The sequence below is a fragment of the Anomalospiza imberbis genome, chromosome 2, assembly GCF_031753505.1.
Source record: "Anomalospiza imberbis isolate Cuckoo-Finch-1a 21T00152 chromosome 2, ASM3175350v1, whole genome shotgun sequence".
Taxonomy (NCBI): domain Eukaryota; kingdom Metazoa; phylum Chordata; class Aves; order Passeriformes; family Viduidae; genus Anomalospiza; species Anomalospiza imberbis.
In genome coordinates, this window is record NC_089682.1 from 62817812 (window position 1) to 63106169 (window position 288358).

Here is a 288358-nt window from a genome sequence, read left to right on the forward strand (position 1 = left end):
TCATGAGAGTGAAGAGATCAGTGCCTATACCCCCCTTCTTCCACTCTTGAGGAAGCTGTAGACTGCAGTGAGATCTCCCCTCCGTTTTCTCCAGACTGAACACATCAATTGACCTCAGCTGTTCCTCATAAGGCTTCCCCTCAAGGCCCTTCACCATCCCTGTGGCCCTCCTTTGGACACTCTCTCTAGTTTAATGTCCTTTTTTATATTCTGGCAAACAGAACTGCCCCCAGCTCTGGAGGTGAGGCCACCCCAGTGCAGAACGGAGCGGGACAATCCCCTCCCTTGCCTGGCTGGCCATGTTGTGCCTGATGCCACCCAGGACAGGGCTGGTCCTCCTGGCTGCCAGGGCACTGCTGGCTCATGTTCAACTTGCCCCATGTTCCTTTCCATGGCACTTTTCTCCAGCTTCTCACTCCCCAGTCTATACGCACATCCAGGGTTGCTCTGTCCCAGGTGCAGAATCCAGCACTTTCCCTTGCTGAACTTCATATGTTTGCTGAGTGCCCATCTTTCTAATTTGTCAAGATCTCTCTGCAGGGCCTTTCTTCCTTTGAGGCAGTCAACAGCTCCTCCCTATTTAGTGTCACTGACAAACTTAGAATTCCTTCAAGCCCTGCATTGAAGTTTTTTATGAAGATATTGAAGAGAACTGGGCTGAAGCTAGAGGCCTGTAGAATCCCACTAGTGACTGGATGCCAGCCTGATGTCACCCCATTTACTGTAACTCTTTGTACCTGACCTGTGTGCCAGCTGCTCATCTATTACAGGAAATTACGGTCATTCTTTTTTCATGCCCTTGCCCCTCAGATGTATTTCCTTCTTTGGAGACCAATATAAGGCACTCCATGAAAAGCTTCTAGTAACAGAAATAATTAATAATTTCTACTTCCCAGCATATAATTTTCTCTTCTTCACTATTCCTCCCTATTCCCTAGTGAGCTTGCACATCACTGCAGGAAAGAAATATATAGACAATCAGAAAGACTGTGTTCTTCCTCTACTTAAATTCTTTAGGCATACTTATATTCTCTTTCATTCAGTTTCTTGCTCTTTCCTGATGGAAGATTTGGTTAAGGGGAAAAACAGGAAACACTCAATGCTATTTCATTGCATTAGCAACATCGAAAAATAATTTCATCTTTAACAATTAGTCTGTTCCCCTCCCTGGAATACTTTTGGAATTTTTTCTCCTGGCTTTACTAGAAACAATGCCCTGAAAAGCAGGCTGAGAGACATGGGGTTGTTCAGCTGGGAGAAGTCTCCAGGGTTACCTTATTGTGGCCTTTCAAAATGTAAAGGGGACTTACAAGGAAGATGGAGAGAGACTTTTTAACAGGGCCTGTAGTGGCAGGACAAAGGGCTGGTTTTAAAAAAGGTAGTTTTATATAAGGAATAAACACAGAAGGTAGGTTTTAAAGAAGGTAGGTTTTCAAAAAGAAGAAATTTCCTATGATGATGGTGGTGAGACACTGGAGCAGGCTGCTGAGAGAAGTTGTGGATGCCCAAACACTGCAAACATTAAAAGTCAGGTTGGATGCAGCTTTGAGCAGCCTGAACTAGTTGAAGGCATCTCTTCCTATGGCAAGGGGGTTGGACTAAATTATCTGTGATAGTCTCTTCCAGTCCAAATGATGAAATCTATAACTCCATCACATATTTTATGGATTCACCTGTGCAATGCAAAGTACAGCGTATCAGTGCAAACTCTGGCTGTCTTTGAACACATCTCATCTGGACACCTATTTATAAATTTTAGTACAAAAACTATGCATAATGCTGTTTAGCTTCCCCTAAGAAAATGTAAATGTCACTACTGCCATGGCCAGCATAAATTCAGTCTTGAAAGTACTAAACAACATTTTGGAGAAAGCCTGTGCTTTCTCAGTTTCTCAAACTAGTTCTGCTCATCTCACTGTGAGAGTTTGAACTGGCAGAAGTGGGAGGTCTTGAGGACACATTCTGAACTAAATTTCACACAAAGTAAAAAAAAGTCCCAGAATATTTAAGGGAAAGATTAGAGCTTTATCAAACACAAAGATCTGGAAAACTGTTCATACTGTAATAATTCTTTCAGTAAAAAAATAAAACTCTGGCTCTTCTATTTATATTTGGCCTTTGTTACCACAATGGATATTCCAAGTCCTGCCCAGAATTTAACTCCCTATCTAAGACAACATGAATCAGCTTCACTAAAGTATCTGGCTGAGTATCCCATTCAGGAGTATCTCTAATTTGCATAGGTAAGACACTGTTACAATTCCCTCATGTGGAGGACTAATCTGAAGTGGTAAGTGTTTTACACATGTTGTATGAGTACAATAATCTAAGAATATTTGAATGAAGTATGTTGAGTAGCTCTTTAACCACGTTTTGTGAAATAAATTTGAGAGAAGGACTTCATTTGATTAATTTTTTTAAGATTACAAGTCTCTTTCTTCTAGATGAAGGTTTCCTAAATCCTTGGGGAAGAAGACTACAGTTTAAAGCAAATTCATCTCTTTAGAGAGGAAAATCACATTCTTGCTTTCTATAGGCAAGTTGCTGATCAGATATGGGCTTTTTCCAATCCCTTTCTTGTCCACCAATTGCTACATCTGAGTATTGTTCTTCAAAGGTCATCTACAATCTTGGCAACTAAAATTCATAACAAGTGGAGTCATAGACTGAATATGAACATGGGTTCACAACCCTTTACAATTTTCCAGTCTCTTCTTCCCTCTGCCCACAGTCTGTTTTTTCTCTAGTATAAAAATTATATCCATCTTAATTGATCACAGTTGCAATTTAGTTTGATACTTACTGTGTTACTCCTAGTGAAAAGTTTGTTCCTCTGAAAGCTTGTCTTCCTTTTGATACATACATATAGATATATACATAGATACACAAAAACTAGACAAATACAAATATTCCTTATTCCCACAAACGTCTTGCTAAGTGCTTTTCTGTCTTTTTTCATAGACAAATGAAAAAAGGCTTTATTATACTTCTCAGTGATCATTTCAGATCATGGCTGTTAGCATGATTCATTGTCAAACTGACCCTGGATCAGGCTGTAATTTTGTTTCCTTTGGAGTGCTGGTTTCTGCACAAAATGGACATTGCTTGGTGTAGACAGGAATGCTCTTGCTCTGAATACCCTGTGGATTCAGCATGAGGGTGATCCACAAATTTATACATTGATATAGTTTTGTTTTCTCTTTCATCCCAAATAATTTTCTTGTAAGTTCCAGGATGTAATCTGTTGATTTTGGTTTGGTGATTCTTTTGTTTCTGTTGGTTGGTTGTTCTGTCAGGTACTCAGTGCATTTTTCTGCTTATCTGTCATAACCTCAAGTCTTACTTTTATAGTGTTAATGATCACCTGAGACTCCATCATTTTATACAGGAAACTGAGTGTCTTTCTCCTCACATGCATCACTTCACATTTATCTACACCAAATTTCATCTTTCATTTTATTGCCCAGTCACTCAATCTCATAAGCTCCCTCTGTAGTACTTCATAGTGGTCTCCTGTCTTTTTTATTTTGAATAGATTCATATCATCAGCAGACTTTGTGACCTCAGAGTTCAAACTCTTCAGCTCATTGATGAGTATGTTTTCTGGAGAACAAATGCATGCTGTACAGAGAAAAGCTCACAGTGGAAGGTACTGTGAACCTTCAACACTTGGACTTTGGTACAAAAACATTCACCTGGAAATTTTGTAGTAGTGACTGTCAAATGCCAGCGGTTAGAGGATTGCACAAATTGTCATTTGGATGTTCTCTATGGAGATGGGTTCACTAGGCTGCAGTGACAGAAGCAAGAGAAAGGTTTTCCACTCAGACACATAAGAGGAGGTAAGGAAATAGTAATTCCTAGATAACCTGAGAAGGTTTGTGCAATATAATAACTACATTCAGGTTTTTTAAGTGCTATAGTTACAATTTTTTAGAGTGAGGAAGATACTCTGACCACTATCCAAAAGACCAGAGCCACTGGAACCTCAAACAAGACAAAATCCAATCAAAACTAATATTAATGTTTGAAGAGAAGTTATAGACTGTTGGGTCAAATGGACTGTATTACTTAATCTATTTTAGTTGTGAGTTGTTATTTTTATACAATGATGATATCACTGAAACAAGTTACCTTCCTGTTATAAAAGCTGGTCTGTAGTTGATACTGCCTTTGTCATGCGTAGGTTTTTAAAACAAAGATATAGACTCAGCTTCAGACACAGAAGTAACTGTGTCTGAACTAATGTTTATGGAGAGGAGTTCAGAATATATATATAAAATTATACATATGAAATTTTTATATATAATTCTATAATATAAAATTATACATATGAAATTTTTATATATAATTCTATAATATAAAATTATACATATGAAATTTTTATATATAATTCTATATATAACAATTATGCTGGATACGCATGCTTTATAAAGTGTCAGGATGTTCACAAACCCTTATTTCTACATCTCTGTGGCCAAACTGCAAAATCATCACAATTGCATGAAGCTCTCTATCCATTTCAGTCACTTATTTGGTAAATAGTTCCATATTAAAATGAACCTCCATACCAGAATTTTAATATCTAAGAATAATTCTATGCGCAGTGTTAACTCTCCGCTACGCTTCAAGATAGAAATATTTTGGATATAACAAAGCAATCATTAGTGGAATTTTATTCTGCTCTCAACTTAGGATACAGTATTTTCATCTTCTGAGCAGAAGGCAAGATACAATTGTTGGTCTTACTGTAATGACTTATCTAAACAATAACTGAGAGCTTCATATATCATTATTCCTTAATTTTTCACTATTTCATAGACCTAAATAATCTTCTTCTTGATGGGTCAGTTTGGATCCAACAGTCTCAGAACCAACACTGCAGTATCTTTCCCAGACGATCTCATTTGAAAGACTTGTTCCACCAAACTACTTAATCATTGCAGCTTTAAATGCTTTGGTAAAGTTTCATAATTCTATAATTAGTCCATTAACTCTTGTGTTATATGATGCATTTCTTCTGCAAAAACTTGAATCCTAAGGGATTTTGATATTTGTATTAATAAAATGGCAGTATGCACAGTTTTGTCCTTGTCTTTAGAATTCCACTGAAAAGTGCCATTTTGGAATGGATTGATTAGGTTCAGTCACAGACATGGATTACTAAATACTAAGTATCCAGCATAAACAGTTCTTTTGCTCCTTGCTATTTTATGCTGGTCATGAATAATTTGTCACTATTTATGGTGCCAAAGGTAATGTTTTGTTTTTTTTTTTCCACAAAAAGACAACTGACCACATTTTTCATTGCTGTTATTAGTACCTGCAGCAACTTTTCAGTTCTTACTTTTGCTTGTGAACTTTAATGTATGAAATATCTACTGGGCTAGGTTATCACGATGTCATGATAGCTTTTTTTTTTTTTTTTGATCCCACAAAGTAATCCTTCATATAATTAAAGCTGTGTGCTTAATGCTTCAGGTCATCCAAGGGCTTTCTCTGCCACACTTACCACAGCACTGCTTTTCAGTGACTCCATTTACTCACAGATCAAGGCATTGCCAAACCGCAGCCTTTTTCCTATGTGCATTATTGGCTTTCCAGAGCTAGAACCAGTCTATGTAAATTAGCACAGCTCTACTTATTTCAGTGGAAAACTTATTTTTATTGCCTAATGCATTCTTTCTTACTGGTAAAGCTTAGTAAGGTCATCTAGTGACAAAGATCCCATATAGGAATCAATTCTCCAGCACAGTTACCAAAAACTAGGGAAATAAAACCCCAGTCACATAAAAGAACTCTGGTAGACTCCAGCTGTTCAGAAAATCATTTGTTATAGTTTGATTATGTGTTATTCCCAGGTGACATTTATGAGCCTCATGTTATTTTTTAATGTCTGTAATAATCCAACAGAAAGCTCACTTGAACAAATTCCACACTGCATTTTAGATGATGCTGCTTTCCTGGGAAAACTGTACCATTCCTCATAGTTTACAATTTTTCACATATCTGATTTTTTCATTTTCTAGTTCTAAACTGATACTCGTGAACTTCATGCTTTTTTTTCCACCCACACATTTTCTCTGCTTGTTTTCTGCACTGGATCACAAAACCAATGTTACAAAGATCATGGCAGTGTTACTTATGCTTTGGGAAAGGCTGCCAACAGTCATAAACAGTGATCAGATTCAAATATTGTTTCAAATAGCCTTTTTTCCACCCACTCTGTAGAAGTCATGCTACCCAGGATATGATTCAGTAATGGGTGGTTTTGTGGTCACAGAAAGGCCTTTTTCCTTCTTCTTTAAGTGTGAATTCCTTTTCTGAAATTTGTGTCCATTTTGTGTCTATTTGTGTCCAATCCTAAATAGACATTCTTAAGGACGGCTAAACCCATGTCTTGCACCTCTAAGTAAATGTAATTTTGGTTTGAAGTATAAGAAAGTGAATGCTTCCTATGAAATATATAAATCACACTAATAAAGAAGAACCTGTTCAAAGGATACAAGGGAATTTGTCTTTCTATTGGTTTTTCAGGACTGTGTATCCAAAGTACCCTAATAAAGTGTCTTTTAAATACTGAGATCCTCTAAGAGTAATTCCCAGCAAGTTATGGCACTAATATTAAAAATTAAATCCAAAATATATACCACAATGTGATTTCATGAGAATCTATTGGTGTCTAAAAAAGAAAACATTCAAGCTCAGTGTGCAACAGTGATCAGAATGAAACTCCTATATGATTTCCCAGGAAATAATTTACGCGGATATTGTAACAGCTTAGAATTGTTAGAAGGTTTTTGGTTTTTTATTATGAGAAAAAATCTGATTAAAGAAAGTAACTTTGTGATTTAAAAATGACTGATTGGATGTTTTGCCCCAAAATCTGTCCTGGGGGAGCGGTGTTTTAGTGAACCTGTAAACTTTGTGCCTTTTTTTCCACCCACACATTTTCAAGCCAATGGGGCTTGTTTTCTAGAGGATTTGTTGCCATTTGAAATGCCTTCTGTATCCTGTTGGGCCCTCAGATGCTACTGCACAAGGGAACAGACTTCTACAAGCCCTGAGTGGTACCAGTAGGCTGCAATGAATTCTCTAGAACATTTCTAATCTTACATACCTTTTAGATAACAGAATCATACTATGTATGCTCCAAATAATTAAAAATAAATGGTGTGACACCCAGAACAGCTTCTGCATCATTGCCATTTCTGTGCTGACAAGCTGTTAAGAGCATGATGTCAGCTGAGAGCTAAGGAGAGCCTCAGACCACTTCAATGAACTTCTCCAGCCTCTGTATCTCTACTTGCAGACATATAGAAGAGATGCCACAATGATTACTCTGTGGGGCAAGTTGCAGATCTGAGAGCTATAGAATTGCACAAAGTACTCCATAACATAGATTTACAGAATGATTTGGGTTGGAAAGCAATTTATTGAACACCTAGTCCAACATACCTGCCATAGGCAGGGACAGGTTTCACTGGATCATGCTGCTCAAAACCTCATACAACCTGACTTTTAATATTTCCAGTGTGAGGCATCACCAAAGTCTCTCAGCAAACTGTTCCAGTGTCTCACAACCCTCATGGTCAAAAAAAAAAAAAAAAAATCTTCTTTACATCCATTCTAAACCACCCTTCTTTTGTTTTAAAACCATTGCCCCTTTTCCTGTCACTACAGGCCCTGTTAAAAAGTCCCAATTTTTCTTGCAAGACCCCTATACATATCAAAGGGCCCCAACAAAATTCTCCAGGCTGAATAATCCCTGGACACATTTCTTCAGGTGGTGTCTCATAAGAAGAGAGATGATTGTTAAAATTCTGTTCATACTGTTCTTCCCTTTCTGCAGCAGCATCAATGAAGGAGTTGTTCTGTAAAACACTTCCCACTACTTAAACTTCTCTTTTGCCCTTCACTTGATAACTTCTCCTTTCATAAGAAATTTTGTTCTTTTGCTTGTAAAGGATGATAATTCAGAATTGGTCAAGTAATTAAAACCCCAACCTCTTTGTTTTCTAAGTCTTCTCTTATCTTTTTATTTTAGAGGGTACAGTGTACCTTTATAAATATAGCTATGTCAGTAGATTAAATATTCTCAAGTCCTGTGGGAGCACATATCATTTGTTCTGATGCTGTGCTGATTCTGTAGATCCTCTTAAGAGAAGTTAAAGGCTCCCCTATTGAGCTGGGCTGCTTATGAGTATGGACTGTGGGAATTCCTGCTGTCTGGAAAGGGCTTCTTACTGAGTCAGAAGCCAAACATTTCAGCCCCCATCAAAGACTGATGTGTGTCTGGTCCTGCCCAGGACAAGAACACAAAGCATCTGCTGAATCTTATCATAAGAGGGATAGGATTAGTACCTGCATTTCTGCACTGGAATGTTTAAATTTCATGCACCCCTGGGAAGGTGTCCAAGACTTCCATATTTGACCATTAATATTTCCATATATCAGTTCCACCTGAAAAATACTCAGGTTCTTCACTTAGAACCCCCATGTTCCAAAGCTGTACAGGAGGTACAATACTGACCTGAGGAAATTAATTAAAAAAAGATAACAGGGATGGATTTTTCCCTCTCATAGCAGTGAAGCAGCCCAAAAACTTGGATCTTGACAGTGGTATCAATCAACCACAAAAAAAAAAAAAAAAAAAAAAAAAAAAAAAGAAAAAAAAAAAAAAGAAAAAGGAAGCTATCACTTTTTAATCACATATCAAATTTTTTAAAAAATCTATACGAAGACTAAATTGAAAAATAGCAGAGCAATACACTTTGCACATCTAAAAGAGCACCTAGTAGGTTTTCAGAGGAATTTGGAATTGGCTTAGCTCTTTGAAAATAATCCATTTTTAGTCACGACATCTTTTTTTTTTAACAGCACTTGAAATACATTTTCAATACCTTCATATTTCTTAACACAATTATGTTTCACATAACATATCTGAAAAATAGAAAATATTTATTTATACATATTTTAAGCATTTTTCTTAGTAGCAACTGTGTAAATTTTTTTCCATTTATTTTCTCTACCAATTGATTTCTGAGTGGTTTCTTTGTTTTTTTGATGGAGTTGGGGGGTTTGCTGGTCTACACCCTTGGTGTTACAATATGCTGAGAAGCTGGGACACAGAGCAAAGCTCTGTTAAAAGCTTTCAGTAAGATTTCTCTCTCTACTACTTCTGTGGTTCATCAGCATTCCCATTCCACAAAATAATTAAGTGGGTGCTTATATTTAGGCTTGTAAAGTGGTTCAATTTGAAGATGGATGCTGCAAGGTTTACAACAAGGCTCAAGACATTTTTCAGACTCAGGGCCTCATTATTTTCCTTACATCTGAGGCATGCTGTATCAAAGGGCCACAGAAAATCATCCAGCAGTAACGTAATCATAGATGCCTGAGAAGACAGGCATGGAAAGGTCTGTAAATAATGGCAAAGCTTTTCTTTAGTTGAAATAGTACAGCTGGAAAAGCCTTTACAAAGAGTCTCTTACAATTTTATGGCTAGCCAGTGCTGTGGGATTTCTGCCTCCCCTGAGTGGATATGTAGTGAGAGCTAAGGTGACTTAGCTATCACTTACTGGAATGTAAGCTACTACAGCTGAGCAGTATGCATGAACTTGTTTTACAAACTACATACAACTTTTCTTTTCCTACACAGAAAGTTAAAATAAAAATGCTTTCTTTGTGAAATTGTCTTATGCATCTTGTATAATTCATAAAGTTCAGAATGCCATTTAGCATTCAGTGATAAGGTACTTTGCAATTGAGCTAAATTGTAATATCTCTTACTGAGTGAAAAAATAGAATTTTGTATCTTTCCTATTCTATTTTGTATCAAATAAAGTAAATTTTGCCATGTCTAAGCTTTGTCAGTATCTTCCTGCTGTGATCCATAAAGCAGAAATTCTGCATGAAACAGCTCCATATTCTCTGGCAAAAACGATTAACAAATCATTGCCCAAAAGACTGAAAATTACCCCCAATAACTAAAAATCACAGTAAACTTTGGCAGCAAGATGAACTTCAGAAAAATCTCATTTATTTATGCCTTAGGAACTCACACTGAAACTCATATTTATATTTCATTTGCTTTGACTTCTAGGAAACCATCTAGGTATTGAATCTCAAGTACAAGAGAATACTACAGAGAAATATACTAGAGATTAGCAAGTACAAGAAATTTTATAAACGTGCACATTTTTGGGGTTTTATATATCATATATACAGGTGACTCCATAAAGAAATGTTGGCTGCAGAGGACTAGAATTTAAGTCTGATAGGTACTTGACAAAGCTCTTCTACTGATGTGCCTCATCATCAATTTAGCACCTTTGAACCTGCATGTACCTCTTTAAAACAGCTGTCCAAAGTGTGCCAAACTCACAGGGCCCTGAGAATTTAATAAATAATATTTGCAAAGTATATTCCTATCTTAGTATTGGAAGTGTTTGATAGATTAATGTGACTTGATTAGGAAAGATACTGTAGGACATAAGGGTAGGAATTAGGTGCCCAAATACTTTCTAGAATTAGTCCCCTGCACTATATGTGTATTTAAATGTAGGTGTTTACATAGTGACTGAGACTGGGAGTGTGATTGTTATACCAAGTGTGAAAATTTAATTTCCCAGAAAAATCAGTCATGCTAAACTGCACTGAAGGAGTAAGGAACCTCTATTTCATAAACAGCAATTTGTTTTTATTTTCTTACATTGTTCTACTTTAAATTATACAATTAATCTGATACTAAATCTGAGCTACTTCTAATTAGGAATATTTTCTGAAAGACCTGTTCAAACCACTAGCTTTTTATCCCATTTCATAGCAGGAACTAATTTTATATAATATTTCAGTCTAACAGATCTTTTGCAGTCCTTTTCCACAATATTTTGCACACTTATCCTATCTTCATAGAATTTTTGCTTCAGTTTTGTGTAGTAATAACAGATCAATTTATTAATGAACTGAATAAACCATTTTTGACTCAAAATAGGGCCAAATTCCTCACTCTTTTAAATCTTGAATAGAAAGCAAAGTCCAGAGCAAACTTCTTGATGGAAAATACTATGAAAGATATATTGTGAGAAATAAATAACACTAATGCTCAGGGGGTCTTACAGAGCTTGCAATAGAAGTCTTTTTCTATGGTGGCTTAAATGATACTATACATTAAACTTCATGGTGGATAACACTTCTTTTCTGTGACTCATCAGTCAGGAATCAGAAAATCACTGATTCATTTAGGCTGGAAAATACCTCTAAGATCATCCAGTCCAACTGTTAACCAAGCATCTTAAATTCCCACAAAACCACGTCCCCGGTACTACATCTAACCTGGCCGTGAACAGTTCTAGGCATGAGGCATCCACAACTTCTCCAGACAACTTGTTCCAGTGCCTCACCACCTTCACAGTAAAGGATTCCTTCTAATATCTTATCTTACCTTGACCTCTTTCAGTTTAAAGCTATTCTCCTATGTGCTGTCACTACATGTCCTTTTAAAATTCCTCTCCAGCTTCCATCTATGTTGTCTTTGGGTACTACAAGGCTGCCGTATGCTTACTCACCAGTAAACATCCAGTATTTTCTGTTTACTATTGAATTCTTAGCTTCAGTACATTTTGTAGCAATGACTTATACTGGTATTTCTCTTGCTTATCTGCTTTTTTTTTTTTTAATGTCAGCTTCACTCACATTCATTTGTCTGCATCTATACTTACTTCAACTTCTCTTCATGTCCTGTAAATTTGGAGTCAAACTCTTAAAAGTTCTCCCAGAGCATGAGATTAGCTTGGGGAAAGAATAAATTATGCACAAAAGCATTATAGTCTTCTCCTGTACATAATAATGCTAGCATGAGAGAAAAATTAGCTTATTAATGTCATATGAAGTCTAAGAGTTTTAAGAGATAGTCCAACCTGGTATCACATTCATTTCCTCTTTTTTGCTGAAGAAATGGTGTTCTCTGATGTAATGCTGCCAATCTGCCCTTTCTATTTTGCTGTTACAGCCAGACTAATTTTTATGTATCTCATGCCCTTTGGGTCTAAAATCTGCTTAGTAGTACTAAGAAGCCAAGTTTCTAGGTGCCTTTCAAATACTAGAGAAGAGAAAGCCAGAAAGATTGTCCAGGGTTCCATTTACCTTGTATCTATTTTAAAAGCACATTAAATCAAGAACTTAAAGCACCCTTGCTAATTACTACTCACTATAGTCAATCATAGGACAAGATGGTAAAATAGCCTACTGAATCATTTGCATAGACTGCACAAGGATTTGATCTTCTGTGGTGCTATGTCTTGAATTTCAAATTGCTCAGAAAATTCAAATCCATGATCTAAATCATCTAAACACTGCAGCCTTTGGGTTCAGGGCTAATACCTGTGTACACAGGATAATAATCTCCTGCCTACTCAAAATTTTTGAACACTAGCTGGCAAGTATAAGTTTCTTCAGTTATAGGATAGAGAGCCAAATATCTACAATATTACAATGGGATATGGTATCTGCTTTGTCCTTGTAAGCAGTTAGAATGAGGACTGACTAAAAATTCCACTCTTGTAAATGCTAAATCAGTACCTTTTTAAGAATTTTGTTCTCTCTTCAATGCATGATATTAATCCTGTGATGCCACTGCAAAGGTGGGCAAGAAATATGAAAACAGCCAGATACATTCTGCTGGGCTGGATCAGCTGTCACGGCAGATAACAGCACCTTTGGATATACTTTACAATGCAGGAGGGACTAGAAATTTTCCTACTGTGTACTGCAGCTGACTTACCCTAAACTTGGCCTTTGGATCACTCCTCATAAATAACAAGGGCACTTAGTGAATCTACTTTCAAAGAACAGCATACACAGAACCTCTGTTTTCCAGTTCTTCTGTACAACAATGCCAAGTTATAATTAATAATGTATAACAGAGGTATTATGGAGATGAACATATTTTGAAAATGGCTCATATACTATTTTAGATGGGGAATGATTGTAATTGCATCAGTTCCACATAGCATATTACATAAATTCTATTAAAGACATGGTAATTCATTATTATTTTTAGTACTACTGAAAGAATCCATACACAGTTACAAGGTGTTATCTGCATTTGCATAATGATACCAAAGGAAATGCATCCAAGTAGTGTAATCTATAAAGCATTGAGGTAAAAATCCTTATATTTGCTGGAATCAGATCTCAAACTTCTATGCCTATGTTCTCTGAGATTTACAACTTTAAAACCATAGACATGAAAATCATAATCTTGCTTACAAAAAGAATGTTAACTAAAAGTCTTTTTCACTCGCTTACTCAAATACCTAGGGTCTGGCTGGGTTCATCCATGAAAACTTCTATATGCAAAAAAACTGGGTCTTAGAGTAGTAAAAAATGAATCACAGACAATGTCATGAACTGAACATACGAAAGGATGGCTACAAGGTCTTCATTAAGTTGGTGATAGGCATCTGGCTGGTAACAAGTCCAAAAAAATAAAGAAAGTTTGTGAAGACCTCTTCTCCAGCAAATAATGTATCAATGTCAACCTGACATACAGCCTAGTAATCATATTAATTCAACTGACTGAATTAGCCACACATTTTTGGCTAAGGGAATAATAATGCACTGTGCTGAATAAGGTTGCTCTATTATCCAAGGTTGAATGGTCTGAAATGACAAATGGTTTGGTTGGAATTTGGATTAAAAAGTAAAAAAATATGTATTGGGGATATTGGTTATATGTGATTTTTCTCTTGGCCCACAATTAAACTGAATTTTACTTATTTTTTTCCCTCTGTAGATTGCCACTGAAAATTCATAGCAAGATACCAGGAACTAGTTTTCTTCTATATTATCTAGAGCAAAGCTCATTTTGCAACAGATGACACATGAAGAAAGAGCTGGGCTGTGCAAAAAAAAAAAAAAAAAAAAAAAAAAAAAAGCAACACACGAATTTTCATTTGTTTAGGAATAGCTTCTTTCCTTTAATTGAAAAAAAGCCATATATATTGTAAGCTTTGAAGTCATATATGTTATGAGCCTTATAATGAAGATGAAAACACAATGATGCCCAGTATAAAACCAAGATGATTTTCCATTGCATTAAAGCTCATTATAAAGTTATCTATTTAAAAACATGTTTTACAGAAATCATCGAATTGTTTACATTGGAAAACATCTCTAAGATCTCCAAGTTTAACCCAGCACTGCCAAGTGCTCTACTAAACCATGTCCCTGTGCACCACATCTACACATCTTTTAAATACCTCCAGGGCTGGTGAGCTGGTGACTCCACTACTGCTGTGGGGAGCCTGTTCCAGTGCTTGGCAACCCACTTGGTGAGGAATTTTTTTTTTCCTAATATCCAATTTAAACCTCCCGTGGTACAATTACAGGCCATTTCCTCTTGTCCTCGGCACCTGTTACCTAGGAGAAGAGACTGACCCACACCCCACTGAAAACTCCATCCACCTCCACAGACTTATGTGTGTCTAAAGGCTGTAGCATTTCCCCCTGGGTTATAGGGACTTCACTCTGCTCCTCATCCCTGTCTTCCAGCTCAGAGGACTGGATACCTGGGAAACAACCTATCTTAGTATTATGGACCAAGGCAAAGAAGGCATTAAGTACCTCAGCCTTTGTTGCTAAGTGTTCCTGTACATCCAATAAAGGATGCAGATTCTCCTTGGCCCTTCATTTTTTGCCAATGTATTTGAAAAAGCATTCTTTGTTGTCTTTTATGGCAGTAGAGAGGTTAACTTCTATTGGGCTTTTCGTCTTCTAATTTTCCCCTTCATAACCTCGTGACATCCTCACAGTCGTTATGAGTTTGCCTGCCCCTATTTCCAAAGTGTTCCATAAACTCTCCTTTTCTTCCTGAGTTGCAGATAAAGCTCTCTGTTCAGCCAGCCCCTCAGGCTTATCTTTTGGCACAAGGGGACAGCCTTGCCCTGTGGCTTTTTAGATCTTCTTGAAGAATGTCCAGCCTTCCTGCAGCACTTTGGCCTTCAGGTCTGCCTCCCAAGGGACTCTATCAACTGAATTCCTAAAAAGTTTGTGCCCTATCACGCCAGGTAGAGCAGTCATAGAGGAGATACCATATGAGAAACCTATATGGGAACATGATGAGAGTACAATGTTCTGATTATGTATCACATCCTTTTGCTTTAATTAATCAGTATAGTGTGGAAAATACAAAGTAAAATGCTGAGAAAAAAAAATTAAGGCAATGAAAATAAGTTCACCAAAGCACTAAATCAGAATAAAATGAATGAAAACTTTAGATGTCATTTTAGTAACTACATGCAACAATGGCCTTAACCAAAAAGAGTAAATATTAGAAAGGCCAAGCATGAAGATCTCCATTTTTGGAAAGTTTGTCCTTTGTACCTTGTACACTGCAAATTAGATGGAAGAAGGGGCAACACTCAAAGGCTAAAAATATGGTCTCTCAGCACAAAAAAAAGAGCAAAAGGATAAAGAGAATGCAAAAGATGAGAGCATTTGGATAAAAGCCAGTCATATAAAGATATCAGCACAGAATAATAAAAGAGACTGGCACACATCCCAAATCGATTATGGAAGATTAGTGCAGCATAGGCCAATATACCTGCCTTCAGAAAAACTAAGATGTGCATTACAAAGTTCAAGAATAGCTACAGAAAAGGGAAGAAAAATTGAATTTTGGGAGATAGCAGGAAAATGAAGGCAATGTTAATTATAAATCAAAGGAAGGCACATATGTATTATTATTTCACTACACCTGTTTGTCACCTCTGTACGAACTACACAGGTCTGACATTACTGATCACAGACTCTACCAAAGACAGTAATTCAGTGGGTATGGAACATATTGAGACACGTCATCCTGTTACCAGGTAGATTGTCACTTCATATTCAGTACTTCTGAAAATATACAAATTGGTATAAGATCCCAAAAGCTTAATTTACTCAAAATGTGATATATTCTTACCAAACCAAGCATGTCTAATATGCTGTATTTCCTTTTTTTAAAATTAATAATGTTTTATAGAGTTGAACAAAAAAAATTCAAATAGACTAGTGCTCATGAATCAGCACTGCTTGTAAATAAGCCCGAAGCCCTTTCCCTCACTCCTTCAGAAAGGGAAAAATTATCACCTTGGGTATCTTAAAACTCAGGGTAAAGGTAAAGTAACACATAAATGCTGTGCAGGGTAGTTCAACATACATTAATAATTGGCTAGTGAGGCTACAACTAACAAATACTTACCTGGACTACAGGCTCAGCTGTCAATCACATTGAGACTGTGACTGAAAATACCAACAGGAAACCAAGCATTAAAATCACCTACTGTTCAACTTTTATGGACTACCATTGCTGATTTACTTCTTTAAACTATAGCTCCTTCCTCTGCAATTATGTACTAAATTTCAAACTAAGTATGCTCATCTTCCTTGGATTCATTTCTTTTTCTTTGTGCTTCTCAAATACCTAACATAAGAGCAAGCCTTCTAATATTTTATCTAAATCTCAGTTTACACTATTTAAAGCATAACAGAGTCCGAAGGGCACTTTCAGACAAACAGAAAATTGCCCCTTCCACCTCATTGGCTTTTTCTTCAGTGTTCAGCAATAAAATTTAGAAGAATGCATTATTATTGCTTCTGTGGTTATTATTGTTATTTTGTTATGAAAACACTAAGAAAACATGATTGAAAAATAGTTAGATTGTAAATTATAGACTGGTTACCTGCCTCACTGTCACAAAGCTACATTACAAGAACTGAGGTCCTTTTCATTACTGATTAGATCCAATGAGGGACATAGGATCTTTCTAAAGCAAATATATGACTCTGTGTGTGCTTGTGCAGGTGTGAAGAGGTAAAGTGTCACCTGTAAGAATACAATAAAAATAGACACATAACTTCCATTTCAATTACCTAAACAAATTCCTTCTCTGTTAAAACTGTGAGATTTGATCAGAAAACATTGTTTGAATGCTTTTGTAAAACCTGCAGTAAGCCTCCTTTATCTTTTAATCCAAGAAAGAGACTGATCACTTTTTCTTTTACAAATTGTTCTTTTCAGATCTCAGTGACTCAGCTGATTTTGCTCCAGATTAGTTTACTTTGACACCTGACTGAAGATCAGAGCTGCAGATTCTGTAGTTTAAAGCAGGGATATTTCTTTCATCAGTAAATATCTGTAAATGACTTTGCTGAAGTTTTCACTTGGTGTCTTAGATCTTCACTAGAACCTTGATGTGCTCAGTCTAAAACAGCTGTCTGTGTATAGCATCACTATGTGACTTTTTGTCCTGCAGGTCTGCTTAGGGTAAATTCAGATATCTAATTGATAAATACAATTCATTCCCACCTCCAGTGACTTTTGATATAAACTAGCTGCTGGTATAGCCACAGAAACAGCAGTTCTCAAAAAAATCTTGGTGACTCACTGAGTAGTCCCATGGTCCTTATTTAAACTGTGGGTGGAGAATGGTAGTAATGCAAATACATCTAATAATGTGCTGATTTGGTCAGTGTTAACAGAATGACTAAAAAGTTCATGGTCCATTTCTCTTTTTCCTTCCTAAGTAAATCTGCAGCAACAATAGAGATACAATTGTAATGCCTGAATATTACTCTACTGTGGCTGAAGATGATGCTCTCTTCTGAAAATCAGATTTCCAAAATTGATAGGCAGTTTTGGGTTTGACCTTTATTTAATGGTCAAAATCAGTTTTCTGGTGTCCTGTGGTAAACTAAATCAAGTCAGACTCAGAACTGATGCCTCCAAAGCCGTTTTACAATGTTACATGTTTATACCCTGCCTAGGAAGGTCACAAATTCTCATACACTGTTCAGTGGGTTCATAATGGCTAATAAGGAGCTCACATGGCATACCCCTGCTTAAAGTAAGTTTTCATCATAACATAGCCAGAGCAACCCTACAGCAGAACCTATAATGCCTGATCTTATTGACTCCCCCCATCCAGGGCAGCTTCTAAGCAAGCAAAGTGCAGATGAAAAACTTAGGAAGGAATTACGGCACTATCTAATGCTGTTTGGTGAGATCGAAAGACTTTTCAATGCTCATAAAATATCCACAAGACTTACACCAGGAAAACACATGAAAGATGCCTGGGTAAGCGAAACATAAACTGTGTCTGAGGACCTGTGAATCAAGCAGCACAATCACCAGACACTGTAATCCCTGAGCTGTTTTAAATGATCATATCACACAGTTTTCAGGGCTTAGTCAAGGTCCTTCTCCTCTTAGACAAGCCTGTAACATCAGCATGCAAAGTCATTGCCCATATGCAATGGGACAGTGCAGCCTTGTCAGGAAGAAAGAGGAAACTTTGGAAGGAATGTTAGTCTAATGAGTTATGTTATGTACACTGACTTGTACTTCCATTTGTTACCTGATAATTTTGTGCAATGCGACCTTGGAAAAATTATTGCAGTTAATGTTTCCCCTATTTCTACAGTGTGAATGTTAACAAACATCTAGATAGTTTCCAGTTCCTGAGGCTTAGGCCATTTTTGTGAAAACTCTTGAAAATTAAATGTCCTTGCTAACTGTAGAGGAATGCTGAACATAGTACTAGAGCTGAGACATGCATGGGCGTACAGGGCTACCTGCAAGCTCTGTTGCATGCCACAGGACTGAGAAATGATGAAAGGTTCTCAGGGAGAGCTGGAAAATTACCAATTATCAATTTGTTCTCTTTTCAAACTTTAACTGTTTGAACTGAAATGCAACATTCCAAGTGTCTGTCTCAGGTTGATGTCTTTTCATTCCCACTGAATAACTATTATACTGCTATTAAAATTGCCACACCAAGCTTTCAAAAAACATTCTGTGGAAACTTAGTTTGGTCCCTTGTGTATAGCTATTACAAAGACAACTAACAAATTACATGATCAGAGACTATTTTTTCTTATAGTCTTTACCTCATTTAGTGCCCAAAATGAAGGGCAGCACAGAAGGCAGGATTCACCTGTACTGCCTCCAGATATCTGCAGGCCCAATGTCTACAGCTGAAGCAGACAGCTATGGTTAGATGCAGGATTTTATTTGGCAGATCATATACCAGTCTCTAATTTGGGTGCTACAGTGTATAGTGAAGTACATCATCCCTTTTCTCAAATGGGATTGGGATGCAGAAAGATTAAGTTTCTGTTAGTTCCAGACACTAGGATTTATAATGTTTGGTATTATATAGAACTACCCATAGTCAAGAAACAGCGAACAGCAATTGTTAACTTCAAATACAGCTATGCATGCTCTGAACTTTTTTAATGAGACTCTACTGTCTCCAGCTGGGCATCCAGAAAATGAGAATCATAGAGCTGAAGACCAGCTGTGAGAAATCTGGTTTGTGTCATCTGTGTAACAACACATAGGTGGGTGTAGAAACCCTTTCACGTCACTCAACTGACTCAGGGATTCAGTTTGTTTTTCCATCCACCTCCTGCCCCACTCACTTCATGACTTTAAGGACTGCAACAAATGAAGTAAAGGTTCTACAGGCTATCTCCCTTTGTACTGCAATGTCATGATTTATCTCCATTACGTATATTTAATCCTCTAAAAAAAGTAGTTTTCACACATAGTAATTACAACATATGCCCTCCATATGCAAAAAGGTGGCTGAATTAGATTTCATAAAGCGTTATATTTCAGAAATGTTCTAACTTAGGTTTTCTTAATATAAACAAAAAACCAAGATGATTGGTTACTTAGGTTTTCTTAAGATAAATATCTAAGTCTGTGCTAATCATCTGCATTTGTCTTACTAGGCAAAAAGAGAGCCAGTGGAGGTGGGGGAAGGGCAAGGGGAACTCAACATTTCCTAATTATCAAAATGGCATATTAGATTAGGCACCCTCTAGTGGCACCTGCTTTTCTCTCAGACTGCAAATGGAATATACCATGTCTACATCAGATTTTGCCCTCTGGGTTTTGTTTACCCTTCTAAATTTTGTTTTTTAAATCTATGTTTAGAGCAGATTATTCTGACCTTTGTTTATTGAGTACATCAGTATTTTAAAATGTCCACAATTGCTGTAGGTGTGCTCGAATCTTTCTTTTCCTTGTATTTTTCAGCTGCATGTTTTTATCTTGTTCTGCCATTTCAGGGATCTCTGGAGAGGACTTGGTATTTAATACTTCTTGAATTCAAATCGAGCTCAATAAATGACAAAATATATTTTACTGTACATGCTACTTCCTAGGAATGCATTGAATTAGTATGCCTTGTTGGGTTCTCCCCCAGGAGACTGATTTAGTCTAATGATAGTGCAAGGTCATTAGCACAGTATCAGCATAAATTCTGCTTAACCAGTGCCAGGTAATTAACTAGTTTGTGTTAATATGTTGTGTGCATAAAACTGTGAACTTAAGTCCTCTGTATGACAATCTGATCTCAAGAAAGATTTGGGCAGCCTGAATGCATCCCCACTAATCTGGAACCAGAAGTAAGTCCTTCTTGCCGGTGCCCCTAAGATAAGTTGAAGACTCTCCTTGCCATCCAAAGCAGATTCACAATATTTTTTCTTAGCAAGCTGATTTAAAAACTGCCTATGTTAAAAAAAAAAATCTTAAGTATGCTTTGTGTGCTTTCTCTAATATTTATAAAGCAATTCCATTTGAAAATCTGGTTGCTTGTATATTTTGAATCAGTTATATATGGATTCTGGGTTTCTTATGATCTAAAACAATTTTCATTAGAAACAACAAACCCAAACTGTAATTACAGAGGTACATTTTACAACAACGAGGGCGACTGGAAGGCTCTGCACATGGGTCAGGGCAATGCCCAGTATCAATAGGGACTGGAGGAATAAATAGATTGAGAGCAACCCTGGGAAGGAAGTCTTTCCTCAGTGATGACAAAATGGACGTGACCTGTCAATGTGCACTCATGGCCCAAAAAACCAACCATATCCTCAGCTGCATCAAAAGAAGCATAGCCAGCAATGGAAGAGGAAGGTGTTTCCCCCCACCCAGTTCTCCCTTTGTGAGACCCCAGCTGAAGTGCTGCATCCAGATCTGGAAGCCCCAGAGCAAAAACGACAGCAGCCTATTAGAGCAGGTACAGAGATGGACCTTGAAAATGGTCCAAGGGCTGGTATATCTCTCCTATGGACAAAGCCTGACAGAGCTGGCAATACTCAGCCTGGAAAAGTCTCAGAGACGACCTTATTGATTTCCTTCAATATTCAAGCAAGGCTTATAGAGAAGATGAGGGAGACTTTTTACCAGGACCTGGAATGACAGGACAAGGGTTTTAAAGGAAAAGAGGAGAGGTTCAGATTGGATGTAGGGAATAATTGTTTTGCATTTCTCCATTGTGAGGGTGGTGAGGTACTGGAACAGGTCACTGAAAGAAGTTCTGGTTATCCCACTACAGTAAATGTTGAAAGTCAGGTTGGATGGGGATTTGAGCAACGTGATCTACTGAAAGACGTCCCTGCCCATAGCAGAGAGGTTTCCCTATGTGATCACTATATTTCTTTCCAACTCAAACACTTCTATAAGTCTATGATAAAAGCTCTGAATTCTGAGCCTCAGAGTTTTGCATTTTTTCCTTTTATGTTCTGGATTTTTCCATTTAATGATGTCAAATTATTGATTGTGAAATGACTGAAAAGGCTTCATTTGCTATGTCTGTGAAATACAGGCAAATAAAGATAAAATATGACAAGTTTGCTCTCTAACAACATGAATAAACTCAGTACCAAGAAGGTCAGCAATGGAGAAAGGGTTCTCCATTCTGCATTGCACATTTCTCAATGCAAGTCAGAATCTTCCCTATTTATGAAGTGGTGTTGGAAAATTCTTGAGTGGGAAAGAAAAACAGAAAAAAATAAGGGCTGAGGTTCTTGGATGATCAGATTTAGGAAGTATGTCCACTGCACATGTGTGCCTAGACCTCAAAAAGGAATGAAATTACCCATGAAGGAATGGAAAAAAAAAAAAAAAACGCTCAGCATCACGGCTTGGCAGTTTTAAAACACTGTCAACAATATGAGTCAATGATGTTCTGTTGAACTTAACAAATTATTAAAGACAAGAAGACAAGCTGTAAGTCAGGAGGACAAGAAAGGATTTTGCATAACTAGAAGGTTCAGTCCCTATAAAATCCTTAAAATATTTCAGTAAACTTCTGATTATCTGGGCGGCTGTGTAGAGGAATTTACATTGGATCCATATGTACAATGGCTGCTCAGAACTTCAGCCTTGGGAAACTGAGGGGAAATCTTCAATCACCAAAGGAAGATATTTGATCTCTTACATGTATTCTGAATTGACCACAAACTGCAACACAGTAGATGACGAGAAGTTCACGTGCCATCTTGGTTGTGCCAAGACACAAGTTATAGCTCTCGGGCTTCAGCATCAAGATGCATTTCAGTCTTTATAACAATGCTTGGGTGATATCTCCTAAGTTTTTTAAAAGATAATAATTTACAGAATTTGAAAAGTATTCCCATGCTGAAAACATGCTGAAATCAAGAGAAAGCAAATGCATCTTGCCCCAGAGGAGAGAACACAGAGCAGTCCAGAAGGAATGTCTGGGCACTATTACACACAGAGAACCTACACCATACTGTTCTTTGTTTTACTAAAACTCATTACTTTATTTGTAAAGTAGTATCTGCAACATGCAGACAGAAAGCAGGAATTATAATGAAAAATTCCAAGTCTGAAACCTCAGGTCCTAGCGATCTCATACTACCAGTAGAAAAACATTCCTAGAATTTCTCAAAAATTTTAGATGTCAGTTTTCTAACTTAAGTGTATCAAAGACAAACAAAATCTGACATAATTTTGACAGGTGTAAAGAAATTGATGACAGAAATATTGATCATAATGGTTAGGCAGAAGATACAAGGATTTGAGGACAGCTCTTTTACTAAATCCAAACCAATAGTTTCAGATTACTTACATTCAAATATTTAAGACCAAGTACAGGTTCCTGATAAACCATTACTATTCATTCACAGCACAAGATTCAGAGGGGAAAAAAGAATTAAAAACAGCCATTAATCACTTGAATTACCTAACATTGATGGTGGGTGATTAGCTGTCTCAAGATACTGTAAAATTGATTTCCTACTATTTTAGTATCAAGTTTTTATATTTTCTTTTTCTAAAAGATGCCACACTTTTGAGCAAACAAAGCAGGCAGTCAGACAGCAAAATGGTTTGGCTTATTAATGCAAGAAGTCAAATGTGTCATGTCAGAAAGGTCTCTTTATCTTTAAATCTACAAATATGGGAACATGGCTACAGAAGAAATGCAGTCTTTTTGAAGCTGTTACTTTCTTATTATGAAAAACTTATGAGAATACACAGTCCAATATTTTTAAACCTGAACTTATGTCTAAATGCTGGTTCCACTAATATAAATAGGGGGTTAAAATCCTACTTAACCTCAGGAGGGCAACATTTCTTATTTCACTGTGGATTATATTCAGTTTTTGAAAGCTTGATACTATCACATGCACACTACATGTCAATCGGAACTGTTACTAGGTACCAGGGAGACAGACTGAGTGTTATGGCAGTTTCTCAAAATTTAATATATCAGCGCATTTAGCTTGGGATATTGTTTTTCTCTCCCTTCCTATGCGTATGTTGGTGCAGTATTTGTCTCAACATTTGCAGTTGAAAACTATCCGAAATTTACATAAAGCCAGCAAAAGTCATTTAAGAGTTGGGACCAGAAGCGGGTATATGAAAGGGAGAAGGGCACAGCATCCTGTAGCAGTGCAGGCACAAAAAGGAAAATCAGAAGACTGATAAATCAAAGCTGCCTGCAGCTGTTCTCAAGAATGGGCCAGACAAATGACCTTGCACAGCTGGTTGCAGAAGGACAAACCTTCTGCAGAAGCAGCACCAATTGCATGTCTGTGGCCCAGATCTAGTGTTCAGTGTTTTAACATGAGGTTCCACAAATCAATGCTACATTGTAGTGATACCAGACAGCAGCACTTGAGCTTGTGTTCGATAGGGCTGGTCACCTAAAGTGATCAGTTTCACTGGGGATTTTCTGTGTGTGTAGTTGAATCACTGCCTGTAGGCTCAGGTAGTAAATCTGGCCATAGATCCCTATGCTGCACTTTTTTCTTCATGTCACGGTGCCTGGGGCATTTTTCTTAGTAACACATGACTCTGCCTGTGTGTTCTAATTCCACACATATAATGGCTTTGGTCTAATTTTCCTTACATTCTTTTGGTCTTCCATCATGGTTACAGTTGCTTATTTAAGACATATTTTTGCAATTTTGAGATGTTTCTCTATCCTACTCTATGTACCTCTACTCATTCTTACATCTTTGTCACAGATTATAAACTAGGGGATGAGGTCATTGCCCTCTCTTGACTGCCCTCCTACATAACAAAAATCACAGTACCTGGAATTAATCTTGGAGATTTATTTTTTTAGTTGTTGTTTTCCAAGAAAATGCAGAATTACTTAATTTTTTTTATGTGTCTTGTAGTATAGAATATATGAACATGCTTGCCTCTGTTGCCTTTATAGACTTTCTAGAAGTGATAAAGAGAGCCCAAGAGTGCCTAAGCACAGCTTGAAATCATTTGACTGGTTTTAGGAAAACATCAAATCTTGCCTTTCAGACTTTCAGTGGTGAAGAACTTTGATACTTCCATAGCTTTCCACAGAGAAAAATATGTCTTTTACTTCTAACCTTAATTTGTCTATCTCCAGCTTTCACCTTGATATGTCATTGTCCACTAGAGAAAATAGCCTTCTAGAATCAATATCCTACCTCTGGGAGGTAGCTGTGAACCCTCTGATTTTCTCCTTGACAAGCTAAACAGCTTGTGTTTTTTTGTGCTTTTCCCTGAGTGGCATGTTTCTCAACCTCCAGCTAACCCTGTGGTTTTCCTCTCAGTCTTTCTCACTTTATTATGATCCTTTCTAAGACTTTATTCATAGGAACTTGAGACAACAGTCTAATAATAACAGAAGAAGGGGATATTGCCTTACTTTGGGGGCATAATGGCCCTACTCTTAACTGATATTGTCTTTAAATAAATATTCAAGAATCCCAGAGAAAACTCAGAGATCTTGGATTTTGCTACTTAATCAGCATAATTCAAACGTTCTGGACAAACAGTGCTCCATAGACAAACTGTATGACTCTGGAGCATCTCCCAGTCAACAAATGATAACAGAGGTGGCTACAGTCCAATGACTTTCTTGATAATCCACCTCCATCATATTTTTCTGCAACAGTGATTAAATATTCTATCCTATAGCTTTGGATGTATTTTTCCCTGTACTGTCTCCATAGTCAGTGGAGAGAAACTGGACCTTCCAAATCACCCCAGCATAACTGCCTAAAACCTCTGGGCTAGAGGGTCCTCTGATAGGAGCCCCATTCTGAAGCATCAATCCATACAGAGTAACACCATACTGCCACAGAAGGCTTCAAGCATCTGCCCATATAGAGTAACAGCATACCACTCAAAAAGTCTTCAAGGTTGATAGAAAATATTATTTTTTTAAATTTCTATTAATTGACTTTCACGTGAAGAATTTTTTATTAGGGTCCCAGTTGAGCTGACGAATCCATAATTACCTAGGTTATCACACTTATACATCTGTGTTCTTTTATGCAGCAACCATGACTTGCTATAGCTCTCCCTTATAGAAGCCACCTGATGCTTTAAATTATCCCAAGCACTTAGAATGCAGATTAGCCAATGTGCTAGAATTTTTGCCAGAAAGTAAAGACCCAGTGATATGCTTATAAAACCGTCTGAGTATAATCCAAACTTCTCTCTCTTTGATGGGGGTTATATGACACCTATTTATAAAGATACTTTTCTGGCTTTTAGTGGGTCTAGTGGTTTTAAAAGTGAACTAAGAAGCTGAAGCAACAGTCATTGGAATGCAGGCCTTTCCTCTAACAGTCTACCAATGCATGTTAGTTTTGCTTCTCTGTCACAACATCTTTCTGTCCACCTGTACATCAAATTGGAAAATCTGGGGTTTTTTTGATACTAGGGCTAAAATAAATATTTGATAATTCATAGAGCCAATAATTCATATTCCACCACCTGTGGCTTTGATGCATACTAAGAGGAGCCTTGTATAACTCGTATCATATGCTCATGGTGCATTTCTGTTTCTCCCTGTTTCCTGACCTGAGAAAGAGACTTGTCTGCTACAGAAATATTTTTTTTTTTGCTTTAAGAACAAAGAGTGGCACTATCCCAGGTTTTGCACAGGGAGAAACAGAAATGCACCGTGAGCATATGATACGAGTTATACAAGGCTCCTCTTAGTATGCATCAAAGCCACAGGTGGTGGAATACACTTACCTATATCCATCATCATCTAGTTTATGAGGCCTCATGCTGGTTTGCTTGAGAATGCTCTAAGCAACCAGGTATCTCTGCTACATAAACGGGAATTTGGAATTTCATCTTATGCACCAAAACAGTACACATTCTTAAAAAAAAAATAAAATAAAAGGAAAAAAAGTGATGAGGAAACCTCACTTCTGTGCCCTGGTCAGCTTGAGGAAGTTTAAACTTACAGACTCTTATAGTCAAGCCAGGGAGCATGTCAGCCAAACAGCTGTGGAGTGTTTAAGACAAAGTCTCTTTTACTCTTCTGTTAAAGCTAGACTTTTGCAGCCAGGGAGGCATGGGGCCAGAGAGACTGTCTCTAGACTCAGGTCTTGGGAAGATGTATGAATTTTATATAAGCAAATTTATATGGATGAATTTCAATAAAGAAAGAGAAACAGCCTGGGAAATACTGCCATTTCTTGACTGAATTGTGCAATTGCTCAGATACTGTCAAAACATCTTTCGTCTGACTTTTGGCTGGAAGGTAATCTGTCCTGCTTTCTCTTCCAGCTTAAAATGACCACTTCCCCAAAGAGAACCAATTACAGGTTCCAGCATCCTGAATCTAAAACAGAAGGAGGACCTGAAGGCACTAAGAAAGGCAAGACTTCACCACAAGTTGTGGTAGAAGTCAGAAGTGAGCTGGGGAGCAGGGATTCTATTGGCATTTTCTAGCAGTTCCTTGTAAGGTAACTGGAGAGAGACAGACACATTAGATGAACAGAGAACATCTCCCAAGCTCCCCCATTCTCATTCATTCTGTGTCCTCTATTTGACATTCTGTTTCTATTAGGATGATTGAATTGGCCACCTTCCCTCTGTTCACCCAGTTCCCCCCTGAAATGTGCACCTAAAATATAGGCACATCTGCTCACAAATGAAGCACTGTTGGAGCCTTTCCATTGTCTACCACATGGGAGCAGGATTAGGTTCGCTGTCAGTTTTGGGGAACATGAAAGGGATAAAGGAGCATGAATTATGCATAACAGAATTGCACCCTACTGGTTTCCTAAGACATACAAGATGTTTCAGTCCCATTGTCATCCTAGCATACTCTTGGAGAAAATGCTTCACACAGTCAGAGGCAGAGCTCACAGTATAGCGGGACTCCTCCAAGACTCCTGATACAGCACCATATTGACATTCTTCTGCTAATGACGTATGTTTCATGTTGTTAAAGATCTGGCAGCATGTAACAGTTTGTTAGACTGGCTAAGACTGCATAAAATGTAAGAAATAAACAGAGTAGGGAAAAATTTATTAGAGAACTGTTAAAACCTGAGTTTTTTTTGGTTCTTTTTTTTTTTTTTTTGCATCCTTCTTTTGATTATTTTCATTGCAACTAATGGAAAGAAAAGGAGTATTAAACTAGCAATCTGATTGCAACCTCCACATATTTTTGGTTTAGACCTAAACTCTTGCAGGCAGTAATACTATCTTTTAATACTAGACCCAATTTAGTAAGGGTCTAAATTAGTAAGAACTAACTTTTTATGAAAAGCTTTGGACAGTGCTTGGCGTTACAGGAGAAGCCCATATATTTCTCCCAGGGACAACTGCGGGTTATTCACCAGTTGTCCCACTAAGTCTCCGCACCCGCCCTGGCAGAACTCGGCGATTTGAGGCATTCGGCCCAGCGAAGGCTTTTACGCGGCCACCGCGGGCCCGAGGGTGACGGGACCGCCGGGTGCGTGGCCCCTGTGCTGGCGGAGAGCCCTTGGCACACGGCTCCCGTCCTACCCAGCCGCCGGGAGCCCGGCGTTCACTCCGCACCGGGGACAGCCCCCTCCTCGCACCATCCCTCCTGCCACTTTTTGCCCGGAGTGGAGACGGCGCGGCCGCTAGCTCAGGGAGGGCCCGGGCACCGCTCCCGCCCCCTTCCCCCGGGCCCCCTTTCCTCCCCCGGCCTCCGGCGCGGAGAGCGGGGCGCTCCCGGCGCTGCAGACCCCGGCGGCGGCTCCCGCGGCGCGGCGCGGCGGGCAGGGGCGGTGCGAGGCGCGGTGCAGCCCGGCGGCGGCCGCGGGGGAGCGCGGCTGCGGCAGCCCCCGCCTGCTACGGGGCACGGCCGTGCTGGACGAGGGGAGTGGGCGGCGGTCCCGGCCCGGGCGCTCCGCACCTCTGCCGAGTTTGGCCGGCCCAGAAGGGCAGCCGAGAGTTCAGCATGCAGGAAATTTTGAGGCAGCTCGGAGAGTAGCGCGGCGGAGGTGACCGCTGCTTTGCGTGCTCTGGGGGTTTGCGCTTTTTTTGCGGGGATTGTGCCTCCTCCCCCCCTCCGCCGCCTCCAACTCCCCCAAACACACAAGCAACCCGCAACAATCATAAAGTCCGGTAAGGGGGAAGAGAACACGAGCGAGGGAAGCACCCTCGGCGGGAGAGCCCGTTTCTTCGCAGAGACACGGTCCCGCTCGCAGCTGGTCCCAATGCAACTGCTCATCCTCCTCCTGCTCTACGCCGTCGTCTGTGCGAACTTCTGCAGCCGTCAGGGCACCACCGCCCCTGCCCAGAGCGGATCTATAAAAGCCCTGCGGGCTTCCAACATCAGGCGAGATGGTAGGTGTCCTGCTGCTTCGTTTATTCCCACGGGCTGCTTTTGCGGGGGTAGTCTTTAAGCGCGCGCTCCCCTGTCCCGGCACCGAGGGCCGCGTGCCCAGAGGGCGACTGGGGTCGGTCCGGGTGGGGTCCCGTCCCGGGGGGCTCAGCCAGGTCGTGGAGTCGGTCTCCGGGGTGCGGTCCCGGCGGCCGGTCCGGGAGCGTGCGGCCAGGTGCAAGGAGGAAGGTGTGGGCTTGAGGGTGCGACTCTGCCTGGCGGCTGCACCTCCGGGCGGTCCCAAACTTCTCGGGGCAACTTCGAGGAGGTCTCCTGGGAGTCGGAGGTACCCCCAGCGGCCCGTCTGGGCTTCGGGGAGCACCTTGCCCCTGACAGCGCTCGGTCCCGGCTGCCCAGGCGGGCCCCGCCGGGCGTCCCTCGGCACCCCTGGGCCCGTGTCCCCCGTGTGCCTGTGACGTGCCGGCGGCGGGGCAGAGCGGGGCGAGCGGCGGCTTCGTGGCGTCTCCGGCCGCACCGGCGCCGCTGCGGGGGCTCTCGGGGGCGGTGTGTCGGGGGCGCTGCCGTCGCCCTAGGGCTCCTTGGCGGGAGCGGGGTCGTCTCCCGGCCCTGCCACAGCCTCGCCGCCTTCGACTCCTGTAAGGGCTGTCGGCGGTGCTGCTCGCCGGGATAGGGAACTTCCTGGAGCGGAGGGCTTGAGCCCAGGACTTGGTGTTGCCCTGGAAAGGCTGGGCACTGCCCCACCAGGACTGGCCTCGTCCCTTGTGATGTCCGGGGATGGTGCGCACCCATCAGAGCGGCAGCGGGCTCTCGGACACCGCCTGCCTCGTAGAGAGAGTGTTTTCAGCCTGAGCTCCGGTGCGGTTCCCTCCAGGAGCTGCCGGCAGAGGATGTCCTGGACAGCCGAAGTGCTGCCCAGGGCCTGCAGCGCAGCAGTGCGGGACGCAGGTGCCTCGAGTGAACGTGGTCGTGTGCCGTGGCCCCACGAGGAGTGAACGGGGAGACTGCATAAAAACAGCGCTGCTGAAATTCTCCTCTAGAATCCATGACTTTCAGTTTGGAAAGAGTGATGGGCCTTTGGCCAGGGAGCAGCCTGGAATGTTCCAGCCTCACATGGGAGAGCTTGCTTTGAACGTGTCCGTGTACCTTAGACGGCGAAATGCAGGATGTTCTCCATGCAAATGAACAGAGTTAACATCAGTGTTCAAGTTAACATCTTCCAGTTGACAGCAGTCATATATTTTATAAACCCTTTTCAAAAACCCAGGCCCTTGAGCCATTTCCAAGACTGTATTTGCCAGTGTTTATTTTCCATCATGTATACAATGCATGTAATGGGTATACAGTTGATTTAGGAAGATGTTTTTGTTTAAAGTTTGGAGCCATATTGAACTTAATAATATTTTTTATGCCTTTCCTTGTCACTGAAAGAGGACTTAAGAGAAGGTGGAGGATTTTTTTCTTAAAACAGAAATGTTGAGTCAGGAAGCAGGACAGAATTGCAGTTCTTTCTGATACAAAAGTTAAATTTAATCTCATTAAAGAAAAAAATATGTCTTTGCAATAAAAGTACATATTTGTTATTTCTGTTTCTTTCTTTAAAATTATTCTGTGTTTTATCAAGCTTCATGACTTGTTAGCCTGCCATCTTCATAGAAGAACTGAGACCATCTCTAAAGTAAGCTAAGCAAGCTTCCATCCAGCTCAAACTTCACACAACTTTTTTCATTGAAAACTTGCATACTTAGAGGATCAAAATGTATATTACTCTGGTCATCTCTGTATAGTCAATGAAGAAATCCTTAACCCATAATATAAATAAAGTTTTCATATTCATGGCAGTATGATGGGTGTTTCACTTCTCAGAAGACTTCCTGTGGTGAAATTGCTTCTTGCAGTGATGAAGAGAACAAGCCTTTGAAATGATTAGTTAATTTCTGTCTTTCTAGTTGTGATACTTTAACAATTTGATTAAGCTTTGCACCTTTAAAATTACCCAAAGTAACTTGTAGTGGTTGATCTTTGTGGGTACCAGGTGGACTAATTCTGGGGCTGTTGGAAGGTGGCAGATCTATGTGCATTTACATCCTACCTTTCATCTTTGCTGGAACATATGCTAGTGAGCCTTGTAGCCTACAGTGATTGTGCTCATGCTAAAGTCAGACACTTCTGCAATTCTTGAGTGGATGTTATGAATGTACTGAAGAGGTCACATACTTTGATGAAGACTACGTGCAGACCCCTAGCATGCTGTAGCTTTGCTCTCTCCCTCTGCTTGGGAATCCTGTTGCTTTTTCTCTGCAAAGGACCGTGTGTTCTGGTGTGGCCAGTGGAGCTGGTGTGCAGTTGCAACATTTAAAGCAGATCAGCTGCTGATCCCCCTGATTTTACTTGAATGAAACTGTTGCTTGAGTTCCTTGACTGAGGGTCTATATTTGTACAATCAAAGGTTTTGAGCAGTATTCCAAGTGTTACATGCATGTGATGGGCTCACAAGCAAATGCTTAGACCACAGTTGGCTGTAGGCCACTAATAGTATTTCTGTCTTTTATAATTCACAGTGGTGTTTTTGTGTTGTTTTGGTCTGAAGCAATGATATGGAACAGCATGAAAGACGTGAGTTGCGTTGCTCAGTCAGACAGACAGTATGTTTTGCTTTGTAAATATTTGTAGATAGGACAATACAGAATGAGATCTGAAAACACACAATTCATTGGGGTAAATGTCTTAAAACAGTCTCTCTCAAAACACAGCAAAGATAAAAAGTAGTTTAATATTATGTTGATGATCATGATTATTAGGTTTTGAGATTAAAAGAGATACTGAAGAGGAGACAAGGCCCATTCAGCTTCAATAAAATATCTTTGGAAGTCCAAGACCACCTGCACATTTTATTAAAAGAAAAAAAACCCTTTGAGTTCCTGTACCAAACAGGATAAACTAGTGGTACTACATACAGAGTTTAATATGGAGGCTTGGTCTTGCTTCTGGCCAAAACAAACCTTTGCAGTGTGCATGATTCAATATTGCCTTTCTTCTTTCAGACTAAAAGAAGTTGACCTATTTGTAATTGCTCTTACTTAAGACTGAAGTTGATCTGATAAGAAATCTATGGATGAGGGCAGCACATATAAAAATTGCTATTTAATGACTACCAAACTTAACCAGACTGTACTTTCTGCTGAAGATATTAAGAATATAAATAACTTGCTTACAAGACATCCTCTTGTCCTAGATGAAGGACGGTCATTGATGACTCAGCAGCCCTGTGTAGCACTAATCAATTTTTTAAAGTGTCCTGGAGGTGCCAGCGACATTTATAGCACAAGTACTTGTATTCACTTAGAGTGTTTATTAATGCTATTAAGTTAAGTACTTTGAAGTTCATCAGAATAACACAGAGGTCTTCCAGATGCTTCCATTGTTCTATTTTGACTCAGTTTCCCAGTTTGCAGTATGCAGGTAATACTGCCTAATTACAAGAATCTGATATTTTGTTTTTCCTATTTCGGTTGTTTATGTGTACTTGGAGTTGAAAAGTAGAAGATAAAAAGTGCTAAATAATATTATTTACTATATAATGTCTAACTGAAACATCACATACTTTTTCTTATCAGTTATTGAACAAACATCTGCATAGTATAGGGAAGTATGCCTAGTCTGTAACTTCAGACTAAGCATCACCATACATACTTTAAGCTTCAAACTCCAGAGTTCAAAGAAAAGACAGAACAGAAAAGACAGCATAGTGTCAGGTCATTTCAGTATGTAAACAACTGAAAGCCATGGAATCAGTATCTTCTGATGTGGATTTGAAACCATAACATCAGATGACTTGTGATAAGATTCCACGCTCTTGTGGTTTTCATTATGAAGCCAAAAAAACTTGGAAATTCCAAACTTTGCTTTGCTTGTGCACCACCAAAATACAAATTAAAAACTCTACGTTATAATTCCGGGGAACTGCCAACAGCTTTTTGGCTCTTTAAGGCCTGATCCAAATGGATGTATGCCATTAACTCTACCCTCTTCTTCTGTGTATTGGCTGATGCCTAATCATGGGAGAAAGTATGTGGTGGTTTGGGCAGTATTCTCTCCCCAAACAAATGTTAGTTGTGGATAACATTGTGTAGTTTTCTGGTTGTTTGGTTAGTTTTTTAAAGAGAGCAGGTTTAGATTAGATACTTTAAGGTCCCTTCCAACCCAAGCCATCTTTTGACTTCATGGTATTAGGAGAAATTCTTTACTGTGGATGTGGTGGGGCCCTGGCACAAGTTGCCCAGAGAGGTCTGTTCAAGGGGTTTCATCAAACTGATCTAGTGCAAAATGTCCCTGCTCACGGCAGGGGGTTTGGAACTAGATGACCCTCGGGGTTCCTTTCAACCCAAACCATTCCATGATTCTGTGATTTTATGTTTCCAAGATTCCGTGAAATGTCTCTGGTATCACTAGGGGTATAGAACATCCCTTTTGGAATGCATTTACTGAGTTCTTTTTTAATAGGCTTGTATACATTTTTTTAGAGGACTCTGGTAACATAAAATTGTGTCAACTGTAAAATGGACAAAATAAAATGTTTTTTACAGGCTTTATTTCCCTTTTTTCTAGATTTCGTATAGAAATATGTATTTAACTTCATCAGTAAAAAAAAAAAAAAGCTGTACCAATTTCCCTGCAGTAATGCACTTTGGTCTACAATTATCTGACTTTGATGATGTCTCTTATCTGTATAATTAACAGTTTGGACTGAAATATCAAAGCATACTGCATGCGAATTCCAACCCTGACTCAGCAGCAAGCAGCATAGAAGAATTCTCCAAAGGAACTTGAAATATGTTTTATCAGGCAGATGTGTATCATAGTGTAAGTCACTATAAATTCTTCAGACAGTCTCTTGAAACTTCTTGGTTTTAATTTGGGGCTTTTTAAAGTATTACTATGAAACTAAATTAGGCCAGCTAATTCTTAAAGGGCTGGAAGAGAAAACTTGACAGTTGTATTGCTTTGATTTGTAGAAACTGAACAGTGCTGAAAATCTAAAATAATGTTGGGAGTTCTGTCGTGCCACAGAGATGTTGTGTTTAATAAAACAGCTAGGAATAGACATAAATAAAAAATTCACAGGGGATCATTAGTGCAGTAATATTCATCATGTGCTCAACTTTGACTATCTTCATAATTCTGCTAAAGTCAAGGGGTTCAAGTCATACAGGACAGTGTAATAAGAAAGCTCGAATAGCTTATAAGTAAATGAGGTGAGTAAAAATAACTATATTTTTATGAACCAAGTGTACCAAGTATTTGCAAAATTAGGAATGGTAGAATTGTTTAGGTCACAAAAGACCTCCAAGATCATCAAGCCCAGCTGTTTACTCAGCACTTATACAATTGGCCTAGGGCCATCAATCCAGCCTGTCCAGATCCCTCTGCAGAACCTTCCTACCCTGCAGCAAGCCAACACTCCTGCCCAACTTGGTTTTATCTGCAGGCTTGCTCCTCTCATCCCAGGCATCAGTAAAGATATTGAACAGGACTGGCCCCAGTACTGAGCTCCATTCAGCACCACTCCATGGACTTGGACAGTAGGGCAGTCTTCTATACCGGAATAAGTGCACCTTTCCGAGCAATGAGCATCTGGTTTCTGCAGGATAATTCTGTGGGATATCGTGTCAGAAGCTTTACTAAAGTGTCTTGGAACTGGTTGAGCTAGAGTTAATTTTCCCCACATCAGCTCTCATGGTGCTGTGGTTTGCATTGTTAGTTAGAAAGGTGTTGATGACACAGCAGTTGTGGCTACTGCTGAGCAGTGCTGGCACAGCATCAGGGCTGTCTCTCTAACATTCTGCCTCTCTCAAGTGGCTGGGAGTGGGAAAAGTCCTGGGAGGGTACACAACCAGTCCCACATTAACCAAAGGGGTATTCCATTCTGTATGACATCAGCTCAGATATAAAAGCTAAAGGAGGGAAGGGGAATGGGGCATATTTGTTATTTTACAGTGTTTGCCTTCCAGAGCAATCACTACACGTGCTGCAACTTCGCTTCCTGGGAAGTGGCTGGATATCACCCCCTGATGGAAAGTAGAGAATAAACTTTTTTCTCTTTGTTTATACACACCAAATTTTTTCTTCTTCTTTTTTGTTTTGTTTTGTTTTGTTTTGTTTTGTTTTGTGAAGTGCCTTACATCAAGCAATAAGTTGTTTTCCATCTTACTTTCTCTCCCTTGTCCCACTGAAAAGGGTGGGCTTGATGGGCACTTGGTGTCCAGTCAAGGAAAACCCACTACATAAAGTCCAGGCAGACAATATCCAAAGCCTTTCCCTCATCCACTGAGTGGTTCACCTGGACACAGAAGGAAATCAGGTTGGTCAATCAGGACCTGCCTTTCCTACAGCCATGCTGACTGGGCCTGATCCCCTGGTTGTTATGCATGTTCTATGTGATGACACTATTGATGAGCTGTGCCATGACTTTCCCCTGCACTAAGGTCAGGCTGATAACCCTGTATTTCCCTGTATCCTCCTTCTGGCCATTCTTGGATATGGGTGTCACATTTGCTGACCTCCAGTTAACTGGACCTTCCAGATTTGCTAGGACTGTTAGTAAATGGTGGAATGTGGCTTGGTGAGCACTTCTGCAAGCTCTCAGGATCCTTGAGTGGATCCCATCTGTCCCCATAGGCTTGTGTCTAAGTGGTGTAGCAAGTCACTAACCATTTCCTTTTCGATTGTGGGGGCTTCATTCTGCTTCCTTTCCCTCTCTTCCAGCACAGGAGGCTGGATATCCAAAGCAAACTAGTCTTTACTACAAAGACTGAGGCAAAGAAGGCATATGTAACTTTGGCTTTTCTAAAGGTTTTGTTGCTATATTTTTGTCAGTTGTACTTAGTCTATCAAAATAAAAAAGTATATGTATTGTTGGCATGAGTCTTTTGTATATGCATTTGGAGAATAAATATCATTTTTATCTTTAGAATACCATCTAATATAGCAAAATAGATAGTCACCTATCACAGAATCAAAAAATATGTTTAGTTGGCAGGGACCAAGAATGATCATTGAGTCCAGCTCAGTTATTTTAATTCTTAAAAGTTTTTAGCATGTTCTCAACCCCAAAGAAGGGCTACCCTGGCTTGCTCTGGCTTTTGTGCACCTGCAAGGATTTGACATCAGGATACTAAAGGAGTCCTAAGAAATACCATGAAGGCTCTGTGTTGGCATTCTCTGTAGTAAGACTTTGCCCACTAATGCACGGAAATATAGTAATCTTTATTAAGCTATATTCAAGAATTGCCTCCAAAATTCTGCTATTGAATTTATTAGGTTGACTACATTATACCAAATTTTGGATAAAAGAGAGCACTTATATCACTGCTTCTGGTGAGGTTCTCTTGGCTGAAATACTGGATTGCAAAGAGTTGTTTGGCAGTTTTTTTCTTATCAGTCTCCTGTTTACAAAGCTAAGGAAGTGTCCTGTTTAGTGTGAAACTGGAGATACTTTCTCTTGGGAGTTTGGGTTTGGCTCTAATATTTTTGGTGGTGAATAAATCCTCCATGATCTTAAGCTTCCTATTATACTTGAGTAATCTTCAGTTTCATGTTTCCTTTTTGATCTGTGTCCCATGCTGTGAAGGCCAACATCCCATGTTTCTGCTTTGTTAATTAGAGCTCTGCGTATTTGGAGATGGTGTAGGAGGACACACTTTTACCTTCTGTTCAAACTTCATGCCAATGTGTTTTAGCCTTGCTGGGCCTTGGGACTTGATGTTGAGACTATGTCAAAAACTATTTAATAAGCACTAGGTCCATGAAAAACTTGAAAAATAACCATCTTGACTTTTGTTGCACTAAAATCAATGACAAAACTTCCATCAGCACTTCTTGTGGCAAGGACTGACACACAGTTCACATGAATTAATACAGGATAAAATAAAATGCGTAGGAATTCAGTGATGAGTTTGTAATACAATCAAAGATTCGTATAAATGTTTAATTTGAAAAAGACCCTAAGATTGAGGCCACATAGCACTGCCAAGCCCACCACTAAACCATATCCCTTAGTGTCACATCGAGACACATCTTTTAAATACCTCTAGGTGTAGTGACTCAAACACTTCCCTGAGTAGCCTGTTCCAGTGTTTGTGACAACCCCTACAGTGAATAAATCTTTCCTAATATCCAATCAAAATCTCACTTGGTGTTGCTTAATGACACTTGCTCTTGTCCTATTGCTTGTTACTTGGGAGATCAAGCCTCACCTGGCTACACCCTCCTTTCAGAGAGTTGTAGAGAGTGATAAGGTCCCCCTGAGCTCCCTCTTCTCCAGGCTTTCCCAGTTTCCTTAGTCACTCCTCTTTAGATTTGTGCTCCAGACCCTTCCTGAGCTTTGTTTCTCTTTGGGTGTGCCTCAGCACCTCATTTTCTTTCTTGTAGTGAGAGGCTTGTGTACCGTACTTAAAGTTAGGATGTTCAGTTAGTGTCCATACACTGAGACAAACCAAACAAATGCTTTGCACTGATGGAGATGGAGGGGTAACTGATGTACTTACAGATTGTGTAGCAAAAATGCAGAACAAAGCCTTGTATTCAAATGTCCAGTTTCTTTTTCTCCTATACTGACTACCTTATGTGTCACCCACAGGATATCCTACAAGTGACTTCAGCTGCAGTACATTTCTAAACAAGACCGTGAGGAAACCTGTCCATATTTTTCAGTGTCTTGCATTGTTTCTGTTTGTTTTAAAGAGGCTCCACATGTAATATATGTGAGTTTCTGTTATTGTTTCTTTTTGGATCAGTTGCAAAAGATTTTTCTCATAGTTGAATGTATTTCTAATCTGATGTGACTCACAAAAAAAAGTGGATTGAGGATGAAGCAGAGACCCAGACTGGTTAGAGAGAAGGAATAAAAATAGATACACGGAATGTTGATCACCGGAAGTACTGTGGAATCTAGAAACACTATGTACTGTTCTGCCCTTAATTTTTAGCCAGTTTTCTTGAAAGATAAATCCTTTGCCTTAGCAAACCAGTGGCAGTAATGCTGAGTGAGAACAGCAAGTAGGTGGTGATAATGCCTTGGCATTCTTTGTGGTGATGGACCAACACAGCTTCTTAATCATGATACCACAGCAGGGATAATCACTGATAGGAGTGATTTCACTCACGCATCCAGATGTCAGTAAAAGGGTTTAAGACCTTCTTGCAGAAGCCTACAGGGAATTTGCTGCTTTAAAACTGATAGAAAGCCCCAAAGTTATGCCACTGTTTCCCTTTGTGTATTAGGCTGTAAGCCTGTTCCCGTGCTCCATTGGCCACATTCACATTGCTTTGTTAGGTTTCTGAATGTTTGGCAGTTTGCACAGGGGGATGCTGGTTTGCTTCATCACTGGCCATATGGTGTGACCTGGCATTCTCAAACCCGCAGGTATGCATGTATCACTGCTACTCTAGTAAGATGTCTTTGAAATTGTGAGAAAGGGAAAAGGATTCTTTGGTTTTTTTTTCATCCTTCTAATGGAAGAAAACTGTTCTGTACCTCAATAGGCTTCGCTTTATTTTTGTTTGGAATTAATTCTTGTCACCCAGGAGAGCTTATTGACATGATACTAATTTCTCACCAGTTCCTGACATTTATAAGATCCTGGAAAATTAAACTCTTCTTTTAAGCAAAATACAAAATTCTAGCATCATATATAGTAGTGATCTGGCTGCTCCTAGTATGTGTGTGGTCTGCTCTTACATAATTAGCCTGTGCAAACATTTGAACCTCCAGAGTCAGTTCTCTGCCAGTGCACACACCCTGTTTACAGTATACTCAGGGTGTCTTGAGTGGCGCCTCTGAGAAATGGCTGCACCGACAACCCCATCTTTGCAGAACCCTTGAGTAATGTTAAAGTGTATTGAGTCTGTTCTTGGACCTGCATGGCAAAGCCTGATCTCCATATATACAGCCTTGCTTCCCAACAGACTTCAAGAAATGAGGAATTCTCTTGGCCATGTGACAGCACAAGCATCACTCCAGAAATAAACTTGTTTGCACCACAGGGGAACCTCACGTTATACTCTAGAATGCATGTGAAGACTGATCCTGTACCTGTGTTGTTCCCACACTGGCAAGCAAAAGAGGATGAGATGGATCAGTACGGCTGTTCAGCCTGCTCTTTCCCCAGTCTCCTCACCAGTCACAGCACACACAGTAAGCCTTTCCTGGGCAATGTACAGGCATTTGGCAATATTTTCCTGCAGGCAATATCACTATATGTAAATACCTTTAGTTTCAATGTCAGGTTTGAGCCCTGGCAGCTTGGAGAGGCAGAAGTGCCACCCACAGCCATGGTTGCATGTGGGCAAAAACTGGAGGTCCTTACCAGGGTGCAGCCATCCTTAAAATGCTGTAGCCTTGCTGTCTGTGCTATCCTACCTCCTATCGAGTTTACTGCTCAGAGCTGCCACTGTTTTTGCAGACTGAGACCCATGTGCCATACGTGAGGTAAAATAACAGGACACATGAATAGCCAGTTTTGGGGAGCAAAGAATGACACAAAATGACAGTGTGATGTCCTTTATAACAATCAAATATCTTGGTTTTACATGCTTGCCTGAGTATGACTTCAGTGGCATGGGAGTTAAATAGCAGTCTCTTCTCTAAAGAAACCCTGGAACAAAACAGAGAAAGCTATTCTGGTTCTGTTACTTTGCACTTTTGTTCCCTGGGTTTAGTTTCATCTAGTGTATAAGGATATAGAGGAAGGCCATGAAAAAGAAATCACAATGACTGGATATATCAGTTCAGTTTATTTTTTTGAAGAATAACTTTAAAGGCTTTTTTATCAATGTGTGCAGGATATTTTTCAAGGCTCTCAGGAGCTCCCTTTTATTTTTGTACAGGGATCTTGTCTCAGGATTTGTCTCCAATGACTGTGCCATTTTCTAATTCTCCTGCTATCTTTTGTGCCATCACCAACCTTTGCAGGATCTAAAGTTATACCTTGTCAATAAGATTGCTTTTAAAGCTTACTTTAGGCAAGGGAAAAGAGTGTCACCTGTTTTTCTTATCAGAAGTGAGACAGAATGTATTTCTATATATGCTTCTACAGTGAAGTGATTGCAAATTTAAGTACATGTCATTGCAGTTTTGACAATGAATTGCTAGCACATCAATTTCAAAAAGGTATTTGAAGGTACCTTCAAAGGCATTTGGCCAAACCAGAACAAAAGTACTGTGAGTTGCCTTGTTTCATTCTAGGGAGATACCCAGCCTAGTCACCTAATGCAACTTCTCCTTCCCTTCTGTTTCCAAAGGTGGGAGAGAAGCATTTCCTTCAGTTATTTATTATAAATCAATATTGTAGATTTTTTAAATTTTTATTTTACAGTTAATGTGACTAATGCAAAACCTGTTCTTAAAAGACAAGCTACTCTGAACTCCACAGTATTATCATTATCTTGCTGACTTGATGTTCTTTCCAGTTAAAAGTTGCTTAAAATTGGCAGATAAAATAGAGGATCTGATGCCAGCACGTGAAACCAGGCAGTTCTCTAAATTGGTTTTGACAGAGGTTCCTGTGTGTGCAGCAGCAGCTGGCAGAGCTTTTCACAGGGCATGAGTGGGCCTGGTGAAAGAGCTGACTCGAAGAAACCCAGGGAGCTCCCACTGGGGGCTTGACTGAACCTCTGTCAGAGAGCTACATAAGACATACACTCTGCTTGCTTATGATGGGCACGAATAAAGAGTTCTTACCCATAATGATTACTAAATAATTTCACATAGAATGTCCACTTTTTCCTGCACATATGCACAGCATTTCTTTTAAAAAGCTGGTAAATTTTCCAACTGCTGCTGACATCTGTGGCTCAAAAAAAGAAAATTGAGAATAGACTGGCATTACTTGAAGCTGAAGATTTCTAGAACCTGTACATATACTGTACAGGTACACATTTACAGTATTCAAAACAAAGCACTGCTCTCATAGACTTTTCACTAAATATTTGCTTTTAAAATAAAGCAAAGCAGCCAGAAAGAAAGAAAGCATCAGAGACATTTTTGTTTTGGTTTTTGTGAGGACATAAAAAACCCAAAAAATAAAAGTACTATCAGATCACTGAACATGTGGGTTTAACCTGAAACATAGTTTAAAAAAAAATTTAAAATCACATTAGGTACAAAGTCGACTTGACTACGCAGCCTTGTTAAATGTTAAAAATAAATAAAACAGATGAACTAAAAAACCTGAAGTTTTTTTTGTTGTGATGGTGGTGGAGGTTTTTATGTTTTGGGTTTTTTTGTTAGATGCCATTGTACGGCCAGTCGCAGCAGGAGTAAGGAGTGAAGTCATGCATGTTCAGCCAGGTGCATCACCAACCATGTACTGAGTGTCAGAGGGAAGATAAAGAGCTTCAGCCGTGCCTCACTTTCCCAAATAGTCTTCCCCTTGGGTGTACCAACACAGTGCAGTAGAAGGTGGGGGTGGGGGGTGTCATTGTAAATGATTGCTAGGGCAGAGAGGCCAGAAGAGGTTGGATAGTGTGCTAAGACTCCTGCTTACTTCCTGCTGAAGTAACTGCTCCATATCTTGCTGGTGAATGTGGAAGGGCATCCTCTTGTTGCAGTGTGCACTGGATGGAGCTCCCTCCTGTCTCCCCCACTGTATCTGTATAACTGAAGCCCCATCTTAGCCCTGTGTCAGCAAGCAATCTGATATATTGCCACATTTAACCTTTCACAGTTCCTCCATGTGGTACTGCAGTTCTTGCTAAGAAAAAGATGTCCCTGATCATTGCAGGGTGGTTGGACTAGATGACCTTCAAGAGCCCATTCCAACCAATTTATGGTTAGCTGATTCTATGAAAAACAAATTATGTGTTCAGTCTCTGTATTCCTCAATGAGCTGTGTGGGAGTCCATGTGCACCTCATGTGACATACATGTATATTTTGTGCAGCATTTGTTTGTCAATGCATGCCATTTTTACTTCCTGTGGACACTAAGTGTAGATCCTATCTTCACCTTGTCCCCACCACTGGGAATAATGCAATTTTAAGCATTGTGTGATTGTGTTGAGTTTTCAAAAAAGTAATTTACTGTAATTGTGACCTTATTAACATAGTGTGATTTCAGCTGCAACTCACCTCTTAATAATGAATGGTAAATAAAATGCTAGTCTATTTCACAGTGTTTCTGTTGCGAACGTTCAGGTACTCAGATAACTTAATTAGCACTTATTTCCCCAGTACACTGATTAGTTTCTAAAATTTGTCAATTTTTAGACATCTTTGCTAAAAGTAGTCAAACTATAATGAAGCTGGTATCTCCACTGTGGGTTGAGGTCTGTCTTTTCAGTATTAACTGGTATCTTTACATTCATACTCTATGAATCCTTATTTGACTTTCAGTAGAGAAGGAATAGTATATATAGCAATTATGGCTTTTCTCCCTTGTGCTTGACAGAGGAGATAGGAGTATGAATGCTGTCCTGTATGCAAAGAAACATTTGACTGAGGAGTACAGTATCTAGCATTGTGTCTCATGAAGATCACTCAGTCAATACTGGGGCAGCAGCTGATTCTGTCTAATTTTAAGTATGTAAATTATGAGTAACTCTTTAATTATCTGTTAGTGATTACTGTCTCTAGCCTTACAATCACTCTGGTAACTTCTAAACTGAAAAAGGAATACCTCAGACAGCTCCTCATAAAGAAATCCTCTGCTGCAACATGATTCAGGCTTGCATTCATCATGCCAGTGCTGGGGGTGTCAAGTGGAAGTCTTAGTGATTCTCTGGAGTTCTCTGGTTTCTAGTGCTCTGAAGAATCTAGTTTTCAGACCTTAACCATATTCTGCTACCTTCTCCCACATCCTGTTTGTCTATGAGAGGTGATTCCTGTGCCCATGTGCGTAGCAGCTAGTCTGTCTGTGGAAAGGTAATCAAACAGTGTGCACTCTTGCTAGATTCTAGAGCAAATATCTATTTCTACAGAGCATTACAAAGATAATATGCAGTCTCTATGCTGTAACAGTTTTGTTTTTTCCTTTGGCTCTTCCTGCCAGAACAATTTCAGAATAATCCTTTTCTGTTTGCCTCTGTTTTGCAAAGAATTCCTGACAGACCGAGTGACATTGTCAGCCAGTGAGAAAGTTTGTATGTCTCATGTAGTTAGGATTTCTCTCAAATAAGTGGAAAGTTTTATAGATTCATTTCGTTTCACAATCCCTGGTCGTATTTATGGTCTTAAGCTGATGCTGATCTCTCAGTACCTGAGACCTAACTCTGAATTCAGGTGTCAAAATGGTACAATTTTATTAACAGGCCCTACAACCTTCGATTTAAAATTTATGCAGGACTTCTTATTGTTCTGATAGACACTGAAAAACAGGTCATGCTTTTTTTGCTTCTACAGTTTTGGAGTTATTTGGACATAAAACTTTTAATGTTATAATCCTAAATGTGTTGTTCTTAGATATAATATTGGTTTATATTTAAATGAAAATCTTTCTAATCCTATGTTGTTTTGAAGAATTGATATCATATGGTTTTGATGAAATTAGTAGCTTTTTGAAGGTCTATTTACTTTTTCTATATTGTTTACTTCTGTTGTATTGCAAACTGAATGCTGGTGGTGCTGCTACACTCTGCAGATTATCCTGCACAAATCTTCATAAAATCTGCAAAATTTTCTTTGTGATTATATCTATTTTTCTTTAACCTAGGGCTCCACTGTGTAATAAACACATTCCTAATAAAAAATGCATGCTATCTAGCTTGAAAAAGAAACCCATTTGAAATCATGGCAGCTTATTTGAAGATGTGAGCAAAATACAATACTTTGCAAAATGTAAGACACTTTACTGGATAACTGCAAAAGGCTTTCATTGAAATCTGTTAAATTCTACTTGAAATATTGCTGTTAATTGAAGAACTTTTATCTCTTGAGGTCAGTCCAACTTTTGCTACTATAGCACAGTGAGATGCAGTTCAGTAAATATCAGTATGGACCACATTTACAGTAGATTGAATAATAGTTTTGGCTTTTTTTTTTTCAAAATTTGCAGTCTTCAATTGCTACTGTTGAGAAATTTTGCTTTCATTATTCTTGTTTTCAATTTACCTGACAGTTGTAGAGTGAATATTCATTTTTCATTTTGTTTAGTTCACTCAAAATGGAGAAGTTAGTTTGGGCTTACGGATGTACCCAAACCAAACAGATCACAAACAGAACAATTGGTTTTCTCTTTCAGTCCATAAGTAAAAACCAAATGTATGAAGTCAGTACTGTGGAGAAGAACATCCAAAATAAAAATGGGAACACAACTGCACAGATGCTTTCAAAAATATATGAATTTTTATTTTAATTTGGGGGCCATGAATCATTTCATAAATATGGCTGCTATTGGTGAATAGGAGCAGTTGGAGTTGATTAATAGGCAAATTTTCTTTGTTTACTAAGTCAAACATGTTATGGTAATTCTTTTTCTGATATTTTCAACACAGATTTTTTTTTAACTAAGAACTATTTAAAATGCTGAGATATACACATTTTAATTGAAATCTGATTTCTGCCTAAATGGAGCTTATCATAGTCAAAACAACTTTATTATGAATATGTTCTCTGACATCTTAAAAATCATAAAATTCAGTCTGCACAATATATGTATGATGAGACAAAATAGATTTAAATATTATTAAACATAGCTCATTCTCCTGGGGAGCAGAACTACTTGATCTTATGCTAAGATATATTTAATTGCAGACAGTGTGTTCTTGATGATGGTGTCTTTAAATATTCTTTTAAAACAAGCAATCTTGAAAAGTAAAAATGAAAACTCAGAATAAAATTAAGATATAAAGCTAGGTTTTGTACCTGTACCTTTAGAACTGAGCTGAAATCTCAGAAGTGATTCAGTCCTTCTGCCTATCTCCATGATAGATCAGAAAATCTGTCATGAAGTCAGTCACTTCAGCTCAGGTCCTGGCTGCAGGCCTTTGAAAAGTGTGTGTATATGTATGTATACAGCCATCTGTATCTATGTGTTGGTTTGCCCTGTGCTTAAGGGATTCATACACATTTACATTTACATTCAGTCTGCCTTACCTTTTAAGTGAGGTTGAAATGCAACTGGTAGAGAAAAAAAAAGTTAATTTAAAAACTTGGGTGGTTTGAAAAATGGGACATGCTGCTAAAGCTTCCCTTATTATTGAGGGGGAGAGAAAGACACCTGCAGAGAACTGCTCATCTCATTTGTTTTAGATGTCTGCCTTCAGGTGGCATGAATCACCTTCTGCATTTGTCTTCTTTTTGCACTCAGAGCAAGTCTAGGGCAAGAAGGTCACTAGCACAGCAAACTCAAAAAATTAACTAAAAATATTTCTGTTTTTATTGCTGTCTGAGAAGCATGGTTTGGATCTTCTAGATCTCTTCAAAATGCTGCATTTTTAGGATAAGATTGAAGATTTCTTTAGCGTCATGAGCAATGGCATAGTAGTTATTTCTGACTAACAACTCGTAACAGTCCATTACTCTGCAAAATGTAAGCTTCAAGAATAAACATTCACTAGCACTGCTTCTGGGAAAAAATGTGGACAGTTGACACTGCTGTTGGAGTATGAGAAGATTTAGGATTAGATTTGGCTTCCTTTTTTTTTTTTTTTTTTTTTTCTAGGATCTCAGGCAGTTATTGAATAGACTAAGGCCAGCATATACTTCACAAGATCTTATGTTAGCAATTTTTTATGTGTACAGAGGTCAACTGAGATTAATATGTCTTACTCCTGCCAGCTGGTTTAGACCTTATAATGGTATTAGTCTCTGACTCATGGAGAATGAATTTATCAGAGGTTTCTGGCAGAGTCTACAATCACTGCTTGTAAGGAAGCAGGTCTTGGCCACACCTGTTTGAAGGTACATAGTCACAAAAATAGAGCCAGGGGTTGCTGCAGAGTTGCAAGTGCTGGAGGGAGAAGGGATTGATTTAATACTGCAAAGAACATCATAAATCTTGTTGTAGTAACATTCATAGGAATATACTTTGGGTGTGGGCTGGTTGCAGGAGCATGTAAGTGCAAACATGAATTCACATTTTTTGAGGCCAGTATGTCTCTACCTTCTGAATCTTTACAGTTGTCTTTGTCTTGCTGCTCAACCAGCTCTTTTCCCTTTTGCTCTCTTAACTCATCCTGGCCAAACCCACTCAGGCATAGTGCTGACTGAAAGATCTGCACCTGCAGATCTCCTCCCTGGAGCAGCTGTAGTGCATGTAGTCATTGACTCCTACATGTGTTCCTGCACCTCAGACTGTGTAGTGGCAGATACTTGGTACCCATCTGCCACTCACGTATTGTAAGATACTGTTTTCCCTTGTTGATCAGAAAATATGAAACAAAGAAAAAAAAATCCCAAATATTTAGAATTAGTTTTAGCATTTTCTTCCTTAAATTGGAAGAAAATTTATTTATCATTTATATCTAAATGCAGATATAAAATGTCTAAATCTTGCTGTGTTGAAGCTTAAACATGATTTATTTCATTCACATGAAGTGTAATTCTTTGTATATTTGAAGTATTGCAAACTTAAGGCTTTTTGCCTCATTGGTAGGCTGCCTTTCAGAGTTCCAGAAGTGTTTGGACAATACTTTCAGGCACATGTTGTGGCTCTTGGGGATGGTCCTGTGCAGGGTTGGGAGTTGTACTCCCTGATCTTGGTAGGTCCCTTCCAACTCAGTTGATTCTGTGATTCCGTGATTCTGTGAATGTGAGCTGCATTCTAAACCTTTCCCAGTGTTAAGGTATACCATAATATTCTCTGGATTGACTGCTGAACAGTGAGGATGAGGCTCTTTCCAGGTCCCTGGGAGACATACATACAGTCTCTCTTCTCTCTCTTTTCCTGCTAGTCTTCAGAAAGCTTTAAGAACTTAAATACCTTTGAGGCTTTATCTTCAATTTAGCCAACAGGTTCAACAGTTGTTAGGGAAACTCACAAGTGGGAATATAGGCATAGAGCAAATCCACACTGGTGATGTTATTGAGTGCTTATGGATTAAAAATAGATTTTGTGTATACCTAGAAGTCCATTTATGGAAACATTACAGCATGAAATCAGGCTTCAGTGCTGCCTGAGCTCTCATTTCATAGGAGTGTAGAATAAACTAACAGTGACTTCAATGGGAATAGAGTGTTGGGAGCTTTCAGAAATCCCCATCCAGTCATATTTTTATTTCTCAGAGAGTTATGAGTATTTCAGATACTAGAATTTAAACACATAAAGGAACAAAGAGTCATAGAAGGTAGGGAATTTCTCTTGTTTTTCAAACAGAGAAAATTAATGTCTCTTAAAATGGTAATAGTCAAAATAAATTAATGAAAGCAAGAGCCTGGAGAGATTCTGTTCCATTAAGAATTAACATAAGGTTGTATATCTAAACTTGCCAGTAAAGGTAGTTAATGTATAATTCCTATCTAAAAGTAGAATAGATGCATATTATTATAAATGGCTCTTTGCATGGGAGAAGTAGTAGAGAGGTAAATCACATTTTGGATATTAGACTGAGACTTATATTGTGTTAGGAACACCATGAATCTATAAGGTTTGTTTAGCATTGTGCAATGGCTCTGAAACCAAAATAATTGCAGCTAGAAACTGAGTATTCTCTGACCATCCAAATACTGTTTCTGGTTCACACATACAGAGTTTACAACACAACTAAAATTTTATAACTCAGCATGCTCCATTTCTTTCTTTTCAGGAAAAGACACAGCCAGTTCTTACCCAGCCCTTTACATTATTTTCTTTCAAGTACTCATGTTAAAAAACTTGGATTTTTTGCAACTTGGATGTTTGTCTCCACAAATAATTTGTAGTTTAAATGGTATAACTATTAGCTTGTTGTCTTCTCAAAGTTAAGCATGAAACCCTGATATACAGAAACATTCAGTGGGGACTTTGAGTGTTGCTTTTTTTGTCTTACTGCTTTTATTTGGTTAAATGAACTGCACCAAAAAGAAAAAAATTGTGTATATATATCTATATAATTATAGTAAAAGACCTAGTAAGTAGAAATGCAGAAGTGAGAGGATGTATAAATGGCACAATGCAGAAAATCTAAGATGGGTTTCTTTCTTTGACCCTCTTTGGGAATATGATGTAACCCAATTTAAATTAAAAACAGTAACTCTGTAGAGATCTCATAAGGATTTATTTACTCAATAAATTCACTTGCAGAAGTTCATGTGGTAGAAGGCTTGATTCAGAATATTTCTAAAGGGTATTTGATTGCATCTAATGTGAGACAAATTGTTTAATATATTTTGAGCAATGCTAAGACACTTCTGGAGTTGACCATATGCCCTGGAAGATAATGTTTGTTTCCAAAGTTCTGTACTGGGCCTTGAATGAAATTGGATAGAAACTGTCATTAAACTAACCAAATGTTTATAGGGCTAGGAGTCCAAATAGAATTAAAAAAAAACCCATGAACCAAAAGATGTTTTCCTTTGTTATCTAATGTTATGAATTGCTTATGCCTATTGTTGTTTTAAGTTGCCCTTTGAGGAACTTGGCACGTGCACTATCAGTAGAGAGTTATCAGACTGAATGACTGATTTGAACTGTTTCATCAGAGTTCTTTCTTGGCTCTTATTATTATTGCACTTAGATTAAACAGAAAAGCAAAGGCAGATGTGTGTAATATGTTGGAGATAATGGTTTCGACAAGCTGTGACTGGTTTTCCTCTCATCTGGTCATTATCTGTTGACACACTGAAAAAGTCATTGGAAGTGATCAGAACCAAAGGATTTTAGCATCAGTCCTCTCTTGGACTGAATAGCTGTCCACTGGGTGAAAGGCTAGTTCAGAATGAAGGAACTGAAGAGAATAATAGCGTTTCATATCTAAATTTTAGTCTCCAAATTGAAGGCTTTCGACATGAATTAAAAGTAAAGCTAAGGTACTCTTTTTTCTTCCTGCAGCTCTTCATCTTTTCACTTGACATCTTCATGAGGTTCACAATATTTAGGTGTTCTCCTCCCTTCTGGCTTAATCTTAAAAATGCTGAGTGTTGTGGCTCAGATATAGCAACAAATTTAAATGTGGTGAATCCTGGGAGTAGATTACTTGGTGTCTACATTTTGCAAGTCTGTGGTCTCTCTACCCTAATCAGTAGTCCACTTGTTTTGCCCTAAGCCTGGAGTTTCCCATCTTGATTGCCCTCTCCCATTCTTCAGCTGAACTATTACTGTCCTTCGTTTTCCTGTGCTGCTCATTCCACTTTGTATCCTTTGGTAGGGGTAAGTACCACCTCATGCTACCTACAAGTTGTCCTTCCCTTCTCATGCCTTTTTTATTATACTGTATTAAACTAATTTTTCTGAGGTATGAGTCCCATTAACAAAGCTGCATCTGTCTTCCTGCTAAGCAATATTCCTAAGGTAATTTCCTGCTCTTTACACTTTCTGTGAAATCCTTTGCTAAAATTCACATACTTCTTTTGTGCCAGTACTTCACCTTTGTCCCTTTTTTTGCTGACACTGCAATTGAAAGGGTTGCCTCAGTCCAAGTATCTGTATACAGGTGAACTGAACTCCATCTTAAAAATAGTATATTCTTTGCTACTGCTGGTACTACTTGGGGGCTGTAACAAAGCTGCTTAGCAGCCTTCCTGCCATTCTGGCCATGATTTGTATGTGCCAAGTTTTCATCTCTTTGCTCCCACATGAACTCTTCCCTCCATGTTGGTTGTTTCTCTCTCTTTGAAATTAACACCGTGGTGTATTTATAGAAAATGAGCATGTTGTGTACTGATAAACTGACCCTTGCTAATAGGAAGATTTTCTGAGTAGTTTTGTTTCCTAGTCCCTTCTGGAATGCAGAACTAGCACGCCGGTCTCCAGTTTTAGCACATGAGGACTATATTGCTGTTCAAGCAGTGGACAGCATATTAAAAGTGGTTGAAGACTTACAGAGATGACAGGTGAATTAGGTTTTGGGTGCTAAGCTATTAAAATGCTTTCCTGAATGACAATAAGTAGTTTTATGAGCAGTGAACCAATAAAAATTGGTTTCTTTAGGGTTTCTAGCCTTTATGATGGGAGCCAGGGTGGATCCCCTGATACTTGGTAAAGGTCCTCCGATTGTGCAGCCTTTTCCTGAACCAGGGTCATTAGCACAATCCTTTTTCTATCTGGCATCCTGTTTTCTTTTAACTTGCAGAAATCCAGTACTTTGCAGCCTCTTTTCCTACTTTACGTTGGTTCCATTTGGCTTGAAGGTTAAAAATCCAGTAGTGGATATTGACAAGGAGGCATCCTGACTTAGTCTGCTTCTATGGGTAACCAGCTCTAAAATTCTGTGTGTAAATGTGTGCCTTGTACAGGATCCCTTTGGCTACTGAATGCTATTGTGCATGCTTCAATCAAAGTGTAATTACTAAATTATAGTTCACCAAGTGAACGTGTCACATACTTAAAAATAGTAAGATAGTTTGACAAAATATATATATGACTAAAGAGTTTTTGTGGAAACATTTTGAAGGCTGATCTCCTACCTCTGTCTGTTTATTACAGTTTTATGTGGAAAGTAGAGATAATGTTGATACTCTTGAAATACCAGGCATACACAACTCATTGAGGTGGTTAAGTGTTAGAGGTCTAAAGCTTTGCATCCCTGGGATTTGCTGTTGGCTTAAGTGGAAGAAAGTGAGCAAGAGCCTTTGACACTCATGATTTACTGGCTGTTAAATACTTGGAAGAATTCTCCACCAGAATCTCAACTTTCAACACCCATTTTTTGAACCTCTTGTTTTCAAGAGACATATTTTTTAGCCCTGAATCAAAATAACACTCAAGCACATATTTCCATCCTATTGACTTCAGTAGCATTAAGCTTCTTTGTGTCCATATGTGTACATCCTAAACAAAGGGCTGATAGCAGAAGTTATATGAACCAGTGGCCTAAAGGTGAAAATCTCCTGAGATGCACTGTCAAATCCTCATACTTAGGAGATCATAGTGCTGCTATGTGCCAGCGGCTAGAACTACAGGGGCTCTCAGCAAAAGTTGCATGTTACTGCAGGGTGAAATGTGATCAATACTTGCATTTTTTCAGAATTACCTAATATATTTGATATTATTAGTTGGTAGTTTTGTTTTTGTTTTTTTTTTTTTTTTTCTGTTGAGGGGGGTAATATGTTTTAAGAATGTGGTTAACATAAACAGTATAATAAAATAAACTTGAATACTATTTTAGGGTGGAAAGACTGAGGCATCTTTCTCTTACACTGAAATCTCTTTGCCATCTGTGTATTACTGTTATTTCCATTGTGGTTGCTGATCACCATGTGGATGTTGAATTGAAACACTGATCTCACCATATCTCTCATTTCTAAACAAAAGCTATGGTTTTTGAGTCTTGGAAACCTTTTTCTTGTTTCACGCCACTGTAGCTTGAGTGATTGATTTCAGCAGAAGTAGGGTACTACAAAGGAGAGGCCTGATGCATTACAGCTGTAATGCTGACAGTGGCCTTTCAAATAATGCCATTGTGGTGGGCTCACATGATTGGTATAAATGCGGGGGGTTTTATCCCAGGGTAGTTATTCTGCAAGAAGAGTTCTTGCAGAACTGGTAAGCAAGTTATAGACCAGAAAAAGGCACTAGATTGATTCTGGCATTCTTCATTAAACAGAGTGCAGTGTTTCACCAAAAGGTTACTTCATTGCAATTATGTATTTCTGAATAGGGTTAGAGGAAATTTTTCTTTCATTACTTAAAAATCATTTTTTAAGCATTTAAACTTGCTAGAATCCATTGTTAAGTTATTCTACTGGTTTGGAGTTAATTTAATCTCATTTTCATTCTGAATTTGTCTAGGCTTGTTTAAACTGTAGCAGCTTGTTCTGCCTCAAATATAAATATTTGTGATAATGGTAGTGAGAATAGAAGTCATGAGAATAGAAGATGTATACTGGTTAAGAAAATTTTCAGTCTGTGAATTTGCTCTAGTGTGAGACTATTCACAGCATTTTAAAGCAATTAAACATCTTGTTCTTTATGTCAGTTTTATACAGTTTTGTCACTTAAGAGACTGGAATTCAGATTTTTCAAGATAACTTTACACTTTAAACTTTAAAATAAGATGTGACATGAAGTCAAATAGCCCTGATATACTTATGTGAGGTATGTGTCAGGATGATTTCCAGACTCAGAGCAGCTTGTGATCTACCAGTGAAAAACGTGGTCGTAACACAGCTGCTTTGCCAAAAATACATACCTTGCTTTATATCCTGAATCCTCCATGAAGGTTGTTGTTTTAAGAATTTTTTCCCCACAAAGTTGGGTTTGTTCTTTTCAATACAGGGGAACTCTAGAATTAGCTATTTTCCAACTAACAAAGGGTGACCTCTATCTCCTGTCTCCTACCTGTTAGGGCATGTTGTGTTCCCTCTGACATCTGCCACCCTCTGCCTTCCTTACTGCTGAAGAAAGTCTCACATAAAACTTTAAAAGAAAGACATGTTTTTATATGTAAAGCCTTTCTTTTTCTTTCCTATCATGAAGAGAGATGTTTAAGTTTAGTTTGGGAAATATTTGAATCCAACCACTGTCTCCAGTGGTGGTAATCCTTCAGATTTGGTGTAGCTTTATGATACTTCATTAGCCCTAAACATAACTAGTCTGAGCTGTTGCCTCTTGCTTAACTGAAGCAAGGGATGGTGGTTTAGAATGTCATTATGAAAAAAAGAAGTAGTGAAGTTCACTGGAAATTATATTTATCTATTAATTGTTGTAATGAAGCTTTCAAAGACCAAGGTAATATTCCAGAGAGTTTGAGAGTCTTGCAGAGTCAGAAAAGAGTGAATATCAAGTAGTTTTCCAGAAAAACAACAACAACAACAACAACAACAACAACAAAAAACACTAGTAGATTCTGGAAGTGGCAGGCTTCCTGGTTGGAGAATATTTCTAGCATTACCTCACGCACCAATAAGACAGTGAAACTTTGGCAGAGATCTCTCTGTATACAATGTTAAATATTGTGTTAAAAATGCTAACATGTGTTGTCATTTAGTGATTACAGGAGAAATGCTGATGAAATAGTTTGCCAGAGAGGATGAAAATAGAAAGTGATATCATCTTGTTTACAGGGAGATGCAGTAGAACACAGACTTGCAGTGGATTCAGAGTCACACACTTGAACAGATGTTCCCTGAGGCCGCCTTACAGATAAATTTTTTTTGTCCTCATTGAAGAACGTCCCACTGAAACGGGGCAGAGTTGGTGACACCTTTCAATTCATCTCACTCAATGATTTAAGCAGTGTGTATGTGAAGCTGCTCGTCTAGGTTCTGTCTGCAGGCAGTGAATACTGACAGGCTTATCCTGAGAAGTCTTTACCACACCTCAGACTGATGTTAAGGCAAGTTGATACTAATCCCCTCATCTTTCCCTTTTTTCTTTTTCCCTAAGTGTCTGACTGTCCTGTGGGACTGATTTTGTGCATCAGATGTCTGTGTCCCACTGTTAACATTTCAAAGCATGCTAGCTGTTTCTGACTTTCCATTCAATTAAAAACTTTGGTTAGGGCATTTCTTTGATCTATGACCTGTCTGCTTCCTTCTTTATTTTATTTTATTTGCCCTAGTCCCCAGGGAAAATATATTAGTTTACTTTATTTTTTCAACTTTCTTTCTTTCTCTTTGTAAATGAATAATCTAGGTCATGTGTTGCTCTGAAGAGGTTGTAACACATGAAAGATGTTGCACAACTGGGACCAAAAATGTCTGGAAAAACTGAAAGCTATCTTAAACTGCCAATTGCTGTGTTTGTGTCTTGTTGCTAGAGAGAAGTTAATACATTTATAATATGGTAAATAAACTCTGAAAAGGCACAGAGTAGAGGATAAATGAAAAATCAGTGGGAATGTAGAATGTGTACTGATAGTCTGTCCCTCATAGTTTTAGCATCTTAGGTTAAATTGGACTTTCCTTGTAATTTAGCAAAAGCAACTCTGGTGACTCAACTCTTGCACAGCACAGGCTGAAGAAAATGATGCAGCAAAAGTGAGAGCGGTAGCAGAAGTTGCAGAGTGGAATGAAGGGACTCCAGTAGGCGTGCTCATGAGTGACCTCACTCCTTCACATCCTCAGGACAGCCACACTATAACCAGAATGGATGTAAGATAGTTGCATAAAAGTAATTCTTAATGTGTTTTTTTTTTCCCTCAAGGAGAATGAACTGACCTTTCATTCTGAGGTCTGTTATTTGCTGGTCTAATACTATTCTGTAGTACATATGTGTTTCTTTCTAAGTATACCGATGATAATAGTAAGTAGCAACATTCAGCAAAAGGTCCTGAAGGTCAGGAAGCTATGAGCTGGGGAGGGAAGAACAGCTTGTGCCATAGTGGGCTTGGTGAGAGGAAAGCAGGAGTAGGAGCAGAGCAGGAGGAGAGGGGAGCTCCTTTCCAAGCACTTGCACAGGAGATGGGTGTTAGACCGGACTATCAGCATCTTGAGGTGCCAGCTGCAGTCAGTGTCAGGGCTGGGAGAGCTCTGCTGGGCAGAGGATGTGCTTCTGCACCCCATTTGCTACAGTGTGATGCTTGTCTGCTAGAAAATTCACTGAATTTAAAATATTCAAAATTTACTAAATGGCTGCAGTGGCAACACTTTCCTGTTAGTAACAGCTGTGCCTTTTGACATCATTCAACTCTGCAGTCATTCAATTCTCTAGTCCTCTTTTGCATAAAGGAGAGGAGATTGCTGTGCCTTGGGGATGAATGTGGACATTTCTCTTTCTTACCCTTATTGATTTCCTGTTACAACTTGTAGCATAATAGTGGTAATAGCTTGAATGCACTGTTTTTCTCAGCAATAAATGATGTGATAAAGTACTGGTCCTTTTGTCTCTTAATTTGCTCTGGCAGCCACATTAAGGCTTTTTACATAGCACAGTGATAGTTTTATTACTTTATTCAATTAGAACAGCAGACAACCTGAATGAAGTATGGAGGTACAAATGTAGTTCACATCTGGTACCCAAAAAATCTCATGTCCAGAACTGGATATTTATTATTACCCACAAAATGTCAGCTTATTCCATGCTTGGACATTCCAAATCTTTTGACTATGGAGGAAACCCAAACATTGAATTAGGTGGTTGTCGTGGTTTGACATGGAAGTGAATTTTTTCAGTAAGTTGGGTCAAACCAATCAGTGGTCAGGTTTGGATATTGGCACCTGGAGTGACCACTGAAGGTATGGATTTGCCTCTGAGAACACAGGGAGTTAAAAGCAGGAACTCCCAAGAGCTCGCTGTCTTTGGTTCTGGTCAGGGTGCTGTGCAGATCTCCCCTGCCCAGCCATGGGGCTGGGTGGGGGAGGGGGAGCCATAAGAACTGGTCGAGGTGAGCCGAGGGGGCTGAAGGACTGGAACTGAGCCAGCTCCTTCAGATGGAAGGGTGGAGAGAAGCAGAGATGCCTCGTCATTCCCCGCACCAAGAGGACAGAGAGTCTGGACGGCACCTGTAACTTTGCTGGCGGAGGAGAAGCGGGGGGGAAGGCGCCCAGCCTTGGCCTTGGGAATCGGCTGCTGGGCAGAGATATCAGCCGTCCAGGGAGTCTGAGCTTTTAACCCTTTCCTGAGAAATGAAGGCTTTGTAAAATATTACTCCTCCTTGATTTGAAGTAGAAGAGAGACAGTCTGGGATCTGAGATGTTGGAAGAGGAAATTTTTGAGTGGGAGGAGATGATGGAGTGGCTTGTGGCTGGACTTTTCTTGTTAGCCATAGACTGAACCAAATTCTCCTGACAGAAGCTGCACTTAGGGGGATACGTTGGTGGGCCAAGAGACCTGCTTCAGTGATTACCAACAGAGGAATGGAGAGAACAGAGGAAAGCTGAAGAAGGTGTGGAGAGGCCCTCTGTCTTCAGAGAAGAAGAAGAGAAAAGGAAGATCTCTGTTCTTGGACCCTCGGCCCCAGGGGGAAATGGGGGGGACTGTAGTCCTGAGATGAGAAGCTGAACTGTTGTTTTTCTTGGGTCTTTGGCAAAGCATCCTTAAAGGAGCCCTATGAGCAGTCCGTCCATGCACGGTGGTGAGAGCACTGTGACGTGGAAAGGAGAGTGTCACCATGGCAGATGTTCTCCGGGCAGTTGCCATGTGTGACATGGAGACACAAGGGTGGCAATTGTGTTTCCTGGGAAGTCTGTGGCACAGGAGAGACTTCTGTCTCCCTTGATGGACTGAGTGTTGATTATCTGAAGGGTGGCAACTTGATCAAGATCCTGGGTGGTGTCTCACTGTGGGTTTGTTTGGAAATTAGGTGGGAGGAGGAGGAGTGTTTTGGAAGGTCTTCATCCGGGATTTAGTGTTTGTGTTTTATAGCAGTAGTAGTTTAATAAAGTTTTTTCTCTTTGTTATTGAGCTTGGGCCTGCTCTGCTCTGTTCCTTACCACATCTCACAGCAATTAGTTGGGAAAGTGCATTTTCATGGGGGCACTGGCATTGCACCAGTGTCAAACCATGACAGTGGTATGAAAGTTTCAGATGGCTTATCCCACCTAGAAAGCTCTTTGACTGTAGGGACTGAATTTGTCTATACCCTGCAGGGGGAAATACAAGTTCTCCAGGGAAATAAATGGTGGAGTCACTACCCCAGGAGGTATTTGAAAGTCACAGTGCTTAGAACACGGTTTATAGTGATGAACTTGAGAGTGCAGGGTAATGGTTGAACTTGATGATCTTAAAGCTGTTTTCAAATCTAAATGATTCTATAATTCTATTTCATGATTAAGACATATAAACATTAGCTACATTATTTGTTGACAAACTGCTTGCACATTGTTGATGGCAGAACAAGAACTGAGGTCAGTTCTTGGCCTTCCCAGAACTATGGCCTTCCCAGGGGCCATAAAGACATTCAGTGCCTAATACAAAGTAGTTTCTGGCTTTCATGGTGTAGCCTCTTGCACGCAGAGAGGCCCTTTTCAGTTGTGCAAAGACTGCAATAACAGAAGGTTGAGCCAAGGAATATAAAATCAGAGGAAAGCTGGAGACACTTCCTCTGCTACACTCTCCAGACTTTCAGTAATCAATATCACTATGGAGGCTTGCTGAGCCATAGTTTGCATCCAAACCATCATATTTTACAGCTTATGATGAATCCATCCTCTACAAATGTCTAATATTTTTTAAACTCATGTAAACCTTTTCCATTTCCCGTTACAGTGAGCTGTATAAGGTAATTATATGCTGCATGGAAGCTATTTGATTTTGCTGCCTGTAAATGTTCTGCTTGTATTGCACAATATCCATTTTCCTCACTGTGATGCGACTTTCATCCTGTCCCTGTGCAGAGGATAAGAGGTTTAGGAGAGTGTGGCTCAGAGTACCTGCTGAGCATGGGCATGTGGTGACCATCCTTTTGCCTCTTCTCTGTGCCAAATTGTGCGTGACTGGAGTGAGTGGCTTCTTACATGACATTCCTTGGCTGTAGGAAAGTAAAGGAATATCCTTTTCATTTTAAGTTCAACCCAAGCATTTCTTGGCCTGCTTTCTTTTGGCAGAAAAAGGTGTCAGTGGCACTTTTGCTCACTTCCTGAAAAGAGACTGAAGTGAAGTTATATTCAGTGAAGTGTCTGACCTTCCCCACACCCTTTGTGTTGCTAACATGCTGTCCCATTTTCAGCCTAGGAATAGAAAAGCATTTAATTCTTAAAACCACCAGCCAATTATTTCAGTTAGTTTTAGTTAAGCCTCCTAAACACACTTACTCTTGCTAATTAAAATGAGAAACTTAAAGTCACATATGAAGTATTTTTTAATGCACAACCAGTTGTATTTTAAATGGTGGATAGCAATAGTATATAAGGCGAAAATTAATATCCATTGAGATCTGAGTGGTTTCTATTGTTTCTTTCTAATACAAAGATGAGCGGGATGGGTGTGTGTTTGGTATTATGTTTGAATGCTGGACTGGTTTCTTAGCTTTCACAAGAGAAAGAAGCAGGGAGGAGGAGGCATTCTCTCTTAAACCTCCTTTGACTGTGGTGCTTCTTGCAGAGCTGGTGCAGATCTTTGTGCAGTAATGGGTCCCTCTGGCAGGAGAGGGACCCTACAAGTGCAGCAGCATCAACTTCGCAGTACAACATCTTCCCAGGTCTGCCAGCATTGCTCAGAAACGCTCAAAAGCCCTAAATGCAAATTTTCAAGGTCCTTCTGTGTAGTTAATTTTTTCGGTGGAATTCCCTTTTGTCTGAGGATGGCACTTTTCCTGATTCCTTTTGATTGTTCATTGGAGACCTTCCTTCATGTCTTCCCACAGCAGCCATCCGCAATAACATGTCTATGCAGCTCAGCTCATGTTCTTCAGGATAGAAGTTTCCCTTTCTCTTGTCCTTACAGAAGTAGGAGGGGAGGTGGTGGGTGCTTCATCTCTTTCCTGTGCTGGGCAGCTAGCCAGTAGTCTGTGGAGAATGTGTCACCTTTTGTAAAGATCTAAAAGGGCAGGGAAAAATGTCATTGAGAGACCTTTCAAGTGCTTTTTGGACCACCACTGGACTAACAGACAAGGATCTCAAATAAACTCTATAGGAATAAAATGCTTGCTGAAAGCTCATGAAACCTTTAATAGAAAACAAAAAAAAAAAAAGTTATATTGGGAACATGCTTTCAAAAGCTGTATAGCTGTAGTATTTTATATGTGATAGGTCAAAATGCTGACAGAAAGTTTAACACCTTCTAATAAATCCTGTGGCTCTTTAGAGTAATTCCTCTTGAACTCCTAACATTTCTGCAGGTCCTGGATGTAGAATACCTGTTCTGCAGGACTGCTCTGCTACAGCTTGGCTTGCTTTGTAGCGTGGGTTTTTTTTTTTTTTGGTTTTTTTGTTTTTTTTTTTTTTTTTTTTTTTTTGGTTTTTTTTTTTTTTTATGGTGCACTGATTATCCATGGTGCTGTCTCCTGGTATCTCCCGAGGTAAAGGTAACTTTTTTCTCCACCTCGGAGACTAAATCCCGCCTTAAGTCAATGATTCTCAATGAGATAATTCATGATCTTGTTAGGATAGAGCTTGGCCTTGGGAGATACTGCTTTTTGAAGTTCAGCTGGGCGGAGCAGCTCAGGTGTTGGCGAGTAATGGCTCCACAACCACCAGTAATACTCTCAAAGGTGCAGGAATGTTGTGTATGTTTGTGCAACTTCCTTGTGCTCAAGAGACACCACACAGGGCCACCCTGGCAGAAGCCAAGAAAATAAACAAAACAGCTAACTCCGGCTTTGTCTTGGGAAGCCAAGATGCTTCAGCAGCTTCTGTTTCCTCACTGAGGACTCAGTAATTAATTAAGGATCCTTGAGTTCAGACCTCCTTGCATTGCGTGGGTAACATTGCAGCGATCCTGATGCTGGAGTTCATGAGAGCAGCGAGGGGTCTGTGTCAGGTATCTGGAAGTGCCAGGTATTGGTTGCCCTTGGTGGCAGTATGGGGAGTCAGGTGGAGTTAGGACTGTCTAAGATTCCAAGTTTTGGGGTTGTGACTCTCTTTGCACTGGGAGCTCGAGTCGATCGATGAACCACTTGTCCTCCTTCTGACCCCCAAAATGTAGCTGGGCAGCTCAGTGTGTGGAGAGTGGAGGGGTATGTGGGCACTGATTCTCTCCTCTCCAGCATCTCAGGAATAACAAAGTCGTGTTGTAGCCATATGCTGTGAAGTAAACCCTCTTGTTTTACTTTTTGGCGTGAAGCATTGAAATAGGTTGCTTATGCAGGTAAAGAGATTAATAATCTTTTGTTTCTGCTAGTGGAAATAAAGCAGGCCAGCATTGTTTTAGCTTTTGTGACCCACCGCTGACTACTTCTTGCTGCTGTTTCTCTCCTTGCAGTACAGAAAGGGGTTGGGATTTTTCTACTGCCAAACCATACAATTCAGGCAGACTTTCTTGTCTGTCACAACAGCAGTCTTTTTCTCGTGCCCAAACAGTGTTTGACATGACCAAACTTCATTTATATATTGAAGTTTTAATGATGTGGTCTCTTTGAAGAAAACTGGTTAGAGTCTTTCAAGCAGTTGAATCTCTGCAGATAGTGGCCAGGCGCTCCTGGAGTCTGCCAGCCCTTCATTTCCAGCACAGCTTTGGGGAAGCTGTTGCAGAGCTGTTCAAAGACAAGCACCCAGGAGGCTGTTTGCTACCTGGAAGCACTCAAAGCTTCACCAGTGATGGTATTTTATCTCTTTTGTGCAGTAATGCAGCAGAGCTAAGTAAAGACTGTATGACTGAATATCAGGTGAAGCTTTTTTGCCTTCATTTCTTCTGGATACAAATTAAGCAGTGTAAATTTGTCTTCTCAGAGTGATAAAGAACCTGTTATATTTTAAATTCACAGCTTGAAGAATTTTAACAGAAAGCAAATACTTCAGCAGCATGATCTCTGAAAGTAGAATTCTTCACCTTGACTTTCTTAATTTTGTTCTCTTTTACACTTAGTTATAGTGATCATTTACAGATTTGAATCTGCTTCTGTGGGAGCAAGGAGCAGTTTTGGACAACTTCTCTAGTTTAAGTACTATTTCTTCAGTCAAGTAAACTATATGATGTATATGTTTCACTATTTTTTCTGCAAGTTTTATAATTTTTAACAAAGTAATTAATTAAACAAAAGAATTATTATAATTTTTGATTTGATGTGTTTATTTCTAATAACTGCATTCAAGGCTTCAGAACTGCAGTGCTCATCCTCTCACCCTGTGCTTTTACTCAAAAGACGAAATTATAAAGCAAGCTGTCTCTAAAGCTTTTTGTTTTTGTTCTTATTTCTTCAACTCTTTGTTGGTTTCAGCTTTTAATGAATTATTCAGTGAACCAAAAATACTTAAATAAACTGTCAAGAAAGATACATTATCTGTATTTGCAGAAGAGACTAGTGCTGTCAGAATCGGTTTCAGCACTTTGTATTCTAGGTGCTTAAGCATGGTCTTCCATTTAACTTGTTACTAATAAACCGCTTTAGGTATTTGACTTGTTTTGAAACTTTTACAACAAGCACATATTATTTCAATTATCCAGTGTAAGTAAAACAGTATTAATATGTTTAATGGACAAAATTGTTTTCATTTTGAGTTTAAATAGAGTTATTAGAGACAGGTGAATTCAAATGCAACAGCATAATTCAAAAATTTAGTGTTTATGTTCTCCTTGGTCCTTTCTTAATTGACCTTTTCTCACCTGTAGTTGGACAGGAGGCATCCTGGAGGGCCAAGTTCCATCTAGGTCTTAGGTCAGAAACAGCTTAAGCTTGTGCAGGGGCTTGAGAACCCTGAGCACCCATTCATGGAATCATAAAACCCTTTAGTTTGGAAAAGGTCTCTAATGTCATCAAGTCCAACCATTTACCCAGCACTACCAGGTCCACTACTAATCCATGTCCCTGAGTGCCACATGTAGAAGTCTTTCAAATGCCTCCATGGGTAGTGATTCCACTGTTTCCCTGGCCATCCTGTTCCAATGCTTGACAATACTTTCAGTGAGAAAATTTGTATTAATATCTAATTTGCACCCCCCCTGGGGCAACCTGAGGCCATTTCCTGTCATCTTTTCACTTACTACCTGGAACAAGGGACCAACCCCGACCTCGCTACAACCTGCTTTTAAATAAGGTCCCCCCAAGTCTCCTTTTCACCAGGCTAAATACCCCCAGCTCCGTCAGCTGCTCCTCACAGGACTTGTGCTCCAGACCCTTCCCCAGCTCCGCTGCCCTTCTCTGGACACGCTCCAGCCCCTCAATGTCTTTCTTGCAGTGAGGGGCCCAGAACTGCACACAGGATTGGAGCTGTGGCCTCACCAGTGCTGAGTACAGGGGCACGGTCACTGCCCTGCTCCTGCTGGCCACACCAGTGCTGATCCAGGCCAGGATGCCATCGGCCTTCACGTTGTTGGCTCATGCTCAGCTGCTGTCGACTAACTCTGTCAGGTTCTTTTCTGCTAGACAGCTTTTCACTGACTCTTCCCAGTTCAGTTAGTAGTGATTTTTTATTTTAATCAGTTAGTGTTTTCTATTTAGACCTCCTCTTCATTGTAGCCTTTACTATCCTTTATGAGGCTTTAAAATTCTGTTTCAGGGATCATGTGTCAACGTCAGCTCACTTTTTATTATGATACATAAAAACTACTCTCAAAGTGTATGTATTCTCCGAAGCAGTCTGCACAGTAGTGCTCAATTTTAGCCTTCCTTCTTCACTTCCATTCGTGGAAAAGAGAGGGTCTGAATCTTGTGGTCTACAGTTTGGATGAAGTAATGTCTTTTGCCAGTTTTTGTTCTTTTCTTTTGTACTATGTGTCATTCTTTCTTCCGCAATACTTTGTTGGGGATCCCGGATGTTCATCAGGAATGGTTGTGTTGTCAGAGTCCCTGCAAAACAGCCAAGCTAGGGAAACAATAGTTGAATAAATTTGATGGATTGAGAAAACATTTAATGAGGACCAAGGGAGCAGAGGAGTGAGGCTGCAAGGAACAGCTAAAGTAGTGTATTTCTCCTCTGTCTCTCTTCTCCATCACTTTGCTTGGCATGAAAAAGCTGAAGCCAACTGCCTTCTAACATTAAAATGCAGGAAATTGTAGCAGCTGATTCTTGTCCCAGACAGTCTGTGTATGCTCTCCTGCCAGCCTAGAAGTGCCACAAACACGCTGCAATAGGGCTAGAAGAGCAATCTTATGACACAGAAACAGCTTGGTAGCTTTGTCACATAGATGACAGACCTCATTGTGAAATCCAGAGATCTCCCATTCAGTGCTACAGAAATTCCTGACCTCATCTGAAGCTGGGATTACCCTGAATTGATGTAGACCACTTCAATTTTAGTATTTTTTTGGCAACTGTTTCACTCCTTGCAATTGTCTTATTCTTGTGTAGGAAAGAAGGTACCTGAAAAATGGCACACAGTCTAGTGGGAATTTGTTATCCAGTTTTGTCCATTTAAAAGTAAATGCCTCCTGTTCTAAGGTGTATGGAGGTTGAGCCCCTTTCCAAGGCAGCCTCTCTTGGCCAGCTACAGAAAAAGACTTGAGGTGACAGAGATACCTTGGCTTTAGATGACTGTTCTTGGATGAACCCCACCTTGGGTAACATAAGATGTTGCCCATTATTTTCTACTACTTAGAGGGAGAGAGGAGAGAAAATTACCTGTGTGGGTTCAAGCTGGTAAGTATCATGGACTCAAAGCAGGAAGAAGGCAGGAGTGGTCCATTCCCCCCTGGGAGACTTTTGGGCCAGGGATAGTTGCATGACAGAAGGAAGCCAGTTCAATCTTTCTGCTCAGAAAGCATCAGTAACCAAGTGTCAGCTTTGCCTTCTTTTTCTGGATTTTTTTACTTAAGAAATCCTGGATCTTTGTAAAGGCCTGCATTCCTCTCTATTGCAATGTAGATTTCATTGTGGCTTTTCTTGTTGAGAAACTTTATTGATGATCTTTCTGTTTCCAAACGTCCAAGCAAAGAGTGGCCAAAATATCTGTTTCAAATCTTGTTTAGCGGCAGAACTGCCAGCTTTCTCATTGGGGTTGCTCTGAAGGCTCCAGCCTTTCCACCTCTGTCATCGGTCCCAGCTGTCACGCCTGCTGCTGAGGTCTCTGCTAGGGTCTGTGCCAGACCTGAGCCTTGCTGGGGGCTGGCAGCCTCTGCTCTGACCTGGAACCAATCTCTGCCTCCAGACTCAAGCCCAGTGAGACGAAGAATGAGGAGAGCTCAGCTCAAGGGCAGGCAGTGAATTTTCTTTGGCCTGAAGGAGGCTTTTGGGGATTTTTTTTTTTTTACAAGCAGCGTACCATTTGCACATTTCAATCCCCAGATAATACCAGATAGTTGCAGTGAGTGAAACCACAGAAGTGTCCAGTGAGGAGATGCCTGTCAAAAGCAAAACAGTATTAAGTTGTGGTACTTTGACATAATGTGTTGGGCCCAGATTGTATCTAAGTCAATATAAAAGATTAAAGCAGGGCTCAGGGACAAGGTCAGGCATCAGGCTGAAGGTTCACTTTAGCTAAGAGGCAGCAATTATAGCCTGTCAGTAAGCAGAAAGGACTTGCCAGGCAATTCAAAAGCTTTATGAATAACCACAGCTTGTTTTCAGAGGAATATGTGCTACAACTGTTGTTTATGTTTATGAGATGAGAGATTCTTCACATCTTGGTGAGTAATTGGAGTGACTGTTATGCCTTGGGTTTCTCTTCTTGTTTAAATATATACAGCTAAACACTCTATACAGTATATTGTCGGACACGAGAAAGTTGGTACTGATGCAGGGCACTTTCCAGTCCTCTAATAAACTAATCATATGGCTCTCACAACCTCAGACAGCTGAAATTGCTGTGCTAATGTTGTAGACATCTTTTGCATTTGGGGTCAAGGAAGTGACCTTTATTTGTGTGAACAACTCTTACTGGAAGGAGTGGCCTCACTGTGGCCTCACAGTGGCCTCACTGACATAATGTGAATTCAGGTTATTTGGAGGGAACAACACAAGAAACTACAGGATTGTGTTGGTGCCATTGACATCCATTACCTGTGCTCCAAAGAAATTGGTGTCAGTAGCATCAGGGAGGTCATGGTGCATTGTTCAGTTTTGCCTGTGGGAGGGGAAAGCAGATTGCAAAGAGGACAAAGAGGACAGATGGTAAAACAATTTTGGCTATTCAGGGAATGATGGAACTGACGTGAAGTGTAAGGGTTGTTTTTTTAAGGTTCATACACACCTTTTTATTGAGTGTCTGTTGTACCTCACCTCCTTCGATGGCTTCCCTTAAGTTGTTATGGAGTTGTGCTGAGCAGCCTCTGTTTCTGAGAAGTCATAGCTGTAAATGTCCTATTAGGGGTGGTCCTTGCCCCAGGAAGTATAGCCCAGTGACTGTCCTGGGCCCTTCACCAGCCAGCCCCGGCGGACTGCTGGGCTCTGATGTTCCTTTGTGACAAGTGCCAGATCTCTTTCTTGCCCGGACTGGTATCCATCTGGTTTGGGAGATTTTAAAATTACATGTCAAACCTAGGGAAGGCTTCATCAGTCTTTCTCCACAGTCGATGCAAAGAGCTCTGCACCTCTGTAAGGGGGGTCCATCCAGTCCTAGCATCAGTATCTCTGCTGGGTGGTGTGAACCATCCTCTATGTATTTCTGGTACTCTGGTGACAGCAAGGGAAGCTTCAGCTTGATTTCATAGGACTAAGGTTTGGCCCTCATTCTCTTTGAGATGACAAAAATAAAGCTGGGTTCTGGCAAGGGCATAAGAGTATGGCTGTGTGGGTAGTGTGGAGCAATGATTTAGATACTGCCTTGCATGGAAAGAAAAGAAAGCACAGTCATATTTAAAACCTGCTGGTTTCAGAGATACAGCATTTCATCAAGTGCAAAGTGAATCAATTTAAAATATATTCCGTTTTCTTTCCGTTTTTTGAGTAAGATTTTCATTGTTAAAGGAATTAAATGCTTAAATGGTTTTATTTTTAATTTAGTATTTTAATAGGAATAGGTAGAGATATTATCATTAAGTTTTGTTTGCTTCAAGGTTTTTTGGTCCCATTTTTAAATAGGAAATACTCATAAGTTCCTTGCCATTTTTATACTGAAATTTAATACTACTTTAATAGTTAGCTGTGATCAAGAAGAAATTGCACCTACTGTGCAAGAATTGTAACTCTGAAGCAAAAGACCAGGGTACTTAACACCTTTTGACAAAGCTGTTTTAAACATAAGGTAGTAAAAGCTGACTCTGTTATGTGTTGTCTGAAATTCTATAGCTGCATGTAAAAATGTGTGTTAGAACTGTGTCGTTGCCTCTGGCAGAGGCATCTCTCTGCTTTGTGACTGATGAATGTCATCTCTGATGAATGTCCTGTCCTTCAGCCCCATAAATGCACTGCTCAAACACAGTGAATTTTCAAAAGTATTGTAATTGTACAAAAAGCATAAATGTTTGAAATATTTGAAATATCTAAATTATATTATAGTGGAAATAATTGTGTGTTTTAACTGAGACTCTGCCAATGTCTCCTCTGCACGTGCGTTCTGTTTTACATTCCCAAACACATGCCGGACTTCAACCACAATACATTTTTTTTATCCTTAACATAACTGTGCTATTTAGATATGTACTTTTTTTAATGGCCTAGCTTTTGCCGTAGTTTTTGACACTTCACAAAAATTATTCCAAATGCATTTAGGCAGTAGACTGTAACTGAGGTGAGGCCTTTGTATCTTCTCTTTTAGTGTAGAAACACTCATTATAAGGCAAAAGATGCCAGACATAAACTGGAAATCAAAACACAGTTCCACATTAATTTCCTAGGTTCTTTCTCCTTCCTCATTAAAAACTTAAGCTTGAGTTCCTGATACGAGTTCCCCTTTCTCTTCTTAAACTGATAATTATGGGGGAACAGTAGATCTGTAATAATAGTTTGCTGTGAAGTTCTATGCAGATGGCAAATACAGGTAGCTCAGAGGAGATTTGAAGATAGTAAATACTAGGTGTGCATAAGTAGAGTGGGAGAGGAGTATGGCTGCTTTAAAAGGGTTGTCTGGATGGTTGCATTCAAAGAGTTATAGTCAGTGGCTCAGTATCCAAGAGGAGACAGTGGGATTTAATGCACTCACAGAAAGCTTGCCATCGACACCAAGCTCTATGATGCTGTTGAAAACTGGAGATTTATTTTCTTGTAGTTTTTTATAATGACCTAACTACTACTGCCATTTAAAAATAAATGCCATGTTTGGTGTCAAGAGTAAATGTACATTTTAGGTTGAGATAATGTCAGTGTCTGATCTGTAGTGTATTGTTGCTTTGAAACAGAATGAATTGCAACAGATCAGACTAGTTTTATGACACCAAAATAGCTATACTGATAAATTTATCTGCAAGGTTTTGTTGTGGACTAAGCAAATTATACTAGAAGGTCATGAAATTCAGAAGCCCCAAGATTTCTGTTTGGAACTTGAAAGTAGATGAAGCAGTACAAGCAAAATCACTCCTGTGTTGTACTTTGTCACATCATTGATCTTAGTTTAGTTGGTAATTGCTTTTAATGCCCTGAAGATTCCCTCATATTTTTTCCTTCAGTCTTATACAATCGTCAGCATTACAGTGTTCATCACCCAAAATTTCAGTGATATTCTTGTGGGGCATTGTAGTGGAGCATCTTATTGAACTAGTACATCATTTCATCATAGATAATATTTTTGGAAGTTGAAGCTCTTATGTGAAATAAAATAATTTCATTTGCTCCGATCACAATCACAAAACATTTAGCAATTTTAAAAATGTCCTAAAATCAGTAGATATTATGGCTTTGATTTCAGAAGAAGCTTTTGCAATGCTAAAGGGACAATGCAGGTTTAAAGTTTTTGTTGTAGTAAAGTAGTTCACCTTTTACTATGGGTAGACATTTCAATCCTGTAGGAATGTGGTTTGTAAGTTGGTTACATTCTGCAAATGTACTGGGGGTGAAAGGATCAATGACAAGGATCAGTCCCTGTTCAAATTCTGGCCTCTGGTTCCTGCACAAGTGAATAATGTTGCTTTGCTCATGTTCCTGACAGAATAGAAAAAAGGTTAATAGGGTGCAGAATTTCTCAGTAAGAAAAAATAAAAGCTGTTTTGCTGAAGTGTGTGGAACAAGCTGACATGAAAATGTTCCCAAGTTTTATAAGCCCCTCTCAACTTTAAACATACCTACAAATAGACCTTCTAGTTTTACTATGGTGAGTGAGTGCTCTTGGGCTCAGATTTGTACACTACATGACATGTCTGGAGGAGTTACAAGCTCTTGAAACGGGAATGGTTTGCTGTTTGTTCTGTGTGTATGTATTGAGGGATGTAGGTAATTGCACATTGACCTTTTGATATAGCAGCCCTAACAATTGCTGCTATAATAATCATCCTCCTTTCAATTCCATGAGAGAATGGAAACTGCAGTTCTTCAGCTGGCTTCTAATTTTATGTATGAGCTTGTTTAGGGTCATCTATCATTGAAGAACATGCTGTCTCCTCATTGTGGCTTTCAAAAAGTCTGTAGCATGCTGACTGTATTTGATGACATACAATGCTGGATGCAGGCAGATCAAGCCATCATCACATCTGCATCCTGGCATCAGCTAAATTGAGTTGCTTTACTCCTCTGCCCATGATGAGAGGTGATGGTGAACACTGCTGCTTTTCCAGGTGATGGTGAGTGATGACCCTGCCCTATGTGCTGGCCAGGTATGGAGTGAATCGTCCTTCTGTAAGGGTTGTTCCCTGCAACCTTCTTTAAAGCACTGTGGTGACTGGAAATTAATTAGCTCCTGCTGATATGATGTGGCTCAATGTTGCTCAAAGGTATGGTATTACCTTTAGGGACATAGATGTCTTTGAGAACAGTTCTTGACTTGTCAGAGATGTGCTTTGCTTTGGTTTGATTTTGGTTGGATTGAATTTTTTTGCTTGTTTGGGTTTTGAGTTTGGAGTAAGGAGGGAGCATGCTCTGGTTGTCTGTGGTGACAAGAGAAGTCGGTGCCCTTCTGTGACATTAATTCAAGAAATACCTTTTAGCCACATATCAGGTTTAGTGTTCTGGCACTGGGCCTAAATCCATGAGCTGGTTTCTGCTGGAGGTGTATAATCTCAGTGAGCCAAATCCAAGCTTCTGGCAAAGCCCATATTCAAGTAATAGTCCCATGATTTTTCTGTAAATGTTAATGGTGTTAAACCAACAGAATGACTCCAGAAAGGATCAAAGTGCCAGGGGGCAGGATGGGGGTCCATGGAGCTGAAGGAGGGCTTGGCACTGGGACTGCACTGTTGGGAAACATGAAGACAGAATTGTTAACATGGTGGGAACAGAAAGTCATGAGCAGACTTTGAGGGGGATCAAAGACAAGGTGAGAGAGTCAGCCATATGGGAGAACTTCCAGCAGAAGTTAGTGATAGGATAGAAAAAAAGTAATGAATATTTTATAAGACAGAAAATAACAGGAGAGGTGCTACATCATGCACAAGGCATAGTGATGCTGACATTGCCATGTGCCTCACTTCAGAGGCCTCAACATGAATAATTACAGGCATTGAGTTATCTTTGTGGCCTGTGCTCCTAGATTTGACTCCAGTGGATCCAGGAGATAGAGTATTCTGGGGATATCATAGAGAAGGTTTGCATTGTGTGCATGCATATTGCCAGTTTAAATACAAGCAAAAGCAGTTAATAATTTTTTGGAGGTTATTGTTTTGAATCTCAGGCTTTTTTCCTTTTCTCAGCTTCTCAAAGTCTTCATTCTTCTCTAAATCCACCTTACGACTCCTGAATTAAGAAGTGCAAAAGAAGTCTTTTTTTCCCTGGTAGATAGTGAATGTTTTTGTAAAAGAGAAATAGGTACTGCTAAGAAAGCTCTTTCCACACCTTAAAAAAGCTACAGCAAATTCATACCAAAAAAAAGGAGGCCGAAAGGAATGTGGAGGACTCAGAGGAACTAAGTAAAATTTGGCTTCAATTATATTAATGGTAAAACTTCTTAGATAACCATGGAGCCAATGTTGCAGCTTTAGATTGAGTTTCCATTACTGCCATTAGAAGTACTGCCTGTTCTCCTGATGTAAAATGAACGCTGTGGCACTTTCCCATCATTGTACAATACTGCAAGGGTCACTGGAAAGAAAGCCTACACTAAATCCAGGTATTTGCTTCGTTTACAAAGCGTTTTTTTATTGCTGATTTATCATGGGGTAGAAAGTGTGGGGAGGTTTCCCAGCTGTTTCCAGACACCTCCTGTAGAGACTCTTCCCCTTCCTGACAGCTGAGGCCATATCCCCCTGTCTGGAGTACCAGTTGTACTGACAAACAAGAAAGATAGCCACACAAAACTCAATGTCTTTAGTGTGTGGCCTTAATTCCCCATCTGTCTAGGATCCTGCAGCTATTAGAGATGGATAATTTTCCTGCAGGGTAGAAATTATTCCCTGGAGCTGTGGATCATAGGGGATTAGGAGTGCCATTATGGGTCCACTAGCCGGAGAAGGTCTTTACATCTTGGGCAGGCCCTTTGGTTTGTTATCAGAAATGCATGGGGTTTTGTAGTGACTTTTCTGATATAACTTGTCTAAATTTATGTTGTTCTCAGTTACTGTCTCTCAAAGTTTTTCTAGCAGCTGTTTATCATTGTGGAAGTGTATCTCCAGTGGAGAGGAACAGATGGGCACCTCACTTCAGACTCTCTGAGGAATTAGCTTTGTGAATCTGTCTTATAAGCAAGTTGGCTTTAGAGTTTGCCTTTGTTTTAAAAGCAGAGTTATGCATTTGGCCAGAGTACTACCCTGCCTAGGAGTGATGAGGTTAGCATAGGCACAGTGAGTGTGTAGAATGTGAGCTTCAAATACATTTTCCTCTTGATTGTCCATGTCCAACACATTCTCTCTTGGGTTAATCAAGTTACTAACTATATTTTAATATAAATTCTGATGCTGTGTAACTTCTGTCTGATACTTCATCTGTCCGTGTATCTAAATAAGTTTGTATGCATTGGCTGAAAATTACCTCATAATTTTGCATAGCTATAGTAAACTTAACCTGAAAAATTGACTTGAGAGGAACAGGAAACTGCCAGTAAAAGTTATTAATGCTCTGTTGGTAGAAAAAAAGCTAATGCCTCTTCTTATTTACAGGAATCTTCCTGTGTACAGGATTCAGGCAAAGCACTGAAGGTGCTTAAGCAATATCATGTCAAAGAAGTGAGTACATAAGGAAGGAGGGGCCTGCCAGACTAGTAGCTCCATCCTTGTGATCTTGCATGCATGGTTGCATGGCGGAGTGGCTGCAGTTGTGCGTGTAGCAGAGAAGTTGAGCATTGACCAGAGCAGGGCAGTGATGTGCTGACGCCTGAAGTGGGAAGGTGGGAAATTAAATAGCATAGGACTGTGATACTAGAAACAAGGCATTTCATCACCAGTGCTGTTAGAAGGAATTTATAGAGATGCACTTGTGCAGTGATCTCGACAGTTGGATATGTTCTGTGTTATCCCAGAGAGGGCTACTCCCTGTTTCTCCCCCTGAAACACCACCCACTCTTCTAATAGCATCATCCCATATCCACACTTCCTGCACAAGAACCTGCCTTCCCTACCACCCCAAGGCAACAGCAAGCATCAACAACCCATTCACTCCTTTCCCCTCCTTAGGTATGCTGCCCAGCCCATGGGCAACCAAAGATTATTCCCTCTCTCTTTCCCCCCAGAAACAGCAAACTCTTCCCATCTGCTCCCTCAGAGCCAGGCCTGTGAGCTGGCATGGGAGGAGGCATTTGGCTGCTCAGCTAGCCATTCTTTGTGCTGCCCTGGGAAAAGGCAGCTAGCTGAATGTAGGCACTGGGTTTGACACTCAAGCTGCCAATTGGGCCATGCTGCTGCTGCACATTCCAGCCATGAGCAGTGTAAAATGATACACCAGGAGTACAGATGTGGTTTGATGGCTGGCACTTGCATCCCAACATTCCTGATCTGTGCAGCATGCTCATCACACTTTCTCTCTTTTCATTTGATTGAAAAATGATGAATACACTGCTTTTCTGCTTTATAGGAACTTGGGTCAGTTCTCTCTCTTGGCAGAAGAGCGGAGGTTGTGGTACAACTTCCACACAGTATTGCAAGCCTGCTGTTCTGCTTGTGTAGACTACTTGTGTGAGTGCAAACATGTATGCACTTGGAACTTTTGTGCTCTTAAAATGTGTATTTTCACACTGTCGGAAGGCAACTATCAGGATACTAGGAGAAATAGAATTGCAGTCGCAGAATAGTTGAGGTCAGAAGGCACCTCTGAAAATTTTCAAGACCATTCAAAGCAAGGTCAGCTGGAGCACATGACCTAGGGCTGTGACCAGCTGCATTTTGAATATCTATGAAGATAAAACTCTGCATTTTCTGTGGTCAGCCCTTTATAAAATTTGACCATTCTAGAGACTAAATGAAGTTCCATGCATTTCAGGTTGTGCTCATTATCTCTTTTGTTTTTGATAGTGCACCAGTAACAAGATTCTAGTTTCATCTTCTTTTCACCCCCATCAAGTATTTACATTCATTATTAGGAGCCTTTCCTTCGTTAGGCTGAGCAGAACCAACTCTTACAGTCTCTCATCATATGACAGGTGCTTCAAGACCATAATCATCTTCGTGCACCTTTGCTGGATTCTCTCAGTATGTCCATGTCTCCCTTAAACTAAGGACCCCAGAACTGGGCGCAGCACTCCAGGTGTGTCTCAGCAGTGCTGTGGAGAGGGGCAGGGCCACCTGCTGGCAGTGCTCTGCCTAATGGAGCTGTTGATCTTTGTCACAGGGACACATTGCTGGCTTGTGTTGAACTAGGTGCTTAACAGGACCCCCAGGACCTTCTCTGAAGAGCTGCTTTTCAGTTGTTTGATCAGTCTGTCCTGGTCCTTGGCATTATTTCCTCACGGGTTCTTTGCTGAACTTCACGGGGTCCTTGTCAGCCAATTTCTGCATTTTTTGAGGTCTCTCTGAATGGCAGAAAATCTTTCTGTTGCCCTTTTCTCCATCATCTAGGTGATTAATGAGGATACTAGGCAGTATTTAGTAGATGCCAGCATGAACTATAGGGTGCACCACTAGTGACTGGCTTTCAGGCTGGTCTGGATTTCATGTCACTGACCACAGCCCTGTGAGCTTGACAGTTTTCATTCACACTCACTGTCCACTTACCTAGACTATGCTTCATCTGTTTGTAGCTAGAAAATGCAGCTGTTTCCTTGTCCTTTGTTAGCAGATCTCAATTCCTATTCAACAGCAGGCTTGCATTTTCCCTAGCTTTTCTGTTGTGGATATACTTGTGGAAGCTTTTGCTGTTGCCTATAATCAGATTAGACTCCAGATTGTCTTTAGTTTTTCACAACCCCATTCCTGCACGTTCAAGCTGTTTCAGCATTTCTCCTGTCCCTGCTTCCACCTCTTATACTCCTCCTTTTATATTTGAGCAGGGTCTTTATCATCCATGAAGGCTGCCTGCCACCTGCACTTTACTTCCTGCATTTTAGGAATGGACTAATTTTGAGTTTGGAGGATCCTTGAAAGTCAACCAGCTCTTGGACACCTCTTTGCTCCGGGATGATACCCCATGAAGTTCTTCCAAGCAAATCTCCTAACAGGCCAAAGTTGATTCTCTCAAAGTCCAGGGTTGTGATCCTACTGTTTGCCATGTTCCATCTTCTCAGGAGCCTGACTTTTACCATTTCATGGTCCTGCAGCCAAGGCTGCCCCCAGCCCTCATATTTCTGATCAGTCCTTGTTGATGAAGATCAGGTCCAGCAGAGCTGGACATAACTGAATAATCCTCAGACACAGGGGTTTTAAAGCTTGTCTGTGAAATTAGTTACATTTTCTTGAGCCATTGGTATCTTGTATTTGATACTTTTTATTTTTCTTGAGTGAATGAAAATTCACAGCACCATTCCCCACAAGTCTTGGTCCAGAAGCTTTGTACTATGGCCTACTCTGTTTTTGTAGGTGCCATTGCAGGAACATTACTTCCCTCATCCACTAAGTATTATCCTGTATTTCTATGCAGTGGAACTTATGGAAACAGAGCCACAGTATAGTTATTCCTGGCCAAAATTTTTAACATTATTTGAAGACTATGTGGCTTCAGATGTGGAGCATGTGAGCACCATTCTTTCTGAAAAGCCTTTTTAAAGATAAGCCAAAATTAAGGACATAAGGGAAATCATGTCTTTGTTCCCTCACATTGCAAAGAGGTTAAGTTGGTTCTGTTGTCTTTTGTGTGTGCTTGTCACATTGATCTCTTCCTGTCCTGTTACCTGTGCCAGTATGGACATGTCTTCCTGAAACTGGGCTTTGGGAAGAGACATTAATACTCAAAGACCTCAAGTCTTTCATCTGATACTACTTTTACCAGGTTTAGTTTGAATTTTTTTTCCTAGACTTGAATTCTTGCCCAAGGACAAACCAATGTTTGGCTCTTGGTTTTTTCAGAAAGTGCTGCTGGTGATACAATCAGTTCCTTATTGTCAGTGTGTCACTTTTCAGTTGGCTACCACAGCAATAGATTGAAAACTTAAGTGGGTGGAAAACCAGCCTTAATTAATTAAGATGGTTCAGAATTATTTCTAATGTTACTGTTCTCTGAGGACATAGTCACCCATGAATATACTGCATTATTTTATAAAAGACTAATTTCTCCAAAAGAGAAAGATAATTTTATATAAAAAAGCTAACCACTAACCATCTATGTAGATATTTCCATTTATTTTTTTATTGCAAGTGGATGTTGTTAGCATAGTTCATAAATGATGAATTGCAGTGAATAACATAATTCTGCCTTTTTCTGCATTTGTCTCAATGCATGGACCTCAGTTGAGTGGCTTTGGTGAAGCTGAGGAGAGTATTTGCTCTGGATATGTTTAAGTAAGTAAATTCTTAATTGATAAGAAGCTGTACAGACCATAAGACAACATAGAATATTGTGTTATTCAGTATTATCCCTTTCCCCCAGAACATTTTTTATGACTGTCCAAGCTTTTGATCACCATCTTTTTACATGATCAAATTCACTTTCTGTGTATAGAGGCTACAGAGATTAAAAAGCTAATATCTCTTAGAAAATTAAGCTTCAACATTCATCTTTGGTATCTCTTCCTAGATCTGTGGCATTCCCTCTGGTGAGTACTTGCCAGGAATGCTTTTCATGGGTATTTATAGCAGTATTTTTTTAAAACTAAGTCTGTTGTGATAGACTTCGGCTTTTGGGCTTATTTTTATTCCATATCTCTACTTCAGTTGCACAAGAGCTGTGACATGTGGTAATCCAGTGGAATGAGAAGAGTTTTCAGTTTAATGTAGGTTTACATAAGTTTTGAGGCTTTGTGCAAGTTTTGGAATATAATTCAAACAACTTTTTCCAGTAGCATTATTGAAGTCTTCCAGATATTTCATAATATACTTTGATAATTCTTGGCTTCATAACATATTGATCATTAAAGTTATCTAGCTAAGGTGAAAAAGTTACCTACCTGGGTGAAAATGAAGAGTAGGTGAGTGAGATACTGAAAATGCATCAGTAGGGATATTTCTTTAACAAAAGTAGATAGATCAAAGGTCTCAAAACAGGAGGAGGGGGAACTGACTGACAGCTTATCTGTCTTTGTATACTCCCTTGGCTGAAGACCTCTGATCCAGAACACTGGGTCACTGAGATAGTGGTTTAAGTCAAACAAGGCTGACCAGTAAGAAATTTCAAAGTTTGTTTTGCAAGTTGTGTTGTCAATTCACTGATATTCTTTCTGTTGTGTACATGATGCTTGATGTGAATTTTGAGATGTGGGCAATTTCCCAGCACTAATAGCTTGGAAATGTTCTTATCTTGAAGAAACAAATAGTCTTAGATGTTTCTTGCATCATACCTGAGGGCCTCCATCATATCTATTCATTCTACTGACCAGGACTCAGTCACCTGAAAAGTCATCCCTCTCTCATCTGGAAAGCAAGTGTATGCTTTCGTGGTTTTCTGGGAGAATTTAAGCAAATTTGTAAGACTCTATTACATAACTGCAAATTTAGCTTCTTTCAGAGTCCTAAGTTTTACTAAAAGTAATGATTTTCCAAACTTCCTATCATTTGTCATCACATTTCTATGTAGTTCCCAGCCCTGGGAAGTCACTCAACCTGATATTGTCATCCCATTTATTTTGTTTATGTTTTTTTTAAATTTTTGGCTGTTGACTTTGATTTGAGCAGATCTAGGCCAAAAGATTATTTTATCTGGTAATACGGTAAAAATAATACTTAATAACCTGAATGACTTAAGGAATGAAGAAGCCTGTTTTTTTGTTTTCTCCCTTCAGCTAATTCATGTTGGTTTTCATCCTTTCTTCTCTTTATTTCATTATTCTCACTTCATTTGTAAACTTAAAATAGTGACAGTGCATATGGGGGGAAAAATAAAGAAACCCTCATTACAAATGCTGCTGAGGTTATAGCTCTTTTAGAAATACCTGTGGTAAGTTTCCAGGAGCTGCAGTATCCAGCATGCTGTGATGTGCTGTGTGCTATGTTAGCTGCCCTGCTATCAATACTGAGATAGCTAATTTAAAGATAGCTCCAATATGTTCTCTTGAGCTCTGGTGACTCCTGGAGTGCTGACTGTGAATAAGTACTCTGATTACACAGTGAATGAGTATTCTATATAATATATGTAGTAAACCCAACAAGATAATGGAAAATGGAAAAGGAAGAGCGCTTTTCTCTGTTTGCAGGTATTCTGTTTGACTGTAGGGAATGAAAAAGGTGAAGGAAATTATGTGAGGGAAGTGCAGGACACCATCATAAGAACTACTGTCTGTTTCTTCTTGTGAAAGGGCAGCATTAAAATTCAGATCATCCCAGCAGCAGGAGCAGCATCAGTGCCTTTCAGGAACGGGGAAATGCAATTCAACAGTGCTTGCATTTGTCAGCAGATCATGGGACTGGGAAGGGGGAACCCAATTAAAGGTGTCAGCATTTCTGCACTGACTTCAGGTTCCAGAATAGTGTATTGTCTCATAATTGTTTCCTTTACTTTTGATCCAGTGAACTTTACTCCACTTCTGCAGTCCCACATCTGTTTTGTTGCACAGCTGTAACTGATTTAGATTCCTCATAATAAAAAGGAAACCTCTTTTCTTTCAAAGCAGTCTGTAATTTGGCAGGGAATAAAATGGCTACTTCAGCACTGGTGACAGAAAAATCTGCCTTTCATTGACAGAAATAATTTTCTCCAGACTTTTGTTTAGGCACGCTGTCTGCAAATATATACCTTTAAGTACCTTAGGGGTTAACATGTAGTATAGAAATACAGTTTAATCTTTTATACTTTGTAATAATTTTCTTTACTGTGTTTCTCTGTGAATTCTTCTCCCTCTTATGCTGTAGTGTTTCATTCAATTTCATGCATTTCTCCGCTGCAATGCTATATTGCAGTTTTACTTCTTTATCTTTTACAATAAAGCACTTATTTTTCTTTATAAATAATTTGAGTTTCTCTGCTAGTATTTTTCCAGGATCCTCATTTCCTATTCTGAACAGAAATTGTATGTAGTAGGGTGGTTTTAAAATCCAAGAAGTTCTAGAAGCCCAGACCTGACCTGCAAAAGTTTCGGGTTTGTAATTCAGAAATATAACAGAAATAAATTTGGAGAGCAAAATGTTATTTGAGGAGCCAAACACAGCACAGCCTCTGAACGCTCTCTCAAACCAGTGCAGAAAACAGGGACAAAACACGTTGCACCATTTTTGTCTTGCATCCTGAAATATTTTTCAAATTTCTAGTGCCTTCTCAAGCTGCAGACTCAGCCTTTGGTGGAAAAGAATGTGAAGTTGCCTCTGGGCAGTGGCATGGCAGATTTCTGCAGCAGTTGTCTTCTTCAGCCGTTCTGTCTCTCTCTGCTTTCCACAAGTTCACCTCAAGCCATTCAGCAGGGAATTTACAAGCTATAAAACTGCATTATTCAGTTATGAAGCAACAACCTCATCATCATGACTTCAGCAAGGGATCGTAAAAGGCAGCGTCAGATTTATAAGCAAAGGAGTTGCCAGCTGTGTCTAACAGATGGTTTGCAATGACAGACTTGCTGGGTTTTGTAACTCAAGAAGGTAAAATTCTGGTTAGGTGTTCATTGATAGTCTTTCTTTGTAAATTATTAAATGGGTTAAAAATAAAGCCAAATACTTCATGTGGAGCACTTATTTTGGGGACATAGTATTGTCCCCTTGGATATGATTTTCTACATTGTACATTAACTTCCATGTTCTTTATTGCTTTTGCAAAAGCAGTCATGATGCAGAAAAATGCTGTCCTTCCATGCCACAGTTTGGTCACTGTCCTATGTATAGTTTGTCAATTTTCTGTTCTTTTGATGCTTTTTCAATATGACACCCAAGTAGTATGTTCACTCTGTGGGTTAAGTAGAGGGCTGGGGACTCAGCTGCCTGCCTTTGGAAGGGTAAGAGGCACATTGCTTTGCTCTCCAGGTACTTGTTAACTCTATTTTTTGAAAAACAGAAGCCACATTTTCCTTTTTCTCTTTTTTTGGGAGCTCACCACATCTACACAGTCTTTCAAAACTAATTGCCAGTGGCTCTGAAACTTCATTTATTTTCCTCTCACTTGAGGCTGTATTTCATAGCATTTATTAGTGAACTGCAAAATATTAATGAAGGCATCAAGCCAGTTTTTTTTTTCCTCACAGAAGCATGAAAAAGGGTGAAAGACAGTGAGAACCCTTATATCACTCACACATATCAGACTGAGTATTTGGAATATCTTAGGAATTGTTCTAAGACACAAAAACTGTTAGTGCAGTCTGGACCTATTAATAAGGACAAGCTGGAACAGAGATATTGAGAGCACTTTCACATTACTTCAGAATAGCTGTTTCCCATTAACCCTCCCAGGACCCTCCAATATTGCAGAAGGTGTTAAAAGGTATTTAGAGATCATTAAAAGATTAAACATTTAAAGATCATTTTGAAGGCACAGAGTCAACTGCATGAACCTGGAGATCTTAATAAGTCCATGACTACCTGCATGGACACGTCTCTTTTACAAATTAACCCTGTAATATTTCAGTAGTCATGAAATTATGACATATTTAATTAGAAACGCTGAGACTTCATTATAATATCAACATAATTCCTATCATTTTGCCTGATTGCATGAAATCCTGTAGCTTGTGGAAGAGTGGGATGTTGTCTCATTTTGGCACGAGTGGTGTTCTGGTGGCATGAGTCAGCAACAGTTTAAACAGAGACCATGTCTGTTTCTGCTTGCTGTGTTTGCCCATGTGTTTCTTCTCTATAATTTGCAATTATTTATCTCCAAATTGAGGAAATATAAATATGGCTATTCTGGTTTTGTAATAATGGTATTCAAAGTCTGATTCCACACCGTTCTGAAAATAATAGAATCCTGAGTATAGTATTATACAGTGCAAGATTACAAACAAGAATAATTTCAAGAAAAAGACTCAATGCATAATGAACTTAGCAAAATTAATAGTTTCTGACATTATTGTTTGCCTGAAGGCCAGAGTGACAGGTCTGTTTGGACAGCGGGACACTGTGTATCATCATAAGCCTGGGGTGGCATGGACATGCCGATGCTGCCAGCCCATTGGTGTACTCAAAATTATTTGATTTTGAGGTTGCACAGACTGTTGCTGTGTGGGGGTAATGCTGAATTATGTTTCAAAAGGAAAAAATACTTTGAACATCAAAAGGGGAGTGGAAGCAGCTGTTCAGCAGAGGTGAGAGCTGTGAGGCATGAACAGGGCAGTGATCCATACTTAGGGGCAATGTAAGCATTGCCCATGGTCCCTTGGAAGTGGTCAGAGTGAATTGTTCACCTCTTGATGGATACTTGGGGGAAAGTCTCCTCTCCTGACTGCTTTTAACCTTTGCTCCAGGAGTGCCTTTTGAATAGCAATCTCACAAAGGTACTTTAATACATAAAAAATCATGGTATTAAAAAGAAAAAAAGGGAACAATTGTGTGAAAATGCATTAGGGGAATGACAAGCCTAAAAACACCATGTTAAATCAATAATATTTCTCACCAATGCAACATGTAAATGTGGTGATATTTTAATCAGCTAAAACATTATTTTGTTACTTCTGAGTATCCCATAAGTGCTATGATAGTCCTGGAAATATGGGTGGATGTTGCTGAAATTCTGAAGAAAAACAGTGAGCTGGACACCTTCAATTTCTCTTTGTAGCTTAACATATATTGTATAAGGAAGGGTGACAAAGTCTGTTGCAGCCTTGTTAGGTAGTATTGTCATTTAGTGGTTCCAAATTACTCCAGTAGCCTTTGTAGTCTTTGCAGTTATTAATAGTTGATTAGGATCAATTGAGAATATACAATTCAATAGATATCATAGCACTCTAGTGAAGGGTTGAATTAATAGATCATTGGTGCAAATCATAGAATCACAGAGTCATTAAGGTTGGAAAAGCCACCAAGATCAAGTCTAACCTGTGACTGGGCACCTTCATGTCAAGAAGACAATGACACTAAGTGCCACATCTTGTCATTTCTTGAACACCTCCAGAGTGTTCATGACTCCACCACCTCCCTGGGCAGTCCATTCCAATGCTTGTCAACCCTTTCAGTAAAGAAGTTCTTCTGGATGTCTGATCTGAACTTCTGCGGGTGCAGTGTGACTGCATTTGCTTTTGTCCTGTTGCTGGTTGCCTGCAGAAACAGACTGACTCCCACCTTATTGCATCTTCCTTGGGTTTGTGCCAGGTACGCAGGCTGCTTTTGCACATGTGGAAGCTAAAGCTTGTTAGCTTTTGTAGAAATTGATGAATGCAATATGGGCATGGGCCCTGCTGGGGGTTTGAGTACAATTAACAATAATGATTCATGCTATTAAAACCTGACATTTATTAAGCACAGACAGACTTCCAAGTTGGCTGCAGCTGTGGGCTTGGGTGTGCCCTCTCCCGTGGGGTGTGTGTCATCTTCCTGAGCCACACCAGCATTGGTGGGAAAGCAGGGGAGGCTGCAGGCACTACCAAGAGACCACTTAAACTCTTTCCATGACAGTTGTCAGGATCCTGGGAACAGGAAGCTCAAATCTTTCCCCAGTCCAAAATTCCAGGTAGATGCTGAACACATTGAGTTCAAGAAGCCTCACTAAGTTCAAGAATTTGACTCTGTCATTAATTTTTGAAATTGTTAACTGCATTTATCTAAAAGATTGTATACATTTTCTACTGATTTTATCATTGCTTTCATTTCATATAAGACAATTCCTACTTATTTCTTTCTTTAGAAATTGCTCAGAAGACAGTTTTATGCTGGCACATCAGAAAATGAGACCAGTTGTACTTCAAAACAACACTTCAAAGGTTTTATTGATTTTTGGGTTTTTTTCAGAGGAATGTTTCATCAAGGGCTTTCCGTGAAGTTCTTTCTTCAACACTTCTTGTAATATACAGTGCTCTGAAAAGTCATAATATTGTCTTCTTAAATGATTAACCTTAAAGGGCAAAAGCATCAATGCCTGAGGAGTAGAATAAGTTGAGACTGATGTATATTAGTTAGCAGTGGAGGTTTTTCTACTTAGATTTACAGCATTTAGAACAATAGCCTGGCAGGAAGCAAGATATGAAGGCAATTTTCATTTAAAGGTGTGTTCTCTGGGAGTACGTGTTCAGCTTCTCAGTTTGTGTGGATGTGTGTGGATGTGTGCATATTTTTTTCAATCTTAATCTCCAAAATCTGAATGTTGTAATGTGATCAGCACTTCATGGTGGTCTTACTTTTCGTATTTTATACCAGATTACACTCATGATTTGCATGTGTTTATAGGTAGAGAGAAGGGTGAGGGCAAGGGGGAAAAATGGTATTCTGTGGGATATGAGATAAGAATTCTATTGTGAGTCTTACGGGGGTCTGTCTGTATTGCTGGAGATGAGCCATGGCACAATTATGCACTTTTCTTGGAAGGGTGCTGATAAACCCTTGTGTCATACCAAAGCAGAGGGGAGTCTGTGGTGGAGATGGATCAGGGAAGCTCCTGGACAAACAGTTACAGTGCTCTTTAAAAGTATCTGTAAGATAATTTCTCATATCCATTTGCTTTTAAAGCTACACTTGATTCACTTATATGGCTTGGAGTTTATCCTTCTAATTCTGTGCTTGGTGAGAGAGCTCAAGTGCTGACCACCATGCCCCAGAGGGCAGCCACCACTCAACACACTCTGGAGCTGGCTGCCACACCACCCACCATGCGGTTTGCACCACCCACCAAACACCACCCAATGTGTTTTGGAAGGAAGGATTGGCTCAGCTCAGGTCCACTCACAGTCCCACTGAGCATTCTTAGGAATGACATCTCTTATGAAGACTTCATTCACTTCCTCCTTTGTCTTGTTTTTTTTCCCTCAAGATTGATGACTATGCTACACTATGACAGCTTGTGATGAGTTTTTCCAAGAGGAATATCTGCCCTAAGCCATATTATTTTAATTATTTTCTTTAGAAAAATTATGACTGGAAAATGCCAGGAATTTCTGAGAATAAAGCAGGGAGGAAAAGAGTTTGTTTTCTGATCTTGATAAATGTGTTGCTTTTGAGTAGCTATAACTTCTCTGTATTTTGACGAAGGCTTGAAATTGGTCAGGGGGTGGTTGGTGGTGTGGATGAGGGGCTGAATTTCCTATAAAAAAGTAGGTTTTGTTGTGCCACTCCTACACATATCCAAGAGAAAAGCTGTGTGTTTGTCTCTGCTGAGTGGATATTCCATGGAGCTCCTGTTGCAGGGACTGTTATTGTGTTGTCAGGCCTCACCCCCTGGTTGGAGTGGCCCGGAAAGGTGGAAAAGTCTCTCCTCCAACCCGTGTCTCCAAAGAAAGACTCAGTAGTCTTCAGTCGTCTGGTCTCAAGGTAGTTTATTGTATTTTATCTAAAAGATTTCTCCCTGAGCTGCTGCGGTCCATTCAGCAGTCAGGCAAAGGCACACTCCCACACCCTGGGGGCTGGTGCCCTCTTTTATATCATACATTGCGTGTTAAATGTTTATGGTTTTTCCCCAATGCCTATCACCTATACTGAACAGTGACTTTCTACTCTAAACCAATCTGTGAGTGCCAACATCACCAAGAACATGGAGGTTAGGAAGAAGAAGGAAAGAGGACAGGGCACACCCAAGTCCCTCCATCTTAGAACTTCTGACCCCCATGTACAAAACTCAGACCCCTCTGTACAAGGCCTAAAACCCCCCTGTACAGCACTCAAAAATTCTTCCTTTCACTTTGTGACTACTTCTACTATAATATCTAAACTTTTGTGATTTCTCGTTCTTCCTGCAAGGTTGGTAAATTGTTCCATGGATCAGGTTCAAAGCCACAGGGGTCTGTGGCTGCATTCCAGGGTCTCAAATGCTTTTGACCTGGGCCTGGAACATCCAGGAGTGTCTAAGGGACATTCTGGGTTCTAACACCTGTGAGTGAAGCCATGTGGAGCATCTCCTGGTTGAGGCTGAAGATAAATTTCCCTGTGGTCACACCAGGGCTTCTGTGGGGAACACCTGTGCTTTCTGTGACATCCCAGCTGGCTGGGTAGTGTAAAATAGTGCTATCTTTTGTAAGGGAAGCACTGATTTACCAATGATCACCAGGAGGAAGGGACTGCTCAGGAAGAAGCCCCACACTCTGCTCCTCCATCTCCAAGCAGTGGATGATGTGCTGCCTCATGTCAAGTGTGTTGTTTCCAGCACAGGGACTGGCGTGTGCACCCATGCATCATTGGCTTCTACAACATTTGGGGTCTCTGGTTTACTCCTCACAGACTCCTGACTCTCAAGTCATGGTCCTCAGAATACCCAAAACTGGCAGCATCAAGTTGGAAATCACTCTCCTGCCACTGAATCCAGCCAGCAGTGGTCCCTGATGGTGGGAGCCCTGTTTTGGTGTGTGCCCTGTTTAGGATTGTTTCTAACCTATGTAACTGCTTAGTAGCTTTGTCTTGACGGTGAGGTAACTCTGATGTACACCCCAGGAGTGATTTTAGATGACCTAGGCACTTTGTCTCATGTGTGCAGGTGAGTTTTTCAGATGTAAAGAGTGATCACATGGTTTGGGGGCTGGCCATCACATTTACGTTAATTAAAAAAAACACAAAGAGCCAAGGTTTGTGATGCCACAGCAGCACCAAATGGTGGCAGGGGGAAAAAAACATAAATCAGGCCCTACTCTTTTTAGCCTTTTTATTCCTCCTGAACTGTGATAGTTTGGAGAGCCTTATGGATAATAAACAAGGAGGAAGAAATGCCTGCATATGCAAGCTTGTGCTACTTGGTGAGATCACAGAATCAAACCTGGTTTTCAAGGAGTTAGAAACAATATATTTCTACAAAATCAGATAAAGTTGTCAGTGTTGTGAAGTATTGAAGTGTGTATCAGATTGTGTCAAGTCTGTTACAGGCATGAGTGCTGTCTCTCTGGTTTTGAGTTAGTGGAGGGGAAGAAAAATACCTGAAATACGTGGTCTTGTCCAGAAGAAAACAGTGAATCTTTATAAAATTTTATCCGTCCCCAGTTAGGCATGATCAAAGTACTCCTGATGTAGTTTAGCTCTCTGCCTTTCACTAAAACTTAATACAAACCATGCACTTCAAGCTGTGTGTGAGAAGCCTCCTGTTACTCCAGTGGGTGCAGTGTATTGACAGCAGGGCAGGCAGATCAGAAGGCCAATGAATCTGTCCTGAAATCCCACTTGCTGTTGTTACAGAAGCTATGTTAAATTCTAGTAGCTGGTTAAAACTTGTGGCAGTGGTCCCCAGGGTCCTCAGCCCTTTTGGTAACACCAGATACTGTGATGGTCCTGGCCAAGGTACCCACCTGTGATGAAGGGGACTGAAGCACAGAAGGTTGTTGGACCTTGCCCAGGTGTGAGCAGGTCCTCGGTGGATGGGATGGGCGCTCCCCAGAGTCTCCAGAGAGGAGTTGGAGAAACCAACAGCCACATGCCCTCACCTGCAGCCTCCTACTTCAAGGTGGGCATTGCCACACCAAACTGAGCTGATTCATGTGTTCCTGCCAGCAGATAACTATCTTAATTAATTCTGAATCCACTCTGTGTAAATGGAGCCTATGTGACAGGTTTAGTGGGATTTTCAGAAGCAAAGGTATGACCTTCTTCAGCACATTCACATTCCAGTCCTGGGTCTGCTTAGGTCACTTTTCCCAAAGATAAACCAGTCTTATACTCTGCCATCAGTACTGTTGGGGATTTTTTTTGTCCTGAGTGTGGCATGAATGAAAAAGAAGAGGACTTTACTCTGTCCAGATGGAGTCCAATGCAAGCAATGTCAGATTAAATTTACAAACTAAGAGCAGTCTTGTGGAGAAGGGCTTGGAGGTACTGGTGGCTAAAATATTAAAAATGACCTGGCAATGTGCACTCACAACCCAGAAAGCCAGTTGTGTTCTAGGCTGCATCCAAAGCAGCGTGGCCAGCAGGCTGAGATAATATCCCACCTGAAGTGCTGCATCCAGCTCTGAGGCCCTGAGCCCATAAAGAAAAGCATGGATCTGTTACAGCAAATCCCGAGAAGGGCCCTGAAAATGATCAGAGGGGTGGAACACAAGTCCAATCAAGATAAGCTGAAAGGGCGGGAAATGTTCAGTCTGGGGAACAGAAGGCTAGGGGAGATATTACTGCAGCTTTTCAACACATAAAGGGGTTTTATAAGAAAAAGAGAAACTTTTTACCAGGGCATGTAGTGACAGTTCAAGGGACAATGGTTTTAAACCAAAAAGAGGGTAAGTTTCTATTGGATGTGAGGAACATATTTCTGCAGTGAAGATGGTGAGATGCTGGAACACATTGGTGAGAGAATTTGTGGATATCCCATAATTTGTAGTTTTCAAGGCCAGGTTACATGGAGCCTTGACCAACCTGATCTAATGACAGATGTCTCTACCAATAGCAGGGGAATTGGACTAGATGGTCTTTGGAAGATCATCTCCATTGCAAACCAATCTAGAACAGGTTAGCTAGTTACCAGATACCCTCCAATACAAGCCATTCTGAAACAAGTTGGCATAATAGCCAGCATCTGGTCTGACCTGGTCATTGTAAAGTTTCCATGGGTATTATATGCAGGAGAGTGTAAGGGAGCATAAATCATTCAGTTCCTCAGTGGCTGATGGGGACATGCGTGTTTCTAAGTTACATAGCAAGCTAATTATGGCAGTCAAGGACTGCAGATGATAGGACACAGTTTGTAATCAAGAGCTGATAGCACATAAGAGGTTACAAGTAAGCCATAATAAATTATACGGCCTTTGGAAGTCAGGACAAGTACTGTGGATGTGCTGCAGCGGAGTAGAGTGGGTCAGTAAGTAATGTATAGGTGACGTGATGTGGTCAAAGACATAGGCCTGAGAAAATTATGTCTGCAGGAGTTCTCAGGATAGATGTGAATGGTGCACAAGTCCACACAATGAAGATAGAGATGACAGCTTAGACCACATTTCAGCTATACAGCTTGCTGTGAGACAACAGGTACAGCTTATGCATGGCAAACATAACAAATAGAGGACCTGGAGTGAGAAGGTGCTGCCAACACTACAGACCAGAAATACGATGGTAGAACTCCAGTAAAGGAGATGTAAGGGACTACCTGTTTATTTTTCTCCTTATCAGTACATCTTTTGTCATAGATATCTACTTTGTTGGATACAGCAAAGCTCAGCATATCAGCTCTTAATTGAAATGAATTATCCCAGGCTTGGAGCGTGCAGCAAGGCTTTGATGTCTCACTGCCTGGCAGTGATGGTTTCTTAATGGCTGCTGTTGTATTATGTGAAAAAGTACGCAGAGAAGTCTGTGAGCATTGTAGTGTCAGTTTTGGTGATTTACTCCAGTTTCTTGTTTAGAATTGCAGAATATCAATGTTTTGAGTCCTCAGAAATATGACACTTGTACAAGATTTGTGACTGTCACATCAGAAAGGAGCTTGGCACTCTGTCAGCTTGGCATGCTGTTGACTCTGCAACTTACTTTTGAATGAGGAAAAACAGGCAAACAAGGAATTTCAGACTCTGTCCCTTGAAAACCACAAGCATGGCCTTTTAAAATAAATGTCTGTCATAAATTTGGTGTTAAAGCACTTCAAAAGGACTTACATGACTAATAAAACTTGAAGTTGTTTTTATTAGAATTTTACCTTTGGAACAAAGCAAGTCTTCCATAAAGGTCGTATTTGTTCCTGAAATCAAAAAACCAAATCCCCTTTTTTGGGCTATTTCTTACCTTGGAATTTTTTTTCTTGCATTGTAGTTCTAAATAACTTTTTTTAAGCTGGTTTTTTTTTTTTTTTGGTTTTTTTTTTTGTTTTTTTTGTTTTTTTTTCTGACTATAGCATATCAGAGCTATTGACCTGAAGTCCAACATGCTGTTCGGTTCCATTATAGAGCCTTGCTTGCTTTGAGTGCATGTGGACATGGGTGTGCAGCACCACATGCTTCCACCAAGACAGCTCTGTCAGATTGGTGTCTTGACCTGGCTCTGGACCTCAGGACTCAGAGCAAACCAAATAAATTATAAGTTGCAGAATGCCACCATCCCATGGTCCATTACTGGGCTGGCTGAGCTACACGCAGTTCTTCCAGCAAGCATGGGCTACAAATACAGTAAAGTCCATTATTTAATTTTTGACAACCAAAGTTACACAACCTTATCTCTGCTAGGACAGGTAATCCTGAGAGTGTAGGGAGTGAATTTTGCAAATATTGTTCATGCTGGTTAGAAAACAAAGAGAACTCAGTGACCCTTGTCTTGTTCCAGGCGTTCCGTTCCATATGTAACTTCAGAGACATGAGAGATTTCTCCAAGTGCTGTTGAGGGGCTTCAGATCCCCTTGACAAAGGACAGGAAGTCCCTTCACCTCAGTCTCTCCCTGAGCATGGGTGAAGCTCTGTGAATAGCTAGCTGGTTCTCAAGGTCAAAAGTGCTGCTTATTGAATATGGATTTAGGAAAACAGCTTATTTAAATATATATTTTTTTCTATGCTATATGTGTGACAAAATGTGATCTGAATGTCTTCAGAATATTAAGGAGCAGCTGCTGGGTCCCATAGGAGTTTTATCTGACTCACATTATAAAGCCAAGGTGCTGCTGCAAAGGAAAAATTCTGCAAGGTTCCTGGAATTTTTTTATAGGGTCACAGAAAACTATCTCTCCTGTAGTTGAACTGTACATATCTATCTTGTAAATTGGAAATTTTTGCTTCATTTGTATAAAATGGGGGGTTTGGAGAAAAAAAAACCTCATAAAAAAGACTGCAAACAAAAGACTTCTCCCCTCATATTAATTTAATTTTTATTGCTTGTCTGCTTCTACTACTGCTGTTTTAAGACATTGTCTAGATTGCACAAAATTTCACAATATTGCCACCATAACTGTGAGTTTGATTATTTGTTCTAACCCTCTTTTCTTTACCCAATATTGTAATTGGCTTCTTTTGCTAAGTTGACCTTTCCTTTTTTCTAAACGTGGGTTCCCTATGAAGGATACACTAAAAAGTACCTACGACAGAAAGATCAGACAATACTCTGTTAACAACTGCTCCTTCTGTACACATTGACCTTTTCCATCAGCAGAACAAGCAGTGACAAACATGCTCTTTCCAACGTTTAGGATCCAAAGTGGAATAAAATGATATAGTTGCTGATCTATTTTTCTGCTTTTTTGATATGTGTGTACTTTCAAAGCAGCAAGTAGGAGAAGTGGTTGGGTTCCAAAATGAATGGTGACAAGTAATGATCCTCATACCCGTCAAACACATAAATTTGCTGTCACACTGGATGAAACTGAAATAGAGATGTTGTCTGCTTTGCCATATAATTTCTGGGGAAGGACAGGGTTAGAAATTAATGCAGCTTGGAACTACTTGCTCTACATTCATTTTCCATCCTTTATTTTGCTGATTTGAAAGATACTTTAGATGCCATGTGCAGTTCCTGAGATGTAGTTACATCCTTCTCAGAGTATATCATTGACACAGTATTTGGAGAATTAAATTAATACCTGAATTTAGTGGATAAAGAATGACATTACTTCTTGATGTAGTTTTAATTAGTTTTGCTCATTATCCCTGGAGGCATCTAGAAGAAGTCAGATTCATGAACATATATTCCATCCTGCTGCTGGAATCAAGCTGGGAGATTCCTGTGTGTTGAGTTGTTAATACTTTCCTGTAAGTAGCCAAGTGTCATATCTCTTTCCCATATGCAGGTATTGGTTACCACAAAACTTTGTGTCTGCCGGGCTGCTCCTCTCACATGTTCTCATCCTGCTTTTCTCTCGGCACAATTACATCTGTGCCATAACTTTTATTTTCTTATTCTTAAAAACCTTATCATAAAGGTGTTATCACCATTTCTAATTGCCCCAGCCTTGGCCAGCAGAACATCTGTCTTGGGATTGGTTCTTCCAGACATGGGGGAAGTATCTGGCAGCTTCTAACAGAAGCCACCCCTGCTACCAAAACCTGACCATGCAAAATCCAATGCAGCATTTTGTCATTTAAGTCCTGATCTCTGATCTTCACATTTGAGGTTAAGAAAGGGCAATTTTGTCATTATCTGGTTTCCACAGATCTCTCTGATCCCTCTTATTAAGACACTCAGTCTGAAACCGAGAGTTGGACTGTCCTTGGAAAATGCTCACCATGAACCCTTGAAGGTCAGGTGCTTGCTGTTCATGTCAGGTTACCCTGCCCATTCTGCCAGAGTTTTACTGCATGATCTTGAAGAGATCAATGAAGTACTACAGGCATAGCATCTTTGGGACCTCCTTGCCAGAGTGGTCTTTAGAATGCTGCCAAGTGCTGTGAAGTAAAATTAATAAGGAGAAAGGCAAAGATAGCAGAATGTCTTAGCATAATTCAACTCAGAAGTTGATCAAGCAAGAGAGAGACAGAAGGAAACCAATCTTCATTTGTTCTGCTGTTTGCAGAACCATTTTGGCTGTGGGCTATAGCCTGTATCCTGTCAAAGTTAAAATGGATGTTCATGATGCTCCGTTTTGATTTTATCATCTGTGAACTCTTTGTCTGGCAAGAATGTGTTTGTTGATTCTTGGATACATATCAATATTTACCTTGTCCCCATTTTTCTCTTTCCTTTTTGTTTATTGACACTGTGATTATAACCTATAGATCATGGATTTAGATAATTATTTGGGTTTAGATAATTATTTGGGTTTGGTGTAATTTTGTTTGTAATTTAATTTGGTAAATAATTTATATTTATTTATTAATTAGATAGCTAACTGCTGCCTGTTATCTCACAACTGCTCTGAAGTCACCTCTTCAGTGAGGTTTGAAAGATGGGGATCCCAGATTTTACTTCCTGTGTCTGTGTATTTTTCTCTATCTTCAGCCATGGATTTGCTGAATAAGGGCAGTCCTGTGTGTCCCCGAGACCTGTCTAGATATTACTGTCGTGTCTTAGTGTGTTTTAGTACCTTTAGGAACAACTCAGAGGCATGAACAATAATCCTCTTCATACATTATCGAGTTTCTTTTTCACAGTAGTATTCACCAGTTCTTGTATCAGTAACACATGTAAAACACAGTGAAACAATACTGCTCTGAGTTTTGGTTACGACTAGATTGTTCTCTGTAGAAATTCTTTCTCGTTGGGAATTATTTATCTTAGTGCTCCATAAAGCTTGTTTATTGTCACAAAAATATATTTAATCCCAGTTGCTAATTGTTAACTTTTATTTCTGGAAATTTGGTATTGTGCAAAGACTTTGCTGAAGCAAACAGTGCAAGAAAGAGTGTGTCGAGTTCAGATCTTGGGTCCCTAGTCAGTCCTCAGTCTCTTTGTCTAATGTAATTGCAATATCTAGACATAGAAAATGTCACTGAAAATATTGCAGAAGAGCCTGACTGTTATAAGAAAAATGCTCTGAATGATTTGAATCTCGTCACAAATACATGTAAGACTACAGTAGGCATAAGATTTTCACATTTTGGTGATGAAATTAAGAAGACCAAAATAGCATTGCCCATGGTTTCTCTTTAGCAGAAATGAATGCATAAAAAAATTGTACTCTGAAGAGGAGCAAGTCCTTCTTCTTACATAGTGCATAATGCTTATGCAAGATCAGTAATTTTTGATATTATGAATTCTGCCCACTGCTTTTCTTCTCTTTAATATCTTTGCCTGTATTCTATGTATTTTTCTAAAGAAAGGTTTTGAAGTTTTTAAAAGAAATTCTGATATGTTTTTAGCAACCATTTTCTAGTGGTAAATTAGTCACAAAAATAAACAAAAAAAAGGTGAAATAAAAATCATTGATGTAATGCTAGAGTGTTTTTCCTTTACAGGTTTAGGAAAAGGTCTGTTGAGATCACAGCTTTCTAAATAATAATTGAATCTTTACATTCCAGATCAGATGTCACTTTAAAAGGGAAACTCTAGCATTTTTTCTTCCTATCTTTCTCTAACTACTTTTGCACTACTTTTACCATAAATACAGCCCAGTTTTTCAGCCTTTTCCCTTCAAAAGAATCAAAGTCAAGAGTCGATTGCATCCATACTGTTGCCATGGCTGTAATGCAATTTCTTTTTCTTCAATATATTAAGCATGTGCTGCAACCCCTGAATGGACACAGAATATTGAACAATAGTAAGATAATGCAGAGAAATCTTCAATCTCTCATTGTGTTGAAAATATTAGCTTTATTCTGCCTTTAAAGATTAATAGTTTTGCTGGGATATATTCAGTTCCTTTGATGTTTAAATATTAGAAGCTGTCTTTCAGATAACATTAAGCAGAAGTTACATTTCTGTTGAAATCTTGATGGTTGGCAGAATTTTCTCACTAATATGTGAACCCACAGAAGGGACCTTGTACACCTTAATCTGATTCTCATACTAAAACACTTGGGTCTAGAGAATATGACGTGTATAATGATTGGATTTTAAATGTGACTTGGTCAAGGTTTTGGGTTTGGATTTGATTTTTCTTCCTTGTTTTTTTATCTTTTAAATTCCCTGGGGAGTTTTTGCATTGACTTTAGTAGCATTTGAACAGGGCACATAGGAGTCTGAAAAACACGGTTACTTTGCCAAGGAGTTGTTTTCCTTGATCTGTTTAACCAAGCATTGATTTTGATCCCCCATGTGCTCTGAATGCACTTCAGAATTAAAGCCTGCTTTTATTAGCCGTTTTTAAGGCAGGGAGCAGTTTGATATCTTCCTGAGCATCTTTAGAGAACAGCAGCATTACAGCTCCTAGAAGAGCTTTGCAAACTATTTGTGTTAATTACTGCTAAAAATTCTTACAATAAAGTAGGTATGATTCTATTTACGGGTTTTGCTAAAAAATGGAGTCCATCCCTGACATCTCATTAGCATGCAGTAAGGAAGCCTGATGTTTAAATCAGGAGTGGTTTAGCTCTTCTCCATTTTCCTCAAGGTGTTCACTTCCAGGAGAAAAGCTCTGGTCCCAGTGGTCTGGAGAGTGTACTTCATCTGCCCTTTCTCCACTCCCCAGTCTGGTATGAGAAGGAGGGAGATCTTAAAAAATCCACTTCTAAACCTCACTAGTGGGACTTGGACACAAAAAGAGAGAGGATCAATGAAAATCCTGTGTGCCCAAAGACATTTTGATTTTTTAAGCCAATTCAGTCTAACTAAAAATGTTAATTTTTCTTGCGAACTTCCTTTTCTACCCTCAGACCACATAGTGTTTTTCTACTGGCAAATGATGGGCATATAATTAGTAATGGATGTGAATGTAACTTGCTTTTTATATGTTCTTCTATTACTTGTCATTGTTGTACTTACCTGGTTTTTGTGCTCCATCTCCCGTTCTTTTCCTGTCCTGCCAGTTGTGATCATGGCAGCTTTTGCAGAAGGTTTTTATGTAACCATATGGTGCCTAGCTCAGGAAATGCCTTGAATCCTGAGGACTACAAGTTGCTGCCATGATGCATTTTAAAAGCATCATGTCATGGAGAGACATCTTGTCACTGAAGGTGTCCCCAAGAAGTTGTGGTGTGCTCCTTTGCCAGGCCAGGAGGAAGGCTTCCAGGAAGCTGTGGGCATGTCTGTCCTGCACTGTACACTGCACAGCAGAAACGAGTGCAGCATTTTTTCCGGAGTATTGTGTATCCGTGGTTGAGTTAGGTGTAAAAACCTTCTGTATACCTTACTATGTTCAAAGGGGGAAGCAGATTGAGAAGTGTGTTGCCTGTCATCCTGACCAATGATGTACAAGCAGTCTGCTGGGTTTTTTTGTGTGATTGCAAGAGGAGGGGAGGGAGGAGAGGGAAGGCTCACACAGCAGATGATGTGATTGATCAACATGTTAACTAGTGTAGCAAAATCCCATCTGTTTATATGGTTTACATCTTTCCCAACTATGAAGCAGGGATGAGAAGAAAAGAAGCACAGAAGCAAAATCCATCATGAATGAAAAATTGGAGCCCAGTCCTGTTACTGAAGAAACTAGCACAGCTTCAAGAAGAATAAAATCATGTCTGAAGGAAGTCTACATGAATATCACTAATATTGTCCTCCCCTAATTCTGCTTGGCAAGAAAATGGGGTTTTTTCTCTCCAGATCTCTATTTTTTGTTCAAAATGTGGTTAAGCCATTGGGTGTCTTCTGCAATAATCAAACAGAATCTAGAATAAAGAGTATTATAATAAGGGTGCCTTTAATAACTAATTGCTACTTAATTGTGGTTGGAGTTTTTCAGTTTCTCTCTGCTTGGTTTCTCTTATTCCTGGCAATGGAAATGAGTGGGATAGTAAAACATACTGAAATCCACACCTATTCTGATAATTGCATTTCTTCCTGCTAAAATATGACAACACTTAAAAATTATTTGTGCTGTGAGCAGATTCTATGGAGTAACAGCGCCATGTCTGCCTTGCTTCTTTCCATAGTTTCTACGAAAGAAGTAGCTGAAGTGGTTTTAATTCTGAATGAAGAAGCAGTGTTTATGGTTTCTTTAATCACTGTTTACTTTCAGTAAGAGAGCTTTTTCAAGTAATGGGAGTAAAATATATTCTTCTGTCAATCTGTCTAGACATTAAGAATGCTATGTAGAAAACTATTATAATTTAATCATAGATGTACTCATCTAGGGAAAAAAAATCACCAGAGGCATGCATGCAGAAATGTCTTAGCTGTGTATGCAGATTCTTAAAAAAGGGGCTGTGAATGTATAATTCTGCATGCACAGAAATTCAAACTATCAACATTTTGACTTCTGTCACAGTACACGTGCCCAATGGCATGCCTGATGAAAAGCTTTTGTGATCTGCCAGAAAATAACTATTATCTCGTGCAAACACAGAATCAGGGGTAATTAATGTCCAGTCAGTCTCTCTTTGGGATCTTCCTGGATGTGGGCTGGGGCAGAAGGTAGGAAGTAAAGACCTGGAGAAGGTGTGATGCTCACACTTATCTAAGAAGAGAGGTGGCAATTTTACAGTGAAGTTAAGAAACACAATTCTGCCAGAATTGTAGAACAAATGTGATGTCCAAGTGGTATTTTTGGATCTAGCCACAATTTGGAGTACAAATGAGTAATGGCAAATGTATTGGTTGTCCTCATAAAGTAATCCAGTGTCCAATCTCCCTGAACTGCAAATTTTGACTGAATCCCAAGGTAATATAGATTGCTTTGGCAGTATCTCTTCAACACATGGCCTCCTAGGACTACAGTCTTTTTCCCATTCCTTGGTCTTAGTCTGCAGGAAGTAATTATGTATTAACAATATTTCTGCTACTGCCATGTTGCTAATAATATGTAGCTCTTACATGTCTCATATCTTCCAGCAGCCAAGAAAACTCCCTTCTCTTATCTGCCACTGTTTAATTTAGAGAGTAATACTTTCCTTCATGTTCTCCCACTAAACTTAGATATTTATGGTATCATCAGGTGCCTTGACAGTCTTTGTGTCCTGCTCCTTAATTTTTGAGAGAAGATACAGTCTTCTGGCTTCCCCATAATCAGCCATGTGTTGTGTTTGGGTAAAAAGCCATTCTCTGCAATTTTTTTTTCTCCAGCAATTGATGCAGTTTATGAGCTCTTGTCTTTTTTGGGGAGAAAGAAGTTAATCCCTACATCCATTCTATTCATTCTCATTTAAGAAAACAAATCTATGCTTTTAAAAATTTTTATTTTCATTGTTTATCTTTTTCAACCTGTAGTTGGCTTGAGTTTTGATTTTTTTTTCTGTTAATATTTCTTTATTAAAAAATGGTGTTGCCAGTGGACTTTTTTGAAACCACCTCCTCCAATTTTTTTTTTTTTTTGAGCTGCCTCCTTTGGCTCTTTGATTTCTTCATTAATTGCTATAGTACATAAAGACTGATCATTCTGCATCTTGACAAAACAGCAACATGTATTTGGAGAATGTGAAGAACTCAGCACATATGTAATTTATTCCTAGGCTTTTAATGATTAGTTAGCATTTCTTTCAGGACTTGCTTCTCAAAAGCCATCTTGTTATAGCCATATGGAAATATTTCAGATGATTAAAGAAAGGGAGGAAAAAACTCCCTGAAGTCAAGTATCATATAAGGGAATCTGCCATTGACAAGATTTTAGGTGAATTTTGAAATAAGGCCCTGAAAGTATCTATGTGTTTACATCAGTAACAGACATCCACAAATGGTATAGCATCTAAGTGTTTTTGTAAATGGTAAACTGTGTATTTCAATGTCAAATTCTTGCTTCAAAATCTGTGTTTTAGCTCTGTGCAGTAGTGGCAATTTTGTTCAAAAGGTGTGACCAGGAAAGGAAAACATGACAGGAACAATTGCCTGGGTGAAAGCTCTATTTGGGTCACATGAGCAATCCTGGTTTGCACTGGTTGAGGAGCTGACATTCTCCTGAATCACATGGAAGTCCCCAGTGCATGTGGGAGGGACTTTCAAGGGTGCCTGACTTGCTGATCCTAGCAAATTCTAACAGCACTAAAAGTGTGAAAAGAGTGAATGAAAATCACAAATTTTGCTGAATTCAGCTATTACGTTTATGTACAGAAGATAATTTGTAATGACAAAACCCCAATATATTAATATTCGTGTAGAAACAAATGCAGATGTTTTCCTTTGAATCAAACAACTCAGTCCATGTTGATATAATTAGGATTCTTCCCCAACTCAACCTGCAAATTAAAAAAAAAAAAAAAAAAAAACCATGCATAAGTTCTTCAACTCTGTTTAATAGGTCAGAAAGGCACAACTTGAATTTTCCCTGTGAGCCAATTTACTTCAATTTCTCATGAGTTCAGTGTATCACAGCACTGGGCACTTACTGCTGCTGGTCCAGCTCAGATTAAAGTTTTCTCTTCCCCTTTCCACCTGCGGCTCTGGTCAGATCCTCAGCTGGTGTAAATAGCTGTGATCACTGTAGGGATGCTGCTGATTTACACAAGTAGGTGGTCTGGTTCCAGGCTGTCTTACTGCTCTATGAAAATGGATTTGGTGAGCAAGCTTCTTTTGTAAATGTCTGAGCTGAGTTTATTAACATCTTAGTATGCCTCAGACAAGCAAGGTTTTTTTTAGAGTGTTTTCATTTTTATTTCTTTGGAGAATGTTATGTTTATTCTTTCTTTATTACTTAAAGGCTGCATTGGAGAAACAAATTGTCCATTGAGATGGGTTTAGTGGGGTATTTGTTTTGTTCTTGACAGAATGGTTCTCTGCATCCATTAAAAAGTAGGAAGAAGAAAAGCATTTAATTTAAAGCTTTATTTATGAAATAACCAAGTAAATGTGTATGTGACTAGACTTGAACTGGTAGGTGGGGGACCACCAGTCCGTTAATTCAAGTGAATGAATCAGGGAAGACTGTCAGCCTTTACCTTGCAGCTGTGTAGCAGACAAACCCTCAGATGATGGGAACCTGGGGTTCTGCTGGGCTTTTGTGGTTTCTGGATGCTTTTTGGGGGGATGCCACCACCTTATGCCAGTGCATGCCAGGACTGACCCTTGCTGCTCCTGGCAGGGAGGGAGGGAGGGAAGGAGGGAGAGAGAGGGAGGATTGCCTTCTCCCTGGCAAATATATGCTGCACAAATCATGGTAGTGTTTGCATCTGTCAGTGTGTGCTTAAAAAAAAAAACTCCTACAGACCTGTAATTGAGAAAAGAGCATGGATGTGGGCAGCCTGTGCCATTGCATACTCCATCCTGTCCATAGCCCATGATGTCCTTGGGGAGCACAGTGAGAATGATGGCTCTGAAATGCTGCCCCTCATTTTGGGCAATGAAAGGGCAAAGACTGGGTTGGCAAATCTGCTGTTTCAGAAGGAGGTGCTGTGAAATGTCTTGCTGTGATTCCACCAGTGCTCTTTGAGCCTCTCTTAGCTGGTGTCTGCTCCCCTCCCCTACCACTGTAGCCAAGTCCAGCATCTCACTGGTCCTTGCAGCTGTGCAATGCAGCTGTGATCCAAGAGGGGAATCATGGAGTGTATCAGTGTCTGTAACAGCTCATGAGGATTACCCGGTGGGAACTTTGTTTTAGTAGCAAATGAGAACTGAAGGTCTGAGAAAGAAGGAGCTTGAGTGACATGGGGAGCACCATGAAAATGCAAAAGGTGAACCACTTTAAATAAAATAAATCAGTCCATAGGCCAGCAAATGATAGGACAGAAGTGCTGTGAAGAGTACTTAAACTGCTGACAGCTGATTTTAGTAACATGCAATGAAGCTGTCATTTACCAAAGATGCCAGTTACTTAATTATAGTTTATACTAGATGTTATTTAAGGTCATACTTGTTTTATTTTCTTATTTACAGTCTAAACTATAAAAAGATCAAGAACATTTCACCCTAGGAAATCCAAAAATGGTTGCTGCTATGTAATCTAGAATGTCTGCTGTAAAGTAGGACTTCTGAAGTCTCTAAATCAAGAAAGGCTTAAAATTTAATCCTTTGATGGACTGTTCTTCCATGGCTTCCATAGAAAAGACTGAGATAAGCTAAGGACGAATAAATGAAGCAGGTTGGAAGTTCAAACAAAAAATAAAGATGGTCTCTGGAATTCTTGCCAATAAATAGAAATCAGAAAAATACAATTTTGACACCAAATTTGTCCTTAATCCAACTTTCATGTTTACTCTTCCAAGATAAATGTTTTTTTTCTTTCTTGTGTCAAACATATGAACAAAAACATTTTTCTGACATTATATATTTCATTGCTGTTATAAGTAGAGATGGTTTTTTTTGTCTTACTGGATTGTAATTCTAGATGCCAAAAAAATGCAAAGCCAGTTGAGTAAAAGCCATTTGTTTGGGTAGTCCAAAGAGTGCCAAGGTATCCTTATGCATTTCAAGAATTAGTGTGGAAAACAGTTTTTGCAGGAAATGGTGCAGTATGTCCCTGTCTCCATTCAATAGTTCTGATACAGGGTGTTAATGAAATGATGTGAGAGTACTGTATTTACTGGACTCTCTCACCCTTTTTATCTCCGTTATGTAAGCCTCTTATCTGGCTCCTCTTTGGCCAAACAGCTGCTCAGAGCTGTGTTTAATAGTCAACACACAGCTATGCCCTCTGAGCGGACAGGACCTCAGCACATGGTGTTCACCCAGATGTGCAGCATCATTTTCAGCACAGAACTGGGATGACACAGGAGTAAAATAGTCTCCTTTGACCTCCCTGTCTAAAACCGATGGAGGTTAGACCTTCTCACCTGCAGGCTACAAGCCTTGGTGGCTTGGTGTTGATCTCTTGGCTTCCACGTACTCTTAGGGAACTATTCTGGTCATGCCTCAGCCAAGCATCCAAATCCTACCTGCTGTGCAGACGCATGCATGCCGCCACTGTATGCATCTCTCCTTTTTTGCTGATCAATCAGGAAGCATAAAGCAGAACCTGAGATTGCTCCTTTAAATCCTCTGCCATGATATCTAAAGGCATTTCTCCTCACTATTATGTTTTCAGCTAGGTGGGAGCAAACTGGGTTTGGCTGGTGCACCGTGTTTCTATGGAAGCTTTAATGTAAAGGGGTGCTGGTGGTGTCTGCTGGTTAACCTTAAATCATCTCACGTGTCTTCTGAAAGTTGGAGGAGTGACATGTGTCCCTTTGTGTTCCTGCTGGTTAGATATGTAGGCAAAGCTGGCTGAATTTTTCATTATAACCGCTCCATTCTTTTTTTAGTCAAACATTTCACTGAATCCACAATCAAAGGATGACTTTGAAGTTTGGCTTTGTCTCCAGTGCAATTGCATGGGGGACTTCAGCTTTCCGTTTAAAAGTGAGAGTTCATAGAAGGTCTATGAAAGTGAAGGATTATTTAATTACATCCTGATTTGCCAACAGTATACTCAGGCCTGCTCAGAACATAAAGATACATAATACCTGCTCCGTGTGGAGTCTTAGCAAAGTCTTGGTTATCACTGCCTCCACACAGGTTTCAGTGTGTTTTTCATCTGCTCACATAGGATCTGTTGTGCCTCTAACTTAACAAACCTAAGAGTAAGTTACGCTCTTCCTTTTTTTCATCAACATCTCCCCATTCAGCCTAGAAGGAATGTTTCCAATAAGTTCCTCTTGGTTATAAGCCAAACAGCTGTTTTTTCCAGAAAGGACTTGGGAAGCTGTGGTGTGTAAATCAAATCTTTGGACCAAGTTCCTCTTCCAGTTTTGGTTTTGGCTTATGGTGGCCAGGATGTATCTGTACTGGTATGAGAGATGGTTGCTGCTTGTGGTAGAGCAGCTCCTGAGCTTGTGGGCTATGCTGATACACACCAGGATCATCTTCCCAGCCACTGGTCCCTAAATACTGGCAGTGAATGAGCTCTCCTGCACTCCAAAGACATGTAGTTTTGTTCCTAGGTGAAGGACTAAGGAAATGTCTAGATGATCCTTTGGTACAAGATCATAACAATAAAAGAAGGCCACAGCCAAGAATTTTATGTGCCTGGAAACTTTGTTGAATTGCAGTATCTATCCACATGACAGCTCTGCAGTATTCTGATGCCAAACCTCCAGAGAAAATCCTAAGCACTTACAGGAAAGATCCCCCGCACTTTCAAGTTCTCAGTACTTTCAGTATGCATGACTTAAATTACTTTCCAGACTGGGAATTTGTTTCTCAACATGGGTTTTATCTAAATGATGTAAACCTGCCCTGGTGGCCCTACTCGTTTTCTGCCTTCATTCTAGGAAAAGATCTCAATATCTTCTGCTCTCCTTGCACCAGTGCTGTGGTTTTCAGCAGAGGTAAACTGAGACATGGGGGCAGAAAGGAGACTGTGGTGTGCTCTGCTCTGGTCTGAACTGTCAGAGACTGATGACAGAGTGCCTTGGAGTAGAAAGTAGAAAAGCTGCTGGGTCTTTAATTTTTTGGCTTAATCTCGAGTTCTGGTCCTTGTGCCAAGAATTTCTGCTGCATTTTACCTCCATCCATTCCTTGGAAAATGGACAAGCCATCTTTGAAGCAATATTCAGAACCTATCCATCCCTTGAGACAGGAGTGGTCTGAATTTTCTTGAGCAAATAGAAGAATCACATCACTGGCTTCTGTTTCCTTGGAGAAGATTAAGCTGTGTCCTGATTTTCAGAATAGAGTTCATTTTTTAGATGTTAGGCTACTGTACAAAAAAGAACAGACTACTAACAATTGTACTTTAATGCAATGAGATCTGCCTTTTTTAAAAAAAAGATTAAGGTAACCTTACGATAATAGGTATTTAATGCACCTGCCTTAAAGGGAATGAAGTATCCCCACAAGTTTTTATCTTTGCACAGTTGGTTGATACATGGACTCTAAGAGACAAAAAACATGCCCATGGCAAATGCAGTCCAAGGAAAGGATGTCTGTTAGAATACTTTTGCCAGACTTTCCATTACAAGAAGTGACCTTTCACCCTCTTTCAGAGATTTTGGATCTTCAGTGCTGACATAGAGGGTAAGGAAACATCACATCACAAAAGAAAATTGCCTTGATTTGTCTTTTGGAACAGATCTCCTTTTACTGCCTAATGTCCCAACATGTGACCTCCACTCTGTAATTGCCTATCTGCTACAATATGTTCAACATGAGAAGACTTTCCCCTTTTGATTGGATTTTCTTTTTCCTTCTATCAGCATTTTTTTTTCTGTAAGAAAATTCCATGTCTTACTCAGACGTAGAAGTGCTTGAGTGAAACAGTTTCTAAAACAGTATTTTAAAACAAATTCTCTTTTAAGACTCAAGCTATGCCAGACTTACAAGGCAAAAAGTCTTTGTTTGGTTGTAAAAAACTGAAAAATAATGAAGGGAAAATGGAAAAGGAATATGTTTTTGTATATATATGAAAGTATATTTTCAGGAGAATTTGAAGGAAGCTTCCCATAAAGGTCTACTTTCTTGAAGCCACTGCCTTAACAGGAAAATTCAGAGTGTCTAAGTTCACAGTTTGCTATTTCTTTGCAAAACATTATGAGCCGATGTCCAGTGTTGATATTTGTGCTTAATAGCAATTGTGTCTCTAATTGGCACCATCTTGTCCAAGGCACTACACAAGTTTTATGTACCAGCCTTCTTACAAAGATGTTGGCACTCACTGCAAACATCTGTTTCAGTTATCATGTTTCCCTTAAGCTCTTTGCAGCACCAGGAGAACCATTTCCTTCTGTATTTTTTTCCTCACGGTTTCTCAAGGTTTTATGTGGTTTTATGCTCATAATCATGGGGATATATGCATTAGTCTTACAGCACATCATTACAGCTACATATTCTTGATATACACATTTTCTTCTTTCATACTTAATTATGAAATCCCAAGGAAAAAAAAATACATAAATATACAGCATTCAGTTTGCTGTTGGTTTAAGAGTCCAGCAGAGGTGCATTGCAGCACTACCACCCATCAGGAAAGAAGTAGCAGTTAACAAATGTGGTAAGTACATCCAACATCTATAACAAACAAAATGTTTTATATGTTGGCCTAACATATGTTACTTTTCTAAAGACACTTTTGCTTTACTATAAGACATTCAGGATGTTCTTTTGTGTGGAAGAAAATCTCTATCAAGAAGTCAAATAAAAGCAAGTAATACAAATCACTGCTAAAAGCAAACTGCTCAGAACTTGGTATCTTTGTAAACATAATTAAGGAATTGTTTTCTCAGTAGTCATCTGTGGAAGGCCCCCACTGAAGCAGACAGAAGGAGAGCCTTCACCCCACAAAAATGCAGTCCCGTCTGTTCTTCATTTCAGGACCTTTTTTTTAGTTCTGTATGCAAAATGCAGTTATGATGGTGACTATTTCACAGGGAAAATAGTATTATTAAATGCAAATAAAACTATGCTTATTATAGTGAGAAGCATAGAGACAGGCTGTCTCATTGAATTACGTGCCTGGACTTCCTTATCAATTGCTTATTTACTGTTCTCATAAGTGGTCGTTGCTGAGGTCATGTTCAACCACAGATTGTGTACCACCAAGACTAGTGGGGTTGCTCTGCACAGAACCACAGGCAGACTACTAACCCTTCTGTTACCAAATGGATGATGGCTCTGAATTGAATTTTAGATGTCTGGAGTGTTTTCATTCTTTGATACCTTCTGTACTGGTGTTGTGCACTGTCTAATTTTGTTTCTTTTGTAAATCATCTATGGATATATTCTTCTAGCAAAGATCTGCACACAGCTCAGGGACTTGGAGTGAACTGATTATGTGGTGAGGTCTGAATTTAGCTGAACATACACAGAGCATCTTTTGATATTGCTTCTGTGACAGAACAGATCATGCTTTAGATTTGAACTGTGATGTTGCTTGGAGTTTCTTTCATGCTCCTGATAAAAAGAAGAGGCCTGTTGATGAGAGAAGGAACAGGTACCTGGAGCTTCTTATTTGAAGTCCAGTGGCAAACCAACCAAGCTGATAGTCTTTCATGAGCTCCTGTGGGATTTAGGTTCACTTTTTAATTGCTCATTTGCTGGGTGGTATGTAACGTGTTAGGTGGTGTTAAAATGCTGTTCTCTTTTTTTGAGTCTTGATCCAGCAAACTCCTTAAGTATGAGCTTAACTGTAAGTTTTTTGTGTTCTTGAAATAAATGGGGTTATTGAAGTTGTATAAAGCTGAAAGCAACTTGAAGTGGTGTTTTGGATGGATCCACTGCTTTAATATACTCCTACACATACATCCTTTTACCATATTGGCTGTTTCTCAGTTTAGTGCCTCTGTAAGAGACAATTTGGACCTTTTAGCCTGGCTGGGAGTGTGCTATACCTGTTTTATCAATGACCATCTCAATCCTTTCCCTTCTTTGGTTTGCCTTCTTGAAGAACTGCTGGTGAATAGTGATGGGAGCAGAGCTGACTTGGGTGAGTTGGACCTCTGTCATTAAAAGGACAGAGATGTCTAGGACTGGTACTACCATATAGGATTATATTCTGCATTAGAGAGCAGAAGTGTGATGTTGTGTTCACTGTCTAGTACTCATTATATTGTTTATATCCATTTAAACAAACAAACCCACAAAAAATAAAAAAGCAAATCAAAAAAATCCCCTCTATTTTTAACAAGGAAAATGATCTTACAGTTTTACATCTTCCCAATAAGCTGTGACCAGCTATGGCATACACTGAATTTGCATTGAACTCTGCCATCTTTTCATCTGATTTACACAGAACCTAATGGATAACAAAGTTTCTGCTTATTGCAGGAGGGTGGGGAGTAAAAAAAAGCCAGTGACTGCCTGAACAGGCTACCATAAATACAACTCGCTTGGCATTCCTGTCCCTGAGATGAACTGATTTGTGGTCTGGATTCAAAAGTGTTTTACTGTTCTTTGCTTCTCTATGGATTCAGCTATTTAGATCAGGCTAATTTTCAACTGGAGGATCTGAAGAGCTATTATTCTTCCTGAAGGTTATCTCATTTGTTTAAATACTGGTGGCAAACCACTGACTGCTGTATTTTTTTTTTTTTTAAGACAACAGCAGTGGGGGAGGAGAGTTATATCTGGAAAACTACCACATGCAAAATCCCAAAGTCCTTTGCTGAAATAGCAAATACTTTCATAAGTAATAAAATGAACTTCCCCATGTTTCTCAGAAACTCTCTCCTCAGCTGTACCAGAGGATGAGCTCATGAGGTTATGCTTCATGGCATTTCAGAGGGTGTATTTCTTGTCATACTACATTCAGAGTATGGTATTTTTTCAGTCTTTACTGCTGTGTCAAAGTTGGTTGGCCAACTTCCCCAAGGGGAGGAAAAACAGAAGCAAACTTGCACACAAGGCAACACCTTAGGAAGTGTTAGATGTGTTGAAATTCCAGAAACCTTGGTAGGGTGGAGCTAAGTATTCCATATTGTTGGCTAGGTCCTTAGACAAGGTCATTTTCTTAATTCTTCTTTCTTAAGGAATAGACACTTACAGGCTCTCCTTGCTGGATATATCACAGAACAGATGTCAGATTAGCTATTATCAGTTAGAAATTGCCTTTTAGGTTGGTTGGGATTTTTTAAAATTATTATTACTGTTGTATTAGTGAAGGAATTCATTATCTGTTGAATGATGATGATACAAGCAGACTTCTGTCTGTAGTAAATAGGCATGTCATGACTAGGAGGAGTAGCTTTAAGAGGAAAGTGTTGATATGTTGCTAAAGCTCATAAGGAAGTGTAGGCATCCAGAGAAAACACAGGATGAAATTCATCTTTCTGATTCTTGCTGCTCCTGCAGCATGACCTCACTGGGAAAGGGAAAAACATTTGATGCACTGGGCACCCATGATGGGGACTGTCTTGAGACAAGCACCTTTTGCTGAATCTTGAACTGTACATCCCAGTTCCCACTCTGACACCCAGCTGCACTCCTTGCAAGGGGAGGAAGGCAAGCACTTTGGAAAATGCAGTTGCCTTGAGCATTTTAAATGGGAGCTCCTCTAATTTGGACAGCTGGACTATCATGTATGCCATTACGTTTAAAATTAGTGGTTGCGAAAGAATTAAGAGGGGGAAAAAAAAGGAGAGATTAGTTCAGATAAATAAAATATAGAGCAAGCTGCTTTACAAGAAGTTCAGACTCTCTACAGGGAATTGTCTCACCAAAAAGGATGTCTTCCAGATTCCTTCCCACTCATCTTCCTTATGAGATAGTTTTTCTCCCCTGGTGCAAGGATACGTTTGTGGCTTCTGCCATCTAGAATATCCTCCGTTTATGGCCTAAATGGCCTTTTTGCCTTACGACTTAGCACCTGCTTTTATTCATTGTGAAATAATTTTATGTGCTTTTTAGTTAAATGTGACAGGCAGTGCATTATGCACTGTCGTGCTTTATTTACTCCCATAAAGCATTATGGAATACAGTTAGAATGTGACGTCCAGGATACTGTGTAGTGCTGCATTGTGTTGTGTTTTGTTTCAATATGGGACAGTTCAGTGCCTTGAAAGACACACTGTCTTTTCCTTTGCCTATATCTTTTATTAAGTGTTTTTTATTCTGACTTTCCCCTTGGTGAATGTGCATTCCACGAGTTCCCCCAATGTATCTGATGAGGAGAGTGCTTGTCTCTTTGGAAAGGTCTTTAGTCTCATAGCTTTGTTGATACAAAAGGTGCAAGAGTTGCTCACATCTCCTCAAGCTGTTTCCCAGATGCTTGATTCATGAGGAGCCAACCTCCTGGAAGCAACTCTGTGTTGACTGTGTTCTATCTGTGAAATCCCAGTGAAAATCACCTTAGAAAATTCTGATGTGTTTGATTACAGTGCTGGCTACACCACTTCAGGTTGTAATTTAGTGCATGGTGAGGAGGGTCAGAGGGAATCAGGCTGTTTCAGAGCTCCTGAAGAGTCTGCTCCAGCATCAGGTGAAGGCTCTGAATAGCTTTAGATTTCATCCCATGTGGGCTATCGAAACAGTATTTATGGCCCTTGTCATCAAACATATTTTATTCCTTTGTGGAAAGGACTTTTCCTCAGAGTGGAATATTTGAATATCCCTTATTTTACTATAGTGAGAATTTTATCCCCATGCTTCTCTCCAGCCTTTCCTCTACAATAACTTTATAATTGCCATGTTTGCCATGATGGAAATAACAAGTCACCGTGCTTTGATTTTTAACCTTCATATCATGTGCAGCTTTATTGCTTCATGTACCTGTGCAACTTGGATACTGCAGAGCTGTGCCAGCCATGAAATTTCAGCTCTAGTATTGGTCAGGTGTGACTGCCTTTCAGGCAGAGCACTGTAGTCTGTGCAATTCAGAGTTTAACTTAAAAGCTGTGACAGGCCCTCTTCTTGATGTACAAGAGAGCATGTAGTGTTCATTCTCAGTTGGTGTGCTGTGTGCACAGATGTTTTCTTTGGGGGTATATGTATGAGCACATTTCAGAGATACTGTCCCCAGAACTCTAATTTCAGCAGCTGACAACATGAGGATAAAACCTGTGCTAGGACTGCCTGGGAAAAGGGAACCTTTCCCTCAGAATCATGAACCAGATTGAACCACATAGTGAAATGCATGGTGACAGAGGGAAAATGGCTATAGTTTGCTGTTCAAGAAAGAAGAGTAACGGACTCTCAGGCACGGGATGAGTTTTGCCATGTTTTATGCAATAACTTTTGTTCTGACTTAGGGAATGATTGTTTTTTACTAGAATTTGTTATCATCAAATCTCTTCTATTTTTATCCCTTTTCTTGGACATTTTGGATAAACTCCTGTGAAATAGTGTCCTCATAGTGTACTGGGTGTTTTCAGAGTTCAAAGGTCCTCAGGATTTCAGTAAGAACTCAGTAGTGTTGGCTGGACATTTTGTTTCATTCCAGAACAGGGGAAAAAAAAAAACGCACAGATGTCTTTTTTCCCCCTTTTTTTTTAGAATAAAAGCAAACACAAAACAGACTTCAGCATAGATGTCCCTGATGAAAATCACAGCAAAACTATTAGGTAGGTGGTCTTTATTTTCACCAAATTGGCCCTTTTCCAATGCAAATTGTTTGGTTAGAACAGAACAAAACAAAACTGACTAGTTCTGCACTTTGTGAGCTAGGGCTGTGTTTGCTTAGAAAGGGTGGCTCAGGTGTGAAAGCATCTTAGAGAGATGTCACAATTAGGTCTATAGAGATAGTTTTATTAGAAACACAGACTTTTTTCTTCTGAGTTTCAGAGTGTTTGGAAGCTAGAATTGCTGTGCTGTCAGAAGAGTACAATGAATGGTTAGACAACCATGGTTTGCTACAGTTGCATGCAGGGTGGTGTTAACAGCCAGGAACCAGTGAAAAGCAACCTGAAAAATAGATGTACTAATCAAGATGTTTGTACCATTTGTCTGGATTCCTGGTTTCAATGAGCATTTATAAAACAAGTGTATTTATTTCATATAAAGAACTTAGAATAATTCAGTCACGTTAGATTTTATTTTAAAAGTATAGACTTAGATTAGTGTGTGTGGCAGATGGCTACGGCTGGTTGCTTTGGTTTTGTATTTCCAGCATTCACAGGGTGGCCTGGTGGAGATATTTTACCCCTATTTGTTCTTCCTCAGCCAGATTCAGGAGAAGGCACCAGTTTTCTATTTATATTGCTTGCAGTGGAACTGGAGGTTGAGGTGGCATTCCGCAGAGTGATGTTCAGTTTAAGATAAAGACACCAGAGTTTGGGTGTTTATGTGAAAACAAGTGCCCAAATTCATGTAGATCCCCACACATCATGTGGGGAAGGAACACAGGTAGCTGTCCCACAGGTGGACGCTCAGAGGTGCATGTCTTGATTGGGAACTGAAACCTGCTGTGATCTGAATGTTGCCTTGGAGCCTTCTGATCCTCAAAATTTTCCCATACTGAAGTTGTCAATTCACAGAAGAATGGTTGTTTGCAGTTCTTTGATGCAAACTGACCCAAATTCCAGTATCAGAAACAGCTGGGCAGTGCAAGTGCATGGTGCAACTGGAAGACATTTTGACTTTTAGAGATCTGAGTCTTGACACAGTTCCTGTAATCCTTGGAGCCATGGGTTTACAGCAGCAGAGGTTTTACCTCAGTATAAGTAAACTTTAGGAACAATTGAATATTTACTCAGGCAAAAGCTGTGGAATTTTAATTAAGTAAAGACTTGGCTCTTTGTCTTGAAGTTACTGAGTAAGATGGTTGATGGGATAGGATCTGGCCTCAGTTGCAACAGCATGGAGTAGCTGTTTGAATAAATGTACCATAAGCAGAAAATGGTTCAAACCATATAAATAAAATCAAAACATGACCTTACACATGTTTCTGGGAGGAAATACTTAAGCACAGTAAAGAAATTTAAATTCATCCATACTCACTTTCCAGCAGCCCTTCATTGCTGCTTTTGTTTAGAGAGCACTGCTCCCCACAGCACAAAATTTGGGAAGCAGTACTATTTACATTTTTTATTTCAGTCTGTCTTACTTCATTGTTCTCAAGCTTTTATTAAAGTTTAATTCTGTTTTAAAACCAAAGTGGTGAGAATGAATTTATATAATCAATATAAATGTAAAAATAATTATACATTTCTTGTAAAATAAAGAGTCTATATACTTGAGCTCTGTTGTTTTTACTGTTTAATAGGGGATTGAATTAAGAGAAAATACACTGTACTTCCTATTGAATAATAACTGCTCCTAGAGCCAAGTTTTTATAGACTTGAAATGCAAATAATTGTGCTGTGTTATAAACTGTTGTGTTTTTTGCCTTCCTGTAACTGGAACAACATACTAATTTCTACAAGTTGTGACTACTAACAGAGAGCAATCACCTCACAGACTTGTACCGAAAAGAAGAGACCATCAGCGTGGCAGGGAACGGCTGCATCCACAGTCCTCGCTTCCCCAGCAGCTACCCCAGGAACCTCCTGCTGACGTGGCGGCTCCACTCCCCAGAGAGCACCAGGATCCAACTGGCTTTTGATAATCAGTTTGGGCTGGAGGAACCTGAAAATGAGATCTGCAGGTGAGTGCCAAGTGAAAGTTTGCAAAGGGCTTCTTAAGACCACCTTTGAGCTCACTGGCATGAGACTGCAAAGCGAAACCAGGGCATCTCTGGCCAGGTCTAGGATGTCCTTGCAAGGAGGACAGACTTTTAAGGGGCCCTCCCAGCTGAAATTGGTCTTTGAGTTCATAAATAAACTGATCTCTCCTGGACCCGAAGCAGTTTTGTCAGGTTTTAGTCCTTCTATAATGTTTTAAGTACAAGGTACTTGAATGCTCAAATCCAGCTGTCTAACAACATAGGTGCTACTTTAATAGGATTTTGTCCTCTGTCACCTCTGTTGCATTTCAGCCAGGCAAGAAACATCTTTTTCAGTAGGTGGAGGGCTCTAGGAGGTTTGCGTGAGTAGGTAAGCATTTATATTGGGGTGTGAGGGACAGATAAAAATGCACTGAAAAATATAATTATCTTCAAATAATTTGCTTATCTTTATTTTTACTCTTCACCGGTACAATTCCTTTTAAAACTTTTAAATATAGGTCCACAAACATCAGTGTACTGATGCATGCTGATGTAGCTATAAATCTGTTAAAGCCTATATCTGCTATATCCTAGTTGTTTTGGTTCCCCTTTTAAGCAAAAGTGACCTTAAGCTCAGCTGATCTGGCTGATTAACCTAGGTGGATAAACTGTTTTGCATTAGTAGAGTACAGAGGTGATCTTGCCAGCATTCACTAAAACAGCATAAATCCATGTGTTTATATTTCTTTTATTCAGCTCTCTCTTTTGTGGGGGAAAACAGGCTTAGGATTCCCATGCCTGCCAAAAGGCAGATTACTATGATGCTACTTACTTGAAATGCTCAAATCTCAGCCTCCAACTCTGCCTGATCATGTTGTTGCTTATACCTTATCTATGCACAGAACTTGGTTGTTAGTGTTTCTGCACACCCAGCCTCTTCTTATCTTATCTTTGTCAATTAATTTGTGTTTGTAGGGTTTGGCATCTCTGCAGGCATTTTACAGGATGGATTTTTTCCCTTATTTTTCTTTGTTACATTTTCTGCATTACTGATAGAGGGAACCATTCCTGCAGGTTTGTTTTCCATGTAGCAATAAAAGAATGCAGCCTAAAATTGGCTCTCCTTTCCTGCTCCTTGGCAGGTCTGCTCTGGTGATGTTGGTCCAAGATCAGCAGCAGAGTCAGGAACAACAGTAACCTCCCAGTACCCCAAATGCTTTCCCAGATTCAGAGCCTAATGCACACAGAAGCAGCCTGTTAATATTTACATAGTGGATAAACTGTGGCTGACCTTAAGCATTGCAACTTTGAAACAGAGGGCTAATTTACTGTGGAAAAAAAGATGAAGTATTCTCTGTCAAAAGCCATTAAAGGTAGTGGCACACTGAGGGAAAGTCAAGCTGTTACTGGCATTATGTGCTTGGAGTGCATCTTGGAAGACAGTCTGCTTGACTTTTGCAGAGCAGCTAATTTAGAATGGAGAGAAAAGCAAAGACCTTCCATCATCCATAGTGTCTACAGAAGCTGGAGAAATATCACATCATTTTCTGCAGTAAAACTTCCCCTAGAGTTTCTGGAAGACCTTTATATGGGTAGTATTACTTCCAGAGCAAGGAATTTTTTGGTCAGACAGATTGTGATGGCTTTAAGTCTGTTAAATACTCTGTGCAGTTGGATGTTTTGCTAATGCTCAATATATTTTTCAAAACTAGATCCTTTCTGCAGCTTCAGTCCCTGGCAATCCCTGCAGTGCTGCTTTAGAGAGACAGCCAGGACTGTTTTAATTGAAATGAATGCCGAGAGCTAAGCACATGTTTGAAGGCTGGGCATACTGGTCAAGTAATTCAGAACCTCTGCACCTTACCTTGCTTTTGTATTTGCTTTTGACCTTAAGCTTTTTTCTCCAGAAACTTCCTAGTGTTTTCTTTCAATTTTTCATTAATGCTAATTATTGTCATTTGCATACTGTTAAGACTGAACTGATTGAAATTCATTCAGGCTGAGGAATTAAAAGGTATATTTTAGCAAAGCTATATTCCTTCAGAGCTTCTGAAGAAGGAGAGGAAATATTCAAGGTCTTACAGAATGTTCAAGAAGTGCTGTTAGCATTTCCACAGGCACTTGATAAGAGATGATTCTGAAAAGCAATTAAATTACCCAGCCTCTGAGGCTCCTTGGATGCACAGAAGCAACTGACAATACACCTACTTCCGTGATCATTGCAGCAAAGCTTTTTGTGTTGAAAGCAGATATAATCCTTGAAAGTCCATGGATTTTCCCTGGTTTTGCTGCTTAGTCTGGCTTCCAAAAGTGAGGAGGCCGGTCGGGACAGCTTTCACCAAAGCTTACATGGTTGTCTCCTGCTGAGCACCACAACCCCTTGTGTTGCAATAGGCGTTCACAGTTACGTGCTTCCCAGGGGAGCAGGGTGGACCATCACCACCAGAGAGTGGGAGCTTGGGATGGTGGAGAGAGATTGAGACAAGTTTACCTCTGCCTGGAACTAAATTTTGGTGTACTTCAAAAAAAGAATGTTTCAGCAGAGTTTGAGTAGATTTAAGTGATCATGGTGGATCTGTTATTTTCTGTTCTGTGCAATTTGGCATTGGTGAATATAAAAGCAGCAGAGCTGATATTCTCAAACCACATAGTACTTGTGGTTTTTTTCTCATGGGCTCTCAGCAGAAAAAGAAAAGCAGGTCTGTTATTTACAGAGCTATTCAGCTCCCACAACTGGGCAAGGAGGAGGGTGCTTGGCTCTCCTCCTTGGGGGTGGGAAGAAGTGCATTGCTAGCAAGAATCACTTAACAGTCCTGAACTCCTTCTTTGGAGGGAGCAGATGCTTTGATAATACAAAACATTGCTGCTTTGATAATACAAAACATTGCTGGTAAAGACTTCCAGAGTTTTAAGGCTTAACTGTACTGTGAGGATGGCACTCAAGCTGTCCCTCATGTCATCACCTCTCCCTCGCTGGCAGCAATATATGGGGCCTAATTCTGTCTCCAGTGATATTGAGAGATTTTTTCACAGATTCAGTAAAAGCAGAACTTTATTCTCTGCCCCCTTTATTCTCCAGCTCAATAACTGTACTCATTTATTTATCTATTTATATGGTCATTTATACCCAAGTAGGCGAATGCGCAGGCTGGAGCAGTGTGTGCTGCCACTGTGTCCCTTCATCCCTGGGGTTTAGTGCCTTCTGCTCCTGGCAGAGCCCTCTTTGGGTTCAGAGACCACTGCTGTGGTACAGGTGCCTGGCCAAGATACGACTTTTCACAGAACAAGATGTGCTGTTGCATTTTCCCTGGTGACAGCATGCACATGAACTCCTCAATGGGCAGCATGCTTTCCTGCTTGAAAGCTAGACATAAATCTTTACAAACCAGCTCCAGGAGCAATGTGCCACCTACAAGGAGGGTCCTAAAAAGCACCTTCCAGTAGCATGCACTGCCCTGTGTCCCTCCAGCATCTCCCTTTGCTCCTGGCACAGTGGCTGCCCCTCTCTAGCCCTCTGACTTACAGAGCAGGCGGACGCCTGTGGCTGCTGCTGCTGCAGGGAGTTGGGTGACCACCAGAAAGTGCATAAGTGCTTGCAGCTGCTCAGGTTGGGCAGCTTGCCTTAAATAATATTTTATCAGGTCTCTAAATTATTTACCCACCACATAAAACACAATGCGTATGCTTACTGTATACTAAGTACATGCAAGTGCCTCTTACTGCTATTTTAACGTGGTAGCAAATACTGTCATGTTCCAGGAGCACAGAAATCAGTCATTTGAGCACTCAGGCAGTAGCTTGCAGCTTAGTGTATTTAGTGGCACACGAACTTGTCCACCATTTGTAATACTTAGTCTGATGTTTTGGAGTGGAGAACCGGGGACAGTTGTCTTTGTGTCGCCAGCTGTGCTCCTGTCAATTTGCAAGCACCCTCCGTAACCAGAATCAGCAGAAACTGATTCTTCATACTCTTTTTCAGGTATGACTTTGTGGAAGTGGAAGATGTGTCAGAGACCAGCACAGTTATTCGAGGACGGTGGTGTGGACACAAGGAAGTACCTCCAAGAATAACATCAAGGACAAATCACATTAAGATAACCTTCAAATCCGATGATTACTTTGTGGCTAAACCTGGATTCAAGATATGTTACTCTCTTGTGGTAAGTCTCCTAGGGCTGATAGGGGTAAGAGACAGCTTGCAGTGTAAAGGAGCATCAGTTCTTGAAGACTGAATGGTGTAGCTAAACGTGGGATCAAAACACTAAAGGACTGAAAGTAATTTTATTCCAGCAACTGCATTAATGCAGATCAAAGCATTTTTGACATGGTGTCATTAAATATAAAATAAAGTCAAGTTCAGTTCACGATTTACTCTAATAACATGTTTTAGAAGCACTAACACTTTCCACACTAAAGCTGCACTGCCACTGCCTTGAGAGATGCTGCAGAAATAGCAAAGAAATGGCCGCTCTGTGAACCCCTTTTTCATATTCATTTGAGGTCAAATAAAAATACCTTGAGGGGTTATGGCTGTGATTCTCAGATAAAGAGTAGTTTATCATGTATTCAATAGAAGTCTGCATGCAAGACAGTGTGCTCAGGCTCAGACTGTATTTTTAATCAGATATCAACATAGCTCTCTATATGCAGAAGCATTAGTAGTGTATCATGTACTGTTTCAGTGAGATGAAAATCTCATCTTTTTTTTTGTTTTAATTTTGGTTTTGCTTTTAGGGAGCAGGAATGCTCAGTACACTTAAGTAGATTTTGATACAAATATGTATTCCTTTGTATTGCCCTGATTAATATTATAATGCTTTTGGTGCAGTGTAGCTCGAAAGAGGCAGATTTTGCAAACACTCAGGAAATGGTAAGCAATAATTTATTATACTGTCATCATTATATTTTCCTATCCATCACACTTCTTATTCCCTTTTTATTAAATCCACCGTCCTTTAACAAGAATAAGAAAGTCTGGGATAGCAATAATGTTGTAACAGGAAAGATTCATTGTTTGAGTCATTTCACTTATACCTCTTGACTTTGCATGCATGTATGCCTGTGTATGCTAAAAAGAGTCCATAAACAGCACATTGTCAAGACAGAGCAAAGCTATAAAGATTTTGCCTCCTTGCATTTAAATTGTTAGGCTTCTAGTGGAGTAAGACATTAAATTGTAAGTACATCCTGAGCTCTAATTTGAAGATAATCTACTAAATCTTAAATTCAGGCAGAACAGTCTATGAAAGACCACTGGGCATAAAAATGAGAGTGAAGCAGCAGCCTTTCTTTGTACTGTTTTCAGCACGGCCACAGAAACTCTGCTGCATTTAGCAAGTTTTATTCCAGAGAATATACAGATAGTCTGATAGTATTAGGCTTTCAAAAAATGAATGTTATAACTCATAAGACACAGGACTCTCTGCACTAGAAAGCTCATAAAAGGCTACTGTATTTATCTAATTTCAAAACTATGAGTAAACAGAGAATTTGCAATCTAGCATATCTATTTACAAGAATAATCTCTAAGTGCACCCTCTGAATGAAATACTGCTTTATTTCAGAGAAGAGCCCTGTACAGGTGATTGGTGGTATTAGTGAGATGGGGGTGATTTGTATTTAGCTGGTCTTCAGATTCTGAACCATCCTACCTGAAAGTTCAGGATTAATTCTGAGCATAGTCAGCCCTTATTCCATAGTCCCCACAGTCACCTAGAGTGCAGTTCGTAGATATCCTGAGCACTGCTGACCCCTGAAGGTTGGACTCGCTGTGTGTTTCTAGTCAGTAAACCAGGGAGCATTAATGAAGCATGCAAAAACATATGGTATTTTCTATGAGATGAAATTAAGGACCTTTACATTGCCTTTTTTCCTTCCCTTCCTAACCTTCTCCAACAAAGGGCTACTTCTGGGGCCTTTCTTGGAACAAGGTGCAAATTTCTTATGTGCAAATTTCTTAATACCCTTGCTTTTTCTAATATTTGGAGTTGGGATCTGTATGGTAGTTGTTTATTTGTATACCAGACTCTGATAATTTTCCAGAGAAAATAAAGTAAGTGATTTGGAACTTACTGATCAGCTCCATCTTCTGTGCATCATGCCAGAATGACTGGGTGAATTTCTCAGTTACTCATGCAGCCAAGCAGCCTTGCAGCCTGACTCTTTGGCCTCTCATTAATAAATCTTCAAGGAAGTCAGTGAAGTTCACTATATTTGATGCAGATCAAGCTTTTACTTAGGTCAGCACTCTACCTGAGGCACAAATAAGGCACCAGAGAGCTTAGCAGAGAAATCCTTCACTATCTTTGTATATTTGTGTTTTTCTATTAACTGCTCGTTTTAGTACCATTTCGAGAAACAAAAGGGGATTATTTTTCTAGAGAAGACATAAATTAGACTTGTACCACTTGTATCACATTTGCCTTTGTAAAACAAGGTATAGAAAGTAAACACCCCATGTAGGATGAAAGGGCTCGATGGGATTAGAACTCAGACTGATTCTGGAAAATTAGACCAAAAAGGTGCAAGGATGATCTTTAACAGTATAAGGTTGAAAACTATAAGGATATGTGGGAATATTTAACTGTCCCAATATAGGATAAGGGACAAGGGACAGGGGAGAAAAATCTGTGCAATAAAGTCTGACCATCTAATTACAGCATTTAGCAACTTTTGCTTGCCACGGCTGTCTCCCACTATCTTCTTCCTCCTCTTCCCTCATCTTCTGTGTTTTGGCACCTCTGCCTCTGCTCTCCCCCTGTGGGTCTGAGGGACTCAGAAGGCTGGAAGGGAAGTGGTGATGGTGGTCTTGAAGGCACGAGACAGGTCCAGCTTGCTGCTGCCTGCTGCCTGTCCTAGATCTGCTGTTCCCTCACAAAGCAGTAGCACTCCCTGGAGTGGGAGCTCCAGGGTGGACCTGACTCCAGGAGTTTGTTAGTGAATTGAGTATGTCCCACTTCCCACTGCTGACCTCAAGTTGCCTAAGAGTCAAAAGTGTCCTAACCTCTGTGGAAAAAGTCCCTCCTCCTGTGTGCAGGTTGCAGGAGGAGGTAGGTGTGCACAGCTGGAGGCTGGTCTCTACACTTGACACTTCGTGTTCAAAGCCCCCAGCTGTAGCTGTGTGGTTTGTTGGCTTAGACTGGATATCCACATAGAGAATTTTTTCCCTTGACCATCTTCAAAAATTGCCTTTTTCTTTAAAGCTCACAGATCTGAGCAAAAATGGCCTGGAGCAAGACCTAGACAGCGATTAGGCATGAGCCTCGGGTGATTGCAAATTTGTTTGAAACTCCTCCCTACCATATCACTTGTAATCATTATTTCTTAATATTTTTTAATCCTTTTCTTGAGTTGCCTTAGAAATATAAAATTGTATTATAGAAGGAACTGAGATATTCTAGGGTGGTGGTTTTTTGGTTGGTTTTTTTTTTTTGTTTTTTTTTGGTTTTTTGTGGAGGGGTGGGTTTGGTTTTTTTAGTGGTTTTTTGTTACATTATTTTTATGCTAAGGACATAATCATTCACAACACACAGTGTAGAAATCCATGAAGCAGAGGAGAATAAATTTATATAATCCCCTTTTTCCTTCTGAACTTCTTTCAGTGTCATAATTCTGGAAAGGGATGTTAACAAGATTCGGTCCCATGTTTTACAACTTCATTTGCATGGACATTTAGTGAAATAGTCTAGGAACTCATTCAGGAACATGTTTCAGCAATAAAGGTGAATGTTTGGAATTAAAATTCCCAACTCTGCATCTAATTTCATTTTAATGAGAAAGCTAGAAAATATTGGATTCCATTTGCTAATTAGAAACATTATTTTAAGTTTATTGTCAAAGGCACATATTTGTTATACATTTATAACAATAAATTCCTATTGCTGTACTAATTGTTTGGTTAATCCTAAATGAAATCCTTACTTTGGAATTTTGACTAAAATCACTATTGGAAGCAAGGGCTACCAAAAAAACTAGGAACATATGTATATGTACTTCTATAAACATGCATGTATATAGAGGCGTAAGGTTACGTATACCTCTTTTTTAACACATGTACTTGTGGACATGTGGTATTAAACAGGAGAACATAAGAGCATTTGTCCCAAGATAAGCTTATGCATCAAAATATGTATCAATGTGTTAAATCCTAATTAGTTTTGGTTTGTTTAAAAAGGAAGTTTTTTGGATAAGGGAGCCATAAAAAAATAATGCAATGGAGGAGGGAGGAACTTTGAGTTTGGATCCATATGTGAAATTTTACAGGAAATAGCTTTCTGCTAAACACCCTGTATATAGGTGACCACACCTATGATCGAAAAAAGAGTATTAGTCACAAACAGGGGTAAGACACCACAATAAAATTCAATCACTTTCATACAAAGAATATTGACCAAAGTTTGGTCAAGCTCTAGGCTTAAACTATTTAATACTTGCCTATTACGTTCAGTAGAAAATAAACAAAATTGGAAGACCAATCAGAAAATGAAAATAGGAAAAATAAGAAGCTGATCCTGATACTTGTACTCCCTACTATCACTCTGAATTAAGCAACGAGTTCCCTGTATTTTACTACACTTGTCTGCACAAGTAGTGCAGCAGCAGGCTTAAGGGTTTTTTTAAATAAGTCAATAAATAAATGCCCTTAAGAGTTAATATGATCATAAAAAGACTCACCAGTGGGAATACAGATCCATAAAGATCATAAGGAATGATTAATTCTAAGATGAAGCCAGTCTGGAAGGTGTATGAGTCGGCTGCTGTACTTCTGGTTTAGCTTGTCACTTCTTTCACAGAATGGACAGATAATTCCTTTCTGTATCCAGGACAAAATATTCTGCCTAAAACTCCATGTAATATATCTCATGTGACAACAGGAGTGATATTGGTGCATCTATACTTTTCCTGCTATTAGATAATTCACAGAAGGAATCCCAGTAAATTGCTGGGCGTACAGAAGAAACGGAATGGGGTGGAATGGGATGTCTTGGTTAATAAAGTAATTGAACATGAAATAAGTTTCACAATGAAGAAATAAGAATTTAATTGTGGCCTTTTATCAATTCTTTTGCTACTTTCTCTGATTCCTGTTTTGGTTGCCAGTCTATGCTAGACAGCAAAGACTTTTTATAAATACAACCCATGTGCAAAACACGTAACAATCTATATGATGAAACTTCTATTTTCTTAAGTTTTGACAGAAAACTATTTTCTGGGTTTTGCTCAAGGCGTACTATCCTCATAAAATTATCTCCCAGAGGCTCATCTTTCAGGAGAGAAGTAATTAAGTCCTAGGGCCTAATTAGATAAGGCTTGCTCAAAATCTTTAACATTACTTCTCCAAGTTGACATAAGCAGGGAATTTAAGAGATAATCTATGTGTGATTTTTTTTTTTTCCTTTGGAAGATGTAAAATTTTTAAACACCAACATAAGATGACAGCACGTTAAAAAGACATATTACTTCTTGGTGCATCTTGAGACATGGAGTATATCAGAGTAATTTTGTATGGGGAGGAGGAGGAATTCTTTCTAATTAATAAAGGTTCCTGAGATTCCAGCAATCCTCAAGCTGCTGCTTAATTCACAAGACCTAACCTGTCCTTCAGCAAAGTTTGATGAAGAAATGAAGGTGACATGGTAGAAAAGCAAAGCAGTGTGGTAGGCAGGCAAATTCTGGTTCTCCCAGCACTCAGAGCAGAACAAAAGATAGTGAAAGATACAAAAAAAAAAGCAAAAATGGCAGTCACATAGCTTGGCAATAAAGAAAGAGTATTCTTGGATTCAGAAGGCATGTCTGGACAGTCAGTTTCACAGGCAGCATTGGCTGCTCCAGGGACAGTCAAAGTTTCTGATCAAAAGATTCATGCTGACATTTGCATCAAATCAAGAGCTTTTTCTGCCTTCAGCATCCTGTCACACCTTCCAAAACCCTAAACCTTTACTGACCAACTCTGAAGTCTTGTCTACCCAATCTCTTTTTCTTCAGAGTGGAAAAACTTGCATGTTTTCAAGTCTGAGATGCACCAGCTGAATGCAGCACATGAATCACAGGCAGCCTGGGGGCTGCAGCCAGAGCAGGCAAACCTGGCATGATCCAGCTCTTCACAGTCGGTTGTCCCAGACTGCATTGTCCCCCAGTGTTCCCTAGGCTGAGGTTCTAACATGGTCCTTCTCTTGGCAGGTCTTCTGAAGGTCTGATACCCCTTCCATGTTTACTCTTGTCTCAGACACTAAAATTGGTCCCAATCCTTCTGCTATGTGACTCTGTAAATTTTAAACTTTGTTAGGAGTCTCTCTGTTTTGTGTCTTAAATTTTAAAGCCATTCAAAATTCAGAGGTTTCAGGGAGAAGAGGAGTCACTTACCAGCTTGGCATTAGAGGATGCTACAAGTACTAGAGGGAACGACTGATTTAGGATCATCCAGGAATTGCAATGAAACAGTGGCAGCAGCAAAGACAAAGGAGGACAGTAAAATACAGTCCAAGTTTAGAAATAAAGGTTTTTGTGGGTAAGGCAAACACACATATTAGAAGAGTCAAGTCCCCAGAGAGAGAAGGCAGCAGAAACACCAAAATGCCATGGAGGGAAAGGTAGGTGAAGCCCCAGAGAAGCAAATATGCTTGAAAACTAAAGGAAAAATTACAAAACCGGAGGACAGAGAGGCTGTGACTAACAGTATCAAACTTGGCAAGCACACCATGAAAGAAGGAGCCTTCCCTCTTTACTACAAAGGTGTCCACGTTACTTGTTCATTACAGTCACATGAATGCAGTTTCACTTGGACTCAAGAGGGTGAATGGCAATAAAGTAAACATTTTTAACAAGGCAATGAAGAGAAGGAAGGATTTGCGTAATCCAGATGAGTCATGGTGGCATGGTTCAGGAGGAAAAGAGGAAAATGAATGGGAGATATTAAGGAGGAAGTAGACTTGAAGTAAGAAAGACTGAGTCCAGGAAAAGAGGGAGGGCAGGTATGGATCCGGTAGAGAGCAAGACAGAAGTAACACCATTTCACTAGATCAGCCTCTTTTAGCAAAACCTCTGGCTGTGAACTTGAAGACTGGGTTTGAATATATATGAAAAGTGAAAAGAGTCAACAGACAACATGAAGGAGGAATTGAGTTATGGCCAGGGAAATACAGACCTTCTTGCAAGGAAGACAGCAGAACCAGAAGCAGTGGGACCATATAAACACACAGAAGCTCCTGGAAGCTGTCAGACTTCAACTGATAAAACAATTGCTTTAATCAGAAAGGAAAATAGACCTTAATGCCTGTGTTTTCTCAGCTGCAGGCATATGTGCCTGGCAGTTTTGTTGTTTGAACAGCATGAGGGAGAACTGGACATTTGCTCTCCTCTGTCCTTGATTTGTTGACAGCTCAGTTAAAGTGTGGCTTCTTTGCAGGATGTTGTCACTGATCTGTCTTAACATAGCAGTAGTCCTGTTAATAACCAATTCCTGCTAAAAATGCTACATCTTAACCCCAGTCATGTGCTATTCACTGGATGAGAATTCACCAAACTCATGGCGGTGGCCAAGGACAAGGAAATGCAGCACCTTACACCTCCAAGGGACTGTACAAGCACAAATGTGTTATTTTCAAATCCAGTATCCTGTCTCAAATAATTGATTCTAACAAGACTTAGAGGCATTGTTCCTTTAGGACAGCTTTAGATTTTGAAGAACTGCATTTCCTGCAGTCAGAACTTACCTGTTTAAAGAATTCCTGACAAAATTAGTGACCCAGAGGAAATTTCCACTTTTCCAAGATAAGTTAAAGGTACAAAAGACACCAACAGGAAAAGATCATCATGTGCAGTACAAGGGGGTTACTTACCCGTGTCAGACAAAAATAATCAGAGACTCAAAAGCCTCATTCAGTATGAAGATGATTTCCTGCAAAATACAGCAGAAGAAAATTGGAAAATGCAAATTGCAAGAAGCACACATTCATATTAGCAATGAGATCATAGAATGTAAGAATAGCAGGTAAGAGCCACAGGAATGTTGTAGTTGTTGGGAAGTGTGTCATACTGGCAGAATAGTGACTTCAGTATTTTAATTGAATGAAGGGAGCCATGGTATCATAGCAACTGGCCATGATCTTGCCACTGTATTTGACTAAGTGAGGGCATGTGTGAAGATTCACAGTAAATCGTCTGGCCTGTTAGCTTTCATGCTGTTGTGGTTTAAGCCCAGATGGAAATTAAGCACCACACAGCTGCTCTGCTCACTCACCCCCCTCCTCTCTCCATCTCTCCACCCTGCCACCCTGGTGGAATGGGGAGGAGGATTGAAGTAAAGCTTGTATGTTGAGATAGGAACAGTTTAATACGTGAAAATAAAGTAAAATACAGTAATAATGATGATAACAAACAGTAAACAAAAAGTGATGTTCTGTGGTGTGGACTATCCCTTTGGTCAGTTCAGGTTAGCTGTCCCAGCTCCCTCCTCACTGGCAAAGCATGAGACTAGGAGAGAAAAAAAGAGTTTTTGACTTAGGATAAACATGACTTAGCAAAATCTAAATCTGTGTGTTTTCAACACCACTGTCTTTCCAAATCTGCACTGTAACAGCTCCTGAGAAGAAATTAACTCCAGCCTAGCTGAAACCAGGACACATGCCTATATTGCTTCCTGGTTCATAGTCACATTTTAGTCATAATATACCTGGATACATTAAAAAATTCAATATGCAAGCTAATCTTTTCCCTGTTCTTCAAATGTCAGTTACAGTCAAGCAATCTCTGTTAAACAAAAATACATAGTACAAGAAAAGCAGACTTCCAGTGAGCCAGGGTTCGTGATACTGGTTGTGGCAAAATTGTTCTATTGGACAAGTAAGAAATTAAACACATTCCCAAACTTGGGAAAATCTTATTTGGTTGTTTTAATTAGGGAAACAAATCAATGATTCCTAGTAGTTTGGAAATCTTTAGAATGAATTTTGGTTAGAAAATGGAAGGAAAATATTCAAGGTATTTTTTATTAAAACTACTCTGGGTAAAGCAGTCAGTTTTAAAAAATATTTAAGACTTTTTTTAGAGCTTTCCAGTGTTAAAATCCATAATTCTACTTACAGGTATGTTGGACAGCTTTCTTGTGGTATGTATAAAGCAATATTTTTAATTAACATTAAATATGTGTAGGTAGCAGAAAGTTAGGATGGATCCAGCACCAAAAACCATAGTGCAAAAAATGGAGGGGTACATTTTATGTGCCATAATGAGCATAACCTGGGAGAGGGCAAAGACCACTCTGTTCCCTGACTTTGCTTCCCATGTCTGTGCAAACAAACAGAAAATATAAGTAGCTTGGACCTGGTGTTTTGACACTGTACAAGAGACAGACCAGTCACAGCTTTAATTCAGTTTCTGTTAGAAGACATAGAAAAGCCTCATAGATAATTTGTCTTCTTGGAGTTGACCATTAAGACACCAGAAGGAGAGATGGCAAATGCAGTAGCAAACTGAGCCAACATAAACACCCAATCAGTGCTGCTGGTAGACTTGTCATCCTCTTTTGTATCTGCACTAAAGAGGAAGGTTAAATCCAACCATTCTCCCTCGTTAACTAACCCTAAACAGCACATCAGTATGCATGGACATGAGCTGAGTTTACACTGTCAGACTTTTTTAACAGCACTCATTATTAACCCGTCGATGACATTAGGTGTTTGTTTGAAAAGTGGGACTGTTTTAGACTGTTGACTTGTGGATGTAATGCTTTCTCTGTAAATCCATCTTCTGTCATTCACTTCCACTTCAGCAACAGCTGAAGAATTTTGGCATGTGAAATGATCATAACATATGAAGAACTTATTTTGATTTGGTGAATCTGGAGGTTTCGGTTCCAGTTAGTTAAAATGGAAGATTTTTTGGGAGAAGAGAGATGCTATGCTTGATTCTGTAAAAAGTTTCATTCTATTGCAATGCTGCAAAGAGGTGTTAACTCATCCTGGTTCTTCAATGTGGCAACACTAGTCTGACCTATTACTGTGGCCACAAGGGAAGAGGAAATAGCCTGTTCTTCCCAGGCCCTGTTTCTGTTGAGCAGCCTCCGCTCTAGGTTTTCTACAGAAGATGAAGGTGCACAGCTTAATTTAAGTGCACCAACTGTTTTGGAGAAGAGTAGGAAGTCAGTCTGCTTCCTCTGGAAGTCTGTCAGAAGCAGATACCAAAAGTGGTATGGTGCCCTGAAACATGCTAGACCTCCAACTGCACTGAGGAGCTTGTGAAAATACATCACAGCAGGTGTTGGTTGCAAGTTGTCTTAAATCAAAACAAGGATTGCATGTCTTCAGAGCCTTGTGTAGGGAGAGGCTCAAAGGCACAACTTCATGTTCTCTGCTCCTCCAATACTATTTATTTGACTGTGTGTCAGCACCTTGCAAAGCCTGACTGTACAATCCTGCTCTTGTACTGTTCTAGCTGAGTTTGGGTTGCAGAGTCTGTTTCAACCTTAGCAATGTTCAATGTGTTTTTGTCACTCTTGGCAAGCCAGGGAACACAATGCATTGTGTATAATGGGTGTTTAATTGCTTACATAATAAATCTTTGCCTTGTTTGTTGCAGCAGCTGTAACTGCTGTAGACTACTTACATCTCTGGATCAGATGATACTGATTGTTTTAAGATTACAGAATCTAAATTTAGGTGCTTTCCCCCCCCCCCCAGAAATGTCTAATGCAGACAAACCTAGAATTCTAATGTGAGGTGAGGTGATTCAGTCAACTTTCCTTCAGGACAAGAATTTTCTGTATTGTGAATTCGTTGCTTGATCATCTAGTATAATCTTTAAATGTAACAAGCACATATAGAACATTTAACCATAGACTAATAATTCACTGTAGCAAAGACATTTTTTCTTTTATAATAAGTTTTAATTTCCTTTTTTTTTAACACCATGCCATTGCCTGCAATTATATCTCTTATTCATTTATGATAAAGAAGCCTGTTCATTTTGTTGTGGTGTATATCTCCCTTAGATATTTGTAGTATGCTTTCATGCTTCTTTACTTTTTGCTTAGTCAAGCAATGATGTCCGTATTTAGCTTTTAATCTTATCCAAAAGATCAGGCTATTTAATCCCCTCAGAGTTTTTGACGTTCTTATCAGAACTGCCCCAGATTTTCCTAACTTTTTACAAAAGGTCTCTACAGTAGTGAACGGAATTGGGTCTGGTGGTTCGGGCATCACCAAGGCTGTGTTATGGGTGGTGGTGTTGTCAAAAATCATTTCGGCATCAGTGTCACCTGACAGGTTACCCTTTTTAGGCAGGTCTACATGACGGGTGCCAGCCTGTTTACCCTAACACTAGGAATGTGTCCTTTAATGGGTTTATTTTGTCAGCTCAGTTCGTCTTTGGGCTCCCAGGTTTCCTAGGCGCCTCCTTCCTTTCAGCACGCAATCCAGAAACACATTCAGTTGCATCTTTCCACAGCAAACTTTCCTTGTGTTGGATTATGATACCCATGCAGTGATTTTTGCATGTCTTCAGTGAAGATGGTTGTACCTGCAGTTGTATTTTCCATGGGTTTGGATGTAGCGTCATGACCTCAGGGAGGGTGCAGGCTTCCGGGCCAGGCTCCACCACTGCCCTAACACCTTCTTACAGCCTGAGACCTTCTCACCTCAAAGACAGGCACATCAATTGTAAAAAACCACAAAATTAACTTGTAAAAGATACTACAGAAGCAGGTGGTGTTCCAGCTTCCAGTCTGAGACACTGCCAGCAGGGTGGGCCACGTGGCCAGACCAAGAGTGATGAGCAAAGGGGTTTATCTGCTGTGCTGTTTCATTTGGATGCTGACTTTTGCTGTGCCTCCCAGATTTACCTGGGTCCTCTCTAGTGTAAGAAATTGCATGCCCACGAAATAGAGAACAGCAATCCCGGATTCCAAACCAGGAAGGTGAAAGAACAAAAATCAGCTTCAGACCACACAGACCCACTGGCCTGGTGGGTGTGAGAAAGCTTGTCGCTATTCTCATCCCTGCCTTCCTTCTTAGGTGGCAATGATGACAGAAGCACTTGGGATCTCCACACTTCCTTTTAACAATGCTTAGTTTTGTTCTGACTCTGTGGCCCCAGGCACAGGACGCCAGAGACACTCCTTCCTCCCTGCTGGGGAAGCTGGTTTGCTCTAAGGCTGCTGCTGTTGTTTGCTCAGCACAGTGCTTCTGGTTTCAATAACCTTCACACTCTACACCACATTTCCAAAGACAGTCACAGCGCTGTGTTTATCTGACTTGTGTTTTGTATGTATACACCTTTATTAAATTTACAACCTTTGGTTTTGCCCTGAGCACTTCATCAAGTCCATGCATGTCTTCATAATAAAATAGGTGACAGACTTGGCAGTCTTTGGTTTGCCCTTACACATGTATATTTACACTTACATCTTTTATTAGTTGCAGGGTTCCTGTCATTCTTAGACTTGATAGGATAAATCTTAGTTGAAAATTTTTGGCTAAATGGCACCGGTATATAAAATAACCCCCTGCATGTTGCTGAGCTTTGTGGTACTGAACTGAACACCTCCTCCAGCCCAGGGCTTGGGTTGTTTTCATCATTCTTTGCCTGCAGCCTCGTCTCTGTTTCAACCCACAGACTACTCTCCACATTGAACATACACGGCATGCAAAAAAAAAAAAAAAATAATCCTATCCCTTGTAATATCAAGAAAAATGCAGTTATGTTTTCCTCAGTTGTCAGTTTGATAACTCATCAGAGCTTAACTAGAGAAGATCTGAGCCTGTAACAACTCAGGGTCAGATTTTGCAGCTTATCTGTAGCACTGAAAGCTAAAAATAGCTTTTAGATTTGTGGAATTAGTGTATCTTCTTGTTAGATCATTTTCAGCAGAATCAAATAGCATCCAATTTTTCTGTGACCTGTAACAACAGGGTTTTTTTTCATTTTAATAGTTTTTGTTCAGGAATATAGCTTAATTTTACAAAATGGTGTTTTGTGGTAGATAAAACTTACTTCCCAGGTCCCTTTCCTAACCTGAAGACTTTTTTTTTAATAATAAGTATTTTTAATAATACTTCTGATCTTGGCAGCTATAAAAACGCTTCCTTTCAATCAATATTTGTGTCCTGATGTATTTTTTAGGTCATGTTTTGTGAAAAACAGTAATAAACTTTTCCTCGGATTGTAGGAATCGGGCTCTATGTTGTCTCATTTTGTGTTCCTGATTCTTGGCACTGTTACTATCCAGCCATCAACCATATAAATGAATCTTAAATGCATGTTCCTGCAGGATCAGACCCTCTTATAAGGAAGTCTGTGTATCCAGAACTGTCAGCAGAGACTTTTCAATGGGATGTATGTAAGTGAAGGCATAGGCACAAGGTAAACAACCCATCACATTTTTAGCATGGCTAGTTTGGAGCTAGCACAGGCCCCAGGCTGTTTCTAGTGTGCAGTTTGTTGTGGCCACTGTGTTTTACAGGGTAATAGTTGTGTCTGAAGACGAGTCACACCGTATCTGATCAATCTCAACCTCATTTTACCACTTAATATAGATGTAGCCCACAAGTTCTTACATCTTTTCTTTCATTTTCTCGTCACTCCTGACAACACTGTGAGTGACACAGTTAACGGCATTTGCAAGCCTTGGGATTCTATGTTTGCAGACTTACGGGTAAGTTTGAAAAATCATTTTATCTTTGAGGAAAGAAAAATGAAAATTACAAAAAAACCCTGAAACTTGAGAAAACAGCTTAGAAAGTATGAGGCTAGGTTTTCCACTGATGTAGGGTAGGGTAAAAAAAATCACCTTGGGTCTGCAAAAATTTATCTCACACCAAGGTCTGGCCAATAAACTTGAAACAAAAAACATTCTTGAAAGAACCTGAGCATCATGAGGACAAGTAGTCTGATTGCTCTCTATGGTTTGTGTTGCATGCCGAAGAGGCCACTAGTGATAGAAATAGGCTGCTGAAAACTTTGCCTTCTCTACTCCCAAGAAATTTGGAATGCTGTGTTGATGTGGAAACCTAAACAAAGCACAAAGCAATTGCTGTTTCTTACAGATGAGGTGGAACTTTTGTCTCTGACTGGAAATGAGATCCTATTTCAAAATGTGCTTTGTACTTCTGTGTGTGTATTAATCTCTGAGCTGCCTCTCCTCTAAGCAGGTGTGGTGTACACAAGGTCTTGTGTGCTTATCTTATGCTGATGGTTAGGAAAGGACCTGAATGTATCAGTCATGTTCTTATTCAGGCCTTCCACCTCTTTTTGCATATGCATGAGTTTATACAGAAAAATTGGCATTATTAAGCTCTGAAGAGAAAGCAAAAAGACCAACTCAGAGAAAATAATGTAAGGCAGGAGAAATGGGACACTCTGCTCCCTATCACATAATTTATCTCTGTCAGAAATATGTGAAAATAAACAGTGGGTTTTCCCACCTTAGCAGCAACTTTGTGTGCTGACAGTGCTAGCTCCATGCTGGTTCAGGCATATTTTCCAGGTGCATTAAGGAATAGATTAAAAGCAGAGACAATGCTTGTAATAGCAGCTACTGAAATTAGGAGTATTGCATGGGTTCAGGCCTACTGCTGGTGCAGTCCAGGTCTAGTCCTCGTGGACAAAGTGGACAAAGATGGACAAGGTGGTCAGGAGAACTGTGCTAAAAACCAGCAGTAGAAACTAAACAATCTGTGGGTCTGGTACTTTAAAAGTGCTGTCTGGTGTTCAGGAAATGCTCAAGAGTTTTTACACCGTAGAGCAAGGTCTTTCTGCCAGAGTGTGTGAGAGCCCTTTCCAGTGTTTTCTCCTTATAAGCCTGTGTTGCTGATGGAGGTGAGCAACTGAAATGCCTGGCCTGTGCAGAACAGCACTGCAAGGCCAGGATGGCAGGGGTTTGGTGTCACCTTGGCATCTCCAATAGATGGGGTATGTAGCTACTTCCTGTGATTTTTCTCAGTACTGATATCACACCCATGTAGTATAAAGCTGACTGTGCCTGTTGTCTTGAGAATACCCATCTTCAGTTTCCAGAAGAGCTGCTTGCACCCACAAAAGTCGCTTTTTTTTCTGAGCATAACTCTGTTCTGCACCCATAGGAAGGTGGTGAAGATGTGCAAATGCTCACACATCCCTGCCAGGGAGAAGTCCTACCTCCACCCGTGGTTCCCTGGGAGGTGGTGGTTTATGGCGATGTGGTGTCCCCTTGGTATGAGGAGAGCATCCCCTTGTGCCTGGGTGTAGGCATAAGTCACCCTCCATGCTGTGCCACTGTTACATTTGAGATTAATGTTATGGTTTTTTATCTTTGTTCCATTCAGTCTCTTGGCATCAGTTCCTTTCAGAGTCCATGTATGCCATCAAATAGAGTTTATGGCTTGTACCTTTTTCTCCACTTAAATTCTTTAAAGTGAAAGCTTGTTTTTCTTGCCTGCCACTGCTTCTTACCTCTGGTAATCCTATCATTTTCTTTGTATTAAATTATGTTTACAACTTCTTTTTATTTTTTTGCCAGTTACAGTTGTCTGTAACATTTTCCAGGTCATTAGTATAAAACTGAATTAAACTGCTGGGCTTTATTTATATTTTGCCTATTATAATTTTACAGTCACCCTTAGTCTATTTGGTTATGCTTGTGTTTAGTCAGAATTCAAATAAAATGTGTCACACACTAATTGTGGCCCAGTACACACCCTCCTGGTCCTGAGATTATGGTCTCAGTTTGGTGTTTAGAAGGATTTTCAAGGCCATTTTTTGGTAAGCTGATCCCAAAACTAATAACATGGTTTAATTAGATTGTTTGCAAAAGGTGCCAAATGTAAGGTGTTCTTTACCTGGTCTTTACTCATAGTTTCACTTACAATTGATATTTGTAAAATTATGCATAAGAGAAATAAGAAGCGTAACTGCTCCTAAAGTACTTGTATTTAGCTTTAACAGCAGTGGTGTTTCTGAGGAATAGATCTGGATCTGGAAGTTCAGTTGGAATAGTTTAGAATTATCCTTAATTTAGCTGTTTGATGATAACTCATGTTAAACAAAATCTCCAAAAAGCAGTACCCTGTGCTGTGTGCAGTAAATTGATTGCTTTTGATCACATCAAAAACCTGGAAAAGCTACGAGAAAATAGTTATTTTATTCTTCAAAGATTAGGTTTTCTCGCTATTTTTATGATTATTGAGCATCTTAGAAAGCTTGGATAGCAGACCTTTTTTGTTGTCCTAGAAAATGCAGTGCCTTCCAGTCAAAGCAGGAGGGTGAACAAATTGCTTTGTTTTGCATTATCTATGAAACATAACACATGCTTCTGCTGCATGCTTACTGCAGAATTAAACACCATCCTCTGACAGAGAGTTCAAAAACAAATGGATCCTTCACAAAAAATCAATAGGCTGGGATTGCTGCTAGGATAGCTAATGTCCCTTAGTAGTAAACTTCTACATTGTATTCTCAGCTTCAAAATTAAATATGCTTAGCTCCATTAGAGTTTTTTCATTATTATTATTATTGTTTCCATGTTTCTCCCAAATCACATCTGAAGATGTAAGTGTGCATGTCCAAGCACTTAGTAAATCTTCCTAGTAGAATAATGGAAAACTTGGAATATTAAATAAAACTACACTGTATTTGTTAATGATAATTTTTCTGTGATTATGGACCATGTTTAAATCTATAAAAATGTGTAGAAACCCAAGTGGAAAGAAGTCAGAAAATTAATAGCTTGCTCCTAGGAGTTTTTCTCTCATTAATATTTTTCCTTCTATCCCTAGTACTGGGGCCTTTCAGTACATTCCAATTTGGTATGAGTCACACCAAGAAGGAGGACCTGAAATAACCAGCTGTCACTGCCTTCTGTTAACTCTGGAAGAGTTTTTTGCCCACCTGGACACTACCGGGCAAGTGAAGTATCAGCTTTTCAGTTTTGCTCAGGGCAGAGTCACCTATTATCAGGGAGGCTGCTTCCAAAACCCTGCCAGTCAGCATGGCAGAAGTTCACCAAAGTCCTCACAAGGGCACTAGATACTGACCTGACATCAATTTTTTTGCTCAGGCTCATGGCTTCACTCCTCCCAAGCTCTTTTCCCACTCTGATCTGCAGGATCACGCTGATTAGGACCCCTTGGATGTTTGCTTCCCACTGCCCTGGCAGAGCCAGCATGGGGCATCAAAGGGGACTAGCAAGCCCTGCAAAATGAGATGCCACCATGGCCCAAGTGTGCCTAGACACAGACCCAAGGTGAGCAAGGAGCCCAGTTGCCTTCAGACTGCTCCACTGTCACTGCCAAGAGATGGGCACTGCAGACCATAAGGCACCAAGAGTCACTTCTGAAAGCAGGTCTCCTTTATATACAATAAGAATAGAAAGGGAGTGAGGACCAGATTCAGTGTAAGTGTAATGTACCTGGATTGCATCCCTGGATTGCAGTAAGGTGAGCCAGGGCTCACGTGGAGATGGTGAATGTGGTGGCAGCCTATGGCATTAATGGCAGGAGAGTGGCCAGGGCTCCTTCACGCTCCTAAGTCTGACCTAGAATGCTTACAGGGCACTTGTCAGCAAAAAGGTGGTTAAGGATGCAGGAAGCTAGGAGTAAAACTCCACATCTCTTTATCAAAGAAACTCATTCCAGACTGAAGGATAGCCTGGAATGGAAGGAAATGCTGTCTAGCAAATGTAATTGGACTTCAGAGGAGCAGACACTTTCCAGTGTCACAGAGGAAACAGTCCCTTGTGCTGGAGAAGATGGCACATGGCAGTCAAAGGGCAGGCAGGGTCCTGTAATGCAGAAGGGAGTATCCCGCCAGGGACAGCCTGCTAATAGGAGTTTCTAAAAGGTTAATCTCATGGTCAGTTTTATTTTGGGGATGTTTTAGGGACCAGAGAATAATCTGCAGAGTAGCATTTTAGTGTTTTTTGCAGAACACGCAGCACTGAAGTGCATTGCTCATGAATGGAAAAATCAGAGTATCGGAGAAGCAAGCTGGATGACCTTGAGCAGCACAGAATTGATTTGCAGTGAAATGGAACAGCCCAGAGATGAGCAAAGAGGTCACTCATGTAGAGATTAATAGCAAAAGTGTTTGCTGTTAAATAGCATATCACTGGTTATTGAAGAGGGGAAAAGAAAATTTCTCAGTGTACTAGGCATGTGACCAATGAAGCTATAGTTGCATCTCTTCTGGAATACTTTGTACAGTTCTGGTCTCCAAGGTACAGAGCAACCACATTTTTCTTGGACTGAGTTCAGGGACAATGGAGGAGAAGAGGGCATTTCTTACTAAGGGCCAAGACAGCTTGGCTTGCTTAGTGTAATAAAAGGGATGCTGAAAGGAGATATAACATCTCTTCAGAATTACTGCAGGAAGCAAACTTGGGAGGGAAAGAAAAGGATAAAGCTGGTACTTACATAAGTGCAATAAAGATAAATTTAGCTTGGAAACAGCCAACCAGTCTGAGGGGTTTGGAAGAGACAGCCTGAGAGAGCCTTTCAAGTTTTGTGTCTTGGTGTTTAACTGCAGAATCAAAATTTGCCATTCAGATAAAAATGGCAAAGGAAGAATTGCAGAATATTTACAATGAATGTTAGTTAATTTGTGTTTTGTTTACAATTGCTTAACTGCAGTATGCAGCAGATTAGCTATTAGCAAATCTGTGTACATGGACATATGAGGACATGCCTCTGCAATAAATGGAAAAGATAAAGGTAATGCACAATTTGCACAGCATGGTAATGAAGTCCTGCACACTTTCTTGTGGGTATGAGTAGCAAACAGGATGTTCATAAGCATAATAGTGGCAGATAACATCTGATTTTTCAAAGGATAACTATCGTCTCATTTGAACAAGTATTATGTGACCTTTTAGACAGATTTAAAAATCAGTGTCTCAGACGTTCTTCCATTATGCACCCAGCAATGCCTATTTCCAGAGCTAGGTGAAGGATGAAGAGGAGTACTGACGAAACATAACTTATTAAATATGTTCTTCTGCTTCAGTTTTACTTCAGCTTTTCATAAATAAATGTAACAAACTGCAGTTAACCTAAGTCATCATTACAGCCTTATACTTCTGAAATTTTAAGTATCTTATGTTTCCTGTACATTTATAGCTAGTAAATGTGTCAGAAAAAATCAAGAGGGATTTTATATGTTACCTTGCACTAGTATTAATTTGGTTGATAAGGTTGTAACTACTGATATGTAGTGCCAACTGGGCTTCAGAAACTCAATTTATGTCTTTTTTGAGGGGCAAGAATCACACTATTACACTTGAGATCAGACAGTTTGGTGGCTGTCTGACTGTTTGTTACTGACTTTAAAATACTGTTGTCATGGATACCCTGCCTTTATGGGACTGCATCAAAAAGTAAAAAAGAAAATTCAATATGATTAAAGTTATTGGTTAATTTCTTAGCTGTTCCAGTAATAGCTGGCAACAGTGGTAAAATTTGCTCATACTTCCAGTTTGGATACTGCTGCCTTCACTTACAGCTACCTGGATTTGTTGATGCTTGCAGTGCCAAAAGAAAGAGATTGTTGACATTGGTAATTGACTCTTTAAGCAGAGTATGGGTTGTTATCTGGAGAGACAAGGTCAATTCACATCTAACCTTCATTAAAGACACTGGCCTGCACTTAATGTATCTTGGCAAGGCATGATTCCCAGACTACAAACCATTAGTGTTGCTCGTTCTCCAAATTCAAAACTTTTATTTTTATTAATGTCTGGTCATCAGAGCTGAACAGAGCAGCAACGGTTTGACCGTTACCGTAAGAAAAATGCAGCCTCTGGCTGCCTAGTAGCCTGCTGTAAGTATCTTTCAGCATCCTTAGGAGGTGTTAATAAATATCATTCTGATACTAAATTAAAACCCAGCAATGTGACAAAATGAAATTATGGTACAAGAAAAAGATATTTCAAAGTGTAAATCTATATGCTTATATTTATTGAAATTGGAGTGTCCTAAAATGTTACATGAGAAATTAAATTTAATCCGTTGAAGTGTACAAACTTGAATGTGTATCACAGCATTTTTTTTTGAATGGAACTATGATTTTTCTTTTACCTCTAACTTATATAGCACCATTTCTGTTATACAGCATGTTCTGAGTTTGGTATTTATTTACTTGAAATATGTGTTGCTTTATAGAGGAAATGTAATACCTGTAAATTTAATTGTTAGTGAAAATATAGGTACTATTGCTTGTGGCAGGAAAAAGAAGAGAGATTTACAGGTTATTATATTTTGTTGTTACTATATACAAATACAAGTTTATCTGCTTATCAGCTACCTGTCTGCACATATCTCTGAATGCAATGACTGTTGTTCAACAATGGGTATCACTGAGTTTCTGTTTATTAATCTAAATGTTAGGATAATTTTGTCTCTTTTTTCTTCAAGTTGCAATTTACTCTAATTTTTCCCTACAGACCTTCCATTGTCCTTCATCCCTAATTTTTTCATTACAGGGAGAGCTCACAACTTCTTTCTGTTTCTGTACTGGACTTCTTTGAATATGCCCCATTTCACCCATGATTTGTTTCTGCAGGATCTTCTGTGTGTCTCAGTACATCTGTTAGTCCTGTTTTTCTGTAAATTTCTAGAAACTGCTTTTCTTTTGGATCATTTATAATTATGGTGTCTAAATACTACAAATGGGATGACCATAGGCAGGGCTCAACACTTCAGCTTCTCTATCTTAATTTTTTTTTAGTTTACTTCATTCTTCCCCTTTCTCATGATTATTTCCCCAAGAACATGCCTGCATTTTGACCCTTTCTCCATCATTTCTCTTCTGAGTAGCAGAGCACAGTAAAGATGGTTGCTCCTTTAGGAGAGGACCTTTCTGTGCCAGTGGGCCAAAATCATCAGTCAGGGGTGCTGCCTGGACTCTAATTCTTAATCACAACTCCTTTGAGAACCTTTCCCACTCACTGAAGTGGAGAGAATTGCCTCAGCTTTCATGAACAATATTTTGTAGTTGTTTTGTCAGATGAACAATTTTTTTTTTACCAAATCTAATCCAATCACCCCAGAAACCTGCAGATTAAGGAAAAGTATTGACAGAAAACCTTAGAGAGATGTGGAGCTGCTTCTTTGCACTAGAGAAAGCTGTCAGTGTGCTGTGGCCGTCCTGTGGTAGTTATTGCCTATTCCAGGCATCTGTCCTCACAGTAGTCATGCACCAAGATGACAAAAGACCAAACTACAGTGAAAAAGGTGAAGAATCACAGTGCTTCTTGGTTTTATTTTGAGGACCAGGCAGTAACTCAGTATAACTGGGAGGACTCGCATGTTTTGCCACATGGGTGGTACAACAAAGTGAGTCATGACAACATGCTTCCCAAACTGGTTTAGCTTCTCAGACAGATCCCGGGTGTTTTCTGATGCCTCTCTGTTCTTATTGACCCTGCCAAGCCCCATGGCTTCAACACAGCAGAGCCTGTGCTGCTGCAGGTCCTGGACCCCCAGGCTGCAAATCATCTTCCTCAGGAACCACTGTTATCTGGCTCTGCAGTCTCATATATCATTGATAGCAGTGATTTTGCATCATGATCTCCACTTGCAAAAGTCCTGGGTGAAACAGGGATTATTCCCTATGACTCCTTCTCACTTAGTGACCATCAGTGATGGAGGACGGGTTATAAAGTCCATCTGCGAAGGAGAGAGTAGCTTTTCTTTGTCCAAAACAGAGCCAGGAACAATATATCAATGTCCATACATATTTAACTCTGAGGACTGACTCAGAATTTGTCTTGCTGAGGTGTAATTTTGGAAGTTGATGTTTGGAAGTAATTTTTCTTCACTGTAGTGAATAGTGTAGCTGCTATCAGAAGGAGATTGGTAGTTCTGTTGTTTTGCTGCTTGTAGAACAGTTAATTCAGTGCTTTGCTGAAGTCTCTAGTGAAGTTTTTATGTTACCATGACACAAATACAAAAATAGAAACACTGTTGTCAAGGTGATGTAGCCAAATGATTACCACCCTGTTGTTCCTGATTCAGTAAGAAAAGATATGACAATTTTGGTGGGCTTTTAAATGTTTGAACTCAAAGTTTTAATGTTGTTTTAAGTAATGAAGAAACAACAGCAAAACAACAGCCATAGCAATCACAGTCAAATTCATAAGAATGAGGTAGAATGAATTCATAGCACTGAAAATAGATTTGTCCTTCAGCTTCTGCTAGGGGCAATGGTGAGAAACAGGAGAGGGTTTTGTAATGATGAGACCCACTTTGATGTTATTATTTGAAATAGCTGCCAGCAGAAGCCATAGATAATAGTCTCCAAACTGTAGAGGTTGAAAGCGATGAGAAGCCAAGAAAGACTGCAGCTGTCTTGAGTGGTGGTGGAACAAAGCCATAGAGTTGTGAATAGTTTATGCAGATTGAAAATAATCAGAGTTGAAATGTGCAGTCATCAGGTTTGAGATCCAAGAAGCAGGTGGTACACGTGTCTATATCAGGATTTGGAGGGGTTTCCTGGCATGAACCAACTCAAAGAATCACAGACTAAAGAAACAGTTTTGATATCTGCATTTAGATAAAACAAGTGGTCCATCCCTTTGAACATAAGACTATAGTCTTCTCAAAACATTCAGTGAAGCAAATTGTTTTTGTTTTAAAATAATGCTTTAGAACTCAATGCCTCTTTTTTTTCCTGGAAGTGCTAAATGGAAGCTAATGACAGAGAGGAAATTATTTCCAAGTTCTGCAACTGGCAGATTTTAACAGAGGATTCATGAGCTTTTCAAATACATTTTTATTTAATTTAAATTGTTGCTTGTCAAGAACTGGGCAACCAAATGTATAGAGAATGTGGCCAAGGGAGAAATATTCAGAATGGTGTATGATCTGATTATAGCTTGCAGATCTCTTTACAATTTTTAAGAAAAAAATCTTCACTGAATTTTTTACCAATGTTTTTCTTCTGTATTCTTAGCAGAAAATTACTACATAATAATTAATGTTTTTATTGCTCTGCAGCTTCAGTGGTCACTTATTGATGGGATTTCTTAATTTCTATTAATCTTAAATACTGAAGAAGAAGAAACAGTAATAGTATTGAATAAACAATCTTGTGACTTTTTAGACGTATAAATATTTTTCTATAGTAAATGAAAAACATTAAAAAACCAAGTATATTGATTCTGGATCTGAAAGCAGCTCTGTTCCTTCTTGACTAAAGGAACATTTTATTGGTGAATTAGCAAATTATGAGATCAATTTTCTGTTTTCCATTCCTAAGAAATGATTTAATATATGCATATATATATATATATATATATATATATATATATCTGTATGGTCAAATGCAGGATCAAGTCTAACAAGCATCAGTTGTGCAGTTTCCTTTCCATTTTCCCTTTCAGTTGCCAGCTTTAAAAAAAATCTTACCAAATACTGAGTCAGTATGAAATAGTAAGCAAAGGTATTGATCCATCTTCCTTAAACCTTTTCATTATAAATTCTATTATTAGAAATTAAAATCATGGTATCCTGTCACTTCAGTCCACTTTCCTTACCTGCATATTCATGCCAATCATTAGCTATTCACTGCATGTGTGTGTTTAATAACCATTCTGTAATGCTGCTTTTTTTTTTTCCATTTTTCACAGTTTAGTTATTCCTGTTGGAAATTAGTAAAGATGCCAAAAGATTAAAGAAATGGCTTCTTCATTATTTCAGTAGTGATTGCTCATCACTGGTCAGACAAGTAGATTGGGATTTAGGTGACCACATGTCAATATCTACAGTTTTGACATCTGTATCTAAGATCAGCCTCCCAAGTTCCTTTTATAGAGTCAATGGAGACAAAAATACATTTTCAGGGTGCATTGTCAGCCCAAGTAAAGCTTCTAAAACAGATCAGATGATTTGCACCCCAGAAATGCCAGGTTTAGTTGATTGTAAATGGAAACAAGACTAATTAGCTTAGATGTTGGCTTCATAGTTGTCCAGAGATAGATTGTAGGAATCCCATCCCTGTGCTCAAATTAATCATAAATGCCCAGAGATTCTGTGCAATGGCACTGTTAACAGGAATGTACTGTGGCTAGGTTTTTTGATGTAACAAAACATAGTGCAATGATGATCATGTACTGTTTGGCACAAGTACCAAAAGCAGTACAGTTATGTTAGGACTACTTTTCAGATGGATTAGATTACCCTGCTTTTCACCTTGACTAAGTAGTCCCAGGGAATTAGCATATTCACAATCTTTCCAACAGATCAGTTTGGCAACTGCATTAATACTCTGGTTGTAGACATACAGAGATGTTGTTTAATATTTATGTTGGCAGATGAATGTAATGTCCTTGATCAAATTAGGTCCTGCTATGCAAAGCAGCATATATCATATTGGTATTATTATTACTGTTATTGTGGTTGATTATGATGATGATGATAATAGTAATAACAACAATAATAACAATAGCAATAATAATATTCACCCATTCTTGTCCAAGCAAGCTCACAAGGAGTTTATAAACATTGAAAAGGGAGGAACCTGAATGGAAGTAACTTTATTGAGGAGTGACACATAGCAAGGGACTTTTGCATTAAAAAGGGTCAGAAAAAGTGACAGATGTTGACTGCTGAAACATTTTTTAGATTTTGTAGTTAATTTAGGATATTGCCTTAATGGTAATTTTTCCTGTGTGTTTCTCCCCTTAGGATGATTTTCAGCATGCAGCCTCAGAAACCAACTGGGAGTCAGTCACAAGCTCTGTCTCAGTAAGTAAATTCTCACTGTTTTGCCCATGGATGGATTCATAGGGTGGCTTGAATCCAACTCGATAAAATGGCATCTTTACAGAGAAACCATGTATTCACCTTTGAAAGAGGATGAATAAAGTTTTTATTTAACTGATACTGGATTCAAACAGTATGCTTTTAGGGATAAAAGATTTAGAATATGCCCTTAGCTCTTGTGAACACATGAGGCAGCCACTAAGAAACATTTCTTGCTTTCGAACTCATCCTGCCATTATGAAAATACCAGATACAAACCTAAAATTTTTAATCATTGAATGTCTTGACTTACATGGAAGACCATATGTAAAGCAGGCTGGCAAGAAAATGGATCTGGCATTTCATTGTCAATACTGAGAAATTTTTAAAGTGTTTCCAATAAAATATTTTATCAGAAGTCATGTACAGTTACTCCATATTCAGCAGTGAATTGCAACTTGGGAGAAAAATCAAGAAAGAAAAAAACCCAAGTAATCTAGCAAAAGAAATTAATTTTCTCTTCATTACATCTGATTTGTGTCATTGACAAAAAATCTGTCCTCTCTGCCATTTCCCAGTGCTGGGGAATGCCATAGTAGCAGGAGAATTCATAATATGGGCAGTCGTCTTCTGTGTGCTTTGCTGCCCACTCCACACCATGTCATGGTTCTTGTTAACGCCTCTTAAAACACATGAGATGAGGGTAAATACTTAAAGTAGACTTGAGACCAGTGTCTGAAGCACTCATGGAAGAGAGCTTAGTGATAGGACCTTTGTTACAGTAGCTGCCGGGAGTAGTTAGTGAAGGAGCAGTAAATAAAATATGGGTAAATTCTACTGATCAGGGTCCAATCAAGGCAGCAAGCGGAGAGAAAACTCTGTGCTGCCAAAATTAGAAGGTGTTAAGCCAATCTCACGTGTGTTTACTCTTGAATTTGCAAATGTCACTTGTCACCTTAATGATACGATTCACTGATTGCCTGGAACCAGCTGTGCTGGAAGTCTTGAGGAGTGATGTTAGCAGGGCTGAGATCTACTGGAAGTGCCAAGCACGAGATGCTAGAGCAGTTTTACTAAAAGACACAAGTTCATTTTTCATTCTGATGTGGACATGGGGGGAAAAAATCAATGTGATGGAATATTTTCTTTAAAAATATGGTAGGCTGACGTTTGAAAAAGTAAGCCTAGGGCTCCCTCATCAGGTAAGTATGTAAATGAGACTAAGCCTATGGTAAACGCCATGTTTGTTATCATCCTTAACATCAGAAAAAGCACAATATACCAAACAATAACCCAGTATCCTTTTCATATTGAAAAATCAAGTTCATCTTTTTGCTTTTTTTTTCCCCCCTTAAAAATTGTTTTTAATGCTTTGCAGCTAAGGAAGTTCAATACAAATATTACAGGTAGCAAGCTGATGCCCAAGGTCACATGGAAACCTACAGCTAAACCAGAAGCTGAACCTCGGTTTCATTGGTTTTCCCATGTCATCCCCTGTCTAATAAAATATACTTTCTCCAGCACATTGCACCCACAAGTCCTTTTTATCCTCAGAGAAAATAAGGCAGGGAGATTGAGCAATTTTTCACAAAGGCACCAAGGAAAATGTCTGAGGAAATCCAAGTTCTTCAGGAGAGAAAGATTCAGGGATTCTGTTATGGTCTTGAGAAGCAGAAGGACAAACTCACACCTGTGTGTCTTGTACAAGATGACATACAGTTCTGCTGATGCTCAGGTAGCGTGGCAGGTCTGAGTGTCTTCTCTCAAACCCACAAGTAACCCAAAGACTCATTTTAGGATATAGACACAACTCTCAGAATAAAAATTTTAGCGTGAGCAAATTCTTTCTTCCGTGTCTGAAGTCATATTACAGATTTATATTTTGGTTTGGTTTTTTTGTTTGAGTTTTTTCTCAGAAAGTTAAAAAAATGCTTCTACCCTTAACCCATTATGGCAAACTCAGGGGGAAAAAAAAGGAAACAAAATATAACTCCTTGTAAGGTTAGTTTCCATTATATGTAAAGTAATTTTATGACCAACAAAAAACTGTGATGCACATTGAATTGCCTGTCAGGCTCACAATAGAGATAGGAAAGTTACAAGAATGAGTGAACAGAAATTAAGGGCAAGAGCACATACCAAAAAAAGATACCTATGTGTTCCAGTAAATTAAAAATATACTCAGTGCTTTTAAGAAATGCAGAGGAAGTACATAATGTGGAAGAACTTTACTCCTCATTGCTTCTTATATTTCCTCTTGCCCTCTCTTTGGATGTGATCTCAGAAGTCAGATTATGACAAGCACAAACTCTCCCAAAGCCAGCGCCTCATTCTTGGCAGGACAAAAGAGAGGCAGTTGGGTTGGCAGCTTTGAAGTTGCTTTTGGGCTTGTCACATGATGTTGCTGCCAGGAGGCTATCTCAGCTGTTGAAATAATTCCTCTTGATTTGGCTGTCACTGAGGAAAAGTTAAGCTTTCTTCTGTGTTTGAACGAGGCTGCACAAATCTCTTGAGTAGGAGCCTTTATTTGAAAAGAAAATGGGGAATCCCAGCTGCCTGTATGAGTTTGAAATGCACTACATATTCACAGCTTGACCTCCCCTTCTGTACTGAAATGTACAGTTGAACAAGTGGGAAAAAACTTCCTGCACTGAGTAAGCCACACACCTGTGGCCTGATTTTTATGCTTCTGTTTCTTCAACATCCTTGGACCATATTTCTCACTTTTGAAAGGCAGTCAGGGGCTAATCTTTCCCTACTAGACTGCCATGAGCTCCACCAAGCTCTCCTCAATAAGAAAGTGACGTTTAGGTGCCTTTTCCTTTCACAACCCCAGCAGCTATGTTAGCTCCCTGTGGGATGCTGGCTGCAGCATAGTCTATCCTGCAACACTGTTTTAGATAACAATGCTGTGTTCACTCTGCTGGTGTGAGCTTTTCCACTGCTGGGACTTCCACCTCTCTTGACAGTTTCTATTCCCAGCCATATAGAAGTCAGGAGAGAGGCTTCAAGGTGTGCCTTCATTTTTAAGGGGTCATGAATTTTTACAGGCTTCTGCACTGTGTCTTGGCACTGCACTAGAGAGGCATTGCAGTCACAGGTGGGCCCACTGAAACTTCTTGGGCTATTGGTGGTAAGCTGTAAAGTGCAGCCATGCTTTCTTGGCTGCACTATTGTTATGTTTGCTGTTTCTTCTCTTCCTGAATTTTAATAATTTGGACTGTCCATATTTTCAGCAAACATATGCAGGAAAACATAAAGAATTGTTAGTTTTGTGATACAGCTTACCATTAAAGACAAGTGTTTTATTTTAAAATACATATATATATATATATATATATATAATTTAAAACCATTATAGGAGGAATTGAAGAACACAATCCTGCAAACAAGTGAGTGAATTTACTCAAATGAGTTGACCCTCCCATCATGAACCAAGTGAAGTTAATCACAAAGATTAATAGTTTTAACATATACATTTGCTTGGGAGATGAGACAAAACAAATATTTTGGGAAGCCATTAATTTTACCTGGCATATTTCTGCTGGATTACTTCAGAGCTGGGTTCTCATGAAAGAATTTAGGTTTCATGGTGGTTTCTCCCCAGTGTTTTAACTTACAAGACCAAACAATTTGTGTGCTGAAATATGCCTGGTTTTGGACAGAATTGATTGTGGTCCTTCAGAAAGTAAGAGATCTGTATTAATAGCTTTTCTTGTACATATTTTACATACTATTCAGCCTTGTGCTTGAATAAGGGGAAAAGTGATGTCAGGATAGTGAATATTGTGATTCTAAATTAAGAATTTTAAAAATGTTTCAAGTCATCTCCAATAAAACTGAAAATGCTGCAATCATTCTGTCAAAGTCAAATTGTGCCAGAAGTTCAGCAGGAGCACTCAGAGAATGGTACTTCGTCCTTACTGGTGGAAAATAAATAGTCCATTTGGTGTTATAATTGTGAGGATACTACTATGTTAGTCATCCAAATATTCATTGTTCCATTGCTGAGATCGTAGAATTATAGAATGTCTAGAATTGGAAGGTTCCTTAGAGATCAACTAGTTTCAATTCCCTTGCAGTGGGCAGGGATGGTTTTCATTGGACCAGGTTGCTCACAGCCCTCTCCAACCTGACTGTGAACACTGTCAGAGATGGGGCATCCAGAGACTCTTTCAGCAACCTATTCCAGTGTCTCATCACCCTTAGAGTAAAAAATTTCTTCCTCAAATCTAATCCGGACCTGCCCTCTTTCATTTTAAAGCAGTTCCAACTTGTCTTATCACTACCTGCTCTTGTAAAAAGTTTCTCTTCATCTTTCTTGTAGGCTCACTTCAGGCATTGGAAGGCCACAGTTAGGTCATGCTGATGCCTTTTCTTCTCTAGGCTGAACAATTCCAATTCTCATAGTCTTTCCTCCATCCCACTAATCATCCTGGTGTCCCTCCTCTGTACTCGCTCCAGCAGGTCCCTGTCCTCCCTGTGCTGGGACCCCAGAGCTGATGCAGCCCTGCAGGTGGGGACTGAGCAGAGCAGAGGGGCAGAATCCCCTCCCTGGCCCTGCTGCCCACGCTGCTTTGGATGCAGCCCAGGACACCACTGGCTTTCCTGGCTGCAAGCATATTGCCAGCTTATGTCCAGCCTCTCACCCATCAGCATCTCCAGGATCCAAATACCATGTTTTATCTGTTTGTTTAGTTGTATTTTTGGTAAAATGTCAGTTCAATGTCAATTCATCATTGTTTTGTAATACATTTAATTTTGGGTAATAAAGGGCCATTTTTCCAAGTCTCTAACCATTCCAAAATTGTTGTCCAAATTGACCAGAGAAAGATAGTCTAGTGGACTTCTTTGCATTTGTCTTTCTCTGCTGTGGTTTCAGATCTGCCTCATGTGAAATAAGCAACAGAACTGCCATCTCCATTTCTGTGGCCATGGTCATGACAGTGCTTTCAAAAGACATTTTCATTACATCTTTGTATATGTGCAAACCATCATTCCTTTTGAGAAGTATGTAAATGAGAGTATGAGCATGTAAATACTGACAGTCCACCAGTGGCAGTGCTTTTGCTCCCTACATCTCTGGGATTTACTTAGGAATTTCTTGGTATCTCTTCTTATAAAGAGAAAAACACAGGTATAAAAAAGTCCTGGCCCAAAGACTTGAAAAGATGGCCCGAAGTAACTGTTTCACTTAATAATGAAACAAACTTGTCAATAACTGTTTTCAGTTGTTTAAAGTGGTGCTGTAATTTCTTCCAAGTACACTGAGATGTATGTCACTCTTAGGGGGTATCCTATCCCTCTCCATCAGTGACTGACCCTACGCTCACGGCAGAAGCACTGGATCAGACCATTGCTGCCTTTGACACGGTGGAGGATCTGCTCAAACACTTTAACCCGGACTCCTGGCAAGAAGATCTTGAGAATCTGTACACAGACAGTGGGCACCATTATCGAGGCAGGAGCTACCATGACAGGAAGTCCAAAGGTAGGAAAAGACTTTGGATCATACCTAATGCATACTTTGGGAAAAGGACAGGATATTCCTTCACTCCTCATAGGAAAGTCCATCAGTCAGGTGTTACATTCTGGTGCTCATGTTCCTTTTGGAGTCACAGGGCAAGGTACCACCCATTAAAACCAGGGATGTGTCGTTCAATCCTTAATTAATTTCCAGGTAGGATCTCACTTGAGAAATCTGACTGAAAACTGCCCTTTCTTTGATAAATTCACAAATAAAAACACAGGTCCACATGTAAAGACAGATGGTTCTCAGATTTACCCTCTAAATCATTGCTTTGTGTGTAAAGCATGGGGCTCCTAATTACCTGTGTTATCATCTTTCTTTAAATACCCTGCTTAGGGACTATTCTCTGTTGAGTGAGGAATAATCACTTTTATCACATTGTGCTTAGGGAAGCATCTGGTGCAGACACCTGTATGTGCAGCTGTTTTTTTAGGATGTGAACATTTCACTGTTTTTCATTATGTTGGCAGGGAACATTATTATGGTTTAACATCTTTGTCTATAATTGAGCAAAGCAGACATTTCTGGGTTTTGTTTCTTGTTTCCTTCTGTTAGTTCAAATCATCCACCAAATGGTAAAAGCAAAGGGGTGTTTATCTGGCAGTACAAAGCCATCATGAAGAAAAAACACTATTGAGAAGTCATATTTGTACTCTGGGGTAACCGTGCACTGAAAGACCTGATGAAATTGCCCTTCATGTGCAGTATAGATGCAGGAGGTCTGTTAGGAGTCTTCGGGATGGAGTGACGAATTTTATTTGATTTCTTATGTTGTCATCTATTTTCAAGTTGTGCAATCACATGCATTCTTATTTGTAACTTTAAAATTATAATTCCCAAATCATAGTTCCAATTCTGTGAAGTCTGCCATTTATTTACATCTCAAATCCCATCCCCTCATGCCTTAAGCATGTTCTAAGGAGCGAGAGAGAATTGTAGTTCCATGTTTGTAACTTGTTATCAAATTATTATGAGGCTTTGCTCTTAAAAGGGATATATAGACTGCATCTGTATTAGGGAAAACTGTGTCAAGAAGTGTTTCCAGGCCATGAAATACAATCACCATATTGCTAAATTGTCAGCCTGGTCATGGCTGGGCATGAACCAGCATCTGGCAGAGGCCACCTGCCATGCATGTGCCCACCTTGACTTGGAGAGTAAGAGGTGAATGGTAGTAATTTGGGCTGTCCTGTGGCTGTTGTCCTTGGAGATGGAGAATAACCACAGGCACATACAGTGCATTAGTAGACACAGTACTGGTGTACAATTTCCAAGACAAGTTGGCTTTCTTTTTTTCCTGGACTCAGCACTTCAAAGGATAAAGCCCTGAGCGCCCATTCAGCAAAAAGTGAACCCCTTCACTTTGCTCCCTTTTGGCAAGTCAAATATTTCAGGCAACCACCACAGCCATTGTTGGGGAAAAACTTGACATTAGTGTCACTGCGTGACTTTCAAGAGTGGATCTCTCTGTGGATGTGTGGAACATGATCTGTGTGTCCCTTATTCATTCAGGCTGGATTTGGCACCAGTAGATGCATATAAAAAAGAAATGAAGGATCTGTTCTGTTTTTAATAGAAGCTGATTAGAAGCCTGTATCCTGTACTTGTTCTGTTCTCCAGATATTATTTCATTCTCAGATCCTATTTGGCCCAGTATCCCATATATTTAAATAACCACATAAATATAAAATATTTATAAAATATATAAATATTTTATATTTATATAAAATAGCATTTGATGCTTTATTGATGCTAATTATGCAGGCTGCAGGTATCAAACTGATCTGATAGCACTCAGAAAATTCAGATGCATAACATTTTTCCAGTTACAGTTTTAATACTTGATTTATTTTAATAGGATTTTTAGTTGTTGGTGGTTTGGTTACAAGAAAAAGAAAAAAGGTCTTTTAACAGTTTTCCTTTTGTTTTCAAACTGAAGGCCAAATTCTCTGCCTGTTAGCAGCTCTCTGGGCTAAAGTACCTCACCACAGTGAAATCTTTTTAAAATTTCAGTTCAGAATTTTTATTTAGTCATAAACTTCTGACAAGATTAAAGGCTTGTTCTTGGAGGATGTGAGGAGTAAGGAATAGCTTTAACAAATCCTTAAATTACAAAGGCTTGGTGGCTTTTAAACACAGAGTGGATCGCTGAGGAATGTTTATAGGCACTGGGGTAACCTTGCAGCAAAGAGAGCAGTAGATTATATCATAATTTATTTCAGATACCTATCTGTTTCACCTTACAGCTTGGGTTTTATTTTTTTATCCTAAGTTAGAACAGTTCTGAGGCAGGTAAGAACAATTTGATGTAATCTCTGCTTATCTTTCACAGTATTTTCAGATCACACCATATAAATGGTATAAATTAATCACTAATAATTTCACTCTTATGCAACCTTCTGCCTGTGACAAACTCTGGCACAAAATTGAGCTAAGAGAGGCAGTATAGCTGGATACTAATTCTGATAACAGGGATAGGTGATAAATTATATTTAAATGGTATGTTTTCTTAATTTGACAATTGATAATCTACAAATATCAAGGTCAAGCAAATAAGAGGTCAGTATTTTATCATAACTGAAACTCACAGAATCAGGGAATAGATTAAGTGGGAAGACAACTCAAGAACTTAAATGCCCCTCCTCAAGGCAGGGTCATCAATAGAAGGTTGCTAAATGACCATGTGAAGTCAGGTTTTTAATATCTCCAAGCATGGAGGCTGCTCAATCTCTCTGGAACCACTCTCTGAACAAAAACAAACAAACAAACCCCAAAATCTAGTTGTCAGCATTTAAATAGGTTTTCCTATGTTAAAATTTGAGTCCAGAACCTTTTGTTCTTTAAAAGTAGTCTCCGGCTCCATTTTTGCTTCCTCCCATCATTGCTGCATTGATGCAAACTGTATGAGGCTACACAAGGCCAAATTCTGCATCCTGCCCTTGGGTCACAGCAACCCCAGGCAGTGCGGCAGGCTGGGCACAGGAGCTGGAAAGCTGCCCAGCTTTCCTGGCTGTGCTGGTCAACAGCAGCTGAACATGATCCAGGGTGTGTCCAGGTGGCCAAGAAAGCCGATGGCATCCTGGCCAGGATCAGCACTGGTGTGGCCAGCAGGAGCAGGGCAGTGACCGTCCCCCTGTACTCAGCACTGGTGAGGCCACAGCTCCAATCCTGTGTGCAGTTCTGGGCCCCTCACTGCAAGAAAGACATTGAGGGGCTGGAGCGTGTCCAGAGAAGGGCAGCGGAGCTGGGGAAGGGTCTGGAGCACAAGTCCTGTGAGGAGCAGCTGAGGGAGCTGGGGGTGTTCAGCCTCGAGAAAAGGAGGCTCGGGGGGACCTCATCACTCTGCAACATCCTGAAAGGAGGGTGCAGCCAAGTCAGAATTGATCTCCTCTCCCAGGCTACGAGTGACAGGACAAGAGGAAATGGCCTCAAGTTGCAACAGGGGAGGTTTAGATTGGATATTAGGGAAATGAATTTCACAGAAACGGTCGTCAAGCATTGGAATGGACTGCCCAGGGAAAGTGGTCGAGTTGCCATCCCAGGAAATATTCAAAAGGTGTGTGGATGTGGTATGTGGGGACATGGTTTAGAGATGATTATAGCAGTGTTTGATTTATGGTTGTATTTTTGATGTTTGAAGGTCTTTTCCAGGCCAAAAGATTCCATGATTTTTTTTTTTGTATTTGTACACATTAATATATGCATATACAGATCAGTACCTTCCTGGACATCTCTTGCAAGTACCTGAAAGTTGAAGAGTGTGTGGATTAAATCCATATTTATGGTAATGCCATTCAGTCTACAAAATCTGGTCTCACACCTCTACAATATTGATGCAATTCTATTGAGTTAAGTGCATTTCTTTCTACTGAAATCAAAATTGCATTTCTATTGAAATTTCTATTGCATTTCTCACTATTGAAACATTGGTATGAAATGTGTCTCACTAATAAATACATGAAATTTGAAATTTAATTCTGTATATGTTCAGCAAGGTTTGCTGTTAACCACTCCAGTGAAAGCTGACTATAAAATCACAGTGCAATCCAGACTGGCAGAACAGGAGAGAAAAGAAAGGAGAAGATAAATTCAGATTTTCAGAATTCTGAAATGAGAGGCCTTGTATAAGCTATAAACTATGGTGTACACCTACATGAAAATATTATAGTTATTTCAAATAACCTCTGCAGTTGTAAATATACTCAAATGTTTGCTACCAATTTCTGCATTTAAAAACTCTGAAAGTACAAATATTCAGCTTTATATTCATTCTAGGCTCTTAGAAAAAAGCAGGTCATACCAAAGTATATACTTCAAAATAATTTATTTTACATTGCTCTAATATATTGCTTATCTCAGTGTCATAGTAATTTGGTTATTACAAATATTAAACATATCCATTAAGATATCACTGCCTTCCAGGTTATTTCATACTGTTCATGGCAAGAACACAGGTAAAGAAGTAAACATCCATTCTTCACAATTATGTTGAACTTCTTCACAAACAGGTTTCTATTCTTCTAGAGAGTCATGAGGAGAGTTCAGACATGTTTCAAGGAAACATCTTCATCCTAGTTTAAATTTCTGAAAACATGAATTTATCTGGTTAATAGTATTAGAAGAGCTTCTAAGAGATACCGTTACAAGCAGTTCAATACATCAATTAAACATTATTTAACTTTTCCCACATACTTGTTTGCATTTATGCTTTGCTGTTATCTCTGATTTTTTACCTCCCATTGAATAAGGATTTTTAATTAAAAAAAGACCTCCACCTGTGAAATGGTTTCTGTACAAATGAAGAAATAAACAAAAAAGAACAAGTTCACTGTTTCTCATCATAGAAGTAAATCCAAATAACATGGGGCTGGTACCCAAAGAAAGGGGTTGTCTTTAGAAAGGAATGGAGTGTTTTGGTTTGTTTTCCCATAAATAAATCTTGGAAGCAGGAGCACATGTAGATAGATACATTCTGATAATTAGCAAGATTACTCCTTCCTCTAAGCTCATTTTCTTTTTTGGAAATAATACACAAGAAGCCTTTGGCTATCAGAGGAAATTAATCAGGTGGGACATTCTTGCAATAGCATCTGTCTCCAGTGATAGCTTTACAAGTTAAATAAATAAACACTTGCTGGCATAGCCAACTGCTCTCTGAAAGGGGAGTAGTGAGGTCAGACCATGGGTCTTCACAGAATGTTTCTGCTGTTCATTGCCAAATCAGTTCCCAAGACCAGGCAAGTTTCACCATGTCCTTAACAACAGTTTTTAATTGTCATTACTTAAAATGGTCTAGCAAGAAGTTAAAATTTTAATGTTATTTCTCAGATGCTTGCAAGCAGTGGCCAATAAAGTACTGCAAACGTCCATGCACTCTTCTTTGAAAGATTCTGGGATGGCTGCCAGCAAGTTTCAGTGCACCAGACAGGGAGTGCAGGCATCACAAATGCTGAATGCTCCTTCTCATGGCAAATCTGAATATTCCAAGTACATGGAATACCTTCTTAAATAGCTGATAATTTAAAGTATTCCCTGTCCTTAAAAACCAGAATATTTCTCCCACCCTTCTTCAGTTAGGAGCCAAGTTGTCTATTGCATGCAAACTGCACACATTCTTTCATTTCACAATCTAATTCAGAACTACATTCCTACCTTCCCTCTCTGTGACAAATGAGATTTTCCCTCACATGTTACGCGATGTAATTGTTGGTCCCTGCAGTGAAAAATTTTCCTATTAAAACCTTTTTTAAAATGCTAGTGAAACTTACACCATGTTATTTATCACTGGAATAAGCTGCTCTTTTCCATTGATTTCAATGAAGCTGTGTCCAATAGTTTGGCCTGCTTTTGCTTCTTGACCTGTACCACAGCTGGTAATTGGTTTGCCAGTCCATAATAGGCCTATATATTTTGCCCTTTGTTCCATGAAAACAACTATAATCCTACTGAAATCTTGATCTTCCGTTCCTCTAAAATGATAGCTGCTGTATTGAGGATGTTTGTCTTGGTGCTGTGATTCTGCAGTAAACTCAAATTGCAAGATCTTCTTAGCTCCCATGAGAAGGATTTAGCTAGCTCCCAAGTTTCCAGGTATATTTAACGAATTGCTTATTGTGATATCATTAAGCATGCGCAGTGGAACAGTCAAAACCATCAGCCATTTGTGTTGAAGTCCAAAAGCCACAGGGTTTGGTCAAAATTTGGTATAGAGAATAATTATTTCATCAGTGTCAGAGCATTTAGATGATTTAACCAGCAAAAGATGAGACTGGAAAATTATATTTCATTTTTTATTGCCATATAATTGTGAGGATATCATTATGCTGGTAACCCAGATGTTCTTTGTTACATTGTTGAGATCACAGAATCACAGAATGGTTTGGATTGGAAGGGACCTTAGAGATCATCCAGTTCCAATGTCCTTGCTGTGGACAGAGACTCCTTGCACCAGACCAGGTTGCTTAAAACCCATCCAACCTAGAACACTTCCAGGGATGAGGCATCCACAACATCTCTGGATAACCTTTTCCAGTGTCTCACCAGCCTCACAGTAAAGAATTTCTTCCTAGTATCTAATCTAAACCTACGTTTCTTCAGTATGAAGCAATATCCCCTTGTCCTATCACTACTTGCCCTTGTAAAAAGTCCCTCTCCAGCTTATTTGTGAGTTTCCCAACTCAAGTTCAGCCACACCGTAGCTTCAGTAAGATACAGCACTGCTCTGAATGGCTTTTACAGTGCCTCTAGTTTACCAGCAGATCTTTAGCAGTATTGCCTCCAGCGTTACCCTGTGGGGAACACAAATATTAACCAGCTACCAGTTGTACTTGGAATTGCTGGCCATTTTCATCAAGTCTCTCAGATATTCCAGTTATCTACTGAATTTGTAGTCCTCCTATTCCATTATATCTCAGAAATCTGGCTGCAAGGATTCTATGGATTGCTTTCAAAAATCAGCAGATGCCTCTGCTGCTTTCACCTCATCCAGCAAGACAGATGTCTCATCATGGCCTGCTCTGAGGTCGGTCTTGTTAAATCTATTCTGGATGTTCCCAGTCACCCCCTTGTCTGTCATGTTGCCTGGGTATTGCTTCCAAGAAGGATTTGCCCCTTAATTTAATCATGGGCTGACCAGTCTAAAGCTGCCCAAATCCTCCTTGCCTTGCTTGTAGATGGCTGTGACATGAAGTATAGGAATACCATGGCAAGGTGGCTACCATCTCTTACACATTAGCTCTGTTCTGTGACTGATGCATGAAAAAGTGTAGAATGTTCAGATATGATGATGATAAGACTATGTGTGAATTTGAAGCAGATAAAATGTTAAAAGCAACCCTAACAGACTGCCTGTCTTTTTAAAATTAATCGGTGACCAGCAGCAGAGGTTTTCTTCTCAATCTCTAAGGCCTCCCTTTTTCAGAATAAAACATGGCATTAGCTGCAGTCTCTGGTTTCATTGCCTTCCTCTGATTAAGATCAGAGAATCACAGAATATTTTGATGAATGCTTAAAGGTAAACACATGCCATAAAGCTATGTGAAACGAGGATGGTTTTAATCAGAGGATTTAAGGGAAGGAAGGGGTAAACATTGGGCCCCAAGTATCCAGTTTAGTGCTCCAGTGCATCTCTTTTATGTTTGCCTTACTTTTAGGCTGTTTCTGATGCAGACATTCTGCAATAATACTTGCGAATTATTTGCATCCAGTCTGAAGAACATTTTAGTTCTAGTTTTAAATTAAGGACTCCAGTGGTTTCAGTCCTTGATAAGTAAAGCAGCTGGATTTCACACCAATCACACCGAGGCTCGGTTACATTTTAGTCACAGCAGTGAAGTAATGCATGAAACTGACTGTACTGTAAAATCTCATTCGTATATGGATGAGGAAATGGACTAGCTCCAGACAGTAAAACAATCCTAAGACAGGGAAAAATGTATATTGAAGCTTTCAGCAGAGAGAGTTGTTCAGAATAAAATGTGCTCTTTTGTTGGGGAGCAATAAACTGTGATCTGGAGTTTAGGATTTAATTAGGCAATGGGAACTGTTCTTATGTGTCAGTGTAGTGCTACCAGAGTACAGGATACATTATTCACAGAGTACTCTGCATGCTCACCTTATTCCCACCAAGCACTGCAGGTCTGTAGACCAGAGTAAAAAGGAGTGTAGGTGTTTACTTCCAAATGAATTGTAATGGAGGATGACTTGTGTATCTCTTAAATTGTTTATTTGGGCTTTTCTTCTCTCCTTGAGGTTATACTTATTTTCGTGTTTTCAGCATCACTGAAATAAGACCTTTCTGCTTATCTGAGTATCTCATAGATATTCCCCTGGATTGCTGCAGTGTCAGTGTGGATGGTCCAGGCTTTCTCCTCAAGCAATCTCATTAGTGATGAAGCAGAAAATTTTCAGCCCTCTTCTTCCTTTAGTAGATTTTTCCTTCACATCACTTGGCTGAAGGGACTAGTAGCCAGCTAGTGCTTTGCTTTACCAGTTAGCAAAGCTGATGGCAAAGGTCCTGATGAGACTGCTTAGAGGTGTGGGAAACACTTCCTTGTTGAAAGAATTAGCCGGAAAGCCTGCAGTGAGAAGAGGTGGCTTTGAAGAATGACAGTAGAGAAGAAAATATCATCTGTTAAAACAAAGAAATCAATATACCCTGGACTTGCCAGTCCTGGCTAAGAACACTCACAGTGTATTTTTCTCTCAGTGCATGAGTATACCACCAGTCTCATTGATTTTGTGCTTATAGCAGGAGGATGATCTATACCTCTTTTGGAGAGATGTTAGCTCTCTGGAGAGAACCACTGAGATTTCATGGGGGAATGTATCATAATTGCTATAAAATAGCAATTTATCTGCTAAATTCCCATTGACTGAGATAATACCTTGTCAGGAAAGTGAATCTGCTACGATTTTCTATAATAGCACTTCTGATATTTATGTACCCTTGCCTCTTGCATATCAGCCTTGTGAATATCTCCAGGTTAGAATGTAAAGGTGCATGATGTTTACAAATCAACAGGTTTTTCCACAGTTAATTTACTGATGTTGACATGGCCTGAGTCACAGAGAGTATGAAGTGTCTTTGTTGTAAGTTTTCACATATTTGTATTAAAGCACAAGTGTTCTCAGAACCAGAGGTTATGTTGACCTGTTAAACATGCTCTGAAAATCTGATATGTTCACAACCTGTTACCTCAGTTCTCATTTGAGCCATCCCTATTTTCCTGTTGATGCTTCTGTTAGCAAATACTATTTGGAGTCAAACTCAACACAAGTTCACATGCCTCCCACTCATGAATGAATCACCAAGCTTTGAACACTTAGTTGGTGGACAGAAACCTAAGGAAAGAAGAAGACAGAAAAGGAAGGAAAAATAAATCTATTCCTATAGAAATAGAACTCTTTAAATGTGTTATTTTTGTCTGTGTCACAATTGTGGAAAATATATTTATAAAAGTGTGTTTTAGTTTTGTTTTAGCTTTACAAGCTAAAGCTAGAAGCAGCATTTAAACTCACATTTCATAGTCTATAAGTTATTTTTGTGGCTGGCTTTACCACTTGTTTACATGACAGATCTCACATACTAGGCATTTAATCATCAGCCAACTACAGGCATTCAATGAGCCTATTAATTTTATTGTATTTATTTGTATACCTATCATAGTAACATTTACCAGATGAAATTAATACTGCTTAGATTGGTTTCTGCATCTAAAAATGAATTATCTAAATTCTATACATAAGACAGGCAACTTGAGAAAGACAGTCAGGCAGGCTGTCCTAAATGCTCTTGCCACAGAAGGGATGAATCACTCCCCAAAAATGTTTCTCTACTGACCACAGGAAGGTCCTTGTTTTTGCTCATAATAAAAAAAAATAGATCTTAGTATCTAAGTAAGCCAGGTATAAACAGAGGAGGGAAGAGAGTGGCAGAGGTGGAATCTCTTGCCCAAGGATCCAGCGATGACTGACAAAGCAAATAAAATGACCAGTCTTCAGCTTTCAGGCCAGTATTTTACTGCCAACCTTCCTTTCACCTTTATAGTCAGTGTGATCTGTGCTATGGCAGTCAGTGGGAGAAGGATGACAGCCTAGATGGCCACCTGTAATGATTTAAATTTGGTAGGTTTATGTTTATCTGTTCAGAAATCATTCCTACAGTTCACATATTTTTTCAACCAGCACCCCATCACTCTGTGTTATTGACTGCCTGGGGAGCAGTATAAACCAGAGGAATGTCCCACACTAACCTCACTAATGAAACTTCTTTTGCATTGTAGTTGACCTGGACAGGTTGAATGATGACGTGAAGCGTTACAGCTGCACTCCGAGGAACTACTCTGTCAATTTAAGGGAGGAGCTGAAGCTGACAAATGTCGTTTTCTTCCCCCGCTGCCTCCTTGTCCAGCGCTGTGGCGGCAACTGTGGCTGTGGGACTCCAAACTGGAAATCCTGCACCTGTGTGTCAGGGAAAACAGTGAAAAAGTATCATGAGGTATTTTCATTCTTTCTTTGTTACTTCTTTTGGGTATTTATTGCTTCCATGGATTCTGAAGTCTTTTCTCAGAGCTGAGTGTGCTGCTTGTTGATAGACTATATATGTGAAAGGGGTGTTGGCAGTGTTTATGTTTAAGTTAACTTTGAAGGAGTTGGAGAGAAATTTTGCCACCTCTGAGTAGATGCCACCACAGTATCCTAGTGAACTTTGTTTCAAGAATGAGCCTTATGTTGGACTGATTTTTCCCAGTCAAGGACTAATACAAAGTAAATGTATACAACACTGGAAATATTATTTTTTAGTAACACAGAGACTTAGGTTCCTTGAGATATTTGACTTAATTTCCTCTTGCTTTAAACTTACACTCACACTTGGAAATTACAATTATGTCACTTGTGAACTCTCTTCCCTTCCAGGTTTCTTACTTATAGAAGGCAGCTGAATCACTCAGCCTTAGCTTTTTTTCCCTACTCAGCAATTTTTCAGGAAGGCAAAATTTTTGCATAGGAGCAATGCCCATTATTTTAATCAATTAAAAGGAACTGAGAGGAAAAAGCACAATGAAAGCGCATTTTGTATTCTTGCCACTAATGCAGTATTTTCAGATCAAGACACGAGCAATGTTCCATAAAGTGAGCATATCTATGGAAGTGACTTGGTAGTTGCCTTCCACTTGTTGGAAGGTAGGCCAGCTGCATGCCGTGCTGATTTGTTTCTAACATATAACTCCTGTAAGAGCCTGATTTACCACTTGGCTTAAGGCCCAAGTGAAAATGAACTTTAGGAACTTTGAACCTGCATGAGATGTAGGCTCATAACATTAAGGCATTATCTTGAGAGAACCTGGAACTGCAATAGCAGAGGGTTGTTGAAGGCCAGAGCAGTGTGGTTACTCTTTTCAAATGTAAGAGATATTTTCTCACACATAACTGCAGAATACAGCATACTCCACATGCCAGGACTGGAGAATAGTTAATATTTTCTCTAATTTTAAACAAGATGCAGGGTATGACCCTAGTAATTACAGAGCAGAAAGCCTTATCTCAGTGGTAGAAAAGTTAATTGGAAAAAAAATTAATAGTATAAAGCACCTAGATGATTATGAGCTGATAAAATTAACTCGGAATGCCTTACATATGAATAAATATTTATACAGCACCACAATATTGTACAAGAATGCTAAAAGGACTGGCATCTCCGGCAGAGAGCAAACAGTCAGCCAGACAAGATCAGACATGGATTAAAAGCTGGTTAAGAGATAAAGAGCAATGAGGTGGAAGAGACAAGCAATTTTCTAAATGGGAAAGGGCCATCTGAGGGTGCCCCCAGTACAAAGATTATTATTTCATGTGTGTTCAGTCTGGAGGGAGGTGAACAGAGAGGTGGCAAAAATGACAGGTGGCACAGGAGATAACATACTTGAACAGAAGAGAAGGCTGTGAGGAATTTCAGAAGGTCTTTGTAAGCGCTTATAAATGCAGGTTAGAAAAGCAACAAGCATTAAGGATGAGTGGTCTCAACTATTTATTCATATAACACTGGGTGTGTGAGGGGGGGAGGAGGAAGAAATGAGGGGTGGAAACTGGGCTAAAAGTCAAGCAGTTAATCACTGTGAAGAGCTTCAGGAAAACAGTTGTTTAGTGCAGTGATAAGAAAAAAACAAGTGACAGTCTTCTGCAGGAATGGAGATGAAGCGGTAATAACACAGCAAATACTGTGGTCTGCACAAGTTGGTGGGGAACTTATACTAGGTTTTGACCACTGGTGCTTAAAAGGACAAGGCAGGACTAGAAAAAATAAATAGAAGCAGCAAGCATACATCATGAGAGATGTAGGGGAAGATACAGATCAAAAACATTTTTAAGGAAAGTGGCTCAAAAGTTTTGGATCACTTCATTTAGGAAAAAAAAAATCTAAAGAGAGGACACAGTGAAAGATAGGATATAATGAATAGTAGCTAAAGGAAAATTAGGCCTTCCTAAGTAATATTTTCCTTAAGAAAAGAAGAAGAGAGAGACTGGAATGGAACTAATTTAAAATTAAAAAAAGGAATTGTTTTGTTTTGTTTTTTTTTTTTTCCACAGTAAATCTGTATGGAATTTCAACACTTAAATATGAGTTGTGCATAATTCAGAAATCTTCTGAAAAAACTAGAAGTCAAATATAAACCAAGGAATCCTGGGTTACACCTGTATCAGAAATTAAGTCAACTGTTGACAGTAGCTAGAAAGAAAAATTATGATTATAAATATGTTGACAAGAACTTACTTTTTCAAGTGTTTGGAAACAGCTAGTGCTGGAACACAAGAATATTACAAAAGTCAGGTATTGCTCAGCATCAGAATGTCATGACTTATGACTACCCCAAATTAATCACTAAATTCAGGAAATTCAATATTCACACAAATATTTCACTGCTAATTTATTTTCTTACTAATTTCTACTCTGAAAACCATATGAATTCAAGACAGTGTTTCATCTTTAACATTAAAATGCCTTTGTAAGTTTAAATTTAAATTTTATCCCTTAGAGATGAATTAACAGCTCACTGAGCAGATATTTAGCACAGTGTCTCCCATTAAAATGAGTGTAAGTCATGCAGATAAATTCATGTATGACATACTAAAGATGTGTCAATTAATTTTAGTCCAAAATGTTTTCAACTTTATTATTATTATTAGCCACACACAGTTAACAGTTTTATTCTTATTCTTCTTTGACACTTTAACTTTAGTTAAATACCAGGTGGAAAAAGCACGGAGGAGAGGCCTCTCCACATGCCAGTTTTAGAACCATTGAGCCAGTTTACTCTCTTAAAAGCCAATTTGAAACCCACTAACCTTATCCAAAGAGCCTTTAGTTGCATAACGAAGGATGGAGCTTTACACTTTGTGAATCCCCAGCACCATTAATTTGGTTAAAAAGCTCAGCCTTCTACTGCAGGAGGACATAGGCCAGATTCAAACACAAAACTCAGTTAATTTGATTTACAGAAGACACCAGAAGGAAGTATTAGATGGTGGAGCAAAGAAAGTGTTTGAAGTAGCTGAAACTGAGTCCTGCAGACCCCAGACCCCTTCTCTTGCCAGACTGATTTTCCCTAACTTCTATCCTGGAGTTTCATCTACTGAGCTCCTGAACCTGCAAGAGCTTTGTGTCCTGCACGTGGATATGCTTGTCCTCAAAAGTAAAAATATCTCTGGCGATCATTTAAAAGTTCTTGGCATTTCTGAGCTACCCACTATTTCTTGTGTGAGAAAGACAAATTTTCCAAAAGTGATAGGCTCCTTTTTGGCTTTGTGGTGAGTGCTGGAGTAGCTGCATGGAGACCCTAAAGTCCAGGGTGTTTCTTGAAAGAGAGGCTTCTAGTCCAGAGGGATTTCTAGGTTATCTTCTCCTTATGCTCTTAATGCTTTTTAGTTCCCTCTCAGTTCCTGTTCAAAGCCTCCCACTGTAATCACTGAGCACTCTCTCCTAGCCTAGCCTCTCAGGACTAATAGTCGTCATGTGGAGCCTTTAATTTTCCCCAGCTGAGAGGGCTGCTCCAGTTCCCCGAATGGAATGTACAGCTCTTTTCTATCATGTCTGACTGTAGGAAGTGATGTAAAAACAGGGAAAATGAGAACATGAGATGGCCACAATATGGGGTAGCTTTTTCTTTATTGTCCTGGAAGATGTTAATCATGAGATATTTGGTCTTCTTTATAGCCTGGAAGTTTGCCATGACTTTACCAAAATACTCAGCAGTTTTAAGAAATGGATGGGGTCATAACTTGGGAAAACAGATAGTTTTATTGGTGGTTTTGTTTTGGTTTTTTTTTTTTCCTTGCAGGAGTCTTGTGATGCTCTGTGGTTTTCCATGGCTTCTGGGTTTGCTTTGGAGCAGAGCAAATATTCTGGACAAATAATCATGACTTACCACATAGTGTCATGAACCCTTCAAACCAAGCAGGCCAAGTCCTGGCAGTGTCTGAAAACGTCTCTCAGGCATAGTCTTCCATAAGTGACATTGAGTTATGTTGCAATGCTCTGTGCAAGGGAAAGACAAAGCAATACATGGAAATGGATGCAGCACACCTTAATCAAAGCTCAGCCCTATGGCTGTCGGACCTGATATAAAAATGTGTTTCCCATTGCAGTTCATTTCCTTAAAAATGCCTGGAGCTTCTCTTTAAAGAGGCACAGGCTCTAAAACTGGAGATTACTCAGCACAGAGAAGGTGTGGGGGAAGTCAGGCCAGGACTCAGTTCAGCTGTGGCTGTGGCTGTGCTATCCAGCCAGCATGCACATACCTCAGAGAAATAAGAAATCAGTTTCCCCATCTCATTGCTGTAACTGATGAGATGTGAAATGAGTTTCCGTGGGGAATAAGTGCTCTTAAGGTAGCAACAAGAATTTGTCAGAATGTATTAAACTCTGCACAGTGCTGAGCTGCACAGCTAAGGGACATATTAGGAAAAAAGAAAAGTGGTGATAGCTGATTGCAACTTTTACCTACTTATTTGTCTCTCCTGTAAAGCCTGATGTGTTGTCCACTGTCTATAAGGTGCTTCTTCCCCCATCCTACCCCTTTTTGAAGCATTGTACCTCCATTCAAGTTGACTGCAACTTGTCTAGTGCCTTCACAGGACATACATTCAGTTAATTCTCAGAGAGAAGGTTTTGATAAGTGTTAGGTTGGCAATTTCATAACCTTTGGTTGCCTTGATGGAGGCAGTAGGTACCCCAGAGCACAGGGTACTGTCTCTTGGCACATGTTGCTGGGGCATAAAAAAACAGCTTCAACTGAACCCAACATTTCAAAGTGAAAGCAAGACAGAGGGAATATTATATGGGAGAAAAGAACACAAGAACACAATAGAGAATTAAAAAGTGGAACTTCAGTAAGACAAAGTTACTGCAATGGAGTTAAGAAATGTAACTTATACAATTTGATGCTGTCGTGGCTTTTTTCTTTTTTTCTTTTATTTTTCACAGAAATGAGAAGCAAACCTTAAGGAGGCACTTGAGAGAGAAGACTATAATTCTCATCCTATCCTTAGACAAGGAAACATAAGCTAACTGGTCAAAAAATGATCCAAATGCTGCTGACACAACAAAGGGAATTTGCTAAGGGATTAAAAAGAGCTAGAATCATCAAAGCAGTGTGCAAGGAATATGGTCTGATTGCTGTATGTCCTGGAGTTGATAGCACATGTTTAAAGGAGATAAAAGGTTGTTATGGTAATAAAGGCATAGAATTAGCCTGACAAAAGAGTTAATTCATGGAATATTGTACAAGAAGAAGCAATGGGATTTATTTGGAATGCAAGTACAAGGAAATAAAATGAGTCAGAAATGACTGCTAGGTCACGGGATGAGCAGAGAGAGTACAGAAGTGCAGTGCAAAAAAAAAGGTTCATTTTTAACTAGATGAAAAATTAAGTTCTTGGGTTGACATCTGGAAGCTGAGTGAGACATCCTGTGATACATGTCAGGACAGAGAAGCAGTTTGTGAAGGAGGAACACCTGTATCTAGTCAGTGAGAAAACAACAGCTGTAGTATAATGCACACATAATTCCTGACAAGATCAGCAGAAGTGAGGGTCTTGTTAATGTCACATATGTCAAAAACATCATAGCATTAGTGAGTGCTTCAGGTACTTGATTTTTAAGCCAATTATTTTTTACCATGTTTATTGTATTAAAACCAGGTGTTTCTTATGCATACAAATGAAAAAAATAGAAAAATAATCCCATCTATATTTATTCATCCCTTAGTTTTCTTGCTACCACTGATCAGCAAGCCAACTATTTTTCTTGTCCCTGATACCCTGTAATTATCTCTGGTAAGAAAGAATACATCTTTCAGTCTATGTCATTGGTTTAGGCTATGTTCCTACTAGAGTAAAGGTCCTTGTGCAAAATTATGAACCACATTCCCATAATACTTGGCTTCTTATACTCGGAGCACAGCTAAACCATGTGTGACCTTTGGGTTAGATAACTTTGAAAAATTGCAAAGTAAGATTTTTTTATGTCTATCAGAACTTGGATCTGTGTTGAATGTTTTGTACTTTTGATGCTTCCTCTTTCATGAATCTCAGACAAATATAATTTGGGTTTCATGCTAGATTAGTGTTATTTTTAGATGTGCAGAAGGAGATTAGATAATGCTGCATAGCAGAATTTTAAAATAAGTTCTGCAAAGTACAAATTTCACTATCTAAAATAGCATCCAGATTTGCTCACCATCCTCTGTCACAAGAATATGAAGCTAATTAGATATTGGGTAAGCCACAGTCATATTATTGATTTTCTGTAGGCTTCTTAAGCTAATCAGAAAGAAAAAAAAGCCAATTTTTGAGTGAGACTTCATTTTTCTGTTGGTGCTTAAAATACTGATCAAGAATTTTAAAAAATAATGTTATTACTAATAAGTAAATGATAAGTCAAAAATGCCTGTGGGGATTTTTTTTTTTAACTTTTGCCTGGGTTTGCTGTCCCTATTTGCTTTTTAATAAAACAGAAATCAGCCATCATGGGCTGTCATGGATAAATGTTGCCTGACTTCAAGGGTCAGTGATACCTGACTAGGACCATCAGCAGATGCTGAAGGGATGGTTCACCTCATCTGGCTCTACCCTCCTAAAACTTTGAGTCCAAGCTTTGGGCTCGTTTCCTAGTCCCCAGAGCTAGCCCTGGCAGAGGTGGGTGTTTCAGGTGAATCATGCTCTGGAGTTGCTGCTTTATTCTGCCTTCTACTGGAGACATGCCATGTATGGATCAGGGTGGACAAGTTCTCTCCAGCTGGGTCCTCTTCCTGGCAGTCACTGCCACTCTGCTGTCCTCAGCCGCAGATCTTGAAGTGTTAAGAGTTCTTAAGTGTTCTTACAGACCTGCTGAGATGCTGGGGCCATCAGCCCTGACTTCCTGTACTCCACAGGCAGCAGGAGACCACCTGCTGTCCCCAGAGCACAACCCAAACTGGTGCCGTACACCTCCTGGAAAGGCAGTCCTCAAACAGGCTAGAAACCCCCCAGTTCCTTGGAGGGCTGTCCAAGTGGTGAGTGGGCCTGAAATAAACAAGTGTGTCCTAATTCCACTTGAAGTTTATCTGGCTTCAGCCTCCAGATCCTGGTTTTTGTCATGGCTCTGATCTCTTTTAAGGAGGCTTTCAGAAACTGGCATCCAAATTCAATACATGATTAATGAGCAAGATTACTGGCAGGGAAACACATGGAAGCATTTTCTTTATATTTCCTACATTGCTGCCCCCAAGGAAAGTTATGCAGTGGCTACAGTCATCTTACCCTGAAACTTCTCAGATGCTCAGGCACATCTACAAAGTAGAATGCCATCCACCATCCTGGTGTGCTCCTATGAGGCTCTCTGCACAGAAAATACCCTGCTGCACTTTTTTTTTTTTTATTATTACCTATAAGCACCAAATCCAGCTCAAAAGCAAAATAATCTGTCTTGATTTTGTTTTAATCATTTTAATAGTTTGATGACCATCATTTATTCAGTGTTTGATGAGAAGGACATGACTGTAGTTACATGCTCTTTGTGAGGCAATGATCTGAATAACTGAGTCACTGCAATTTGATGAGAAATGACAAGACACTGATCCTTTAATTTGAAAACTACAAGGTTGTTCTTGTTCACCCCCCCCCCAAAAAAAACAAGCCTTTTGAGCATTCTAGACCTGTCATATCAATATTTTCTTACAGCTACTGATCCCATGAAAAAATGAGTGATAAAGTGTCCTGAACAGAATTTATTTGACCTGTTCTCATTAATTCAGTAGTTCCTGACTTTTAAGGATATGACTATGTGATAAATAAACAGCAGCTATTTGCAGAATAAAGGGTTGTCTTCCTTCTACTGTGGTCACCAGAAATGGCCTTATTTCCAGATTCTTTTCAACTCCCTTGTTCTTAGATGAAAATAAAACTACTTTTGTAGAGCTTTGAATATCAGTTCTATGATCAGCTATTAAAGTAGCTCTGGAGAGGGATCTGGACAGGCTAAATCTGAGACCAGCTGTGTGAGGTTCTTCAAGACCAAGTGCTGGGTCCTGCACTTGGGTCACAACAGCCCCAGGCAATGCTGCAGGATGCAGCAGAGTGCCTGGAAAGCTGCCTGGTGGAAAAGGACCTTGGGGTGCTGGTTGACAGTAGCTGAATGTGATTCAGGGTGTGCCCAGGTTACCAATGGCCTGGATCAGCACTGGTGTGGCCAGCAGGACCAGGGCAGTGATTGTCCCCCTGTACTCAGCACTGCTGAGGTCCCACCTCAAATCCAGGGAAGTGAACAGCGCTGGAGAAGGGTCTGGAGGGAGCTCAGGGTGTTTAGACTGGAGCAAAAGAGGCTCAGGGGGAACCTTATCACTCTCTCTGAGTGCCTGAAAGGAGGGTGTAGCCAGGTGGGGTGGGCCTCTTTTTCCAGATAACAGGTGTCGGAACAAGAAGACATAACCTCAAGTTGCACCAACAGAGGTTTAGACTGGATATAAGGGTATTTTTCTTTACTGCAACAATGGTCAAACATTGAAACAGACTGCCCAGGGAAGTAGGAGAGTTGCTATTACTAGAAGTATTCAAAAAGCATGTGAGATGTATCATTAGGGGACAGAAGTTAGTGGTTGACTTGCCGGTGCTGGGATGAGGGTTGGACCCAATGATCTCAGAAGTCTTTTCCCACCTAAAGGACTGTGATTTTATAATTTCAGCTGTGTTCAATCTCTGTTTTCCTGTCTTGTCTGAGGAAGTGCCTGACAGTTCATTTTCTTATCAGCAAAGCCTATACTTTGCTCATGCTTCTTGATAAAAAACACAGGGAAAGTCCCCAAGCTGTCAGATGGTCTGTTAGCTTAAATACAGTCCACATCTTTACTCTCATCCCATTGCATACTTTGATTTGCTCTCAGCTGGAAAAAATCAGATCTACCTGTCCTATGATTTTGCAAACTGCCAGTCATCTGGATTGGTCATAATTTGCTGGAAGACTTCTTTAAATAAGGAATTTATCATGGGTTCAGTGTCAGCATCTGTACTTGATTTTTAAAGTACATTTTCCTAAAAAAAATCATCTTTGAAGTTGTGGTCTATTTTTATCTCTGTAATAATTGCAGCAGCCTGATTGAGTTCAGTTCCTTTGTGCTTGGGATGACAGTGTGATACAGCAAATTTTCCTAGTGTCCATCAGGATTTATTGAATATATGGATGCAAGCAATGTTTGAAATAAATTCAAAGATACTTCAAAGATATTTTTGTTGCTCAAAATAAAAAAGTGAAATTATGTTTCTGCATTTCTAACAGGGCAAAGTAATTCTGTTTTCCCAACACAGTACAGCAGCATGTCTGTACCTTGCTTAGGCACAGTCCTTCCTTTCAGTATTACATAGGCTAAATATAAATTTCATCACAAAACAGAGAACAAAGTAATAGACTTTGTTCAGTGCTTATCACTTTTGTTATATCTCATGACTTTTCTAGCCTCAAGGCATTAAGGGCAGAGAACAAATGGTCTCGTCCTGAGAGCTGCTAACCTGCCTGCCCTTCCCCACCCACCCTGCACAGCATCTCTGGTTGTCCTTTGGCAACTGCTTCACATTTACTTTCTGAGATTATCTAATTCTATTGAAAATGCTAATACTCTGTTGATCTGGCACACAGCCTCTTATTCCATGTCATTTCCGAAACCATCTCAACTCTTGTATGGTGTTACAACATCAAGGTACAGAAGCTGCTTTGTAAAAAGGAAAAAAAAAAAAAGGGTTGTTGAGTAACAGAGTGATCTCTTAGTTATAAACCAGTATGATCTGTTAGGGCAAAAATGTGGGTGCTTCAGTGGTTGAGGTGTTACAGACATTTAGATCCCTCTTCCCAGTTGGCCACTGGCTTAGGGAAGTCATGCACTTAACAGACATCTCTCCATCTTTGAACAAACAGGAGAAATCCAGCTAATCTAGCAGTCACTTGGCCAAGCTAGCTCTTTTTTACAACCTACAGCCACCTTCCTAGGGGTCTCAAGATCATCTTCTCTAGATAGAATTTTTTCAGAAGTGTCTATTATGATGCATACTTCCCTAGGAAGTAATTTTGTTTTCTTGTTTGCTTGATATTATTCACATTAAATTCTTCAGAAATCATTTAGGTTGAGGCAGAGACTTTTAAGGTGAGCCAACAAAACTCAGATTCCACAGAAAATCAGTGGTATCTGACACATATTTTGTGAAAGCTTCTTCATCTCCTTCTGCTCTTCACAAGTATTTAAGTTTAGGACCAATTCTAATGATTTGGGCTTCAGAAATTTCAAATTGCATAAAAATATGTTCCTCGTTCTTAAGAGCAGAAATATTCTGCAAGGGAGAGGAGGAACAAGGCAACTAAAATAGAAATGGGACTGCAAAAATGAGCCAAAGGAAACCTGCTTGATAGTTCGCATGCAAAGGAGCAACTCTGGACATGGTTAGGAAACTGCATGATATAAAGATACCTCATGTAGGAAAAAATACAGTCTGTCCAACTCCAGGACAAACAATACAGCAGGATGTCAAAGTGTGCAAAGAAAAAGCTGGAAATAAAACAAAAATGTGTCCAAATTAATGATGGTCAGGGCCATTAAGGGCTGTTGGTGCCCTTGGGGCCCCGACATTCTAATCCTCAGATCTCCAACAGCGTTTTCTAATTCAATGCATTTTTGTTGATCCTGCCAGGTGCTGAAGTTCGTCCCTGAGGCTGGGCATACCAGAAGAAGAGGCAGAATCAGGAACAACATGTCCTTGGTAGACATACAGCTGGATCACCATGAGCGTTGTGATTGTGTCTGCAGTTCAAGACCACCCCGATAAAAAAGGAAAAACAAAGAAAGAAAATTAAAAACCAGACACACTAATTGCATCTTACTGGACATTTACTTTCAAACAGGATTGCTCTGAGGACCTTTGCTCACTAATCATTTGAAATTTACTACTAGCCTGCCTTTGCAATTAGCAAAAATCATTGCTGTGCTAATTAGTGTCATGGCAACTAAACAGATATATCATACATTTATGTATCAGCATCCAAGAATTTAGGATTGTGGTTATCTGTAGCTAGATTCTGAGGGTTGAGATTTGAAAAGCTCAATTGCAGCCCTTAGGCACATAGTGCCCACTGAATTTAAATACCAGGTATGTAGTTATTTGTGGTAGCTGGCAATGAAATAGCATTGTGTTTCTGTTTCAATCACCAGTTCCTACACTCAAATTCTGCTTCCATTTCTACCTCCTCAGCTTTCCTGATGGTAGGTAGGGTTTTATGGTGGGTAAAAATGAGGAGAGAATTTGATCCTGTAGGAGTGCAAAATGGTTTGCCCCACTCTTAGAGGTAACTTCCCAGCATTCTGGCCCAATAGAGTGAGATGGAATGCTTAAAATCCATCATTACATAAAATCACACATCAGTAAAGTCAAATCTCACTGCTTGTACTCGAGCAAATCGTGTGCTGAAATTAGTAGATGCTTTGCATGAGCCAGGACACTGAGGGTGGTAGGGGGTGCTGAAGCTGGCGCTTTTGCCGTGGTGGCTCCATGGCAGCCATCACCCAAGTGCTTCTGCAAGAGGGGGCTCCTGCCAGCTCCCCAGGTTAATACCTGTGGACTGGAACTGATTTTGGTCACTACCTACCTGATCTGGATTCCTGCCCCTTGCCCAGAGCGGCCCCACAGTTGCCCAAGAGGAGCCCTCTCTGTACAAGAAGGGAGAGACAGCCCTCCCCTTGGATCCTCCTCGCAGCAGTTAGAGGAGTGCCGTGCTTTCCTGTGGAGGAGATGAAGATAGGGCACTTGTTTGTTGAAAATATTGATTTGTTTTGCAGTTGTGTTATTGGGAAACAAAACTGTGTTTGAGATTTAATTATCTTTATTTGGTTTGGGGTTTCTTTATTTGTTTTTTAACTTTGTCATATATGCATTAATCTTAGTTATCTGAGGTTAGTTGTCTCATTCCAGCTCTGTGTATTGCCATGGTTAAAGTGTTGACAGTGAATTTCTTTTTTTTTTAATTGCATTTTGCTGAAGCATATTAAGTCATTAAGTAATGTCTGTCAGTCATAGAAAATGTGCATCATTTATTAACTTCCAGAAGAATATTACTAAATACCACCTCATAATAAAATTAGTACTTTAAAAGCTACAGCATAGCTTCCTATGCCTTTTAAACTATTACAAAAGTGCTCTAGCTGAAAAACAAAAAAGATCCTTCCAAACTAGCTTTAAGGATTTTCAAATGCTGCTCCAAAAATGTAAAAACCAGGCAGATTTCAGTTTTGCAAAGAATTGGAGTTTTGATCATGAATGTAACAGCAGGAATAGGGTGGCACACTTAATGACTGAGGGTTTATGTATTATAGTAGACATAGGCTTCATCAAATCATCTTGTCTGTGTGCTCTTGTCTTTCTGTCCCTCTGAAGGAGTGAAGTAGGTTGACAATAATGCATTATAAATAGTGGAAAATGGCATGTGCTATGAAATACAAGGCCTTCAAACCAGTATGTTTTAGTACTCTACAGGTTTGTTACAAAAGCACCCTAATGTTCTCATTTTCCGTCTTCATCAGCTCAAGTATTTTGTAAGTGCTTTTTAATAATTTTAGCAAAACTTTGCTGAAAGATCCCTTAAAAATGTTGTGTTACTTTCTTTCCTGTACTTTAACCTTGGAGATTCAGAAAGTGTGGGGGTTTTATTATTTATATTAATTTTTTCCTCTCTGGCTCCCAGATGTCTGTTTAAAAATGCTCCTGAATGCTTACTTGGGAAGTGATTCATCATTTTTCAAAGCAATTCACATTTAAAGAGCAGCCCTGTAACCAAAGATTACCACCTTCATTTTGTAGTTCAGGACTATTTAAAGAACATCTCATTCTTTTTCTGTTTCTAGCTTAATAACAAGATTGACCCAGCCCTTCCATAAGTTTTAGCTAAGTTTGGAATAAATTTGCATGCAAGACCTTGGCGATACAGATTGTTTTTGCGATACTGCACTCCTGTTTGTATCTCCGACTGAATCATGCCCAAGCACTCTGATTTCATAGTTAGCATTGGTTGCAGGATACAAGAAGTTTCACTAGGCTTTGTGCTCTAAGTGGTCCTTTGATTCCCACCCTCCAAGGGAAAAAGGCAGCAGGCGGTGCTGCACCAGGTGTGTGCCATGCAGCACCACCTGCTTGCCCACCCCAACAGCCCCGGGTTGTGAGGGGTGCTTGTGCCTCCTGACTGGGGAGATTCAGCCTTGGCTGGGAGCCTGAGTTACCCCTAGAGCCAACTGGGAGAGGCTGTCCCATAGTGTGCCTTAGTCCGAAGGTTGAAATTATACAGTTTGGGAGCATTCCTTTCTCTCCTTTGACAATATAGACAGATTAGAAATTTGATTTGAACATCTAAGTGGGATACACAGAGGTAGATAGTATGAATACTCCTTTTAAAGACTGAACAGCTGAGAATTCAGCTAACTGAGGTAAAGGCAGCATTGGATGCCAGGGTTCAACAAAAAAATTCAGATGCAAAGTGAAAAAAAAGTCCTCTTACTTAATGATAGGTTTACCTTCTTAAATATAAGCTAAGCTTGTCACAAAGTTTAAAGTATTACTCCTGGGACACTTACTAATTAATGGAACCATTCACTGCTTCCTGCTGCCGTACAGACACCAGACTCCCAGCCAGTGCAGGAGTGTCAAGGATGGGCTTCATGTGGCAGTGTGGGGATGATGACATACATGTGAACTAAGAAAAACTCCCCAAAACCCAAGCCCTGAAATGCAGTGACCCTGGTGAACCCAAAAAAACAGTGAAATTTTTCCTTTTTATTTATTAGCAGAAATTGCAAAGGTGTATCTTCATACTTTTTTCCTCTTTTGTCTTTGTATAATTGTTATGTTGTTTACATACTATTTTAATTTAAAGAGCAAAGATATTAAAAAAACCTAATCTGGTTCAGTTTTATTCATGTAATTGGAAACCCCCAAAATAAATACATTATCAAAGGCAATTCAGAAAGAGTCCTAATTTCAAACCACTCATCAGTTTGTTATTTACTATATTCGTCTGGGATAGAGCCCACTTTCTCAAGTGCAATCTATGTATATTATTTTTATCTCAGTTAAATGCAGCTTTCCTAGCAGTACTTTTTACTCGATGCAGTATGTAATGTGTCTTATCTTGATGAAAAAATAAATACTGCTTTTGAAAGAAGATACTCTGAGTGATTATTCATATTTGGATGAAGAAAAGCCTATTATTTACTCAAGTCATTTCCACAACATGACACCATGCATACCCACAAGGTCTCCTTTTGAATTTTAGCAGTTATTCCTAGGAGCATCAGGGAAGGACCAAAGTGCAATTTTGGAATAATTGAGTTTGAACCCCCGAGCTGACAAAGCTGACAGCTTCCTTGTGGAGCAGCAGCAGTGTGACAGCAGCACATCATTTCTTAGAGCTGGATTAAGGCACCCCCCCAATATTTGGTGTGCTGATCTCAGCCCCTGCAGGCTTGGCTCGGCTCCAGGAGAAATGTCCTCACTCATCTTGCTATAGCTGCTCCTTACTGCCAAAGGAAGCTGCTGCAGAAGCTCTGCATCTCACCTCAGCAAGGGCAGAGCTAAGCATCCAATGTGTGCAGGGCAGCTGAAGGAGCCTAGGGCCTCTTGAGCTGGGCAAATTTGAGCTGTGCTTCTGAGTTTGGGCATTTCCTCCAGCTTTGCCTGAAGCAACTTTTGCTGTGTTGGGGCAAATAATAACCTTCAAAGCTTTGGTAACTACTTTCAATTTAAGGTTCTTGTGCTAAGCTGAAGCTGCCTTAGGCCTTCACTGCATCTTGGACTGAATAAGAACATGAAATTTTTGCCCAGTTGATTATTCACGAGCCAGATCCCCTGTGTGATAAGGGAAATACAGGCAGCATGCGGTAGTCTGGGAACCCAGCTTTTTGGTCTGTCCTCGTGCAACACCTTTTTCTGTACAGTAATGCTACTGATCTGAAACAGTCAGCCATTCATATGAGCGTATTTATCCCCTTTGGTTTGGTCCTTGTTACTCGGAGAAAAAAAATTGCTGGATATTTTGGAAATGCACTGAATAAACTTCATAGACAGCAACTCAGCAACTGCAGAATTTTCAAGGAGGGCATAAAGCTCTTCCCACCTGGCATTGTTACACACCTCCATAACTAATGACTAGTTAACACTAGTTTGTCCTTTTGCTTACTGGACAAGGATTGTGTGAGTGAAAGCCTAAATAAATCTGAAACTTGGAAAGCAGCTCTGCATCTCTTCAACTGTAAAAGTCTGTGGTTCACAATGTCATTCAGGAACTCACCATCACCATTTTCTAAAAGTAGTGGGTTTTTTAAACATTCATCTTCTCCTTTTTGAAGAACACAGAATCTTCCTCTAACTAATTTTAAGATCTGTAACAGCTGTAAAAATGCTTGCCTGTAAATTCAGTTAAGATTTCTCTTGCTCTTGTCTGGAGTGCATTGCCCATACACACTGCCTTAGTGTAAATTCAGCAGAGGTCCAATTTGTGCTTATTATCTCACGGACTCCAGTGCAGCACATAATGAAAATTTAGAAATCAGTATTCCTGTCTCTCATTCTAAGAGTTTTAACTTTATTTATTGGTGGTCTTGGTCAAATATGCTGAAATAAACAGTCATAGTTTATTTGGTTGTTCATTGACAGGCCGTGAAAATCTGCTTTAAATGTTCAAAGTCCAAATTCAATTTTCCATTTATTTTGAAAGAATCATAGAATGGCTTGGGTTGGAAGGGAACTTAAAGATCATCTAGTTTCCAAATACTTCTAGAAATGGAATTTCCAAACCAGCAAATGTTCTGCCATGAATAATAGGAGGGTAATATTCTAGGTTCAGTCTGTCTTCTAATACTGACTTGACTTAAGATGGTCTGAAATTCTTGTAGCAAAAAATTATATTTCAAAACTGAGTTTATACAACCTGATTTTTGAAACTGAGTTTCAAAGCCTCATTTATGTATTACTTATAGAAACTTGCTGTCTCACAGACATGCTTTAATAAAAATGAAAATAGTTGTGTAATAACAGTTAGTGTATTTGATGCTCCAATTTCAAGCTGACAAAGATTTCTGCTTCACTTGAAAGAATTTCATTTTCAGTACTAGTACAAAGCAAACAGGATAAAAACAACTGGGTACCTTCAAATATTTTGACATAAAGGATCAAATTCTTTGACATAAGAAAAAACCCTCAACTTTTATTCATTGCATTTCCTTAGAAAAATAATAAGAGCAGACATCTCAACCTTTTTGTTCTGAGTTTGGAGAATATAATCTCAAGTAGGGGATACACTGAAATGAGCTCTCTCATTTCAGTCTGAAACCAGTTTACCTTTTCTGAGATGAAGGTGATCTGGAGAACCACCCTTCATATCAATGCAATTCTGTAAAATCTTTCTATGTGCTCCCATTCTCATCACTTTTTGTCAAATAATAATAAAAAAAAAATAATTTGGTTTGGTAATACTGTCCTTCCACTTGTATGTATTATGGGAAGAAAGAGGATTCCCTCCCCCATAATGGGGGACCATTTTACATTGAAGAATCCTAGGCTGGCTAAGGTGAGAAGGGACTTCTGCAGATGGTCTTGTCCAGCCCTCTGTTCAGAGCAGGGTCATCTACAGCACTACAGCAGTGCTCAGTCCTGTCCACTTGAGTTTTGAATTTCTTCAAGGATGGAGATTCAGATTTTCACTAGATTATGTAGAGGAAGGGTGAGGTATTAGTTTCAGCAAATAGTGTGGAGACAGAGAAAAGTCTGATGAACCCCTGGACCTCCACTGAGGGCTGTGGCTCATGGAAGACTCTCTAGTCTTTGATGACCAGGCCTTTCTCCCTGCCACATATATCCAGCAGCATCACCAAGATGGTAAATTCCAGGACCACAAAGAGTATCTTAGTGGTGTGGGGAGAAGGGCCAAACGTCCATGCCGGAGGATTTTTCCCCCAAGGTACAGTGACAATTTTTTAGCTTAAAGGTCTAAAGACTTCTGCCAGTGTACGAGAAGGAGCAGAGGGACACATAGCACAGGAGGGAACCACAGTCACCTCACCACAACAATGGAGACCCCAACACCCTCACTACAGGCTGCCCTGGAGAGGTGGGATACCATCACCACAAGCCAAGAGGACAGGGTCCCCATCACCCCACAGAAGGAGAGGTGGTCACTGCCAGGGGACCATTATGGGAGGGTGAGTGGATCAGCCTCCATCAGATTCAGGAGCCACTAACACTGTTCAGCAAGCTATCACAGGGATCCTTTATGCATCAGGGAAAGACTGGAGACTGCAGTTATTTTGCAGCTTCCAGATAGATTCTCTCATTAAGGCATAGGAAAGGAAATTGTCCAGTTTTCCCAGAATATACAGGTCAGATGCAGCACAGAGCAGAGCCCCCAGAGCATCTTCCTGAACTTGTAGAGCACCTGATGTAAGAGGCCTTCATTAAACTGTTCTGATACCCGACAGATGGCATTCATTGCAACCTTTACATCAAAATACCAACCCTTGGATTCTGTTGCTAATTTATTTCAAAAGGTCAGGCAAGGATTTGAGTGCCCTCAAGGAATTGATCACATTATAGGAAGCTGCACTTTCAGTACTCAAATAACCCCACATTGGCAAAACACTGCAATTTTCTCAGTTAAACTGTATCTAAGAACCAATTACACAACTGATTATTAAATGAAGATAAGCCATGTAGGCTTGCATGAAGAAGACTAATTGTTTTTTTCAATTAAAATAAAGACACTTGGGTCCAAATTAGGACCCTGACAAGAAAAGGTAAGCAAATTAGTTTCACTGGGAAATGCAGCTACCGCATACCTGAAATGTTCAGGAGCAAATGAGTCAGCAATTTTAATAATCAAAATGGAAGTATCCCTTGAAAAGTCCTTCTACATAAAGCTAATTCAAGGAGCAAATGAAAACTAGTCCTTGCATTTTAACATCATAGCTGATTGCAAGGGGCTATGGCCAGCACCAAAAGCTTTTTATTTTATCTGAGTTCTGTCTGACAAGCATTTAAAGAAGCTATGCAACTTTCATCAAATACCAAGCTGCTGTTCTGTACCCCTCACAAAAGTGCTGATTGCAAAACAGAGACCTATGGGTACTCCTTGGATAGACCACAGCTCCCATGGACATGCAAATCTATACATAAAAAAAAAAGCACAGCATGTTTAGAAGGATTTGTGGGTGTGTGCTGAGGGAGTTTTCTTGTGGGTGATGTGTTTACAGGCAGCAGTTTGCTTTTAGTTTCCAAAACACCATGTTGAATATTCATGTAGGACCCTACTGAATAATCAACAGTGGCTACAAGTTGACAAAGTAATAACCCACCTATCAGCTGAAAATGATAACTCACCTATAAACCATATTTTTGAGGCATCTGTGAAGTGAACTGTTCCTCCCACTAACATTTCCTGCCTTTTCCACTGCATCCTGACACTAAACCAGATTAACATTATACAAACTGCAATGTCTGATCCCCGATGACATTGACCTTTAGGAACATGCAAGTAAACACTCAACAACTGGTTTGACCAAAGAATCAACCTGACATTTTTTTAGCTTATCAAAGTGAAGGCCGGGACACAATATTGTTATTTACTCTTTATAAAATATGTGTAAGCCACAAAATCACATGCAACATAAAACAGGTAAAAATTTACCTGTAGATAATGCTGGAAATTTTAAAAGACCATTCCAAAGCCTTTAACTCAGAGAAAACTTATGGAGGCTGCATACTGCAGAAAAAATGAATTATCTAGGCGGTCCTTGAAAACTGCAAAGGACCTTATGAACTTTCCTGCATGTAGAGCACCTGATAAGGTACCAAATAACAGAGAAATTTGTTGTACAATAGTGTATAATAAATTACTCTTAAGTTGTAGTGATTTTTATGGTCTCAGGAATTTTCCAGAGTAATTTCTTTAACTGCATTTTGTTCCAAGCAGCTGCTTCTCCTCAGTTTAATTTTAAAAAACCAACAATTCCCTGCTCAAATGCATCTTGGGAACTTATCTGTGTATGTATGAATGTAGCCACAATATATATAATTTTTTTTTTCATATACAAGTATACAAACTATTCCATAACTCTAAAAATAGGCAGAAAAAGTTCAAATCCTCCACTAAGATAAAATTCATCAGCAGGCAAAGAGAAATATTCTTACATTGTAAGCAAATTTCCTTTCTTTAAAAATCACAGAAGGCTTTTAATACAAGTGTTCTGCAAGACATTCTCATTTTTCTCCCAGTCTTCTCTTCCAGGCTTCCATTGTTCACACAAGAAATCCTGAGATGTCTGCTCAGCTCAGTTACTGAAGGTTGTTAGTTGTAGTTCATTGAAACTCTTCAGCTGAATTTCTTTCTGTGAATTTTGCAGTTTGGCTTTTCTGCACAAGACTTGGAAGGTTGCCAACAACTACATTTTGTCTTTTGGGTATTTAAACCTACATCAAAGAAATGTGCCTTTGATAGAGAACTTCAGTGCACAAGAAAAAAAGGAAATGCTACATATACCTCTGCCAAGGTCTTTGAATGTTGGGCATTGCTGTTGACCTCAGATCTCTGTTAGAAAAACCCTGAGGTCTTACTGTCTCAAGATATAGAAAAGCCTGAAGATCCTAGGGAAATGGTGAACTGCATGAAAGCATGAACATCCTCCTTACCTTATTTCACTTGCAAGCAGCAACCTTGAGCTGTAACTCTTAGAAAACCCTCTAGCACTATCATTTTCATCTACGGTGATAATTAGTCTCAGGTTCATAGGATCACAACCTATGGAGAGAGGAGACCTTAAATAAGTTATCCAATATGTACTACAGCAGTCTTGACAGAGTGGGAAAAGACACACAAGGATGAATGATGAAGATGAACCTTCTTTCCTCTAAAAGCAGCAAGATTAGTCTGGCTTTGAGACTCTTTGCTTCGATTCGATATTGATTCTACACTGCTTATCAGCTGTTAGTACTGGATAATTAATGGAATCTTTGGCCCAGAAACCCAGCATTTTTAAAATGTCTGGTAACACCTCTCTGGCCCAGCCTTTTATCCTCTGACAGTCACAAGGGAGAATCAGGTTGATGCAGGGCAGCTTCCCTGACCATAGCACAAATATCTAAACCAGGGCAGGAAAGGAGAACAGAGAGGAAGAAACGCTCCCTTGTGAAGGTCACCCAAAAGCTTGCTTCGGTACAACTTCTGCAGCTTCGGTTCCTAATGCATGTGGCTAATTAGCAGGTGGTACCATAAGAAATAGGGACTGGTGAGGCATGGAAAGAGTAGCTCATACAAGGCGATACAGAGGGTTAGGAAGTCTTTTTGATGAAGGTTGAAGGCTGGTCCCAGTAGACACATTTGTAGATGGAAAGCTGAATAATCGGGCTGAGTCGTCACTGATAACTAAACACACCTCTGCCTGAGCTTTGAATAAAGGTCATGTAGATTAACTGTTCCTACTTGATTGTGTAACCATTCCCCACCTCTTCCTTCTAAAACAGCGGTTTTACATGTTATTGCTACACAAGCCTGAACTGAATATGAGGTTAAATGCAGTTATATTTGTTAAATATGGCCTTGAGCAGGCCTTGGCAGCATTTACAAGACTACAATGCAGATATGTTGGCATGTTCTGTAGAGAGTAAGGTAAATTCAAGCACAAGCACACTATTGCATTGCAAATAAATAATTTTCCTCATTGAAGAAAATTACTCATACAATGCTGTTTATTCACACTGCTTAGTCAAAGGCAGTGTTTCCCAACTAAACTGGCCATGATGATTACATCATCCATTATTTCACACTACAATCCATTGAAACTAAAAATAAATGATAGATCACTGCAAAGTCCTCTCCCATATCTATTGGCAAACAATGCTCTCTGTTCTTTCCAGTGATGACTGAATGGCAGGATGCAATGTAACAAAAAAGTCATAAAAACTGCAGAAAACAGAAGCTTCCCGTCTATTAATTCTGAACTGTCTCTTAATTCTGTACAGTTAGAACAGAGTGAAGCAATGGGCCATTCTAAAGTACATTCTGACTAATAACAGGAAGACAGAGTTCCCCTAAAAGAATTATTATGTGAATGTACAAGTGGCTGGGAAACATACCCTGCCCAACTGCTGTTTGGAATTCAGCTGAAATGGATTGTGTGAGACTGAGGAAGCTATAGAAATTCCTCTTTCCTTTGGGAAGGATGGCAGATGGATTTATCATGCTTGTAGAGTACTAATTCTATTCAGGCATACAATGTCATATATCATGTCATTTGTGGTGTGGATCATTACAATCGTTTTGAGAGGTTCTACAGGAAAATACCAATCCCTAAGCTCCCAAGCTTAGCCGGGGTACATGCTTACAGCTCATAGCTTGGTATTTCTACTATTTCTATTCTAACACAACCTGTTTGCTCCAGGTTTTTCAGGTCCCTCCATATCAGGTAGTATGCAGAAGAAAGATTTAATTTTAACCCCATGTCCATGTCAGTTGCTTTCCCCAGTGGATTCACATGTTAACTGATTCTGGTCCACAAAGGAACAGTTATTCTTTCTGTGGTAGTCCTGCTGATTATTTTACATTAGATCTTGACTGCAAGAAATTTATTTTGGTGGAATGACAGGGCAAACCTCTCTGTGCAAATCAGAGCAGCCATGCTTCACTTGAGCCATAGTTCTCAGCTTGTTCTGAGTATTTATTTACATGCATCAAAGTGACATCACCACAAGCTAGAAAAACATTCTAAGAGCACACATCAAAAAATGAACACAACTCAGGGTTTCAGTTTCCCCATATTTCCTGATGTGTGATATTATTTGGAAAGATAGTGAAACTTAGAATAAATACATAGATACCTTCCTCACAAATACTTATTTTCTGTAGGGGCTTTCCTGAGTTTTTGAATCCCACCTAAAACATTTTTTTTTCTGAGAAAAACAGACAAATTTTAAAGCAGGTTCCTTTCCAACCTGTGCACAGCTGATGATTTGCAACCCCTGATTCCACCTACTGTCCCTGCAGCAACACTGCTCAGTCAAACCTCATCGGCATCGGCCAGTGCTCACTCCTGAGCAACGGGTGCCAATAAAACCTGCCAGAAGAGGCTGAACTCTAGAGCACTCCAGGAAACTGTAGATATTGCAGATGCAATGACAGAAAGCTGGCACTCACAGGATTTTTTTTTAAGAGACATAGATATGCTAATTCTAGTTCCAGAAAAATAAAAATATTTATCTAGCTATCTAACATAACTGGTTATAAATTCCCAGTCGCATTGAAGTCAAACTGGATATTTAAAATCACCTTTGAAATTCATAATTTTTGTAGAAACCTAATGTGTTCGTTTACTCAATGTTGGGCCCACTGGAGTGTGTGGTGCATTAGTAAAAAGCCCAAAGAAATAATTCAGCAGAATAACATGGACAGGATAAGCAATATGAATTTGAGAAGAGATATTAGACTGAGGAACCATGATGCAGTATGCCTGGTGGGAACTTTGCAACAGCCAAAAGCTCTGATGATTAACTCCCCATGACATTCAGGTATCACAGAGGGTAGATCTGGTCTTACTAGTTGAGGAATGGGTCAAGGAGTATGCTATAAATTATGCTTTTGCTCTCTCAAAAATCCTCTCTGTGTTTCTTACTGTGCTAAAGAAATCCTAGATTGCAGAGAAACAAATGATAGAAGCCTTGCAAGAATTAAAGTGCGAGATAGGTACTACGGCATCTTATTTCTAGTGCTGTATTTCTTAGCAGCACTGGCAGAATGATAGAGAAGATACCACTTAATTTAATGCTGTTTTCATACTGTAGAGAAAGACTGGATTAATTTTGTTTTGATCCAGTAAACAGAGATAGATTTTAAACACTAAAAGACATTTGTGCTGCAGCTTATTTTGCAAAACATTTTTTTTAATTTTAGACAGTAAATATCATAAGTGAGCTTAAAAATAATTACCTGTGCAATTTTGAGGCAGAAAACAATATTATACAAAAGGACTACTTGCAAGAACTGTTCTACAATGACGTAGAAATATTTATATACAGAATATGTAAAGCATCAGTTTCCTGCAGTTAAAAAGATTCTGGGTTTAACTTTAAAGAAAAAGAGAAGTGCCAGAGGGGTACAAGTGTCCCAAAGCTGGAAGCTGAGAAGAAAATTCATCATAAGCTGGAAAACAAGTTAAGTTGTGTGTTGTTAATTCTGATTTGGTTTCATGGATCTAAATGTGTCTAGAGGGTACATCTCTGAATCTCTGAATCTCAAAGAGACTTGCTCACAGCAGAATTTCAGCAAAGCTTATGTGTGCATGCTTATGCTAATTTCTTGCAGGTAATGAGGTTTGGTAATGTTGTCATTTTGACTTTGGATGGTTTGTACTTCATCCAAAAAGCTAAGTTCCAGTAGCTTTGATGGAAGGAAGGAAGGAAGGAAGGAAGGAAGGAAGGAAGGAAGGAAGGAAGGAAGGAAGGAAGGAAGGAAGGAAGGAAGGAAGGAAGGAAGGAAGGAAGGAGGAAACACATAAATTTAAAAAAAAATTAAAAATCCAATGGCTAAGGAGAGAGCTGCAACTGCAGAAAATTATGCCTTTGCATGGAGTTGCAATGGCACAAAGTGAGACAATTCTGAAAAACTGTAAAAATCCTGCAAGTTGAAAAAAAATAATTGTTCTGAAAATGATCAATCTTGCTTTAATGCCCTTTTGATTACAGCTTTGTGATCCTAGCAACACCACCTGCTTTGAGGAACAATAGCCAGATCGGGAATTAGTGTTATTAATAAAATGTGATATTTTTCCTTGTTTGAATGTTTGTAGCAGAACATGCAGGCATTTAAATATGTAATTAAATGTTACCTGCCACCCCTGCTGACTGCACAGTAAATAGTGCCAATTTTTCAACAATTTTTTTTGAGTAATGCTGTGCTGCAGTCAGCAAATGATTCTTAAAACTCTGCAGTCAGAACAAATATGCTGTAAGTTTTAAAAGAGGTGAAACTTTAACCACATTATTAGTTGCCAAAAGCATACATTACCATTTTGGATTTTGAAGCAAGATTCAACAGCTTGCCAGAGAAGAAATACTATTTGAGCAGTGCACACCAGCGCTTTCCATAGAATCTACAGAATTTTACTACACCAGAAGGGGTGTGTTTTACAGCCAATAAAAGCATGATTTCATTAAGGAATTTTATCATATGCAACACTACATAAACTACCTCTTTTTTTCACTACGAAAATTCCCACTGAGATCAACTAGGCAACTTTCCAATTCCCAGACTAGAATTCTATGTAACAAACAGAATATGAAACAGTAGAAAATAGTTTTATTTCTAAGAAATTATGATTTCTAGTTAGTGGCTGGCATTGCCTTGTGAGGAATCCTGTTTCCCCACTGAAGTCAAAAGTTGTGGTTCCATAACACAAAAAGGCCTCTGAGTGCTCTCAGGCTTATGTCAGGGCTCTTCTATGCTAGAACATTGCTGAAGGTTGCAAAAGAAGTTCACATCAAGCAGAAGCAAGTTTTTTCTGGGTAGCAGATCCCATGTAACAAGAAATAGCTGAGAAAAAAGTAAGGACCCAAGGAAACAGCATGAAGCTGAGTTGGGGGAGGTTTTGGTTGGATACCAGGAAAAGATTATTTACCCCGAGGGTTGTTGGGCACTGGAACAGGCTCCCCAGGGCAGTGGTCACAGCACCAGCCTGACAGAGCTCAAGGAGCATTTGGACAGTGTGCTCAGGCACATGGTGTGATTCTTGGGGTATCCTGTGCAGGGCCAGGAGCTGGACTTGATGATCTTGATGGGTCCCTTCCAACTCAGGTTATTCTATGATTCTGTGATTCTTTGATACTAGTAGTTACCTAATACTACTAATGGTATTGCACTGTATTATTTCTATGGACAGTTCATTGTTCTTCCCACATGGCAATAACAGCAAGTATCTTCTTCAATCCTGTTAATATTAGTGATTCAAGATCTCTAGTAATTTGTGTACAATTACAAGAAACTAAAACCTTGTGCATATGTTTGAATACTAAAATGACAGCTATGTAAGTGGCTTATTCACTGTGATGGAGTCAGTCTTGCCTAAGTGAGTAAAAGTAAGGTTCATTTAATTTTCTATTTAGACAGTGAACTTTATTGAGTTCTGTTATCCCTCTAGATGTTCCTCCTGATTCTTTCCTCTCTGATTCTATCAAAGATTTTTATTTTCGTCACCTGCAGTTTAATCTACTATTAGATCACTCTTTGTTTTATAGTTTGGATAAACTACATGTCATTCTAGGATGCATTTTGATAATTTCCAGAGATGTCCTCTCGTCATGGCTGTACGAGAAAGGATAACTCTGATATTTGGAGCCACTCCCATTCTTACAATGACCAAAATGTAAAACAGAAATGAGTACAACAAAGATAGATTTAAGTTGCTACAAAGCATTGAGACGAGTTATTTGACAGCAACTGATGAGCTTCACTTCATCTGAGGTCACAGAAATCAATAAGCAACAGCTTTCTTTTCATTGCAGAACATAAAGAAGAAACATATTTATTCAAATTACATTTACGCATGGAAGTTTGGAATTTGTGTAAACCACGAGATCCCTCTATAGTCAACAAGGGTGAGATTTAGTTGACCAGGTGAAGATGTCCATAAGATAAGCATTCACAAGTAAATCAACAATAAGAACATCCCATATATATAACCAAGAGAGAGAAACAGACAACCAAAGGTGGATTTCTACATTTAGTCAGAAGAATTATGCCTGAAAATGGCTTATTTCCCTACAGCAATTTTAACAGCATGCTCAGTATCTGCCCTGTAGACCTCTAACAGGTGAGGTGAATCCCACTGTAGGAGTCAAAGGTGCCTCTGAGGCAGGATGAAGTACCTGCTGGACAAAGTTGTGTGTGACTGGAGCTGCGCTTCTCTATCTTCTTATCTTCCTTTACTGAATTTAGTGATGAAATGCAGCTTCTACCTTCAACATCTTTTAAGTATCCGACTGTAGAAATTAGTGCATTCTCTGGACATTGTGCAAGCACAAAATTTAATTAATAATACGACATTTAATCACAAAAATTTAGTACCTAAGTCCATATTTAAACTAGTTTTTTCTCTACTCTTTCAAAGATACTGAGTTTACCCAGCTGTCTTTGTTTTCTGCAGGAAGCATATGTTCCCAGCACTTAGACCTTAATTGTCTGTTTTAATTTAAGAGGTCTATTGAGTTTAAGAATATGCAGTGCCAGTGTAATCTGATACATGTGAACAAACAACAAAGTATTGACTGGGAAATAATGTAAACCAGATAACAGTTGTGAATTCTCTGCAAGACTGCAAGCACGATACCCAAAGGCCAGTACAAAAGCAGTCTTGTTTAGTGTCTTCATCATTGTCCTGTATATGGAGAAGCAAAAACTTTAGTATATCTTTAAATGACAATACATAGGAGGTGAAAAAAAGGAAGACCCTGTGAAGATGGTGCATTACAAAGTCTCAGTCCAGAAGGATCCCATTTCTGGCCAGCAGAAATTACACAGATGTCAGTAGTGGGAAGCAAAAATCTCTGTGCCCAGGTAGACTAACTCAGTCCACCAATACAATCTAGGAGATGACCAGCTGAATAGCAGCCATGATCAAAGGACAATTACTGTTGGCACCAGGCTGAACATCAGCCAGCTGTGTGCTCTCATTGCAAATAGTGCAAACTACATCCTGACATACATTAGGGTGATTTTCATTAGCTGAAGAGAAGGTGGTGTCCCCCAACACTTACCACTGATGAAGCAACACCAGGAATCCCACATCTAGATTTAGTCTCTCTAGTTCAGACAAAACATTGAAAGACTGGAGAAAATACAAAACGGTGAAGAAACATTGAGCTCATGGCCCATAGGGAAAGACCGAGGAAATGGGATTTTTTATCTGGTGAAGAGGAGGGTTAGGGAAAAGCTAATAGCTGTTAGTGGCTGCTTGAAGGAGACTTAGAGAAGCAGCAGTGTGAAAATAATTTTGATATAAGATATTGTAAGAAGGAACAACAGTCACAGTTCCTGGCTTGAGACATTCTGACATTCTGCATGGACATGAGGAAAAAAAAAAAAAAAAAAATCTTTTGCAGCAGTGCAGCCCTGGCACAGGCTGCCCAGAGGGTTTTTCAAACCTCCATCCCTGGAGGCTTTCAAGACTCATCTCACTAAAGCCATGTAGCCATTAACTAGTGTCAGCAAGAATCCTGCATTGAGCAAGAGGTTGGACAAGAAGACTCCAGGACTTTCTGCCAGCCATTTGAGTGACTCTCCAAGACTTGCACATAGTCCTGATACATAGGAAAAGTATAAATGACTGAGGACTTAATTTTCAGAAATTAATCCAGTGATTTCAAGGCCTTTTAAAACTGTACCACATATGGAAATGGCAACTAATTTGTATTATCTTCCTCTTTCTCTACCTTCCTTCTCCCAGGGCAGATCAACCGCCTGATAAAACACATAGTGAGAGGAGACCAGTTACCTGAATACTGATATTCAGAAACACATTTTTCAGGTGCTCTGTGGTATCTGAGACGCACAGATGGGACCAGCAGATGTGAAACAAGGTCTGGAGAGTCCTAAACCCTTGCAGAAAGGCAGCTTGAAACCTGTACTTAGAAGACTGCATCCCACCCTATTAGTCAAATAATTTATTGTATTTCTGAGAAAGCACATGGCTAGACTAACATTTCAGTGAAGCTTTTTTGTTTAAATGTGTCAGTTGTGACTGATAGTTAATGCTAGCAATAATTTGATACTGCTGCTTAAAACATAAATATGCAATATCTCATTTAAAACAATTTTCAGGGTCTTAGGGTACTTACTTCAAGTATTTGTTATCAAACACACTGAAAAGGATTTATGAATATCCTGGAGAACACAACTACATTTTAACTACTATTTTCCTTTAACCCTGCAATCTGTGTATTCACAACTGACACCAGTGATTATAAATAATAGTCATCCAAATTAATAACTGTAATACTAAAAATTCGTGAAGAAAAGGAATATACAGGATAATCTGGGCAGGGTTATAATTTGCTGGTGTGCAACTCAGAATTTAAGGAGAAATGAAATATCTACAGACAAATAGAAGAGAAGCATAGCTATTTTTTTCAAGTTTTTGTCCTTCAGCTGTTTTGAGTGTTAAAAAAATGGAGCAACAACAGTTAGACAGTTAAGACATAAAAAATATCTATTACGAAAGCCTCAAATTTACAATGAATTAGACAAATAGTTCTTATTATGCCCATGCTCCCGAGAGAAAAGGGTTTCAGGAGTTGCCAAAGACACTGAGGAAATGTAGGGATTTAGCTGAGTCTAGGGACTTCTGTAACTTTTCATTATTAATTCTGTGTTGAATCACCTGTACAGTTTTTCTTCCTTTGGTTGTTCTTGGGTTTTCTTTGTCTTAATTATTTATTTATGTTTATAAAATATCAGTCATCAAAAAACCAACAAAGACATAAAAATTTAACTAAATCACTGTTTATTATATCCAGCAGAAAGCACAAACATAGATACACTGGTACACATTTGCATGTTCTAATTGTCAGTTGTACTAATTGATCTTCATGGGGGTCTTTTTCCTAAGATGTTTTGGTTCTGAATTTTATTTGGTTAAATTAAATAGAAGAAGATATTCTCATTAATTCAGGTCTTTTGTTTTACCAGTTATTCACAGAGAATTTTTTGGACCAATATAATGTGAACATCAGTCCCACTCAGTTTTGCTGCCTGGAATGAGAACCCACAACACCCACAGCTCTACAGATGACCCCCAAAAGACATTAAAAACTCAGGAGAGGTAAAGACAACAGTGTACACTGAGACTAAATCTCTTCAGATAGGGATACCAAAAATTTAAAATCACAGTTGAAACATCAACCCAAACACTTGAACCTGTATACAGTCCCCCAACCAGTGTTTACTTTTCAATATTTCTCTTCAAAGCTACAGCCAGTGGAAAGCAGCCGCTAACTCTCAGTGACATTTAGCAACAGCACTTCCATCTTTAGGGAATTGAAATTGATTTTCCACAGCTACCAGTGTAAAGATCATCTGCCTGGGAACATACAATGATACCAAAGTCGGAGGATTTGAAAGCAGCAACTTTTACTGGGTTGGACTTCAGCCATGCGATCATTACAACTACTAATTAATGTCTCCCATTTTACACCCTGAAGTCGCCTGCAGTTTCAAAACAGATTAAGGGAAGACGTTCCTGCAAATTCATGGTCGCTATTCTCTAAAGTCAAACATCAAACTCAAAAGAAGCTGGCAAGAGGCAAGACAAAAATCAAAACTAGTAATAAAATAGCACTGCGCTTTGTGCTGGATCTGCAGTCATCACATGGTACAGCCAACGTATATGCTGTTCTCTTTAATCCTGCTGCTGTTGCTTTTTGGGGAAAGTGGGCTTATGCAAACAAGAAAAGGAAGTTGACCTTCTTGGTGGGTAGGCTTCTGGCAGGGTCACATTGGATTTTCCTTTTTTAAGAATATTTTAGGGTTCTATTTCTCATTTTTTTTCTCAGGGTCCACTTTGTCTTAGGTAGAAAATTTAAACACAGCATGTGCCTCCTCTCCATCACTATTTTCTCCACATATCTTTGAAATTCTGAGCCTCTTCTACTGCAAACCTCAAGTATCATTCAGCCAGACAAGAAGGCAGAAGAAGGAAAATTTTATATGGCACTGTAAAAACCAATGCAGAGAAAGTGCTGCTCATACACAATAATAATGAAGCACCCTAGAACACACAGAAAAAATTTACTCCTGTACCCTTCTTGTCTTGAAGTATAACCCTTGGGATCTGAAAAAGAGCTGAGAACATGGTATCTGTATATGGGGAGTTAACCCTGACTGGACACCAGGTGCCCACCAAAGCTCGTCTATCATTCACCTCTGCAACTGGACAGCAGAGAAAAAAGATTATAATAAAATTCACGTGGCCTAAAATAAGAGCAGAGAGAGATCACTCACCAGTTACTGTCATGGGTTAAACAGACTTGACTTAGGGAAATTACTTGAATTTATTACTAATCAAAATCAGAGTGGTATAATGAGAAGTAAAACTAATTTAAAAACACCTTTCCACCACCCTTTCCTCCTTCCTGGGCTTCACTTCATTCCCATTTCTCTATCTCCTCCCCTCCAGTGGCACACAGAGACAAGAATGGAGTTTATGGCCAGTTCATATCATGTTGTTTCTTCTGCCACTTCCTCCTCAGTGAGCCCTTCCCACAGGCTTCAGTTCTTCATGAACTGCTCCTGCATGGGTCCCTTCCACAGGGTGAAGTCTTTAGGAAGAGGGTGCTCCAACCTGGGTTACTCCACAGGATCAGAAGTCCTGCCAGAAAATCTCCTCCCTTGTGGGCTTCTCTCTCTATGGGGCCATAGGTCCTGCCAGGGGCCTTGTCCAATGTGGGCTTCCCACAGGGTCATAGCATTATTTTGGGCATCCACCTGCTCCAGTGGGGTTCCTCCAGGGGCTGCAGGTGGATTTCTGCTCCATCATGGATTTCCATGGGGAAACAGGGGCACAGCTGCCTCACCATAGTCTGCACCAGGAGCTGCAGGAAAATCTCAGCTCCAGTGACAGGAGCACCTCGTTCTCTTCCTTCTGAGTTTGGGGTCTGTAAGGCCTCTCACATATTCTCACTCCTCTCTCTTCTGGCCACAATTACATCTATGTAACAATGTTTTTTCCTTCTTAAATCTGTTATCCCAGAGGCACGACCACCATTGCCAGTTGGTTTGGCCTTGGCCAGTGGCCATATGTCCATCTTGGAGCTAGCTGGCATTGGCTCTCTCAGACATGGGAGAAGCTTCTGGCAGCTTCTCACCATTTCTGTGGTCCCTCCCAGTTCCAGGACCTGTCCATGAAAACTCAATATATTGTAATAAACTTCAGAGACCCATCTTTCTTCTCTTCCTTCCCATCCTGTGCTGAACACCAGGCTGTTGGAAAGGGTGCATTGCCTCACACCTGAGAGCAAATACTGACAGCTTTCTATAAATTGTTAGATACTGAAGTCAAGATAGGACTGAATACCTTCAGAGTCTCTTTATTGTTAGTGGAAAGAAATCAGATTGAAAGAGAATCAGAAAGTAATTTTTTGTATTCATGCCACCACACAATGTAAAACCCTATAAGTACAGGAGTTATATGACTGATATAAATGAATAAATTAATTAATGCATGAAATGTGGCTTCTTTAATTTTGTGAAGAGGCACTGACTTAATGCCTTTGTTATTCTTTGGAAGATGTTGCACTGGGTATGATGTTTATCCATAGTTATTGACTGCCCAGTAAAAGACTTTGAATTCAGAAGTGCTAAAGGGGCAGACAAGTCCATGAAAAAATATTTCTGAAAATGCCAGCTGTTAAATAGATGTAAGTGGAAAGGTTCAGAACTGCTAATTATTTGAACCATTTATATGGGAAATGCTGGTTTTGTATTTAACATTTTTGCATTGCACTAATCTGTGCTGGCAGCAGAGTCAATGAAAGCTTTACAGGGAGTTTGAACACAGTGTGATTTTTCCTAGCCAGATAAATCTTACCTGTCCCCACTATCCTTATTATCCTCCTGACAATGCATCTAGAACTGGAATAAATGTGTAATTGAGATATATGCTGTGGAGTGAATTTGCTCTGAAAACATTTTACAGGAAACAGCCACAAGTGAAGGCTCAAGCTTTGTATGAGTTGCATGTAGTTCTCATTGCTCTGGGGGACAGGAGTCTTATCTAGAAAACAGGAATGTGCATCAGTCAGGGAACTGTTTGACTTCCAAATTCATTTTTGATTCCAATTCAGTAGCTGTAAGTCTTTCCTAAAGAAAAAAAGAAATCCAATTGCTAACAGCTGTGGGATTATCTCAGGTGTTTATTGCCTCTGTTCATCCTGATTGAAAACAAGAACAACAAAACCTGATCACACGTATCACTTTGGATGAAAAGTGGAAATGAAATTGCAGAAACAAGAGGCAAAACTGACTGGATGAAAAACAGCAATTCCCTCATAATCTTCTCATGTAAGCTGCCAAGTCTTGCCCCAGAGGCACTTGCTAAGATGATGGCTATAAGAATATAAACCAAAAAGTATTCCTGATTCACTCAGTCCAGTCTCTTGACATTACATTCAGCCAAGTTATAAGTTTCTCCTAATTATCTTTAACAAACTCTGCCTTAAAGAGTGTTGACTTTCTTTCCCCAGCTGGAGGAGCTTTGGAGAAGTCTACCAAATATTCAGTCTTTAGAAGTTTAGGAAATTTCTTATAAATTCTGACCTATTTTTATTTATAAACAATTTACTTATACCAATTAATTTTTCTGCCAGAGAAGTCCTAGAGTTCAAATGACTCTTACCCGCCTTGGAGAAATATTACCCATATTTTCAAAATAAGCCAGCATCTATTTATTTGCAACCTACCTTTAAACCCTTTCTATACACAGTAGCATCGTTGACCATTCAAAATCTCCTCAGAAGAGGTCGACTTTGGAAGACTACTTATCAACCAGACTGCTGCCGGGATTTTCTTCCTTCTCAGGCTTCGAGGGCTTGAATTCCTTGTTCTTGGTTCCCTTCCCTTCCCAGAATATGCTCTTAGGTTACAAAAAAATTCCACAACACTTGCAGAACTGGGGATATTACACAAGAAGGCAAGTCAAATTCCAGCTGACAGAACAGAATATGTCTGGGAGGAAGCCTGACTCCTGCTTGTATCCAGTGACCTGAACATCAGCCTTTCCCTTCCCCGCTGATAGAGAAGACTGTTGCTCAAAGACAGGACAACCACCTGTGTCTATCAGAAGCTGTGAAGAGTTAATACCCCTTTCTCTCTTCTCTCTGAAGGTCACTGCAGTTCTATGACTGATATCACAGGAGTTGGGTGGTGTGAGAAGACCACTTCAGTGAAAGGTGGTCATAGAAGTATGGGACAGAGCATTTCAGCCTCAAAACACCTCTCCAAACACCGATTTCTCAGCTGTTGATGCAGGTACTCAGGGCTATTGTTACTGTTCCAGCTCACTGGGAAGATGGCCATTTCTTTCAGCAGCATCACAGAGGGAGTTTCTATACTTCTTTGTGAGATGGGAAGCTCTGTTCTTCTGTCTATGCCTCTTGGAAATTCTACAAGTGATGGGAAAATGCCAATAGAGGTAAATGAGGGCAAAGGAATAAACCACGCTAGTCAGTGGAGACAGAGGTCCTTTTCCTTGTGAGAATTAGGGATTCTTGTCTTAAATTATTTATAAACTAGGTTTCTCTACCACAAATATTGGCCAGTCATCCTGTAGTAGCCTTCTGCTTTTGATTCCTTCAGTTGGATTAATTACTATGTAAGAAACAAGAGCAGATAATCAAATTTGGTCTGTATGTACCCTCTTCCAGCCACCTGACCCACATTGTTTTCAAGGTTTATGTAGGAAGATCCTGTCAGTTACATAGATCTGCATCAAAGGTCACAACAATTCAGTGCACCAGCTCTAATGCTGCATTGCAAGCTGTCTCACTTGGTGAAATTACAGCACAATTAATGGCTACACTAAAATAGAATTTGCATTGGGGTACTTATGACATTCCCATTAAAATCATATTAGTTCATAATGATTAACATGGTTTTACTGAGCATGGAACAAATTAATCTGTGGATGCTTTGTTTTACCTGTGCCCAGGAAAGCAACTTGCAGAAGTAGATAGGGAACATGCATTGTCTCTGTTGTAGATAACTATTCAGTGCCTGTTTCAAACCAGAGCAGGTGGAAAGTGAACCTTAACAGGGCTCTGTGTAAACAAGAACACAAGAAATTCATAATTCACAGAAATGGCCAAGTTATTCAAAACCACACTTGCTTTCTTTATGACCAAGAGAGCCATGACCGTTTCCAAAATTAGTGCATTAGATTGTATTTTTATCAGTGATGCTAATTATTTTGAATTTGCTGAAATTATAACTTTTCAAGTCTATGACAGTGGAGATCAATTGATGCTGAACACACCAATCCTTCACTTATTCAGCCAATGTTTAGATGTGATCCATTGGTGTGGTATTTCTAACAAAGCTTTGTGGAATGCAAATCTTGATAGTGATGGGAAGTAAAGCTGGTTTGTTTTGGAGTATCTGTCTTACTGGGAGAAGCTGACTGAGGTGGCACTGTTCACCCTGGAAAGGAGACTGGAAAACAGGTGATGTTGTCTACAGTTATCTACAGATGGGATATTACAGAGGAGATGGAGCCAGACTATTCTCAGACCATCATGGTTTTTCATGTTCCAGTTGAGATTGACATTAGCTTCTTAAGTCTGAGCCAAAACTGACCCCAAAACAGCACTAAAAGCTCTGCTAGCAGCTAGCTAGCCCAGAAGCCTTTCATCCTCTGCAGAAAATGCTTCTTTGATGCCATTCTATTGCCCAAATGACTTTAAAGAAAGAGAACATTGTCTCAGTACTTTTCATTTTGTTAGCTACTTGGTGATAAAATATTCAAGGCTACTGGTGGGAAAGTGGTAGTGAAAGTGAAATCCTATGAATTGTTAAAAGAATATTAAAAAAGATCACTCTCAGGCTAAAATAAGGAGCACAGAGCTCTGCAACTCAACATTTCAGGAAATCAATACTCTTAAATAAAGGGTAGTTTGTTCATCTCCAAATTTTTTAGTTAACTTAGTGTCGCCTCTCATGTATACTTTACAGGAGATTCTTTACCTGGTCAGCAAGAGGGATCCTGAAAGATTAACTCCCTGAACATGGAGCATAATACCTTTTGATTAACATAACAAAATTAAGTAATTGGAGACAAAATATTCATAGATGCTACAGAAGCCCATTGGAAAGATCCAAATAGAAGCAGTAGCATAAAAACAAGTCTCCTTGTTCATACACTGCTGGGGAAATCATGATCGATTTATTCATGGCAGGCATAAATAATTTGCATGGGTTCCTTGTACGAAACTAATTTCACCTTCTGTCTTCTTCAGTAGCGACACAAGCATCATGATGGCTTAAAACTGTCACACTGTTGGAGAAATAGTGCAGAGAACCACTCAAAATTGCCCATAACCTCAAATTTGTTTGATAAAGGCTAATCAACTTCCAGAATCACCTTAATAAAAATATCATTATGTTCATAGAAGTTATGAATGCAAAGATGTAAAGAAAAATCTGTATTTTCAAAACCAAAAAATAGTCCTAATTTATTGAAAAAAGGCACTATATTTAAGGGTATGAATTTAGGAAATAATTATCATGCACTCCTCATTTTTTTTCTCAAAAAGCTGTCTATAAACCTGGAGTTTCCTGTATTTATCTCTGACAAGAGGAGCATTTGGAGAGAGTTTGAGCTAAATCACTTCAAGGTCATTAAACATCTGTTGCTATTTGTTTTGTTTTATTATTAAAATATTCCATTCATATAAAGCACTTTTAAAGAGATCAGCTTTTCTATTTCTATGCACGATTCTTCATTTTTTTTCATGCCAAAGTTTAAAAGACCATATAGACTATAGACCAGTTAAATTCTTCTCCACAATAACACACTTCTGATTCATCAGAAATTTAGAAGCCAGACAGGCATCTATTGTCTCTTCTATGTTGTATTTATATTTGCAATAAAATCTGTTATACCTAATTTATGTATATATATAATGTAACCATTTATTGGTATATATAATGCAGCAAGATGCTTTCCTTTCTTCAGTTTTCTGCATAGCTATTTTTGTGTACAATAAATGAGTGTGGTTTTTTTTAAATATATCCTTGTGAATTTGCTAAATCTTGGCTTCAGTGTTCATGGTAAAATTTTCGGATTGTTACTTTGGGTCACTGTGCAGTTTATGTGAGGTCTTTAAAAGCAGTTTCAGTATTTCAGTGCAAATTAAGAAAGCTTTTTTATTTATTTGTCATAATAAAATCAAGTCTACAAAAGTCTTCCACCTGATTCACTTCCCACTTATGAAATGGCATCTTCTGTTAATATTTCTGAAGGTATTTTGAACATTTCCTCCATGTTCGCATAGAAAAATAGCAGATTTTTCTCCCAAGAAACACTCAATATGTGTTAGTGTACAACTATACAATAAATGGTTAGCCAGGGCTAGCGAATGGTTAGCCTTTACTTAATCTTATCTACCAGTGCATTTCTAGATAACTTGGATGTGTAGAAAATGGAAGGATAATTTCTCAGGACAGATTTTAAAGGACAGGGTATTTTGTCTGAGAGGGATTTATTAACCACTCCTTTTGCACCTGTAACTACTAACAGGCCGCTGTGGCGGCGCGTTTCGGGGGGGACCCCCCAAGGCTGTGGTTCGCCGGTAGCAGCAGGCAGGCAAGGAGACTCCATACGGCTTCTGAGGGTGCTCATTAGACGAGGGTTTACTGGGGGTCCTACCCCCGGGAGGCAGCATGGTTTCTGAGGGAGAGGGGGGAAAGGGGAGGGGGAGAGAGGGGCTGAGCGGGCACCGGCCAGGAGAGCTGGCGAAGAGAGAGCGAGCACCGTCCCCTGGCACACTGAACAGGGAGATTCAAAGTGGGCGCGGAACAGACTGGGGCAGTGGGATTACGGACACAGGATACTGCACGGGAGGATCACAGGCTTGGAATAAACCTTACATCTTCCATGGGTGAGACAGAGCATCCCATTCAACTAAAATATAACACCACAGGCCGCAATGACATGCCCTAGGGAGGGAAAAAACCTCCAGTTCTTGGGACTGGAACACGTTTTTGTGTAAGGGAAGGGTGCAAAGCAAAAGGTACAAGTGCAAGTCACCTCATAGTCTGAAAGGTGCTGCGAAGTGTGATTACTGTGCTTAGGTCTGCAAAGGTACTTGAGCACCCATCAGACTTGGCCTTTTTTCCCACCACTACCCTTACTGGCCTGTGGGAAAGTCCAGGACAGCTGAGTTAACAGGGAGTTCCCAAATTGCCTGCAAAGGCATGGGAGAATGTAGTGTGGTCTGTAGTTTTTTACTCATGGGAGTAGGTCTAGCTCTCATACTTTCTCTGCAAGCATCCTCAATTACAAGGCTAAACAGTGACAACCATTACAGCAATGATAACTATGCAGTAAAATTTCCATTTTTTCTAGAGGAACAGCTCATATTTACTGGAAAACAAAGGCCCATCTCTGGTTTGTACGGATGAAAAAATCCTCACAGAAAAAGTATATTCATCCTAAAATACTGTGGCTCTATAACTCTTGCTGTTGGATTTTGCTTTAAACCAGGATATAACTCCTGCAACAGGCTCATCACATCATTATCTGTCCCCAACGGGTTGCGCCATCAGACAAACAGTGCACTCTAACAGATAGAGAATTATCTCACCGACATATACAAATAGCAGAGTGATGATATTTTGCAAATAACGGAAGTGAAAGAAATGCATTTGAGAAGTCATTATTTTAGCATCCCTGTTAGAAATATGCCTCAGCTCCTAAAAATTCCCCAGTGTAGGCATGATTACAAAATATGACACAGTGTCAGCCTGTTCTCCACAGCGTAGTGTATTGCTTGACAGCTAATGTGCTTTGCTGCACTGTTGTTCGCTGTCTTGCTGCAATGCAGTATGTTACAGAGAGTAACTCTGGTCTGTGTGCCTCTGACCTGCTCAGTCTCGAATTCACAGAGTTAATGCTCATTATCTTGGAATAGTAATAACAAGATTTTCCAGTACACGCTACAAAAGCCATCATACAACAGGAGCTGTGACTGTCAGCCAAATCACACACTGAGCACAATTATTTGAGCCATTAATTGCAGTGTAGCATTTCCTCTTGAGGTAACAATGATTAAAATTTATGCTGATAGATAGCTCTAGAGTAGGACTGAAAAAGATTTCTGAATGCACATGCAAATCACACCTTTGACAAGAACTTGCTGATAAGCCTGACAGTTTATCAGTGTGGTGACAAGAAGGAGCATAAGCAGCATCAATGTGAAAGAGCAGCATCCAATGGACTGAACACCAACACTGAGTTTTCTAGGCAGCTCCTGAAAGATTTGTACTGCTCTCCATCTGCAGATGGTCTGAGCACCTCTTATGTAAAATCAGCAGGCATAATGAGGCATTATTAGACACTCAGCAGGAGCCTCTATTCTTGTTTTTCAGAGCAAAAGCTGTGCTTGCTAAGCTGATGAAGCTTTAGAGTCCTTTGGCCCAGATCTTCAGAGCTGGTCAGATAACTAACAGGTATTGATTTCAGCAAAGCTCTGAGCATCTGGACACCCAGGCACTAAATCACTGTCACTGTATAGTCTCTCTGCTTCTAAGGGCTGTTAAGCATCATCTAATAATGAATCTGAGAGTACCCATCGTGGCAATGTCAATACCATGAGATAAGATTTTGTGACTACGTAAGCTTCATCCCATTAGCCACTGGTGCAAAGCAGTCCCTGCCTCTCTATAAAAGATGATCTAAACCTAAGAATATCACAATCTGCATTTGCAGAGATCACCCTGCTCTTAACCAGCTGTGAGTTCAGCTGTAGCAGTGCAAGCCCAACTGCAAAGGCCTTGTTGGTGCCAGCAGCACCCACTACCCCTGCTGCTGTTTGTGGATGGCCAAACCATGGGACTGGAGGCAGCATAGTGGGGGCTGGAGGGACTGGTGGTGTCCACAAAGAACAGCCCTCCTCACCTGAAATACTGAGAATATCATGGAAACTCCCCAAACTGAAAAAGCTGCAGAATTAACATACATTTGTGTCCTTGGTGATCTGCACATGCATGCAAAAACAATGCAGCCGTGAGCATGGACCCGTACAAGTTGCAGCAGTCAGCAGTACTCCACACAGTTAGTTCAAATGCTCTACTGCAGGATGGGGACTGCGGAGATCAACCTGCACCCTTTTATTAACCTGTTTTAACTTTCTAAACTCAAAAATGTCAGTCATGAGGAGTCATCATGAGAAAAAAACACTGCTGAAAATCAGCTCATGTTCCCCTTTGATGAAAAACCACAAAAACCAGACTCTGAGATTGATGTATTCTTTTTTTTTTTTTTTCCTGTGAATGATATTTTGGACCCAAGCCCCTATCCTGTAACACAGCTCTGTGTGAATGCTAATATCCAAGTCCTTTAGGTGCTGTAATCTGTATGTTGTTTTTAGGCTTGAGTAACTGACACTACCACGCTGCCAGAGCAGAGAAAGCTTTGGTGATCTGCTCCCATGTGAAGTACAGATTGTAGGAAGTCAGGCCAAGGATTGGCAAGCATGGCTGTGCTCTAAAGCAAAACATTTTTTTTCTTAAAGGCATTTTTTCTAAAGGCAAAAAACTTGCAGGGTGGTAGTAAATTGCTTTAAGTTTTAAATGTTAGAGTCCATCTTATAAAATGTGATATCTGTGTGAGGGTCCTTGGCTCCTGCGCATTCATTTGCCTATGCTTATAACTCTCTGAACATCGTAGTATTGCACCGCTATATGGTAAGTTCATTAGGTGCACAAAAGACCCTCATCCCCCACACCTTTTCTGTTTTTTGGCTTGTCCAAGCAGCTTGTGGGATGAACTGCATGGAAAGTCCAAGTGCCTTTCCCATGAACAACATCCTACTTACTAATAAGCTGAATATATTCTTACTTGACACTTGTCTTCAAAAGAATCTATCAACAAGCTCCTTCAACTCTCTTCAGTTCTTTCTTTAGAATGAAGAACAAAGGTTCATGAGTTTGGATTTCTCTGGGTTCTGTAATTAAATTAGCAAACCACAACAGAATAATCAAATTACATGTCTAAGCATATTGTCATAAGTTTGAAAAATATTACCTATAAGAGATACAGAGAAATAATTAAGAATACAGAATGTTGAAGAGATGCTGTAGGGTCAGGATTTTCTTGTTATGGGGGACAAAAATTATCCTTGATTCCTACAAGGAGCATGAGGATTGCAAAGATAGAGTGATAAACCCCACTGCATTGTGAGACCCTGAGAAACAGGAAACACTTGTCCTTTAATTTTAGTACTTATTATTACATCACTGAATGTCCACCGCCCATTAGACATCAACTACCACATTAAATCAGAATCCATTGGCCATGTCTCATATGTAACTGCTTGCTATGTTTTTCTGCAACCTGGCTTCAATGGGAAAGAGATGTGGCAAGTCTTTAAACAAGCACCAAACAATGCATAAAATGTGCCTGTAAAATGACCCTCTACAGCTTTTGTTTGGTGTTTGACAAACATTTCTTATAGATGTGTATCCCAACCATCTGCTGGTTCCTGCTCTGTTTGTTTTCTCTCTCTGTATAGGTTGTTGGTATTCTCTCCACAGTGGCTCTGCTGCTCAAGCAATCCATCACAGCAATTCATCTCACCTCACATGTCAGTAATGTTGTTGCCATTCAGGCAGCAAGACATGGGTAGAAATATGAAATAGAAACTTACCCTCTTATGTCAAGGAAAAAATAAACGGAAAATTGGTCATTGGCTAAGTCTGGTGTTTTCAGTCTCAGGAATCATTCCCTATTGTCTGGTTTAGAGGAAGTTGTCACATCTGCACAGCTTGGGTACAGGACAGAAAAAAAAAATCTTTGAAAAATATCAAAGCTGCTTTGACCCAAGAGTCACTATCTAGGATTTCAGCTTTGTTTCTCAGCAATTACTGTAATTCTCCAGACAATTATTTGCACTGACTCATGAAACAAAATCTCAACACAGATAAGGAAATTAACACAGTTTTTCAATTTGTAGGAAAAGACTAGAGTCCAACAGCCGTAACTTCCTCATGGTTCAGTCTCTACCTGAGTTTCCAAGTGATTTCACTGAGATTGGCTTTGCACTCCCATTCCAGGAAACCAGATAATTTCCTTATTCACCTGAACTGCCTGGCCTCACATCTCAGCTCAGATTAGAGACTACACAATCACAGAATCATAGTTTGTTTTGAGTCCTTTGAACACCATATTTTTGTTCCAAGTAAAAAAATTGTTAAGGACAACTTTAATTTTAACTTTGATTGCATGTTAGAGAACAGAGGACTGCCTTGCTACTAGCACTTACAGGAAGGTGAAGCTGCACACGATGTTAAGAGATTGCTAAATTCTGCAGCCTGATAGAGGCAAGGCTGCCCCATCTCCATAGCCCCAGATCCAGCCATCAGTGAGGGTGCACTGGTGTCCCCAGAAGGCACGCATGCATGTAGAGCACATTTATCCATCATATGTACATATATAGCCAGCTGGCCACAGACAGCAACAGAGATAGAGCATTCCAAAAGACACAAAATGCACCAATGGCCACATTCTCTCCTCTGTCTCAGTTCAGGCAGAATGTCCCGTGCTGGGAAACGTGATCCTGCAAGGTGAATTCCGTCAGCACTGGGCTCAGACACTCAGCATTTTCAGCAGTTGCCCGGAGTTCCCAATTTCCCCAGCTGCTGGTACTTGGACATACAAGCCTCTGAGGCTGTCACCCTGCAGATGCTGCTATGGACAACTCTCTGATATGCAAAAACACACACACACACAGAGGTGGGTCTCAATTGACATCCAGATTGCAGAGTTTCTCTGATCTGGACCCTCTGGTCCCTCCAGCAGACAACTTGGTCTCTCCAGGCACCAGAGTCTTTTTTTCACCAGAGAGACAGGGGCCTCCAGCCCCTCATCTCAGTCCAGTGGCTGTCACTGAGACCCCTTGCACAGAGGACAGGGCTGTTTGCCTGGAAAAATGGCTAGAAGTGGGGTTAAGTCAGAGTCCAGGATGGACTACACTGGTTACACATGGGGCACAGCCAGGTATGTGCACTGACCAGCCCATGTGTGTACGCTGCATCCCCTTATCCTACTGTTTTCCCACTCACCTCTCTCCAAAACACCTTGGTTCCCCTTTCCCCCACCCTTCACAGAACATCCCATAAATCCCATGCAATCCTAAAATATCCTTTCCCTGCCCCGCAGTGGTGATCCTCACATCCCTGGCAGTGACTCCTTTGTCAGTGAGGTGATGGCACCTCTTCCTTTGGCTTGTGGTGATGAGGTGCTCCAGCCCAGGGTCTGAGGCTCCCCAGAAGATCCCAGAGGCGTGAATTGGGTCTCATGTCAGTGATGGGAGCACTGAGAGTCTGCATGTCTCTGCACCTTAGGGTCCTTCATGGTATGGAACAAGCTTTCAGGGGGTCAGCCACCCTCCTTTGATGCCCAAAGAGCAGCCACTTGGGACATATTTGGGATTCCCCACACTGATTCTGAGGGCTCCTCTATGTGTCCTCTACCAGCTTCATGCTGCATAAACTAGAACAAAAACTATTACATAATTTGCCAAAGGCTATGCCATTACAGTGTGTCAAATGCTTCACTTTAAATCTTTGTGGTGTTTAAGTTCTTTTAAAAACTTAGTTCTCTTTTCAGTCACCAAAATGTTGATTTAAAAAAAAATCTAGGTTTGAAAATACTCATCTGAAGAAAGTCACTTAAGTACTCATTTCCTAAAATATGGTCTCAGGCTTAAGTTGGTTTCTTCATGAAAATGCCACAACAGAGTACATGCATTTCCTGTGGGATCACTTTTCTACCTATAGGACAAGTAAGAAGTACCTGAAAACTTCACCTGTGCCTGAGCCCTCTAAACAGCCAAAGTAACAGCTCAGGAACAAGTTGTCAAAAATGAATCCATTCTTATGCAGCTGAACTCCTAAGTGAATATTTTTTTATTATTTTAAGCTCCTTTTAATAGAAAGTTGTTTTGGTTTTTTTATATAAAAATAAAATAGAACAGGAAGCTACTAGCAGAATCATAATTTAGTCACTGAAAAAAGTTTTATTGCAAATGATTCTGTGAAGAAAGTTATACTTAAATTGAAATGCTGTACTCCAAAGCTTATATCATGGTATATAATACTACCAGTGAGAAATAAAACACATCATAGCCTTGCAAAGAAGAATTATTACAATGTGTGAAACAGTCACATAGAAAGAGATAGGTTCCACATGGTCTGAGGAACTTTACTTGCTTTGCTGAACGGCTAGGCTATTTTCAGAAACTCAGATACATTACTTATAATGTCAAGAATAATTTTGAATTATCTTTTTCTCATATGTAATCAAAACTTACTCTTTCAGTTTTAAGCCATTCACCTTTGTCCTGTTACTACATGCCCTTGTAAACAATGTCTCTCTGTCTTTCCTGTAGGCTCCCTTCAGGTATTGGAAGGCTGCAATTAGGCCCCCCCAGAGCCTTTTCTTTTCCAGGCTGAACAATCCCAATTCTCTCAGCTTTCCTCATATGAGAGGTTCTCTGTCCCTGTGATCATTTTTGTGGCCTCCTCTGTACTAACTCAAACAATGTCCTTGCTGTGCTGGGGCCCCAGAGCTGATGCAGCCCTGCAGGTGGGGACTGAGCAGAGCAGAGGGGCAGAATCCCCTCCCTGGCCCTGCTGCCCACCAGTGGATGCAGCCCAGGACACGTTTGTCTTTCTGGGCTGTGGGAGCACACTGACAGCTCATGGCCAGCCTCTCATCCACCCCCAAGTCCCTCTCAGCAGGGCTGTTCTTCATCTGTTTCCAGCCTGTGTTGATACTGGGGGATGCCCTGACCCAGGTGCACTTCGTTTAGTAAAACCGCATGAGATTGCCATGGACCCACTTCTCAAGCTTGCCCAGGTCCTTCTGGATGGCATCCTGTCCTTCAGGTGTGTCAATAGCATCACTCAGCTTGGTGTCCTCTCAACATCTGCTAAGGGTGCACTCATTCCCTTAATCTGTGTCATTAATGAAGATATTAAATAACACAGGTCCCAATATGGACCCCTGAGGGACACCATGTTCATTGGGACCCCGAGTCATTGACTACCACCCTCTGGGTGTGACCATCAAACTACTTTCCTAACCATCTCACAATCTACCTATCACATCCATTTGTCCCCACTGTACACTAACCCAAATTAATACAGAAAAACTGCAATATCTTTAAAATATTTTTATGCAGAAAAAATGCAATATCTTTAAAATATTTTATATAGAAAAGCCTTCTTAGTATGTCCTCCTTTTCTTTGGTGTTATGCTCACCCTGTCAGCCCTGTCAGGGCTGTTCTGGGTACTAACGCTGACAGTCAATCAGGGAGGTGTCAGCATCCTGGGGTCTATGAATGGAGAAAGGCTGGGAGCAGATGTGTCTCCGTCCTTTTGTCCAGGAGAGGTTGGATGGTTATTCTGATTGTCTTGTGGCACACATTGCTTCATTTTTATAAATTTTCTTATTCTTTTTTCTTAATTCCAAGTTATTTAGTTTTGTTCAGCTCTCTTTGGGACCTCAATAACTAATTTTCTGGAACAAACTCCTTAGAGCAAGTCAGAGGTTTTCTCTCTCTGTGTGTTGTCTATATAATGAGCTGTCCAGATGCTACCTTTTTTAGGTTAACCATATTTTGTGCTTATCTTTCTGAAATAGAATATGGATTATGGGATGCATACTTTGTTTCTAGCCCCAAGTCCTTGATGGAGTTATATTTGCATTCAAATCTCACCTTCCCTGCCCTTTTTTAAAATTTTCTTCTCCTGCCTTAGTTTTCTCAGTTTAATTAGGGAATAAATTAAATCACAATATCATGAAATTACTGGATGCACTGGCATTTAAATAAGTTATGAACATGTTGTTTGATACTCTGAATAAAACACTTGGGCAATGCAATGTTCCAGCACCAGGAACTTGCATTGCACTGTACACTTTATAATTGGCATCTGCACTTCATACAAGTAAGATATTTGGCTTAGGCCAGGAAGGGTAACAGCCATTGTTTTTCAGCCTACTTAAATTTTAATATTATTTAAATTTTATTCTTTAATTTTAAATTGTAGTTAATTTTAAATCAATAAGGTTAAATATTCCTTATTCATTTTGTTGAATTATACAAAAAAGAGCCCTACAACATGGAAAAGTTATTGCTTAAAATTTAAGTAGTTTTTACACAGCATTCTAATATTTATTTAAACTCTTATGCCTCCATGCTAGATCACTTTAACAGACTTATACAGTAATAAATGTGCAATCAGAAATATATTATATATGGTCAGCAGGTTGTGAAGCTTTGCCTAAACTGAACAAGCTGTACAACTTACTCATCAGTGACCTGGATGTGGGGACAGAGTGCACCCCCAGCAAGTTTGCTGAGGATACAGAGCTGGGAGGAGGGAGAGATACTCAAAGAGAAATGCAGGGTCCTGCACCTGGGGAGGAATAACCCCAGGCACCAGCACAGGCTGGAGGTGACCTGCTGGAAAGCAGCTCTGTGGAGAAGGACCTGGGGGTCCTGGTGGACAACAAGCTGTCCCTGAGCCAGCAGTGTCCTTGTGGCTGAGAAGGCCAGTGATGTCCTGGGGTGCATTAGGAAGAGCAGTGCAGGTCAAGGGAAGTGAACCTGTCCCTCTGCTCAGCCCTGGTGAGGCACATCTGGAGTGCTGTGTCCAGGTCTGGGCTCCTCAGTTCAAGAAAGACAAGCCTTCAACTGGCAGTCCTGCCCAGCAATAGGGCTTGGCTTCAGCTTCCCAGAAAGCTGACAAGCTGGGGAAATGCTTAGCTGGCTTACTTCCTGGCAATGAGTAATGACTAAGATTGTGCACAGAGAATATCCTGAAATGCTTTCCCTTGCTTGTTTGGACCTCATATACATTCAGAAAGATTCCTATAAAGGATGTACACAATGTATGTATTTTTGTGTTGGGGTGGTGCATGTAATAACAGATTTTCTACAGTGTAGTTCAGCAGAAAACAATTCCATGGATTCAGATTATCCCCATTTATTTTTGTCAATCTGTGTCTCTCAGCAGGTTTCATCTATCCACATGTGTGCTTTCAATCACTATCAGGTGTCTCATAATCATTAGAAGGCATTATCCTGACAGCATTCTCTAAAACAGAGGCACTGCAATCCATATTTTATAAATGAAGAAATGAGACGCAGCAGCTGACGCAGACCATCTATGATGTCCATGATCAAGCTGTAGAATGATCCAGGTCCTTTGAGTCCCAACAGGTGTCCCAGGCTGTGAATACAATAACTCCCACTGTTAAAAGCAATGTTTTTCACACTTGAGAGGATACAGGTAACAGAGTGAAAAATACTGCCATCAACTTCTTAATTTATATCAGAGAAATAAAAAACGGAGATTAAATAACAGAGATATTTTGTGAAATCTGTGCATTCCAAAACATGTGCTAGGTTTGGCAACACTTTCATTAAATTCACTCGCAAACTTACACTGACTCATTTTGATTCTGTTGAATTATTCCTGTTAAGGAACAGAACTCTTGCTTTTCCCATTACTTTGCTGCATTTTGAGCTGTTATCGCTCTGTTGCCACACAACCTTTGAAGCATGGTCTCTGTGAGCTCCCAATGGATGCAGCAAAGCTTCTAAATACTTGCCTGAAGTCAGTAGGGTAACTTGAGTTGCAAAGCTGTTCAATGTAGGTACAGGGCCAGTTTCCAGTATCCCCTGAAATAGGCAGAAATTTTTTCACTGACCACAGTGGGATTTGGTTCAAGTTAATTTTCACTTCAACTTGCAAAAGACACGAATGGAGTATTATATAATGGAAATATTTCAGGCCTTTTGCTCAAGCCAGTCAGCTCATGAGGTCCAAGCTTGCAGTGCATGGTCACCCACAATTGCACAAAGCCATTCCTGTGCTCAGGGGCTGTCTGCACTTTCTGAGAAGCATTGAAAACCCATGAACCAGACGTTGAGCTCAGAGGCTGCCAGCAGCTGCAGAGGCAGCAAAGGCACTACAGAGTCTGAAGGACTGTGGTGGAGGTCTGCAGGGAGGTGTAATAGGCTTGAAATGATAAAGTGGGTTGTTATCTATGAAGATGTATCATATCAATTACAGGAGAGCAAAAAGCTTGCCCCAGACCAGCAAAATATAAGACAAAGTGAAAGAAGAAAAATGCATATCAGTTCAAATGAATATGAATGATCAAATGAAGGCAGGTGCCACTTTATATCTCCCATACATATTAATCCATCAAAAATTACATCAGGTATTGGTTTTAGCTGAGGCAGAGTTAGTGCTCTTCCTAGTACCTACAATGAGGCTGTGTTTTGGGCTTGTGTTGATAACACTGGGATGTTTTCATTCCTGCTGAGCAGGGTTTACACAGAGCCAAGGCTTTTCTGCTCCTCACCCCACCCCACCAGTGAGGAGGCTGAGGGAGCACAAGGTGTTGGGAGGGGGAACAGCTGGGACAGCTGACCCCAACGGATTCAAAGGATGTTCCAGACCTTATGGCATCATGCTCAGCATATCAAGCTGGGGAGAAGAAGCAAGGGGGACACATTCAGAGGGTGGAGTTTGTCTTCCCAAAAATGGTTATGTGTGATGGATCTCTGCTTTCCGGGGATGGCTGAACACATGCCTGACTAAAGGAAGGGATGAATTAATTTCTTGCTTTGCTTTGTTTTCATGCACAGCTTTTGCTTTACCTATTAAACTGTCTTTAATCTCAGCCCTGGAGTTTTCTCACACTTACTTTTCTGATTCTCTCTCTGCCTCTGGACAGAGTGAGCAAGTAGCTATGTGGAGATTAGCTGCTGGCAGGGGTTAGACCACAACATCGGGGAACACAGGACTTCTTTCTCTTTGTCACACATCCCTCTTGCTTTGCTCATGTAGTGCAAGAGGAAAAAAAGGAAACCCCAGCAAAGTTTTCATTTTCTTAACAAGAAACAAAGGCCTGTTGTCCAGGGAAATGGTGGAGTCACTGTCCCTGGAGTATTTAAAAGATGTGTGGGTGTAACACTTAGGGACATGCTTAACTGGGTGATTTGGCAGCACTGGGTTAATGACCAGACTCAATGATCTCAGAGGTCTTTCCCAAGCTAAACTACTCTGTAATTCTATGAAGTCAGTACCTCTCCATCGCTGTTAGCAAACTTCCCCGTGCTGCTCGATGCTCAGCAGGTCACTCTTTGACAGCACACAGAGGACCAGCATGGCAGCTGCCATGTCCAGGGCAGAGCACTGGAGGGGAAGCTGTGGAGACAAGGGAAGCAGCACAGACAGTGTTAGTCATGCTGGGAGGCAGGCAGAGGAAATGAAGCAGGAACGGAAACAAACAAGCAAACCCAGCTCAAGGCTAAGCTGCACCCAGAACAAAGGCTCAACTAAAAAATAATTTATAGCATTGTAAACAAGAAGGGAAAACATTCGGTACACAGAATGAGGAAAACAGCTGTGTCCATTGCTCTATTCTCACACACTCCCAACCAGCGACATCCCCTAGGAGAAGTTTCACAAGCATGCATGGAATTCCCCTGGGAGGGCAGCGTGTGATTAGGACTGCGGCTGCCTTACTTCCCAACCCGTGCAGAACCTGGCGCAGAATGACATGCACTAATGCATTTGACATGTCTCAGCAACTGTGCCGTACTGTCTTGGGGCTCTGCATACTGTGTATTTCCCTGTCCAGCTCATGTTAAATGCTAAATGGAAAGAAGCAAACTTCATAGTGCACTAGGTTTTGATGATGAGCCCTTGGGGAAGGGAGAATCTGTTCGGTTCAGAAGGCACAGATCAAAACTGTAGTCTGGACCATGAAAAAATGTATTCTGCTCCAAAGAGAGCATAAATTATCACCTGAATCTCAGTGAAAAAGGAGTTGAAATGTTGAATTGTTTTGTCTTCAAGGCTGAGGATGTGGTTTTTCCATGTCCAAAGAACACATATAATATCTCATGTAATAAGATAAACATATCTAAATAATCCAAAATCATGGTTGAGGACAAAAAGCAGTGACAGTATCTTGGCTGCAAGATACTGGCCTAGGAATTGAGTATTCTACACTTACTACATTCTTCCAAAGTACTTGTAACTGAGCACCCCTCTGTCAGAGATTCAGAAGCCAGCAGGACAGACAGCACATTGGATCCTGTTCACTGGATCCACATTCAAGGCTGTTCATCCTCTAGGGTCATTGGAGTTTTTACACTGACTTCACAGAGGCCAGGTGTCACCACAGACAGTGTTGTTTTGCTGCAAAACCCACTTCAGCTTCAAGAATAAATCTGTAACATGTAGAGTCACACAACCTTCTCACAACTGTCAAAGTTTTTTTGTAGGCCCTACTCAGCTATTGTGTTTCAGACCTTTTGGGGAAAAAATGACAAAATTAATTTAAAGTTTTTGCATCACTCTTAATCCCCTTTCTCCCTTAAAATGTGTGTTTTCCTTTCTGCTCAAGGAACATTTTCTCAGTTCCAGGAAACCAAATACCCACACCATGGCAGATACAGGTTTCAGGTCTCTCCAGAGACACACTGGACTGGCTATCTAAGTACCATTTCAATTCTCAAACCCTCTGTCCAACTCTACAGTAGCTGAGAGCCTAAGCAGACAGCAACATCCATTAGGTGCCTATGTTCATGTCTTCATGCTTGTTCCAGCCCACCAAAAATGTGTCCCTGCTGAACTGCTGAGAGCTCCCATCACAGCCTCTGCTGCTGACCCCATCTGAGGCTAAATAAGGTCACTGTCCTCACAAAACACAGACTAGCAGATTTCTTGGAGCAGGTTAAATCCACGAGCTCAGGGACGTGACAATTCCTTCTTTCTGGAAGAAAACACAGGAGCATGACAGAGAGTCATGAGTTATTTAACTACACTCTGCAGTAATTATGGGAAAGAAGAGAGAACACAGACCTCGTCTATGGAGCACATTGGCAATAGACTTTGAGGTCCTTCATGGTAAAGTGCTGACCTGGATACATTGACTGGGAATGGCAAAAGCAGGTGGATATCCACTGCTTTTAAATGGCAGAGCTTCATGAGGGGTCTGCTCCTACTAGGCACATCACATTTAGCTCACTGTGTTTTCTGAAAATTCCCTGCTTACATGCCTGAATGTCTCCTTGCATTGTGCAGAGGAGTCCACAAGCTGCACTGAAGGCAGACAGTTTTCCTGTCTGGCAGTAATAGCTGGTCACTACAGCAGGTAAGGTCCTGATTGATTCTGACAGAGGAAATACATTAGAAATTATTACAACTTAACCTAAATGGCTCAAATTTCATGAAAAAAGACAACTAAGTCTCAGAAGTTGAAGAGTTTATACCTCAGTGCTGATGATTGCAACAATATTTTGCATTAATTTGAAGGGGGAGATAGACACATTAAAAAAATTACAAAAGAAAAAAAAAAAAAAAAAAAAAGAAGATTGGATCTCAACCTGACATTTTAGTGTGATTTTCCTTGTAGTGATGTCTACCAGACTGAAAAACCTCCCAAGGGAAGGGATGGCAGCTCCATCAGTTGTGTGATATAATTGCTGCACTCTGTGCCTTTGGTAAAGCCTAAGACCCTCTCTCTGAACTGAATCTAGTCCAGGATGTGCCTTTCTAGAGAAAGCAGAATGCCTAATAAAGTTGCCAGAATATTTACTTTTTTTTCAGATTTAATGGCTGTGAGTTGAACAAGCATGCCATATGCTTGTAAGTCAAAGCATCCCTTTTATGTTTTGAACTGGACCTATTCCCTTTAGCATTGGAAAACTTGTGAAATATTTCATTATTTTCAGCCCCAGAGTTGTTTTATTCTAGCTCTTTCCAGTCCCTTATTTAATGAGGTGTTGGGCTTTTAAGTAAATCTTTATGTTTGTTCTTCATGCTGCCAAGATCACAGCAGCCAGTGCTCACCAGTCAGCTTCTGAGTTATACATTCAAGGTGGTGATGAAACAAATAATAAACAATGGTTACTAATTTTGGTCCTACAGATATTGTAGTCAACATCTGGTACCTGTCTCTTCACCTGTGCACACAGGAATATTAAGTCAAAACCATCAAAAAGTAATCAATAGTAATTTCAGTAAGTTTTTTGGGGGATTAAGGAATTATATTGAGGACAACCATCCCTGGATCTTTTGTCCATAGATCTTGAAGCATATTGCAAAGTTGGTATCAGAAGCTCACAATTTAAAATGGAGAATCAAATGAATAGAATACTCTGTGATGTGCAGGGCATGTGAAGAGCACATACTGTGGAGCCTTGTGGAAAAGTTGTTCATGTGAAAACAGATTTTATATTTGGAATCCATTTTTAAAATCTTTTTTTTTCTTCTTTTCCAGAAGTTGGAAATTTTTACTAGCTCTGGTAAACTCTTAGCACAATGGCTTTACCATCCTCACTCAAAACAGCACTGACTCTCTAATTTTGAGCACCAGCCATGTTGTAGGAGTCAGGGCTGACTAGATTTCATGCAGCTGTGGAAACTTGCTTCTGAACTGGTAGAACTTCTCACTGTAGGCTGACATGGAGAGCTGTTTTTTTTCCCGAATCGACTCTTACACAGAAATACTGGAGCTTCTGATGATAGCTGCAAGCCTGGTGTGGCCCATGGTTCTGTCACCCTGTTTGACTGGCAAGCTTCTGGTATGTTTTGGATTACTAAAGATAGGATTTACCTAATTCTATGCATCTTGAGTATAGTGTCTGGTCCAAGCTGGCTGTTTGAGCTCCTTTAGTCACTGAAAAAAAGAAAAGTGCATCCAGAGAGCAATTTGTGGTATTTTGAACAATCCTCCATCCTTAATAGTCACTCCAAAGGAAACTGAGATTACCAGAAACAAAATGCTTTGGACACCTGGAGTTAAGGGATCTGATTCCACCCCCCTAGATGACTGCCAACAAGGTTTGTTCATGCCTGCACAATACTTTTTTTGTTGCCACATCTACGCTGAGAGAGCTCCTTACATTTCCCAGCTTATTTTGCTTTTTCAACACCAACCCTGAAAACTTCAAATATTTCCAAACAGCGGAGGGCCACTTGGTTCCTGTACCATGTTTGGGTCTTTCCTCCACAACCACCCATGCTGAAGGTTGCTTACTGCCCTTGAGCTAGGCAGGATCCCTCCAATCTGGTCAGGTTTTTGAAAGCTTTTCAATTAGTTTCTGGAGGATGAGGGAAGAAATTAATTTCCTTCACTATTAGCATTTTGAATCCTGACCTCTCTCTCCTGACTTCTAGCGAGATTAATCCACAGACAAAAGCAGTTGACCATACTGTGAGCAGCTCTTCACAGATGAAGGATGGTTCCACCCTGACCAAATCAGTCTACTTTGTGTTTTATCATTTCTCCCACATAGTTTCTATCTTGCTGCTGTCAGAGGTCCAGATTCTGTTCACACAAATGGAGGTGAGGTAGCACTTTCTATAGCCTGCCCTACCTCATTTTTTAAGATCTTGAAATTATTGGTTTTTATATATAAATTAAACATGAATATGATCAGAACTGAACAAGAAAGACATATAGGGGAAACAGATGTTGTTTCTTTCATTATCTTTCAATATTTGGGAGAGTTAATTTTTTTTTTTAATAATTTATTCTAAAAGATCAGGCTACAGTTTTGCTGCATCAAAGCTTCTTCACTTACAACTCCACTGCATTTCTCTGTCTTTACTCAGAGACCCACACAAGAGTAATAAATTATTTTCTTTATGAGAACTGCAGCATCTCGGGACAATTGATTTAACCACTGCTCCTGGTTCTGCCTATATTACTCTGGCTCTACACCAGCATTCCTGCACTGATGACTTAGACACAAGCTTTCTATGTCCCTGGATTTTTTTGGGTTTTGAGTTAATTTAGTATTCAGTGCACAGTTATGACAAAGACAAATGCATGGCTGCACTCATTGTCATCTATGTCTGTGAGGTGCTATTAATTTGAAGCAATGTATTTTGTGTGCACAAAATATTCTGTTTACCTGATTTTTTTCTCTATTAAATTACCCATTAACTGAACTCAGAATGTTTTTCTACATATTTTACATCACTGTCATTTCATGTCCTTCTGCACACCTGTGCTTTTCCTAGGTGAATTAAATTCTGTGCATTAGATGGGCCTATTTCTGTGGAAGCAGAATCACTGCTAATGCACTTTTTTTGGGTGCCTATCCTTAGGTCCATAAAACAAACCCTGTTAATTACATGCAGTATAAATACCTTCATCACAAATTATCTTGAAAAAAGGCCTTCAGAGCTGGCAATTACTTATAAGAGGTAACTACATGACATTTTTAAAATCTCAACTTTTTTGCCAGTTTCCAGATGTCAGAAACATTCAGATGCTGGTGAAGCTGTTTCAGTTGAGAGAGTGAAACTCATCTGGGAAGAATGGAGAATCATTAGGAGGATACATGTGAAAAACCAAGCAAACAGAATGGAAGGAAGTACAGATGACTGGGAATGGATGGGTCCTCCAGCAGCAGCATGCAGAAATGGCCTTGCAGCTCACTGCCAGAAACAAGCTGGAAGAGCAGTGAGCAAAGATAAATTTAAAAATCGATAGTCAGGTAGTATTCATGTTACTGAATAGATTGTTTTTTCTCAGGTGTACTCTTGTATTGTGACTCAGTCCAGTATGGACCATGGAGTGTCAGAAGAAAGAATATTTTATTATTCTTTTGAATGGTAAAACTGTTGGAAGGATCATCCTTTTTCCTGTGTTAGTAGGAGCCTGGCATTGTGAGGTGCTGATGCATGGCAGGTGTTCTTTGAGGTTGCTGCAGTAACAGCAATTACAGCGGCAATGGAATGTTTGACTTTATTGGCTGGCTTGTGCCCACCTCTGGCAGTGATGGAAGACTACAAGCCAGTCCTTTCTGCATGGACTGTACAAATAAACCCTTTTACCACACACTTTCTCCCACCCTTCCTGCAGGACAGAAGAGGGTAACTGTTGTCTGCTATTCGTCCTGCTAAGAGCAGAAGTAGCAAGAAATTTTGTAGCTCTATGTAACCTTTATTAGGACAAAGATCTCGGGTTTTTAACATGTGATGACAGTCACACCGCTTGAGTCTAGACAACTGTAAATATCCTGTAAGACTCCTGTAAGAAATAGAAAGAATTTCACCCTTTAAATGAAATAGCACTGGGTTTGATCTTCACTTACTTAATAGGTCTTGCCATGGGAATACAAAGTTTCCAGATTGGCCCCAGATCAGAGATCCCATAGGGAGGCCAAATGCACAAATTGCAATGGAAAATTATGGTTGTAAATAATCTTGTAGAGATTGCAATTAACATTATTTAGCATGTATAGGGTATCCTGTATTAAATAGACTTGACTTCCTATTATCAAGTTTATTTGCCAATATCATGTGTATAAGAAGAAGTTTAAAACAAATTCAAAGATTACTGATTGGACTAGGATTGTAAATGGGTGCTTATTTATGATGCTGTACTGAGTTAATGGGTTTTAGATTTTGCTATTTGTCTGTTCAAGAAAAAATCTGAGCAGAAAAATACCATTTTGTTGTTTCTGAATGATGCTGACTTTCCATGGTATTGCGATCCTCGTGCTAAACATTGTAAGAATACTTAGCACTGTTCACGTCTAGACATCAATTTACTTCATATTTTTGGGTTTTACAAATCTTGAAACTGGAGATGGCTAGAGGTCTGTCCATGCACAAAGGCCCTGATGAAATCATGAACTGAAGCAATCTGGTCCTGTCATGGTGAGCTGCCTCTTCTACCCCTATTGTGCCTCTGCTGGAGGGGACAGCAATAATTGCAGCATTCTCCACCTCTCTCCTCCCTGTCTAGTGCAACGCTGTGCTATCATGCAGTGCCCCATCAATGCCACAGCTGTATTTTTTCCTGTGTTTCACAGAGTGGCATTTTACCTCTTGACTTCCCCCAGCTTTTTCCAGGAATTACTTCTCGTGTGCCTGGTTTTGCGCTGCTTCTCAACAATTTGAATCTAATTTCCCCTTTAACAACATTAATGCACTCAATATCATCTTTCACAAAACATTTTGCTCATCAGATTTTCATTGATTTGTGCTAATACAGTGATGGTCAGGAGCTTTGTTCTTTGCTTTCATTACTCTTACACAGTCATGTCTTTACAGTGGGACTGACAAGAACAGCAGTCCCTAATGAGACAATAAAGAGGCAGGTGAGGATCCCACTTATGCAGTCATGCATAGCACCCTAGCACCCCCTCTGCCAAAGCTCCCTGGAGCTGGGAGATCCAGGGTGACAGTCTGCTCCATCCTCCCCATCTTGGGAGGTTACAGGGGGGCCTGACTCACTAATGTACCGGTTAAGCACAGTGTGCACATTATGAGTAAATTAAATGTGCCCAGGGTCTTTCTTTGGCCCTGAGACCTGCAGGGCTGAACTAACTTGTGTCCATAGAGTGAGCTCTCAAAGCTTCCAAGATCATGTGGCTGTATGCAAACAGACTCTTGGAAATAGCCCTTGTGTCATATCCAGGAATAGCGTGGGTGAGGGTACTGGCAAGAATGAAAAATATATAGGGAACCCTACTAACAGGTCAATTTAGCTCTTGTGCCCATGAACATCTTTTCACCACTGTTTAAGCCGCAGTCATCTGTGGTGGAGGAAGGGAAGAGAGATATCTACTATATTTTTTTTGTAATATTCCATCACACTGGAACTTCCTTTATCTTTACCCTGGAAGCAGCAAGAATTCGCAACCCTGTGGAAGGTGTTTAAGGCAAAATGGATTCCTAAACATAACTTAGCGACACTGAAAATTTCTAAAAAACATTTATATTACCCCCCGCTCCATCTCTCAGTCTTCTGAGTAAAATCCCACCTGGTGTGCTGGCTGGTGCTGCACTAGCCTCCCTGTGTGGCTGTGGAGGGCCCTGCAAACCTGTGTACAAGACATGACATCCTCAACAGCAGCAGCGCTGGTGGTGGGAGTCTGCCTGAGCCTGGGAACAGGTTGGGCAATAGTCACTTTCAGAGGCAGCTGCCTGGCTTTGACTGACAGCAAATCATATGGGATGTCATATTGAAGAATTATCTGTAGTCCTTAATACGAAGCACTAGCCCTTCCTGTCTGCTTCCAGTGTGCAAGGAATTAAACTTTCTTCTTAAACCTGTGCCTTCTGTCTCAGTCAGGAAGGGTGAAAAGCTAGCCTTTAATCCCTGAAGGAAATGTAAGTGAGAAATATTTAACATTTTGCAATCACAGTGGAATTCTTCTTTATTGTTCAGATTCTGTGAATACATCTGGAGAGATTTGTACACCTAGCTCCCCAAAATGCTTACTACACAATAAAGGTGAATCACAGTTTCCAAGCTCCTGCAGCTAATGCCTGTTCACTCTAGTACATTTTATGCATTGCTCACAAAACAGGTTTTTTTACTCCTCACTGCTCAGAGCTTTTGAAACAGGCTCCTACATAGGAAAAGCTTTTCTGATTCCTGTAATTTGTATGAGAAGGATTCAGTGGAACTGTTTTTCCCTGACTTTAATTGCTTCCTCATCAGCTCAGTTCACAAAGCTTCCAGAACACAGCAATACTGTCCTTCAGCATTTTACTTTATTTTCGTGTGAAAGGAAAATATCTGATCGGATTCTACTCATGGCTGAAAAAGATGGTGCTTTATTTTACTGCAGAACAATGACAGCATATGGATATAGAGACTTATCAAATGGTATTCACACATGCACAAGCAACTGCAAGTATTGACACTGTGAAAGGAAAGCTGTCAGGGAAAGATCATGTCCATAAACCAAGAGAAGCTAAAATTGAATTAGATGCCAAACATATTGAGTATACAACCAATAACAAAATTATTCTTTGCTTTTAAGAAACCTGAAATTGCTATTTTTCATATGCTAAAACCCACACATTATTCAAATATTAAAATTATTTATAATAATTAATAGATGTTAAAAGCATGGAACAGGTCTAAGCTGCACATGTACCAAATGGTTATCATGTACATAAATACATTATAACATATATATATAATATATATAAATAAATAACAAATGGCTATCATGTACATAAATACATTATTCAAATATTAAAATTATTTATAATAATTAATAGATGTTAAAAGCATGGAACAGGTCTAAGCTGCACATGTACCAAATGGTTATCATGTACATAAATACATTATAACATATATATATAATATATATAAATAAATAACAAATGGCTATCATGTACATAAATACATTATTCAAATATTAAAATTATTTATAATAATTAATAGATGTTAAAAGCATGGAACAGGTCTAAGCTGCACATGTACCAAATGGTTATCATGTACATAAATACATGAAATTGGTAAAATAATGAGCTGATAGCCTCTTTAATAATTCATTAGTTTTTTGAAATATCTATTAACCATCTATTAAGCCTCCATACATACATTTTTATAGGAAGGTTTAATAAAAATTCCTTCTTTCCTAGTCATGTAGTAATGACTCAGAATATAGCTTGCAATAGTATTTAATAATGTTTACTATGGAGCAGTGCAGTACATGTTATGACATGATCTGAGAAGAGTCTATAATTAAGGATTTGTTTTACAGAGATGAAAAAGAAAACATAGTTGGGTTTTGTGTTGATTTTCCATTACTAAGAACTACACTGTGAGATTGGAGGAAAGCTAGGAAGAAGAAGGTGGGCTTTCTCTTTTCTATATAATCCTATAATCTACTAGCAGAAGCAACATTTCTGCTAGATGTGGTCACCTTGTTTTCTACACCCATACAAGGAATTTTAAAACAATAAATACTCCTAAAACTATACACACATAAAAATGAGTATTTTGAAGCATTATGCAGTCTCCAGCAGGGTGCTTTCCCTTATCCAGCTAGATATATAATAATTCAGTCTCAGAACCATCGTATATTTTGTGTTTGCAGGGGCACCTTGTGTTCTGAAAGCTCAAAGCCCATTGCAAACAGAACTACCCTTTCACAGTAGGCTGGATGATTATATATTGGCATTAATATTTCACAGAGTGATGAAGGAATCCAGCACCTTGCTTAGAGCCACACAGATGACAAAGTGCTTTATGCCAGTGAACATCAGTAGGATGCACCCTGCTCACCGAGTCTACTCACTCAGGAGTCTACTGAGCAGGCTCCTACCCAGTCTAAGGGCTGTCATGCCTCCTTCTTTTCTCAGATGTGATGCAAATGTCAGAAGAAAGAAACTTTGCCTTTCAGTTGCTGGTCCTGCTGCATATTATTCCCCTTAATTACATATCAGGTACACTTACATCCCAAGGTCCCCCAGAAAATACCCAGCATGCGACTCACAGACACATAAAAGTAGAAATATCATCTGTCTGCAGAAAGAAAAAGGGTTAACTACAGTAATTTACATCTCATCCCTACATCCAATAGACTATAAATGACAGAATGAAATTGCAAAATGTGTTTGCATGGTTTAAGAAAAAGCAAATATACAAGAGCTGCCTAATTAAGCGAGAAGCTAGGACTGCACAGATGTTTTCATCAGTTCTCATGCCATCAGGAAACATTGAACAACCCCACTACAGACACTGTGAGGTCATTTTTTCAGAGTTCTTTGTAATTATATAACAGATAGCATTTTGGAAAACAGCCCTTATTAATGAACCACAAATAGACTCCTCCCTGAGGCCATGTTAAAGCACATTGCACTGATTGTGAATAGAACACTGGAAAGATGGAATGAAAAAATTCTCTTATAAGCTCATACAAACTCCTCATAAAATGCATATCTATTATTCCATTTTTATTATAGCAATGCTTATGGGGAATGCATTGAGACACTTGTAAACTCTTAACTAAACCTGTATTTTAGACATGTGCAAGATTTGGTTCTAGATTCTATAGAAGACAATGGATCTGCAAAATTCAGCTGTAAATAATTTGTGGTTTTATAGTTTTGTATTAGTCCAGGAAAGGTTTTATTAATTTTTTTTTTTAAGTATGTTACCATAGGATACTACAGGTGCAGTAGCCTTTATAGTTCCATGGTTACAGTTCTTACAGATTCTTAGTTCTGGTCTTAGAGACATTTATGCTGAAGTATGTGAAGAAGAGTTTCCACCATTAGAAAGCCAGAAAGCTGACCAAGTCCCTCTGAAAGCCCTGGATTTCTGCATCAGTTCTGACTTAATATCTCTCATCCCAGATAGCTGTACTAGTTTAGAAATACAACAGATTCTTGTGGCCCAGGCTGTGTCTTCAGTGCCTAAAGTTAGTCCTTATATCTCTTCTTTGCCTGGATATTAGAGACTCTGGCTAACAAGAACCATTGAAATGTGAAAAAGCTTTAGGTGCTTGGCATATTTCATGATGTCAGGCTGCTTTTACCTAAATGTTAATTAAATATGTCAGATGAGGTAATGAAAATTCACAACACTCTGAAAATTATGGTTATTCTTATTTTGGGTTATTGAAGAATATCCAAGGCCAAGCAAAAAGTATGGCTAGCTGACAGTTTTCTCATACATATAGCTAGAAATGACATTTGCATCTTTCACTTTTACACTTCTCAAAACAAAATCCTTCTCTCAGCCTTCCTTGTCAATTAAACCAAATCCATCGATGGCTCTGAAACACCAGGGTTTTATGCTGTGTGGGACATTTGCCTGCCTGCTGAAGATGTTCATCCTGAGTATCACTTTGCTCTACCCTAGGCAGTAGAACAAATTATTGGCTGACAACACACACCAAGGGACTAATGAGTCATCTGAGTGAATGCCAATAGTTTGAATTCAGATATGCAATGGCCTTAGATTCTTCTCATAATCAGTAGAAAAATTAGGGTGCCTAGTGTTTCTCTGATGGATTTTTTCCTGAGTAGATGTCTAGAATGGACCAGCTGATGCACAGCACAGATTACCATTTCCCTCCAATCATTATGAACACACTAGAGACACAAACTCAGCTATAGCTATTAGTAGGGATGTCCACAGCTAGTTAGGATGAATCCCTCCTGTGCTTCTGATGAATGACATAGAATAGGCAAGGCAGCTCTCCTACAATGAATTGAAGCCTCGCAAGAGGGAGCTCCTTTGATCTTATGCCTTTTAATAGATAGCACTGAATATTCAGATAAAAGAAGGAAGAAGACTCAGGGTATAGCAATGTGATAAATATACACAAGAATATGCTGGAGCATTGCAGAATAAAAGGACAATCATTAATGCAAATTTCAGGTATAACTGCAAATTTTGCTGGAAAACATTTGTGATCATCACAGATGCACTTGACTGCGTATTCTACCTCTTCCTCAATAACATCACCCTTGATCACAAAATACAAAAATGAGTTAACACTGGAACTCCTGCATGGAACAGTCAAGGAAATGCAAGTCAGGCTAAATGTTTTGTATGATCCTCTTTTAATAATCTCAAACACCCTCGTGTTTTCAAAGTGTCACTTAAGCCTACATATTCAGAAATAATTCTCTGAAGAAACAAATATTTCTCTGGTATTTTTCAAACTACACTTGTCTCTTGAGTTTATATCTTTGTAATAGTAAAATCTAAGAGAATTTTTATATAAAACCAATACATTTATATGCAATCACTTGATTCTACCAACTGGGTCCGTAGACAACAATGCAGAATTATTTCAAAACCTCAGGTGTAAATATTTCAACCTTTTTATTTTTGGTCTTGGATTCAGAATGACCATCAACTGAGGCATTTTTGAAAGCATCTAATATGTTTTTTGGTGCTGTGAGGTAATAAATGTAACACATCCGACACTGTAAGAACAGCCAAAGCAGGAAGTCTGAAAGAAGTTTTTGGCATGAACCTTTTTCACTATATTCATATAAACATTATTTTTCAGTGACCCAAACTTCTCTGCACAATATGAGAACTTGTTTTGTTTATTTTGAAGCTGAGGGAAAGTTAGCCAACAAAATAACAGCCAATGACAATGTGAGAAAATTCCATGGACATTGAAGACTTCTCAAAAACTGGCCTTTATCTTCTTATGACTATAGCAGGATCACAGGATATTTAGCAATATGATGCAAGTAAGGATAATGTAAATTTGCACATACAAATTAAACTTTTCTGATATAATAAATTATTAGGACCTTGCCAAAATTTATGCTGGAGGGAATGTTTGGGTATATGCTTCCCAGTAATGTGCATGAAACTTATGCAATTGGTTCTCAAAAACATAAACTTATAGATATACTTTAAGTAGACCTCCTTGAAAAAAATTCCTTACACATACAGTTTTTACTTACTGGTAGTGACTGAAACAAGGGAAGTAAAAAGAATTTCATGGCTGAATGTGGTTTACAAGCATTACTTAGAGTGGCTAATACAATTTGCTGAAATAGTAAAAAATATCTGCTGAGATGAAGGTTCAAAAAACCTTGATAGTGTTGTATAAGAGCCAATGTGGACTCAAAACAGTTTTAGTGAAAAAGAAAATAATATAGAAAGGATTTACAACACTCTCAATCTGGATTTTAGTACTAAAAACCAATCCATAATAATTTCTGAATCTTCATATAAGGAAATTAATTTTAATTTTAATTACTGTTGGACTATTATTTTACTGGAAAGGTCTGTTCTAAATACACCAGCACAGAACTCTATCTCAAAACTGAGCAGAAGTTTGTTGTCTAGGACAGTCTTAGCATGATGCTCTGAAATCCAGGTTGGCTGATTGGCTCACTGTGTCAAATATGTGTTACAAATGCTTAGATCTTTTGCTAGTGCCTTGGATACACTCCAAAGATAAAAATGGCACTTGTTTTTCTGCACTTTATCCAGTGTGACATTGCAATTTCAGAAGGTTGTTTGTTTTTTTTTTCCCCCACAAGAGCACCACTAGGACTTCTAAGAGAAAACCAAGCCAGCGACTGTCAGGTTCTCCTCTTCCTTAATGTCTTTGATGTGACTTACAGCATATAAAATCCAAATCCACAACATTCATCAGAATCAACCAGATTAGAGAAGTTAATGAAATCGTAGCTAGGAGACTGCTGCCTGAATCAACTCTCTAGGCATGATTCTAGGTTATTACAAAGGAGCTGAACCCAGTTTGTCCCAGCTTGTTTAAAATGGCAACAGACACCTCAAATTATGCACTGTTTGGCAGTCACATCAACACCAAAACACCAAGCATGTAAATTTAAGGATTGACATATGTCTTCTCAGTCTCTGATCTGTGGTCTTGACTAGTTCCTTCCAACCAGAGCTTTTCCAGAAACTGCCTCCACCTGCAGTGAGTGTATGGTTATTGTCAGGCTATGCATATGATTTATCAGCCTTGACACAAAAATATGGGCTTTTCATACAAAGTAACCAGATTTTGGCTTAAAAATAAGTTTTCATAACAGCCATCTTTCTGCTGATTAAGTCATTTGCCTAGCACAATCTATGCTTCTTATTTAAATAACTGTTAAACTGAAAGAACTTTTACTTATTTAAACTAGGAATTTGGAGCAGGAATAAAAAGTAATATAAAGTTTTCTGTTCTTCCTAATACAATAATTCTTGGAAAGAGTTTCAGAAGCAGGTGCAGCAGCTGTGAGCATCAAACCAGCTCTTTGATTTCCTGTCATGTAATTTTTGCCAAAACTAGCCTCACCATTTGCTTTGCAGCTGTTAGGCAGTACTGGGTTGATTTTTTGGATGCAGATTTGTGTTAAGTACTTTAGTGACCCATCCAACAGCTATAATCACACGTGCCAGACGTTATTTCAACATGGATTGTATTGCTAATGTAGCTTTGAAAAAATGCTTAAACATGTTTAAAATCTCTTTCTGGTCTTCATCTGTTGAAAAAAACAACCAAGCTCACAAAGGACCACATAGTGCAGGTATGATGCTCTCCATCCCATGAGGTCAGGGAATTTTATCTCAATTTATATGTGTAGCCAAATATAAAAGTCAAACAAGCTTTCTGCTTGCAGCTGATGAGGTCACTGAGCTCAAGGTAGTATATTTTGATTTGCTCTGATAATTCCATAATAAATGATACCTAAATGCTTATGATGGTTGCACAAAGTTTTTGCAGCAAGAAGGAAACATGCATCAGGCAATCCTTTCTGCTTTCCTAGTAGGTTGCCCAATTTAGGAGAAATCTCAGTATTTATTACAAAGCTAACACCCACAGGATGCCATTTCTCAGCAGAACAAATTTTTCATGATAGTTATATACCACACCACACTATACCACACATACTGTCTTCTACTTTTTGCCCTTGTGAGTATATACTCTCAGTCAGAAGGTCTTGTACATTTTCTGCTCTTAATTCTATTTCATATTTACAGTTCATTTTAAATTCACCCTCACTCTCCTAAGCATAAAAAAATAAGGAATGCAGTTTTTTATTAAAGGTCTAAAAGCAAAGAAGACTTTTTCAGAAAAAAATGGATGTTATAGGTTGATAATATCTGAAAATACCTTCTGAATGAGTATGGTTTACTGCCAATCTTCATCCAAGAGAGATTGTAATCCATAGGGTCATTTGAAAACTTAGGCAAGCAATGGTCCATGAAATTATTATGGGGAAATAAATAGAAAATTGTTAAATGCGGATCAGTGAAATTTAAAAGTATAAAGACCACAGAAGAAAAATAGGAAACAGTGGAATAAGACATAAGCAGCTGGAGATGCAGAATAGCATCAACTGGCAGAGACAAACCAATAAAGGACAGGAGCAACAGTGACCAATCATGCAATATCAATCAAGAAAATTTCCTAATGAAGATTCACCAAGGGCTCTCAGATTAATTTAAAATCAGCAGTAGGGGGCAAAAGATCAGAATCAGACCTTGCATGACATTCACAGAACAGAATGGAATAGAATAGTTCCAGTTGCAAAAGACCTACAACCGTCTTCTGGTCCAACTGCCTGACTACTTTGAGCTGATCAAAAATAAAAGCACATTATTATGGCCATTGTTCAGATGCTTTTTAATGACTTGGGGATCTATCACCTCTGCAGGAAGCCTGTTCCAGTGTTTGTCCACCCACTCAGTAGAAAAATGCTTCCTACTACCACACTTGAACCTCCACTTGTTTTGTTGGGCTTTGGTTGTTTGGGTTTTTATATTAAATGAAGGCCAACACTGGGTTTAATTTTATAGGATTTCAAGTTGATATGCATCACGATGACATTGTACATTAATGTTTCCTGAAGAAATTCTTTCAAGAGCACTGTGCAGTACAAACACAAAAAAACATGCAGATATTTTTACACAAGAAAGTTGAGCTACTTGCTGTGTGTCTTTCAACATATCAGTGAAAGATATTTAGATACCAAGATCTTTATGATATCCTCCTTTAAGTTCAAATTGAGAATTCCAGGATCTCAGAAACAAGATAGAAAGAAACTATACTGGGACAGGTACAGCAAACTATATTTTCACAGGAGATAATTGATGAGACATTTTACAGAAGACATAAGGGCATACTCAACATTGTCCCATCACACCCTAAAGACTTAACCTGGGTTACACAAGATAGGTATTTGCAGTGCGTTTCCTGTTTTCTGCAGGCACACTAGACTTTGAGTGAAGCAAAAAGAGTGTCTCTTAATGTAATAGAAGTTTTACTTCTGGTGCTTAAGATTTTTTTATCTCCATCCACTTTTCAAACCATCACTGCAGGTATTAGCCACTCAACTGCTTTCATTTGCATTGATCAGTTGACACAGTCTATTCTCAAGAGAATTAATCATTAAATTACATCCTAAGAGATACAGGAACAGCAAGCTCTGTGTTAATTTTATGCCATTCTTAATTTTTCATATCTCCTAGGTGCTGCAGGCTGTGCACACGAGGGTGTTCATGCATCACTTTGTAATGAGACCTATTTGAGTTTCCAAAACTTCCTTCTCATTTTCTGTATTCAAGTAGTGTGAGAGCTGAAAAATGCCAGATGATTGCTGTACAACCAATTCTGCCTATGAATATATAAGCATGTCCTATCAAAATCAGAAAATCTCTTTGATTCATAAACTTTTGACTCATTTTGGTTTCCTTTTTCACCAGTTTAAACTGAGAGTAACTCCAGGGAAATTGGCATTTCATTAAGTCAAAACTCACACTCCAAAAGATGATATCAAGCTATATTAATATTCATTCACTAGCAGATTAACCTGACCTATGTAATGAAAGCATTTTAAATAGTGTAGAAAATACAAGATATCAACTAGCTATGCTGATTCTTTGATAATAACAAACACATCTGAAATGTTACCATCAAAGAAACTCTGATCGTTTCATATAAGTTAATACATCTGATTTCCCTTTCCATGAAGGTTGAAAAAGAAATTTCTACAGTCATCAGAATTACTTTACAAGGCATGACAAAACCTTGCTTTTTTTGTATTCTACATTGGACTCCACAAATATTGCCCAGACTTTTTTAAGTTCCTAAGAGTTCTATGAACAAAAACACATTTGAGATACTGGAAGAGAGTTCAAGGTGATAGGGAAGATATATGGTTGAAGAAAAGAGGACACACAGGAAGTGTGTGAGCTAGACTTCTTGGTCCTGCACAGTGCTGCTAAGCCAGCATACAGCCATGGTAAGAGGTTACCAAGTACAACAGGTTTCTAGTCATCCACTGAGATTCTTTAAATTGGAGTAATGCTCTCATAAATTTCTCTTGCAAATTCAGTTTCCTCTGGCTAAGTAACTCTACTAGCAGAGAGCATTTGCCTGTGACAAACACTATTCAGAAGTACTTCATTTTGCAATTTCAAAACAAATAACATGGGGTTGTGTAACTTTGCTCTCTGGGTGCACAACATTTTCATTGTCATTAGCCATAAGAAACCCTCTAAATCGAGCTGACTAAGCTTTTTCCATCAAACTGGTCAGGTATCTCTACTCAAGTCCATCACATAACAGGCTGAATGCTTTTCATGTGGCAAAAACATGACAGCACTTGCTTTACCCATTTACTCCTGTCTGGTGGCTTCTGAAATAAAAAGGCAAGAGGGAACAGGCTTATGCAGATGAATTTTTCTGGAAGTCCGGATCCAGTGCCCTGAGCAGAGGTTGACAGCTTCTGAATGCATAGGTGTGTCCATAATTGCTTTGTGGGTACAATTTTGTAGGTGATCTATATGAAAATGTTTGAAATTATTTGAGATCACTGAATATAAGGATGAAATATAGGAGATACTGCAAATGTCAAAATTTAACATTGGCATTCTTACCTTTTCCTGGTTAGTCCAGTGATAATTTATTGTGGATTTCTTTGTGAGCAGCCAACAGAAAGATCAGAGGGAGAGGAACGTAAATTATGCAAAGCTTTGAAGCAATGTCCTTTATGCAAAAATTCCACGGCTACAGATACACTTTTAAAGAACAAACTGAAGGTGAGGAAGGTAGTCTAAAAACATCCATCTAAAGATAAGCCCATCCTGCTCACCTTCCCCTCTTTGCCAGCTCCACTTTTGCAAATTCATGGTTCCCAGCAGTCATCTGTTCCAAAACTGTGTTTGTTCCTTCAAGTTTTGATCTGTCAGAGCACAACAGATTAGCCTGGTCAAAGGAATAACCTTGGCTTTTTAAAAATAGACTTTCTTTGTGTTTGATAAGTTCCCAGGAAGCATATGACTGCAACTTTTGCCCTTCTTAGCTTTCCTTTCTCTGACTAACTCTGCATAATCTTTAGCATGCTCAAGTACAGTTTGAAGTGGGTTAGTGGTGGTTTGTAAATCCAAAAGGTATATATGCCAGTTAAATATTCAGCTGTATCTAGCCTGTCTATTAATTAAAAGTCTATTAAGAGTTTCCATAGCACCCAAACGAATCGAAAGAATAACAATTACATTCTGAAGTTGGAGGGAAAAGCTACAATAATTGTTTTTGCTGATAGGTCTCTTCCACATTTCAGTAATGAGGGACAATACAAAATTAGCAGGAAAAAAAAAGTATTGAACAAATTGCACAGCAGGCAGATATAACAAGCTGGAAGAATGAATTTCATGAGTTTCAGGTGAATGTTTTGGCAGTCTGAATAACAAAAAAGTTTAAAAATTTGCCTATAATAGTTGCTTTGAAAAAGGTACATTAACTCTTTGGGCACTTTTCAAAATGCCATATGGAGAAAAATTAAGTTGCTGCAGCTCCAGTCAGTAAAGAGTTTGGGTTTTTTTCAATCTCAGGTTTAATTTTATCCTCGCATTTTCTAATACCAAGAATTCCTGAAAAGTTGCATTTGCCTTGTAACAAGCCTTTGTTCAGTCATCCTGAAACACCCACTGAGGGGAGAGACAAGCAGCCATTGCAGTATCATCTCTTCAGGCTTTCTGACCATCAGCCTGAAGTAAAAGTCATCACATCAATGGAAGAAAAAGTGATAGACTGCCCCAGGTATATGCTCTTCAATAGCCTAACGGATAGATTTAATTGTTTAGGATCTCAGAGACAATACCGATTCTGCCACCATATTTTTTGGTGTCTGTATTGGCTCAATTGATTTGGGAAGAGAAGCAGACTTCAGAGCAAGCCTCAGCAAGGTCTTATTTGCCTTTAAGCTGGATACCACAGCAAAAATACTTTATATGTTTGACACCAATGGGAAACTCAACGGTCACTGCTAACATGAACAGAAAACCTCAGAAAAGGAATCTGCAATATCCAGATAGTCAGCAGAAGCCACATACTAAGCAATAGAAATTTCTTCATACAGGAACATACCTAAATTTCCCTATTTTTTAGGGCTACTAAACAGCTGACTCTTCATAAAAGCTCCAGTACCCAACAAACAATTTCTGTATTAAAAACTTGTTTAAATGGTTTAATGGCCCCCACAGTGTCCTAAACATAGCTGGAAGCAGGTAGGACTTAAGATGTAGGACTGTATGTAAATGTATCATGATTAGAAAGTCCAGGAAGCAGCTTCAAGGGAAAAAAAAATTAGCAAGTGTAAGTGTATCATGTGCAAAGTCTTGTAGGAACCCACTTCTTGATTTCAGGAACTGAGATCCATCCCAAACCCAGTGCATTGGTCTATCCTGGTTGAATATCTAGGCTGTCATAGCAAAAACAGGGGACAGCCAGAACCCAGTGTCCTACCCCACATAACAAAAAAAGTGAAACTTTTCCACTAAGTGAGCAGCAGCAGCCAATATCTTTGAGTCCTTATTGTTCCCATTAACTGTCTTGGAAGATTTTATTATAGTCCACGATGAGTCATCTGTGCAATTATAATAGCAGAGCAATAGCAAGGTGACAGATGAGCCTCAGGTTCCCTTGGAAGTGAATGACACCTCAGTAACCACAAGGAGTGACTAGGACACAGCCAGTAATGTCTGAATGACAGCAAGTTTGGCTATTACTGGAGTCAGCTCCTATTGACAGTGACAGAAAAAAAAAGGTGCATAAAACCTGTTCAATGGCTCATTGAAAGGAGTCTTGTAGCTTCCCTTTACAGAAGGTAACTAAAACTAGCCTTTACTGGAAAAATAATTGGCAGTCTTAACATAGGAAACCAGTAGAGGGGCTTCTCAGAAAGTCTCACAGTGGGGTGGAGGGATTTCCAACAGTGCTCCACATGCTGTTGCATAGCCAGAAAGATGCTCGTGTCTTGAATTTGCTCCCAGTCAAGCAACTTCAACTGATTTTTAATTCAAGTGCAAAGAAGAAAAGAATGTGCGAAAGAACATTTGTTTGTTCTTTGGGCAACGGGAGGCAACTGTGCTCTTTCACTTGGAAGGAGAGGAAAGTGCTATTGTCCACCTGCAACACAAAAGCTTCAGGGTACACACCTCCTCTGGTAGGATGACCTGCAGTCTTCAGGTGCCACCTATACCCACTGGACCAAAGGAAAATTTAGTTTAATAGTTTGATTCAGGTCTATCAGCAGGATAAGTTGTTTTGATGTGTTATGTTTTCATATTTTTCTTTTAAATTGAATTTTTTTTATATACTTTAGTAATAGGGGAAGTCACTTTGGGAGAATCTTTCACTTTGAAGTTAGATATTCCTGCATCTATTTACCAAAATTGTTTGTTTCTGCATGGAATACTAAACACAGAACACCAAAGGAGCTTCAGCTGCTTCTTCACCCTTGTCTTATAAAACAATGAAACTTGTATTATGGAGTAGTAGCAAAACCAAAAAGTAGTAGTAGTAGCAAAACCAAAAAGATTGGTTTTGCTTGTCATAAAATATGTATTTATGAAATCCATTGCTATATGGGGTTTCTACAGCCTAGAATCAGACACTTATGGAGACAACTGAGTTATCAAAATATTGTGGGACAAGGATTTCCACATTTCAGATGCTAGAACAAGACCCCATCCCTTAAGCTATTTGTCTCGTATCCCTCTGTTAAAGATATAATAGCCCTGGAACACCTGCTATTTTCAGTCCACTGTCAGCATTGAAGATAGTGAACATTCTAGTGTGGACATGGAAATGTGGATTTGCAACTTCCTTGCAGTTCCTCAGGTTATGGGCATCAAAATGAATAAAAGATCCTCTTTGCCTAACCTGTTCTTATCCAATGTTGGCTTCAAATTTTCTTTTTTCAGATTGTAAGTTGTTTCTTTCAATTTCTAATATATATATAATTTGACATTGAGTTTTACAAACAGAAGCAAACAAGGCACGTACTAACCTGAAGTTATAGTGAGAGCTCAAAAAGATAAAATAAAAAAGGTCTGTAGTCTCAACATCGTGTTAATTAGAGCTTCTACAACAAAAACTATATTTAAGGTTTACAATGGAAACAAAATTAATAGAAGTACAAAGTCAACACATGGATCTAGAAAGGTAATAAGTCAGCTAATATTTGTTAATGGACACAGATATATTTTGGAGTAAAAATATTCTATTATGGTTTTATGTGTATTCTGTAAACAATTATTAATCATATTGTCTTAGAGCCACTTCTCTTACAAGAAATTAAACTCTTCCATTCTCCCTCTAACTTCTCACAGGAGAAAATGAAGTACTATAAGTGTGTCTCACTGAAAGAAATCTCTATGTGAAGTCAAGTTCTGCCTGTGTAAGCAGTTCTGAGCTGAAAGCTTAATAGTGCTGCATAAGGACCTGGAAAGGGAACATGATACAATAAAACCTGCATGCAAGAAGATGAGCAAAAACAGCAAGGAGAAAATACACATGAATAGTAGAGGAGCCATAAACTACAGCCAAACTGATTGATGATGAAATTTTACAATTTTTTATTTCATTTACATATTATCCAGTTTATAGGAAAAAGAAGCACCTGACTACTAAGCACACCATTCATGAGTCATAGGTACTTTGTGCAAATACATAATTCATGAAAAAATGTGCTGCTGCATGAAAGAATGACATTGACCAGAATACTCCATTTGAACTGGAAAATGTATAGAGAAATTAATCACCAAGCAAACCAGACCACAAATGTCTACCTATCTGATTTATCTCACATTTTCCCTTTTTTTTTAGCTCTCTTCTGGGCTTCTGAGAAAACAAAATTAACACTGCTAGAGTTAATTTAAGTATCACTTAATAAAATAAATTATTATTTCTTCACTATGAGAGTGATCAGATACTGTCACAGTTTGCCCAGAGAAGTTGTGGCTGCCCTATCCCTGGCACTGTTCAATGCCAGGTCAGATGATGTTCTGAGCAACCTAGTCTAGTGGAAGGTGCTCCTGCCCATGGCAGAGAAGGTGGATGGTCTCTAAGGTTCCTTCCAATCCAAAGCATTCTATGATTTATCATTATGATGCCAAGCACTGATCTGAGTTTTCTGCTAAGATAAAATGTTTCCTGAGTGAAGCTTAGGGAATATTTAGTTTAAAAAGGTTCAGATCTTTAAAAAGCTGATGTCAAGATTCTTAATTTCTTTTCAAATAGACCCTGTGGATTAGGACTCAAGAAAACAGACAAAGTTGATGAATGAAACTTTTATTTGTTCTTTTCCCAGGCCTATGAAAGATAGAGGATCTGAGACTGATTGACATGTTTATTCAGACAGAGGAAGCTAGAAAACAAACTAAAGAAGCAATTTCACAGTTTCAGCTTTTTTTTTGAAATTTAGCTTTAAAAAAAGAGGAAACACTGATAAAACACAGGTAGCCTGTGGCTATTTTTCATATTCCAAAATTAGGAACATTTTGTGACAGTTTTATGTTTTATGTTCGTGAAGAATTTTCCCTTTTACATTCATGCATTGTGAACTGGGGAGTGCGAGGCTCAAGATTAAAAAATGACTGCACAGAAAAAGTCTCCCTCCTTCACATTTTTTTCTAGCATCATGAGAATATTAAAAAAAAAAAAAAAAAGCCCACATAGAAAAGTGACAGATGCAGAATTTCTAGAACACAATAGTGCTTCTGTGGCATCCACTTAACCTGGGGAACAGCCACAAAATTTTTCCAATATTAAAACTTCAACAAGACTTTTTTTTTTTAAATAAAAGGTATGATGAATCAGAGACAAAAAAAATATCTCTGAATGGCACTAGTACAGTGAAAAAATTATGAGAGGACATAAACTTCCTTATGCTTCAAATATAAAATACAAACTCTCTCAGGATAAAAGGCATTTCAACATCTAATAAACAAGGCTCCACCGTTAGTATTACTACAGGCTGCTCTCTCCTGCCACCTGCTTTGCAGCTGGATATGACTTGACAGTCAGAATTTGAAAATGCAGAAAGGAATGAAGCTTACACTGTATCTCTGGGCAACTTGTACCAGTGTCTCACCACTCTCAGAGAAAAGAATTTCTTCTTAAGAGCTAATCTAAATATAGTCTTTTTCAGTTAAAAGCCATTAGACCTTGTTGCATGACTACATGCCCTTGTTAGAAGTTCCTCTCCAGGTTACTTGTGCATACAGGAAGATGCTATTAGGTCTCCCTGAAGATTTCTCCTCTCCAGGCTGAAAAACTCTCAGCCTTTCCTCATAAAAGAAGTGCTCCATCCCTCTGATCATCCTTATGGCCCTCCTCTGGACTCAGTCCAAGTGGTACATGGACTTCTGTTACGGGGCTCCAGAGCTGAATACATGTATAATTTATTTAAACAAAACCTCTACCAAAGAATTAAGAAATGCTTCCAGGTATGTTTCATGCATTTCTGTTGATGGTGGATGATTTGTCTGTTGACCATATCTGTACTTCTTTTCTCATGGAGTGACAAACGTATCCTTTGCCATGAAGATTGACACTCATTTAAATTTCTTTCCAATTCTTGTTCCAATCTCCTTCCTTGGCAAGCCTGTATCACATTTCAGTTTTCAGGCTGCGTATCCTCAGTGTGACTGTTTCCCTGGCCATTAACAGATACTGCTATCTCTTTTCATAATTTATCCATTCCCACTGATGTTTACAAATCTTCATACACGAACAGACCTTGCCTGCCTGTTTTTTTCCCAGCTGGAGCATCCATACTTTATGCAGTGAAAATGGTACCCTTTTTGCCTCTTTCGTCCCAGGTCCTTGTGACACTATTGACTATTCCTCCAGCAAAAACTTAGAGCCATGGGGATTCTTTGATAATGTGTCTGTACCCATTCATGTCCTCTCTGATGCAGCATTTTTAAATCCATTGAGTTAACAGAAAGTCATCCCAATTATATTTTATATCTATCTTAAACTTCACACATGAGGTTTCCATCATTGGAGAAGTCTGAGTTTTCTTGCACTGCAGTATTTCTTTTATTCTCTACCCACCTGGCTTGTGTTCTTGCTCCTTTTGAGATTGATGAATTATTTTTTTAGACCCAAACACTAACTGGAAGACAGTAACTAGACACTTTTAGGAGTGAAAAATGGATAGGAATTAATATTTGATCCAAAACTGGGTGGCATAGAATGAGAAAATATTAAGTTGGGAGGGATCTGTGGGAACGACACGATCCAAATTCCTAATCAAGGTATGGAGTTTGATTAGGCTGCTGAGCAACTTTTCCAGACCAGTTTGCAACATTTCCAGAGATGGAGATTTCACAGCCTCTGTGGGCTCTGTCACATTTAGTCTGTAAAGTTATTCCCTTATGCCTAGTGGGAATTTCCTTTATTATGACTTGCAGTTGTTAGTTCTTGTCTGTTCATCATGTGAGAGAATCTGGTTCCATCTTTTCTATAATTCTCTTGAGGTAATTGAAGAGAACAGTCAGATTCCCTTTCTAATCTCTTCTCCAACTGAAAAAAGCCAGCTCCCTCTTTTCATACATCTTGTGGTCTGAATTCCTAAGATGTAGTTGGGTCCCAAACCTGGATATACTAAAAAAAAAGAGCAAAACCATATCTAATAAGTATATTCTCTCAACCTTTGCTGTTGTGAAAGGATCCACTGTAGCCTTGTATTCATCACTTGAAGAATCACTGCAAATAATTCTTTCTTGGTAGCCTGTTCTGATTTCCATTTCCTGACAAAGCTTCCATCTGAGTTTCCCTTGTGAATTTGACCTCCATCAGGAATTCCTGTGCAGCCAAAGTGATCTCCTACAGTGCCTGACTCTTTTCCTTATGATCAGGATAGAGGAAAGAGGCTCTGAGGTGGGAGTCAATATTCAGACTCTCCTGTAAGCAGAATATAGATAAAAGTGCCACATCAATATTATATAGTGGTTGGCTTGAGCTCTCCTCTGGGCTTCCTGCAGCCACACATCTCTGGCATAAATGTTGTTCCTGAAAAATGTGAAGTACTTTCTCCAAAACAAGGAGGCTAATTCTGAGATATGGGTGAAGTTCTAAATATAAAAGGACACAAGCCTATTACCCTAAGTCTGCAACTTCTTATCTTGGATGAATAAGGATATTTTGAATAGAAAGGTTAGATTTCAGCTTTGCTCAAATTTAGCTTTAGCTTTGCCAAGGTCATCTTTTAGTTTGTTTCTGTTCATGCTTATCTTCCTAAACATATTTTCCCATGCATCTTATTTCCCATACTTGTATTTCATTCACAATTATTGAATCTTTTCCAGTAAGCAAAGCCCCAGAAAGTATGGCTATAGAGAAATTAATAAAGAAAAAATATATAAAAACAATGATAAAGATGCCATATATAGAAAAATTATTGTGAAATATGTAGTATTATTGCACATAGGAAGCATATTTCTTGACTGGATGAAACCAGCTGAAACTATCTCTGTTCTTTTAGCTCATGAGTAATGGTTAATAACAGGTCCTGGAAATACATTTCTCTTGTCATGATAATTCACTCAATCCTAATTCATAACAATGAACTTTATCAAATTTAATGCTGCTTTTACAGAAGAGGAGGGCCATTATTTCCTTTTCAGTGGTTTTAATTTTACTCCTTCTTTAGAATTTTCATTCAGAAAAATTAGTAAAACAACTCATTAATTTAAGAAGGAAGTTCAAAATAGATGCATAAACACATAAATGTGATTATAGTGGTCAATACATGTAGCAAAGTCTAACTCATCAGTTTTTATCTTCAAATGCACACAGTTGTAGTGAATTTAGCAATATCTGCACATATACCAGGGCGAAAATACTGGGTTTATGTCTTGTTTTGATGCGCAGCAAAATGTATTGTTCCTTGATATTTGCATTGATTTTGAACTCATCAATATTTAATATCTTAGTTAATATTTATTGATTTTTGACAACAGGGATCAACTTCTGGTTCTTACTTGGTACGTGCACTCAAATGAGGATTCCAAAAAAAGGCAAAACCAAGCAAAAAAATAAAACAAAACCCCAAAAAATCCCAAAACACAAATTAAATAGAAATTAGTATTCATGGTAGATATCTGGAGAAAGAAGATCATAGAATCATGGAATGGTTTGGGATGTAAAGTACCTCAATGATCATCTAGTTCCAGCCCCCTGCCATGGGCAGCGACACCTTTCATAAGTCTTATGATGAGAAACAGAATACACTAAGATCGTGTAAGTTACCATACAGAAGAAAGCAGAAGTCATTACACCACTTTTTCAAATGCCAAAATTTTTGGAAACTAGAATATTTGCTTTCTAGAAGAATTTCTTAAGAAAGTAAGGACATTAATGGTAACTGAGCTGAAGCGGGAAGGTTCTCGTTAGGATTCATCTCCTGTATCCATGCATCTATCTTAGATGTTTCATGCGTGACACATTGTTTTATAGTTCCCAGTTTCTTCTCATTACTCATGGAAGAAAAGGAGCTTGAAATTAGTTGCCTGTAGTTAGTAGAGATTAATACCAACCTGTGGTTACCCAGGCAGTAAATTTTAGTAAAACAATCAATGTAAGAAAATAATAGAACCAAATTTATCCTGTCCTATGGTTTTAATCATAATAAAAATATTTTTTGTATGTTCACATATACATATATATGCACATATACTTTCCATTTATCTTTATATTGTTTTGAACTGCCAGTGACTGAAAACCTGCATCATCTCCAGAAAAGTCACCCCTCTCCTAATTTTCAAGCAGGATGGTGGACTGTAGCAGGCAGAGGCCCTGTGAGGCCTCCTTGGTGGTCACTCGCCTAAGGTAAGAAATGCCTGGTCACGATGACTGGACCAAAGCAGCCCCTCTTCCGCATTTGGACCCTTTTTATCTCTCTGTAAGGCTATAGGTCATATTCACCCTGACCCTGACCACTGGACAATTTCCAACACCCCTGTACCCTATATCAATCTCCATCTCTGCCCAGTTCGGCAGAAGAGCTGTCACTGGAACCCTTCCCAGGAGCTGCCAATAAAGACACCGCTGTGGAACTCCATACAGACTTTTCCTGTCTCTATCCCTGCCTCTGCCGGGGCACTTGCAAGCAAAGAGCTGAAATCACTAAGAGCTGAACTCACAGAGCTGAAATCACTTCAGAGCTGCTCGTTAAGATTGCCCACGGCTGGGAGCTAGCCCAAGGGACCCGGACAGGTTGTGCCTATCAGCCCAGCGCTATCCAGGATACCTACGGCTGCCCAGGGTCGGACGGACCCCTGGGACCCCAGGCTGCATTAGTGGACTATAGATGGCAAGCAAATGATTGATCACCATAAGACCCTGAAAAGTCTTGCAAGCCTACTGGAACCTTCTGTGGGCAGTGAATTGCAAAACTTTAGACAAAAGAGTTCTTTATTGATATTTGCTGTGCAGCTGCAGCCAAAGTGGAAGTATTTTATATGATTTTGCTCCCTCTTATAATGCTTAGAAGAAAACTACCCTATCACTTGTGAGTGGTGACTGTGACTAGCACTGACTACTGGACATTGACCATTGCACAGAAACCTTGGAGTTTCACACAGGCTTCTGCCAAGAAGCAGAGCTTTAATTCCTATAACTGTGCTCTGCTCCATTCTGCTTGTGCAGTCCAGAACATGTCTTGGAAAAGTTGATATTCAGTGTAAAACACCATCATGAGGACGGAGAATTGAGTTTTCTGGTTTGCATTTACAACTATGCCAGAACATTTCTCATGAATCAGCATTTCCTGACTTAGCTTCTCTTGTTGAAGATAAATAAGAATATAAAGCCTAGAAGAAGCAGACAAAACTATTAGGAAGCTGAATACAAGATAAACCCAAATAAATCGAGCAATAATAATCCCCAAAAATCAAACTGGTTTTTGATAGATGTGTTACTGGGTTTACATAATGCAATCATAGTGAGCAAAACCACTGACAGTGCACTGCTGGTTTCTACCAGAGTACCAATACCAGATATCCACATAGCAAGATTTCATAGAAGCATAATCATCCCAGCTGTAAGGGAAATCATGAGGCCACCTAGTCCACTCTCTTACTTGGAGGGGCTCAGTTTCCAACATGAGATCAGGTATCATGGATATGTCTAATCTGCTCCCAAAAATTTCCAAAGACAGAAATTGTGTGATCTCCCTGGGTAATTTGTTGTAGTGTTGAGCTATACTCCTCATACACTTTTTTCCTATGATTTCCTAAAAGGGGAAAATTGATGTGTTACATTTCCTTAGTCTCATCAAGTCAGCTGCAAAAAAAAAAGGCTAGTAATACTATAAGTTGGATGTGGGTGAAATTTAGATGCCTAAATCCAAAATAAAGCTTACTGTTGCAAGAGAATTAGCAACAGATAAAAGGACAAAATTGTCTTCCTCTGCATTTAGAAGTATGTCTCAAATGGAGATGCGGACCTATTTTCTAGGACTTACAACTATGAAACCCCCATAGGGAATATGTCCTGCATCTCTAAACAAGGGGCTAAAAAACAAGACCTCAATAATCATTCTTTGCCTCAGTATTTCCTGGAATTATCTTAGGTTGTTCAATGGTCAAGAAGTTTATAATGAGTCCTAAAATACTCCCTAAATCTCCTAAAATGAACATTCCATTCCATAGGCCATCACACCTAAGAAGTTTGTCAGTCTACATTGACTGTAATCGCTGAGGTAGAACTGACAAAAACAAACTTCACACCAAATTCAGCTCAGCATTTTCCATGGGAAGACAATGGTGAGAAGGAATGCCAAGATTTTAATAATACAATAAAATTTTAAATGATAATGCTAGGCATATCTTCCAAAGAGACCAGTCATGAAATTTAATTAGCAGTCTTATGCTTTGAGTTCCTTTGATATCAAGCACTGTGTAAATGGAAATTAAAATGATTCTTTACAAAAAGTAATCAATGAAATTCATTCTGTACCTGATTCTAGTAGGGTTATTCGGGGAATAAATTCTACTGAATGTAAGCCCGAATAATTATTTCATTGGCATTAGAAGATGAATAAACTTTCACTTTCAAATATCAAATAATGCCACAAAATAAGTACCCAGGACAATGACTGTACAAGAATTATTATCCATAATTTTTACATGTTATTGATTGATTTCCTGTCTTTAAATAGATGAGAAATAATTAGATGTGATTTTTAATTACTTTTTTTCCAATTAGTAGTGTCCTTTCCATAGTGTTCAAATGGTTGAGAAGGAATGTATTACTTGGATACTATAAAATACATTCTATTTCATTGAATAATCTTCTGTCTTGTTTCTATTTAAATTAATTAAAACTTTTTTATTCCCTTAAATAGATTTATTAAGGGTAAACTACATATTCTTAAATTTGGGTGAGGAGGGTATAGATTGGGTAAGAACTAGTGAATATGAGTTTTAAATTTTCTTTTGAAAGTACTTTGAAGTTTGTGGAAAACTGTTCTGGTAAAGTCTGTTTACCATTACAGACAATCCTTTATTTGAGCCAAATAAGCAAGAATCTTTGTTAATTTTCTGTTAAAGTGATTTTGAAGACATTTTGAGATAATAAAAATACACAAGAATGAGGTTTGCAGGGAATACTCTCCTTACTGTACGCAATAAACACCTTTCTACTGTCTCCCATTCTCTGCTTCTTCTGTCTCCACAAGCACCAACTGGTTTCATTTGAATATGTATCATCTAATGCATTCCACCGAGGATTTTTAAATTCCTTATTTCTACTTTAGATCTGGAAAGGGACCTTGCCCATCTGAAAGCCTGTCACATTCTTTCAGCAAGAGATTGTTTAATAAACATGTTACCTTTGCCTATAAATACTGTTCTGATATTCTCCAAAGTATTTGTAGAGATGTAGATGAGTCTGCCCTTGTGAATTCAGCAAATGCACCAGAAGATCCTTATTTTTGGCAAGCACCATTTCACAATGCTGCATATTGCCATAACTTTGTACTGTAATCATGGAAAAATAAATCTGTCACACAACCCTTAAAATAAAGGTAAGCATTATTCTATATTGACACAAGGAACAAGAGTTAACTGTGTAAATCCTATATTGAACAGGAGCATTGAGGCTCCTTCTTCCCACACAGAAGACAGTAAGGGAAGTAGGTTGCATCATTTATATTTCTATAATTGATCATTTGTAAGAATCACCTATACGTAGAAGATTTTTATTTAGTGAATCTTAACTGTTGTCCAACACTGGTGAGTATTATTGACTTAATTACACACTATGGTTACTTCATCAATTCATTGATTAGATTTCAGTTATCTTAGTCTAGAGGAATGCAATACTCAAATTTATTTAGTTTCATTACAGTTATAGAATTTTAAACCTATTTTGATAGATTTTGATTTTTTATTATTTTGCTATTAAGCCCATAAAAAGGACAAGTTTTTGTGGTATTTTTTTTTCGTTCAAAATTGTAATAAGAATGACCAAAGCAAGAAAAAAAAAAGAGGCATCTAGAAAATTTCTTCCTTTCCATTGTTTTGCTTCAAAGCCTCATACTCACATGCCAAAAATAAAAAGTTATATCCTCAGATAAAGAAATAATCTCTGACTAATTAAGAATCAATATCAAATCACCTTGTTTACTATTTCAATTTAAAAACAAAGCATAGAATGTGCAAATATTCATGAGTGGATTCATCACAGTTAATTTATGTGGGCTGAGTTAAATGTCTAATTGAAATAACCATCTCACTTGTATCAGCAGAGAGAAATAAGAGTCTTTATATAGCATTTTATCTTATACTATGAAAGATATCTCATTTAGGTAAAGGTCTCTGTTTTAGCAGGAAGGTGTCATTGTCTCCATTAGCTGTCAAGGGAGGCCCATAATGAGCTCAGACCAGGTATTTAACTTTTATACAGAAACTGGGCTGGGTGGAGTTCATGCCTCATATAGATAATTCCCTACAATTTTTCAGCTTTTTTCATTCATGGAAGTTAACTTGAAATCTTAGAAGAGCAATCTGTCTTATAAGCTTTAAGTATTTCTAGTTTCAACCCCAGATCAGAATAATTAGAAATTTCATTCCTATTTCTGCTCAGTTATATATCACAGTGAAAGTGCAAGGCACTTTAAAAGCCTCGTAGCAGCAAGAAAAATCTTAAGAAATCTTAAGAATCTTAACATGCTTAACCAAGCAGCATGAGAAATCTTAAGATACCAGTTCAGGGGTAACTGAGAGCTGACTGAAAGCAGAAATACCTGATCCTCAAGCTGAAGTGATGATTAAGAAGACTTTAAGTATGCATATGGTGCAAACTTTACAGTGGACTTGTCCACATTGCAGAAACGTCTCGGACCATCAACAAAGGGAAGAAAGAATTTTTCACCATGGCTGGTCTGGGTCACGATAAATGTAAGCATTCACAGGAGTCTAAGTGGGAGCTTGTGCCCACTGCAATTGCTGAGTTCCCTTGCTTAGAACAAGAGGCTTTTCATGGTTTCCATGGTTTTAATGGGTTCCGTAATGAGCCACAAAATGCAAACCTCACTGCACATCTGTAGCCAGCAGAAACTGCAAAACAGAATAAAAAATCACCTAGATTTTCCTTTAAACTTTGGATTAGGAAAAAGATCAGGCAGTTTCCTCTGGGCTGCTTTACTTACAAGAAAATGAAAATTGATTATTAGCCAAATTGTTCTTGATATTTTATAAGTAGCAGAGGCAGTTCAGAGGCAGTTTCCTCAGGAAAAAAAGTAACTTGCATTATTTATTTCCTAGTAAGGAACTGTTTTCTTAATCAAAAATCCTAAACAAAGCTTTTTCTATCTGCAAGAATTAACATGTTTATATATTGATTCATGAAGAATTAGGGTCACATATAAAATCATGGAGGGAAAAAAGATCAAGTATTAATTAGTTGAAATGGCAAAAATTTCTGTCATTCCTAAAGAGCAAAGAAAACTATAGTATATACAAGCTGCATTGACTGTGTGTTCTTGTGCTGGCAGAAATATAACTAATAGATTAATTTGCAAGCTAGAATACAAATTCATGGCAAGGAGAATTGCAGTCAAGAACAACAACAGAGCAGTATTTCACTATCTGACAGCTTATGCTAAACACACTTTGCATTTTAATGCTGTTGCTACTTGCCTGCCTGTTCTTTCTCTGTCAGGATGCAGGTAACTTTTCCTGACAAACAATACTGATAATAAAGGCAATGACCCACCACAAGTTATCTTAAAAAAGCTCTTGCAAACACTGAGATGAGATGCCAGACCAGATCAGCTCAGACCACAGCCTTTTCTCATTCACCAATTCAAATAAATTTCTTTCCTGCAGATGTTAAGCAGAGAGCAACTGATCTCATCTTCATCTAGAGACTGTGAATAGTTACTCAAGATTGTGTGTAATCTGTCACTGAGCCATCCAGGTAGCAGCAGTTCTGCCTGCACACCAAGCCACCTTGGGATGGACTGCATTTTACTCATTAAAAAGGCTTGAAAGCCTTCAGATGGATGAAGGTGCAGAATCAATTTTATATGCCTGCCAGAAAAGGTAAACCTTTTGTGTAGCATGTAGATCACCAGAAGTCCAATATTTTTAACATCTTTCACAGTACCAGCAAGACTCCTATGAAATTCTTGGTAATGCTATTAGTTTGGGAAAATCATTATGGGCATGAATGGAATATTTCTATAAGGCAGGGTTACTATTACCTAGTAAGCATGCATGTCTCCCCTTTCCTCCCACTGAATTTAACAAACATTTTGTTCCTCTGTTCCAACTTTGCAAGACACATTATACACTTAGGTAAGAGTCAAAGAGCTTGTCCATTATCTTGTAGAGATTGCCTGCTGGGTCCAATTGCAGACATCTCTGGAAGCAGAGATGTACAAAAGCTGCTACCTCATCTGATACCAACACTTTCAAAGATAAAATACAACTGTCTTTAACTTGGCTGTGGCCCTCAAATTATGTGTGAATTCAGCACTGAAGACAGAACACAACACACTGACTAGGAAGCTGAATTTCATATGCAATATGTAAATTTGTATTGGGAAAACAGTAGGGACAAAGCTTGACAATAGTGAACATGGTAATTAAATTCCTGTGAAGAGTTACTTGTTGCCTTCTTTGAGGTGAGTGGTTTACAGTCAGCTTTCTGGTTTTCACTGAACATAGCTCTAAGTTGACTGACAGGCAGTTTCTCCTTTATTTTCAGCAACTTTTGTTGCACTATTTTGAAATCAGCTTCAGACTCGCTAGAAATTAAAATTCCAAACACTGATTTTCTCATTCCCTTCCTCTGAAAAGACATTATGAATTTCAGCAAACAAGCAAAAGAGTAGCGGAAGACACTGAGACAAGAGGTGACATGAGGATTCTTGCATGAGAATAGATCAAAACAACCCTTGAGCCAACCTTGCCTTTTCATCTCCACCCCCTAAAACTTAGGGATAACAACTTGTACTTCCAGCACCTTTGCTGGGACTGTAAATGCTCCAATCCCTCCTTCCCAACCTCCTCCCACTGCTGAGTCCTAATGCTTTTATTTCTTACTCCTACCTTCAAAATACATCCTTCTGCTGCTGCAAAGTGTCATTTAAGAACAATACATGCAGGATCCATGAGCTGAGGGTAATCCACAAGCCATCTCTATTCTTTCCCTAAGCAGTGTGTGAAGCTTTATCTGCACCTCCACAAGAAATGATGCGCTATTTTGTGGCAGAGGACCTGCAGCCTATGATCACACTGGAGAGATTATCGAACTCTAACTGTCAATAAACACAGCTATTTTGAGATTAATTTGCAACTGCCGAGTAGCTTGAGTTCCTGTGAGTATGTTCTGTGGAAGGTATTTAAAGAGAGTGAGTTTCTTCAAGGTTGTTTGTAGGCTTTGGCACAAATATAAGGGACAGTATCTTCAAGAAAATAGAACTCCTAGAATGAAAAATAAGATACAAAACAAATCCACAATAGATAAATAAATGCAAAATAAATAAAGGTTAAGGAAAAAAAGGAATAAATATGTAACCTGTGCAGCTAATTGCAATATATATTTTCCTTCTAATGGATGAACTTCCTATAGCTGTTTCTGAATGGGATGAGTGTGTGCATCTGAAAACATAATTTGTCCCTTAGGGCAATAGCTGTTGTATGAGGACAGAATCAGGCAGTGCTCTGATTAGACATATTTCAAATTGTCCATGTTTGTGCCCATTAACAGCTGGAGGTAGAAGACAGTCCTAATTAGTGAGACTGTTGGAAGTTTTTAAAAATAGAGATTGGAGAACTTAATGGCTGACTGGATAAATTAAGAATTAAAATTGTGGGTTTTAATTTTTTTTTTTTTAATTCTGAATATGCCATGCCATGGGAAATCGTCTAAAAGAGCCTTGTAGAAGAGCAGACATTTAGACCATAATTAAGTACAAACTAGAGCAGATGTTCTTTTCCCTTCCCCCTTCCCTTCATCAACTCCAGTGAGATTTGGTCCCAAAGACTGAGATTACTATAGATTTTGGCACTGTCTCGAGTTTTTATGCCCCTTCCTGCTTAGGATTCAGCTCAGAAACAGCACAGTGGCTATGGAGTTGGATCAGCTGACAAAAATGCAAACTCCTCCTTCCCCAAGACGTAAGTCAAAAAATGTCTTTCCTAGAATACTAAGAACCCAAAATGCAGAAAGACAAACAGGACCTTAGAAAGACAGAGGAAGAACTGATAAAATACTAAATATTAATGAGGTTTTGTCTTCCTGTTTCCAGACACTTCTCTTTTATATTTTCCCCTATTTACATACTTAAAAAAGGACTCTAAAATTCTATGGTTTATTTCCCACCTCAGAAAATAAGTCAAAATTAGAATGTTTCACTGATAGCATTCTAATTAATTTCTTGATTACCTGCAAGCATCCTGCTTTGGGAGATACTCAGGCTTGACTGGTGATCTGAGCAATAAGACTTTCCAAAGTCAAGTATTGGTAATATCAGGGTAAAAGCAAAGTTCCTTTCCATCCATTTTAGAGCAATCATTCTGTAAAAATATGTCATGTGTGTTTTTCACATTTCACAGCAGATGGGAGTTTAGATATTTACTGAGAGATGCAACCAGAGGCTTAGACTATGTTATAAAGTAGATGAGGAGGGCACAGCAAAGTAATCCTTCTGGGATACCAGGGATCAGCAGTGTCTTCAGTGCCAGTTAAGTTAATTTGGAGCAATACAGTTGAAGCTCACAATCACATAATACAACAGGATACCTTCCACTAATTCTGCCAGGAACAGGAGAAGATGAAAGTTCAGCTTTTCTCAGAATCAGGTGTGCTGTACAACAGAGAGAGAAAAGTCAACTTAGATTAAACAGAAGCTGCCCCTACTGCTCTTATTGTCTCTAGAGAACTGTATTTCTTACACTTTGAAATTGCATTGTTTTCAGTCAGTACCTTTTCTTTCCTCACCACCACCTTGCCCCCATCCAACATGCTATGACCTAGGAGAAAAAAATGGGAAATTTTTCTCAAAGTATTACTGGACAGACTGCTTAGCCCATGCAACTATCAAGTGAGCCATGCCAGAGAGGACTGGTGAACTTGTAGGACAGTCAATTTGAATAGTTTACAGTAAAATGTTTATGTTAGCCAGTGTTTTATAGACTGGCATTTTGAACAGTTTTGTACATTAGCAAAAAGTTCTTTATTTACAAGAATTTTAAGTTGCAGCCTTTGTGTTGTTATTGTGATGAAATTTAAATGCACTTTTATCAGACTTTCTTTATAATTTTCAGAAAAGACAAAACCCCATTTTTGTAATTTCTTATGTTAGGCAGCAACTGTTTATGTAGGTGGTCCAGTCAAGGATTATCCAGGAAGTATGTCATGCATTTTGAAATTCACCCCTACATTCAGTAATAGTTGTGACACATGGGCCCTAAGAAAGGAAACTTTCCTGCTCAATTTGCAATGGGGAGGAGGTTTGTGTCCCCTTTCCCAAACCACAGTTTAAGGACCACAAGATGAAGTGCAGATGTGGCATAGAGAGGAAAGCAAACAGTCTCAGACACCTAGATAGGTAGTTTAAGACCTGATCTGACTAAACCAGCAATATTATAGGTCTGGTACCATGTCTTACAGAGAAAAAAAAGTACTTCTCCAATGCTGCTTGGAGCAGGACCAGGAAGATTAACCTTTAGCAGAGCAGTTTAGAGTTTGAACATTTTTTGAATACTAGGCTAAGACTGGTAAACTGTAGAGAAGACCAACTAAAAATTATAGTAAGTTCCATTCATTGGATTAAAAAAATAAAAAAGCCAACCAAAGCAAACCCCAAACACCTCTAGGGCTTATCAACACATATTTTTAATTCTTTTTGTAAACAGAGGTCCTAGGGCAAATTGTCTGCTGTCATATGATCACCGGATGTGTGTCTGAGGTCTGATTTCTTACATTGTCATTGCTGTCAAGTTTTGTGATTTAATATTTTTCTCCACTAAAGAAGGAATAATGGGACACACCAGTAGGTGTAGGAGCTCCAGTCACCTTCTCAGATCTCTGGATAACCATAACCATGGAAACAGTGGCATCATTATGGGATGCAGGAGAAAAGTATTCATAGGCTGTACACAAATTACAATAAATCAGTAGAAGACTTCAGAATTTAGCATCAGATCTCAGGCACCTCCATTAAAAATGGCTCCTATCAGCTTGGATTTATTGTTGTGTCTCCTCCCTGGAATTTATTAGCAGCTCATTGTCTTGCTAGCCCTCATGATCATATCTCAGGCTATGCAGTTTAGTGTTTTAATTTCAACTGAGCTACAATTATAGCAGAAGCTCAGTTTTTGGTTAAAAACATATACAGCAGACTTCAACCTTTAAGCCTAAAGTTACTAATAAAGCAATTTACAGAATTCAGACTACAAAGTAAAGTTCTGAGGATATTTGCTACCTTCTGGAACTTAAAATTTCAAAATCACCCATGACCTTGGCACACTTGGGACAGGTGGGACTCCATCCATCTCTTAACTTGAAATATCAAGCCTATTCTAAGCATCTGGCCAATTTTCCCTGAATTGCCAGGAGCAGGTAACCACTGTCCTGCAGAGAATTGATTCCTAAGTGAAAATCTCCAGTTCTGCATAATGAAAATAAGACAGCACTGGAATCCGTGGATCAAGATTGCAAGGCTTATAAACCTATTATTTAAGACTGCTATTCTTTGTGATTGATGGTCTATTTACTTAATTAAATAGGCCTGCAGTCCTAAGGTTGAGATCACTTAACGTTACTCTGACACGCTGTAGTGCCAACTTCCATTGCTTCCTCAAAGTAATAACCTTGCTGGTTTTGCTATACAACAGCAGTGCTCTGTATTACATGGGTTTCCATGTGAGACTCATCCCTGCCTTAAAGGCTTTACAGAAATGTGCTACCAGGCAGTGCTCCTCAGAGCCAGATGCTTTTCAAACAGCTGCATCCAGGCTGACCTAAGTAGAGCACCTCCAGAATTATTTCCACACAGTATGTACAGCACAGGACCAGGAAAGAAGAGATCTTTAGAGGTACTAAAGACCAGTCAGGAGTCTCAAAGTTTTCCCAGAGAAAATTCATAGATAATTAGATGTCTGGCAGACACAGCAGCTGTTGAAAATCTTCTTCAGTACTATCTTAAATTGTCTTCTACTTTTCCACTTAAGAAGTTCAAAGCATGGAAAAAATCTGTTTCCTTGTGAGTCAAACTTAAGGTTCAACTGAAGCAACTTTTTTATTATTCTACATATGGGAATATTTGTCACTTTTTACTTCTAAAAATAAATACACCCACCACAGTCTTTTTGAGAGAAAGTATATAGAAAAAATGCACAAAAATAACTAACATAATGAATTGCAGCATAAAGGAGATGTATCCTGCTACTGACTTCTCATGCCACAGGTCAAGTGTACAAATGGGAAAAACTGAAAACTAAAGTCTAGTCATAAGACTGAAATGTGAATTGAAGTCTTACTAAGTTTCTGGTTTAGGTACAATAAGGAAGGACAGAGTTTCCCTGCTGATGTGTGACAGAAAGGTAAGCACAAAATCAGCACCAGAAGTTCCCTGACACTGAGAATTAAACCTAAACATTTTAAAGAATCTGTCTGATTTAATGTCCTTGCATTTTTTATATAACAAAAAGGGCCCTGAGTGTTAGCAAACAGCCTTTTTTTTTGCCCAGATGTATGGTAAATACATAGATTTATCAGAAATATACATCACAAAGTACTCAAACCTGATATTTCCTGAAGTCTGAATAATAATCTAAAAGCCATTATTTTTTTCCAACTGAAGCACAGAAGCCAAAGGCAAGCAGAAGCTTAGTGAATTTCCACTGTAGCTCACATAGAGCTGGTGGTCTCGCAGGACAGACCTGCTCCATTCCCACTACTTACAATGCACAATGCCTTCCTTCATCAAGGCTTCACTCCCCAGAGAGGAGCAATATTATTTACCACTATTTGTGTTGCAATTATACTACTCTCTACACTGCTTTTCATGGGTTAGAACTTCCTGTAAGAATGACTGTAGGGAGTTTTGCCCTTGAGCAGGACACGTGTTATTTTGGCATGACCAAGGTGTAGCAGGGGCAAGCTGAGCTGTTTACCCTATGCTAAATATGTCAGGAAAGTTGGGGATCATTGTTTTAACTGTGTGACATCTCTGATTGAGCTATCAAGTAAATCAACTTTTCCTGGTCTCATTATTGTAAAAAATTCCCTGAGTTACTGGATGGCTATTGCTGACATCAGCACAAAAATGGTGTTTGGCTACTCTCAACCTCAAGAGCCCTCCAGAGTCTCAAACCTCTATGAATATGTATGTTGTGCTTTCTGGTTCTCCTTATGCATCACTGAGAGAAGCCCTGCAGGACCCTATACCTGAAAGGTAATGAGCCTGCCTCTCGCATTGCTTAGACCTACTGACAGCAGCAGAAATTGCCTGAGCTGCTGAGATTTGGTGTCCACAGAAGCACTACCAGAAGGACTAAGCCTAGCCCAGCTCTGCCTGCATGATCTGCAGCTAGGAAGGCACATCTGTCCCTCAACCTAAACACAGGCCAAGGTGAAACTGGGACGTGGTAACATGGAAGCTCAGTGCAAAATGCAGACACCAGAATTAGGTGTCTGCTTCAGATGCTTGCCCAACAGAGTCACCTGCTCCATTACAGAAAGCAGTGAAGCAATCAGTACTGCCAAGGGGGCCTCAAAGCCCTTCAACACATCCTTTCCAAATTTCTTTGGACAAGAGTATCAGGTGCAAGTAAGCCTTGCTGGTGTACCCTGGCGATAACCTCTGCAGCTCAGCTATTGCTGTGCAGTATGAACATAGGGGTCCTTTGCACAGCTAACTTAAGGCATAAGCTATGAACAGGGCCCAACAGAGGAGCTTTGATATAATAGGGTGCTTGCTAAAGGGGCAGTTAACTCAAAACTGCTCACATAAGCATGCATACCGCTGAACTGGTGCTCTGGTTCAACCCCAGCTGGCAACTCAGCCCCACACAGATGCTCGTTCACACCCTCCCACCCAGAGGGGCAGAGAACCAGAAGAAAAAAAGCAGGAAAACTTGTGGGTTGAAATGAAGACAGTTTAATAGGCAAGAGAAGCAAAGTATGCCAAGGAATTAATTCACCACTTTTCATGAGCAGGAGGGTGTTCAGCCACCTCCAGGAAACCAGGGCTTCATCACATGTAACAGTGACTTCGGAAGAGGAGCTCCATCACTGTGAACGTCCCCGTTGCTTCCTTCTGCTTCCTCTAGCTTTTTATGCTGAGCATGACAACCTATGGTATGGAATATCCCTTGGATCAGTTGTAGTCAGCTGTCCTAGCTGTGTCCTCTCCCAAATCCTTATGGACACCCACCCTCTTTGCTGGTGGGGTGGGGTTTGCTACTATGAAAAGAAAAAAAAAAATATCCCAGACAAAAACAAGATGAAGGTCATTCTTATCCATATCACAATCAAGGCAGTCATGCCCACACTAACAAGTCACCTAATTTGTTCAGACACCAGTTAATTTGTTACCTGAGATGCCCTGACAAAGATGTAAACCTGAGTGACATTTAAACTCTTTGTTTCTGTTCAGTCCATAGCTCTAACAGTGCCAATTAAAGCAGACAGCAGAGCACTAAGAAGGTGCTGGTTTAGGCCAGTTGCAGTGAGAATTGCTATTAGTTAATAAAGATTTGTAAATGGCTGCTGGAAATGACTTGCCAACAAAATGCCAGAACATTCTTGAAATTACCATATAAGTAATATGATAACCAGGTCTTTTAACATTGCACACAAATACATATTTTACATAGGTCTTCTAGAGGTTCCTTTTTTCCATTTAAATTTAGATTCCATTATACCTTTGTATACATTTTAATGACTACATAGATTTTGTAACAGCATTCTCAGACTCGTGAGATGGAGGTTAAATACACAAATTTTCTTCAACCAGCCGCACTCTTAGAGCATGGAGATGAAAGAGACCTTTTAGTTCACCTACTCCATTTTTCTGGTCACTGTAAAATTGTTCTCTAAAGTGTATTTTGCAATACTTTGCTCAAACTACTTTTATTTTACCAAGGAACTGGCCACTACTACTCATGGGACATTTTACCTCACTTAATGAACGTTACATTTAGGAAGTATTTTTCCAGACAATCAGTCTTGTAAATTTTCCTGCTTTTTTAAATATGTCTCTTTATAGCAAACCCCCATAAATAATTGAAAATGTTACCTAAATTATATTATATCTTAATGTGTAAAGCATTCCAAACTTGATAAACAGTATATCTCCTCCTGCCACAAACTTGCCACAAATTACATTTTTCTTTTCAATGGCTGACCTATATAAAAGATAAGAATCTCTCTTACCAGCAAATTTTTAGCAATTCTGTCAGCTAAACAAGGACTGCATAAGTTTTTCAGATATGTCTGATGGCCACAAACTCAAAAAAAACCCCTGTCAGGCATCTAAAGTAGCATTTAGGGAGAATGCAGATAGGAAAATCCTAAACGGAAATCCTGAAACCTTCTGTCTCAGCTGCTGTGCAAATCTGAAGCCACAATCTTTGCAACAATATCTCTTCCAGCATAAAATGTCTCTTCCTGCCCTAGAAAATCTCATACTAGATCTGACAATTTAATTTCAGGCCTGATTTTTCTCAAAATTGAGGGGTGTTTGGATTTAGGATTTTAGTTTATCTGTAAAGCTTGAGTAAAGTTTTATACTTTGTCTATGTTTTTACCAAGGAAGTCGGTCCTGTATTTATTAAACTCTCACCTGCAGTTGCTTTGTCACTTCTAACCTAGCATGCTAAAAGTGGTAGGTAAACACAGAAGTAAATGGGAATAGTCCCTTCCACTGTGGCAAAATTCTTTGTAGGACATTGTACAACAGAACACATTTTCAGCCAGCAGTACGGGAAAAACAATACAAAATATTTCTGAATTAAAATACATAGAGATACACACACATATATATATGTAAATATATGTGTGTGTCTATATGTATGTAAATCTATGTGAAAAGCCAAGCCAAATGAGAAAAACACTGACGCCTAGGAAAGTGAAATAAGAAAAACCCTAAAGAACGAAATGTCTGAGTCTCATGGTATCCTGTGGTGTCCTAGAGTCCTCCTAACTGCAGGTGTTGCTGCCCATCCTGATTAAAGGTTTTCCTTACTCCCAGATTGAACACATTTTTCCTCAAGCTTTTACTCATTTTATGTTCTTAGAAAAGCATGTCCTGTCAGACTAGAATTGCAAGATTTCATTCAGGTAGGTTAAAATTCACTTACTGTAAGAACACAGGCATTACAGAGCAGTTCCTCTTCACAAATTCTATGGCCCTTGTTACTTTTAATTTACTCTATTTTCTCCCTGTGGCAGTGTGATAATACTCCCTTGGTATTTTTTCATCCTTTTTCCAAATTTGGAAAAAAATTCACTCCATGCTGACTTGTTTGTAATTGATGGTTTAGTGGCACCATGGGCAAAGTGGCTCCTGAGCATTTTTAAATCATTGCAGTAATTTTACTTGGGTACAGAGGTAAGTTTAACTCATATGTACTTTCAGGAGGAGATATTTTATCTCTGAAGGATTTACTTTCAAGCAGTGCTTTTATGCAACAGCATCATTTTTACATTGTTTCTTTAAAAAAAACTATCATAAGGTAAACAATGAAATCATACTTTCCTAATGCATTATGTGCACACAAGACTTTGTATTCGTGATCGACTTTAGCTGGCTTTAATTTTTTTTCATAAAAAACAGGATTTAAGCATGGGGTTTTCACATAGGACCACACAGGAAGAACCGTAGAAGAACTGATGGCAACTGGATAAACGCATGCTGCAGAAATCCCAGCTGTGGAAATATCTTAAAGCTGGAGTCTGTTGGGCTGCAGAATTCAGAACTTTGTGCAGAATACAGAACTTTTCCCTGTTCATGACACAGTCTGAGGTAGGCAGTGGGAGAGCCAGAGCCATGGATTTGTACATTAACATCTCTGGAAGCTGATCCCAAAGCGTCAGTATCAAAGCCTTTCAGGGTGTATTAGCAGATATATCTTTCCACCTGAGTTGTGTTGGAGGGAAGATCAGAACCCGCTGCCCAGATGATTTTTGTGCAGACAGGGAGCAGCAGCCACTGAGGTTTTGCCCCACAGTGTACAGTGAAAAGCACATTAATCCCCACCTTTTTTTTTCTCTAGCTTGGCATGTGTCTGAGCCTAAAGACACTGCTGTGTCTTTAAGAACTGTTAACCTCTGACAGAAAAGATAAAAGATTGGACAGTTGTTTACTACAGACAGTGAGCCTTCCTTTTTTCATTTTTTATTAGAGTTACCCAAAGATGGAGAAAAGAGATGTCAGTATGCGGTATTGAGTCTAGCATGTCTGGAAGCTCATCTGTACTTTTAGCTGAATCTAATAACACTGATAAAAGATGTAACCACTCTCACCAGACCTTGCACTGTTTACATCCTTAGACTTTCACAGCTATAGCACTGCTGCTACATCAACAATGTTATTGTCATTGTCAGGTCACAGCTGAAGTAGCTGGAAAATATGTTCCACATGGATCTTACAAGCACCATGAAGGCTGTCACTGCTCCTAATCATGTTATATGCAAAACTGGAAAAGACAAGAAATTGCATTAATCTCATGGCTGATGTGCCACCTTTGATTCCTGAAGGTGCCATTGAAAACAGAGCAGATGGGTAGGTAAATGAACAAAAAATTTATGATGATAAATGCAATGGCTCTTTCTGCACATCCCTTGGTGCCCTGCCAGCACAGTTTTCTGGTACCATTTGGTTCTGGGGGAGCAGGGATAATGGCGTGGGGAAGGGTTGGTGGATCCTGCTCAGTCTGCTCTCCTCAGTACTGCCAACCCTGTGCAGGGTTTCCTGCAGGCTTGTTAGGTCCACCTCCTCCAGCAGTGGATAAGAAATGCTGGAAGAAGAGGTTAAGTCAGGACGTGGGTTGCAGCTCAATTTGATACTACCCACACCTCCTTCTGTGGGTCACTCTGTGACATGGGTGCTGAAATATTTGTCATTGTCAGCAAATGCTTATTTTGAAGGTGCCCCTGTCACTACAAAGCATTGCTTAATTCATCCTTTCAAAAGAGAAAAGTATTTAGAGCAAAGTTTAAATGCAATAAAAAGCCTGCGCAGATGGAAACTGCCCAATTTTTCAGCTGTCCTCAGCTCATCTTAACTCTGCTGCAGGGGATGTCAGCAGCTCCTAGAAATGCTGTAACTCAAGGGGAAGTCCAAGGGAAGCTGACTTACAGAGAAGACAATGCAAAGAATTTTCTTGTAAAACAAAATATGTTCTTTCTAATGAGCACTCGTGGGTTCAGGGTGATGATGGATGTGAGGGGCCACCTCTCAGTTCAGCACACAGGCTCTGCACAAGGCTGGAAGAGATCTGCAAGAGCTGTGCCACCCCTGTCTCAGCTCAGGAAACATTTGGCCAATTAAACATTAAAACAATGACTTTGATGCAAGTTTATTGCAATCCTTATGCATCCATATGTCCCACTGCTATTTGAGCAATAAAATGTTGCCTCTTTGTGCTGCTTTCCAGGGTTTTTGCAAAGAAAGTAGAAGTGTCTGCTGTGACACAGCACTTCAGCAGCAGGCATGGGGAGAGTGACTTGCTCCTCATTTTTGCCTGAAATGTTCTTATAGCAGATATTCTTATAAGTAAATCCCTTTCACCATTTATAAATACATATGAAGAGAGATGCGCAAAGGATTGCTTTGGGACCAGCCCCTGATTTTTCTTCCTTGAGAGTTGGTAGCATTTTGGAAAAATGCTGCAGCTAAGCACATGAATTTCTACTCAATCAGTTAATATATGACTTCATGGACAAGTACATTAAGTTACTTGTTTTCCATTTTTACCCTCAGTTGTCATCTTAGTAGAACATTATGCCCCATTTTAGATGCTGCCTCTGGTGAACCTCTAACTTCAGCAGATTGCCAACAGAAATCACTATTTGAGAGTTCCAGTTAGCCAAAAAAAAAATCCCATACCTTTTAACATAACACATTCAAGAAAAGTGAGGGTTTCTCTTTGACTTTGAAAGAGACATCATGAATTTTAATAGTTCTTGGAGCATAGACCTCCACATTTGTCCCATCTTCTTCTTTTTTCCACACACTTTCCTCAGATTTTTACTAATGGGGCACAGATGCCCATCTCTATAGTCTTCTAGAGCTACAACAGCCACAGGTAGACCACATAAAACCACTGTTTAAGAAAATCTGACTCTCAAAGCTACTTTCAAAGTATTTGAGGCAGGAAAGTAAAACAAAATCAAACAGCCCAAGGAGAGAAGCTACCCTAAAATCCAATATTGCCCAAAATCCAAGATTTGTCCAGCTAACCAGCACTCTATATGCATCCTTTCTTAACCTTCTTTGCATAGTGCAATGAAGTCTCCAGAGGCAAAACATAACATTATTAAACATTCATAAAACCCTAATTTTTGGGAAATATCTGTCTACATGGACCTCAGGACATAGTAAATCTGGTTCTGTACTCTTCAGTAAGGCAGAAGGTCTGCTGAACAACCAGACTGACTCATTGATACAGGGCTACATTTGGTCATTATGACTTTGGGTCATGTACACCTCTGTAATTGTCTATGAAAATAGATTGAAAAAGAGTTCACTTAACCAAACTGGAACTGCGTTTGTAAACAATGGTATTCCTGGCTTAAATGAGAGCCACTTGCATTTTTAAATGCACGATCAAAAATTAATCCAAATTCCAGCAAATACCCAAGTCTCTAGCATTCATGCATAAATTATTTGGAACTAGCCAATCTGGGTGCTTCTAAGGAAAAAATGCAGATCTAAAATTCATGCACTGTTAGATCAGGGAGTCTTTATGACTGAAAACAGGTTTGTAATGGAAACTGCAACTTTTAACTATGCCAGTGTGAGGATGCTGTTCTAATATGCATAGTAAAATGCTATAAAATAAAAAGACTGCAAACTTTACTGCAGCAACTGTGCATTAAAAGGCAATAAAGCACACATCATTTATAGCAGATTCAGTCAGTTGTAAATTTCAGCCCTATCTGCTATTTTATAGCACCTGTAATGAACAGGGCTGTGATTTGCATTCAGATGGTGCATGTAAGAAGCAATTCAGGAAACCATGCAGTGCCTTGATGAAAACAAAGCATGATTTTCTGTCCACTGCTGTGTAGAAATTGTGCACAGGGATGAAAGGGAGTTCCTCCAAGACTTCCAGTAATAGACAATTCCTCTTCTGTTAGTAGAATGCTCTGTCTCACATTCACAACAGCTGCTGCAGGAACAGCTCATCCTTCTTGAAATAAAAGGGAATACGGGCCTGCAGAACAGCTAATGCAAGGTAGGGCTGTGTCTAGTGTGAGAAAGTATTTAACAAGGTCTAAGTATACCACGTTGACTCTCCAAGATTGTGAATCTCCTTTTCATTTCCCTGTTTACAAACCTAGAACTACATTTTGCTTCAGCTACGGGCTGGTGTTAATAGCCAAATTTAGGTCACTGAAAGTGTTTGGGTGGCTAAATGCCTTGTGAATGAAGGCATCCCACTCAGGTTCTGCTTTTGGATGAGATTGTCCTTCAGATCAGAGTCCAACACAGGATCTGTGCTGACTCACTGCCAGTCCTAGATGAAATAAGGGTTTTTTTTGACTACATTTGTACCGCAAAACTCAGAATTTTTTTTAATTCCCAGAAATAATTGCATAATCCATCTGTTTCCTAACCTCACCACGTGTAGAGACTTGAGCACAAACCAGCTCCTGCTGGTTCTCTCCTACTCCCCAGGACACATATGCTATTCTCCATGAGAGGAGTCTGCCAGGAGGCATTGGGCACTCTGATCAGTTGCCTACATAATTAGCAGGAGAGTAGCAAACTGGAGTCATCCAAGAAATGATCTGCACTTCCTTTTGTAAGATAAAGTTCTGCGGTCCATTCAACTGAACCTAAATCTATAGTCTTAAGTCTGTTTTCCTTTAGGCTGGGCACTAAGCACACTGTTTACTTACACTAGATCTGCTGAGAAGGGGTTAATTATCTTTATAATGGCACATATGGTTCTGTGGTTTGGATCTGTGACTAGAACAGTGTTGATTATACACCAGTGTTTTGGCTGTTGATGATCAGTGCTTACTCAGCAGTAAGGCCTTCTCTGTCATTTTGTCCCCACAGGCAATAAGGTTGGGGGAGGCCAGGAATTTGAGATGGGACAAAGCTGGGACAGCTGACCCAAATTGGTCAAAGGGATAGTCCACACCAGATGATGTCATGGTCAGCAATAAATAAAAAAAGATGCGTAGAGGATGTCTTCCACTGTAGCTGTTACTCAGAATCTGGCTGAGCATTGGTCTTCTTGTGGGAGGTGGTAAATGATTGTGTGTGCACTAGTTATTGTGTGTTGCTTTGGTTTTGTCTTTCCTTCATTTATGAACTGTCTTTATCTTGACCTACAAATTTTCTCACTTTTGTTCTTCCTACTGTCTCCTCCATTCTGTGGAGGTGGCATGGGGTGTGGGCAGTCAGCAAGCAGCAGTGTAGGGGCTTAGCTGGTGGCCAAGCTAAATACCTGACAATACAATGTCCTGCATGTTGGTAAAACTGGGTCTGTGTTGATAGGCTGTGTTAGAGCTGTAGCTGATCACTGGTGACTACAGATTTGCTGGCATGTGTGGATCTGGCAATGGCTCATTTCAAGGACTTTACAGTGTCACAAACCCATTCTGATTGAACTTATATTAGCACAAATAGTCAACAAACATGACAAGCAGACAAAAGATTAATCCAGTATGAAAATTATTATTAACAATTTTTCAACAGATTGCACTACTATGTTATACCATCCTTAAATATCATACACATTCTGGAGTGTTTTTTTGCTGAATAGTATTAGGTGGTGTAAAACTGTTATGATAAACAAACAGGATTGCATGTCAAAGGCTAACAATTACCTTGACACTGATATATCAGTTCTGCACTTAATCTGTACAGATGGCCTGTAGCACAGATCAAAGGTGAGTTGCATTTCCAAATTACATATATGGAAACAACATGTTTTTGTATAACTAAATGTTTGCCCATTTCTAGTACTATAGGAATTCCTATCATTGGGCTTTAAGCAATCTGATCTAGTGGAATATGTCCCTGCCCAGGGCAGGGGGCTTGAAACCAGATGATCTTTAAGGTCCCTTCTGACCCAAACCATTCTGTGATTCTATGATATTGCCTAAATAGAGTAGAACAAATGCCAATCATTAACACATTCCTAATACCTCCTTCTCAGCACTCAAATAATTTAACATAAGCCTGGAAGGTGATATTGAAGATAATGAAGGCTTCAGGGATGCAGAAGTGTAACATTAAAATAGTAACTGAAGTTTCCTCACTGGAGTGGTGTTTGCATAGGAAATGGGAAAATATGGTGGGAGAAACAGTTTTAAAACAGTGCAATAAAACAACTTGCCTAAGCTTGATAGGTTTCTGGCCAGCTCAGAAACACTGTTTTTACCACTGCCAAATCTAAGAGACAGTCAGAAGTTCCAGACTCTGACATGTCACCCACCAATACCTGTTAAAGTCTGAACAAGTTACCACCTGCCAAGTGGACACTGTCCCAGTAACAGGTAGAATGAACTTTCTCAATTTCTATAGAAAAAAGAATACATGAATAGTGTCTGAAATGCATGTAAAGAATTATTTCGGTGATTCTTACCTCAGTTTTGGAATGTAATCATCTCACCAACTCATCTGCATGTAGATACTTGTAAGGGAGCTTCCTAAAAAAAAAAGAAAACAGAAAGAGATTAAGATCTTGTGGAAAGTTGGTTCTGCTGAAATCTGTGAACACTCAAAAGAAATTGATGACAATAGCCCGAATTCAAGTCGACTAAGGTTATAATATAAATGCATTCACAGAAGCCTCTCCACTGTTTTCAAGAAAAAGTATAATCAAACTTTACCAGTTAAAACTTTCACATCATTATGATAAAGCATTGAGAAGGCATGGACTACTGGAGTAAGATAGTGATGAAATTTTCTTTCATGTTGACATATGAATGAATTTCGTTTAGTGCTTCACTCCCCTCCACAGCTGTAATAAACTAGGTTTTTTTGGACTCTTCCTAATACAAATAGCAAAATGTACTGAATTGAAGGGATGCAAACAATTAATATTAGGCTGTTAATTTTTCGCTTTTAGAACTGCCTAAAGGATAGTCCAGACGACCATTTTCAGTCTTTTCAATAACCACTCCTCTTATTGCTAGAATTAGAGACATTTCCCCAGTTAATTCATGGTGGTTTTTTCTGTGGGACAGGATCACTTAGACATGATACATCATTTCCTGGCTGAAATTTATCATCATTTACAACAATTTCAACATTTTAAATTAACATTACCAACTGTTCAGTTTCTTGTGCTTGCTGTTATATGTAAATAGAACCTGGTCTACTGTGTTTAGATGCCAGCATTGCCAGCTCACAACACATGTGAACTCTAGTACTCAAGGCTATTTGCTATAGGTCAGGCTGCCCCACATATTTAACCTGAGGCAGTGATCTTTCCTGGCCATCCATGGAGCATAGGTAACATGCAAGAAGTGCTGGCAAAACTATTGATGCGGGGTAAAAAAAAATCTCACTTAGTATCCAACAACTGAATTTTATTACAGTAATTTGCTGGAAGGAGATACCCTGGGCTGCATCAAAAGCAAACTGGCCAGCAGGTCAAGCAAGGTGATTATCTCCCTCAACTCTGCTCTCTTGAGAACCCACCTGCAGTGATGCATTCAACTTTGGTTGCCCTCAACATAAAGCAGGGTGTGGATCTGTTGGAGTAAGTCCAGAGGTGGCCATGAAAATGATACATCCTGTGAAGACAAGCTGAGAGAGCTGGAGCTGTTTAGCCTGCAGAAGAGAAGGTTTTGGGGAGAGACATTATAGTGGCCTTTCAGTGTCTAATGGGATCTTATGAGAGAGCTGGAGAGGGACTTTTCACTGAAGTCTGTAGTGACAGGACAAAGGGTAAGGGCTTTAAACTGAAAGATGTTAGCTTAGATATTAAGAAAAAATTCTGCACTGTGAGGGTGGTGTGGCACTGAAACAGGTTGGCCAAGTTGTGGATGCCCATCCCTGGAAGTGTTCAGGGCCAAGGCTAAATGGAGCTCTGATCAACGTGGTCTAGTGAAAAGTGTCCCTGCCCATGGCAGGGAATTGGAACTAGATGATCTTTTAAGGTCCCTTCCAACCAAAACCACCCTATGACTCTATGACAATTTGTCTCACTGTCAGGTGACTTATTTGCCAGCTGTAAACAGTAAGCAGCTATTTGCTTTTTGCTCTTTGCAATCAGTTTTCTCTTAGCTTTATGAGCAGTCTGAAAGCACTTCTAAGGAGCAATCCACAGTGCTTACAGCTTCCTGAGCTCATTAGAAGACCAACTGAATTTCCAAACTTGAAAAGGAAAAAAAATCTTGGCAGTATAATGCCAGAGAGAATTGCTGCACATTGCAGATGTGCAGAAAAGGTGAACACTGCCTTACTTGCTAGGATCAGTGATAGAGAGTGTTTACAGGATAAGACATAAGTACTACTTAAAGACATTGTTTGTAAGCCAATCTAAATTCAGCTTGATGAAATGCTCAGCTAATGCTACAGATGCAGGAAGCACTGTTTAAAAGCATAGACACTTATGAAAGATGGTAAGGTGGAGGTGACTGGAAAAGATGACATTGTCTACTCATGGACACATTTTTTATGAGCTTCTGGTTTTAGTTCCTCCAGAAAGCTTTTGGTGCTTGTACTCAAGTTAAGAAGTTCACAGGCATGTGACTAACCCAGCTTTAGCACCAGCTGCAGGAATGACTCATTGCACATTTTCCCTTTTGGAGAAAATACATCTCAAGCTAAAAATAGCAGTTTCATTTTGATATTACATTTTTTTTCTTTTTTTTTTTTTCTTTTATTGAAAGAGACAAAGCGTTCCCTATAAACACACTTCTAAGAAACTGTGTGTGAGACTAAAAATTTCAAGATCCTTCCCGAATCACTTATATTCTCCAGGCACATTTCATTTAACTTCGCTACAGCATTCTCAGTTCATGCCATTAAACATTATCTCAAGGTTTTTACTATAATAGGATTTGGCAAGTTGATGTTCCACATAATAAGTCCCAGTCTGAACTGAACATCAATATTCAATACTTTGGGGAAACTTATGAAGCGCATCAGCCTTTACGGGGCACTTTTAAAGAAAACAGCACAAGCATTTTATGTGCACATTTTCACCCTCTATGGATTCAAAACTTCATGCAAAGGGAGTAAAACAAATATGTAGGTCTGCCTTGGTAAAAGTTGACTCTTTTTCTAATTAATAACCAATTACCCTAATTGTTTTCTTTTGTGTTGAGTTTCTAGGGTGTTTAAAATAAGGTCAGGTTATATTCCATGCTGGAGATCTTCAACCAAAGTTTTTCTCCAGAAAAAGGAGCACGAGTATTGAGAAAACTGCACACCTTTTCATATTTCATAAGAAATAGCCACTCTTGCCTCCATGTGTAATGTTCAGCCCATTATTACTATGCAATAAAACTGTAATATATTAATGGATCTGGAAATAGTCTTGAAGTCTCATGTATTTTTCAACATATTGAAATGTGTCTCAGCATATTTTACTAGCATATGGCATTGTCATTTTCCATCAGGTGAAGAGGAAGAAGCAAGGGAGAGAGAAATACTTTCCTCTCACTGGCACTGAAGTTACAGCAGTTGGAATTAGAATGAGACACTAATTGCATTGAGAAAAGGCTCCTTTATCAATGCTTTGTTTGCTGTAGAATCATAAAAAAATCTCTGCCTCCCCAAAATCCAGATATCCATCCTAAAATGCCATTTAAAATTTAGTCACGTCCTAGATGTGATCAGAGCTTTATCTTCAGTGTGAGAATTGCATCAAGGTACACAGTATAAATATTTCCTACATGCTACTCAATGCCTTGTGTTGTTTTGGGATTTTTGTTGCTGTTTTTCCTCAGACACAGAGGCATGAGATATTAGGTCATGTTTAATGTTTATAGGTAATTATAAGAAGCTGTTTTCTGTCATGAGGGAAGACTGACTCAGGTCAATTAAACTAAAACATCATTTTACAGAATTCACAGAATTCACAGATTGACTAGGTTGGAAGAGACCTTCAAGACTGTCAAGTTCAACCCATGCCCTAACACCTCAACTAAACCATGGCATCAAGTTCCATATCTAGTCTTTTTTTATACACGTCCAGGGATGGTGACTCCACCACCTCCATGATTTTAATCAGTTTCCTTTTTCAGCATAGCCCCTAAAAATACTAATTTGCAGTCTGGTACAACTATATATGACATTTTTGCTGAGTAAAATGGCATATTTTCTTCATATATATTTATTTAAGAGACTGCATATGTTGGCATACATTATTAGAAACTTTATTTTTCTATCAAAATTTTAGAGACTGAAGAATGGCATCTTCCTTATTCACAATCATTGTGGGAATTGTTTCAGACTTCATTATGCAGAAAGCTGAATTTGAACTGAAAGCAACTAAAACAGACTTCTTGCATTTCTTAGAATTAATTTACTTTTTTTCCTGGAATATCCATCACACATGAAAATAAGTTTAAACTATCACAAGTATCTTTTCTTGAAGAACAGAAGAATTTTAACAGAATTTAATATATTTTTTCCAAAGCTATCCTTGACCAAAATTTCAGGATAGTTAAGTGTTTAGATATGCCTATACACAATTATGTAGTTATACTGAGCAGACACTTGGTCATCTAAACAACTTTGAAAATATAAGGCCCTATGGCCTTTAAATCTGTAAAATGAGAACTTTGCAACCATTCTAACTTTTTGTTTCCTTCACAAGGTGGAGAAAAATAGTAAACTTTGTATTTTTCAGTTACCATTTTGTCTTTTTACTTCCAATGATCAGCTCTAAATGAATTAAATACTTTCATTATAGCAGACAAACTTGAAGAATATGTAAATAAACTAAGATCTCTTCATAGTGCAAGCATCACACTGATGTTTGGGAAAAAATAATACAAGCAGCATGGTATTAAAAATTTGTAGATGGGTCAGAACTTTAAAAGATTGAAGTGTTTCCCAGTTCTTTACAAAAATAGAAGCATGAACACTCTTGAATTTAGTGAGATTTTTATGATACTACATTTAAAAAGAGCAAATAGAAATATTCAGCTTAGTTAGTAAATGCAAGTCTTCACATACTTTAGCTCCCAGTTTTGTTTTGAGTAGCTGTAGTCCTGTTAACTGTTTTAAATAAGAAGATGGCTTGGCTTTGCTCTTAAGTGAGGAAACATATGAAAACTTCAAGGGAAAAATTCTGGTATTTTCATAGAAATTTGACCTTCCCTTATAGGAATAGCATTAATAATTGCAGATTTTCGTCAAATTCCCGAATTTCAAAATATATTTTTCAGAGTAGCTACAAGTCAGAGTGATAATCTGATTTTAAAATATAGCTCAGCCTATTGCTTATTGTACTGTTGGGCAAGTAGGAGCAAGTGGGGAAAAGAACACAGACGAATTGACCAAACATCTGCTGTGTGATTTAATACTTGAGCAATGCGAAGTGTTTAACTCATCTGTTAGCAGGAAGGTTTCAACACAGAATTCCCCTAAACTGACAGGAGACTCCAACTGCCTGTGAGAAAAATAGTGCCATTCTTTTATGTTTCATTCCTCAGGCTCTTACAGAACCCTGGGTAGAACTGACACTCTTTGGTTATGTTAGCTGATTTACTATCCACCTAACAGATAAAGCTAATATACTGCAGCTTATGTTAAATAAGGCTATGTATTGTTTTTACCATATAAATGAAGGATTTAGCATTTCTTCTGAAGCATAAGGCAAGTTGAAGCACTTACAATGAGAGGTAATGCAAAATTGAATTTCTAGGGCAGTTTTTTGTTTGTTTTTTTCTTGAAGGCAAGCAGGGTAGCATGTTGAGATGAAATTAGGTGCAGAAACAGAAAAAAAAAACCAACAAAAAAACCCTGTTACTTCACTTAAAAATATATATGTTTTATTGATAGAATTTGGGGGAACATTTCTGCCATAGTGCTATCATTCAATTATTGTGATACAAATACATTTACATCTCATTTTGCACAGTTTTCTTTCTCATTTATCACCACAGATCCTCAATGTCTTCAATTTGTTATATCATTACATATGATTTTCTATTCATATTCTCCTCATCAAAAAAAAAGCATTAGTAATTTTGCTTGGTCAGTGATTAGGCTGCTGCTAGTTTGATGTAAAAGGAAGATATCCCTGTGCATTTCAGTATCAGAAGACAAATCTATGCACACCTTTATTCTGATGAAAAGACAGTAAGAAGTGTGACAGTTCATGCAAAAGAATTCACAGTACCAGCACCACTTGTGATCATCGATCTCAATCTCTCGATGATCCCAAGAGAAAATAGTCCCCTATTCTAGAATAGAATGACTCCCCTCACAGAATAGTCTTTCCTATTATTCCTGTTATTCTCCATTGTGCCAAAATCTGAGCTGTCTTCCCTTCCTCTCTCTGTTCTCTTCTCTCTAGCATAAATAGGGCAGGTAGTGTAATTATGCAGGTAATTTAATCCTGAAGATTGAGAGACACACAGGCTACTGCTCAAATCCATACAGTGATATATCTGTGTATGTACATGGAGAAAGCAAAACATTTTTATCTTTATAATTTTCCAGTCATTATTTTGTAGCAAGCCATTAGAGTCCTAAGCAGAACAGTAACATGTACTGTGTGTAGCCAAATTTGTATAGCAATGCAGGTCATCAAATAGAAGATGTGCTAATTATTTGCTCAAATTCATCCAACCAATATAAGCTATATTGACATAAAAACTTTAAAGAGTTTCTGAGACAAATCATTTTACCTGTGCTTGGTACAGGCTCATCCATGAGTGATTTTATTGTACTATAAATCTCCTCTTTTGAAAACTTTCAAAAATCTGCTCAAAGTCATTAAATATAACTGATATATTTTTAAAAAGTTATTACATCAGGTAACACTGTGAATCTCCTTTTCAGCTGTGCCCCCTCCCCATCAAAGAAGTCAGGCAATTATTCCAAAAGTGATCAACCAGTCAGTCTTAGAACAGGGCTTTTACAAGAGTCATATCTATCACAACAGACAACTTTGCTCAGTAAAGTTTCCCATGTTGTGTAAAACTGTTGTAGCTAGATACTCGTTGGTCTCTTAATTCATAAAAGCTTAAGGCCAATTATACTCTGAAGGAGTGTTCCCAAAGGTCTCATAGAAACAAGAAGACTGGGACAATACAGATCCATTAAAATGTAATTTCCCAATACCCTTTCAAGAAACAGAGTTGCCTTTAACATACAGACCCTTCCTAGAGGGCTCCAGACACCTCAGAAGAATGTTGTCTCTACTGACATTTTTATACGTGTGTATTTGAAATCCAGGGAATCCATCTGCAAACTCACCATTTCAGAATCTTGAAGCTTCCAGGTGTACTCTGGATGCTGAGTTATTTACTCAGGGTAGCTCAATGAGCACATAATTCATAACTGTATGTCCTGGGCTAGGTGGCCATTTATGGGGGACTCATTTTGGCCTCAAGAACATCAGACTGGCATGACTTCCTCACATTAAGGGATTATTTTACATATTAAATATTATATTATTTATAATATATATAAATATCTAATATAACTAGATATTATATTCTTTTAGATATCCAAGGACTCACGGAGCATTTACTGTTTTATAGTTTCCATGCTCATGGGTGCAAATCCTGAACACTTTGCAATCCCAATTCAGTATCTCAAAAATCCCAATTCTAATGAACAGAGAGTCACAGACTGCTGTTAGCACAAAAAGCATAAAATGCATATGAAGCATGCTAAAGATGATGTGGGAATGCTAATACATTTAAAGTTTTTATAAGTATGTCTAAGTTTCAATAAACCATGAAAATTATGTCCTATCACATCCTCAAAAGAGGAAAAAAAGGATAACAAGAGGCAGAATCAAAGGAAATGTTCATATGTGGCAAATGTTGCTCACCCATCTAGAACAAACCACAAAATTGGATTAAATTGTCTAAACAAGAACCAAAATTAAAATTTAGGTTAAAGGTTAAATTTAGTTTGTCAAGAGACAGACAATTAATACACTCACTTATAACCCTTGTAATAGAGACGTTTTCTCTTAGTGATTTAACCATAAAAATTCCAATCAGCAGTTGTAATGAGATACTCTCTTCTGGCTTAACAGCTGAAGCTTAGACAAGATTAGGCCTTTCTTAAGCAGACCACCCATAAATGTTTCTTAATATTTAAACCTTATAGGAATAAATGTATTAAAGCACTGTATATTTACACAATTTCAAGGTTTATAAGTTTCTTTCATGAACTGTTGTATACTTATTTGACTCATTTAATGTTTCCATAAGCCATACTTCAGAAAAATCCTTGACTTTCAGAAAACCTTCACATGAACTTCCTAACCAAAATTTCTTCCCTGTACTTGAGTAAAAGTGAGTTTACCATTTTAAGAGGCCACAGACTTTGTATTAACCCAGCAATACAAGTTCTCAGGACTTGTCTGCGAATCTCTTGTCCTGAACTGATTTTAGCATGTCACAGCTGTGACAGCAATTGCCTAGAGGTCACATAGCTATGTCCCAAATTGTTTTAGCTTTAGTTTAGCTGTGTGCAGTGGTGCAGTGCAATGAATATCTACTGCTAACTAATAGGTAATGACAACAAGTAGTTATTCTGGGTAGGGTGAGCTGTCTAGAATAGAGTCCTAGAATAAAAAAGTAGTGTAGTATAGCAACAGACATACCCAAAAGCCCAGGACTGCAAACACAAATGGTAGTGGCCAATTACTTGGCACTGTAGGAGTGCAGCCGTGTATGTCTGCTAAAATGTTTTTAAAGGATAATAAAACAGAAGAAAAAAGAAAGCAAAATATTAAACTGGGGATTACTAAAGAAAGCATCATTATAGTTTAGATAGCATAAAAAGATAAGTCAAGCAGATTCCAGGCTGAAGAATGCCAGCATCACATTCCTCCCTGCAAACAACTTGGGACACTGATCGCTTCTTGAAAATCTCCACTGTTCTCTTGAGAGGGCTGTGGCAAGAAGAGGGAAGAGGATGGGTGAGTAGGACAGCAGGAAAAAGTAGCAGGTACCAGATAATTTGCATACATCAGCCCTAACTGTGTTGTTAACAGGTTAGCAACATTGTAAATGAACCAAGAAGAGTTTTAGTTAGACATAAAAGATTTTAATTAAACTAATGATGGATTCTTGGTTCCTCCTAGGAAGCTTAGTTCTCATCAAGATTTTTTATGTTAACAGCATGCATTTGGGACAATTTCCTTTTCATCTGTAATTTAGATTTCATCCTCTTCTTCTCTTTTCTATCCTTTTCTTTTGAAATGCATGAAACTGAAGCAGGAAGAAAATCAGACACTTTGCAGAATATTTCCTTAATTCACGTAGATATTTTGCAATGTTTGCAAATTATACGGTATTGAAAATTGCTGTGAATACAGTTTGGTTTTGTTTCTTTTTTTTTTTTTTTAATAACATCCCTGAATTCCCCAAGAAGTGCAAACCTTTAATTTCTTGAAGCATTTTTGGGGAAAATAAGTACACTGACTTGACTGTTTGCCAAGCAGTTTCACAGTGAGTTATATGGCAAAAAGAAGTTACCAACATTTTAAGTTGATCAGCTCATCATTTTATAATAGCTAGTATGACATGACTCTGTTTACCAGCAAGCAACTTTCCTTTCATGAGAACGGATACTAACTCACTGAAATGGCTGACATGTTGCTCCATTAAAGTCTAGGAATTCAGAAGAAGGAATTCAGCAAAATATCTCCACTCATCCTAAGGGAGAGCACAGTGCCATGGACGCTGTCTCACCGTGCCAAGAGAACACAACAGCTCTCTGCTGGTGGACAGCCAAGATCAGAGGGACTTCTGTGGCTCAACGCCAGCCCAACCTCTCCCACACTGTGCTCTGGCTGTTAGTATCAGACAGAAAGTCAAGGCCAGGGCAACCCTCTGTCCCTCTCTCAGAAAGCACTTGCGTCACTGTGGCTGCTGGTAATGGTGAGGGCGGAGGGGATGAAGTCAGGCTGTACAGACCTGTGTTAAGGCCCAGCCTTGGTATCAGATAAACCACAAACCAGACATCAAAAAGGGAGCTAGCAGGTGGCTCTGCACTCCTCCACAAAGCCTTATGGTTGTCCCCAGAGGCACAGTCAAGAACTAAATCCAAAGTCTCACGGTGCAACGTGTTTCCTTGCTCAGGATATTGACTCTTTTCAGCTTGCGTAGTGCCTTTTTATCCCACAATTACAAACACAGATTTCCTTAGGAGTCATGCTCAATAGACATTCTTGTTTGTATTAGACTGCACATGCACTGGGACAGGAAGCCGCACCATTTCCAATGCATTGATAACAAAAAATAATAAAAAGAGACATTCTGCACAATGAGGTGTAGCTTTGTATGTCAATGAGTAATTGTTAATAGATAAAAGCTTCATTTGACTTAAAGACTTTTACCATACTTTGTACTTATGGAAAATAAATGTCATTTCCCATATTTAAAATGGATCTGAAACCAAGAGGTGAGTGCTTCAAATGCTAAATATAGGCCTGATCATCATCTGAGTTACTTTAATGCACTGTGGCTTCCAAACGCTCTCTGTATGCCCTACATTATTGCCACAGAATACCTGCTGCACCTGTGAAGAGGCATCAGAAATCCTAGAGTCTCTTAATTGGAATAAATTGGGTTTTTGTGCTTGGGAATGGCATCCTGCTCCATTGTCTGCTAACACCATCCTCATAGCAAAGAGAGGTCTCTTTGCACAGGGAGGAAATAGCTGGCAAACATCTCTCTTCTGTACTGTGATTTTCAGGTGTATAAAATCTCTCTGAAGCATAAGGTATCACTCCAGTTTATCATGAGAATTACGATGCTGTGTTCATCATGTTGTCTACACTCCGTGATGTCTCAATGAAAAACTGTCATTATTTTTGGGGATGATAATTATTTGTAGATCCACCTGCACTGGGTCTGGCTGGGATGGAGCTAGCCTTCCCCATAGCATCCATCATAGCACTGTGCTTTGTAGCTGGAAGCTGTTGGTAATGCAGCAGTATTTTGGTTGCCACTAAACAGTGCTCCCACAGCATCAAAGCTGTCTCTCCAACCCCACAAAAAGTCAATAGGATCGAGTAGGTCAGGAGATTGGGAGTGGACATGGCTGGGACAGCTGACCCAAACTGACCAAAGGGATATTCCGTACCTCGTGATGTTGCACTCAGCAATAAAAGCTCTGACAAAAGAGGAGGTGGGGGGGGGGCATTCATTATGAAAATGTTTGTCTCCCAAAGAAATCACTATGCATAACAAGGCCCTGCTTCCCAGGAAATGCCTGGACACTGCCTGCTGATGGGAAGTAGAGAATAACTATTTTTATTATCCTTTGCCTATGAACACAGCCCTTGGCATTTCCTATTAAGTGACCTTTATCTTGACTCAAGAGTTTTTCATGTGATTTTCCTCCCGTTTGAGGAGGAGGAGTGAGAGAGCATTTTGGCGTGCACCTGACAGTCAGCTAGAGTCAACCCATCACACTGTCTTTTCAGGAAACGTCTCCATAAGAAAATTTAGGTTCTTTTCAGTTCATTTCTCTATACAGTCACATTCTTCTGTGTGGTTGGAGCTACCGGGAGAAAAAAATAGTGAAATGTAAAGTACACGGATTATGTACAAACCTAAAATATGGCATTGGTAAATGAAGACAGATTCTTCAATGGACCACAGCCTGTACAGGTTGGCAGTCTGGGTGGTAAAGGTGCCATGTAGCCAGACTTTGAGCACTGGTCAGCTTGACTGAGGTAGGATGTGACTTCTTGAGATGTCTCAGTGATATGCAGAAGAAAAACCAAAATGACAAAACAAATTTAAAAACCCAGCAGTATCAAGCCCCCTAAAATTTGTAGGTTGTTGCTGGAAAAATTAGTAAGGTTGGTGGTCTTATACTGCTGGAAGTAGGGTAGGAACAAGATTTTACTCTAAGTAATTATCAAGTTTGTGCTCTCAGTATTGCCACTTTCTTTAGACTATGACCAATCTTAAACAAGAAACTCCATTGGAGGTACCATGAAACCAATTGTCCAGAGACTGATTTCTGCAGGAACCCTATGTGATACGGCAGTCATTGCCATACTTGCCTCTCTGTTTGCAAAGCCATGTTCTGACTGTTTACCTCAGGTTTTGTTGTATTGAAAATCCAAAAATGAGGCTGTTTGTTTATGAGTAGAGCATGTCAATACCACATGACTAGGCTAAGGTCTTACATCATTCAAATGGAAAAATCTGAACTTATCTATGTGAATAGCATGTTCAATTGTACAACAGTGGAAGAGGCACAAGGAGCCATGTGAGTTATCTGCCCCAGCAAAGCCCTGTGTGGAGGCAAGAAGTCCGAGCCTCCTGGCTGGATGTTTGCTCCCATAACATTACCTGGCACAGTAGACCAGTGCAAAGGAAAGAAGTTTCCAAAAGATCTCTGTCAGATTAGTTTCCTTGCCAATGACAGGAAGGATGAGGACTTGAGCCAGATAAGCTGAGTCAGAGTCTATCCCACCCTGCTACATGTTGTGCTTCTGCTCTTCCTCTCAATCAAGCTGGAGTCAAGGGAAATTCCTGCATTTCAGGGCAAACATTTTAGTGACCACCAAAGTGACTCTAGGTTAAGAGCTTCACACCAAGTCCATGACATATGTAAAGATCTATGGGATATCCATTATTGCTGCACGGTTGCAGAGTACTCCTTGCCCTCCCAAAGCCAGGTGGTCTTTGGGTGATGGGAATTCACTCTCCTGAGACAGCTCCAGGCCTTAAGAAGCCAGAAATAAATGAGCATAAAGAATGAGAAAATGTGTAAAATCTTTATTAGAAGTGGAAGCATAGAGAAATTCTATTCTAAGCAAAAAATACACAGAGTGGAGAGAGAGAGAGATTGAGGACCAGAACAGCTATTGCAAGGGCAGGAGGTTGTACAGAAAAGGGTCTGGAAATTTTGGAAACAACAATCCAGGGGAAAAAAATGGATGAACATAAAAGGAGGGATGAATGACATAGGAGAAGAGGAGGGACTATATTTTCCTGACAGCAGAATCCTGGTGTATACTTGTAGAACTGACCTTTCTCCACAACTCAATTTCCTCACACCATCTCTTCACATTTAACTTACAAAGTTAGAAGTATTTAAGTACAGTAAAACTTGCAATTAAACTTCTCATTTTGAAATCTCCACATTTCCTTCTGTGCTGGAAGATTGTCAGCAGTTTCATAGCTAATGTGCCACTGTAGTGGGCATCCAAAGTACCGAGAAATCACAGAAGTTTATTTTCATCTGCCAGTGTCAACCTTGCTGATATCTCATTTAGGGTCAGCATTGTCCCATGTGCAAATTTGTCCTTATACGTTTTTATCTTTTATTTTCTTTCTTTTTTTTTTTGTTTGTTTGTTTTGGTTCTTTGTTTGTATAGTGGTTTTTGGTTTTGTTTCTGGTTTTGTTTTTGTTTGGTGTTGTTTGGTTTGGGTTTGGGTTTGGGTTTGGGTTGAGGGTTTTTTCCTTTTTTTTTTTTTAAAGTAATTATATTAAAAAACATTGTCCCATGTGCAAATTTCTCATTATATCTTTTTCTTTTCTATTTTCTTTCTTTCTTTGTTTCTTTGTTTTGGTTCTTTGTTTGTCTGTTGGTTTTGTTTGTTTGTTGGTTTGTTTGTTTGTTTGGTTTGGGTTTGGGTTTGGGTTGAGGGTTTTTTCCTTTTTTTTTTTTTTTCTTTATAGTAGTTGCATTAAGCTGCAGATTTCATAATCATTATAGTTCCCACTCCACCATTCCTAACTGACTCAGTGCCTGGAATGAACAGTGCTGCCTGAATAGCAGCTATTCATAATTTATTGCAAGCTTCCTGAGGAAGTGGTGCACCAAATTCTTGTCTGTGGAACTACTCAAAAATATATCTACAGGGAGGCTATTACTAGAGGATCTCAAACAGTAGCACTATATGCATCTTTGTCTGCACAGAAAATTGCATTTAAGATTAAAGCTTAGCGAAATAAGAACAAAAATGGGGTGAGGGAAGTCTTGTTTTTCATTCAGCAACAGAGGGTACAATTTGTAGGTACGTATCTTCCCTCAGAACCAAAATGTAACAGATTTCAAAGGTCACAATGAGATTAATTTCTCAATATCAAACATTTCCCAGGTCATTACAAGAATAGAAATTAATATTAAACTCCCAAACCACTGAAGCTTTTTGATCTTACCCAGGCAGATAGTAGACTATAACAGTAAAGGGCATACAGAGAAACTCCATGTCCCTCTGACAGCAGAAGATGGGAGCAAAGATGCTCCATGCACCATGGTCTTCCATCTCCTTTCTGCACATTTTATGAGCAGAAGTTAAAAACATTTTGCAGTGTCTCTGAGACAAGGATGACATAAAGCAGAAGTAATGTAATGAATAAATCAACATAGCTAAGATGTAAAAGTGTTTAACCTAAATGGCTGTAAAAATTTTAAAGGCAATCAACACACAATCAACCTTGGCTCTTTTATCCAGGTTGCTGAAGACTAGGAAAAGTGCTTGGGCCAGCTCTCTGGAGAATAGCTGTAGTCCTGAGAATGACAAGGACTTATTTGCTCTAATTTTCTTGGTGTTGTATAAATATATGCAAAATACTTTTCTGATGTTTAAAAAATTGCACTTGGTTCCATACAGAATAAAATAAAGACAACAGAGACCCTTGGAACTTGAATAAGATCCACATAGATATAGAAGAGGAAACTCAATACTGTGGTGGTGGCAAGGCAAGGGGCTGGCATGGCCTGTGAAAGCCAGACCTTTGCCCATGCGGGAGCTGGGTTATCTCTGGGTGGAGCAGTTTAATGTACATCCTTCGTGGGAGCACTGGTGTTTGTAACACAGGCTGGGTGTCTAACAGCTAAAGGCAGTAGCCAAGGAGTTAGACAGAGTGCAAGATTAATTAAGGAAAATGAAAATCTAATTCAATAGATGCAAAATTGGAGCAGTGGTTAAGTTACCACCTCTTCAAAATAGAAGTGGAGCAATGTGTGTTGTCCTGAGGTCCACACAGCCACCCTACCAGCTTGGGTGGGAGGTTTTGCTTGGACTGGCTGTTATCTGGTGCTGTGGGTTGAAAACCCATAGGCAATTGCCCAGCTGTGGCTCAGGCATGCACCCCTCCATTCTGCCCTGTCTCCAAGGATTGCAATTCATCCCTCTGGAACTGCTCCATCCTGGAGCCAGAACACCAATAACACGGACAATCAGGAGATTTTTACTTCAGAATCCAAGCCAATGTGGCAGGACAGGTACAGCCCAAAAGGATTTCCTGAATGACTCCAGGTGGTGACTGTTAGCAGCCTCTGCAGCCCACCGGAGTTTTCCTTACAGCAGACTGTGAAGCACTACAGACAGCGACTTTATCACTTTTTTTTTTTCTTGGTACAACTGTTGTGGTTCAGTTCAGTATTAAGTGTTGTTAACAAACATTTTCCACTACGATACATGATTTATTTACAGACTCAAAATCTTCCATCAACTTTTCTACTAAGGAATCTTAGCAAATTCTGCTGAATCATACCATATTGAACTCAAAATAACCTGATTAATTATTATAATTAATACAAATTGCAGGTTAAGTGATAGCCATCTGTCTTCTCTCCCATTCTTTGTAAGCATTTCAGGGATGTAAATATCAGGCAGGGAAAACAACTGTTTAAGCTAAAGGCCATGCTGACACAAGAACAAATGGGTATAAATTGGCTATGAATAAATTTAGGCTTGAAATTTGGAAGAGAAAAAAGCATTACAACAGCAAGGATCTAAAAAGGAATTTTTATGGGAGCAGCTCAGGATGAAAATAAGCCTACTCTTAAGGCTGAGACAGATAAGTTTAAAAAGCACTGGAAGCAATATGAAACCTTTCAAAGACAGATAAGTTTAAAAAGCATTGGAAGTAATATGGAACTTGTTAAAGAAAGGGAAAAAAGAGATACCTTCAGAGAGGCTCTTCTGAAGCCATGTACATGACAGTGCAACTACAGCCACATCTACATATGGCCCAGAAGCAGGGATAGATCCAGCTTCAAATGACATTGAAGGTTTCTCTAATCAGACACCATTAACTGTTTCACGTTATCTGGTCTAGATAAGGTCACATGTGGTTCCACAATATTTTGACTGAAGTTTAAAATAATTTAAAATATGTGAATTTAAAAAGTCATTTAAAATATGTGAATTTTGTTTGAAATAACAGAAAATATTTTAAACACCTAGAAAGAAATATCGGTGCAGATGGTAAGTCATAATCTATCACTGAAGTTTTGATGGTGAAATACCTCTCTTCATTTGTTATTACTTTGGATTTTCAATTTTCATCAGATTATGCATAGCAGATATAGGCTAATATTATATGGTATAATCTTTCTCATAGCTGTAAGGGACCTACAGAAGTACAGAAGGAATCAAGAAAAGCAGATCTGTCATGGGCCAATGACAGATGAAAATGTATATAACCAATTCTGAAAAGAAAAATTTTCTTACAGGGTTTTATTTAGTCAATGAGAAGTGAAACAATTTAAGCTTCAAATATATTTCTGAAACAGTTTCTTACTCTTTTCATTGCCTTTTTCCATATTACAAATTCATAATAAAAATTATGTGGTTTATGGAGCACATATATTTAATTAGCTCCAATTCCAACCTTTCCTGCAATTTTTTCAGCCCACATTTTTCTCTGTTTGTATAGTATACCTGTAATCTTTTATTTGCATTTCAATTTATTATTCAGCATGAGTAAAGAGAATGGACTTTCACCTTAAAAATATTTTAATAATTACTCCAAAAGAATTAGTGTTGCCCTGTTCTTTTAAAAGTTTTCTATGCCTTCTGATGTTTACATATTTCTACTAGAATTTCTCACACACTGTTCCTGTAAATAATAATTGTTTAATATTCTTCTTTGTAAAAAGAGAGAATTGATAAACTGTTAGTTTAACCAGTGTGGTTAGAGAGGTAGCAGTTTCACCCTCCAATCCACTGTCACTTTTAGAATTCTATATATTACAGTCAGAAATAAAACTTCCTCTTTTCCTTCTCTCCTTAAGTAAATGTGTGAGTTATTTTGTGTCATAGTGCAACAAATTAGGATAACATTTTTTAGCTTTTAGCAGATTATCTAAAATAAATAAAATATTTGTTCTATTTAAAAATGCGTGAAGTAGCAGTTTGTCCTAAGGGGTACTGTACTGGTTAAGAAGCTGAAGGATCATCTAGCTTAAGTACAGCTGGAGAAGACCAGATTCACTTGAATAAAAACTACCTTACATCTTTTAATGACTGCAATTTCTTTTTGTCTAGACTGGACCTATTCAGGAAAATTTCAAATTACTGATTCCAGTGTCCAACACTTGCAAATTATATTATTGACCTGGTGAAAAGGAGGGAAATGTGACAGCTTGAACATTATCAGTATTTTCCAACACTCTGTGAAACATGCCCCAAAACACTGAATAAAGAAGAAGTGCATAAACTTGGAGGCTATCTTCATTATTCTATTAGCTCAGAAATGCTGAGGGCAATAACATGGCCTTGTGAATCCATGAGGTAAGGGGTAGCCTCAAAGTCTTGGCCACTTATATTGCACAGAATTACGAAGAAACTCTCTTGGCTTTACTAAAAAGAAAACCAAACCAACCTACATTAGAATTGTAGGAGTATTTTTACTCAGCTAAATCTGAGCACTCCAGTTCTGAGCCATACACATCCTCTCCAATCAGCCGCCTGCTCTCCGAGGCTGGCCTTGTATCCCACTCCCAGGGGATTCAGGCAGATGCTGTGCGCTTCTGAGCTGGCCACCTTTTTGCGTGTGACCTCCCATTAGCTGGCTCCCTGCTCCATCTGAGAGTGCTGCCTGGCTCCACTGGAGTATGAAGGCTCCTGGCACCGTCAGCAGAGACAAGTAAATGCTCCACTTTTGATCACTGTCGAGAGACATGCAGGGCTGCCTGTATCTCTGTGCTGACTGTGTAGGGAGTCTGGGCACATATCTAAGGGCTTTGCCTCCCACTGGCAGGCCATGAACCTACATGTAAGACTTTTCAGCACCTGACTCAGGAACTTTATTAATATAGAAACATAGACACAGCAGTTTTGAATCAGGAGTTCAGGATTCTGACTTCCAGGCCCATTGTAAGACTACTGAGAAAACCAGCACAGTGCATGTGAGAAAATGCTAAGAGGCATTGGCTTTTTTAGGCTGGTAAAGAGGTGGTTTCCATGCAGTCTGCAAAAGTGCACTCAGGAATTATAAAGGAACAGAGTCAAATTCTTCTTGGTCATGCTATATGTTATACATTATACATACACAAGGAGTAACAGCCACACATTGTGAACTGAGAGGTTCAGCTTCTGCTTTAAGGCCAACTTTTTCATTAGTAGGTAGTTGAGCAATTAAGCAGATGTTCCAGAGTGGTGGTGGATCCATGTTACAGGCTTTACTGTCCTGGTCCAGTGATGGTGACAGTTTCACCAGGAGCAGGGACAATATGACCACTTAAGTCCCTTCCAACCAACACGAGCCGGGTTTTTTGTTTCCACCTGAACCTCAGAACTCAGCTTGTAAAAACAATCCCTACAATCCCTACTGGTTCATGCCAGTAGTTATGAGCATAATTTAAGGACTCCAGTGGTGTGAAATAAGTTTCTAAAATATAGAAATATCTCTTATCTTATGATTTGTATTAACCATCATATGTCCAAAGTTTTTCTCCATTCCCTGGTTAAACAGAGCTGAAAAGAGGCATAGGGGACCTGAAAATATGTGCAGTGTGTGGTTGCAGTAACCATAATGCTAAGGATAATCCACGACAGAGAGTTCCTAATATTTGTTTGCTGGGAAGCAGAGGACATTGGAGTCTGTTAAGCACCTAACTTGTAAAAGACATGGGTCAGGATGTAAGATATAAATAGGTATTTCTTACAGCTCTGATTTTCTTGCAGCAACAGTCCTAATGTTGTTCTGAAGCAATTACAGAGTTATAGTTGATATTCAAAAGTAAGAGTAGGTAGATTTTTTTTTTTTACTTTGGAGAAAGAAAAGGAGGAATTGGTAAGCAGAAAGCAGTTCTGTAAAAAGTAAAAACATTCACTGAGATGACAGCAGCAAGCAAAAGATCTTTCTTTTTATCAGCTTTGAAGGTTTAAATCACACATAAATGTAAAAAGAAAGATAAAGTCAACTCTGAACAGTCATTTCCAGTTGTGAGAAAGATGGGGAAAAAATGCAGAGTTCCTAAGAGAACTAAGAGCTCTAAGAATGTGAAAAATAACTTCAACCTCTCTGGTTAGTGACCATAGATGAGAGGAAATTGTGGAGAGTTCTGATTTCAAATCCAGTTCCAGCACAGGGATGCTCAAACCAATAGAGGTGTGAGAGTCATTGCTGATTGAGGCTTGAACCTGGAAGAAGTCCAGCCATGTTAATTCTGCTACTGCCTTGTTAAGGCACACCCCTGCATTTGGGCTGTCTCCCACACTGCCCTGATTCTCCCTGCTTGGTGTGCCACCACTTCAGGGATCAATACAAGTGTGCTGAGCTCAAAACCTTTTGGCTACATTGTATAGATACACTCAGCATTTTCAAGAAATAGAACTAACACAATCATCCTTACTAGCTGATATTTTTTTGGAAATATATGGACAAGGGCACACTGGTAGAAGTCATTAGACTCAAATGCTTTTTCTTCACAGAAGAAGCAGGACCTGCCTCAGATCTAAACCACTAATTCTGAAGTAGACTTACATTGAAAGAATCTGTTATGGATAAACTTATTTATTAATGACATAAAGTTTCTCACATGTATCTCTTTTCACTGTTTAAAGCAGCAAATTAGTTAATATAAGTGATGCAAATATGAAAATAAAAACTGATCCAGATATTTCAAAACTTAAATGTTCAAAAGAGTGATTTGATTTACTGCTGTAATTAAATTAAGAGAAAAGGAGTCAGTCCTAAACAGTTGTAATTGCATTACCTACTTTTGGATGCTTTGAGGTCACAGCAAAACAGAAGTGGCTACTCCTGCCAGTAGTTGCTACATAAGCCAGATGACTTTTCACTAATTTTCTGGAGTTGCTTCAGCAAAACATAGGCTAGAGCTCTGTAATATACTAAAAGGACATGAGGCTTACAAATAGAGTATTGTTTCACTACTGTGCAAAGGAAAATTTTTAGGATCGAATAAGCAGGGAATGGTTTCTTGTTATGAATGTGATAATGTTAAGATGTGATAATGGTTCAAATTCCACACTTATAAAATGGTAAGACTGGATCCAGCCTCCGGTAGTGGCTTACAGGGAATAAAGTGTTATTAAATGTGAAAGAGGAAGGTAATTAATGGACATTTATGGCAAGCAGCAGTATATTTCTTTTTCTTCCAAACTTTAAATGTCATCGTTTGATATTTAGGTTGCTGTAGCCACTGGAGACTTCTCAAAGTTTCTGAAAAAGAAGCAAAAAATATAGGCTAAGAGCTAAGTGCATACCCCAGCAATATGAATTTAGATTATTTTGAACTGTTATAGACTACCATCTCATTTGTTATCCTGATATTTAGTTGAAATAAAGTTTGAACCAGAAAGCAAGGTCAATCTTGTGAAGGTGCTGTGACGGAAATGGATCATTTAACGCAGCCACAATCATTTACATCAGTTTTCATCAAAATTTTAAACCCCTGTAAATTCTGAGTCCTTAGAGTCTGACTTTTAAATTACACTGCCTGTCTTTAACACCTCCAGCTGAAGGTTGCTGCAAGTGGTTCCTGCATCTTCAGTTCTCTTCCCTAAATAAGAGATTGTGTCCATGAATGTTAATGTCATCTTTGAGGACACATTCTGCACTGGCAAGAAACGTAAATTTCCTGCAAGTGTCAGGGAAGGCATTCCCTGCTCCACTGTCAATAATTAAGAGAGACAAAGCAATCTTCAAGAAACCTCGACACTGTCTGGTCTGAGTCCTGTACAACACTTCACCTCACTCATGGTGTATCATGAAAGCACAACTCCTTTCCCAGAAGACCAAATCCCATGAGCAGCAGGTCTTTGAGCAGCCTGGTTGAATGCACTCCCTAACACCCAGACATCAGCACAACAGTGCCTAAAGGATGAACAGGCACTTCTGGTGCTCCATCTCAGCCAGCATAAATAGAGGAGCCACATTGGCTTCTCTCAGATTAGACCTGGTAGGAGCTCTCGTGGAAGTAATTTAAAATTTCACTTCATAGTACACTATTAGCAGATAATTTTCCAGCAAGGGGGAGGGCTATGACTAAATAGGTCATGACTGTATAACAAAACACTGCATGTGGTATTCAGGTGCTGAGCAAGGAAAATCAAAACTTCAACATCTGCTGTGATTAGATAAGGTGATTTAAGGTTTGTGATTCCTAACAAATGCAAACTGTCTCATTCTTCCGTGTGTTTATCTGACTATGTATTTACTCCTATGAGGACCCATCCAGTGGAGTATGGTGTCAAAGAGATTACAGAAGAACTAGAAAAATGTTCCCAGGGAAGGGTCTCCTCTAAATACAGCACAATCTAAATTCAGCCAAAAACGCCAGCCAGGACCAGATGAACATTTTAGTAGCAAGTATTAGAAACAAGGCAGGATTGTGAATAGCAGCAGACCAGGGACTGGGTTTAAGGTCTGTGACTGAGAGAAGTATGCCACCATACTGTGGATGGTTTTTATTATATGCTTCTTGTTGCTCATCAGAAGGCACTTAATAAAACAGATCAGCAAATAAAACAAGAACAGAGTTTACAGCTGTAGCAAAAAAAAAAAAAAACCAAATAAGCAGTAAAAAGCTTCAATATATGTGTTTTTCAGCCTTGACTCTGCAAATGCAACAAGCAGAGTTCTGCCTGCATTTCAGGCAGAAGGATTTTAGAAGTCTGAAGCAGCTCTCTGCCTGAAGGCTCTTCTGCCATTTTCATGTATAAGACCAGGAACAGCTATGCATCTTGTCATATCACATATTTGTTGAAAAGCTGCTGTGAATGTAACAAACCAAATTCTGCTTTTAGCAATATTTCATTTAACCCCACTGGCTACAGCAAACAAGCTCAATGTGTTAATGACAGCAAATTTTAGTCAAGGGGATAAAGATTTCTTTCAAAAGGCAGAATGAAAATCAAGCTGCAATTGCATTTCTGTTATTCTTTCTACCCCAGCTACCTAGGGGCAAATATGTAGCTGAAATCTTATCATCCAAAACAACTGATTAAGAATAACTTTAGTCTAAGCTGATGTAACTATGTGTGCCTTATTATTGTGGTTCAAAATAGCATTAGGAAGAAAATAAAAGCAGTGGAAAATTGACTGCACTGTTCTCACTACATTACTTTGGTTCTGTGTCAAAACAGAGGACATTGGGCAGGTCAAATAATCACTTCTCGAGGTGCTTTCCAGTTCTCCTTTTTTCTTTCTCTATGATGGTGAGATTATGCAAGCTTCATGAAGTAAAACACTTCATGATCTTCAGAGAAAAAATAATTTGGAGAGTAGATTATTATTTTAGACAAAAAATGTCATACTTTACTGCAAGGCAAAGATAATTTGACTGCTCTTGAAAGAAATGGAAAGTAGCAAGAGAGAGACTATAAGATTATTTAGGAAGACAAAAACTCATGCCCTCTGATTTAACAAATTTATATTTGTCAGATATAATAATACTAACAGATTGCAGGCCATATGCTTTAATAGCAAAGGATAGAGTTCCTCTTGTTGACAATGATTGGAGTATGGTTGATTTACTGCAGGGATGTAGCTGATTCAATGAAGTACAAAAAAAGACAAGGAAAATTTAGAAGATATTCCAGTAAGAATGGAGCAGAATAATTTTTTTGCATGGATCCAATGCCCTACAAACAGCAAGTCTCTTGGAACAAAACTATCACTTTGGCTAGAGCAATGAATATGGTATATATTAATGATTACCTAGATTTTTGCTATCTTAGAAATTGAAAGGGAGATCTAGTTTGTAGAAAGAATATGTTAAATTCAAACAGAGGTCTGCTGAAACTAGGGACAGGCTCTAATACAATTCCCATCACCTTCCAGGCCTTTTACTAAAAGAATTATGCTAATAGATTCTGACTCTGTGACTGAATAGAACCCTAAGTATCTCTGTTACTGGATCCTCCTATGTTAATCTAAAAATCATAATTGCTCTACTTCTATGATTTTCATTTATGAGTTTATTAGTTTAACAAAAAAAATCCCAATGCAGAGCAAGTTTTCATGACATGAAAAATTTTAGTCTCTCCAAATTCAGTTTCAGTTCAGTTCAGTCAACATCTTTTTAACAAATTCAATCCAGTAAGCAATCATCTAAATAGGGGCACACTGTACTAAATAGTACTAGTTTTTGGGAAAAGTAGAACACAAAGTACAGCAAGGCTCTCCCTCCACAGCTGAGGGACAGGAAGCCCATAAGCCCAAAGAATCCACTCAGATCCTTGTGGGAGAAACATGGGTCTTGAAAGTTTGTATTAGGAACAGGGAAAACTGAGATGAATGTCTGAAGAGCATAGCCATAGATTTTGTAAACCTGTTTTGCTGTGAGAAAGTCTTCAGTGATTACTACAGGCACAACAAGATAGTCTCATCTGTCAGCACTCAGTGAAATTCTGTGCTGTTTAACTGAGGGAATCTTCTTTAATGTAAAAACTATATAATTTAAAGAAAAAAATACATAAAGGAAAATTCAATATTACATTTCTAGTAGAAAATCCCAGTAAAAACCAAACCAGTAAACTAATTTTGTGTTATTAGGCTGTGGTGAGTTTTGAGGAGTACGTTCAGTGCAGGTAGCTGAGTGTGCAGATGCATTTCAAGCTGCAGGTTGAGCTCTGGGGAGCACAAGCCTGAGGCCAAGACAAAAGGCCATGGACTGCTAACCCTCTGCATAACAAAGGGCAGGGTGTCTTGTGGTAGCTGGGTGACTGCCACTCAGACACTCAGCAGGAGCCGACAACCCCCCAGACTTTCTCACCCTTAGACTGTAGGGGCATATACATATTTTTTGAAATATAATATATATATATGTATATATAGATATACACATACATATATTAAATATATATGTGTGTGTGTTTTTATGCGTTTGTGTGTTTGTGTGTATATATATATATATATATATATATATATATATATATAGGGGAGTGTGTGTATCTATAGATATAAATATCAAAGGGGTTCCTTAGCTCAAGGTTCCTCCTCAGAAGCACCCAGCTCAAGCTAAGCACCCAGCTCAAGCTGTGACTTTGTTATGATTAAATTACTTCAAGCATCTGAATGTCAGAGACTCTGCCATGGGAAGCATGGGGTCCAGCTGGTAAGGAAATCTGGCCCAACTGTGTGAGTGTGGGGTGTGTCACTGTGAAGGGGCTTCATTCTAGTTCAGGTGGTGTGAGTATGACTGCCAGAGTGGCTCCTGGATGGTCAGACAGGGCAGTTTCCTTAGCTGTGGTTGGACTGTGGCTGGATGCCCACCAAGCCTCTCAGTCACTTCCCCTTCCCAGTGGACAGAGGAGAGAAAATACTAGTAGGAAACAACTAGTAGAAAACAACAAGTGGAAAACAACTAGTAGGTTGAGAGAAGACAATATGCTAAAGTACAAACAAAAAGTTGGGCACACAGAAGCAAAGACAAAAAAAAAAAACAAAAAAAGATTTTATTCTCTACTTGCCACCAGTGAGTAATGTCTGGCCACTTCCTGGGAAGCAGGGCTTCAGCACATGTAGCAATTGCTCCAGAAGGCAAACATTGCAAATAATGAGTGCCCCATTTTCCTCCCCCTTTTCTTAGCTTTTATATCTGAGCTGATGTCATATGGTATGGAATACCCCTTGGTTAATTTGGGCCTGGTTGTGTCCCCTCCCAGGATCGTGCCCATTCCCAGTGCCTTGGTGGGGGTAATGTTGTTGCTGCGCCAGCACTGCTCAGCAGTAGCCATAACACTGCTGTGTTATCCACAGCTTTCTAGCTATCAGTTCAATAGGGGCTGCTGTGGGGAAAATTAACTCCATCTCAGCCATCCCCAATACAATGGCAATTTACACATGTTGGTGGTGGGCAGGAAAGGGTTTAAATATGACAAGATTTCTGGGAACGAGAGGAGTTAATGTAAGAGCCTTCAAAAGATAAACAGTCATTTATGTATTCATTTCATTGTTCTAACTGCACTGTTCTAACCTTCCCACTGAACACTTTTATTATGGGTGAAGACTTTGAGTCCATCAGCTTAGAAACAAGAGTAAATCCAAGCTGCATCCCCACAACACAGAGACCACAGGCACCAATCATTTTGCCAGATTTCAGAGGCTTGATCTAGTTGCCCGCATCTGGGTACCTTGTGACACTGAGGTGCTTTAATACATTCTGCCTGGCCTGCAACTGCTAGCCTTAAAGGATATGGCCAGCTGTGTATATTGAAAATACCCCTGGGCACCTCAAAGTCACAAGGTAAATACACACATCATAGATTTTTCAAGTTGATAAAATGAATTCCAATAAAGAGACAGGTCAGCAGTGAGCCATGAGAGTGACTTTGGTTGATGTGCCCACAGCTGTAAAAGTTACGTGTCTGAGCTCTATCACTGAGCTCAGGAGTCTGAACAAACGTAGCTCTGACTAGAGGTGTATGCCAAAAATAATCGAGCTTGTGGGAGATATTCATCATTGCAAACTCATAGCCAGCTTCAGTAAATGTTCTTTTGTTTTCACTCATTGATTTAACCATATAGCCAGTTAATATCTAGCACATGTACAGGCTATAGCCATCATTTTCCATGGAGGAATTTGGGGTGAGAGATCTGGGGACAAGTCCATCTTCTCAGTGACATAATTCTAAAAAAGCTGTTGTGAAATTATTTTTCCCCTGTCAGCAAAGAGCAGGGAACTAATAGCTGTGTTAAAAGAGTAGCTGCATGCTTCTGAAAAATTAAAAAGCCAGCCCTCAAGCTGACAAAGCAGCTTAGTGATGTACTGCAAAGGGTGTTCATCAATAAGGACCAAACAGCATCAGGGGCAGCTTTCAGAAACTGAGTCCCTAGTGATAAAAGGAGAACGGGACAATATGTCAATGTCTGTCCCCTTAGAGCCTCAAACCTTTTATTTCTCTGGGAAACAAACAGAACTCAGACCAAATAGATATATAAGGAATTGAGATTTTGTTCTCTCAAATGGGGGTTGACGCCATCATCAGAGCTTGCTCATGGAATCACAGTGCGGCAAAAATTTACTCTCATTTTTATTTTTAATTTTACATTTATTTTTACCTTTATCTTTATTTTTGCTTTAATTAAGCATGGAAAGTAAGCAAATAAGACTTTTTAACCTGTGATATGGTAAATAAAGAGTCATTGTGTAAATTTTAAAGAGAAATATTGATATAAATCCACACAATATGAAGTGAATTAATATAGCAACTAAAAACCATTGAGGCGAGTCCTTCCTGAAAATTGATTTTATTAATTATGAAAAGATCTGAAATTCCATAGTTTGGAGTTGGATTCTTGGCAAAATAAAATTCCTTGTCTTGCTTGAGAATTTTAGCAGGAATGCAATGTTTTCCTACTCAGACTGACCTGCCTGCAATGGTGCTTTTAGTCAAAGTGTTGCCCTGGAAAAAAAATGTCTTTAGAAATATATTTGGAATATTTTCCCATGACAATTACTAATCACCCCCACGATGAACCACTACTACAGCGGAAATCCATTCCTGTCCCAATAAAAGATCATTTCAGGGTTAATATTATATTCTAAATCTTCCACATAGTAGCAAGGCCAGAGAGAAATAGATTATGGACCCTTTGTGCATGTGGGAAACTCCTGTGAGAGACTCTGTTTACGTTCTATGCATATTTTTATATCATTAGCTCTCTAATCAGTTTGCAAACAAACACTGCTAACACAATTCATTCTCACAAAACAGATGTATTTACTAACACAGGATATTTCTATTCTGTTCCTACATCTGGAGTAATAGCTTTTAATTATGTAATTTCCTATATTTAAGTCTTTTAAGCAGTGTCACTGTGTGTACTCTCAATGTGAAATGCAGACTCCTCTTCTATTAGAGTTTGAGCAGGAACATGAATATTATGCCAGGTGTACAGTGCGACACATATAATGTGTATGAGGTAGGAGTACTGCACACTCTAAAACTGTGTGTGTCTGTGTGTGTGTGTGTATGTTTGGAATCCCAGCAGTACATAAAAGGATATGGAAATGATTGGCCTAATTATAGCTAACATTACTTGTACTTGCAAGTACATAGCCAGGGCCATAGAGAGGGCTACCCAGCCTGGCACCATGCCTGTGAAAGGCCAGTAAGTAGGCACAGCGGGAACATAAAAGCAGGACCAATAACAAGTTATCCTTCCTCTGGTATGTCCTCTCACTTCAGTTTGGAGACTTTTTAGAGCAAGAGGTTTCCTCTGTTCCTTTGTGCTTCAAGGCAGTGGAGAGGGGAGCCTTCTTTCATTCCTGAGCATGTTTTCACTCAAATCCCAATCACTTGTTATTCTTTTTATGCCTTTTATATTTTTATATATCTACAATAGTCATCTCTATTCCAAACTAAAAGATACTTGTCAATTCTATCTCGTTTTATAGCCATGCTATTTTAAAGTCCTGATTATATTTGCCATCCTTGTCTGATTAGCTTACACTGGCATATGCAGAAGCAAATTATGCTTTTGATAGCCTTGTAGTTAACACACAGATAAGGTTGTCCATAACTGAGAAATCAACACCACACACAAATCACAGTTCCCATGCGGTTTGCAAGGCAGAGATTTTCAGAGACTTGAGTAAGAATGATAGGAAAAATGGTCCCTAACTTCTTCCTTGCTCAGTCATTCCCTTCCAAAAAGACCTATTCAAGCTCCATGATCAGGTCCTTGACCCTTCCCCACCCAAAATATCCAGCTATAGAAATTTTTGTTTCTATTGGTCAGAACTGCCAAAATGATAAGTCTCGAGAAAGAAGCTTGTAAAACCAACATCATGAGCAAAAGACAGTGGCAGGTTTGGCAACCAGTGTGCCATCTGGCCAGCCAGGGTCACTGTCAGTTTTAAAGCAGAGGTCAGTACTAATTCATTCCATTTCAAAGGCTTGGTGCTGTTTTCTTCCTTGTCAAAATGTACATGTTTTTGCTTGACCAGTCTATTCATGGCTTACGTGATATAAACAGTGAGCTAATCTTGAAATCCTCTCTTTGTGCTATTGCCTCCATCCACTGTCCCTTCCATGTGTTACGTCTTTGGAAAAAAAGACATGCCGGGAAGGCACAGCAGCATCCAATTCCTGAGGGCACATAAAATGGCAACTGTGATTACTGGTTTAAATAAATATAGCAACAGTGGTGGCAATGCAGTCTATTCCTACAGTGAATAAAATTTAACATCCATGTTTAGACACTTCCTGTTATCCATCAATTACTGGATCAGCAGGAAATAGCATACTCAGGAGGAGCCACCTGGGTCATTGCACGTCAGGTAGTTAAAGGAATAGGCAAGTCAGATGGTTAAAACTTAAAGGAAATCAAACAGTTTGAAAATCTCAGATTTTAGTCAGGGTTATATTATTAAAAATTTTAAAAAATAATTTCTGCTTCTCAGTCAGAATTTAGAATAACATATGCACTAAAGTGAGTCACTGAGAGCAAAGTGATGGGATTTCCCATTATTTCCCTTTTGCAGCTACCTCTGGCAATCTCTAATATTAAAGTTTTATCCTGAAACTTTTTGACATTTGTTAATCAATTTTACCATCTTAAATATTTGTTTAGATTCCTATAGTATGGGAAGAATAAATATATATTTCAACCACAGCTTGAGATTAATTCTTTGCTGGCCTTACACAGAAGTTAGTACAATTCTGTAGTGGATTTAGAGACATCCACTAGCTGACGTGCTTAGATGCATAGAGTTCCCAGTGGGCATCAAACTAGGAAGCCCTTTATTGAACAGATATGTTCTTCATATCAAATATAAAAGCAAAACAAGGAAAAAAAATCTAAGACAGAAAGAGTACCAATATAAATTTGAGAAAGAAAAACTAAGAGAGAAGTATCAATTTCCTTTTTTAATACAATGATTGTTGTTGCAGCTAGGAAAGGAAGGTGTGTTCTGGCTATTCAGGTTGCACAACCTAATACTTAGAGAAACTGGTATCATCTCTGAACATCAAATGTCCTGCTGTCTCCTAGGCAAACTGTAAGAGTGCCAAGAATGCTGTTAATTTCAAAGAAGTCAAAGAATGGCTACAAGATTCTACTTTCCAGAACATGTTCTCTTCTGCCAAACCCCACATAACTGCACCTCCAGCTTGGTGAATTTAATTTTTAGCAAGCTACAGTTTCAAAGGAAGTTCTGTACTTAATTACGTTTAGAACAATGCAAGAGGGAGTCCTTCTAACCCTGGGGCAAAAAAATAATGGAGAGTAAAATAAAGGAAATGGATTTATATAACCAAAATTCAAACAGTAAACAACATTCCCCAACAGTCCCCACCACATTCTCTGTCTTATGCCTGCTGTTCATTTAAAGAAAAATTAGTTATGAAAATAGTTATGAAAACTTCTTATGAAATTTCATATGGATATTTTTAAAGCAGAAATTGTTAGGTACATAAATCTTTGTCAGACCTCCTTACCTTATAGGAATAAAAATATTTATATTACTTATAATTTACATATATATTTTACCCAAAATAGTAATTCCTAATGATTATTTGAATTTCAGGCTATGTTCCCTAGTATGATAACATCCCTAATATGATAATTTCCTGCAAGTTACTCATTTTGCTATTTCCTTTTCTGGTGGTTCCTTCTCTGTTTTCACTTAAGTTTTAAAAGCTCTGCAGTCCATCAGCTTCTGGCTGTCCATATCAGCAAAAACTTTAGTTCATTTTCCACAGTTACAGGCATCTAACTGCTTTTTTCTGTGCTTTTAGATCATATTTTCATATTGGCAATGTCAATATTTGCTCTAGCTGTGTTCTTTCTTCACGGATACGAAATGAATGCTCAGACTTTCCTATTGTGTTGCAGGTCTGAGGAATCCATTAATCCCACTTAAAAGCCATATTACAAAAAGTATGCACAGAGCACACTGTGGAGAAAGGGACTTAAGGCTCTGACAGCAACACCCTGTTGGGTACCTTCCCTAAGCAGGTACAGTATGGCTTCCCTTACCCCAATTCCTGTAGTCACATCAATGTGCAAGGCAAAGCCCTGTATTTTTTAAGCACAGAGTAATTTGCACTATTTTATGCTTTTAAGTAGCGAAAAGTTTAAAAAAAATAAAGGTAAGCAGGCCTTGCTTGACCTTTTTGAACCTGCTCACTTTGAAGCACACAGTGTTCACACAGGGCTGTTTACTCTGGCCAGGAGCTTTCCTTCAATGCTCAGCAGACTGTATCTCATGCATCTATTCCTTCAGGCACAGCCCATTCTGGACCACCATGGAGCCACCATGTCGAGCACATGAAAACCATTTGCAGGACTCTTTTTCTTATATCTTGATGTTTTTCTCCAATGTAAAGAAACTACAAAGTGAAGACAATTGTGTTACCTGTTTTGAATACTTCCTTACTTCACTCAAATAGATTAAGAAATAAAGTATCCCAGTAGGTAAAAAATGCATCCCAGAGCAAAATTCTGGAAATCATGCAAAGACAATGGCAAAATCTCATCACATTCAATCTGACACATGGTTTTATTCTTGACTTTATATGCATGATAAATGGAAATTTAATTATACCTTTTTGTACTGCTACAATCCACTATTTATCTCCTCTGAACTACTGACCTTCTTCTGTCATGTCTCAAGCATCAAGGTGCTGTTTGTTCAATTTAATTGCCCACAGGCAAGTAAGTCTGATGTGTTCTTCTATGTCTTGATGATGCGAGTGCTGTTAATTGAGAGTGATTACAGCACAAGCTATGTTACTGAGGGAGTTGAAAATGTCAGGCCAATATGTGTAGTTCTGGGGAATGATGAGAATCTTTAAGCTTTTAAGGAATCAATGCAAGTTGAAAAGCCGAAAGGTATGGCTATGTTCAGGAAGTGAGTATACAGTGCTCACACTCATGGAGGGAGGCAAGGAGATGTCCTTCATGTCCAGCTAGACATGTCCTTCATGCTCTTCTCTAAAGATATGCCTTTTCTTCATAATACCCTTATTGAAGAGTGACAAGGTAGTGTTGTTTTTCAGAGATGAATGTCTGCATTGAGCAGTATGCGCCTGAATTTCTCCATTTTACCAGATTACGAGTAATTACTATGCGTCACATCACCTGGAGTGCCATTATGCAAATTTGCATATGGCTTGAATACACTGCTTGGATAAATATTTATCATCCTTTAAAGCTTCTCTTGGAAAAGAATGTCATACCTTCTGTTCTCTCTTATCACTTCACATGTACCACGATTCAAAGAGAATTTGCAGCTGAAGGGAAGGTCTGTGGAGAAAAGGTTTGGTGCCTGCAGAGAAATTTCTTTCAGAATTCTGGAAGAATTAGACAAAGAGAAAAATTGTAAGTAACTAGCATATAAAAAGAAACATATAGCTTGATGGTCCATCTTGTTCAGAAGTAATTTTATTTTCTTCTGCCAGGTTCTATTCTGTACACTCTTCTCCTGAGCCTGAACCCCAAAGGATTCAGTAATCATTGCAGGAATATTACAGAGAAAAGCTTTCTCTTAGCAAGGTTGCTGGAATGTTTGCTACCACCTCTGATTTGCTCTCTCATTGAATGTTCATAGAATAAAATATATAATAAAAAATCTATAAGAATAATGAGCAAGAAAAATATGCTCTTAGTCAGGTTTCCTTTGGAGGTATTAGGGATTATCTGCCTAAGAAGTGAATGAGGACTAGCAACGACACTTTTGCCCAAAAACTAAGGTGGTACACTAGTGTTTCATTAAAATTTTTGGAGCACAGCTCTAATTTAGAGATCCAAGCAATGCACACTGACAAGTAAAAATATGCACTTGGTTTTGATGGAAAGAAAATGAGCAAGGTGAGAGGGTTCTCTCTCATAAAACTCTGGGTTTAGGAAAGTGTCAAACCTCACCTGACATCCAGGCATGGCTTGAGAGTGCAGGCATTTATAAACTCCCAGTCTTGACACAAACACCTGCTTGCTGCTCCCTGTCCATGAATGATGCTTGTGGTGTCTGGGAAGGGTCAAAAAAGCTCTCCATACCACAGGAATGAGCTGATACTTCTGGAACTGGAGTCTTGTAAATATTTCTGTTGATTGGGCAGAGAAAGACCAGATGATGTTGTTGTGGTCAACGTTTGTTCCATTCACCCCTGATGCATCCAGCTAGATGTCATTTCACCCATCCAGAATAAACAAATTGCTGCAGGCCTTGTCTACTGCTCTTCTTGTGGGTGTTGGCACTTCTCAAGAGGTCTCAGAAGGCAGCAGCACAACACCATTGCATCAGCTGAGCACCCTAAATCCCCTCATCACTGGAGAACCCCACACACATGCTGGAGCTGAAATCCCTGTTCTGTTTACCTGCATGAGCTGAGTATATGCCAGACATTTTTTCCCCCAGTTCTAGCTTGCTCTGTCTTAGAGAGCACTACAATTAATGAAGGACCAGCAATCAAGAAACAGGCAAAGAAAATGGAGCTTTTTGTTCTAAATTATAACAAGAAACAAGATTGATTTTATGTAAGTCAGGCCAATCTGATCAGAAATAGGTAGACAGACCAGGGAAGGGTATTTTGTATCATAAGAAGGAAACTTAAAATCCCTTAAGTGGCTAGCAATCCTGATTCTACCAACTGAAGAAAGAGATACATAGATGTACACATTCAGATAACAATTTGAGATGCCTTGAAGAAAAAGTGGTGGTGGTAAAATCTTTGCTAAGTAGAAATTAGTAAAATAACGATTTGTTAATTTTCTTACCTGCTTTTCCTTAATTGTCTTCTTTGTCATGTGAAATTTACAACCCAAGTTCAATCAGAGCATAGCAGTGTGTTGTTAATGGCTCACATAAATCAGGTAAATTAGCTATTTTGACCATTTGTCTTCCTGAAAGCTTTAAGACCAATTTGTGTTGCCTGCCCAGTTGAAAGAAAAATATCTGTGCCCTTGTGTGTTGATAATGTGGGAGTTGCAGGAACTAGTGTATTAAAACAGCTGTTTCTTAACATATGATTTTCCTAAAATTGTCATGTTCACCTGCTTTAGAACTACCCCGTCCTGCTTCTTCTTAGTACTGGGATATGTTCAGAGCTATGCCCTCAGTAAAAAATAACTTTAAAACAGTATCATTTTCTTAAGTCTCCAATTCCAATCTCTAGGGAAAATTCTACCAAAAACTCTCAAGCATGGTAAAGAATTATTGTTTCCTATATTTTGGAGGTGCCTAGTTTCAGAAATTTTAAAAATACCCTGGCTTCCAGAGAGAAGATGTTGATCTTGATAGGACACTATCTTCCTTTAGTTTTAGTTCCTGAGTGATTTACCCATGATCATACAATATAAATCAACATTATCTTTCAGACCACTAAAAGTTCATGATCAAAACAGAAATTGAACCCTGACTAGAGAGTGGCAAGTAACTATTTTAATCACTGAGCAGCCTTTCATTTTTCACTGGAATTAAACCACTCCATCTTTGTTAAATCAAATCCTGCTTTTCATTTTGTACTCCATGCCCTTCATGTACTGTGGCAGCAGTGGCTACAGTGATGATCGTGATCCAGGGAGGCCACAACGGTGGCAGGGAAAATAGACGAGATAAGTCTCTGTTGTTTAGCAGGGTAGTCCATTTTATTACCCCACTGCACCCCCGCCACCCCCCAGTGCCAGGGGGAACAGGAGGATAGAGGCCTGGGAGCCTGAGCAAAGCCCAGAGATCTCAGACCCAAGAGCAGAGAGTAGACAGAGGACAGACCCAGGGCTGTGGGGTTTTATCAGGTGTCCCATGGGAGGAATCTTAAAATCAGATTACAGCCTCTTCAGAAGGGGAATGCTCCAGAGTGTACTTCAGCCAGCTGAAAGCCTAGTTGATAAACCATGCTCTGAGGAGCAGAAGTTACTGTTCCCATCTCAGAAGTAACTACCATATGTGGTATGGATCATCAGGGCTTTGCACTTGCAGGGACAGCCTGAGTATTCCTGCATCCAACAAACCCCACCACGTAGATTTTCCAACTTACTGCTTCAAAGCAGGTAACATTTTTCTATATTAAACACTTCTGATGTTATCCCAATAACATTGAAAACACTTGACCAGCAAGGAGGACATTTTAACAATGACATAAATACAGCCAGTAGAATCTTGCATTTTCCCAGTAAAGACAAAAGGGGTGTTTTGTGATACAGCAGAAGACCAAATGCTGTCCATAGGGTTGGCATCCACTGTGAGAGAGTAAGACTTCAGCCAGCTCAATAGCATTCCCTGCACCCAAAGAGAAAGGACTCATGCTTTGGAGTTCCCCCCAAGCCTGCTGATCCTTTAGCAAAGTCTCCCCACTACAAACTGCATGAATCACAGATGGACAGTAAGAATGGATAGCGAGGGGGGGTAACCTATGAACTTCTACAGGAGGTTTAAATATATCATATGTAGAAAAAAAAGACCTAGCCTCTGCAGGCCACCAAGGCTGATATTCATATGGCACTCTTTCTTTAGGAGCCTGAAGGCAAGCTTTCCCCAAAGATGAGAGTTGGAATGCAAAGTTACTGTACTGACACAGAGTGTGCCCCCCAGCACAGACAAAGCTGCTGTACATCTCTTGTTTTGGTATCTGTTTATCATTTTAGCACTCTTGGAAGGTTGGCAGCTGTATCAGGTGCTATTTCTCTTGACAGACAGAAACACAGTTATGAAACATCACCCCTCTCTATCATGTACTCTGGATAAAGAGAACTGGATCTGGGGGTAATAAGTCTGGAATTATTTCACAGGTTAATTTTACTCTAGACAATAAATATTTTGTTCTGTTATTCTTTTGTTCTTCATAAAAATCCAGACTTTTATTTCCAAATTAACAGAATAAAGGAGATAATCAGTTTCATAGTATGAAACTTAATTGTTAATGTGTTGCACTTCTACATTCTGCAGTATTTCTGTTGGAAACTGGATTACATACCATACACTTAATAACTAAATTTCTATATATTTAATAACTTAATAATTAATTATTAACTTAATTTTCATATACTTAATAACTTAAAAACTAAATTTCCATTAATTCTTTGTTTCATTCTACCTTCTACTTAATTTTTCTGAATAAATTAATTCATGTTCACTCAAGAAAAGTTGGTTGTAAAATTGATAGCATGTTTATAAGACCATGTTGAACATATTCAAAGCTCCTCCTTCCCTTTCTCTTTCCTCCCCTCAACACGCATGACTCAGGAGGAGAAAACAATGTTCTACCACAAAAGTTGTTGAAAAGACATAAACTTTAAAGGGAAAGTGAGTATGAACATGCAGTTTTGGGATATAATGCTTCAGATTCACCATCAAGTTGCAGTCTAGGACTATGCGACTTTTTGACAGATAAACCACAATTTTCCACTACTTCTGTCTGTACTGTGGAAAACATTTAATCTTCAAGCTCTCCCTAATATTCAGTGAAAAGTTGTCACCTAAACATTGAAGTAAACACCCGTGCTTACTTCCATCCACTGACTGTAGTGACAACCTGAGCATCTGCCTGGCCTTTGATCTGATGAGCTGTCAGAACAAGGTAACTTCCTAAGCAATTAAGAGTGGCCATTTATCAATAATGAACATATTAAATATAAATACATGTAAAAATAATACAATCAGTGTTTTCAGAAGACAAGATTCCTGTCAATCTCTGATTATCAAAATGTTCTCCAGCCTTACCCATGGGCAAAGCACTGGAGTAGGACTCTGCTGCCAACATCTGCATCTTTGCTTGAGGTCAACATGCAGAAACACGCTCTGAGGGGCTACACACCGGTCCATGACCAGCCCTTGAGGCTCTCAGATGCAGAGGCATTTGGGGAGCACAAGCCTGCTACATGGGATCCTGTTGAGCTGATTTGAAAACAACTGAAGGCAGTGCAGGCATTGGTTGCCAAGTGTTTCTGTTTGGTTTGCCAGCTATTCATACACTTACTGGAAGGTGCACACCATTATACACATCCTCATATCCTCTATATTCCCCTCAGTGTTCCTCTATTTCGAGTTGCCCAAAGCTGGTCATTGATTTTTCTGAGGAAGACCACTATTCCTCACCTTGCTTTTACCTGGGACATCCTCCAAGCTGGCACAGGGTAGCAGGCTGATATTTCTCCTCAGTGTCTGAGAACTGAAAATGGACCATAGGAGTCAGGTTAAAGCAAACAACAGGGCAGAGATAATGGGATTTTATCTCTGTTTGAGTCTTGTAAGTACGTCAGGTTCCTGTTATCTTCAGTAAGGCAACAGAAATTTCCATGGAAGAGCAGTGGTAACTGGTTCTGGGGGCTGTTCTTAGTAAGGACACTTAAGCTGTGAACCAGACAAGGCATCTCTGATGTGCCACTATAGCAAAATATTTCTCATCCTACAGAACCTAGGAAGAATATTTAGTGCTGGGGTAGCTCAGAAAAATATGATTTTCATTGTGTGAGAAATAGCAGCATTTTGAAATTAATTTCTGCACTGAATTAGATTGTTCATGAAGAATGCTAAAATCTATGAAAAGAAGAATGCCTCTGCTAAAAATGGGAAATGCCAACTAAAACTGTTGGCATTTTCAGTACAAATGAAAGTATTCCATTTGCTGAAAGAAAATCAATTTTAACCTAACAAATGGATGGTGTGTTCTTGTGACTTACTTATGAAATGTAGACTCCAATTTTCACCTTTCTGTTTTCATCATCAGATTTGTCAGCTAAATAATAGAAAGTAAGATTTGGTCCAAGAAATTATTTACCTGTATTAAAAAAATCATATTTTCTGAAGGGAATTGTCCTGCATCAGTAGCTTTAAGAAGCATTGACTACAATGTGTGGCACATGTGGTTTGTACATGCATATCTCATCACAGATGCACCCTAATTTTTCCTGGAGATCCAAGTAAAATCTTCAATTCTTAGAAAAAAAGGCTTTAGCTTCCATTGTGTCAGGATCCCAGCAGTGTCTCTTCACCTCACTGCAGCAGATTTACTGCTTGTGTTAAGCTTTGCTGTTCTGCAGTATGTATGCACTTGCAAAGTTAATTCTACTACTGAGAGACCACTGGAGCCCCAATTTAAGCATGGGAAATATAGCTGGAATTGGAAATGCTTCTGAAAACACAGTGAACTGTTGAAGTGCGCCTACTGTTTCTGTAAATTACATCTGCCTGGGAGATGCAATGCTATATGCTTTGGGATTTGTTTTATTTGGCTTCTTGTTTGTGTAAGGCTAAGAACATAAGCAAAATCAAATCTAAGTAACAGAAAAGTTCAACTGGAAAATAATAAGACAAAAAGAAACATTTCTTTATCTTTGTCTTCCAGTGGAGGGTTGTTGCAATCAAGGATCAAGGTAAAAATTTTCCTAATTTCTTCACTATTCTTTGCACAAAGTTAGCAAGCACAGGCTCCACAAGATACAACCTCTCTCCTGCTCTCCTGATCCCAAAAAAGTAAAAGAAAAGAAAAAAAAAAAAAAAAAAAAAAAAAAAAAAAAAAAAAAAAGAAAAAAAAAAAGAACCCCTCTTTCCTCTACCCTGCCTTTACTCTAAGTCACCATGCTGCTAAAGCATCTTGACTGTGGCAATGGGTGCAGAACACAGAGTGCTTTGATTAGGTTCCATTTAAAAAATCTGATACAGGCAACAGTTTTTTACACTATCTCATAATACAAAAACAAAATGAAAGACTGAAATTAATAGGCTATGGAGAATTGCATCAGCTGCATGAGAGATAGGCTGGCACTGCAGAGTGCTATATTTAACCTTCGGGCTCTGGAAGCCTGAGAGCATGCTGACCACTGACATCAGGGCTAATGGTTATTTTCAGGCTGGTGTTTATCATCACTGCTTGCAGTGTTTAGGTACAATAGTTTATAATACATCAAAGGCTTAAACTGAGTGAATGGATTAGTGAATTAGGAAGCAGGTTATATTAGCCTGGGGTTCTACAGCAAAACAGTAAAAATGTTTAGTGCATACCTGCCTCCTTCCTTCAGCCTGACCAGCTGTGGTCTCAGATTGTGATAGCTTCAAGATAGAGCTCGTTTCAATTGCACATCCCAGGGGTGACACAAGAACACGCTGCTTTGTAAAATTGTGGCACTTGAGCAGAAAGTGATAGAAATTTGTCAGAGTCATGAGAAGGCAGAACACTGTAGAGGAGATCATATAGATTACTGTCAATACTGTTGCAAGCACGTAACATGCTGCTCCCCAGTGAACAAGCACCATTTTGTCAGGCTGGAAGAAAAAAAAAATAACAGCAACATCCCAGACCCACACTCCGACGAAAAAAAATAAAAGTATCTTTAACAAAACAAAACTAACATAAGCGGTACTAAAAAAATAATTTCTTAAGTCACATCAGCAGGACAGAACACACCAAAGGTTACAGATGAGGCTTATCTCCCTATAGAAGATAACTATGGAAGCTCATAGATCCAAGAAGTATGTCCCTTGTCAATGATGGGGACCTAAGAATGACTAGCAAAGACAATTAATTTCTGCTTTATACTGCTTAAATTTTCAGATCAAAGACACCCTTCTAAGGAATATACTGGTAAACATATGGATTAATTCAAGTTTCCTCACTCAAACTCCTCACATGATAAGTTTTGTTCATTGGTTTGAAAAGTCTTTTCATGAGAAGCAAAACACCCCATTTATAAATTCCTCCATGGCTGAAACCACACATTTGACAACTGACCTTGTAGGATCTGTAAGTCACAGAATCACATAGGCTGGATAGTAAGCCTGGGAGTGATCTGGTCCAACCATCCCGGGCAAACACGGGCT

The 288358-nt window shown here is 39.2% G+C and overlaps 1 protein-coding gene and 2 long non-coding RNA genes across 6 annotated transcripts; 2 read left to right on the plus strand and 1 right to left on the minus strand.

The window, feature by feature from the left end:
* Positions 1 to 3705: 3705 nt before the first annotated feature.
* On the plus strand, positions 3706 to 9732 carry LOC137466620 (uncharacterized). Its single transcript, XR_010995245.1, has 3 exons — positions 3706 to 3842; positions 9341 to 9419; positions 9513 to 9732. It is a non-coding gene; the product is annotated as an uncharacterized lncRNA (long non-coding RNA).
* A 17105-nt stretch (positions 9733 to 26837) lies between these two features.
* On the minus strand, positions 26838 to 28469 carry LOC137469059 (uncharacterized). The gene is made up of 2 exons (XR_010996328.1): positions 28315 to 28469; positions 26838 to 28284 (listed from the first exon to the last, which is right to left on the minus strand). It is a non-coding gene; the product is annotated as an uncharacterized lncRNA (long non-coding RNA).
* Positions 28470 to 28616: 147 nt separating this feature from the next.
* PDGFD (platelet derived growth factor D) lies at positions 28617 to 165680 on the plus strand. Of its 4 annotated transcripts, none has more exons than XM_068181408.1 (8): positions 28617 to 28927; positions 108181 to 108385; positions 112365 to 112545; positions 113214 to 113255; positions 137032 to 137091; positions 142378 to 142579; positions 152902 to 153116; positions 163823 to 165680. In XM_068181408.1, the coding sequence occupies exons 1-8, from the start codon at positions 28798 to 28800 to the stop codon at positions 163955 to 163957; spliced, it is 1170 nt and encodes a 389-aa protein (XP_068037509.1). In that variant the 5' UTR covers positions 28617 to 28797; the 3' UTR covers positions 163958 to 165680. The 4 variants fall into 4 exon arrangements, with proteins under 4 accessions (XP_068037509.1, XP_068037510.1, XP_068037511.1 ...); XM_068181409.1 differs by having other exon boundaries at positions 108199 to 108385; XM_068181410.1 differs by lacking the exon at positions 113214 to 113255.
* Positions 165681 to 288358: the final 122678 nt, after the last annotated feature.

What these genes read in the sequence shown, in the direction of transcription:
- PDGFD (XM_068181408.1), top strand. Translation starts at nt 28,798, where the DNA reads ATGCAACTGCTCATCCTCCTCCTGCTCTACGCCGTCGTCTGTGCGAAC. An exon ending in CCTGAAAATGAGATCTGCAG is followed by an intron (nt 108,386 to 112,364) that starts GTGAGTGCCAAG and finishes ACTCTTTTTCAG; the next exon opens with GTATGACTTTGTGGAAGTGG. An exon ending in TTGCAAACACTCAGGAAATG is followed by an intron (nt 113,256 to 137,031) that starts GTAAGCAATAAT and finishes TTCTCCCCTTAG; the next exon opens with GATGATTTTCAGCATGCAGC.